Raw genomic sequence first — 288,358 nt, 5'->3', positions numbered from 1 at the left:
AAGTGAGTTAACAGAAAGAAAATGGCGGTCACTTCCACGGCAGTGCATACCGTCACCACCGGTGAACATCGCCATTGGCTCCTGGAACCCATAGGGCCCAATGATAACCAATGCGAAGTTGCACGGCGGTCGTTGACCGCCTACAGCAACAGCGCACAATGCCAGCGGAATTACCTAATTTCACTTGTCCCTCCTCACAGGTCAGGCAGCCACCATTTCAGGGGGGCACAGGCGAAGGTATCTAACTGCCTCACAGCAGACATTGGCACATCAGCTGACTCTCGGATTCCCATACTGGTTCTGTAAATGAAGAGATGCATCATTATTGCAATAGATGTGTGAATATGACCCTCTGCTCACATTTTCCTCCCTAGGCTTCAACCGCTGAGGTTGAATATGAGATGGAGACATCCTCCAGTGTACAGACCCCTGGTGGACCTGGCGATAATGGAGGACAGACACATTATCCTAACATAAAGACCTGATCGGGCCACAATCCAAGAACTGTGTGCCCAATTGGAGCCAGACCTGATGTCAGCTATCCGCTAGCCCACAGGTATCCCCCCTCTAGTGCAGGTCCTGTCAGTTATCCATTGCCTGGCAAGTGGTTCCTTCCAAACAACAGTGGCCATGACATCAGGGATGTCTCTGCCAATGTTCTCCAATGTGTTGACCAAGGTGTTGTCTACCCTGCTGACACACATGTGCAGCTACATCGTATTCCCCCAGGTGGAGGATTTGGCCAAAGTGGAAGCTGAATTTTATGTCCTGGGACATATCCCCAACATCATTGGTGCACATGTAGCATTTGTACCCCCCTCTGAGAAATGAACAGGTGTTCTTGAATAGAAAAAGTTATCACTCTTTGTGCAGATGGTTTGTTTGGCTGACCAGTACATCTCCCATGTGAATGCCAAGTATCCTGGCTCTGTGCATGGCGCCTTTATCTTGAGGAATAGCAGCATCCCAAATATCATGGCTCAACTCCAGAGGCACCGGGTGTGGCTAATAGGTGAGCCCAAGGTCCCCAGCCAACATATGTTGGTGTCTTGGTATGGGGTTGTCCCTAAGGATTAGTATGTGTCTAACAGTTGTCCTTCGATATTTGCAGGTGACTCTGGTTACCCCAACCTCTCATGGATACTGACCCCAGTGAGGAATGCCAGGACAAGGGCAGAGGAGCGTTACAATGAGGCACATGGGCGAACAAGGAGTAGAATTGAAAGAACCTTTGGCCTCCTGAAGGCCAGGTTCCAGTGCCTCCATCTGACAGGTGGATCCCTGTACTACTCACCCAAGAAGGAGACGCCAGGTGCCTTTTCTGAAGGAGTATGAGCCTGGAGATGGTCTTGTTGCAGCGGTGAAGCCTGTGGACAGTGAGGAAGAGGAGGCAGAGGATGAAGATGTGGACAACAGAAGTAATATCATGCAGAAGTACTTCCAGTGACACACAGGTAAGACACTGTAACTCCACTTTACTTTGCAGTTTAGTTTTGGACATTGTACATGGCAGCCTGATTTCCCAATGTCTAAGGCCACTGTAGGAAGGTAGCCTCTTTCTAACCTTGTTACCCCCACTTTTGGCCTGTTTGTGAGTATGTGTCAGGGTGTTTTCACTGTCTCACTGGGATCCTGCTAGCCAGAGCCCAGTGCTCATAGTGAAAACCCTATGTTGTCAGTGTGTTTGTTATGTGACACTGGGATCCTGCTAGCCAGGACCCCAGTGCTCATATGTTTGTGGCCTATATGTGTTCCCTGTGTGGTGCCTAACTGTATCACTGAGGCTCTGCTAACCAGAACCTCAGTGTTTATGCTCTCTCTGCTTTCTAAATTTGTCACTGCAGGCTAGTGACTAAATTTACCAATTCTCATTGGCACACTGGTACACCCATATAAGTCCCTTGTATATGGTATTTAGGTACCCAGGGTATTGGGGTTCCAGGAGATCTCTATGGGCTGCAGAATTTCTTTTGCCACCCATAGGGAGCTCAGACACTTCTTCATCCAGGCCTGCCACTGCAGCCTGAGTGAAAAAACGTTCACGTTATTTCACAGCCATTTTTCACTGCACATAAGTAACTTATAAGTCACCTATATGTCTAACCCTCACTTGGTGAAGGTTGGGTGTCAAGTTACTTAGTGTGTGGGCACCCTGGCACTAGCCAAGGTGCCCCCACATCGTTCAGGGCAAATTCCCCAGACTTTGTGAGTGCGGGGACACCATTACACGTGTGCACTATACATAGGTCACTACCTATGAATAGCGTCACAATGGTAACTACGAACATGGCCATGTAAAATGTCTAAGATCATGGAATTGTCACCCCAATGCCATTCTGGTATTGGGTGGACATTTCCATGATCCCCCGGGTCTCTAGCACAGAACCCGGGGGCTGCCAAACGGCCTTTCCGGGGTTTCCACTGCAGCTGCTGCTGCTACCAACCCCTCAGACAGGATTCTGCCCTCCTGGGGTCCAGGCAGCCCTGGCCCAGGAAGGCAGAACAAAGGATTTCCTCTGAGAGAAGGTGTTACACCCTCTCCCTTTGGAAATAGGTGTGAAGGGCTGGGGAGAAGGAGCCTCCGCCAGCCTCTGGAAATGCTTTGATGGGCAAGGATGGTGCCCATCTCTGCATAAGCCAGTCTACACCGGTTCAGGGATCCCCCAGCCCTGCTCTGGTGTGAAACTGGACAAAGGAAAGGGGAGTGACCACTCCCCTGACCAGTACCTCCAAGTCCAGTGTGTCCCAGACCTCTGCCATCTTGGAAACAGGGGTGTTGGGGGCACACTGGACTGCTCTGAGTGGCCAGTGCCAGCAGGGGACGTCAGAGACCCCCTCTGATAGGTTCTTACCTTTCTTGGTAGCCAATCCTCCTTTCTTGGTAGCCAAACCTCCTTTTCTGGCTATTTAGGGTCTCTCCTCTGGGGTATTCTTCAGATAACGAATGCAAGAGCTCACCAGAGTTCCTCTGCACTTCCCTCTTCGACTTCTACCAAGGATCAACCGCTGCCTGCTCCAGGACGCCTGCAAAACTGCAACAAAGTAGCAAGACTACTACAAGCAACATTGTAGCGCCTAATCCTGCCGGCTTTCTCGACTGTTTCCTGGTGGCGCATGCTCTCAGGGTCACCTGCCTTCACCCTGCACTGGAAGCCAAGAAGAAATCTCCCGTGGGTCGATGGAATCTTCCCCCTGCTAACGCAGGTACCAAAAGACTGCATCACTGGTCCTCTGGGTCCCCTCTCATCCTGACGAGCGTGGTCCCTGGAACACTAGAACTCTATCCAAGTGACTCCCACAGTCCAGTGATCCTGCAGCCTAGTTTGTTGGAGGTAATTCCTTGCCTCCCCACGCTAGACTGCAAACCTGTGTACTGCGTGATTTGCAGCTGCTCCGGCTCCTGTGCACTCTTCCAGGATTTCCTTTGTGCACAGCCTAGCCTGTTCCCCAGCACTCCGTCCTGCCGTGCTCAACCCTCTGAGTTGGCCTCCGGCGTCGTGGGACCCTCCTTTGTGACTCTGAGCCAGCTCTGGTTCACAAATCTTCTAAGTGCCTGCTCGGGTACTTCTGTGGGTGCTGCTTGCTTCTGTGGGAGCTCTTTGAGTTGCTGAGTGCCCCCTCTGTCTCCTTCTCCTAGGGGCGACATCCTGGTCCTTCCTGGTCCCCAGCAGCACCCAAAAACCTCTACCCCAACCTTTGCAGCTAGCAAGGCTTGTTTGCACTATTTCTGCGTGGGAACACTTCTGAAACCTTCATCATGATGTGGGTCATCTTCCATCCAAAGGAGAAGTTCCTAGTCCTCTTCGTTGTTGCAGAACTCCAAGCTTCTTCCATTAGGAGACAGCTTCCTTGCACCTTCATCCAGGGTTTTCTGGGCTCCTGCCCCCCCGGACACTACTGCGACTCCTGGACTTGGTCCCCTTGTCTTGCAGGTCCTCAGGTCCAGGAATCCGTCCTCAGTGCTTTGCTGGTGTTGTTCCCTATCACGACTATTGTGTTCTTTTGGGGTAGTAGGGGTACTTTACTCCTACTTTTCAGGGTCTTGGGGTGGGGTATCTTGGACACCCTGACTGTTTTCTTACAGTCCCAGCGACCCTCTACAAGCTCCCATAGGTCTGGGGTCAATTCGTGATTCGCATTCCACTTTTGGAGTGTATGGTTTGTGTTGCCCCTAGACCTATGTTCACCTATTGCATCCTATTATAATTCTACACTGTTTGCATTACTTTTCTTACTCTTACTTACCTGTTTTGGGTTTGTGTAAATATAACTTGTGTATAGTACTTACCTTCTTACTGAGGGTACTCACTGAGATACTTGTGGCATATTGTCATAAAAATAAAGTACCTTTATTTTTAGTAACTCTGAGAATTGTGTTTTCTTATGATATTGTGCATATGATATAAGTGGTATAGTAGGAGCTTTGCATGTCTCCTAGTTCAGCCTAAGCTGCTTTGCCATAGCTACCTTCTATCAGCGAAGCTGCTAGAAACAACTCTATTCTACTAATAAGGGATAACTGGACCTGGCACAGGGTGTAAGTACCACAGGGTACCCACTATAAGCCAGGCCAGCCTCCTACAGCCACTGACTGTACCCTTTGGCATCTCTAATTTCAGATCTCTGTGCCCCACTCTGGCTCCTGGTGTATTTACTGCTGCCCACTACAGGTCATGCCAATGTATAAATTGCTGTACATATAAATTGCAATGTTTTCAGTATGTTGTACTAATACATACTTCAATCAATTGACAGACTCCAGAATTGTATTTGTTCCAAGGGTGTTTATTTAAATGCTCATAAGTAGAGGGGGAACTGCAGTGGGCTGGGGTGATGGTGGAGGAATGTCCAGTTAGAGTCCAATCTCTTGGTATCACAGGTGCATTGTCCAATGGGGCATAGGAAGGGAAGCAATGGCAGTTCAATGTGGACAGGGTGACAGAGTGGGACAGAAGGGTGACAATCAGGAGAGTCTTATATCCTGGCGGGGGTCCTTGCAAGTTCTCTGGCCTCTGCCTGGATCGCAGGGACTGTTTGCGGGGTGGTTCTCCTTCTGCTGGGGGTGGGGTGCTGGTGGCCTGTTGTTCCTGTGGCAGGGCCTCCTGTCCACTAGCGCCGGCGGAGGTGGAGGGCTGTTCATAGGTGTGGCTAGTGTCGGGGGCCTGTTGTTGTGCCACTGCCTCCCTCGTGGTGTTGGCCATGTCACCCAGCACCCCTGCAATGGTGACCAGGATGGTGTGGATGTGTTTGAGGTCCTCCCTGATTCCCAGGTACTGACCCTCCTGTTGCCACTGGGTCTCCTGCAACTTGGCCAGTATCTGGTCCAAGGTCACCTGGGAATGTTGGTATGCTCCCAGGATCCCTGCAAGTGCCTCATGGAGAGTGGGTTTCCTGGTCCTGTCCTCCACCTGTCGCACAGCAGTCCTCCTAGCTTTCCTGTTGTCCTGTTCCTCTGTCCCCTGAATCATGTGCCCACTGCCACTGACCTCAGGTCCCTGATTTTCTTGGGTTTGTGGGGTCAGTGGTATGGGCCCGCTTTGTGGGAGCTGTGCTAGTGGTTCCTGAGTGGGGAGGCTCTGTGGTGGGTTGGAACTGTGGCAGGGTAACCGACTGTCCAGAGGTCCCTGATGGGCCAGGTTGGTCTTTGTGATCCTGGTGTGCAGAGCTGCTGTCATCATTGTGGGCCTCTTCTGTGGGGGGACTGGATGTGGCTGGCACCTCCTCTCCGGTGACATTGAGTGGGGGTCCTGTGGTGATGAAAATGCAGTGTTATTGTATCTGCGTGTGCCATCTTGTGCATGGGTGTGTTTCCCTGTATGGTTGTGATTGCCCTGTCAGCTTTGCCTTGTGTGCGTGGTGATTTTGTGGGCTAGCTGATTGTCTCTAGTGCGCATGCTTTAGTGATGAGTGTCCATGCAGGGCTGTGAGTGGTGTCCATGCATTGGGATGCTGCTATTACTCAGGATGTAGGCATCATGCACTGACCCAGGATCCTTTGCATTGACATGGGAGATGTACTGGTCCCCCAGGCACACTATCTGCACATTCATTGAGTGAAAGCTCTTTCGATTTCTGAACACCTGTTCATTTCTCTGGGGGGACGACAAATGCAATATGTGTACCATCAATAGCCCCAATAATGTTGGGGATATGTTCCATTGCATAGAAGTCAGCTTTCACTGTGGCCAAATCCTCCACCTGGGGGAAAACAATGTAGCTGCGCATGTGTTTAATCAGGACAAACACTCTGGTCAGCACTATTGAGAACATTGGGAGACATTCCTGCTGCCAAGCCCACTGTTACTTGGAAGGAGCCACTTGCCAAGAAATGGACCACAGATAGGACTTGCACAAGAGTGGGATCTCAGTGAGCTGATGGATAACAGATATCAGGTCAGGCTGCAATTGGGCACACAGCTCTGTGATTGTGGCCCTGTCTAGTCTGTAGGTGAGGATAAAATCCTCCATTGGTGCCAAGTCTACCAGGGGTCTGTACACGGGGGGATGTCTCCATCTCCTATTCATCTGCAGCGGTTGTAATCTAGAGGGCAAAATGGTAAGCAGCTGGTCAGTATTCCACATTTGCAGACACTGCACTGCATTGCATGTTGTGACTGTGTGACTGTAACAGTATGTAGTTGGATAGGCCCAAAGGGTGCCTATGTGTACTGTGATACAGTTAGGTGCATTGGCCTGCCCCCCTCTGAAATGGCATCCGCCTGTCCTGTGCGGATGGACATGTGGAAATGTGGTAATGCCTCTAACGTTGTGCGCTGTTGTGGAAGGCAGCCGAGTACCGACGTGCAACTCCTCATTGGTTGTCATTGGGCCCTATGGGTTACAGTGGCCAATGGTGACGGTATGCACTGCAGTGAACATGACCGCCATTTTCTATCTGTTCACTCCCTTGCTACCTGACCTTCAACAGGAGAGGACCTACACTGCAAGTGCTGCTGTGACCTGTGTCTGGAACCGACCATGGCTCGTGTCACTGGGGAAAGAGCTCCTGCCTTCACCGCTGTGGAGTTGGAGAGACTGGTGGATGGGGTCCTACCCCAGTACCGAATGCTGGATGGGCCTCCAGACCAACAGGTGAGTACACTGTGAGCACGATGCAAGGGGCATGGATGCATGGAGTGCTGTGTGGGAGGGCCTCATGTGGTGGGGGGTTGGTGGAAGGGTCCTGGGCAGCGAGATGCATGTATGGTGGGCAGTGTCTGTGCGTAAGGGGATGTGAGGGCTATGGTGGGCCATGAGTGTAACAGGCCGGACAGTATGACTGATATCTCTTTCTATATTTCTTTTCCTGCAGGTCAGCACCCATCAGAAAAAGGGTATATGGCGTGCTATCGCCAAGGACGTGCGGACCCTGTCGGTCTATGGCAGGCAGAACACCCACTGTCACAAACGGTGGGAGGACCTGAAACGCTGGGCAAGGAAGACAGCAGAGGCCCAGCTGGGGATGGCCTCCCAATGAGGAAGGGGTGCCCACCAAACCCTGACCCCCCTGATGGCCCGCATACTGGCGGTGACCTATTCGGAGCTAAATGGGCGCTTGAGGGCATCACAGCAGCCACAAGGGGGTGAGTACAGTTTCCCAATAGACTACTTGCTCGTGGTGCGGTGGTCTCCGGGTGGGGATGTGGGCCTTTGGACGCCCCTAGTCCATGCCAGACATTGCAGGGTAGGTCCCATGTTGGGCAGGGGCTGATGAACACTACCTCCAACCAAGCTAGTAGGCAACCACTACTGGGCAGGGGTCTTTGGGTGTCAGGTATGCTGCTATTGGCGTTAGGTATTCATGTCCATGGGCTGGTGACTAGCAATGTGACTGGTAGTGCTTTGCCCAGTGCATAGGGCGGTTCCCTGTGTATGTGTCATGTACTCCAACAGTGGTGTTGTTGCTGCCATTGACCAAGTGTATACTTTGTCTCCTCCCCCCCTTTTTGTTTTGTCACTCTGTCCTTATGTGCATTAGCATCATCTAGTGGAGAAGCAGAGGCACCGGCGACGGAGGGAGCTGCATCCCACAGGGCCTAGGAGGCCGAATCCACCAAAGGTGAGGGCACCAGTAGGACGGAGGGCGAGGGGAGCACCATGGCGGAGACAGGAGGGGACAGTTCTGACAGTGATGCCTCCTCCAATGGAAGCTCCCTGCTGGTGGCGGACACCTCTGTGCCCACCCCAACTACAGGTACAGCCAATACTCTCGTACCAGCACCACCCCCCAGCAGCCCCTCAGCGAGTTTCCCGGGCCCGCTCACCCAGGAGGGTGGCCATCTCCTTCGCCCCAGGCACCTCAGGCCCTTCCTCAGTTAGTCTTGCTGCCCTGAGTGAGGAGGCCATTGTCCTCCTGTGATCCATCTCTGTTGGACAGTCAGCCATAGTAAATGCCATCCAGGGGCTGGCAACCCATTTGCAACAAACAAATACATTCCTGGAGGGCATTCACTCTGGCAATGCAGCCCAACAGAGTTCAATCCAGGCTCTGGCCTCCTCCCTGATGGCAGCCATTGTCCCCGTCTCTAGCCCCCACAACCTCCTCTACCCAGTCCCATTCCCTCAACCTATCCCAAGCACTCATTCACACCAGCATGCATCCAAGACAACACACAAGAGTGGCTCAGGCAAACATGAGCACCACACATCATCCCACAGGCACTCACACAAACATCATCCAGATGCAGACATATCAACATCCACTGCCTCCACTGTGTCCCCCTCCTCCTATTTGTCCACAACCCTCCCAGTAGCATCTCTACTGACACCTTCATGCACTACATCCTTATCCACTACCTCCATCACCATCACGCCTAGCACTACACACCCCTCACTGGCAATCACCACCCCCACATCCATGCACACATCCCCTGTGTCTTCTCCTACTGTGTCTGTGCCCCCTCCTCCTAAAGTACACAAACGCAAGCACTCAGACACCCAACAGCCATCGACCTTACAACAGCATCAAGCCCATGCACCTGCATCCAAACACAGCAGACAGACACCTCCTAAAACCACTCCCTCTTTCTCCACTCCCAAACCGTCACCCTCTTCCCGCCCCAGTGTCCCTAAGAAGCTTTTCCTCTCCGCCATTGACTTCTTCCCTACCCCGTCCTTCATGTCAGGCCAGGGTAATCACAACCTAGGAGAGCACCTCAGCCACCCAGTCCATGGCCACAGTAGTGTCTGCAGCTACTGCAGGTAGGAGACGCTCCAGGAACCAGCCATCAGCACTGACAGTGAGCCTACACCAGCTACCAAAGAGAAGGGCAAGGAGGCACCACCAGCTGCCAAGGGGAAGGGCAAGGAGGCACCAACAGCTTCCAAGGGGAAGGGCAAGGAGTCACCACCAGCTGCAAAAGGGAAGGGCAAGGGGCCTGCAGGCAGGAAGGACAGGAGGCCTGATGCTGGAACTGATTCTGAGCCCCCACCACCAACCATGGCAGTTTAGCCGTCTGAGGCTGCAGGGGACAGGCTGGAGCCTCCCCCCACCACTGGCATCCCGCCACCAGCACCGCCATCAGCACCACCACCAGCACCACTGCCAGCAGCAACAGCCCCAGTGGGCAGCCGTCTGAGGCTGCAGGGGAAGGACTGGAGCCTACCCCCACCACTGCCACCACTGTACAGCCGTATCTGCTGGCGGATGGACTGTAGTCCTGCCTCCATGGAGTGTCATGGATCCTGCCCACTGCAAATCTCGTGGGTCTGACACCCAGGTGAGGGACTGTGACCTGGCACTTCCCAAGTGCTGCATCACTGGGCACAAAGTCCCCTCCAGAACCAGTGGAAGTAGCCATCCACTCACCCCCTCCTTGCCAGGATGAAGCACACAGGGCACAAGGCCCCCTCCAGAACCAGTGGAGAAGCCATCCACTCACCCCCTCCTTGCCAAGATGAAGCACACTGGGCACAAGTCCCCCTCCAGAACCAGTGGAAGAAGCCATCAACTCGACCCGTCCTTGCCAGGATGAAGCACACAGAGCACAAGTCCCCCTCCAGAACCAGTGGAGAAGCCATCCACTCACCCCTTCCTTGCCTGGATGAAGCACACTGGGCACAAAGCCCCCTCCAGAACCAGTGGAAGTAGCCACCCACTTGAGAGACTGTGGCCTTGCACTCCCCAGAACCAAGCAGTGGGCAAACCACCCACTTGAGAAACTGTGGCTTTGTACTCCCCAGCACCAAGTAGTCGGCAAACCACCCACTTGAGAGACTGTGGCCTTGCACTCCCCCGACCAAGCAGTAGGCAAACCACCCACTTGAGAGACTGTGGTTTTACACTCCCAGGACAGAGTGATGGGCATGTAGCCCCCTCCAGGTCCAGTGGCGTTGTTCCATCTTCTGGCTGAGGTGCCCCCCGTTCCCCATCCCCCTGAGGTGCCTGTGTATTTTCGACCAGATACCCCTGCAGTGTTCTCTCCATGGTGTTGCAGGAGTCAAGTGGGGCCTTGGCCTATTTGATGTGGCCCTGTGGCCCACGGACATTGAGGACTGGGAAGTGTCCCTCCATTTATATATATGTATATACTGTTTTGATTTTGAAGCACAACTTTATACTATTTTATCTTAATGCACTCAGTTTAATCAATTCCTTTTGTCCTTGCATTATTCCTGAGGGGTACAGGGTAGATATGTGATATTATTGCATCTGGTTGTGTGTATTGTGTTGGGGGTGTTGTATGTGTCACTCTCTTTTTCCTCCCCCCTCCCTTGTGTGCTAGGCAGCAGTACTCAACGTGGTCGTCTTCGCTGGCGTTGCTGTTCATAATATATGAGGAGGTATACAAGCATGGGGAAGATGTGCAACTCGGGCTCCATGGCGTCATGGTTCTTCCTTGTGTCTCCAGAGGTGAGTCATTTGCCTTCTGTGTACTGTTTCCGCTGTGCTTTTGATGTCGTTGGTACTGCCCTGTAAAAGGTGGTGGATTGGCCAGTTGTAATACTGTGGGCGGTACATTGTATTCCGCTTGGCTGTTGGCGGTTACCGCTGCGTATTTGTTGCTACCGCCGTGGCGGTCGGTATGTTAAAGTGGCTGTCTATGTGTGCTTTTTCCGCCGTGGTCATAATTCCATTTTGGTTACCGCCGGCCTCTTGTCGGTATTACCGCTACTTTATCACCGACCTCCAGGGTTGTAATGAGGGCCTTAGTGCCACGGCAAATCTGTGAATCCTCTGAACAATACTACCAAATTGAGATTCTTACAGGAGTTTTAGAAAGGGCTAAAAATACTTACCATTTAGAAGTGGTATAACAAAAATAAAAGATGAGAGGAAGTTGTGATTTGCTTAGTACAGGACTAACAATAAAAGCACAGTAGGAAACATAGCCATTATTGGTAGTTTAGTACTGTGAGTGGAAGACCATTGCTATATTTCTGACTTGAGATTTTCACTGAGATTCTTCCTCTTTCCTATTTGTACTTCTACCAGGGACATGTGACCAAATTATAAAGGACATACAGGACATTCAACTACTTCTCTCAGTTGATCAAACTGACACTGCTTCTCCTTCTATGTTAGATGTACTGTCAGATTTGAGGGTCACGTCCAATCTTCACCTGGATAGTAGGCTAAAAATAAGCTCTACCTTTGTTCCTAATTAACCATTAGACAACAACACAGATGTTTTTTTAATCAAGCAGTCAGGGACTAATATCATCTGAAAGACCAGCTTAGTAATAAAAACAATCACAACCTCACCAAGGGAGAACTTTGAGCACTCCATCAGCTAACCATGACTGTTGATATTGTTATCAAGGAAGCTGACAAAAGGGGCAATATTGGCATTATGAAAAAACTGATTACAGGTAACCCTTTAGTAGTGGTCACAAAATGGATTGAGACAAAGTTGACTTATTGACAAAATCTATGCTTGATATGGAACTTTGAATTTAAGTATTTTTTCAATCCCACACCAAGAGGCCCTTGTCTGTATATATGTTCCAAGATCCACAAAAGGATGCCTTTCCACCTGGTAGTCCAATCATATCAGGAACTGGTTCTCCCACTGAATATATTTCAGAATATATTGATATCATTGACTTTTGTACACAATCCACCTTCATATATAGGAACCCAAGGATCTGCTGAAGAAGTTAGAGAACATAGGCCCTCATTGTGAACACGCTGGCGGTGGCGGTAAAAACTGTCAACAGAGGATCGGTCCGGACTGCCAAATAATGAACCAATTGAAACACAGGCATTCAGAAAACCACCCACCACCAGTATCAACGACGACGGCAGAGTCCGCCCACAGTCAGATGGAAAGGCCCACCCCACCCATCAAATTATGAACCACTAGTCCGCCGCCAGTTCTGGGGCGGGAACCACTGCCACTCAAGTCCAAGCGGAAATTAACCAAATCCAATGAAACACTGACCGGAGGCCCACACAACGCGCCAAAGCAGACATGGATAGAGAGCTGCAGATCATGCGAGCCCTGCTCCTTGCCATATACCTCCACGACTGAGACCACCCACGAAGACGACAAAGGTAAGTAGCGCAACCTACGAAACAAGGGAGGAAAGGGCACAGTTACATACCCACCCACTCCACTCACCCTGCAACACCCCCCAACCCTTCCCAGTAGCACAACTCATACATCCCACAGCAAGAGGTACTTACCCGACACAAGGCAAATCCAACTTGACCATAGTACATACAAATGCCTCACACCCACAAAAGACCAGGGTTCAACAGTGTGCCACCAAGACACAGGCCACACAGAAATATTTATTACAGTTCACAGAGCCAACTTTTTCCAACAAGGCCAATGGCCAGTCCGTAGCGAAAGAAGTCCCATGGGCCCCAACGGCCCCAACCTGACTACTAAAAGTGTACGGTACTTCACCTAATGGGGCAACAAATGGACATCTAGGCACCTCAAGGAAAGGGGGGAGGGGGTGATGGGGGTGGGGCCTTGCGACAGGGGTGGGGCTTGGACTTGCTTGGAAGGTGGAGGGGGTGTGGGTTTGTCCTTTGAAGGTGGAGGGGTGTTTCGAGCGGGTGGAGCCAGATGGACTTGACTCTGCACGGGGCTTCTTCTTCTCTGGGGAAGGGGTACGGGAATGTGAGGGGCGGACAGGGTGGGCTGTGACGTAAAGGAGTGGAAAGGGCAAGGATGTATGCACGCTTAGGGACAAGACGTGTGGGTCAGTAAGTTGGAAGAGGTCAGCACGGGAGAGGAAAAGTTTCTTCGGAGCAATTGGGGTGGTCCTGGTTGAGGGGGTGGGAGTGGAGACAGAGGGTGTGGACGAATGTGGTGTAGGGGTGCGTGTAGTGGGTGCAGGTGACTGGACAGTATGCTGAGGTGTGGTGGATGTGTGATGGGTGGATGTCTTGGTGCGTTTGTGTGTTTATGGAGGAGGGGGTGGGCACAGTGGGGGAAGACAGGCTGCCAGTGTGGATGTATGTTGTGTGGGTGTCTGCAAGTCTGGTGAGTGTGCTGCATGTGTCAACTACAGTAGTTGTAGTGAGTGCAGGTGTGGTGTCTGAGGTGCATGTATGGATGTCTGCTATTGTGGTGAGTGCAGTAAGAGGAGCAGCAACAGTGACTGAAGGTGCAGTGCATGAGGATGTGCATGTAGAGGGAACAGACAGAGAGGCGGAAGAGGTGGGCACACTGGGGGAAGTGGATGTTGTGTGTGCATGTGTATGTTTGCTTTCTGAATGCTTGTGGTGGGAGGTGTTGTGCTTGTGTTTTGAAATGTGCTTCTTGTGTGTTGAGGTGCTTGACTGAGTGCCAGATTGTGTGCTTTGGATGGGTGAAGGGAGTAGGGTGCTGGAAGGGGTAGAGGAGGTTGGAGGGGGGATGGAATGGCCAGGGAAACCGGCTGCCGTCCAAGAGGAGGACAGAGCCTGAAAAGATCTCTGTAGGGCAGACATGGCACGGTGAAAGCCATCCAGATAGGCATTGGTCTGCTGCACCTCTGATGCTAGCTCCTGGATGGCATTGACGATCGTTGTCTGCCCTACAGAGATGGTTCGCAGGAGGTCAATAGCCTCCTCTGTGAGGGCAGCAGGGCTGACTGGGGCAGGGGAGGAGGTGTCTGGGGTGAAGCAGATGCCCAACTTTCTGGGTGAGCGAGCACTGGCAACTCGGTGGGGAGCAGAAGGAAGGGTGGTGATGGAATTGGGGGTGGCGGAAGATGTCACTGTAGTGGTGTCGCCACTAGGGTCCGCCACTGCCAGAGAGCCCCTATCAGAGGAGGTATCGGAGTCACTAGCTCCAGTGGTAGTTGCCTCCCCATGGTACTCCCCTCACCCTCCCACCCACTGGTCCCCTTGGCGTCGGATGACTCTGCCTCTGAGGATCCGTGGACCGCTGCTTCCCCACTTGCCTGTGCCTCATCTCCCTCGCCAGATGTTGCTGATGTACAAAAACAACACAAGAGAACAGGCATGGGGAAACAAAACAGGAGAGACACTTGTAAATAGCTGAATTGAGGTACATAGTGGCCAGATATACACCCACCCAGAAGACACCCCCAACAGGCAGCCCAGCCCAGTTCACTATGCCCATGGCCATGCCCCTGACTACTGACCAGAACCCTGCTCTACACCCATCCCCTGAACTACCTAAGGACCCGACGTGTGGGAGACCTGACAAAGACACCCCTACAACCTACGTAGATGGAAAACAGTCAGAGTCCCTGCCTCTAAGCAGCATGAACCCTAATGCACACACAGACATCCATCCAGACTCAAGATTGTGACATGAGTACTCACCCCCTTGTGACTGCTGTGCAGCCTTCAAGTGCCCATCCAGGTCTGGGTATGCACCCCCTTGGCGATGGCATGCCAAAGTGCCCTCTTCTGGTGGGCACTGACCTAAAAGGGTGAAACAGAAATGGAACACAGAGGTCAGGCACTTGCAAGATAGGTACAGCTGGCTATTCGTCCACTATGGGACGGACAGTACTGTCAGACTTACAGGACACAGGCACGCAGCATGCCATGCACCATGGCCCATGGAGGCTCAGAGGTGCACACACATGTCCTTACAACACCATCCATTACACCCATTCAGTACACCCCAAACCCTGATTCACCTGTACCTCTGGCGATCCGTAGAGCTTGGTGTACAGGGGCAGGACCCCATCCACTAGCCTCTCCAGTTCCTCCTGGGTGAAGACCGTGGCTCTTTCCCCTGCAACACGAGCCACATCCATGACCAGAGGCAGGACACAGCAGTACACACAGTGGAGTACCTGTTCGCACGAGATCAGGGAGTCAAGTGAAGTATAGATGTTGAATTTGCGTACATACCACGGCGGTGTGCACCTTCGCCGGCGGCCATCATGATACGCCAGGATTCCCCATTGGCATCCATGTTAACCAATGACGGTGTGAAAGGCGGTAAACACTGCCTTACGCTGTTAAGTCAACAGCTAGCAGTATGAGGTCACTTCTACGACAGGCCTGAATTACAGAGGGCAGACATTTTGGCATTAACTACGTATCTATCAAAAATAATTGTGCACAGTGCAGGCCCTATTTCCCACATGAAGCACCTATGCATGTGACCATTTAAAAAAATAACACACATGAAAAACATTGTTCCCTCATTGAGGTGTAGATGTAGATCTGTCAAGAACATGTTACTGTTGAGTCACTACAATGAAGTATGCAGTGCACAATTGATGACAATGTGTGCCTATGTATGTGTGTTCCTCACACTTGTTTGATATCCCTTGTAGGTACCGACACTTGTGGCGAGGAAGGGCACATCGGTGTACAGACCACTTGTGGATATGAGGACCATGGTGGAGCATCAGATCTTAATCAATTACAGACTCACTGTGCAACAATTCTGGAACTTTTTGCATTACTGGATCCTGCACTAACTCCTGCAAATCGAAATCAGCATGCCTTCCCTACTGAAGTGCAGATGCCCTCCACACTCCATTTCCTGGCCACGGGCTCATTTCAAGTGAGAGTGGGCACAGGTGCTGGAATTTCACAGCCAATGTTCAGCATGGTACTGACAGGATTTCTAAATGCATTTGTACGACACTTGCAGTCCTATGTGAGATTTCCCCAAAGTACTGACCTCCCTGACATCAAGTCAGAATTCTCTGCCTTTGCCAACATACCCCATGTGATGGGTGCCATCGATGGCACCAACATACCGATCATACCCCCTAGAGTCAGTGAACAGGTGTACAGAAACAGAAAGAACTTTCATTACATGAACATCCAATTGGTATGTAGACCAGTACATCTCACATGTGAATGCCATGTTCCCAGGTTCAGTCCATGGTTCCTTTGTGCTGAGGAACAGTAGTGTGCCACAGAAGATGGAACAACTCCAAGAGGACAGAGGGTGGATCATAGGTAAGTGTTTCTGTCACTAACTGACACATAGCAGACAGCCAGGCTGTCTGACTAAGAGGCTTGACAACGACTACTCTGTATTGCACCTTTTTGTTGGTGATTCTGGCTATCCAAACATGCGTTGGCTTCTGACACCAGTGAAGAATCCTGGGACGGATGCAGAGAGGAATTACAATGAGGCCCATGGACATACTAGGAGGGTGATAGCGCAAACAATAGGTCTCCTGAAGGCTAGATTTAGTTGTCTACATATCTCTGGCGGTTCCCTGGCCTATGGGCCTCAAAAGGTGTGTAGAATAGTGGTGGCCTGCTGCATGCTGCACAACGTGGCAGTGAGAAATTCTATCCCCCTCTTGGAGATGGAGGGTGCTGTATGTCCTGACCAGCTACCTCAGAGGGGTGAGGAGAGTGATGGTGATGATGAGGAAGGGGAAGATGTCAATTCCAGGACCCAACTGACACAACTCTACTTCCAGTAACTATGTGGGACTAAGAGCTGACATTGGGGTTTGTGACACATACTGTCAGTGTGCTTTGTCATATGGGGGGGGTTTGATTCTTATATGTGAAACTGGGTCCAGGTCTGCATGGTACAGAATACAATTTAGTGCATTTACTTTGGGGCCACATTTAGGCACACAGGAGTCCTTTCATGCAACAAATTGACAATAAAGTGGTTATCAGCCAGTTGCATCCATACTTCACTTTGTTCACATTTTATGACAGGGGACAGTGTTGCAGGTGTGATATGTGTTTTATTGGTGGCAGAGAGTGAATAGCGCAATTTACAGTGATGGCAAGTGGTCATGGGTGGTTGTCCTCAATGCCAACATTGTGGCAGCCTTGTTGGTAGTATTGATGGGTCCATCAATTCTTACATTAGTTCATATTGCTTCTTAGCACTTTGTGGTGGTTGATTGAGTGGGATGGTTGCTGTGCAGATTGTTGCTGAGTTACTTCTTGAAGGGGGCCTTATTCTTTGCTGGGGTTCCAGTGCCATATCTTGGCCTGAGGGTACGTTTGGGCACCTGCTGTTGACCTTGAGGGGATGAGATGGTTGGGCCTTGGGTTTCCTCTGAGGGTAGTTCCTGGGATGTTTCTGATGGTGGTGTAATTGTCAGGTCTGTGTCCGGTGCTGTAGTGGGGGCCTCCTGTCCTGTGTGGGTCTCAGACTGGGTTTGTACCAGCTGCAGCAGTGCTCCTGCTATGCTGGCCATTGTGGTGTTGTGCTGTTTCCACTGCTCCATGGCCTGTTGGTGGTGTTCCTGCTGCATCTTCTGACTGTGCTCCAGGGTGGATACTATCTGTGCCAACCTGTTATGGGTATGAGGTAGGCCCCCAATACCTCGGATATCACGTCCTGGGCTGCTGCATCCATCCTGTGGCCTCCCCCTCGCCCACTGAAGCCTTAGCACTTGCCTTATCTCCCTGTGCCTGTGTCCCCTGCACAGGTCTGGCAGTACCACTTGTACTGGGGACCTCCCCTTCTTGCTTGTTGGGAGGGGGAGACTGTGGCCTCTGTACCTATATTCCACCAGTCTGTGGCCTGGATACACTGGTGTCAGGATGCTTGCCCTGGGCTTCTGTTCTTGACTGGGTGGTAGGGGTGTCAGTGGTATCCTGGGTGGGGCTGCTGCATGGTGACAGTCCAGAACTGTGTGAGGTGCCTGCCTGCTCATCAGTGTCCAGGGATCCTTTACCAGTGTCCTGTGAGGTGCCTCTGTCTCCATGGGGGGCACTGCCACTCCTTGTCCGTCCGTGAGGCTGGCATGGATGGTAGTGCCTGTTGGGGGACATAGACATGTCTGCTACAAATGCATGCATGGTTGGGGTGCATAGGACTGGGCTATTTTGTGCTGGTGTAACTTTTAGTGGCCATCCAGGGTGCCTTTGTGAGGATTACACTGCATTTTGCTTAGGGTGTGGGAGTGCGTCTTGTGTATTGTGGCATTCAGTGTCTGCTTCTGGTGCTCTCCGTCTTCTTTGGCCTGATTTAATTGCAAAGGATTGTGGGGTGTGTCTACAAGTGTTTTATGGGGTTATGGATGTGTTTCAGTTGTGTAGGTTTCAAACTTATCCAATGTGTACACTTCTTGCTGTTAAGTCCATTTGCGGCCCGTGGCGGTCGGCACTGCCAATGGTCGTCCGGCATCCACTGTCCGCCAAGGCGATTTGTGCATCATTATTTGGAGGGCGGCATGTGGGTGTGCTCAGCGGTGGCGGGTGGGGAGGTCCAGCATTTCCGCCGACAAGGTCATGGCGGTAACTGGTGGTCTGGTGATATTTGGAGGGGTTGGGGTTTTAGTTCATTATATGGCGGGTTTCTATTCACCGCCAACGGTGGCCTTCTGTTCACCGCCGCCACGGCGGTCGGCGGAGTTTACCGCCGTGTTCATAATGACCGCCATAGATTGGACGGAGAACTGCACATTTGTGACTTTTGACATTAGCTCTCTGTACACATGCATTCCATTAGAGAGAGGCCTTGAGGCCTTGGCGGGCATTCTGTCCTCCTGTGATGCCACTCTTTTTGAACATGTGCACATTCTACTAGACCTAACCAGATTAGTACTAGAAAATAATGTGTTTTTTATGCAATGGCGACTGGTACAGACACAAGGGGGGCTATGGGGGCAAAATTTTCTCCCTCATATGCAAATCTGTTCATGAGGCATTTTGAGAACTATTTATGGTTAACATGTCCACCTGGTATACCAGAGAATGTAGTATGTTGGGGAGGTATATTGATGATGTTTTTGTTATTTGGTCAAGGAGCCAATCAGAACAGCACACCTTGCTGACTCACCTGAATGCTAACCATTATAATGTATTTTATACACATCACACAGATTCTAAACAAATAGATTTATTGGATGTAACTCTTTATATTGAAGATTCTAAAATATGTTCTAAAATTTACAGGAAGTCAACTGCATGCAATGTCATATTTCAGACTGGACATCAAAGAGTACAGATTGACTCTAGCCCATTTGGTGGAATGACCTTGCTTAGATGAGAATGGTATTGAGGATCATGTATTTTAACGTGAACTAGATTTGCTGGGAAACCGTTTCAGACAGAGGAGATATTCTGAGTGAGGGAAAAGGTTTACAAGAAAACACGTAGCTCTTTACTCACTAGGGGGGTGAGCTAAAAAGAAAAAGGACAAACGCCTCAATCTGATTACCAGGTATAACACACATAGGCCCTCATTACAACCCTGGCGGTCAGTGGAGAAATGGCGGTAATACCGCCAATAGGCCGGCGGAAAAAAATTGCATTATAAGCATGGCGGTGACCGCCATGCTAAACCGCCATTTCTCCACTCCGACCGCCAGGGTGGTAACGATAGCTAGGCTGGAGACTTTGGTCTCTAGACCAGCGGCTGTCACTACACCACCGGTGGTATCACGACCCTGCATACCACCATGGATTTCATGGGGTTTTGTACTGCCACGAAATTCATGGCGGTAGTCACTATCAGTGCCAGGGAATTCTTTACCTGGCACTGATAGGGGTCTTCCCCACCCTCACGTCCTCCCCCCACACCTGAACCCCCCCCGCCAGCCACCAAAGGTGGCAGGACCCCACTCCCCACCCACCCCAACATCGACACACACCCCCCTTCACGCACTCAGACACCACCTCCACACATACCTGCACACATACTTTCAAACATTCCAACAGACACACACAGTCATACACGCACACATTCATACAGACAGACACACACACATTTCCAAACACACAACACCCCCGCATGCATACACGCACTCACACACCCCCTCTACACACTCACACCCCCGTGCACGCACACAACACACAACCCCCCCCCAACCCCCTCCCCTAACAGACGATCACCTTACCTGGTCCGGTGATCCTCCGGGAGGGAACGGGATCCATGGGGGCTGCTCCGCCGCCAGCACCCCGTCACCAGAACACCGCCACGCCGAATCATGGGATGTGATTCGGTGGGCGGTGTTCTGATGATGTGGTGTGGAGGTGGAGTAGCCTCCACTTCCCCGCCAGTATGGCTGCTGGCGGCTCTCCGTCCAAAAAAGGATGGAGGGCTGCCATCAGTCATAATACGCTGCACGGAAAACCACCTGCACTGGCGGTCTTCAGCATGGCTGTACCTCGGCAGTCTTTTCAAAAGACCACTGAGGTCGAAATGAGGGCCATAGTCACAGTATATATCACATTCTACACAGACACAGGCATGTCCTCAAGTTGGACAACACACTATCTAAGCACATCACCACTAGCTCCTGCATTACATATAGCAGGTTGAGGATTCTCAGAAATATACTATGTGCCAGTTACATCCCTTCTAATTCACAAGGAGTGCCCAGAACCTGATTACCGGACAGACCTAGGGGTTTTACAGATGCACTCACTGTAACATGAGCAATTTTGCAATGGATAGGAAAATTGATTTCAAGTACATTACAAGCAAGGCATTAGTTATAGGACGTTTCATGATCTGTAACTCTAAGTTTGTGGTTTAGTGCATCATATGCACCTGTGAACAGATTTATGTTGGTAGTACTATATGATCTCTTAAAGAAAAAATTCTGGAGCACATCAGGGCAATCAAAAACAATAACCCTAACTACCAATTAGCATTGCACTTTAGTGCGATTCACAAGGAAATGGAAATCCTTAATGTAAAATGGATGAGCACAAGTTGGGGCCAACCCCAGAGGTGGCAACAGAATGGAAATATTAAGAAAACTGGAAAGTGAGTGGATAATTTGGCTATGAGCAGCTGACATGGGACTCAACTGCTTGTATTTCTATGGAGTTGAATGTGGGCATTGTACATGGATCTGGCCTTAACAAGTATTGAATTCACATTTTCATCTCTTGGTGATACCAACGGTGTTTTTGGAACATCTTAATTGAATGGTTGTTGTAATGTATTCCTTATCATGAGCTGAACTGGCCTTCTATCACTATATTAATTTTTGAATGTCACAATGACTGTATAGCAGAATTTTGTTTAATTATCCTGTTTCTTTCAACGCCACCAGCTAAATCCTTTATAATGATGTTGACTAATAACTTTTTGCTTTGTCCTTGTAATGTTTTGTTTTAAAACTATGTTAAATTTCACAACTCATTATTGTACTATTTGGTTTGATATATACACTTGACTATGCAGACCACTTCCTTTTGTACTGTTCATGCTCATGGTTTTTCACAAATCATCACTCTCATATCGGTTTCACTTCCCTTCTGTTTTCTAAGCCCGCTTCCATACCTTGCTATGGTTTTCCTACATCACGTAGTAACGTTGGCCTTCATTTACCCACGGGTGGGTTGGAATTCCATGTTTCTCGTTAGTACAAAATTAGAAAATGTTTTAGTCTCCCTTCCCACTTACTGGCACGGTTTGGATTTGGGAAAGTCGTATTCATAACACTTACTCCATTTCAAAATGTCCGTCACATTTTTCTTTTAACATTACATCAGCTCTGGGTCCAGTCTGTTTTCGGTGCTGCAGTCACTACACGCCGTACTTTACATCAGTAATATAGAGAGGACTTTAGGTGCCCCCACTGCACTTGCCACTCATGTCACACCACACTGCAACACAGTCGACTTCAGGAAGGAACTCCACATTTTAAATGGGCACCCTTATTTTTGTGCAGTTTGATATGTTCAGTTTCTTTGGCTGATCACAATCCGCAGTATCATACTGGTTGTTAATGTTTCTCATGTATCTCATACATAACAGATTATGAACTTATCACAGTCTGTGTTCTGAGCATTGCTCTCTTCCGGGACCACGCACTAGCCAGACTTACTTTGATGTGACCCCACATGTAGCGACATTATTTAATATACCTTGCCATTTGTCGCCTTCATCTTGACCTACACAGTTGGTTGTTTAACTATTTGGACTGGCTGGTTCTTTTCACTCTTCCTGCTACTTAGTGTTCTGAACCAGGATCCAAACTTTGTCTTCAGCCTACTCTATCATGGCGGTTGTTTTTTTTTTCACATAGTCATTGTGATTTGGGGTCAGCCATCCCCTCTTCTCTTTAAGTGTATTATACTTTGTTGTTTCACTATGTAGTGTATTGATCATGAGTTTTGGCTGAAGTACTCCATTTATTTTCTGTTTGTCTAAGTGAATACCTAATCACTCCTACAGTCCTTTTGACATACCCTCTCGTTACTATTAAATACTTCTGTAAATGCTTGGTACAACTGCAACATGGCGATCTGGCTATTTACAGCCCATTGTTGGCTTCCATTGTTTTTTGCCAGTGGACAATTTGAGGGCATTTTATCCCTTTACTATATTTGATATTCTCCTCAATTTACAGTTGTTTCTCCAGACTCTCAGGCCTACCTACCTAGATGTGTTGAATTCTTCATTGTTGTTAGAAATTTGGCCTTTGGTTGGCAGTCAGGTTACCCCCTATCTAAGCAAGGACCCTCACACTAGTCAGGGTAAAGGAGAATCACCCTCAGTTAACACCCGCTCACCCCCTTGGTGGATTGGTACAAGCAGGCAGGCTTAACTTCAGAGTCTAGGTGTAAAGTATTTGTATCAACACACACAGTAACTCAGTGAAAGCACTACAAAATGACACACACAGGTTTAGAAAAATAGGAAATATTTATCTAAACAAAACAAGACCAAAACAACAAAAATCCACCATACACAAGTCAAGTTATGAATTAAAAAGCAGAAAGAGTCTTAAATCCTTGAGAAAACAGTGATAATACTTTTAGCGTTCAAAAGTACCTGGGTAGCATCAAAATAACCCTGCACAGTCGCATGTGCGTTGAAAAAGGGCAGCAATGTGTTGATTTTTCATCCGGTCACATCGGCGTGCGTTGTTTCTTCTCTCCACAGGAGAACGATGCGTCGATCCCGACAAGCACCCTCGGGTCCGGGCAGGCTTTGCGTTGTTTTTCCGCCCCCATGGGGTTTGCGTCAAAAATCCTGCCACACAGTATCAGCAAAACCACGATATGTGGGTTGCGAAGTTATCAGCCTTCGTCAGCGGGTGTTGCACGTCGTTTCTCCAACTGCGTGCGTCGATCTTCCAGCCTTCATGCAGGTGGGGGGTTGATTTCAGCCACGAAGCCGGCGGCACGTCGTTTCTCAGCCACATCTTGGAAGGTGCGTCAAAATTTTCCCTGCACCGCGGTCTCTGTGTGGAGTTTCAGTCTTGGTCTGCCAGCTTCACCTTCCAAGGCCCCAGGAACTGGATAGGGCACCTCTTGGCAGGGCAGGAGTCGCAGCAGAGAATCCAGGTGCTGGCAGGAGAAGTCTTTGATGGCCCTGAGACTTCAACAACAGGAGGCAAACGCAGGACAAGCCCTTGGAGGTTTCTTCACAAGCAGGAATGCACAACAAAGTCCAGTCTTTGTCCCCTTACACTGGCAGAAGCAGCAACTGCAGGATAGCTCCACAAAGCACAGGCAGGGCAGCACTTCTCCTCAGCTCTTCTCCAGGCAGAGGTTCCTCTTGATGTCCAGAAGTGATCTAATTTTCAGGTGGTTGGGTGCCCTTCTTATACCCAGTTCTGACTTTATAGTATGCCTACTTCAAAAGAAAGTCTCTCTTGTTTGTTAAATCCTGCCTTGCCCAGGCCAGGCCCCAGACACACACCTGGGGGTTGGAGACGGAATTGTGTGAGGGCAGTCACAGTCCTTTCAGGTGTAAGTGACCACTCCTCCCCTCCTAGCACAGATAGCTCATCAGGATATGCAGGCTACACCCCATCTCCATTTGTGTCATTGTCCAGAGAGAGGTGCAAACAACCAAACTGTCAAACTAACCCAGACAGGGAATCCACAAACAGGCAGAGTCACAGAATGGTTTAAGCAAGAAAATGCCCACTTTCTAAAAGTATTATAACAAATGGGGCAAACCCATATAACCCTTGGACCTGGGTAATTAAATAATAACCACAAATTAGGTCAAATCGGGGGAAGTATATACCTAGACTCCCACAGCATTTAAAAAATGAAGGCCTATTATCTCTAAAATATAAAAGCCTCAGATGGGTTCATGTCACCTTTTTTATTCCTTTTAACCAAATTTTTAATTTTTACATATAAAAGCTTTTTTTCAAAATTAGGGGATCCTGAAATAACGGTGCAGTGAAAGTGAGAGTGTGATATTAAAGTGCCAAAGTGTTATATACAATATATACAAATGTGGTTAAAAAGTATATAAGAAAAAATGAACTTCAAAAGGACCCCTTTATTCCAGGTGTCCTGAAGTCACTTATATATTTAATCCACATATAATGTAAGTCAACGTTTCGACCCTGTATCAAGACATAAATCATTAATGGGTCATTTTCAGGACTGAACAATTCTTCTAGCCAGAAACACCTAAATCAAATGAAAAAAACACACTTTTTGTACAATACTCTTATTGATAATCGCGTATGTAATGAGATCAGAAGACCACTGAGTCACACTTACCTATTCTAACAATTTTTACATGGGATTTTTTTTATGAGCGATTCATAGTAGTACATAGAATGCATGTCATAATTTTTCTGAAACAAAATTGAATCAAATATTTTTAATAGTTCCCCAATTAATCAGTATCTCATTTCTATTTTTTGATCTATAGGGATTAGCCTCCATTATTACTCAAAACAATTACTTTTTTTATTCTTACTTTTCACAATGAATATCATTATTTATTGCCATATAGATTTTACAGACAGAGTGGATTATCGTCAGGAAATCTTACAACAATTAACAGATACTAGTTGTTATCAGAAAATCAAGAGAGATCCTACAGAAGAATTGAAGTTGAACATTATTGGATTAACCAGAATAGGCTTTGAGCATGGATTTTTAAGCAAGAATGAACATCAGTTTCTTAATAATAAACATCTCAAAATACTGGTTGTTAGAAATGGGGTTTTTGGTTGGCAGTCAGGTTACCCTCTGTCCAAGCAAGAACCCTCACTCTAGTCAGGGTAAGTCACACACAATCTAAATTATCCTGTGCCCACCCTCTGGTAGCTTGACACGAGCAGTCAGGCTTAATTTAGGAGGCAATGTGTAAAGTATTTTTGCAATAAATCATACAATAACACAATATAGCACCACAAAAATACACCACACAGTGTTTAGAAAAATATAGAATATTTATCTGGTTATTTGTAGATCAACACAATCAAAGATGCAATAAGAATTTGTAGTAATATCACTGAAAAGTGACATAAAGGCCCTCATTCCGACATTGGCCGGCGGCGGTCGCCGCCGGCCTGTCGGGGGCCGCCAGAATACCGTTCTGCGGTCGAAAGACCGCGGTGGTAATTCTGACTTTCCCGCTGGGCTGGCGGGCGGCCGCCTTCAGGCCGCCCGCCAGCCCAGCGGGAAAGAGGCTTCCACGATGAAGCCGGCTCGGAATCGAGCCGGCGGAGTGGAAGCTGTGCGACGGGTGCAGTTGCACCCGTCGCGTATTTCACTGTCTGCGCAGCAGACAGTGAAATACATTTAGGGGCCCACTGACGGGGGCCCCTGCAGTGCCCATGCCAGTGGCATGGGCACTGCAGGGGCCCCCAGGGGCCCCGCGACCCCCCCTACCGCCATCCGGTTCCCGGCGGGAGAACCGCCGGGAACTGGATGGCGGTAGGGGGGGTCGGAATCCCCTCGGCGGCGCAGCTAGCTGCGCCGCCTTGGAGGATTCCAATGGGCGGCGGTACACTGGCGGGAGACCGCCAGTGTTGCCGGTCCGACCGCGGCTTTACCGCCGCGGTCGGAATGCCCATTGGAGCACCGCCGGCCTGTCGGCGGTGCTCCCGCGGTCCTCCGCCCTGGCGGTCATAGACCGCCAGGGTTGGAATGACCGCCAAAGTGTCTTAAGTCTTTAAAAAACAAACAAAGGCCCTCATTCGGACCTTGGCGGGCGGCGGAGGCCGCCCGCCAAAGTCCCGCCGTCAGGTTACCGTTCCGCGGTCGAAAGACCGCGGCGGTAATTCTGACTTTCCCGCTGGGCTGCCGGGCGGCCGCCTTCAGGCCGCCCGCCAGCCCAGCGGGAAAGAGGCTTCCACGATGAAGCCGGCTCGGAATCGAGCCGGCGGAGTGGAAGCTGTGCGACGGGTGCAGTTGCACCCGTCGCGTATTTCACTGTCTGCGCAGCAGACAGTGAAATACATTTAGGGGCCCTCTTACGGGGGCCCCTGCAGTGCCCATGCCAGTGGCATGGGCACTGCAGGGGCCCCCAGGGGCCCCGCGACCCCCCCTACCGCCATCCGGTTCCCGGCGGGAGAACCGCCGGGAACTGGATGGCGGTAGGGGGGGTCGGAATCCCCTCGGCGGCGCAGCTAGATGCGCCGCCTTGGAGGATTCCAATGGGCGGCGGTACACTAGTGGGAGCCCGCCAGTGTTGCCGGTCCGACCGCGGCTTTACCGCCGCGGTCGGAATGCCCATTGGAGCACCGCCGGCCTGTCGGCGGTGCTCCCGCGGTCCTCCAACCCGGCGGTCATGGACCGCCAGGGTTGGAATGACCACCAAAGTCTCTTTCAAGCACAAAATACCTGGTTTGGAGTGGAAAATCTCTGCAGAGGGCTGCAGAAGATGAGATGCGTGGAAAAATGGTGTGTGCGTCGGTTACCGCCCTTCACACACGGACTTGTGTCGTTATTTTTCACGCAGGGAGACCGTTCTATGGGAGGAAAAATGGTGTGTGCGTCGGTTGCGTCCCTTCACACACGGACTTGCGTCGTTATTTTTCACTCGGGGAAGATGTGCATCGTTTTCCGGCTCGCGGACCGTCTCCTTCTATGGATCGCGAGATTACCAGATGTCCCAGGGTCTGTGCGTGGATTCCTCAGCTTGTTATCCGGCTGCGCGTCGTTCCAGGAGGCTGTGCGTGGAATTTTCTTTCTCACGGCAGGCATCGCGTCGATTTCCCCTCTGGAAGTCGGGTGGCGTTGTCCATGCGAGGCCGTGCATCGAATTTCCGGTCGCACCGCAGATCTTTCTGGATCGGCAGGCAGTACATTTTTCACCATGGAACAAGCTGTGTGTCGAAATTTTCAGCACACGAAGAGTCCAAATGAAAAAGGAGAAGCCTTTTTGGTCCTGAGACTTCAGGGAACAGGAGGCAAGCTCTATCCAAGCCCTTGGAGAGCACTTTTACAGCTAGACAAGAGTTCAGCAAGGCAGCAGGCCAACAGCAAGGCAGCAGTCCTTTGTAGAAAGCAGACAGGTGAGTCCTTTGAGCAGCCAGACAGTTCTTCTTGGCAGGATGTAGGTTCTGGTTCAGGTTTCTTCTCCAGCAAGTGTCTGATGAGGTAGGGCAGAGGCCCTGTTTTATACTAAATTGTGCCTTTGAAGTGGGGGTGACTTCAAAGAGTGGCTAAGAAATGCACCAGGTCCCCTTTCAGTTCAATCCTGTGTGCCAGGGTCCCAGTAGGGGGTGTGGCAGTCCTTTGTGGAAGGGCAGGCCCTCCACCCTCCCAGCCCAGTAAGACCCATTCAAAATGCAGATGTATGCAAGTGAGGCTGAGTACCCTATGTTTGGGGTGTGTCTGAGTGAATGCACAAGGAGCTGTCAACTAAACCTAGCCAGACGTGGATTGTAAGGCACAGAAAGATTTAAGTGCAAAGAAATGCTCACTTTCTAAAAGTGGCATTTCTAGAATAGTAATATTAAATCCGACTTCACCGGTCAGCAGGATTTTGTATTACCATTCTGGCCATACTAAATATGACCTTCCTGCTCCTTTCAGATCAGCAGCTGCCATTTCAACAAAGTATGAGGGCAGCCCCAATGTTAGCCTATGAAGGGAGCAGGCCTCACAGTAGTGTAAAAACGAATTTAGGAGTTTTACACTACCAGGACATATAAACTACACAGGTACATGTCCTGCCTTTTACCCACACAGCACCCTGCTCTAGGGGTTACCTAGGGCACACATTAGGGGTGACTTATATGTAGAAAAAGGGGAGTTTTAGGCTTGGCAAGTACTTTTAAATGCCAAGTCGAAGTGACAGTGAAACTGCACACACAGCCCTTGCAATGGCAGGCCTGAGACAAGGTTAAGGGGCTACTGAAGTGGGTGGCACAACCAGTGCTGCAGGCCCACCAGTAGCATTTAATCTACAGGCCCTGGGCACATATAGTGCAATCTGCTAGGGTCTTACAAGTAAATTAAATAGCTAATCATGGATAAACCAATCAACAGTACAATTTACACAGAGAGCATATGCACTGTAGCACTGGTTAGCAGTGGTAAAGTGCCCAGAGTTCAAAAGCCAACAACAGGTCAGAAAAAAATAGGAGGAAGGAGGCAAAAAGTTTGGGGATGACCCTGTCAAAAAGCCAGGTCCAACACCGGTACTATACACTTTACCAAAAATACATAAAACATTGGAGAACCCTCCTGGGAGGCCCATTTTGTCAGGTTGTGGTTCGATTTTGGAACCTTTGTGTCAATATTTAGATTTTTTTCTGAAACCGTTTGTTCCCCAGACTAGGTCCTATGTTCGGGATAGTATGCATCTAATCACTATGGTTGAAGGTGTTGAATTTAATAAGGACACTGATATTTTGGTTACAATGGACATTCAGTCCTTGTATACCAATATTCCACAGCATGAAGCCCTTAGGGTTGTTACAGATGTATTAAATTCCCGCCCACAACCTGTGCAAGTACCTACTGGATTCTTGATTTCCCTAATGGAAATAGCTATGGGAAAAAATGATTTCCAATTTGATGATGCTTTTTACTATCAAATCAGAGGTGTCGCTATAGACACAAGCTTTGCACCGGATTTAGCTAATCTTTATATGGCTGTCTATGAGACACAGTACATCTATAATCAGATTAACCTTTGTTTGAAGCATATAAGAATTTGGTCCAGGTATATAGATGATATTTTCCTTTTCTGGCGTGGCTCAACTATGGATTTGCAAGCCTTTTGGACCTGGCTTAATGCTAGGTCATTAGATATACAATTTACGATTGAACACAACAGAGAAAGTATTCCTTTCTTAGACATATTAGTACAGGTGGATAAAGATAAGTTGTTTGTTTCCCTTTATAGAATACCAACTGAAAGAAATACGCTATTACATTATAGCAGTAGTCACCCAAGGAATTTGAGGGATAATCTCCCCTTTGGGCAGTTCCTTTGAATATGCAGAAACTGTACAAAAAAGATTACTTTAAAGAATCAGAGATTTTTGATAGACAAACTGATTGAAAGAGGTTACCCAAAAAGATTGGTAAAGAAAGCGAGAAAGAGAGCATGGTACAAATATAGGGATAACCTTTTGGACCCGAAACTGAATAAGGATGTTAATACCAAAAGATTAGCTTGTGTCACTACTTTCAGTCCAGCTAGTGCTGAAATTAAGAAAATTGTTACATGCCATTGGGACTTAATTAAAGACCATCTTTCAATACAAGATCCACCACTTTTTTCTTTCAAAAGAGGAATAGATGTAAAAGATACATTAGTGAGGGCCTCGTTATCTCAAACATCTAAAACGAAGAATAATACGCTTTTGGGGCTCCCAGCGGTATTAGGCCATTATAAATGTGGATATTGCCTGGCACGTAAATCTAGTTTTTAATACAATGGATTTTTGTTATGATGATAATGTTTTTAAGTTGACTTCATTTTCTAATTGTAATACACAGGATGTTATTAATGCAATTTGGTGTCCATGCAATCTCATGTATGTGGGACAAACAACACAAAAAGTGAAATGCAGGATTTTACAACATTAAATGCAAAACTGTGGGAACACCATTGGTTGACCATTTTTCAAGATATCAACATAACAACAAGACATCAGATGGCAAGTGATTGAACAAGTGACCTTGGGTCCCAGAGGAGGGGACAAGATTGGATTGCTTTCCAAGAGGGAACTCTATTAAATAGGATTAAATAACTTGGAAGATTGGACACATGCCTCAGCTTTCTAAGCGCTAGAAGTGGATAGATTGCAAATTATTACTATATTTGCATTATTTGATACAAAGAAGATAATGTACTGTGTATGAAGTTTTTATAATTGATTATGGAGGTATAAAGTATTAAGAAGACATGAGTTAAATTTACCAATAGCGTTTGGTCTATGTATATAACATAAACATTGTATTGTTAAAAGGCGTTACCTTTTTCTGTTTAGAAATTATATTTTCACAAAGTATTAGGGAACATACTATTTGAACTGCCAGGACAGTTTGGATGGTGCGTTTAATTAATTGCTTAGTTAGATTTGACAAAGTAGTCTTTATGATGTGAGAAAGCGCGCAAAACTAGCGACGCACGGCAGCAGACTTGTAATTTATTTAACTGGCCTGCTGTGTGTCGCACGCGGTGTAATACGAACAACGTCCTTTCTGAGTGCAGATCGAGCAAGTTGTAGAAGTAAGTTCAGCCGTAACGATACTTTGTAAACATCGTGGTGCGGTCGTGGTATATTTTTTAACTAGAAAAGAGCTTCTATTGATTAAACAAATATTTCCCTCACAAATAAACTTGGAGGCTGCCAGACGGCATCTCACAGGTATTAATCCTTTGACAAACATGCAAGTATCTTTTGCGTGTAGTTTTTTTTAAATGGGTTTTTGAAAACGGTTCTTTACTACACGCATTTTACCTAAATTAATGGAAGTACGAGCCCCCTTTTTTAAAAAATATTATGAAGGTTCTTTTTAATTTCCTTTTTTTCTTCTGATATAATGAATAATGCTAGAAATATAATTCAGTTTAAATTAGCGTATCCATATATATATATATATATATATATATATATATATATATATATATATATATATATATATATATATTAAAAAGTGGAATTATTTAATTCTATCTTTTAGTGCAGGAGTAAAGGAATGTTTTTGACTCCACTTAGCCATCAAAAGAAGTTTGACCAAGTAGAAAGGTTATATGCTGCTAAAACTTGGAATTTACGTGAGTAGAGACTTTTTTTAAAATACCTGAGTTTATGGGGTGCTAAATAAAATCTATATGGCAATAGATAATGATATTTATTGTAAAAAGTAAGAATAAAAAAAGTAATATTTTTTTAGTAATAATGGTGGCTAATCCCTATAGGTTAAAAGATAGAAATGAGATACTGATTAATTGGGGAATTATTAAAAAATATTTGATTCAATTTTGTTACAGAAAAATGATGACACTAATTTTATACACTGTTTTATATTTTAGAGATAATAGGTCTTCATTTTTTAAATGCCGTGGGAGTCTAGGTATATACTTCCCCCGATTTGACCTCATTTGTGTTTATCACTTTCTAAAAGTGGCATGTTCAAACACGCAATCTCAAAACCAACTAAACTAAAAGATGTATTTTTAAATTGTGAGCTCAGAGACCCCAAACTCCACATGTCTATCTGGTCCCAAAGGGAATCTACATCTTAATCAAATTTAAAGGTAGCCCCCATGTTAACATATGAGAGAAATAGGACAGGCAACAGTGAAAACCGAATTTAGCAGTATTTCACTGTCAGGACATATAAAACACATTAGTATATGTCCTACCTTAAACATACACTGCACCCTACCCATGGGCCTACCTAGGGCCTACCTTAGGGGTGTCCTACATGTAAGAAAAGGGAAGGTTTAAGCTTGGCAAGTGGGGTACACTTGCCAAGTTGAAATGGCAGTTTAAAACTGCACATACATACACTGTAGTGGCAGGTCTGAGACATGTTTACAGGGCTACTAATGCGGGTGGCATAACCAGTGCAGGAGGCCTACTAGTAGCATTTGATTTACTATACACAGGCTCATGAAAACAGACATTATAAAAGGTTCATTGTTGTATACTGCAAGACCACTACCATCCTTCAATGAACCAACTCCTCTGGCCTTTATACACTCCAGATACAAATTTGGATTAGGAGTTTGAGTTTGAGGAACAATTTCAAAGCTGCCCAAGAGTCTGAAGTATGGGTAAAATGGACACTCCAGCTCCATTATACAGATCAGACGATAGATAAACTGTTTCTCAACCAGCCTAATAAGAGCTGATGCTGATGATATGACAAAGTGGTGGTAGTACTGGATGCACACTTTAACGCCCAAATAAATCATTACTACAAATGGTTTATACAAATGCATGGAAGAATGAAGATCTGGGCATTCCAGGAGCAGCATCTATGCTATAACAACCTGCATCAAGGTCACAGACTGAGGCTTGCAGGCACTAGCTTCTTGAAGGCACAGTGACATAATCTAAATGAAAATGTATCTTACTTTTCTTAGAAGGTTGCAAACTAGAGAATAACTCAGTTATGATAATACATGAGTGTTATAGGTTATTTAGGAAGTTCATATTTCTGCAAGACTTGGGGCTAAACTAAATATTAGCTGAGGCTTGGTGTTCCAGTAACCTATATCAAAATAAAATGTATTTCCAACAGTATCTGGCAGGATTGATAGTTACCAAGGCAAACGGTTGTTTCAACACAGGTATTACCACTCAATGCCTTTTCAATGGATATACCTTTACTGTGCATGCCTTCACCAGGCAAGGTAAGTAAATTTAAGGTAAGTGAGATTGTATATATCTATATATCTATCTATATATTCACTTAAAAAACAAAGGTTACAGGGACTTTATAGTTAGGAAATAGAATTAAAAAATCTTAGAAATTCATTGGAAAAAATGAACTATACAGGGATGCTATAGTTAGGTTCACATTTTACACACACAAAACCATAGAAATTCAGCAGTTATAGTTATCTGAGCTAGCTACAGCTTACACCCCTGCAATGAACTGCGTATGACCTCAAATATTACTTCACTCATGACATGGTCACTGACATAACTGATGACATTACTCATGACATCGAAAATGACATCACTGATGACATCACTGAAGACATCAACCAGTGAGTGTGTTTCATAAACGTTTTTGAAACTTAAAGATATATACTAAACTACTGGATACATTTAATTACTATTCTTTTTGTTGTACTAATTAGTGACACTATTTCTAAGATATGTCATTTTATGTATAATCCCATTTTTAAAATGGGTGTTGTTAGAAATGGGGTCTTTGGTTGGCAGTCAGGTTACCCCCTGTCCAAGCAAGGTCCCTCAGTCTAGTCATGGTAAATCACACACAATCCAAATTACCCTGTGCCCACCCTGTGGTAGCTTTCCACTGAGCAGTCAGGCTTAACTTAGAAGGCAATGTGTAAAGTATTTGTGCAATAAATCATACAATAACACAATATAGCACCACAAAAATACACCACACAGTGTTCAGAAAAATATATAATATTTACCAGCTAAGATGCAGGTCAAAACGATTAAAATGCAATAAGTGAATGTTGAGATATCTCTGTAAAAGTGATGTAAAGTGCCTTAAGTCTTTGAAAAAGAAATAAATGTCTCTTAAAAACATAAAGGTCTCAAAGTACCTGGTTTGCATTCAAAATCCCCACAAGGGACCGCAGAGGAGGCGATGCATGGAAAACGGGGAGGTATGCGTCGGTTTCGCCCCTTCGCACACCGACTTGCGTCGTTATTTTCCACGCATGGAAAGACTTTGCATTGTTTTCCAGTGCGCTGACTTGGTTCCTCTCCTGGTTGCATTGTTTTCTGGTGCCCCAGGGATAGTGCATGGAATCCTGGGCTTGCAGAGCAAAGTCATAAGCACTACGTCAATCCAGTGGGTGTAGCGTGGAAATTTCTCCCGCACGCAGGCGCTGCGGCGATTTCTCTCTAGAAGTCGTACTGCATCGTTCCGGGTCGGCTGTGCGTCGATCCAGTGGGCCAATGCGTCAAATTTACAGTCTCTACACTGGCACTGCGTCTATCTTCTTGTTGCAAAGTCGGACTGTGTCGTTCCAGTTCGGCGTGCACTGATTTTCTCAATGCGATGCAGACTTTGCGTCGTTTTTAGAAGGCTGTGCATCAAATGTTTGCCTCACAAGGAGTCCAGTTGCAGGAGTGAAGTCTTTTTGGTCCTGAGACTTCAGGGAACAAGATGCAAGCTCTATCCAAGCCCTTGGAGAGCACTTCTCGGCACATCCAGAGAGCAGCAAGGCAGCAGGGCAACAGCAGGGCAGCAGTCCTTCACAGAAAGCAGTCCAGGTGAGTCCTTAGGGCAGCCAGGCAGTTCCTCTTGGCAGGCCTGGTTCAGGGATTCTTCACCAACAGATTTCTTGTCCAGAAGTGTCTTTGAGGTAGAGTGTCTACCCCGAGAAGTGTCTAAAGTCTGTTTAGGCCTCAGACACACACCAGGGGGTTGGAGACTGCATTGTGTGAGGGCAGGCACAGCCCTTTCAGGTGCGAGTGACCACTCCTCGCCTCCCTCCTAGCACAGATGGCTCATCAGGTTATGCAGGCTACACCCAGCCCCCTTTGTGTCACTGTCTAGAGAGAGGTACAAACAGCCAAACTGTCAAACTAACCCAGTTAGGGAATCCACAAACAGGCAGAGTCACAAAATTGGTTCAAGCAAGAAAATGCCCACTTTCTAAAAGTGGCATTTTCAAACACACAATCTTAAAACCAACTTTACTAAAATATGAGGGTCATTCTGACCCTGGCGGGCGGCGGGAGCCGCCCCCGCCTGGCGGGAACTGCCAAATGGCCGCTCCGTGGTCAGAAGACCACGGAGGCCATTCTGGCTTTCCAGCTGGGCCGGCGGGCGACCGCCAAAAGAGCGCCCGCCGGCCCAGCGGGAAAGGCCCTTCAACAAGGAAGCCGGCTCCGAATGGAGCCGGCGGAGTTGCAGGGGTGCGACGGGTGCAGTTGCACCCGTTGCGATTTTCACTGTCTGCTAAGCAGACAGTGAAAATCTCTATGGGGCCCTGTTAGGGGGCCCCACGACACCCATTCCCGCCATCCTGTTCCTGGTGGTAAAAACCACCAGAAACAGGATGGCGGGAAGGGGGTCGGAATCACGCCGCCATGGAGATTCAGCCCATGCAGGGGAAATCCGGCGGGAAACCGGCGGATCCCCTTTTCTGACTGCGGCTTTACCGCTGCGGTCAGAATGGGCTGGGAAGCACCGCCAGCCTGTTGGCGGTGCTTCCGTGGTCCCCGGCCCTGGTGGTCTTGGACCACCAGGGTTGGAATGACCCCCTATGTCTTTTTAAATTGTGAGTTCAGAGGTCCCAAACTCCACATGTCTATCTGCCCCCAAAGGGAATCTACGCTTTAATCATGTTTAAAGGCAGACCCCAGGTTAACCTATGAGAGAGATAGGCCTTGCAACAGTGAAAAACGAATTTGGCAGTATTTCACTGTCAGGACATATAAAACACATTAGTGTATGTTCTACCTTAACCATACACTGCACCCTGCCCAAGGAGCTACCTAGGTCCTAACTTAGGGGTGGCTTATATGTAGGAAAACGGAAGGGTTAGGCCTGGAAAGTGGGTACACTTGCCAAGTCGAATTTACAGTTTAAAATTGCACACACAGACACTGCAGTGGCAGGTCTGAGACATGATTACAAGGCTACTTATGTGGGTGGCACAACCAGTGCTGCAGGCCCACTAGTAGCATTTGATTTAAAGGCCCTGGGCACCACTGGTGCACTTTACTAGGGAATTACTAGTAAATCAAATGGGCTAATCATGGATAAACCAATCAACCGTACAATTTACACAGAGAGCATATGCACTTTAGCACTGGTTAGCAGTGGTAAAGTGCTCAGAGCCCTAAAGCCAATGAAAACAGGTCAGGAAAATTAGGAGGAAGGAGGCAAAAAGATTGGGGATGACCCTGCAAAAAGGGCCAGGTCCAGCAGGTGTACTATTCATTAGTAAACTAGCCTTTACACTGACACCTTTCTCTTGCTGATGTATATGTATAGTAGTGCTTTGCGACAGTCTAGGTTGTTCATCGAGACTTTTCTCTACATTGGTGGTTGAGTATAGTTCTGGTCAAGCCATACTGACCAGTTTCCTTAGCTCTCTCCTTTGAAATAAACAACAGTAGTAGTAGATTGCAATAAATTGATCTGTCGTTAAGGCCTTTCTCTAGAGTGATGGCCCAGCGTAGTACACATTTAGAACAGACTCATCTATGTGCTCACAACTTTGTCCAGGATGAAGAATAATTTTACTAGTGGTTTGTAACACAGTGGCCTGTATACTAAGACCAGTACTTGTATGTTGTAGTGGATTGTGTAAATCTGACACTTGCACTAAACCCTCTTTCCAGGTTCACAAATAGTGTTGTTGTGGTTTCCAATAGACTAGCGAATTTGGGTAGACATTTTCCTTTAGTCATTAGTGTTTAGAGTTGTGGTTCAGAAGAGACAGGATTATATGCTGAGAAATGTCTCTTAAGCAATAAATGAGTGTAGTCATTGAAAAGGTTACAGAGAGCTGTCTATTGTACGAATTTAGACCCAGTGATGTTGGGGTCCCCATGGCTGGGGGGCCATGACAGACCCCATGCTTTACTTTAATTTAAACTCCAGGCAGGTCGGAGGTGGTGGCTTCCGGAGGGTCCACCGGACCTCCCCTATTATTTTCTAAGCAGGGGTGGTAGTCCCTGGGGCACATGGGGACACACAGCCCCCAAAAATCTTAGTCCCAAAGTGGTAGTGGTCCCCGGGGCCCAGAGAGGTCTGCATGAATCTTATCTTGCCCCGAAGAGGTGGTGGTCCCTGAGGCAAAGGGCCCCCCACATATTTTTGTATCTTAGCCAGAGGTGATGGTCCCTGGGGCTATTGTAAGCCCAAGAAGGTGGGCCCTGTGCACCCTCTCCTTTTCTCAGTCCCTATTGCCCCAGGACTTGGCTCATCCAGGTAGAACATAAAAGAGAAGGGCAGGAGAACCAGATAAAATACTCTATATTCTATACTTTTTTTCTTTTTTTTTTTTAAAAGGCTTTTTAGCCCTGGTGGGGTCCTTGGAGACCCCTGCACCAAGGCTAGGGAGACAGAGGTGGTGATTCCAAGTCTGGCGGGCGGCGGTAACTGTCATTTGGCCGCCACACGGCCAAAATAGCGCTGCCGGCATTCCGACCTTCCCGCTGGGCCGGCGGGCGCTAACCATGTTAGCACCCGCCGGCCCAGCGGGAAGGAGGCCTGCAACACAGAAGCCGGCTCCGAATGGAACCGGCGGTGTTGCGGGCGTGCGACGGGTGCAGTTGCAGGTGCTAGGCAGACAGTGAAAAGCTTCATGGGGCCCTGTTAGGGGGCCCCAGGACACCCGTTACCGCCAGCCTCTTCCTGGTGGTGAAAACCGCCAGAAACAGGCTGGCGGTAAGGGGGTCAGAATCCCCATGGCAGCGCTGCCATGGCGGATTCGCCCAGCCGGGGCAAAAACGGCGAGAAACCGCCGGCCCCGGTTTTCTGACCGCGACTTTACCGACGCGGTCAGAATGGGCTTGGAACCTGCCAGTCTGTTGGCGGTGCTTCCGTCATTCGCAATCCTGGCGGTCTTGGACCGCCAGGGTCAGAATGACCCCCAGAGTATCCCTACCATGGCCCCTTTTCTTGTTTTTTATGTATTTTCGTGAGACTCAGCTGAAGGCAAGTTCCAAAATGGCTGCCAACACTTCCTTGTTGAAGTGTTGGCAGCCAACGAGACATCAGCACGGGGAGAGTCGGATCTGCAGAGGATCCTTGTCCCTAGATACCTACATTTATTTAACCTTTAACATCTTAGAACCTACTGAAGGAACTTATACCAAAGCACAATCTGTGCACCAAGATCGAGCTTCCTGCTAAATTTGGTGTAATCCTGTTCAGCGGTTTGGGCTGTGGACATGTCCAAAGACCCTCCGAAAAGGGAAAACTAGTTTTTAGACCCCCTTTTTCTTGGCCTCCACTTGACAGATCACCCAAAAACTTTTAAGACAGCAGCTGAACCAACTGAAGTATAACTTCTGAAAATGTCATGAAGATTTGTCAAATAGCGCCAAAGTCATTGGAAAAATAAAAAACACTTTTACTAAGGAAACTAGGTTCTAACTATAACTACATACTAGTGACCAACTGTAACAAATATATCTTTGGTGCTGCTTCCCCAGAAATGTGACAGTCCTGTGAGCTGCTGTCTGGAAAGTTTCGGGGTGATCTGTGAAGCGGGGGCCGAGATAAAGGGGGCATGAAATTTAGAGTGTTTCCAATGTTAATACCCATAGGAAAAATTGAGCAACGATAGCATCTATACCACTTGAGAGAATTACACCGAATTAGTCAGAAAGGTAGATCTTGGTCCAGAAAGAACCCTTTTTGTTATTTGGTGTAAATCTGTTCAGTAGTTTTTGAGAAATAAAAGGAAATGTGTATATCGAGGGACACAAAGGATTTGCAACCTCTCCCAATCTCATGCTGAGCTCTCATTGGCTGTCAACACTTCAACAAGGAAGTGTTGGCAGCCATATTGGGACTCGGCAAATAAAAATGTAAAAAAAATAAAAGGGGCCACGGTACAGACACCCTGACCCCTTAGCTCAGGTGGTATGGTCCGAGAGCGACCCCGCCAGGGCTAAGAAGCATTTTTGGGGGGGGCTGGAGTTGCAGTAGATCTATCATTTTTTTTTTTAAAGAGCATTGTTGGGGGCGTGGCTAAAATGGCCACTGAGTAGGAGCGTCTTTTCGGAGCTCTGCTGCCGGGCGAAGTGCAAAGGCCGGATCGGGCGCCAAGTGCCGTACTTGGACGGCATGGGGAAGCTTGCCGTCGTTCCTGGAGCCCTGAGGTTTGGCTGAAGGCCGGGAGCCAAGGGGCTCAGTGCCGTGGTCCCGGGTCGAAGCCCAAGAGAGAGCGACGGTAAGGCAGCAACAGGCCGCGCACGCCGCCCCGATGAGAGAGGAGGCCTGTCGGGCTGGATGGGGAGGTGAGCCTGCGTCCCTCCCCCCACGATCGGCAGGTGGCAACAAGGAGGCATCAGCGTGTCGGGCGACAAGAAGAAGTGCACAGCACAGGCAGCCGGGGGAGCCCGAAGTAGTGGATGAAGGAGAACGACAAGGCACGAGGAGGGTGAACAGCAGAGAACCAGTGCGGAGAGCCCTGGGCCCTGAGAAAAGTGGGGCTTGGGAGTCCAGAGTACGACCGCAACTGCAGCAGTCCCTGGAAGGAGGACAAGGGCCCTGGCAGGTCAGCTAGTAGAGTGGCTAGCTAGGCTCAAATGGCAGGTGGGCCTGGGGGCCCCACGAACACAGGGAGTCACGTTGTATTAGGAGGACCGGCGGCCGGCGCCTCCCTGGGGGACCCAGAGACTAAGCGGCCCGGGCCCACCGCTGCTGGCTGTGCCGGGCACCTGGGTGACTCGCTAGAGAAGCAACCCAGCCACCTGAGCAATGAAGGACAGAAACTCAGGGAGTTCCGTACTGGACCACATGGAGAACAGAGAAGGAGCTGAAGGGATATAGTATTAAGCCCTTGGAGGGATCTCTGGGAGTGACTGGTGGGAACCTGCGCCACCTAGAGACAACTACTTCGGACATCAAGCATAGGAGTTCGGTGGGCCCAGAGGTGGTGACGACAGTCGGGAGCCGGGCAGGTCTCTGGGGGTACTGAAGCTAGACCACCTGCCCTGGCGAGCACCCCCCTGCAGCAGTGACGAGGGATGGGGACGGGTAGTCCACCCAAAGTGCAGTGCCCCACTGGAAGAATCTCACTGCCCAGGACACCTATTGGGGGCTGGAGCGGTTATTATGGATACTGAGGGGTGCACACCTCCTGAGCGGCGGACTGTCAAAGGCAGTTTCAAAGTGAAAGAACCCAGACAGGGGGTGGGCAGATGGGAATGGCATCCCAGAGACATGGCAAAAAGGAGGGCTCCCTTAAAGACCTCTTTAACAAAACACCAGCCAAGAAAACAGCTCCACCGGGGACCCCAGTGACAGAGGTAGGAGAGGTGTCAGACAGAGCCAGGAAGAGGGCAGGGAAGTACATCTGACAAGGACATTCATGGAACAACTGTTTGGTTCCCTCCGTGAGGATTTCGCCACATTGAAGCAGGGAATTGCAGTGGACGTCAAGGTCCTCAGAACAGAGGTGATCGATCTGGGTCAGCGTGTGGACATGCTGTAGCAGACCCACGATGCACGGGAGGAAGAAGTAAATTCTCACAGAAGGGAACTCCTCACCCTACAAGACAAGAATCAAGAACTGCAGTATCTATTAGAGGAATTGTAAAATAGACTCCGGCGATCTAATATTACATAAAAGGAGTGCCAACACAGGCAGTATCAGGCTCCCTAGAGGACTTTGTAGTGCAACTCTTTCAACATGTAGCTCCGGTGTTAAAGGACCTTATTGGACAGAACACGTAGAGCTGGCTGCCCTGCCCGATCGCCGGGTCAGGCTCAAGATGTTTTGACTTGCTTGCACTACTATAGACAGCGGAAGATCATAATGGAGGCTGCTCGCAACTGAAACTCGAATTAATTTGAAAGACACCAGATCGGCCGCTTTCAGGACTTGTTGATGCTGACACTGCAGTGCCGCAGAACCCTTCGGCCATTAACAGACTTCCTACATGAGAAGGCATCAGATATAAATGGAGACACCCCTTTCGTCTACACTTTGTCTGGCAGAACGAAACCTGCAGCATCCGCACACTGGAAGAAGCACAAGCCCTTGAAGGGATGCTGCTGAGCCTCGTGGGCCAGCCCCAGCAGTCAGCGTCCCAGGAGCAGCCACCACAAAGAGATAGGGGCCGCTCAACACCCCATACAAGATGGAATAAATCCCACAAGCCAACAACAGCCAAGAGCCAGAAGGAAAGAGCAGCCTTGCTCCAAAGCCTGCGCATCCAAGACAGCGCTTCAGAAGTGGACTCAGACCACTAATAGGACAAGATAAACCATAAGGGCCCTTCCCCCTGATGGCCTACATGACACCTGGAAAACGGCCGCGCTGGGCGACCTTGAGCCGGTAAAGGCAAGCATTAAAGCAAGTGCTAACCGAGCGTCGGAGCTCCGACCCCTTTTGCAGCGGAGGTTGATCGAAGGCGGACTGAGGTCCAGGCTACCCCTAGACAGATTACATTAGTTCCCAGGCGGAGAATATTTTTCACTGTTCACACCCTGTTGTTCGTTCCCTTCCCCCTGTCCCTCTCCCTTTCTATTTTGCCACAATACTGGTTTGTATGCTTGGACATCTTCCTACTGACTGAGCCATCTGACAGAACCATAGCAAACTTCACTAACCACCGCAATGGTCCCCATTCTTGGTTTACATGTTCAGGGTCTTAACGCCCTTGTGATGAGGCAGGCACTTCTTCAGCAACTGAGGGAAACGAGGTGTGATTTCTGTCTACTACTAGAAACCCACCAGCTCTGACCAGACTGGAGGAGACTGCGTCCCACTGGTTTGACAGCCAATTCCATTCCTCAGGTCCAGGGAGGAGGGCGGGGGTTGGCTATCCTGCCGGCCAAGAGCCTTTCCAGGGATGGTCACCCAGATACATGCAGAGATTCCAGGGAGGCTCTTCTCACTTCATATTGACATTTATGGGCATAGACTAAACGTAGCTAATGTCTACAGGCCAAATGAGAGTCAGGAGGGCTTTCTGAAAGACGCATTGGGGAAGATACTGACAACACCTGATGGATAGGACATACTTCTTTTTGGACGCTCACCAATCATATGCACACATAGACCTCTTCCTCACTACTCCCCGTATTACTACTCTGGTTACCAGGTCTAAGATAGGGGTGGCTTCTATTTTGGACCATTCCCCACTCACATTGCTTCTCGCACTAACACCCCGTACCACAGGTAAAAGCCATTGGCAACTTACTATACGGCTCCAGGCATATGAGGATATCTTAGCCGAAATAAGGGACACAATAGCTTACTTTCTAGAAACAAATGACAACCCACAACTAGTATCATGACACTATGGGAAACCCTTAAAATAGTCGCCAAGGGCTAATTTATAGCGATAGCTGCGATATTTACTACTGCCTGCTATGAGAAGCGTCAAGAACTAGGGGACGAAATAACGGTCATGGAGGCCACACATAGCAGAACGGGATCTCTGGTGGTGAAGGGACAGCTCACCGTCCTTAGGAAACAGCTGCGGGCCCTAGATGAGGATCCAGACTAAGCAAAAATTCTACACAGGGGGAGACAGAGCAGGCTGACTCTTGGCCCATCGCCTTTGCATGCAGGCCACGAAACGCAGAGTGGCGGAGGTAGGTTTGCCAGGTGGCACACTGACTAGTCAGGAGACACTAATACTTCAACAGTTTGAGAGGTTTTACTCGGACTTATACGCCACGGAAGAGCTTGACAGTCAGGACACAAAAGACTATCTGGGCTCCAACCCACTGTCCCAGATCCCCCTGCAGACAATGACATAACAATGACATACTGGAGAGGGATGTTACTTCTGCAGAGGTATTAGCGACTATACACCATCTGCAAACTGATAAAGCACCGGGGGTGGATGACATTGGAGGAGAGTTCTATAAGTCCTTCGGGGACCAGTTAGCCCCCGTGTTGGCTCGGCTATACAACGTGCTGACCCCAGCCCACCCCCCTACAATGCAATTAGGCATGGTGATAGTCATCCTAAAACCGGGGAAGGATCCGCAGTTGTGCTCCTCCTATTGACCCATGATGCTACTCAATGTGGACACTAAGGCCCATATTTATACTTTTTAACGCAGCATTTGCGTCATTTTTTGCGCTGATTTTGCGTAAAAAAACGATGCAAATGCAGCGCTAAAAAAGTATAAATAAGGGCCTAAGATCTTCACGGGTACCCTGGCCTGCCGGCTGAACCCATATATGCAGGGTTTGGTTGACCCAGACCAAACGGGGTTTATCCCTGAGCGATCGTGTAGTGACAACACTAAGACTATGTCACTTGATGGATAAGGTCCATAGGTCCCCAACTCCCACCCTCCTCCTCTCCATTGATGCAGAGAAGGCTTTTGATCGGATAGATTGGCGGTACCTACATGAGGTTCTACGACACTTTGGGCTCGGACCCAGATTCCGCTGGTGGATTCGATGCAACTATGATAAACCCAGAGCCTTGTTCTCAGTAAATGAAGAGTTGTCGCAGCAATTCCCTATCTCCAGGGGTACACGGCAGGGATGCCACTTGGTGCCCCTGCTGTTCTCTCTGTATATGGAGCCATTCGCTGGGCACATTCCACAGAACTCGGGTATATTCGGAGTGCCGATGGGGGGCAGAATACATAAATTGGTGCTCTATGTATAACGATGGGCTTCTCCATCTGTCTCTACCCATAACCTTCCACGCTGGGGTCATGACAGAGCTCACGGCATTCAGCAAAGCATCGGGTTTTAAAACTGACCTCACTAAATCGACTCTTCTAAACCTCACTATCCCAGAGGTCAAACGGACCGCGCTGGAAACTAGCCTCCCATTCAAATGGGCTTCACATGGCATCATGTACCTGGGTGTCTGGATACACCCCACAATCGAAGCAACAGTGGCTCGCAACTTTAACAAGATATTAGATATGGTACGCTCCGAGCTGACGAGGTGGAAGACATATGGACTATCAAGGCTGGGCCATATAGCAACAATAAAGATGACACTCGTGCCTTAAATACTCTACCTTATGCAGACCCTGCTGGTGCAACCGCCTCCTAACCTCCTAGATGAACTGCAAGCGCACATATGGGAGTATATCTGGGGCGGTAGGAGGGCCAGAATGTGGAAGGCCCATACTTGCCTCTAATGGAAGGAGGCTAGGGAGTCCCCCACCTGATCAGCTATTATAATACAGCCCAGCTGCGGTATATGGTTGAATGGGCCTGAACTGTCACTGAGAAATACTGTGTTTTATTGACCAGGCAGTGGCAGAAGTCCATATTTGGAAAGTGCCCTGGCTGCAAAAGAAACATCAACCAGAGGATGTATATCTCCCCCCTGTCCTGCGGGTGACGGGGGAGCATGGTACAAGGTATAACTTATGAAGGGGCTATATACACAGATCTCCTCACAGTCGGTGCTCATCAGCAACCCAAACTTTTCTCCTGTGATAGACAATTCCACCTACACACTCTGGCAGGAATCCAACTGGAAGAGGATATGTGATCTCTTTGCTGAGGACGGAGTCATGGACTTCAACTGTCTTCAAACAGCATATGGGCTCCCAACAACTGCATCTTGGCAGTATCTCGCAGTACACCACTGGGTAACCTCCCCCACGATACGCTCCTATGCGAGTCGAACCCTCACACGCTTTGTTCTCTACTATATACTGATGAAGGGCTAAACCCAGAAACACGGGTCTAGAGATATACAGTAATGCCTGCACCAACTTTGGTGAAAAACTACAGATGACTTTCAAGTAACTGTGAACTGCATTTACCAAGATGCAAAGGGGCAAACTATGCTGGGATGTGAGGCAGTGTGCTCCCAACCCCCCTTCCTGTTTAAAACGCTCCCTTGAGCCAGTGAGCTGATGAGCTTTGGAGAGGCACCCATGTGCCTGTGAGTGGTACTTTACCTGAGAGGATTTTGGCAGCATTTCCAGCAACCCCACATGAATTTTCTTTGTTCTCTCTTCTGATAAAAGGCTAAACCCAGTGGCACGTGTCTAGAGATATACAGCAATGTCTGCACCAACATTGGTAAAAAGCTACAGATGACTTTCAAGTAAGCACCAACTATGAACTGCATTTACCAGGATGCAAAGGGGTGAACAGTGCTGGGATGTGAGGCAGTGTGCTCCCAACCCCTCTTCCTGTTTAAAAGGCTCCCTTCAGCCAGTGAGCTGACGAGCTTTGGAGATGCAACTGTATGCCTGTGAGTGGTACTTGACCTGAGAGGATTTTGGCAGCATTTCAGCAACCCAAGATGAATTTTCTTTGTTCTCTACTCTCTACTGATGAAGGGCTAAACCCAGAAACACATGTCTAGAGATATACAGCAATGTCTGCACCAACTTTCAAGTAAGCGCTAACTGTGAACTGCATTTACCAGGATGCAAAGGGGCGAACTGTGCTGGGATGTGAGGCAGTGTGCTCCCAACCCCCTTCCTGTTTAAAAGGCTCCCTTGAACCAGTAAGTTGACAAGGTTTGGAGATGCACCTGTGTGCCTGTGAGGGGTACTTGACCTGAGGGGATTTAGGCAGCATTTCCAGCAACCCTAGATAAATGTTCTTTGTTCTCTACTCTCTACTGATAAAGGGCTAAACCCAGAAACACGGGTCTAGACGTATACAGCAATGTCTGCACCAACTTTGGTGAAAAACTACAGATAACTTTCAAGTAAGCGCTAACTGTGAACTGCATTTACCAGGATGCAAAGGGGCAAACTGTGGTGGGATGTGAGGCAGTGTGCTCCCAACCCCCCTTCCTGACAAACGACTCTTGTCCGATAACTATGCCTTTGTGATGGTGCCAACTGTGCTCCTTACAACCTCGGCGAGGAATAGGTGGGAAGCAGAATGTGAATGCACTTTCACAGATATGGAGTGGCGTAATGTACTTCACCGAGCACGAGTTACAGCGCGTGCAACAAACACCAAGGAAATGATTCTGAAAATAGCCCCTTACATGTATTATACACCAGCGAGGATGGTCGGGTGGGGGTGCGTGGAGATGGGGGATACATCCACTCAGAGACCCACTGACCCCCACTCACAGACCCACTCAGACACAGACACACCCACTCACTGACCCACTCAGACTCCCACACACCCACTCACACACCCACTCTGACACACACACACCAACTCACAGACCCATCAGACACTCACACACCCACTCACAGACCCAGTCATACACTCTTGCCCCCACTCACAGACCCAATGACACTTATACATCCACTCACAGACCCCAGAGACTGTTATGCACCGACTCACAGACTGACTCATTCACCCAGTCACGGACCCACTGACACTTACACACCTACTCAGACACCAACTGAGACCTCATGCACCCAGCCACAGACCCACTCAGACTCTAATGCACCCACTCACAGACCAACCCAGACCCTTAAGCACCCCCTCACAGTCCCAATGACAATTATATAGCCACTCATAGATGCACTCAGCCACACACACTCACTCACGCCCCACTCAGACACTCACTTACAGACCCAGTCACACTCATACACCTAGTCAGAGACCCACCCAGACCATTATGAACCCACTCACATCCCCCTCAGACTGTCAAGCACCCACTCACAGACCCACTCAGGTACTCATATATGCACTTGTAGACCTAGTCACACCCTCATGCACTCAGTCACAGACCCACTGACATTTATACACCAACTCAGAGACTCATTGAGACCCTCATGCACCCATTAACAGATCCAGTCAGATCCCTAAGCATCCACTCACAGACCCACTCAGACCCTCAAGTACCCCCTCACAGACTCACTCAGACACTACACACCTACTCACAGACTCGCTCAGATACTCACACACCCACTCACAGACCCAGCCATACACTCATTCACCAACACACAGACCCAGTGACAATTATACACCCACTCACAGACCCACTCAGACCATTATGCACCCAGTCACAGACCCAGTGAAACTCTCAAGCACCCACTCACTGACCCACTCAGATTGCCAATCACAGATCCAGTCACACACTCATGCTCCCAGTCATGGACCCATTGATACTTATACAGTGAGACTCTCATGCAGCCACTTACAGACCTACTCATACCCTAATGCACTCACTCACAGACCCACTCAGACCTTCACCACCCACTCACAGACACAATGACACTCATAGGCCCACTGACAGATCCACTCAGACATTCATGCACCCAGTCACAGACCCACTCTATCCATAATGCAGTCACTCAGAGACCTACTCAGACACTTACACATCCTTCCACAGACACTCACACACCCACTCACAGACCCAGTCAGACCCTCACTTATCCACTCACACACCCAGTGAGACTCATACTCATCCACTCACAGACAGGCCAATGTATAGACCCACTCAAATACTCTTGCAACCACTGAAAGACCCCACTAGACCTCCAGTGAGATATTCATAAATGTATTGTCACATGGAGAGAGAGATAGAAAGACAAATGAACAATGTGTAGGTACTGTGCATTGAATGTGTGCCTTTGCAAATTTTAGATAGAGTCATGAATCAAATGTTTTTGTTAAAAAAAGTTCAGATTTCCTTTCAAACCTAAAAAGTGTTTTGGAGATGGGGTGACTCCAAAAAGAGCCTTTGTGGTTATTGTGTGTATATGTTTAGTTCACATGAGAGCAGATGCAGAATGTCAAGTTGCTGAGAAACACTCACTGTTTTCATCTGTGAAGTGCACACAATCTCTTCTATATATCCAATCCTTGTGAAACTGTAGGTTATTGTGGTATTGTGTTATGGTCTCTGTGAAATACTGAAATAGTTTAATTAACATGTTTCCTGGCTTTGTGAATCTGTGGACAGAACTGATTTGACCACTTCCATTTCTGCCACTACGCATATATTAGAAAGCACAAAGGCAAGGGAAAAGGGGCATTAGTTGAACAACGGTGTCCTTCATTAGGATTTCCAAACTTACCCCACTGACTGTGCTGAGATCATTACTACCACAGTGTACAACTATGAGGTGATGTGGAAACTATTGCTGCCACTTTAATCCTCTCTGGCCAACCCAAGTAATATCCACATTAGGCAAACCCAGGTCCCTGTTAATGCCACTCTTTCTCGTATACTCACCAGCCCAATAAACATAGCTGTGACCTATAATCCACACTCATTTTGAAGGGAAAGAGCAGTAGCACAAAGGAGAAGGCTGCAGCTGAATCAAGGAGTTTTGAAAATGTCAGGTGGTTAAAATAGAGGGAGCACCACATTTTAAAAAAAGCAAGTATTTGATTGAACGTGTAAAAAGAGTGATAGATAAAAGAAGGTTGTGATTAACAAATATAAGTGAGTCAATTTATGATTTGTTCTTTTTTTTAAACAAGTATTCTCATTTTCAATATGGTTACATTTAGTAGTAGTAAAACAAACCTGCTACGGAATACAGTAAAGCTAGACTGCTCCTATGAATAAATATAGTGAACTTTTGAACTCCTAGTACAGTAGAGTGTTTTGGAGGAGATTGTTATGGCACCTGTAGACATTCAGGCGGTCATTCTGACTTTGCCGGTCTTTTCCTCAGACCGCCAAAGCTGCGGGTGCCAGAAGACCACCAGTATTATGAGTACCATAATTTGGGTGGAAATCCTCCAGTAGTCGTGCTGGTGGTCCGAGGCTCAGAGGCAGTTCCACCACTAGCCTCGACCCACCAAAAGGACTCCTCCAGCTGTATTACAACCTGTAATATGGCCTGGCAGTGTCCTGATGGTTGGGAGCTGCCGGCAGTAGGAGGCCACGTCCCTTCCCCTCATGGAGGAGCACCTCGTCAGGTGAGGTAAGTGCTCTCCACAAGGGGAGAGGGGTGGGGGATGTGGAAGGATGTGTGTGAGTGTGTATATGTGTGTCATGAATGGGGGAGAAAGGGGAAGTGTTTGTGTGTGCATGCGTGTGAGTAAATGTTGTGATGGCGATGCATGTGTGGGTGAATGTGAATGCTGGGTCAGGGTGCATGTGTGCATGCATGTTTACAGGGGAGGGGATTGTGTGTGTATGTATGTTGAGGAAAGGAGGGGTGGGGGATGGAGTGTGTATGCGTGTTAATGGGGGTGAGTGCGTGTGTGAGTGGGGGTGCTGTGCGTGTATGTGTGCATGTGTGTATGGATATGGGGGTGTTGCGTGTCTGTGTGAGTGTACGGGTGTTGTGAGTGTGAGTAAGTGAGTGTCAGGGTGAGAGTGTCTGTGGTGGGTGTGGGTGCGTGCATGTATTCAGGGGGAAAGTATGTGTATGCGGGGAAGTGAGGGCTACTACTGGGAGAGTGGTGAGTGGGGGGCAGGGGGGTTACTATGGTTCGCGGAGGTAGGGGAATGGGAATGTTGTAATGGAAGAGGGGTGAGGGGCTCTTGGATAGATGGAAGGGGTAGGGGAGTCATCAACCGGCGACTGGAATTCAAATTTCTGTCACAAGTAGCCTTTCCACCAGGGATTTCATGGCGGTGCTACCACCACAAAATTCCAGGGCAGACAGAGGACTTGTGATACCATCGGCGGGACCGGGGGGACGCTTATCTCCGGCCTGCTGGTCCAACTTCCCTGGCAGTAAACATGCGAAAGTGGTGGTTTTTCACAGGCCAAACCACCACACTCGAGGCGGTCGTCACCACTGGCCCATCGGCGGTGAGACCACCACTATGGCCCTGACGGTCTTTGGACCACCAAGGTCTGAATGGCCACTTCAGTGTGGGGGGAAGAACAGTTCTTAAAGTAGACAAAGATTTGTTACTAAAAAAAACATTAAGGTGTAGTAGTATTTTCAATTAAACAGTTTTTCCGGATAATATTACATCTATTTTTTTTAATGCAGTAAAAAATGTACAAGAAAAAATGGAAAATATATTTTTATATCCCTGACTGGAGTGGTGACTCCATAGCGAAGTTACAAGGGGGGGTCCAGGCAGGGTGACACGATCAAGTCAATACTGCTGCAGCACACAGTAGCAAATTGGGCTTCTGACTAAGAGCACTAAATAGGGCTAATACACAGTAACCATTGAGATGTAGCCTAACATAAATAAAAGATTAAGCAGAGTTTGTAATTTGATAACTAGGACTGTATTAGTGAGAGAAAAGGTGAATAGGTCACCATTACTGGTTCCTTGGTGTAAGAGTGGGCTACCATTCGTATTCTGAGTTTTTATTCATTTAAATAAAAAGAGCACAAGTGACATTGTTAAAGTATTTTATCTATCAGTAAAAGCTATTTAGAAGTATGTCAATTCCACCATTAATTTGAAACCAAGCCCTGTTGGCCAATAAAAGTGAAAAAAAGTGTAGCTGACATATACAAATCTATTTTAAGTAAGGTGTAGCTAGCAAGATAGATACTGATTATTTTATAAAAATGTTTATGTTATGGTAATAGAGTTTTTGGGACAACGCTTGAAAATATAAATTGACTTGTTATGTGGAAAGATTTATGTTTTTGTTTACTTGATATAGCTAACGTTTGAAATAGGAGGTACATTAGGTATAGAAAGAATGGTATGGGATTATAATGAAAGCCATATAGATACACATTTGTGAGGGCTATGCTGAAACGGAGTGTAGGTAGTAATGTGTAGTGTTGTCCAACTCCATTTTAGCATGAGAAACAATTAGAGTATCTATAAAATTAGTAAGAATTTCTCCTATTTACCATTGTGACGATGTTGAAATTTGAGGGTAGGTCTAATACAGAAAAGCTTTCACCATGGTGCATGGCTGGTTGGGTTGTGCAAATTAATATTTTTTGTGGAGGAAATGAGACCATCCTAGAGAGAAACAATTCTGATATATCATTTTATTTGCAGCGATCTATTCCTGCTTTGGAAGATCTTTGAAAAATGTAAAAGAAAACACAACAAAAAAGAAAGTGCAGAAATTAAATTATCTACCTGCAAGTTATAAAAAACAAAAAACAACATGTGGACAATATCAGTAAATATAAATGAGTTGCTGGTAAGCAAAGAAAAAAATATAAAAACTGTATGTGGGAAACTGAAGTCTTTACAAGCTGAACAAAAGAAGCAGGATAGTTTTAAACTGTTCAGATGCAATAAGTCAAATAAGAAAGCTAAAAGCTCTACTAGAAGACGTAAACAGTTTAAAGAAATTAGACTGCGAATGTTTCCCTGATTTATACTCTCACTGAACTCGGGCGAGGGCTTTGCCACCATACTGGGAGGAAGGCTAATATCCTGTTTTTTCTATGCCGATGATATAATCATTCTGGATCATACACTTAAAGGGCTAAACAATCACCTCCAGGTCTTACAGCAATTCACAGAAGCCAATTTTTTAAATAATAAACTGCTCCAAAAGCAAAATTCTGTGTTTTCACAGTAGAAAAGGCTTAAATATGGTAATTTCTGCTGGTCATTGGGAGCTCAAAAACTTGAAAGGGTAAACTTGTATATTTTTTGGGGTAAAATTGTTTGCGAGAACCTCAACAACACAGTACACATAGGAGATAACCAACGCAAGGCTCTATCTAAAGCTAATGGCTTAAATTCCCTCTACAGGGCAATTGACAGGAGATATTTTAAACTTTGTTTAGAAGTTTATTGAGCAAAGATACTGCCCTCCTATGGCCTAGAGCACGCTGGAGTTTCTAACTGTTTTTTTTTAAGATAAACTAGAGGGTCATGTCCTGAGAAACCTAGCATCTGAAAACTCAGCCCTCTCAGCAGCAACCCTAAGACTTGAGATGGGCTTGCAAAGCACATTTGTGGAAGGACTGTCCAGGGTTGTACACTTGGAGGTTAGTTTGATAAATTGTGATAATGATTCTCTGAGGTCATTGTTAAAAAAATACATTTTGGCTGGCAGCAGGGCGAAATACACCATTGGCAGGAATTTCACACATGCCACAGACTGATAATGTTTGTACCATTGTAATTCAGAATCTTATTAACAAAATTAAGGAATACAGAAGGAAAAGAGAAGTATTAAAACAAAAAAAGTTGAGGCTGTAGTTGCTAAGGCATTTGCCTTGAAAAGGAAACTTTTCATTTTTATTATCAATAGGATGACAGTCTTGGATAAAATGGTGTTGGGTATGATGAGATATAGCAGAAGAAAGAGACTTGTTAACAAAAGTAATTTCTTTAAAACATTTACTGGTGAATGGAAGCATGCATCCAGCACAGCACCTTTTTTAATGAAGAAGGTTATTGCTAATTACATTAGCACATGCAGTGGTCAATGTTATGAAATGAAAGGAGTCCAATTACAAAAGAGAAGGTTAGTCTAGAAAAATGGAAGAGGTGATAGTTGAAAAGATTTAGGGAAGGCGTAGACAGGGCCCTGTTTACCAGTGGAGATGTAGCAGTATTTGTAGCATTCTGCAGAAATACATTGACTTTTTAAGAACGTTTGTATGTGAGTTTCATTGTAGAAGCCTGAAGCAAAAACCTTCAATTTTGCAAGGATTAGACCCATGAAAAGTAAAAAAGTTTACAAATTTAGAAGGACATTCTTTAGCATGCCAGAGCACCTTTCATAATGTTAGAATGTTAGGAGTTCATCATTGAAAAGTACAAATTTTAGTTAGGAGATTAAACTATGTGAAGAATCCAGCATTATGTTTAGTAGAGATGAATAGAGTACTTTTGCATGGTCCTGTTAGACAGGTGGAAAAAGTGTGTGAGGATGTACAGTTCTGGTTCTTTGGTCCTGAAGAAGATTCCAGAGAGACTGAGAAATTTGTAGGCACAGTTATGGAAGAAGAGAGTAAAGGTATTGCTAATAAGAATTTTGAAAAAGAGATTATAAAGTTTAGTACAGCTTAGTTTTCTCTATATTTGTTTGCATTTGTGGTAGACGTACTCACTATAGAAGTCAAACACAAAATGTGGATGTGTTTTCTAAATCTGAAGGGGAAAGCAGAGAAAAGCGGCAATAACTTGTTACTTATTTATCTGTCCAAGAATGTTTTGATTTTTCAATTTGGCACATTATTTGTAAGTACTTCTATGATAGGTTGGAGGATCATAGAACACCAGCTAGAGCAGTATATAACGGATTAGAACTTGTGACTATCCCAGAACAACTGCAAACAGGAATTGTCCCTTTGGTGGGATTCAACAGTACTTTAAAAGTGTATAGCAGACAAGAAAGTGCCACGTGGTTTGAGAGTGGTGATATTCCCTTCCTTTGACGATCTTCCACCAAAACACATGTCAGATTGGGAACAATTACTTTTTGAGGCATCTAAAGGTGTTATGCTAATACTGATACAACATGCGGAGGAAAAAATAAATAATTTATCGAAAGAAATACAAGAACTTGAGACTGAGATCTTGTCTCTTAACCTACCGGAAGTAAAAATCAAAAATGATAAGATTCTAAAGGAGATTTTGGATAAGCATCAAACGTATATCAAAAATAAGAAAATGACAAAAATATTGAGAGATGACAGAGATTATGAGAATGGAAGTGTGTATACATTTGCAAGGAGATATGATGGTCTTATCACAAAACTGTATAATATCAATACTCAGGAGATCAGAGAAACAATGGCTAGTAAATCAGAACAGTCCATGACATCAGAGGATTCAGAGGTAACTAGCATATCAAGTGATAATGCAAGTATAGTTTTAAATGAAGAATACATGGCTACCACAAGTTTTTTACGGGAGGCAAAAAGATACAGATTAGGAAACAAGATGATTTTTTCCAAACAAGCTGTCCCAAACCATGTAAGAGAACACATAGGGGAAAAAGGAGAAGGAAAAGCAGAGGGACGATCAGATATAGGGGTACAGACCAGAGCTGCCAGGAGCAAGACTCAGAACAATTAACAACTATATGTCTGCAGGATGGAAGTGCTACCCAGACTTTACAACAAAATGACAATATCTCTATTGTTAATTCGTCTGATGCTATACTAACGGATGAACAAATTTGTTGGGTAAAGGGCTAGAATTTTGTGTTTCTGGCTATAGTGATATGACACAAGTACATATAGATCTGTTTAAATTCTTGCGACAATTGAAACATTAAAAATATTTTGCTGAGAAGGGTAATGAATTACATATACAAACATTAAAATCAATACCAGGTTTGTACAAAATAAAATACATTATAGACATTCAACTTTTACTCACATTGGAGGATATGGGTAAGAGTGAATATGATAGACAACTTATTTTGGATGATCTAAAAGTTACTCAAGATCTAACTTTAGATAGTAGTCTGAAATCTAGATCGCTATTTATTCCTAAATTACCTAGCAACAATGTGATAGACACCTTTGGGAGGCTTGTCAAGGAGGAACTTAATAAGTTGGAGACCAAAATCAGAAAAGGTAGACTTTGTGTATCACATAATATAACTTTGAAACAAAAATTGGCTTTGAAAGATCTTTGTGAGAATCAAAATATAGTTGTTAAGGAAGCGGATAAAGGAGGGAATATAGTCATTTTAAGTAGATCTGACTATATTAATGAAATTGATAGACAACTGACAGATTGCGTATCATATTCTAAATTAAAGGAAAGTCCAATGAATAAGATTGTATGGGACTTGGAAGGCTTATTGTTACTATGTTAGATCATGGTTTGATTTCAGATTTAGAATTAAGATATATTCTTAACACACATCCCACTGCACCATTTCTCTAAGTATTTCCCAAACTACATAAGAGTAGCACGTCACCACCTGGTAGACCCATTATATCTGGGATCGGGTCACCCACTGAAAGATTATCAGAATTTATTGACAGATATTTACAACCTATTGTCAAAATTATACCTTCATACTAACAGGACACAAAAAATGTCATCATGAAATTGGAGGACATAACTTGGACACCAGAGATGATCTGGGTTATAATGGATGTCTCTTCATTGTATACCTGTATACCCAAAGACAAAGGCTTGGAAGCGGTACGCCACTTTCTCGCCAGTAGATCAGCATCGCATTTAGAACATACAGAGATGCTATTACGAATGACTGATTTCATATTGGAAAAAATGTGTTTATACATGAGGGAGAGTGGTATCGACAGGCACAAGGGGTGGCTATGGGTTCACGCTTTTCACCTTCCTATCCAAACCTATATGTGGGTCTCTTTGAGGCCATTCACATTTGGCAAAATGGTCCCCCACATCTCACTGAACATATCTTCTTTTGGGGGAGATACATTGATGATGCATTAATGATTTGGATGTGTTCTGAACAACTATTTTTGGAATTTTCCACTTATATTAACATCAATAATTTTAACATACAGATGACTCATGAGTGTAGCAAAACTAATGTACATTTCCTAGATCTAGAAATGTTTTCTAAAGGAGGCAAAGTGCATGCTAAAGTTTATCGCAAACCTACAGCATGTAATACATTGCTACATGCTGATAGTGCTCATCCCAAAAATCAAATATCAGCCACCCCCTTTGGCAAAATGGTTAGATTGAAAAGAAATTGTTGTGAATTGGACACACATGAATCTGATTTAGACTCTTTAGAACATAGATTTCTACAAATAGGATATTCGAGGCATACTATAAGGACAGCAAGAAGAAAGATCAATCAAACATCTAGAACAGCTATTCTCAGTAAACATAAGAAATGTCAAGCAGACTCTGCTTTTAATATCTGTTTCTGTACTCCTTATAGTCAAAAAAGTGACGATATATACAGAATTGTAAATAAGCATTGGAATATCCTACCAACTAATCGCACTCTTTCAGAGATAATACCTACAAAACCTAAAATAATTCATAGGAGGGGGAAAAGCATTAGGAACTTTATCTATAGAAGCTTCCTTCCTCTTATTCAGGAAAATAGATTGACATGGCTTCCAGAAAAAATGAAGGGTTTTTACAAATGTGGACGGTGCAATATGTGCAACATAGCACTACATAAAACTCTGGAATTTAGGTACAATGGGAGCAATACATATACAATTTTAACTTTTATCAATTGCAATACCAAGTATATTGTATACATATTGGTATGTGAATGTGGTCAGATATATGTGGGTAGTACGATTAGGCCCCTTAAGGAGCGAATACAGGAGCATATACGCTCATTAAGAAACAATGATGTTACATCTCCGGTGGTACGACACATGATTAAAATGCATCCTGCCTCTGAATTTCCAGTTATAACTTTTATGGGCATCAGTCAGACTGCTGCCAATCCTAGGGGAGGTGATAGAACCTTGGAATTGAGGAGAAATGAAGCAAAATGGATATTCAGATTCAGAGACATAGAATTTGGAATGAATCTGGATAATGAAATGTACCATTTCTTGTAAATGTATGCTCTATTAACATGCTGAAATTTGTTTATAAGTAGATGGGAGGGGCATATGGGTAATATGCTCACCATTCGTACTAACTGCATGGTTGACTAATAATTAAATATAAAACAATCACACAACTATCTTGAACAACATATGTGAGTGTCTACTTATATTCCATATAGACACTTTGCACTATCTAACCATTTGGTGCTTAAATGCAACTTGAGGTTTATCTATAATTTTCTTAATTGACAATAATAATGAAACAACAATGATCGGTTCTTTCGTTGTGGTATGAAGGATAATTATTGTTATATTAATACATTAGTACGGATAGCATCATGACATTTGATATTGTGAAGATGGCCGTCGGATTTGCCCGTAATAAGATTTACATAATTTACTGTTTACCATTGCACCAGTTGTATGCTTCATGATGAACTAATTATAAAATAATTAATGTTTTTCTGATCATCATATGCATGTGTCTACTAACACTCCAAATATATAACATGCACCGTTTAATGATTTGGTGCCAAGATGTATTTTCTTTTAATGGCAAGTGCTGCTATAGTAATATATGAAAATGGAAAGTAAAGTATAACTTAACACCACCAAGATGGCTGCCAGAATTGTCAGTCGAAGTGCTTACAACGTGTTGTTGATGACGGTAGGCAATACTATTTCAATTTCGCCTAAACTAATGAATATGGCTGCTGCCCGTGGGTAGTGTCAGTGACGGCTAATTCCATTGAATGGAACAATCACGTATGACAGCTCGTTTTTTAATTTAAAAGAGTGCGCAATACATCATCCGTTTCCTAATGGTTCCACGCATGTTCGTGATTTCGATCTCCGAAAGTAGTTACAGCAGTCTGTAAAGAAACTAGTTTCAGTGCTTCATTGTGAGAAGTTTTTCAGCCAAAGGTGATTTATAGTTTAAATTGTGAGTCGCTGTTGCTCTTATTGGGCTCACATATGTCCTTTGATTTTAGATATAAAAGGCACTGTTTGTTTCTGGCCAAAACCGACAACACATTTGTTTTACTTTAATAATGATGAAATCCTATGTAGTATTTGAATCCAAGAAAAGGTATATGCTTAAAGTGTGCTTTTAGTCTAGAATGGGAACTTTGTTGCACATTGTTTGGCTTATAAGTGTTTTTATTTTTAGACTTAAAAGGGACTGATTTGTGGATGGTGCAGCCCAAGAGGTTGATGCTAAGCCTACTATATGCCAGCCTCTACTCCGCATTTTGGACGGGGTGTTTGGAGAAAGTATAAGGTTCCATCTGGCTGAGATGGTATTGCCATTAATAAATTAGTGGATGCTCGGGAAAAGACCAGTTGCTTGCACGAATTAGGGTAAATTCCAATATATGAGGTATTTATTGTGCATGGCCCTCAGGGTATAATCACCTACATTCTTTTTGAGCCCTGGTTATTATTACACTATTGGAGGTCCACTCTCATAAGAATCTTTGCGAATATAATTGTGCATGTCTTGCTTCCTACTAATTTGACTTTACACACTCTGGGTGCATTAATTGACACAAGACTTTATAGGTTGTGCACCATATCACATATACTATGTTAGTAGCGATTTGGTTCGAGATATTGGGTGTTCTTCCTTTTGTGTTGTGTTGTGTTATTTTGGGTTACACTTTTTCAGATCTTTGATAGCTTATAGGGGCTATAATAATGAATTTCAAAAATGAAAATAACTACATTATTATGTAACTTGCTATAATTAATTTATTGTTTTTTTATTGTGATTGATCAGCCTTGAAAAAGTCCATTTGTGGACGAAACACGTGTCGGCTGAAGTTCTACTAGGCTGAAGTTCTTCTACGAGGGGGTTGGATTTTACACCATTTGGCCCCTTCTTTTTGAACATTTGAAATTTGAGAGATTTGTATATTTATTATGTCTTATACATTCATGTTGTTTTTGTCTTGTATATTATATTATGTTTGTTATAAGTGTAGATGAGTGTTTGTATTCTTATTATTTATGTTGATTTATTTAAAAAATCATATTTTATAGTAATATATTATATGTCTTGTGGTTCAGAATAATAGAGGAATGAACACCTTTTTCTTATTTCTTGCTTCCTTGACTAATCACTCCATTAATAGTATATCAACTTATGCTATCTACTCAGATTAAAAATACTCAATCTGACACAAGTTACATGTGCTTTATATTTTATTTGGTGTGCTCCACTATTTTGCGAACTAAAGCAACGTGTAAATGTATATGAATCTATACTTATAAAATTGGTTCATCCATTTCAAATGATTATACATTTGGAACCAAAGACAGGTATATTGCGTCCAACATAGTTATTGAAAGGCCTTAAAGGAAGAGTAGTGTATTTGCCATTAGACTTTAAAAAAATGCTGAAACTATAGAAGTAGAGAAAGACAATGAAGAACCACTTATTATCGTGGTTAATGGTGTACCCACTAAGAATAAAACAATTTGGCAAGAGTTGGTTGTCGTTTATAAAGTTAAACAAGCAACATTATACCTGGTACAAAATAATGTGTATAATAAAAATGTTGATGTTCAGACTGATGTAGAAAATGTTGATGATGAAAGTTTGCCAGCAAGTGAACAAATAGAAAAAGCAGATCACCCAGATCAGAAAACAATTATGAGCACTACAGGATCCATCCATTTTATTCCAAAGATGTCATTGGTGATGCCATATAACTTTACAAGATGAAGTAAGCTAAGGGATCTCCCATGAGTGTGTGGGAAAAGAGTTAATAGGCTCGCTGCTTTCCACACTGATTTCCCACAGGAGTCGGAGGTTGGTACGATGACCAGCCCATACATATACCAGCAGCTGAATACTGATCAACACTGTTATTTTCAGAGGATCTAAGTTTCAGAGAGTGTATTCCATACATATTTCACCTTGTATTTGAGAGTGCCTTGTCTGGTCTTTTGTATGCAGTGAATCACATTCTAAAAACAGGAGTTAATCTTCAACTTATGTCTGCAAGAAATTTTGTTAACAGAGTTCAAGAAAAGGATAAAAACGTGAAATATAACTTTATTAATTTAATGGTACGCCTAGTGGTACCAATGACTACTGGTCCCATCGGCATGAAGAACTGAAGAAACCTAGGACTACCAACCTGGTTTTTGACATCGATTATGTGCTGCAGGATGATCTCATTGAATTTTAGAGAGAAGCAAACTCTAATCTAAAAGATATCAATTTGAAGACAGCTGGAGAACTCTACTTATTAGATCCTGCTAATGTTTGTAGATATTTCAGCCACAGGTTCCAAATTATGCTTGGTTTCATCTGCAACAAATCTAATCCTCCTTTTGGAGAAGTAACTTATTTCTTTTTGCTGGAAAGAATACCAGGCAAGAGGTGCTCCTTACATTTACATGCTAATATAGAAAAAAGGTGCACCCAAATTTAGAGCAGAAAGTGATGAGTCTGTGTTATCTTTTATAGACTAATATGTTACATGTACAACACCAAAACAGACTGCTGAAAAAGTCTCAGAGAACAAGTTTTGCTTTTCCAAACACATAGCTGTGGAAAGTACTGTCATCGTAGAAACAGCCCCAAAGAATTTTTTTTTACAATATGTCAGTTTGGATTTCTAAGGCCTGTCATTTGCAAAGGAAGTGTAAACAGCTTTTTGTGTTCAGTGACACATATACTAACACGGAAATCACCAAATAATGCATATAATTTAAAAAGAAGTGAAGATTCCAAATATATTAATGACTACAACCCCGTGATTTTAAATATGTTGAATGCCAACATGGACATTCAAATTGTTGCAGATAATTCCATCGCTGTAGCTCAGTATGTCACATTGTACAATACAAAATCAGAAAAACTGAGATGAAGGAGACGAGGGAGGAGATTTCTACAGAAAAAAAGAAACTTAGCAAGAAATGTATTCTCTCAGCTTGATAATGATTTCTCGTAGGGAAATGGGAAGTTATGAGTTGTGAGACAGGCTAAGTTCAGCAAGTTTGTTCTCAAAATCAAAAGTAATTGGTTGGTTAAGACTTGGTCTATCTACTATAAGAAACAGAGTATTGAAGTCTCTTCCTGAAATTCAGTATCTGGCAGAGGATGAGCCATAAAGTACAGACATTGCAAAATCAAATATGTTGGATACATACTATCCAAGAAGAAGTCCACAAGTGTCCTAATGAAATTCCTCAACATTACAGATATGGAAGTAATGTAACTGAAAACATAGAAGAAGGGAAATATGCAGTTTGTGGATGTGATGGATGCTTAGTGAAAAATGGAAAAACAAAATGTGATTAATCATCGAAGTCTGACCTGTCAAACTCATGAGAAAAGAGAAGTTTTTATTTAGCACTTCTTGAACTGTTCAAACCTTGGCGTACTAAATTAGAATTACTTTGAGATTACGACTGCTACAAAGATTCTTTTACTGCTGTGAAAGACAGTATTCAGTGTCCCATGTTCAATAACTACTTACAAATGTTAACTAATGAGATACAACAGGAAGAAATTATTCCTGCTGAGGTAGCTAAGGATAGCTCTGAAAGCAGCCAAATAGCACATAGCACATTCAAGTCAGGATTCTCTCGGAAAACCTATTGTTGAAAATGAAGCTGCAATAGCTATGAATAAGTTGGAAACTGCAATGGAACAAGCTTGACAAAATCAGGGATCTGTAACAGTTAATTGGCTAACTAAACAACGAGCCAAATGAGATTTATATTGAAGTAAAAGATCAAATAGAACATGGATTACAACATGAGAAAAATGAATGCAATTGCTTATCTCTCAAGCCAATCCTATTATATATTTGTGGTCAAGCTGGCACCGGAGAACACTTTTTAATTAAAGATATATCTACTTATCTGCAGATGAGTACAGATTCAAACTTATCATACATGGTACTGGACTACCTGTACACAATATCAAAGGGATACATTTACATATACTACTAATGCTATCAGTTGAACATGACAATAAACTGGAATACCAGAAGTTATCAGGTGAAGCTTGTCATGAGGTAGCAAATGTTTTAAAGAAAATTAATTTTTGGATTACTGGTGAGGTAAGCATGGTCTCAGATCTACTGCTTGCCTTTGTCAAACTTTGAATGCAAGAGATTTTGAAAACTGAATATGACATATTGTTTGGAGGAAAGCATTTGATTATGTTTGAAGACCTATTACAATCACTTCTGTAAAAGGACACCTTGTTTTCAAAACTCTTTCACATGAAGAGGCTCGAAAATCATTGGGAAGTATTGGTAATGTCAACATTTGGCAATATTTTCAATACAAAGAACTTGTGAAAAATAGGCATTAAGCCTCTGACATGGAGTATGGAAATATTGTAAATGACACAGAGTAGGAGTTCTGAGAGAGGATGGAAAACCTATGTTGTAAAGTCAACTTATTAAAAACCTATTTTCCTCTAAGAAGATGGCAGCAGAGCTAATGTATAACTTTTGTAAAGAGGGGAAACTAATAGTTTCTTTGATGCCTACCATCTGTTATATTGCCACAGCTTCTCTTGCCTGTCCTACATGGTTGGTTTGTTGGCCCTGCCCCCCTTTTCCCTGAACTCTATTGTTCCTTGAACTGCCACTGCCCCTTCCGCCTTCCCAGTGTGGTCACCTTGTTGCCTCTGCATCCTCCTCCCTGCCCTCTATTACCTGGGTCGGTGCCCCTGATCTCTGCCTCCTCACAGTATTCTAATGAACAACTAGATTGCTAACATTCTACATTTATTACAAAAGTATGGTACGCCTGATGTCATCATGATGCAATCAAAACTGTAATACCTAAAGCATTTCCTTTAGAAATTATAAAAATGGGAGGGATTTTTCCAATAGAAATTATGGTTATTGCTCTAAAAAACTAAAAAGAGGACATATTTTTTGGCCTCTCAAATAGCTACAAACCTCTTTTAAATTATTTCCTATCTTTATGTAACAAAACTAATGTGTTCTTCTGTAATGTAAGTGGTGCTCAAGTACAGCATTCCAAATACCTTTGGGTCAATAGACACCTTACAAACCTGCAAACAACTAAAAAATAAGGGCCAGATTTATGGTGGCCTAGCACGATTCCAATGCAACATAAGCATAATTTTTTTATGCTAATGTGGTGTTGGAAGGACAAAAACGCTGCACCATATTTACAAAGTCGTGCAATACTCGCAGTGTGCCACTTTTTAACCTCTTACACCACATTATCTGGGTGCTTTGCAGGATTAGCATCAACATTTTTTATGCTAGTCCTACAAAGCACCGGACAAGTGTAAAAAATGATGACACTAGTCCCCTTGACTTCTGTCATAGTGCGCCGTATTTTGAATATGGCACCCAAGGTGGCGTTAGGGGGCATTAAGGGGTGCAAGAAAAGTGCACTCCACTAGGTGTAGCACCACTTTTCATAAATCTGGGCCTAAGTGTTTTGCACACTTTTGTTCTTGGACTATACTTTGGCTAAATTTGGTTGATATGTGTGCAACATATGGGCTCTTTTATCTGTGGTGGCCATCTTGGGATACTTCTTTGTTATTAATCTCCCTAATTTCCTTATTTTCTGCAGTATCCACTTAGTAGCAAATACTTTATGTTTTCCACTTTGATTCCACCAAGATGATGTTCAGGTGTGCCACATTTTTGGAATAAATTTAGAATGTTAGCACCCTCATTGCTCATGAGAACACTGTAAGCTAATGATCACTAGGGAGTTAAATGGCAGTCTGCTGCTGGTGTTGAAAGTGCATGTTTCAGTCCTCATATCAGATTGTTTTAATGAAATAGAAGAGAAATATATTTGAGAACTCACTTAAAATATTTCCTAATTGTTTGTTCTACAGCACTAGCCATAATTTCTATAACAAAATTAACCTCCTGTGTTCCTTTGTTAATTAATTGTTTTTAGTTTTACCATTTTGATTTAATCAAGATGGCTTCAAGTGTGACTCAAGTTTGTCAAGGTGAGACCGTTAGACCTCCAGTTGTTTTTTAGACACTCTGAGAGTTTGCAGTAAAACACAGGGGAATCAACTGACAGGCTGATCCTACATGTTTTACTGAGAATGTCAGACTTCATTCTCATATGACTTAGAAAGATAGTGTTAATTTACAGAAAATATGCTCTTATTTTAGTGTCTGGAGCACCTTCCATCACCTCTATGGAAAAACCATGAGAAAATTGTTTTCTCTCAAACATAATTAATGAAATCCCAGAGGGTGAAATCTCCTTAGAACACACCACAATTCCTAAATTTATTATGGTACCATCAACAAATGATTTACATTGTAACAAAAATTTGCTATCACCCTTTATACTTTCTCCTTTTTGTGACCCTCAAAACGTGCCATTAACATGGGGGATGCACTGTTTTTGCCCCCCCCTTTTTTTTCTCGGTGCCCTTTTGATGGATCACCCAGAAACTTTCCATGAACAAGACCCTTAGACACAAATTTTTGCGAAAATCTAATGAAGTTTCCTCAAACAGAGCCAAAAATATAGCCAAGTGAAAAAAAACATTTTCTATGGAAACTGCATCAGAGGATAGTATATATCTAGTAGGATATATATAAATATATATATATATATAGAAATAAACAAAGATTACAGGAACATTATTATAGTTAGGCTCACTTTTTAAACATAAAAAAGCGTAGAAATTCACCAGTCATAGTTACAGTAATCTCAAGTAACTATAACTCGTGCCCCTGCCGTGCACAGTTTTTTCATCAAATCCTTTACTGCAGTGCTTGGCAAAGGTGAGAGTTATAGCAACCTTAGGCCCTGAGGCCAACCCCCTATCAACACCCAACCATGCACGGCCTTTACCTGTGCTCAAGGGAGGTTGTCCACAAGACCTGGCCTGCAGCCAGACCCTGCGGCCAACGTCCCCATAACCACCCAGCCACAAGCTGTGCATGGTCCTATGGCTGTGAGCGGCAGGTGTTGGTCACAGCCTCTTTTTTTCTTATCATGCCCTGTGGAGGTGGTGATTTCTGGGTCTGCCAGGGGAGGCCATCGGGGACCCCCACTTATGAAAAGCATTTTTTACCCTGGGGGTGGTTGTCCCTGGGGTTTGTGGGGTGCACGCGGGCCCCTGCTCATAATTCATGATAGCCTGGAGAGGTGGTGGTCCATGGGGCTGTGGGGGAGGCCATTAGCCTCCCCCACATGATAAAAGCCTTTTTGCCTCGGAGTGGTGGTCTCCAGGGCTTGGGGAGTCACGCAGCCCGCTCATATTTTATTATTTGCCCCAGGGAGATGGTGGTCCCCGAGGCTGTGGGGTGGCTAGGAGGTCATCCCCTTTTTAAAAAAAAGAGTGCCCTCAGGACCCGACCTGCCTAGGGGCTTTTTAAAAGCGAGCGCAGGCCTCATGTTTTATGACGGATTTGCAACCCCATTGTGATTCCGCTGTAAAAATTATACATGCAAATTTAGATTTTCTTGAATTTCTCTTAAATTACTGAACGGATTCACACCGACACAAAAAAAGGTCTCTTTCTGCACCAGGACCTACCTGTTTGCCAAATTTGGTGTAATTCCGTCAAGTTGTTTTGACGCTTTCTAAAATCCCTATGGAACAATGAATGGGAAAAATGTGTTTTGAGCCCCCCCCCTTTTCTCCCCCCCAAAGCAGATCGCCCCGAATGTTTACAGACTGCAGTAGAGGTGACTTATTTTGGAGAGTTTTGTTAAGATTCGCCCAGTGGCACCAAAGATATAGGCAAGTAAAAAAATGCTTTATATATGGAAACTAGGTCCTAACTAATGCCACTAGGTAATATATATATTATGTATATATTTTATATTATTTCTTATTTCTATTATTATTTCTATTATTTATATAGTTATTTCCGACATGGTTAAGGAAGATATTTGTGAACTAATGGAAAGCCGGTTCATTTTTTAACTTCTAGAACACTTCCCACCACTTCTATGAAAATGGTGTATGCAAAAACTGTTTTCTCTCAGACATGGCCTATCAAATCAGCATTCTTCACAGAGTAAAATTACCTTCAGTTCCTGAAATTAGCATAATACCACCAACAAGTGACTTATAATGTGTCTAAAATCTGTTATGGACATTTTAAATTTGTTCCTTCTTGTGACCCTGGAAACTAGGAATTCACTGAAGTGCATTCCAAAAGGACATAATGCATGAGTCTTATCAGTAATAAAAATCCAGCAGCTATGCTTTTTCTAACCTTCCACCTAAACAGTCAAATAAAAAACTCAACATCTAACAAACAATTGTGTGAATTTCAGCCCAGAGTTTGAGTGTCTGATTCACAAATGTAATAGTATTCAGGTTGGAGAGCACTTACAGGTAGTTATTGACAAGGGTGGAGTTGGGCCCTCAGCTTTGTGTGGGGACCATCTGACTCCAATTCAGTTAACTACCTAGGAATCCCCTGTACCATAATGCATAATTAGTAGGCCTGAGCCACTTCATTGTTTTTAATGAAGCTTTCAACATTTCAATTTTCCAAAAGAATCTACATCCAATGGAGCGATATTTTTGTAAATTATATTTAGGCTACAATATCAATGTCAAACAATATGTTTGTCATCTATATTATAAAATACAACTACTGGTAGAATATGCCAGAAGTATGAGCCAATATCTTAAAACATAAGAGGTCTGAGAAGAAATGCGAACGGTTTCGCCTGCCATTGCCTCTTGTGTGGAAATCACATCTCTGCTTCCGTGAATGTATGAGTGTATCTATATATTATGAAAAACTCCATCTTTGCTGCCTCAACATATCAAGAGAAATTGATTTTCACCACAACCGTGTCTGGGGCAGGCTCGCTCAGTGCATTCAATCTTGTCTAAAAGTAATAGAAGGGTGTAGAAAACCTATGTGAAACAAAGCAGTAGTGGTTGTGGAGCATGCGAGAAGCAATGCAATGTGAATAAGGCAAGGGTAAGGTCCCTTTAAACATAGAATACTTAGCAAATATCTAGTAGCTGACAAGCTTTCATATGCTCACATAAGCCATCAGCAAAATTACATTTGTACATTATGTTTTATTTTTATGGGGTCTCCTTAGCTCTGGGAAGGCTTACACTTGCATATTCACACATTTACTGTGCAGTTATTTTTCAGTGTCTCCTTAGCTCTGTGAAGGCTTACTCTTAAATATTCACATATTCATACATATACTGTGGAGTTATTTTCAATTGTGCTTGATTATATACTTTTGTTTAAATTTTTTAGCTATGTGCACATGGCATATTCTTGTTGTCTCTTTCTCTCAAACTACTAGCATGGTTATGGAGTTTACGATCCATTATTTATAGGTGGCTTAAAATACACTGTCATTGGTCAAATGAAAATTTCAATTTTGAAAGCATAAACCAGAAAAAGAGCATTCATCATGTTGGATGATTTATCATTCGTAGTTTTCAAGTGTAGGTATATGGTCAAGAGATATAAACATCAGTACTATTAGAGTTTGACTGCATACACAGGATTTACAGAGCTATGGGGCCAGATGTATCAAACTTTTTTGCATTCGCAAACGGTGCAAACTGCAAAATTCGGACGTTTGCAAATGCAAAAATCTCTTTCACGATGTATGGAAGGTATTCGCAAGTGCAAATATGAGGAATTGCTAAAATAGCGATTCTTTGCAACTGCAACATGAATTTGTGTGTCACATTCTGCGTATTGCAAATAGCGCATGATTTAGTGAATCGCAATCCGCGTAACGCAAATTGTGACCAGATAGCGATCTGCAAAATCATGTCGCTATTTGTGATACGCAGATTGCGGCGCACAAATTCCGTCTCGCAATGCTATGCATCAAAAATTCAGAAATAGTGATTATTCGCAGAATGGCCTTTTGCACATGCAATTTTCCACAAAGGGAAATCAGGTGGTAACCAGGTGCAACCTATATAAAGAGGCCCTGAATGTCTCAGCCCCTTTTCCACAATGGCCGCACTCTACGTGATGGCGAGGAGGATGAGGATCCTTCCAGGTTTGAGGAGACGGAGGAGGAGACAGGAGCGCATTTTCAGAGTACGCATAACCCTTTTTGAACAGACAGAGGAGGAGATATATGAAAAGTACAGATTAAGCTCAGCCATGATACCTGACTTGATAGCTGATCTACAACCCATATTGCAGTGCACCACACACAGGACCACTAGTATACCCACCCATATGCAGGTATTATGCTCCCTGCACCTATTTGCCTCAAGGAGCTATCAAGGGGTTATAGCAACAGCTGGAGGGGTCTCACAGAGTGCTCTCTCACACTTTTAAATGCATTTCTCAATGCCATGCTGAGTAAAATTCAACAGCACATAAGATTCCCCAACACCCCACAGGAATTACTACAGACAAAATTCTATTTCTACCAGATTGCCTGATTCACACATGTAATAGGCACCATCGATGGTACACATGTAGCTATCTGTCCACCATCAGCCACAGAGTGTTTATCGGAACAGTAAAAATTCATATTCCATGAACACATAAGTAATTAGCAATGCTTCCAACATTATAACCGTTCTTGTGGCCAGATATCCAGGTATCACACATGACTCCTACATCTTTCGGCACAATGGAATTTACACAAAACTACTAGCTGGGGAGTTTGGTGAAGGATATCTACTGGGTAATGTAATAGATGACAATGTTGCATTGATGTAAATGTAACATCAAGTATAACAAGTACTCATTTTACTCTCCTGTCATTTTAGGAGACAGTGCCTACGCCTTGCAGTCATTCATACTGATTCCTTGCCTGAGTCTTGCAACGCCAGCTGAAAGAAGGTATAATGCTGCTCACAGGACAACCCGCAGTGTTCTGGGTAGGACCTTTAGTCTACTGAAGAGCCACTTCAGATGCACCAATTAGAGTGGTGGTGCACTACAATACAGCCCTGAAACAACATGCAAAATCGTGGCTACATGTGCTATGTTGCACAACATTGCTACAAGGAGGGGCATATCTGTGGAACCCACCGAGCCGGACTCAGATGCGGATGGTGATTCCTTGCCACCCCTTCACCCAGTAGACAGAAGCAGTGCAGCAGAGGGCAGAAAAAGATGTGCTGACATCACGTGCAACCATTTCTGATGTAAGTAATGACAATACCACATCTATTATATGTATTGCTGTAGGTAGCATCTTTATTGCCTTGACTTCAGGTAATATATGTGTGATTATGACATAGCTATGCACTATACACAAACAGGTGCGAGTAACAGTGTCACACTATTAGCATCATAGTATAACTGTTTTGCTACATGTTAAGCTAGTCCCCTACACTCCTCATCATTACTTCCTACATCCACGCAGTCCACTTGAGTGCTCAGTGGCCTCTGTGGCACCTCTTGTAGCAGGTTCAAAGACAGTACTGTGTCTGGTACTGCAGCACCTAGGATCCATCACAGGGGCTGTGAGACTGCTGAGGCTAGAGAGCTCCTCATTATCCCCACCACCCAGTTCGCTGTTTGTAGCACTCCATGCTGTCTGCATTGTCTCCAAAACATTGGTTATTTGCACCAATCCTTGTGCAATGTCCCGACTGCAATGTGCCATCTTGCCATCTCCACTTGTATGCCTACTGCACGTTGTGATATCAAGGCACTTGAAGTAGAGAGACGATTGACAGATCTGCAAAACCCATCCAACCAGTCCATCAATTGGTGATGGCGCCTATGGTGGCTGACACACTTCTGCTGAATCACAGTGCAGAGTTCCCTAATGGCGTTTGTCATCTCCTTTGTATTTTCTGCTTGTGTTTGCTGTCCCTCATGCAGCTTGCACATATTTTCATTGAGAGATTCTAACTGCTTGTGCATTACTCCCATGTTGTCATTGTGAGACGCAAACTGCCTGTGCATTGCGCCCATGTTATTGCCGATTGATACCAACTGCCTGTGCATTGACCTCCTGTGTTTACATTGCAGGCGCTGCACTTTCTGCATGAAAGCTTCAAGGCCGCCAAAGAGTGATGGGCCCTCTCCTTTATCAGTGCACTGTCTGCCTGCATCGTGACACCTCTTGAGGGGAGTGGACTGATGCTGGAGCAGGGACTGCTGTCTTGCTGTGATTCTAGTATCTGGGGGTGGTGTGGATACTTCATCTGGCATTTCATCAGAGTCCAGGTTATACTCTGGGAGAGGTAACACTCTTGCCCTTTGTCTAGTTGGTGCATTAATGAAGGTTTCATTGATGTTTGAGTCGGACTGTGGCTGTGTTTCGCTATCCCCCACATCAAGGCCCGGAACATCTACAATGATAATGTGCAGCATGTCATTTTTTATTATTTCACAAATAGTTGCATATTAGTACTAAATGTACACTGGCATAGTATCACTAAGAGTCTTGTGTTGTTTCTCTATTTGGCTGAACACTATCTTGCTATTTATGTGGTAGTTGCACTTTAGGGGGTGTGGACTACCACTCCCATAAGGCATTGTTGCATTGTATGTAAGATGTGCCATGGACTATTTATCACACTGCATTGTGCTAATAGCTATTTTCTAGAGTGAATTTGTACATGCACATATGGGGAAAAACATCATTACTTCCCTTACCTTTGTTGGTGCTGGGTGTCCCTGAGGTGTCAATGTCAGTGACACCACTGACAGCTTCAGGAAGCAGTGTGGACTCCACCATATTGTCCATTGGTGTGGACAGTCTCTGGGTAGGTGGTCCTCCTCCGCTGCTCCTTGCCTCCTTTAGCCTGCTGGGTACCCTCTCTTTGGCACGGAAATGCAAGTCATACCATCGATTGCATATTTCCTCAACGGAGCGCTGCGCAACGCCCACTGCGCATATTTTGGTCTGGATGTCTAAGGACAGTTTCCTCTTCTCACTTTCAGGTACCTGGAGTGAGTTCTTCCCAAAAGGTTTGTCCTAGTTCCTGACCACCTTCTCAGTGAGCACATCCAATTCCTGCTCACTGAATTTGAGCTTGCGCTTCCTGTCACCTTTCTCCTTCACATTCCCATCAGTGGCCATGTTGCTGTTTGGTCCTGGCTGGCTCAAAAGGCTGCCTCCCTGGTGCTGGGCTGTGTCTCTCTGGCTGCTCCTGTGGGTGTGGCTCCTGGAAACAGCATGGGCTGGCTCACTTCCTGGTTGTGATGTCATCAAGCTGTTCCAGTTTGCCATTTTTGCAATTTGCGATTTACAAATACCGATTCGCTATTTTTTTGTGATTCGGTATTTGCAACTCGCAAATTGCGTTTGCGTATTTTAAGAAACCGCTATTTCCGACTTGCTATTTTGATACATCCCATTTTGCATTTCTTAAATAACAATTTTTTTAAATTCGCTATTTAAGAAATGCAAACCAGGAGCCCGATACATCTGGCCCCTTGTTTCAACGGTACACATAAGAAGAATTGACAAAGCCAATAAGGCTCACCTTTAGAACCTATTGGCTTTGCCAACTAGGTTCTAGTGACACTATACAGCAACCCTAATGTAAAAAATGGATAACGAAAAATAAAAAAGCCTACGATGTGTCCACCTTGGTCATTTTGGAGGAGAAAGCAGCATGGGTACGCAGATGAAGGGAAGTAACACCCAGGGTGAGGGTGGGAGAATGAAAGCACAGAGTGTGTGCTGAGCAAAGTAAATGGGTAAGGTGGAAGCAACGTGGAGTACTGGAGGAGGAAAGGAAATGGGTGAGAGAGGGCAACATGAAGCTGGGGGGAGAAGTGTAAAACTGAGAAAGCAATGAGGGGAGGAGCACTGGCAGCCAGTGCATTACAGAGGAGAGAGAGGAGGTGCACACAGTGAGGGAGAGCAGCACTGAACTTGGTAGGGAAGAGAAGCACACTAGCTCAAGACAGTGGATAGACACAAGTAAATTGACAATACTCCAAAGAAGGGGCAGATACAAGATGGAGAAGGCAGACCATCGAATAAGGCGCAGGCAAATAACAGTGACAGTAAAGCAAACTAATGGTAAGCAGTGGACAGGCTGTCAGTCCCTCTATGTTCTTGGCAAGTTCACAATATGCCTTTTTCAACAGACATCTGCACTGTCTGGTAGGATCAAGTTAAAAAGGATACCTTATGTTCCATGGTGTACTACAACTCTTCCATCCCACCTACCTCAGATCTCCTGTTGAGCCAGGCAATGATGTTAAGTGGAATCTATCGCTGAGAGACATTATGATATCAGCATCTCTAACCAAGTGAAGAAAGACCATTCTGCATAAGGGATGGCTGATACTGCACTCTCCTGGCACAAAGATATTCAATTATAGGAATAATCTTGCAGGGAAGTGTTCCTCGCTCAATTATGCACCATGCTTAATTGTTGTCACTCCCTGTTGATTGTGTGTACACTTGACCATAAAACTTGTGAAGCATTAGCTCCTTCAATTGTATACAAGTGTAGGCTTGACAAAAGGGTAGGCAGTTTAAGCTTTCTTTTACTCCCTGTGAGAAATTGGTTTGTTGGTTGAGTGGGGTCAAACCGTGCTCAAGCAACAGTAACAATCCTTGTCAGAATGAACCACAAAACATCACTAAGTTAATCTATGCTTAACCTTCTGGTAGTTTGGCACAAAAGCAGGCATGCTTAACTTAGAAACAATGTGTAAAGTATGTATGCATCACACAAACAGTTACAAAGTGAAAATACAACACACCAATTTTGAAAAATAGAGTAAAAGTTAATACATTATTTGCATCCAAACAACAAAAATCCAATCGGTATACCCACTGTTATGAATTTTTAATGGTTGAAATGGAAAATAGTACCTAAAATATCAAAGCGCCAACTGTGTACATCAAGTCATTCGAGACCGAGGCAAAATTGAAAGTTATGGCTGACAGTGAGGGAGTGAGGTTTGGTTTCACAAAGTGGATTGGTCCTGGTCCCCACATACCTTTGGACATAAAATAAATGTCAGAGGAAAATGTGTGAGAAGGTAAAGTTAACTGGGGCAAGGCAGCTGACAGTGTTTGAGGAGGAAGCATCGTCATCAGGGAGCAGCTGGAAGAAGTAGCAATGAAGATTATTTCACTCAAACTTAGGGCCTGATTTAGATCTCGGCAGATGGATACTCCATCACAAATTTGATGGATATCCATTCCACTGTGTTACGATCTCCATAGGATATAATGGGATTGTAATACTGTGGAAGGGATATCTGTCACATTTGTGATGGAGTATTCCCCTCCACCAAAATCTAAATCAAGCCCTTAGTGAGTTTTTGAGAAATTGAAAATCTCCAGCGGAATGAGATGGCAGGCAGTAGATGATGAGGGCTCAATGAGGCTGGGTACCCAGTATGCGAGGCACCACTGAACAGAATTTGCTGCTGTGGAGAAGAATATAATGAGAGCTGTTGCAAAGTCATTCCAACCGGCTATGTACCTTGGAAAGATCAATGAGCAGGTAGGTCCAGGTCTCCTCTCAGTTCTCTGAGCACTTTATGTTCAAAATGTTTCTACGCCCCATTTTTTGGATTTGGGCTAGCTGGGTACCTTTAGCACCACTTTATAGGGTCAAGGACTGGAGAGGTACCACTTGAAGGTTTAGGACTTACTCAGGGAGGGTACAGATGTGTGGTAAAAAAGCAAGGCTCAAGCAGCAGGGCAGACCTCTGGGACTTAAAGGAGGCTTCAGGCAGCAGAGCAGTCCTTGGTGCGAAGCAGCAGTCCTTCTGAGGTACACAGCAGCTGACAATCCTCTGGCAGTTCTTTTGCAAGTCCTGGACTGAAATGAAAAGTGGGTCTGAGGGACCTGTTTTTATATCTGGTGCCTCCATTGAAGTGGGATAAATGTCTGGAGGCCTCTCCTCACAAACGTATCTGGAATTTCCTTCCCCCATGTCCTGGCTCTCTTCTATTTGCAGGCACAGGAGTCCATTGTGAAGTTCTGTGAATGAGAGCAGGGCACAGCCTATTAAAGTTCAAGTGGAGCTGTGCACAGCTGCGCTTCACCATCCTGCCTGAGATGGCCCATCCAGACATATCCAATCTCTCTAGTGTATGCCTGTCTGTGAGAAATATGCAAACACCAACTACCAACTACACCCAGTTATGTGACCCAGGAACAGACTGCAGGCAGCAAATGGTTAGGACAAGAAATGCAAACTTTCTGAAACTAGCATTTTCAGAATTGAGACTTAAAATCCGACTTTACTAATACAGAGGATTTAAAATTACAGTTCATTAGACATGACTTTTCTACCTGCTCCCAATCTAAACTTAGCATTTATTAAATGTAATAAGGTACTCCAATGTTATTATATGGGAGAAGTAGGCCTCACAGTGGTGAAAAACAAATTTGTGAGTTTTTCATTACGAGGACATCTAAAACTAGGGGTGACACATGTATTGAAAAGAGAGGTTAAGGCCTGGTAAGGGGTTATTTTTCCAAGTCGAATTTGCAGTTTACAACTGCAGACACAGGCTGCAATGGCAGACCTGAGGCATCTTTAAAAGTGCTACTTACGTGGTTGACTCCAATAGGTGCTTAAGACCTACTAGTAACATTTTTATTTACAGGCCTTAGGTACATGTAGTACCACTTTACTACAGACTTAGCAAATTGAACATGCCAATTGGAGGTGAGCCAATTTTACCATGTTTAAAGTAGAGAGCACATGCACTTTAGCACTGGTAGGCAGTAGAAAAGTGCAGAGTCCTAAGGCCAACAAAAATAAGTCCCAAAAAATAGGTGGGTTGAAGTCAAAATAGGAAAGTTTGGAAGTGTTCCTGTAGAGAGGGCCAAGTCCCACACTTCCTAACAATTACGGTTTTGTCATGTTGACAATTGAACAATTTGAAAAGTATTTAACATCTAATATACCAGGAATGGTACAGGGACGTAAACTGAAACTGTGAAGAAAAAAAGTGCATACCTATCTCTGCTAAATTGAATGGACTGGAATATATATTTTGAGTAATTTATACTTTTGAGTAAGTTTACTACCTTTTTGCTATTCACATTCCAGAGTGTAAGTTAAAATTTTGTGAATAGCCTAAACAGGAGTAACCTTACTCAAAAGTGTAAATCACTAAAAATGCTATGCTACCTTTGTGATTTAGGACCTTTGTTCAAAAGATCTTCTAAATATCATGCACTCCTGCATTCTTTAGATTTGTCCCGGCTTTCAGTTTACTACTAATGATTTTGATGCTTTTTTTTATTTTTATTCTATGTTCTTCACATTTCAGCTCATGCATATTTGAATACAAAATATTGCCATGTTTAAGAAAGTCTACTGTCAAAATTTAGCTCTAAGTAGTTGTTATGATAGAACATAGTAAACTATAAATTAAACATTTATATAGTTTTGTTACATTTCCTATATTTATTTGCTGCTCATCAGTCGTATGTGAATTGGTGATACCCATACACCTGCCTTTATGGATGAGCAATTCTGGTTTCGCTTGGCCTTGGACAGTTCAGGCTGCCTGTTTTGCGCTGGTATTGAAGCAACAGAAATTCGATAAGCCTGTTAATATATTAAACAATGTAACTGTTTCTGTTCTTGAAATACAGTCTATTTGTGATGAGTTTCCAAGGTTTCATGTGAATAGCTGGCAACCAATCTGCACAGTGTGTAATTCTCAGCCATTTCACTTTGTCGTTTCAAGACATCCCCTTCTAATTTCAACATGACACAGAGTTTGGAAAGAATTTAGAAAGCAATGAATATTTTTTTTCTATTAAATATATATTTCCTAATTTATGCCAGCACAAGTTTCAACATTATTTGCAAACCATTTGAAACTAAAACAATAAATACCAAGAAAGTTGCTGAATAACAGACAGATTATATATGCATGTGTTAACATCACTATCTATAGTTAGACCACAAGTATTTGCTGAAGGCAAACTTAAGTAGTTTTACCACTTGCTTAGCACAGCTGTAACTACCATTCTCTTGAGAGTCACCTCAGGTAGTCTGTCATCAAACACTATTTATCATGTCTAATGCCAGTGCATCACCTTTAGCACAGAATATTAGGATATAATGAGGAAACTTATTTTTAGGTATGTCCTGAAAAGAACTTTAGATCTGGCTGCAAGTGTAATACATGTGCTACAATGTGGCTGACAGTTATTCTTGAAGGACATATTTATTGGTGACACCTTTAACTGTGACGTCACTATATCTAACCTTCTTCCCCCAAACACCTTTCCATACCAGGAAGTTGCCCAGATGTTGCTCTTTGGGTTGCTGACAGCAGTCCCAGGACAGGACACTGTGGCCTATGATGAGCAACAAGAACCACCGGATAAGTCACAGCAAGTGGCAATGTGGCAACTATGTATTGTTATAAGGTGCAGGCGGCTATGTCCCAGTGCCACAACACACTTCTGTAGGCCAAATGGCGGTATTCTGGCTCATCTATGGTTAAACATCAAATAAATGTAATGCACACTGACCATTCACAATTAGCACAGCCCAGTCCACATTTACCATCTTACTCCCGGCAATGTGTGAAGTGCAGCATCAGTTTACGTTAGCCTTTCTTTGTATTCTGACATTTGCAGTGGAATGTACAACAGCACTCACCACAAGTACAACTCCCAGAATACACAGCAAAACCTTGGACTGGAATAATACATCAAGTATGCACACTGCTACCCTGCACAATCTGATTGTGACAATGCAGGCCACCTTGCACCATGTATTACTTTGCCCCATGCAAACTAATCTAGAATGTAAATCCCCGAATGAAATGGCTGTGTCACATGGGAAATAACTCATCTGAGAGTGGGGTCAGGTGTGGGCTATGGGAAGTATTTACTCATAGGGACATGGCAAGAGACATGTCTATAGTAGCCTGCATGAAATGATATTGCATGCAGCTGACCTGGCATTGCAGGGTGAGCGCACACAGGTTGCACAAATACAATGGGATTGGCTTTCGTCACATGACGTGTGACACTGTGCAGATAAACAACTCTGAGTGTGATGAAATGGAGAGATTGTCAGTGATTGTCATCTACCCAACAGGACAGGGCCCATCCCCTCAGAGTAGGCAAACAATGCTTGTGAGAACAATGCAGAGATGCTGCCATCTGTAATGGAAGTCCTGTGAAAATCTGCATCAATACCTATGCCTAACTGGTGTAGTACACATCACTGTTGAACTGAAAGTGCTACATCTGAAACCTTGAATGTCAACCTGATTATACACATTAACATCTAACATATATCACCATTAACATTTCTCCATCTCATTGAAGAAGATGAACCCATTCCTCCTGGTCAGCTGACTGTCCTGGACTTTACCGATGATGTGGATGATGTGCTGCAAACCATTAACCAAGACACCATCCAGCAAAACCTGGGCACCATCCAGACACAATCTCTGGCCACAGGGAGGCTTGACAGCATTGTGGGGTCTCCAGATGATATACCCAACATCCAACAATCACCACCTGTCAGCTCTCCAAAGCCCTGGACTCCCAGGACCAACAACTAAAATGTCAACAGACTGCAGTAGGAGTCCAGCAGGAGTTGGCAGATCAGGAGCGGGCAGGGATGGAGACCATGGCAGGCACCCTAGAGACAGTCCATAGATGCCTCAGTCCAAATTAGGGCAGCTCCTGCACCATACAAGGCACCTACTCTCCACTTTGTAGCCTTGAGCAGTCCCTGGTTGACAAATGCCCTAACAAAGTGACACCAGCAAGGTTGTCAACCAGCTGGGGGCAATCAGAAACATCCTAGAGTCCATGGAGCAGAAGCAGGACTCCCTCATTGCCACCATGAGTGCCTATCATTGTGACGTTGCTGCTGTGTTGCAATACCAGAAGATCATCCTTGCTTCTGCGATGCCTTATGTGTTGTCCAGATGAAAGCTGCTTAGGACACAAAATCCACATCTTCAGCCCCTGATGTGTGTGGGCCTCCCTCTACTTCGGCATCTACAACACCTCTGTCATGGGAGGCACCGCATACATCACAGGAAGAAGATGTGGACTGCAAATCATTCACCCGAAAAAGCACCTGGTACCATTTCCCTGTGGCTCATACCCACTTTCTCCTTTGCCCTGTGCTTAAGACCATGTCAGTGTCAAATCAGCTGGCACTGTCCTCAATTTGACTCTCCCTTTGTGACCTTACAGATTTGTGGACTGTTATTGTGGCCCATCTACCTTTTTTTAAAGATATATTTATTAGCAATTTTCTCATAAAAGAAGTCTTTTTAGGATTTACAAGGTGTGTTACAGAGCATCCAGATCTCAATACAGTTATATTCAAATTCACTACAGTTGGTATGCAGTACAGGTCATCTCTTCATATGCTGGAATATGTAATTTACACATCATTACAACTCTCCTGTCCTCTGCTGCAATGGTTCACATCATTTTCCCCCATATATAAGTCTCCTGCTCTGCAACACTATATCAACATGTCTGATATATAATTATAACTAGGAAGTTTAACTTTGCGCTGGTAAGACAGTTCTGGTGCTGAATCGTGGTCGAGGGTAAACACAGCCCCTACCAAGGGGTGGGCTCCGTTCCATCACTGCCCCTCCCCTAGGCGTTCCCACTGGATGTCTTCACATTATACAACGCTAGTTATCATAAATGACACATAGAGGGTTCACGGTGCTCTCTACGTAGTATCACATTATTATCTTTTAGAGTCTTCTCTTATAGTGACCGTCCACTCACCCCCAGTCCACTTCAGCCCTGTGTATTGTCCGTACTAGGCCCCAGGTGGGCTGCATCCACCACTCCCTCCCTGTTCTCTGATCCATTTCCTCACTCTGACATCAGTGCCTCCCAGGTTTCCAGTAATTCCGCTCAGAGTGGGGCGATTGGGCGTTGTCGGACTCCCTGGGCCTCCTCTCGCCTCAGCGCCTGCAATTCCGCTTGTGCCCAGTTTGACACATCGCGTCAAACCGCTAGGGGACTTCCAGTGCATAGCGATTCAGCGTTTAAATAGCGCCAGCGCCAGGTCCAGGAATCTACTGCTAGTTTTCCGGGAGGCCAATACTGGGTTCAGACCCAGCAGACACACAGAGGGGTCCATCTACACACTCACTCCCAACACTCCTTCCATGTCACCCAAGACATGCTGCCCACCTTTCTGTATCTCAGAATAGTGCCACAACATGTGATCTAGGTCCGCATCTACAGCCGTGCATCTGGGACATGCCCGGGGGTCTCCCCATGTATCACCTGTATCCTGTGCGGTGTAATGTATGTTCTATGGACATAATTGTACTGGATGTACTGTAGGCGGGTGTTGCCTGATATCCTACAGGGATGTGCCAGCACCCTCCGCCACTCTGCATCTGCCATGCTTCTACCCAGTGTTGTCTCCCATCTTGCCCTAAGTTCTTGAAGGGATCCAAGTGTTCCCACACAGTGGGCTCTATACAATCTAGTAATGAGGTGAGTATCACCCCTCATTGTCAGTAAAAGGTGAAAAATTGTATGAACCTCTGGCTCAGCATTCACAGTGTGCCAATGTTCCTTAATGGAGTGTGTCAGTGCTTGGTATAGGTGGAATTGACCAATTGGGATTCCATTTTCCTCCTCCATATTAGTGAAGTACCTCATCACACCTTCCGTAAAGAAGTCTCCCAAGGTCTCTACTCCCACCCGTGTCCAGGCCACAACTTGAGCTCTTGGTATTACCTTCCATGGGGTGCCCTGGGGCAGCGCAGCCAAGGGTAGCACCGGTGAATAAGCTGACTTCGTTCCCATGCGTCTCAAGCACCTCCTCCAACACGCAGAGGCCACCGTCAACAGGATATTTCCCCCCGGTAGTGATACCCGGTCATTAAGAATTTGCGCCAATATCAGGTCCCCCCTGATCTCTCCTCCGGAAGTCATTCGGTCTAGTTGTCCTTCCCCTATGAACCATCTAGCCATCCATTGTAGTTGGCACGATAAATAATAGAGCTCGAAATCTGGAACCTCAAGGCCGCCCTCTTTGACAGGTCGACATAAGACTGATAAGGCGGTTCGCCTACGGCCCCCATCCTATGTAAGCTCTCGAAGCAATGTATTCAGTTCCCTGAACCAACTCACTGGGATATTGGAAAAATTATACTGCAGACGGGGTAACATGATCATTTTTGAGAGGGAGATCCGCGCCATTGTGGATAATTTAAGAGAGTGCCAAAACGCCACTGAAGACCTCAAAGAGCGCAGAGTCCTACCCAGGTTACCATCCCGAAGGTCCTCTAGATCATGGAACACCTGTACCCCCAGATATTTAAAAGTACTGGTCGCCCATCCAATATCTTCTGGACAGGATAGTGGCCACGGATCACCCGCCCCCCCACAGGAAGATGTGAGTCTTATTTCTATTGAGCCTAAGACCCGAGTGACCGCCAACTCAAGTACCCATAGAATCCCAGTTTCACCCTTCCTGAGGTATATTACTATGTCATCCGCATAGAGTGAAATGTTATGCTCAACTTGACCCCACATCACTCCTCTGCCCCAGCCCTCCACCCGAAACCAAGCTGCTAAGGGCTCAACAGCCAGTGCAAACAGCAGAGGATATAACGGACATCCCTGTCTAGTACCTCTGAATATAGGTTAGGCAGCCAACAACATTCTGCCCATCTGCATCCCCGCCATTGGTTCACTGTACAGCAGATCAACCCACCGCACCCACCCTTCACCCAGGCCCATCCCAAGCATCACTGCTTTAAGGTAATCCCAACTTACAGAATCAAACACTTTCTCCAAATCCACCGAGAGACACACCGCTCTGGGTGGTCTCTCGGTGCTCGGCATATGTAGGAGGGCAAATAAACGCCTAAGATTGAGGAATGTGGATTGTGCTGGTATAAAACCATTTTGATCCTCATGGACCAGGGAGGAGATATGTTGCACCAGTCTACTAGCCAGGATCTTACTTAGTATCTTAAAGTCCTAGTTCTGCATAGAAAGTGGCCTGAAGGCAGTCACTGGCGCCTCACGCTCCTCAGTCTTGGGCAGAGGAACTACCAATGCCTCTCTCATTGTCTCAGTTAACGTACCCAACCGCAGTGCCTCTGTGTAGAGCTCGACTAACATAGGCGACAGGATATTCAAGTATGTCTTGTAAAATTCCATAGGGAGTCTGTCTGTACCTGGCATCTTTCCAGCTGCTAACTGTGCTATAGCTGTCTTAACTTCCTCTAGTGTCACCGGGCTCCCAAAGGGACTCTATCCTCCAGAGCTAGGGTGCGCAGGGGCAACAAGTACAAATGAGCCTCCAATGCCTCATGCAAGACCGTTACTGGTTTTTCTGTACAGGGTCTTATAGTAATTCATAAATGCATTATTTATTTCAGCCGGTCTATGTACACGTACTCCTGCTGTATTGGCCTCACCAGCCACGCCAGCATCCTGCCCGATCTGCCCTCCTCCACATGTATGGCTGCCTGATACTGCTGGTAACTGTGATGCCTCAACTGATTTTCAGCTAAATTGTATGATGCTCTCACCTCGAGGAGCCTATTCCGTGTTGTCTGGTCCCTGCCCTCTGAGTTCTCTGCCTCGTGTATTATCCTTTCTAGGCTGACAAGCTCACGTTCCAGTGTCCATGTGATTCCCACTGTCTGTCCCATGCAATGTCCCCGGGTCACCACTTTAAGGGCCTCCCATTCTACGTATCTGGCATCTGTGGACCCTTTATTTACACAAATTTGCTCCAGTAGATGGGCTCTAAGTGCTTCCTTATAGGGTGGATCCTCTAAAGCTCCCGGCCTAAGTCTCCACATTGGGATAGGCGATCTAATCTCTGCACAGAACCAGGTAATAAGTAGCGGGCTATGGCCTGAGAGGGTGCGTCCCAGGTACTCTGAATGCGTTATTTCGCATATTAATTCCCCAGTGCACACCACTCTATCTATTCTGGTATGCACCTGGTGCAAACCTGAGTAGTAGGAGTAATCCCTCTCCCATGGGTGCTGATTTCACCACACATCCTCCCGTCCCCAGTGAGTCATCCACTCCCTCAACCCTTTAGCCAATTTAAATGTTAGTGCCGCAGTTAATGGAGAAAGGGACTGGTCCAGCTCAGTGTCAACGACACAATTAAAATCCCCTCCAACCACTAATTGGCCCCCAGCTGCCTGGTGAGGCGGCCTGAGAGGAGCCGCAAGAAAGGCACCTCGTCCTGATTGGGGACATATATACAGCTCAGCACTACCTGTTTACCATGTAGTCTACCTTCAACAATCACAAACCTGCCCTCTTCCTCAATGTCAACAGATGTAGCCTTGAACGGGACCCCTGCTCTTACCCATACTAGCGCGCCTCGTGCAAAGGTTGAGTGCGTAGTGGCAAATGCCTGCCCCCTCCATGTATGGCGCAATTTGTCAACTTCACTGGAATTAAGATGGGTCTCCTGCAATAATGCACTGTGTACTCCTCTCCTCTTCAAGTAAGTCAAGGCTCTATGTCTCCTGGCCGGTGTCCCTATATCCCTAATATTCCAAGTTAACAGATTGTAGTCTGCCATTTTATATGTGTTGTGTTAGGAGAGACCTCCCACTCATCCATGCAGCCACTACTACAGGCCCCCATCTCCCCCTCCCCACCGCCAGCATCTGTTTCAAGACAAAACTGCACAATCTCCAGCGCTTAACACATAACATGAAACTACAAACCCCAACTCCCCTTCCCCAGGGCACTGCTCCAACAATAGGCTGCCCAATTAATGGTGCAAATGTACAAATAAAACAATATGTCATTCTGCGTTCTCGCCGTACACGCCATCCATGGCTGAGAATCAAGAGGGGGGGTTTCTGCAGCCAACAGGACCCCAATTCAATTCAAAGCCCCCATCCCAGCTTGGGTAGCCTATACAAACTTAGCCCAAGTCTTTGGCAGTTTGGGGGGGGTCAGATTGGGAACCCCATCCGGGCTACAAGAGTCCCCTTTTGATGATTCTGATGCTCGGTCGGAATCCCTTCCACTTGTCTCCATTGCAGAATCTCTGAACTGTAATGAAGCCATGGCTTCTAGTGCTGCTTTCTTGGCTGATTCTTTTTGAGCCTGGGTGGGCCTCGCTCTCAATCAGGGCTTGCTTCGCTGTCTCCTTGGCCCCCTGCGGCTCCGTGCCGGCGCCCTGCTCGCTTCACTCTGCCAGTTGTACTCCCCCTGGCCTTATGCAGCTCTAACCATTGTCACGCCTCATCTGGAGTCTGAAAAAAGGTGGTATGATTCTCAGTGACCACCCTTAACCTGGCTGGAAACAGGAAGGAGTATTGAATCCCTTCGTCCCGGAGTGCTCTCTTCACTGATGTGTAAGAGGTTCGTTTGTTTTGTACCTCCACTGTAAAATCCGGGAATAATGTTACCTTTCCGTTTGCAACTCTAAAGGGTCCAGACTCTCTTGCTCTCCGCAGCAGCACGTCCTATCCCGGTAATGCAGTAACTTGGCCACAACCACTCGTGGGGGTTTTCCCAGCGCCAATGCCCTTGCTGGCACACGGTGCGCATGCTCCAATGCAAAAAAAGAGGTAAGGAGCTCCGGGGCCACATCTGTCCTTAGCCATCCTTCCAGGAAAGCCATCATGTCCTCTCCCTCAGCACCTTCCAGTAGGCCTATGTTTCGCACATTGTTTCTGTGATTGCTGGTGAGAGTTCCGCTAGAGCTGTCTCGGCCTCCTGGACCCTGTCAGCTAATTTCTGGTGGTCTGCCCTGAGCAAACTCACCTTCACCGAGACCTGGCCAATGTCCCGCTGGAGAGTCACCTTAGTGTCTTCTATTGCCCACAGGATATTGTCCAGCGTTGCCTGCAAGTGCGGGCCACCGGATTAGCCATGGCTCCTCCAGTCGGGTCTCCCACACACTTAAGGGCTTCCACTTTACTTCTTTTCCTGCCCTTGGAGCTCATCCGGTATGTTGGGGTGAGTGACGCCCTCCCTGCTGCTTCCAGTGTGTTCTGGACTCGCGGCTCAGCCAGCTATCCTTTTCTGCCGTGCCCTCAGTCCCTCTCCTCACATTGAATCAACAGAATTGGCCACTTGGGCAGGCCATCGACACCTCCTTCTCCATTCATTCATATAGGTAACACATGTGTCTCTGTTGTCCGATTCCCAAAAAGAGATCTTGTGGTCTCCGCTCCTCGCCGGGACCCCATCTCCCAGCCGCTACCTTCGTTGCTGTATCTGCTGCTGTCTGGTTCACTCTGGCTCTTATCGCCAGATAGGCCCTGTCCTTTGGGTGCCTCGCGTTATATGCCACCAAAGACTGTCAGCACCAATCTCCACGACTAGGCCCCTCAACTTGTTGCCGGCTCTCTCCGCTATGCTGCCGCCTAAAGAGCTCTCCGCTCACTCAGCTGCACGCTCCCTCAGCCACTGGATAATCAGCCGCTTCATACCTCGCCAGCGGAGTCGGCTCACTCGAAGCTCACTCTCAGTCTCCGGTGGGTTTCACCTGCAGGCCGCAGCCGATGCAGGCTTTCCCAGCTGCAGAGCCCGCCTCTACACGCCCGGTCACGCGGTATCCTGCTCGTTGTGTCACCTCACGGGGCACCACACCCCCTCAGTTACCAAGGTGCTCCTGCCACCGCCACTCATCTCACTTAGCCCCGGGCCCCTTCTCGCCTGCAGTGCGCTACTCGCAGCGCCGTGTCACAGCTGTCTGCCACTACACTCCCAGCTGTGCAAGCTTCTCTTGCGCCATGCTCCAGGGGTCCTCATCGTCCCCACACCATCGTAGGCCACCTCCAGCTCCCGGAGGGTTATGGATGTTAAGGATAAAGTATAGGCCCTAGCGGAGCCGCTATCTTATGTGACCGCCATCTTGCCCGCCCAGGCCACACCCCATGGCCCATCTACCTTAATGACAATGTGGTCCTCCTCTACACTGAAGCTCTTCTCTCCTACACATGTCCCTTGACATGTTCTCCCCGTGGACTCTGTCCGAATATGCACTGGCTTAAAACATCTGTTGGGGTTGTTTTCTTATGAATTGTACCTCTAAACATCATATAAGTTTTCACATATAAATAATAGCACCAACTACAACCTGTGTGTGGTAAGAGTGTCTGAAGCAGGACTAATTTGAAGATGTTGCATTGTGTGATGCAAATACACTGCCTACTTGCCAAAGGGACATGAGTAGATTGGAGCCAGTAATAAAGTCACACAGAAAGAGTGAAACAGATTTGCAGAACATGATTTGGATGTTGACTAGCAAGCAGTTACCAAAGCACTCAAGCATTAAGTGCAACAGGTAGTATGCAGTTATTGTGAAAGCTGATGTAACACACCACAGGTGGCTGGTCTAAGCATGGGTAGTTACAACTAAATAACATTGCTGCGACAAACAAATTATGCAAGTGTGAGTGTGTAAGTGGCAGGCATCAGTGTGTGAGTAAAACATCCTTGGATTAGGGTGAGTGCAATCACAACAACATCACACAAATGCATGTCCCATAAATTAAAGACACAGAGAAACTGTGTATGAATATGTGTGTTGGGCTGTGTATCCATTCACATCAAGATTGTAATGTACACTGCTCAACGATGTTTGTAGATAGCTCATGTGAGTCCATGCCCAACCTGACAGGTACCTGTCCATAGGCAAATCACGCAGTCACACATGTTGCCAAACACTGCTAGCAAAGCAAAAGGCATGTACCTCACATTACCTCAGCAGACATAGTAACTCTTACACATTAAATCATGGTGGAGACGTGTATGTGGCAAACAACAAAAATAATAAAAGCTTAAATATCTGTAACTAACACAACCTAACCTACAAAACCTAACTATCCTAACCCAGCCTACATTACCTTATACTAAATAATAACCACAAATCCCTTAACATACCTTACTCTGTTCAACACCACATGATAAACATCAACTCCCCAATTCCCTTAAAACACATCTGTAGAGAGAGACAACAGAAACTACATCTATATGTCAACTAACTACACATTCAGGTTTAAGCAAATATATTTATTTTGTATTATTTTTTTTTAATGGTTACATGTTTTGTATTTTTATATTTTTTTATAAACACATAACGTATACATCAACCCCCACCCACTAAAATCCTAATAAAACCAAACCCTTAAAAATGTACCCACCCCTACTAAAAAATACTAACTACAAAAACTGTCCTATACAACACTAACCAACCCAAATTACTCTATATAAAAACACCTGCAATAAAACAAATAACTATGTGCAAGGGAAAGGGAAAAAAGGGTCCCTGTGCTCATCTATCCTCCTGGGTTTTTTGGCTGCCTGTTTAATCTCCCTTAGCAGGATCAGTATGCTGTCCATTTTGTGTGACAGTCCAGCTACACAAAATATTAGGTCAGAAATCTCCTGACATATGCCCACTTCAAATCCTGCGGTGACTCTTGGGTTTGGAGCTTTGGAGACCTGTCCATATGTGTGTCTGCCTGTGAAGGTGGATGGTCTGGTTCCTGCAGATCCACCCTTGTCTGCTCCCCGAGCCTTCCTGGTGGTTGGTCTGTCCAGAGTTGAAGCCCCCTGGGAGAATGCTCACCAGCTCCCTGATGCTTCTCCTTTGCAAAGGTTTTGTTCATTCTGCAATAGACCTTGTGGACTTTCTGGATGTGCTGGTCCCTATCTTCCAGGATCTGGTGCTGCCTCTTCATGTCATGTTGTCTATTTATTCATAAAGAAAACATGTCATATAAAGGGTAACTTGGAAAATGAACATCAACCATTATACGTTAATCCTATCTTCAAAAACCACATGTTGCACTTTCCGTATCTCAAATATATCTCAAAGGTCAAAGTGATCATCCATACGTCTAATATCTATCATTACCAATATAACTATGTCAAAGTACCGATGCTAAGCAAATGAAGCAAATGTAGCATAATATAATTCATTTTGTAATGTTTATCAGTGTCCCTTGGGCATCCTGCAATGTCCTTGATTCCATTGCCATTAGACAAAGTAGGATGAGCAATATCTGAAAATTACATGTATTCTGTCAAAACATTGAGGGGGTGATTCTGATTCTGGCGGGCGGCGGAGGCCGCCCGCCAGAATTCCGCCCCCATTATACCGCTCCGCGGTCAGAAGACCGCGGAGGGTATTATGAGTTTTTCCCTGGGCTGGCGGGTGGTCTCCAAAAGACCGCCCGCCAGCCCAGGGAAAAACTCCCTTCCCACGAGGATGCCGGCTCGTAATCGAGCCGGCAGAGTGGGAAGGTGCGACGGGTGCAGTGGCACCCGTCGCGTATTTCAGTGTCTGCAAGGCAGACACTGAAATACTTTGCGGGGCCCTCTTACGGGGGCCCCTGCCGTGCCCATGCCATCGGCATGGGCACGGCAGGGGCCCCCAGGGGCCCCGCGACCCCCCCTACCGCCATCCTGTTCATGGCGGCTTTCCCGCCATGAACAGGATGGCGGTAGGGGGGGTCAGAATCCTCATGGCGGCGGAGCGCGCTCCGCCGCCATGAAGGATTCCCCCGAGCAGCGGTAAGTCGGCGGGAGCCCGCCGACTTTCCGCTTCTGACCGCGGCTGAACCGCCGCGGTCAGAATGCTCGTGGGAGCACCGCCAGCCTGTTGGCGGCGCTCCCGTGGTCGGTGGCCCTGGCGGCCACCGGCCGCCAGGGTCAGAATGACCCCCTGAGTGCCTGATATGGCAAGAATACATATGTGGACACATTGCTACATAGAATTTGCATGTGCCAGGTATCATATGTGAGACTGGAGTGTGTGGAGGGTGAATAGCTCACATCACACAGAGATGTATGAAACAGCTTCTTTATGAACTCATTGTGGGCTGTGCCCTGACTTTTAACATATTCCCAATATAACTGCATGTGCCCCACTATGACACCTATTGCCTGTATATACGTCAGAGATTCATATCACCTTGGTGCACATCAGCACTCAGCACAACTGTTTGATGGGTGTGTGCATGCATGCCTTATAGCTCATCTGCACAGGGATGTTGGGATGTGAATTGCTAATGGACTCAAAGTGTGATTCAGTTTGAGGTACATTTTGGAGACTCAAGGCCAGCACTAGCCAAAGATGATTTGGGTATTGCCTTGTCATATGACTATGCTGTGCAGACATTTCTCTGATCCAACACACATTGCCATATCTATGAAGATGATAGGGGATAGTATTGCTGATCTATCCAACACAGAGTATGGGGTATTACACAACTTTAATGAGCATTTCAACTGCATTACACAGTGTGGAATGTTGACATCTGTCCTGATACACTTAGAGGCTTAATTCAGAAGTCTCTCAGTCCCAGAAAAACATAACTTTTTGTGAGGGTCATGTGGCACATACAGCAGAAACATAATTGGCAAACTACATCATGCCACCCTGCATGGTTTGTGGTGACCCTGTAATTAAGGCACATAGGCCCTCATTGTGAGATTGGCGGTAAGTCCCACTTACCCCTATGCCGACTGCCGCCAACATACCGTGACCGCAGCAGTATATCGCTACCCATATTATGACCCACACATTGAAATCCGTCACTATACAGACATACAAACGCAAGACCGCCAGCCCAAAGGTCAGTGATAAACTGGTGCTATCAAAACCCACACCATTACGCCAACAGAACTACGGCCACAGCATTATGATGCATGAATCACCATGGCGGGCATTCAATGGTGTTAAACGATTGGCAGTACATACCGCAGCGCTCAAAATTCACACACACATACAAAACAACACCACATTGGACAATTCAAACTACACACTCCCGACACTCATAAACACACCACACCCTCTCACCCACAACACTATAAAACATACACCCACATTACCCACAACCGTTTACGACTCAAACAAATTGACAACTGAGAGAGAGACACACCAAGAGCACCCACAGAACCAGAGCCACAGAACACCATCACCCATACACCATCCACGCACCTCACAGCACACACCCCAAAACATCACCCATACACCCTTGCACACACCCCATGGCACCACAAAGACACCCCAGGTTCTCTGAGGAGGAGCTAAGGGTCGTGGTGGAGGAAATCATCCGGGTAGATCCACAGCTATTTGGATCACAGGTGCAGCAGACGTCCACTGCAAGGAAGATGGAGCTATGGCGGAGGATTGTGGACAGGGTCAACACCGTGGGACAACACCCAAGAACAAGGGATGACATCAGGAAGATGTGGAAGGACCTACGGGGGAAGGTACTTTCCATGGTTGCAAAACACCAGATAGCTGTACAGAGAACTGGCGGTGGACTCCCACCTCCTGCCCCACAACTAATAACATGGGAGGTGCAAATCTTGGCAATACTGCATCCTGAGGGCCTGGCAGGAGTAGCAGCAGGACTGGACTCTGGTAAGTCAAATCATTACTACCTATACCCCCCGCCTGCATGCCATCATAAACCCCCACCCTCACTCCTACCACTCCACCACCTCACATACACCCCACCATCACAACCCACTCATCCCAATGCCAAGCCCTGCATGAAATACCAACATATGCCAAGGCATGGACACCACTCACAGACCTGCATGGACAACCATCACCACTGCATGCACACTAGAAACAATCACCTGGCCCACCAAATAACAACTCTCACTAAGGCCAATCTGCCATGGCAATATCAACCATAGAGGGCAACATACCCATGTACAAGATGACACACACAGAAACTATAACACTGCATTTACATCCCCACAGGTCCCCCACACAACGTCACCAGAGAGGAGGTGCCAGCAACATCCAGTCCCCCCACAGAAGAGGCCCACAGTGATGGCAGCAGCTCTGCACGTAGCTACGCATGTTTTTCATCAGGGCAGACAACACTCTGGTCAGCACGTTTGATAACATTGGCTGTGACATCCCTGCTGCCATGGCCACTGTCACTTGGAAGGAGCCACTTGCCAAAAGATTCAGCACTGATAGGACTTGCACAAGAGGGGGGAATCCCAGTGGGATGACGGATAGCTGAGATCAGGTCTGGCTCCAATAGGGCACACAGCTCTTGGATTGTTGCCCTATCAAGTCTGTAGGTGTGGATAATGTGCCTGTCCTCCATTGTTGCCAAGTCCACCAGGGGCCTGTACAAGGGGGGATGTCTCCATCTCCTAATCATCCTCAGCGGTTGTACTCTAGGGGTAAAAACAATTATCATCTGGTCACTTTTCAACATTTCATCATTGTACAATGCATTGCGTGTTGTGACAGAAATAGTATGTTCATGTTTATTCCCAAAATGTGCTTATGCCAGCTGTGACGCAGTTAGATGCCATGGCATGCCCCCATGAAATGGCGGACACCTGTCCTGTGTGGAGGGACATGTGGAAATGAGGTAATTCCGCTGACGGTGTGTGCCGTTGCGGGAGGCAGGCGAGAACCGCTGTGCAACTCCTCATTGGTTATCATTGGGCCCTATGGGTTTCAGTAGCCAATGGTGATGTACGCCGGCGGTGACAGTACGCACCGCCGCAGACGTAACTGACATTTTCTATCTGTTCACTCACTTGCTACCTGACCTTCAACAGGAGAGGACCTACACTGCAAGTGCTGCTGTGACCTGTGTCTGGAAGTGACCATGGCTCGAGTCTCTGGGGAAAGGGCCACAGCCTTCACATTGGAGGAGTTGGAGAGACTGGTGGATGGGGTCATGCCCCAGTACCGATTGCTATGTGGGCCTACAGACCAACAGGTGAGTACACTCTGTGTCGATGCATGGGGCATGAATGCATGGAGTGTTGTGTGCAAAGGCCTCGTGTAAAGGGTGGGGGGCTGGTGGAGGGGTCCGGGGCAGAGTGCAAGGACCAATCAGTGGGAATGTAGCCCGCTCCAGGAGCAGTGGCGGTGTACTATCTTCCAGCTGAGGTGTCCCCTTCCCCGTCACCCTGAGGTGCCTGTGTATTTAAGACCAGTTCTCTCTACTGAGGCAGGAGTCAAGTGGGGTTTCGGCCTATGTGATATGGCCCCTGTGGCCAACGGACATTATGGACTGGGCAGTGTCCCTCCATTTGTATATATGTATATACTGTTCTGATTTTGAATCACGTATTTATACTATTTTATCATATTACACTGACTTTATTCCATTCCTTTTGTCTTTGCATTATTCCTGAGGGGTACAGGGTGTATATGTAATGTTATTGCTTCTGTTTGTGTGTATGGTGTTGGGGGTGGGGGAGTTGCGTGTTGCCTGTGTGTGTCACTCTCTTTTTCCTCCCCCCCTCCCCTATGTGCTAGGTGTAGTACTCGCTGTGGTCGTCTTCGCCGACGTTGGTATTCCTGGTGTAGAAGGAGGTAGACCAGCATTGGAAACACCTGTAGTTCGGGCTCCATGGCACATTGATCATGGCATTACATGAAGCAGCCAACATTACACACAATCCTTGCACTACACAATATGCATTCAGAATGACACTCTCTGGTATCATCCAGGTCACTGAAGCTCTCAACCTCTCCAGCAGTATAAGGCTCAGGTCCATCTACATCTAATATGAGACACTGCACTGTGATTGTAGAATGCTTACATTGTGGTCAAATGCTGCACATTAGACATAAATTGCAATTGGCTATGTAACCCTCCCAGTTTGAACAACTAAAATGGCTTATTTGACATATCTCAATAGTACACATTGGTAAAGCAGGCTGTCATGTACACACATATGATACGCCAATACATCCCCAGAGGTCCGTTTTTGCAATTTCGGCACAAATGTTTGAGATATGTTCAGATGTATGACATTCCGCATGTCAGCCGTACAGAGTTACATACACCATGCCTCATTTACATGAAACATGAACAACTGGAGTGTCAAAAAATATGACAGTTTCTGAAAAAGCATGTACCGCGGGTCAGCACAAGTCAGCAAATGTCATTGTGACAGGCCATGAAATGTAAAGGTGCACACTTCCTCAAATAGCACACAGCACTTCTGTGAACATGTGCACCATGGTGCTAACAGAGAAAGTGCTCAATAGGTATGATAGGGCCACTGGTCTGTGTGGGTGCATGACAGCTCAGTAGTTAGAAGCCTCTGTGGCATGCTCCATTTTATAAAAAATTTGTTGTGAGTCATGACATTTGTGCGCTGACACAAAGGACCCACTGACACTATGGGGGTAATTTACGAGGCCTTAGTAGCACACTGTGCCACCGGAAAATCATTTTCTTTGATGCTCTGGTGGCCCAGCGTGCCAAATCATATTTCTGAGGCCACACAAAGCCATCTTGCGTGGCTTATCATGGCCTTGTAAATATAGGCCCCGTCACATATAACACTGCGTCAAAGGGCCATTCCATCGGTCTTCCTGTGGATGTTCCCATGTAACATCCATGGAATCTGACACATTCCCAGATTTACAAGGCTGGGAATGCACCAGATTTCTATGCAACCTAGCGGTGGCATCACAGTGACACAAGGTAGAGATATTACATAATTTCCCCCTGCTTTTCCTCTTTCAATGTGCACTGCATTCTACAGCACACAAAGAAAGAGAAAAACACCATTAATGATAGTTTATGTGCAGGAAGGTTTCCTTTCTTGCACATAAACAATCATCCCTGTATCGCAGGTACCCTTGCACCATGGCGCAAGGGTGTCTGTGTTGGTGCTAGACAGCAATTTGTGCACCAGCGCAGGGGGACAAGGACAGGACTCAGCTGTATCCTACAGATACAGTGCATCCTTGGACTTTTGTTTTGCCGCAGGGTGCCACTGCAAAAATGCTTGCAGTGCTGCCCTGCTTCAAAACTTAGTAAATGAGGCCCTATGGGCACAAACACCTATAGGCAAATGTGATTCAAAAGATTAATCACAAACCATGTATACTTACCCACAGTTCCACCAACTTCAATCCCAAGGTAGTACACAAAGCCACATTCCTGGCTTTATCAAATCCGCCCAATGCTGCTTTAGTTGGTGCATTGTCTGCTCCACCTCAAACAGCCTCTGCATAGGAAGGCAGACTTTCTCCCATTGTAGCTTCCATGCCTTGGTCTTATAACCCTCTATGACTCTACCTCCCATGGCCACCATGTTGGGAAGGTAGTAGGTTACCAACCACAGGAAGCCACCAAACTCATCAGCATTCATTGTCTTTGCCCTTCCCTTCCTCGTCATGTCCCTCCCCGAAACACACTCTCCACAACCAAAAAATAATAATTCAAAACTACTCCCAACTACCCCTAACAACAATAATACCCCAAAGAGTACACCCAACTAAACACAGTGCAGTACATTGCAAAATACAAATACAAAGGACAATGTAGATGTTAGGCATGCTACAGGTTCAACAGACAACACAACAAACTCCAAGAACACCACTCCTCTCTCCAGCAACACCATAACACAATCTCTCCCAAGCTCAAAGAGACTGTGATTTAAGGAGCAACTATATTTAACTTCACAGTTCCTGATTTGCCGCATGGCTGATCCACTTACTGGGTGGATGCATCACGTTTTAAGGAGATGCATCAATTTTTTTTAAGCTTCAAGCCAATGCTTGGATTTCACGCAAGCCGTGTCAAAGCACCATGCAGTAATTTAGATGAGTCAGATATGAGACGTACATTTTGCTGATGCAGTGGCTGAAAAAATACGCAGTGGAAGCTTGCATCCTTCTTTTTGACGCAATGGTGCAAATGTATGTTTTTAAATATAGTGTACATTCTAAAGCATGTAAACAGTTACAGGGGTTGTTGTGTAGCCTGTGAATAGTTGTGGTTACCTGCTTCTGGTCTTTGCATGTGCGCAATGTGTGTGTTGACAGTATACATATGTGAGAGTGCATGCATTAGTAGGATCATACTTGGCATAGGGACCAATCCCTCTGTTTTGTGCTATGGAACACCTTACAATAGTTGCCCCATGTGGCAAATATGTTTTGACACCTGATTACATTTCTTGGCATACCCCCAGGGATGCTGCATACTTGCCCTGGCATGGGGTCAGCACACCCACATCTAAGACAACGCAGCCTTCTGCCACTCTGTGCCATGTCCCAAGGTGCAGGCAGCAGGCTGTAAGGAAATATGGGCTTACAGTCTTCCTTGCAAGCAGGTGCTGAGATTGCCTGGAAACACATGTAAAGGAATGTTGGGATGGGGCTATATGTCCCTGTTCCCCCCTCCAGGGGGCTCTTATCAGGGGACGCTCTGCCTGTGCACCTCAGGAGATTCACTTTGCCTTTAAACCCACATCTCACATACAGTCCAAATCAGAGTGATAATCACATCAGCATGGGGCCAGGCACCCCTGCCACAGACCTATAGGTGTCCCTATGCCACAGCTTTGTCATGAATGATGGCACAAGCATGTTCCGCACCTTCAGGCATTTCCAAGGACCAGAGAGGACCACAAAGTGTGTGCAAAAGGCCATTGTGCACCCGCGGTACTTATACCGAACAGCACTTGATGTGAATACTATGGCACTTAAGGTACCATTTTCAAATAGGGTGGCATGTGAAGGTGCTCTGAATAGTCAAATTTACATCATTTGTGGTGCACATGATTCTCACTCATGCTGATGATGCAATGCTAGATCACCATGCATGCCTTTGCATGACTTCTGACCTACTGAGGACAGTGAGCCAGAGTACATCACATCATTACTACACTCTGCATCCAGTGGCTTTGCTTGTGCATAGCAGTGGGTGATCACATGCAATACACATGCAGTTAGACACTGTGGCAGGTACTGAGACTCACATGGACCAGGCTCACTGCCTAACTTGTTAGACATCCCCAATAGAGCCTGAATAGGGATGTATCAATTCATGTGACCTTGGCTCATCTGTTTCCATGTGTCCTGCATCCAGTTGCCCACATTGGCCGTGTAGGTCTGTTCTATGAATGGCGTATGTGCATGTAAGTGTTAAGAGAAATGTTATTCAAATTGACAGCAGATTGGGTGGATTTGTGGGCCTTTTATACAACCCCATGTTGGCCTCCACATATTTATATGAGTCATCCTGATTATCCCAGGGGGTGTCCAGCAATAATGCACCAACAAGTGTCCTGCAATACACCCACTACACTGAGTAACACTTGTGAGCCTCTTGATGTGTGTTAATTTACTCCATACCTATGAGTACAGGATGATCCATACAGCTAGACTTTGCATGGCCTCAGGGATATTCTTGAGAGGCTTGTGCCACCAGGTGTGATGGGAGTGGGGTGACACCAGTGTCAATGGCCTGTTGTACCCAGGCTATATGATTTGCCTTCCCAGGATGGCTTGTGGTTGCAGTATACCCAATCAGGGAGTGACCAACATTGTGGGGGTCATTCTAAGTCTGGCGGGCGGCGGGGGCCGCCCGCCAGACTTCCCCCTCCAAAATACCGCTCCGCGGTCGAAAGACCACTGAGGGTATTTTGGGTTTTGCACTGGGCTGGCGGGCGACCGCCAAAAGGCCGCCCGCCAGCCCAGTGCAAAACACCATTCCCACGAGGACGCCGGCTCAGAATTGAGCCGGCGGAGTGGGAAGGTGCGACGGGTGCAGTGGCACCAGTCGCGTATTTCAGTGTCTGCAAAGCAGACACTGAAATACAAAGTGGGGCCCTCTTACGGGGGCCCCTGCAGTGCCCATGCCACTGGCATGGGCACTGCAGGGGCCCCCAGGGGCCCCACGACACCCCATACCGCCATCCTGTTCCTGGCGGGCGAACCGCCAGGAACAGGATGGCGGTATGGGGTGTCAGAATCCTCCATGGCGGCGCAGTGAGCTGCGCCGCCATGGAGGATTCATTTGGGCAGCGGAAAGCCGGCGGGAGACCGCCGGTTTTCCGCATCTGACCGCGGCCAAAGCGCCGCGGTCAGAATGCCCTGCGGGGCACCGCCAGCCTGTTGCAGGTGCTCCCGCCAACCCTGGCCCCGGCGGTCCATGACCGCCGGGGTCAGAATGACCCCCAGTGTGTTTCAACCACTCTACAGTGTAAGTGGCATGCATGTGACAAACTTGCTCCTTTTATTTGCTGTGTATGTGTGGTGGCATTAATGGCCCATGTTGATATGTGCATATCAACGGTTAACAAAGAGACTTCAGAAAACACACACCATAACATGTTCTACCCCACAAGCATCAGCTGTATGGCCTCGTGCTTTGGAGCATATGTGTTGCACAATCACATTTCAACACCTCCTGCTCATTACCCACATGCTTACTCTCAAAATTGTGGATCACAAAGTCAGTTTGTCCAGCCATAACTAGCCAGGTAGAGTCCAATCACATATATATTTACCATTGATACCCATCACAATATGTGTATATGTATATTTACTTGAATTTGGGTGATGGGTATGCATTCAGACACAACGTTCAATTGCGAATTTACTGCCACATCAAGACAATATAATCTGAGATCCATCAGAGCCCGGAACTTTTGGGGATGAACCTTGCTTTTTGTGATTAGTAATGGACATTTGATTTATACTCAGAATCTTGGCGCTGTGTCTTCACATTTGCACTAAGACTGTATTTGTATGATTAAAGCCATTGTTTGTATCTGAGTGCAACACACAAACATTAAAGCTTTTATCACTGCTGTTTCCATTGGCATGGTGGTCTAGTGGGCCAAATGTGGGCGCATTTTACTAGGTAGACACTCCTACACTGGCAAAGTTTATTATTTAGCATTTGTATGTGTGATATGAGATTTACAAATGAATATATGTGGTTGTAGATTTGTATGTTGTATGAGTAGACTGTAGGAGTTGGGCTGTGTTTCCATGTGGATCACTTCACATTCATCCTGCTATGAGTGAACTCTACTATCCTCCACAAGTATGAGGCCGTACAAATGGCTAGCTGTACAAGAGACACACACAGTAATTCATTGTGTTTGGCAATGGAGGACCATTTGGTACAGGTTGTTGCCATGCATACTATTTTAGAGGCATCAGATGTTCTACAGTGCTGTTTGTCACACATAGCTACATACATTTTCTGTGTGGCAATAAGTATCAGGTGTGATGTGTGTGCTCAGATGTTTGCTGTGACTACGAAGTTAACTTCTTACACACTGGTAGAGCCTATATATTTATTTTCACATAGGTACACCAATTCATTTAGTCATAATTTTGTGACATTGTAAAAGCCATTCACACATTTGTAGTATATGGTCCCTCTGCCATGTTGCTGCTACTTATGGGACATTTTGTGCTTGCTCCTCATCTTCTTGATCCTCATTGTCTGGAACTTCCTACTCCTCATTGTCATAGGCTCATTGTCATAGGGTCATGGAACAATTATCTGTACACAAATGTTATGCAAATATACAGCACATTAGTATAATTTTGCAAACCATTGGTGGCGAGTGGTGTAATTGCCCCAGACATATCCTCGCTCCTGAAGCGGTATTGTAGGACTCCGAAAGACCTCTTTACGATGGACCGAGTCCTGCTTAGGGCATGATGAAAGCTCCACTGGGCTTCCGTATGGGGGTGTTCATGAGGATTCATCACCCTCAGCTGAAGACAATATCATTCGTCAGCTGCAGAGAAAGTAGGGGTGAAATTAGTAGATAGTCATGACGGATAATGGCCCACATTCATATACTATCTGTTATGTGTCCTTATTGACTCATGCACTTTGCCAACAATATGGAACGTGCTAAGACATTGTTTTGCATACACACCAGTTTAATTCAAATTTGACTGACACTGTACTACACATACAGTTGTACTGGCCTCTGTAATATTTGTCATATATGTCAGTGTGAATGCCATGAATGTAGTGATTTGCCACCAGTAAGAAGGGTTAATTTGCATTGATGAGTCAAATTTCTCACACTGATCTTTTGTCTTTGTTTGTGACTACTGTTTTTATACTAGAGAGTCATGTTTGGCCACAAACTCTCATTATTTTTTGACTGAAGTAACAGGATTACAGAGATGGTGTAACATTTCGTACAAATGCATCACATTTGTACCTAGAGCATCATGCTGACAGCTAGATTTGTCTGATGTTGTCATGTTTGGACACATATTTGTTTTCTATGTGTGTTTTGAGTATGACATGATTGTTCGACAGGCAATGCACACATTACCACAACACTTTACAAAAATCATTGCATTGTGTTTGGCACTTTGAAGATGATGTTGGCTTACAAACCTATTAGACAGCTGTTCTGGTCTACTTATAGTTTCCAATGTGTGGCTGAGTTGTTTTCTGGAACTCAGACAGAAACGCATAATCAAATGATGGATCTGATTATTTATTATGATGTGAAAACACTGTCACACATGCTTTAGTGATACATTAACAGACGTAATTTAAGTGAAAACATTTTGGACAGTGTGTGTGTGCATCTGTGGGTGCCTGCAGCAGATTTCTGGATGCCTCCATGATCAGCTGCCTCATCCTCCTCCTCCTCCTCTATTGGATTTTCCTTTGGTTGATCCCCCTCCCAGGAGACATTCGTAAGCACACAGATGTTGTGCGGTATGGCACACACCACTATCATTTAACAGACCCAGGTGATGGGAATATAGCAGTCTACTCCCAGAAACATCCAAGTGGGGGAACCTACCCTTGAGCAGGCCAAAGGTCCCCTCCACCACATTACATGTCCTTACATGTGCCTGGGTATATCAGCTGACATTAAAAAAAACAGAGAGACACTGTCAAAGTTTAGCATAACTTCATTGGGTACATTCCTGTACATGTGGTATGTGTAGTGGTATTGTCATGCAGTTCTCCAAGATGTGATCACTTGATGTGTTACTCATGTCGGTGTACTGATATTTACAGGGGACTCCTCAATCAATCTATGTGATATCAAATGCAGTGCAGGAGCAGATATATCATACATATCTACATCCTGACTGTCCTGGTAATGCAGCAGAATTTTTGTGGTGGCTCTTTGCTGCCACTCTAGACCAGTCAATGCTTTTTTTATTGTTTTCCCCAAACTTTATTGTATTTTCCGTAAAGTACAACAGTGCAACCCAGTATTGATGCATTGTACCACCAGCAGTATGCTTATATTAGCATATTATCACAGTAAATGCAGATATATTGTACACAACACAAGGTGGCACATCAAAGCATCATCTAATTATTGTGTGCACTGAATCCAATCGTTCTAAACCCTCCCCCCATTGAACTGTATCCATCGCCTTGTGTACGGTAGGTAGTGTTATTGTTACTGGGAGCTGCCATAGCATGTGTTTGTTGTGTGTGGGGTGCATATTGGGAGGTAGGGGCCTTCAGGAGGGTCTCTAGTATTCCTATTCTCATAGGGTGTGTTCTGACTCTCCGTCATCAGAGGCAGTTCCTAGTGCCCTAAATCTTTCCAGTATGGTATCCCATTTGAGCGAGATGGCCTTGTTGCGTAATGCGCCATATTCTTCTCTACGGATAGCCTTGCCTCTGGCTTGTTCTCAGCATTCTTCTTCTGCTTGCCAATAGTTAACCTTAGGGACCCTAGAGTAATTGCAATGTTGTGTAATGACTCATTTTACAAACAATATGGCTAGATTACCAAATCTTATTATGGTCAGAAAGCCCATGGGTCTAGGATTCAGACCTAGCAGACATTGCAAAGGTGTATTCCGCTGGTCAAGGTTAGGGATGGTTGACATTGTGCCTATGCCCGCCAAGTATGAGTGTATTGCAGGGCAAGATCACAGCATATGTTGGAGATCTGTATCTAGAACATATTGAGGAGGAGGTGGGAAAGGTGACACTAAGCCTGTGAGGTGTTAAATTCGCCCTGTGTAACACTGTGAAGTGTATGAGCTTAGACCTTGTGTTGCAAGAGACTTTTCGGGGGTATTCTAGTATGTGGGCCTGTAGTGAATCCTAGTTTGTTTTAATGGGATAACAGGAGTTAGCTTAGCCTTTGGCTTGCAGACACCCCCGCCACCTAGTGACTTTTAACCTACTTAGCTTGCTCTGTCTTAGACCATTTATTTCATTAATTCTTCTAAGATGGCTGCCTTGTTTATAGTTAGGCCCTTTTGTTTAGAGTTATGTTATCAGTGTCACCGCGCTAAGGCGTCAACTCATGCGACAAAGACAAACAAACTGTAGGTGCTCACATTAGAAATTACCGTCCCAAACATGTGGTGTTATCTATTGTTTTGGAACAACCTACGTCAGGGGTCCAAGTAGATCTGAATAAATACATCACACTTTAGACAGATAATCAGAGGGATTCCGACCAGATACCATTGCTGCACGTCACCTTGATGCCGACCAGGACTTCGTGTTCTTCCGAAGTCTGAGCTCGAGAACTCATTTCAAGATAACAAGGGTTGGGGTTTCCTTCCAGGGACATGGCATTGGCAGATTAGGTTTAACATACCCAGCTCTCCTCTAGGTAGAAGTTTAGGCCTATCACGGCAGGGTACTAGGACATATTACGCACTTTGGGGGTCATTACAACCCTGGCGGACGGTGTTAAAGGTGCGGTAATACCACAAACAGGCCGGCGGACAAAAAAAGGGAATCATGAACCTGGCGGAAACCGCCAACAAAGACAGCCACTTTAACTCACCGTCCGCCACGGCGGTACAGACAAGCAGCGCGGTGGTTACCGCCAACAGACAGGCGGAGACAATGTACCGCCCACACTATTTCAATCCGCCACCTTTTTCGGGGCGGATGCACCACGGATAAAAACACGGCGGAAACAGCTTTTGCTATGGAAAAACGCTCACCTGAACACATCCCACGAGGAAGGAGGACACCATGGAGCCCGAATTACAAATCCTACCTGCCCTTGTTTTTCTGCTCCTTTACGACCAACAGCTACGTAGCCGCAAAAGATACCGGTGAGTACTGCACCTACGACACAGGGGAGGGGGGAGGCAAACGTTAGGGGGACACCCACCAAACACCCCCAACCCCACCTTCGCATATCACAACATAAACACCAATGCAGTCACAAAAATCACAGTAACAACCCACAATCCCCCCGGAAGAATGCAAAGACAATGCGAAATTCGGGCAAACATTGTAATGTGCCAATATACATGTCATACAAAAATATACAGATATGCATATCTCAAAATCACTCTTATTTACACATACAATCCGAGAAGTAGTGCAGATATGTACACAACAATGTCCGTGCACCAACAGTCCAAAAATGCATGGGCGAGGCCCACAATAGATACCTGACCAAAATCGGAGAGAACACTGCCGGGGCATTAGATAGAAACACTACAGGCACCTCAGGGGGAAGGGAAGGGGGGGCACCTCAGCCAGATGAATGCGAAGCCAGATCCACGACGGGGCTCCATGCCCATTGATGTATCCTGGGGAGTGCAAAGCCACAGTCTCTCAAGTCACTACAGTGGGTGGTTTTCCCACTGTGCCATCCTGGGGAGTGCAAAGCCACAGTCTCTCAAGTCACTACAGTGGGTGGTTTTCCCACTGTGCCATCCTGGGGAGTGCAAAGCCACAGTCTCTCAAGTAGATGCAGGACTCCACTGGTTGTGGAGGGGGACTGGTGCCCAGACTGGATGAGTCTCCAGGTGAAAGTACCTGTCCTGTCACTGTCCCAGCTGCACATGGGATAAGGATGCCTGATGTGGCGGTCCATTCATTCCTACACGGTGCATGCCCTGTTCAGCGGTGCTTTGCCATGGCGGTCTTTGCCCTGTTCAGCAGTGCTTTGACATGGCGGTCTTTGCCCTGTTCTGCGGTGCTTTGACATGGCGTTTCAGGACTGTTCAGCTGTGCTTTGCCATGGCGGTCTTTGCCATGTTCAGCGGTGCTTTGACATGGCGGTCTTTGCCCTGTTCAGCGGTGCTTTGACATGGCGTTTCAGGACTGTTCAGCGGTGCTTTGCCATGGCGGTCTTTGCCCTGTTCAGCGGTGCTTTGACATGGCGGTCTTTGCCCTGTTCAGCGGTTCTTTGACATGGCGTTTCAGGACTGTTCAGCGGTGCTTTGCCATGGCGATCTTTGCCCTGTTCAGCGGTGCTTTGACATGGCGGTCTTTGCCCTGTTCAGCGGTGCTTTGACATGGCGTTTCAGGACTGTTCAGCGGTGCTTTGACATGGCGTTTCAGGACTGTTCAGCGGTGCTTTGCCATGGCGGTCTTTGCCCTGTTCAGCTGTGCTTTGACAAGGCGGTCTTTGCCCTGTTCAGCAGTGCTTTGCCATGGCGGTCTTTGCCCTGTTCAGCGGTGCTTTGACATGGCGGTCTTTGCCCTGTTCAGCGGTGCTTTGACATGGCGTTTCAGGACTGTTCAGCGGTGCTTTGACATGGCGTTTCAGGACTGTTCAGCGGTGCTTTGCATGGCGGTCTTTGCCCTGTTCAGAGGTGCTTTGACATGGCGGTCTTTGCCCTGTTCAGCAGTGCTTTGACCTGGCGGTCTTTGCCCTGTTCAGCGGTGCTTTGACATGGCGTTTCAGGACTGTTCAGCGGTGCTTTGCCATGGCGGTCTTTGCCCTGTTCAGCGGTGCTTTGCCATGGCGGTCTTTGCCCTGGCGGAGGCTGTCTCTGGACCAGTGACGATACTTGTGCCCTCCTGGGCTGTGACTCTGGCGGTGGTCTCTGGACCAGTGACGATACTTGGGCCCTCCTGGGCTGTGACTCTGGCGGTGGTCTCTGGACCAGTGACGATACTTGTGCCCTCCTGGGCTGTGACTCTGGCGGTAGTCTCTGGACCAGTGACGATACTTGGGCCCTCCTGGGCTGTGACTCTGGCGGTGGTCTCTGGACCAGTGACGACGGTGCTGGCAGTTGTGTCTGGACCGCCGGATATGATGGCGCACTTCTCCGCCGTGACACTCACAACAGGCTGGGCAGACTTCCTCTGGACCTTCCCCACCTTTGTTGGAGTTACAGCTGACTCACCAATCGCCTTCGATCCCATGTCACTTGTTGTCCCACTAGGAGTCTTAAGACGGTCCCGTTGTCCACTCTCCATTTTCAGAGCCTTTACAGGGGATGGGCTGCCAGTGCCTTGGCTCCGGGTCCTAATGCCTGCCCTGGTGGCCGGTGAACTCCAAAAACCTGGAACATGCACCACTGGTACTGGAGGCTTTTTGGCTGAGGCGCTACGACGGGACTGATGAATTGGAGGGGGGGGGTGAGGGCAAAAAGGTCAATTTGACAGAGGGACAGTTTCTGACGACCACTGGGATGTGTAGCTGGAGGGGGTCTGGGAGTGGAGGAAGAGGAGGTGGTTGTAGGAGGTGTCACTTTAGGTGTTTTGGGTGCAGGTGCAGGTACTGGAGGCTGTCGTGAGGTGGATGGATGTTGGGTGAGTGATTGCCGGCGTTTGTGTACTTTGGGGGGGGCGTCACAGACACATTGGGAGAGGACACAGGGAACGTGTAAATGGCAGTGGAGGTGGTGAGTGCAGGTGAGCGGCTTGTGGTGCTGGGTGTCCTGGTGCGAGTCCTGGTGCCTGTAGATGTGGTGCATGCAGGTGTGTGTGTAGACGAGACTGGGAGGGAGGAGGGAGAAGAGGAGGAGGGGGACTCAGTGGAGACAGTGGATGTTGCTGTGTCTGTATGTGGGTGAGGCTTGCGTGAGTGCCTGTGGTGTGTGTGGTGCCTATGTTTGCTTGAGCTACTTGTGTGTGTTGACTTGTGTGCATGCTGGTCTGTAGGTATGCTTGGGATGGGCTAGGGTACAGGAGATTGGGTCTGGGTGGAGGAAGCTGGAGGGGGAGGCTAGACACAGGGACAATGGCTGCCATCAGTGCTGAGGCCAGAGATTGCAGGGTTCGCTGAAGGACAGCCTGACCAGAATGAATGCCCTCCAGGAATGCATTACTGTGTTGCAACTCCCTTTCTACACCCTGGATGGCATTCACAATGGTAGACTGCCCAACAGTGAGTGACCTGAGGAGGTCAATGGCCTCCTCACTGAGGGCAGCAGGGGTGACTGGGGCAGGGCCTGAGGTGCCTGGGGCGAAGGTGATGCCCACCCTCCTGGGTGAGCGGGCACGGGGCGAACGCTGAGGGGCTGCTGGGAGGGCGCTGCTGGTAGGGGGGGTGGCGGCTGTACCTGTAGAAGTGGGGCGCACAGGTGGTGCCGCCGCCACAGGGGAGATCCCATCAGCGGACGAGTCTGTGTCGCTGGTTGGTGATCCGGTGGCCGACGTGAAGCTCCCCTCGCCCTCCATCCCACTGGTGCATTCAGAGTCTGTGGTGTGGCCCTCCATGGCCATGTGGGATGCAACTCCCTCGTGCTCCGGTGCCACTGTACCTCCGCCTGATGATGCTGATGTACAAAAGGACAGGGAGAGCAGGAAAAGGGGGGGAGACAGAACAAAGAGAGTTTTAGTGCATGGCATGCCGCTACCGTTGGCGGACAAGACAGACGCAGCAGCCCCCTGCATTACGCCGTGCTCCTGACCTCTGCACATGCAATTTCTGGGACATGGCCTACATGGCAATGGTGGGAATCTGCGCACATGGATGCCACAAGGGCAACTATACCTCAACTTGGCATTCTGCTGATGTGGGGTTGAGTGCCACATGGCCTTCATTACGGAGGGGCCTTGCCTACCTAACTCGCCCTGGCCTAGGGACACCCACAGCCCACCTCCCCACCCAGACCCCTCCACTGCACGCAAAGTCCGCTGAATGAGGTTGTACTCACCCCCTTGAGTCTGCTGTGATGTCCTCAAGTGCCCATCCAACTCCGGGTAGGCCACCGCCAGGATCCGGAACATCAGGGGGGTCATGGTGCGACGGGCACCCCTCCCACGTTGGGAGGCCATCCCAACGGCCATGTAGCGGCGAATGTCCTCCCATCTCTTACGGCAGTGGGTGCCCGTCTCTGGTAGGCCCCCAGGGTCCGGACCTCCTTGGCAATGGCATGCCAAATGTCCCTCTTCTGGTGGGCGCTGACCTACATGACATGCACAAGGAAAGAGGAACAGTCATTACCAACTGCACCGTCAATGTGAGTGACCCCTCCCTACTCTGGCCATGTGGCCCATTCATTCCCATGCATAACTGTTCTATGTACTCTGTCCCCTTCCCTCTTCCTCCCAGCCCTCTCCACCCAGACCTAGCCCATACAACGTGCTCCCTGTGTACCAACCTGTTGGTCTGGAGGACCGTAGAGTAGCGTGTACTGGTGGAGGACCCCATCCACATGCATCTGCATGCTGAATAGTCTGCCTGGGCTGAGAGAAGAGAGAGACGGGCACACCTGCATTTGTAAAGGCTGTGCCCTGGCCTCACACAATAGGGTTGTTTACACCCAACTGATGTTTGGACCCTGTGCTGGAGGAGAGAGGGGGCACTCCCAGAATACAGTTGTAACTGGTTGGAACCTCCTCTCCCCTTCCATTGTAAAACACCGTAAAAACTGAGTATAAATACAGGGGATTTTTCCCCACAATTCTGAGACATTTTGGAACTGGACAAAGAATGCTGGAACGACTCACCAGGGACTGCCATGGACTGCTGCTGCTGTGCTGACCTGTGACCTGCTTGGTCACTGTAAGGAACTGCCAGCTTCCCCCTTGCGCTGGCCTGCTGTTGGGCACTGCCCACTGTGCACCTTTTTCCTAAACTCTGTTTCCCGGGGGCAGGGTGCTGTGGCCCCTGACCCCTGCATCCATTGACAGCACGACGTGTGCTTCATTTTGGCCCAATCGCTTTGAAAAGAGCATTGCCATTGTGTGTATTTCACTGCTGCAGCCCAGGAGGGTTCTTTGTCCCAAGCACAAGTGAATCACGCTGTGTTGTGCGCCTCCGGGGCATGAGAAAAGAGAGATTGGAGCGAGCGTGCTCCTATTGGCACCCCTGGGGCGTAGCACACTCTGAGGAGCGTTCCTGGGGCACCAGTCAGCATCCACTTCTGGGTAGCTTCACGAACCGGGTGAAGAAATTGGAGGGATTGTGTGTGCGGGGTGCATGGTGTTCACCTGCCAAGGGCAGGAGAGGACCCTAGCCCTCAGGCTGGCCCAGGAGAGAAAGGCGCTGGAATCGGGAGCCGGCCTAGCGGGAGTGCAGGGTTGCACATCACCAAGCCTTGGAGGGCTCCGGAGATGGCATTGAAATGGAGCGGCTCACGGAGGTGCCGCCAAAGTAAGCAGTCACCCGCTTGCATGCGGACCGCTGCCCAGTGATCCCCTCCATTTGTGGCAGGGCTAGTTGAGGCCCAGGGAAGTTCCCAGTGATCGCGGGTCCCAGGAGAGGCCCGATACAGATATCTTGTCAGGCGACGTAGAAGCCTCATTGGAGGCTCCTGCGCCGCCGGGCCCCCATTGTTGTTTTGGGGACATTGTTGTTGCCCCCCCCCCTCGTGAGGGCTGGTTGAGGCCTGGGGGGACCCCTAAAGATCGCGGGCCCCAGGATTTCCTGTTACAAACCGGAGGGGGGGTGATGACCCCCTCCTTCCCTAATTGTTTTCTGGACTTTGGCCCCCCCTGTAAGGGTCGGTTGAGGCCCGGGGGACCCCAGTGATCACGGGCCCCAGGAGGGGCCCACACCAAGATTCAGAGGGGAGCGTACCACCCCCCCCAACCCCAGAACTATTGGGAGGCTCCCATTTGGCACGGGGAGCGCCGGGGGCTCCATTTTCATTCTCCTGGCACTGGAAGTGCTTTTGTCCTTTAGCAGGTACTGCTAAAGGACAATATATACGGCATAAGTTCTTTTTAGAGACATTATTGGTTTATATGTTGCCTACTTGTTTTCTCATGTAGTACATATATGTATGCTAATGTTCCTTTTATGGGCATTATTATTATTATGTTTTCCTGACTTGCCATACGTTTTATAATGTTTCTAATATGGGCGTTTATGATATTTCTATGACAAGTGCTTTGTTGTAATAACGTGTTTCCTGACTACTGCTTATGCTGCAGAATACTAAGTAACCTTTGTGTTATATGTGACTACTGCTAGTTTTGCAGAGTAACTAATGTGTAAGGTTCTGACAACTGCAAAGGTAACAGGATATTACTGATATGTGGTGTTTGGTCTAATAATTGCATTGTGTACAATACAGTATATTTTCATATATCTTAGTGTTGTGTTTCCTTTGTGGTGGGGATAGTGCATGTTGTGTGTGTTGTGCACACGCTTTACAAATTGCCTCTGGGATAGGCCTGACTGTTCGTGCCAAGCTATCAAGGGGGTGAGCAGGGGTAGTCTTGGACGTGTAACTCCCTTGCCCTGACTAGAGTGGGTGGGTTCTGCCTGGCTTAAGTACATACCCTAGCCAACCAGAAACCCAATTTCTAACAATGGGCATTTGGTGAGTCTGATGTTTATAGTCCACTGCTGTTGGTATGGTGCCAGTCTACATGACTTTCTCCTTCTGTCTGTGTCACACATGCAGGTAAATGCCCATCAGAAGAAGGGGATATGGCATGCCATTGCCAAGCAAGTGAAGACCCTGGGGGTCAATAGCTGGCGGGCACCCATTGTGGCAAGCGGTGGAAGGACCTGAGACGCTGGGCCCAGCAGACCATGGAGGCCCAGCTGGGGACAAGGAAGGGGGGCCTATCTAACCCTGATCCCCCTAATGGCCTGCATTTTGGCAGTGGCCTACCCTGAGGTGGATGGGCATTTGAGGACAGCACAGCAGCCACAAGGGGATGAGTACTGACTGTATCCAGGGACTTGGCAGGCCTTAAACGGGATTGGGTGTCTCACTGCAGGCAAAGTGACATTGTTGTTTATGCTACATGCTTCTCTACAATTGGAAATGGGTATTAGGCACCCTGGCAGAGTATCTGTTGTAGATGTGTGTCCATGCTTTACTGTCAATGGATGTACATCTTGCATTTCCATTCCTCTCCATGTCTGTATTGTGGAGATGCACTAATGACATAGGCACATGTGTGACTCCATCCTCGCCATACAATGGATGTGAGTGTCTGGATCACCCAAAGCATTGCGTATGACCAACTCCATCCATCTGCATTAGTGGCTCTGAGGTGTCAGTCCATTCCCATCTGTGTAGCCTACATGTGTATGCTACTGTGTGACTCTCCTTTTATCACTGGGACTATATACATCATGTACTGTAGCTGGTATTGATAGATTCTGGGGCTCACATTACACTTCCACCAAATGAATGGCCTTCATGGGACAGAATTATTGGCCTGATAGCTGACTAGGCATATTTAAGTGATCTGAAGACTGTAGGGTATGTGTAGGTATCCAACCTGGGATACTGATACATGTAGATTTTAAGAGGCCTGATTGCACAGATAATGCATTCTAGGAACTATACTTGTGGGGATGTAGCCTTTAAACTTTTTGGATGGTACTAGAGATGGCAAGTGCCCTGGGAGATCCCTAATTTGTCACCATCGTGTGTATATGGCATGAAGGACAAAGCCCTAGCAATTCTTATGCTGCAATACTGAGTAACTGCCTACTTCATGCCATTATGGAAATTTGTGGGCACATCTGATGGTCTATGACTATTACAGCTTGACTTGGGTAATAGGTAGTGACAGATTAGTTAGGAGTGGTTTTGTCATAGCATGACACATGGCGTATAGATGTGATTCACATTTTGTATTCAGTCTCCTCAGGCTGCCTTATGTCGTAGTGGGATGTGTAATTGGTGTATAGCCAGTGATGTTTGTCCATGTGCCTCATGAATGCATATATTTCCCCTCTGAGATGTGTGTTATTTGGACTCAGTGACAGGTTTTGCCATTTGTGGAATGGTGTTTGTGATGCTAGATTTGTTGTGGTGCATAGTACAACTGGTGTACCTGCATTTGTGGTGCCATTGGTAGTGGTCAATGATGTGATATGTGTGTTTCAGAGGTACATCTATTGTGACACTGCACTCAGTGGATGTGTTATATGTGGTACATGGTCCATTGTAGATGCACTTATCAGTATGCTGAGAAGTGATTCATGTGTTGGGTGTCAGCTGCTCTGGCTTTGACCGAGGGTCTTACCGATCACATGGCTATACCACAGACTCACATAGTACACATCAAATGTGAACTGATTGGGTGTCTGACTTGATTTGGCTAAGTTCGAGTTGTCCTCCATAATGGCATCACTGTACTGAATAGCCAGCCATGTAATATGACAGGTCGGTGCTGTGTGGTCTGTGAGTGGAGTTGTCTTCACTGTAATGGACATATTACAGAGGACATGGACTAATCAGGTGTTGTTACTATAGGGGCCTGAAGTGTTGTGTTCATTCAGCTGCACATCCAATGGGTGAAAGGTGTATGGAGAGGTAAGATGTGCATTCTGTCATACTTTTGTTACAGCATCAAGGGCAAGCTGTGCCAGCTAAAATGGCTTTAGTTGTCATCATGGGGATGACTCTAGTAGTGCAGTATACTTAAGTATTGATGTAGGTGTGAGGGTTGTCATACAGGTGTGGGTAGTACTGACATGTAATGACATGATGCAGGTAATGTGTATTGGCAAATGCAATAGCCTAGCCATGATATGTATTGTCACAGATGAACATGTTTAGCTGTGTCTATGGGAGGTATAGTTGACCCTTTCCCCCCATCTGTCTCTCTCTCCCACCCTCTCTCTTTGTGTGCATCAGAATCATCTTGCGAAGGAGAAGGGGCACTGGCGAGTGGGGAAGTGGCAGCCCACGGGACCCAGGAAGCTGGAACAACGAGGATGAGGGACCCAGTGGGATTGGGGGTGACTGGGGGGATCCGGTCTCCCACTGGGGAGACCGGATCTACCACCTCTTCTTTGGAAACCTCCTCCGGTTGACACTCCCTGTCAGTGGCAGACCGATCAGGGACCACCTCATCATCATCTTTGTCTGCCACCCCCTGACTACCACCGCTCTCCCTGTAGCTCCCTACCCAGTTGCACATGCCCGCTCACCCAGGAGGGTATGTATCTCCTTTGCCCCAGACACCTCTGCACCTGCCCTAGTCAGCCCTGCTGCCTTCAGTGAGGAAGCTATTGACCTCCTGAAGTCCATCTCTGTGGGTCAGTCCACCATCGTAAATGCCATCCAGGTATTGGCAGTTCAAGTACAAAATAGCAATGTGTTCTTGGAGGGCATTCACAGTGCCATGGCTGGCCTACACAGATCCTTTCCGGTTCTGGCCTCAACTCTAACAGCAGCCAGTGTCCCTTTGTCTCCCGTCCCCCTCCACCTACCTTTTCCCAATCCCAAACCTCTCTTACCATAGCCATCCAAAGTACACCTACACATAGGTATGCATTCACCTCAACAGACAAGGGTAGCTCAGACAAACACAAGCACCACAAGACTCACCACCGGCATGCACACAAGCAATATCCACCTGCAGACACACCAACATCCACTCCCTGCTTTGACTCCTCTCCACCACATCCTTCACAGACACTACACCAAACACACCACCTGCAACCACCACACCATCATTCACAGATCCAGCCACCAGTCCTATCTTACCCACAGTCAGTACAATAGCAGACCTACAGACATCCACCCCAGTCACCACATCGGCAGCCACCACAACCACGGCATCCCGACATGTAGCACATGTACCATACCTGCAGCCACCACCCCAATAGACAGTCACCCATCCACCATGGCATCGCCCCGCACCTGCTCCCCCACCTCCCAAAACTCCTAAATGTCTGCACTCACCCACCCAACAGACACCCAGCACCCACAAACATTCCACGCACGCACTTGCACCCAAGACATCCACGAAGACGCATCTTAAAAGCACTCCCTCTCTCTTCACTCCTAAACCCTTTTGCCATGACCACCCCGTGTGTCTAAGAAGCATTTCCTCTCAGATTGTTCCCTGTTCACTACCCCTCTCCCACCCCATGATAACCCCAAGCGCTCTGTGTCCCTCGCCAAGTCCAGCCCTTCCACTTCCAAGTCCTCCCCTACCCCCCCGGTAGTGCCCATGCCCCTACCCCTGCCAAGAAGTCTATTCCTCCCAGGCCCAGGCCAAGGGCCCCCCTCCCAAGCCCAAGCCCAAGGACCCCCTCCCAAACCCAAGCCTACCCGCTCCAGTCCCCCTTCACCCCTGAGGTGCCTGCTGCCACCTTGATGCCCCTACCCTGTGGAGGTTATTTTGCAGTGGGGAGTCAAGTAGGGGGCACAGTGAAGTGCCATTTGTGCCTTTGGCAACATGAACACAGGACTGGCCAAAAGCCTTAAATAGTTATTTATTTTAATTCCATTTCACCATTATTATACATCTGGGTGAACCTGGTGTTGGATTCAATGTCCTGCCTTTCTTTCTAATTGGCTGTTTAGTGTTTGTGGGCTTTGATTTGTGTGTGTGTGACATGTGTGTATGTGTTGGCTGTGCTAGCTGTTGCCTCTGGGCTGCATGTGTATGTGTGTCTCTGCCATTAGTTCCGCTGTCATTACTGTGTTTTGTGCGTAAGATATGTTTGTGTTTGGTACATGCATGTGTGTAGCTAAATTGTGTATTGTTTGTGTTGCCATGTGTTATAGTGGTGTTGAATACCCTTGTGTGGTTGTTGTTTATGTGCATCCGTGTGAGTGGTGATGGCTATGTCATATATGTTGTGTGTTGTGTGGGCATGGTGTGACATATGGAATGTGTGGTAGTGTTGATTGGTTGTGTGGTGTTGTTATGTGTTGTTGTCAGTATGTCTTGTCATGTGTAGGTATGTTGTGACATTGCTTGCAAAGCATTTGTGTAGTAGTGGTTGTGATGGTGTTGTGTGACTCAGTGGTGTTGTGTATGATTGTGCTAAACAGTGACGGTGATGTGTGTGCGGGCTGGCATGTGTGTATGACACGTGTGTGTTGGTCATGGTGTGTGTAGTTTGGGTGTGCATGTGTGTAGTATGTGTGTGCATGTGTACTAATGCCATTCCCTCCAGTGTGTGTTATGGGGCTGTGCTTACGGTTGCTGTCTCTGTCACCGTCGCTTGTCCTGGAGTCTTGTGCGAGCAGGAGCAGTGGGAAAACTTCGAGTTCAGGTTCCATGGTGGCTCCAGATGAGAATGACTTCCTGAAGCTGAGTGTCTCCTTTTATCATGTTGGCTTCCGCTAGGGTTTTGGTGGTGGTGCAAACGCGGAGGAAACCTTGGCAGTGTGAAGCCTCCTAATGTGTCTGGCAGAAAAATGGTCCCCACCGGTCTGAAGGTGCCTACTGCCATCCACAGCAGCCTGACCACACTGGTGGTACTGCCAGTAGTTTGGCTGTGTTCTGTTGGGAATACTGCCATGGTCATAATTTGGCAGTCTTCAGCGCTTCGCCGTTACCAACATGGCAGTCCAGAGACCGCCAAACTTGTAATGACCCCCAAAGTCTGTTACATATCTTGACACAATAAAACCAATGTGACCATTCTCCCTTTCAGTGTGAGCAGAAGAAAAGAAAGAAAAAGCCTCAAGTCAAAACATTCCAAGGGCTAGAACACACCATGTTGTGTGAAGTAAGAAAGTAAGCTAGAGATTGCATGAGGAAGTCCATAGTCACCAGCATTGAGAGCCCTCATGCCCCATATGTGTCGAAATTGGTTCACCAAAAGGAGCTTGTAGCAACACCAAGAGAAAACACACTAATAACCTTACCAAAAGTTCAATAGTACATACTGTAAATGGAAAATTGTATTTCACTCCAAAACTGAAAGTAGATAGATGCTGGATGTGGTGACTGCGAGAGGAAAACAAATATGTCCATCAACATGCCAAGCCCATTAAAACTGTACCCTATTACCAAATTCAATATGTAATATTTGTACCTAAATCATAGCATTCCATCTCCAAGAAATTAATCCTGTATATCTCCTTATTAACACCGTATGTCCCAAGTTTCCAGTAAAAGCCTGTAATTACAATGAATGAGAAGTAGCAGGAAAGAGTTCAGAACCACTTCGATCTGTAATCATTATATCACCCTATCAGCAGCCCTCTGATAATTTTTTATCAAAACCTCGAAAAAAGGCATTGCATTGCATTATCACTTCATAAGATCCATACCTGAAGCCACAGTTAAGAACAGAGAGTACTCTTTTTTTCCAGTAATCCGGCGGCATGTGCGGCCAGCACCATCTTTAAATTGCTATTTAGATTTGTCATGTCAGTGCGTCACGGTGTTGGCGCATATAGACGGCAATCAATGATAGTAGAAAGCGGACAGGAGTACAGCCAGGCACAAATTAAGATATGACAAAGGCAGCAATCTAATATACCAAAATTCCTAAATCCATTGAATCTTGACCTCTATTAGGTCAAACTTGACTCACGTACAATTCAAAACTACAGTTACACATTGGTATATTTTTTCAAAAATGTTAACGTTGAGACATTTATAAGCTGACACTAACATCAATCAAGATCAGGAGAAGCGCCATCTTTAAATCACTATTTATATTTGTCATGTCAATGTGTCACAGTGTCTGATATTTTTTCCAAAATAACCATTTAACATACTATTGCTACATTCATCAGATGACACTGACATTAATCAGGAACCAGAGAAACAATGCGTCATGGAGTCAGCGCAAACAGATGGCAATTAATGATAGTAGAAAGCGGACAGAATAACAGCCAGGCACAAATTTAAATATGACCAAAGTAGCCATCTTAATATACCAAAATGTCTAACTCCAATGAATCCTGACTGCTACTAAGTTATACTTGACTCACAAATTATCCCATGCTTGTTTAGAAGTTTATTATCCTCTAATGCGTAGTATATGGTGGTTGCCATGCCGTCCCATGAGCTTCAGGAGAATTCACTCATCAGAGAGATATTTATGGGCACAGGCGGGTTAGCGCCATTTTGGCCTATGCCACCACGTGGATTGTGTTTTATATATGTTAGGCTGAGCAGCACCCTCTAAATTTATGAGACTTGAGAGATATAAAAAAAACTGAGATATTGAAATGGTGGGATGGAGCTACTCTTAAGCAATATCAATATTTGAACAGAATTCCAAGGGGCCTTTGCTCACAAATGTTCACAATATACAATGATTTGGGCAGTGATCTACTAGCCAGGTGAGAAAAAGAGCTAACTTCTATCTCTATGTGTGGGAAAGTCCTCCTTTTTTGCCTGGGTCATCCCCAAAACATTTTGGACAGATACTGGTGGTTACTGATTCTTGACTGTGCCCTGTGTACTGCTTACCAGTCCCAGGGCCAGTGCTCTGTGTAAAATGACTATTCAAATTAGGATAAATATTATTGGCAGTATCAACCTACCGATAAATCCCTAGCATATGGTAGGGCATGTAGGTTTAGGGACTCCAGCAAAGGAAGTGCCCCCATAGGTGCACCCCTGAGGTGCCCAGGGTTATTTTAGAGGCAGGTCTACATTACTGGCTGCTTTTAAATTAAAGTTACATGCAAATTTGACTTTGGAATTAAGAGTACATCCAAAGTCTTAAATGGCCTTATTTTTACATATGTCACCCCTAAAGTGTGCCCAGGGTTGGATGCAATGTAACTATAAGCAGGGGCCTTATAAGATATGTTTTATAAGCCCTGGTGAGGAAAAAGTAGCCAAATTAGTTTTTCCCTCATTGTAGTGAAGAGGCTCTATAGGGTAAAATGGAGAGACTTTATTTTAATTAACAAAGTCTGTAAAGGAGCCCGACCTGTCAAGTTTTGTCTCAAAGTTAATGTTATAATAAATACAACAACTTGCCACTGTTGAATTTAATATAACTTTCACCTAGAAAGAGTTTTAGAACTCTTCCTAAAAGTTACCAGTTTCAGCTCAGGAGTGCCCTTCTCTGGTTGGCCAGCCTCTGACAGCCTGGCCAGGCTACACTGATGAGGTGTGAAGTGTCCTGGGCTTAACACAAAGGAGGTGCCTGTGGGAGGAGATCTGCCTCAGCAGATAGGGAAATAGGATGGGGGAGAGCAGCCAAACTGGTCTTCAAAAGAGGGAGGGACATTTGGAGTAGCTCAGGACCTCCCCCATTTCCTGCAAACCCAGAAAACCAGGTGCCCTCTTGATTAGATTAGGAGAGGGCAGGAGAAGGGTGTGTTAAGGATTTTTACCCACACCAGTGGGTGGGCTAAGCCAGACCGGACCTCCAAAATTCTTTTCCTGCCATTTTGAATTTTAAAAGACTGTTGCTCCCTGAGATTGATTTTTGCCACAAAATAAGTGGTAATCCCGCCCCCTCCCGCTTTTCACCCCAGGAGCAAGGATAAATTTGGCAGAGCTGCACCCACACCACAGATCCCTACAAGGAACAACATCAGATGAAGAAGGACTACCCTGCTGGACCCCTGACCTGCACCTGGACACTGCACTCTGAAGGACTGCACTAGCTGCACTCTTGGGCTTCACCACAAAAAGGACTTTGCCTGGCTTTAATTGGTTCAAGAAGAGGTTCCCAGCTTGCCATATGCAAAAAGTAGCTAACCAGAGTCTCCTGCATCAAATCCTGTAGAAACTGACCAGCTGACCACTGCCCAGTAATCATTTTGGAGTTGGAGCCAGGTGCATTATGGGAGTTGGAGTCCTGGCCCTCAAGGAGCAACACAGAGCTTCTGGAACCTTAGGGTGAGCTGTGGACTGCTAGAGGACCTTCAAAGACGTTCTGGAAGAAGATCCAGATGTTTGGAGAAGATTGGAGAACTTTTGCTAAAAAGCTCCCTAAAGGGATCGACCCACCATGGTGAGTCAAGCCGGCTTACCTCCACTCCGACCCGGCATGACTTGGAGGCTTGTCTAGCTGAAAGGCTCCAGAGTCCCAGACTTCCAGGATTTCACTGGAGGCTCCTGTGAGGTAATAATCCTGACCTCACATCGAAATCCACTTGCTGTGGTGGTCGACACTCGTCGGAAGGAAAAAGCTCCAAAAAAGTGACAAAGTCAGAACGTAAAAGGTTGACCAGGACTTCCCATGCAGTGTATCCAAAGAGGGCTACAGGGAGGTCAGATCAAGATTCAGCTTTGGCCCAGATGACGATTTCTGTCCCGAAAAGTCATCTAAGTCCAAAAGTAGAATTCTTCACCGAGGTCTCTTGTGATGTGTATCCGAAGAGGGCCCCAGGGAGGTCAGATCAGATTGGCGACTTTGCCCCGCAGAAGATAATCTTCAAGAAAAAGATTAAGGTGTTCATTACAACTCTGGCGAACGGTGTTAAAGCGGCGGTAAGACCGCCAACAGGCCGGCGGTAAAAAAACTGGAATTACGACTGTGGAGGAAACCGCCAACAAAGACAGCCACTTTAACACTTCGACCGCCACGGCAGTACAGACAAACAGCTTGGCGGTCACCGCCAACAGACAGGCGGAAGACAAAGTACCGCCCACAGTATCACAACCTAGCAATCAGCCACCTTTTCGGGGTGGATTCACCACGGACAAAAACACGGCAGAAACCGGACTTCGAAGGGAAAACGCTCACCTCTACACGCCCCACGAGGAATCCGGACGCCATGGAACCCGAGCTGCACACACTGCCAGCCCTCATCTTCTTGCTCCTCTACCAGGAGCACGAACGCCAGCAGCGAAAACAACGGTGAGTACTGCACCTACGACACAGGGAAGGGGGGAGGGAAAAAACAGGGGGACACACACGCAACACCCCCACCCCCACCCTCACCCACTACAACACACACATTAATACATATCTATACATATAGTTACACCCCCAACCCCCCCGGAAGAATGCAAAGACAAAAGGAAATGAGTGTAACCATTGTAATATATTAAAATCAAGTACGCAAAAATATATATATATACACCATAAACAAAATATACACCAAGCTTAGTAGTCCAGGTAGTGCTCCAATTAAGTCCGTGGAACACTGGGCCCACATGGTATGGGTGAGGCCCACACAAGATCCCTGAACATGACGGAGAGAACACTGCAGGGGCATCAGAGAGCAAGAAACCAGGCACCACAGGGGGAGGGAAAGGGGGGGCACCTCAGCCGGTTGAGTGCACAACGCCAAATCCACGAGGGGGCCACATGCCCACTGTTCAATCCTGGGGAGTGCAAAGCCACAGTCTCTCAAGTCTATACAGTGGGTGGGTTGCCCACTGTTCCATCCTGGGGAGTGCAAAGCCACAGTCTCTCAAGTCTATACAGTGGGTGGTTTGCCCACTGTTCAATCCTGGGGAGTGCAAAGCCACAGTCTCTCAAGTCTATACAGTGGGTGGTTTTCCCACTGTTCAATCCTGGGGAGTGCAAAGCCACAGTCTCTCAAGTCTCTACAGTGGGTGGGTTGCCCACTGTTCAATCCTGGGGAGTGCAAAGCCACAGTCTCTCAAGTCTATACAGTGGGCGGGTTGCCCACTGTGCCATCCTGGGGAGTGCAAAGCCACAGTCTCTCAAGTCTATACAGTGGGTGGGTTTCCCACTGTTGAATCCTGGGGAGTGCAAAGCCACAGTCTCTCAAGTCTCTACAGTGGGCGGGTTGCCCACTGTTCAATCCTGGGGAGTGCAAAGCCACAGCCTCTCAAGTCTATACAGTGGGTGGGTTGCCCACTGTGCCATCCTGGGGAGTGCAAAGCCACAGTCTCTCAAGTGGATGACAGTCTCCATTGGTTCTGGAGGGGGCATGGTACCCAGAGTGCTTCATCCTGCTAAGGACAGAGGTAGTGGGTGACAGTCTCCACTGGTTCTGGTGGGGGCATGGTGCCCAGAGTGCTTTATCCTGCTAAGGACGGAGGTAGTGGATGACAGTCTCCACTGGTTCTGGAGGGGGCATGGTGCCCAGAGTGCTCCATCCTACTAAGGACAAAGGTAGTGGATGCCTTTCTCCACTGGTTCTGGAGGGGGCATGGTGCCCAGAGTGCTTCATCCTGCTAAGGACAGAGGTAGTGGACGTATCTCTCCACTGGTTCTGAAGGGGGCATGGTGCCCAGGGTGCTTCATCCTGCTAAGGATAGAGGTAGTGGATGACAGTCTCCACTGGTTCTGGAGGGGGCATGGTGCCTAGAGTGCTTCTTCCTGCTAAGGACAGAGGTAGTGGATGTATCTCTCCACTGGTTCTGGAGGGGGCATGGTGCCCAGAGTGCTTCATCCTGCTAAGGACAGAGGTAGTGGATGGGAATATCCACTGGTTCTGGAGGGGGCTTGGTGCCCAGAGTGCTTCATCCTGCTAAGGATAGAGGTAGTGGTGACAGTCTCCACTGGTTCTGGAGGGGGCATGGTGCCTAGAGTGCTTCATCCTGCTAAGGACAAAGGTAGTGGATGTATCTCTCCACTGGTTCTGGAGGGGGCATGGTGCCCATAGTGCTTCATCCTGCTAAGGTCAGAGGTAGTGGATGGCAATATCCACTGGTTCTGGAGGGGGCTCTGTGCCCAGAGTGCTTCATCCTGCTCGTGACAGACTGAGTAGCGTCAGTGCCCTTGGCGCTCATGGGCCAGCGGTGCTTGTGGCGGCGGTGCCCTGTTTAGCGGTGCTTGTAGCGGCGGTGCCCTGTTCAGCAGTGCTTGAGGCAGCAGGGCCCTGTTCAGCGGGGCTTGAGGCAGCGATGCCCTATTCAGCGGTGCATGAGGCGGCGGTGCCCTGTTCAGCGGTGCTTGAGGCGGCGGGTTCCTTTGCAGTGACTCAGCTGCTGGCGGTCCTCTCTGTCCCAGCGGGGCTTGTGCTCGCGGTCCTCTCTGTCCCAGCGGGTCCTCTCTGTCCCAGCGGGGCTTTTGCTGGCGGTCCTTTCTGTCCCAGCGGGGCTTGCGCTGGCGGTCCTCTCTAGCCCAGCGGGGCTTGTGCTGGCGGTCCTCTCTGTCCCAGCGGGGCTTGTGCTGGCGGTTCTCTCTGTCCCAGCGGGGCTTGTGCTGGCAGTCCTCTCTAGCCCAGCGGGGCTTGTGCTGGCGGTCCTCTCTGTCCCAGCGGGGCTTGTGCTGGCGGTCCTCTCTAGCCCAGTGCGGCTTGTGCTGGCGGTCCTCTCTGTCCCAGCGGGGCTTGTGCTGGCGGTCCTCTCTAGCCCAGCGGGGCTTGTGCTGGCGGTGGCCTCCTGGGCAGCGGGGATGATGGCGGTCTCCTCCGCCGTGCTGCTCTTCCCAGACTTTCCGGGTTTCTTGTGGCCCTTCCCCACCTTGGAAGGTGTCGCAGCTGACTCCACACTCCCAACGGGACCCCAGGGAGCGGCTTTGGTGGCTGGAGTCTTCCCCCTCTCCCGCTGGGCACTGCCCAACTTTTGATGCTTGACAGGTGGGGGACTGTCCGTGCTGTGGCTCCGTGCCACACTGGCTGTCCTGGTGGACGGTGCACTCCAGATTCCGGTGACTGCAGGCACCACTGGTCCCAGAGATGTTGTGGCTGAGGTGCTAGGTTGGGACCTGGAGAGTCTGGCCCTAGGAGATGGACGGGGTGGGGGAGGTGTGGGAAAGAGGTCAAGGTTGGACAGGAAAAGGTTTTTGGAGACATTGGGATGGGTAGCTGGAGGGGGTTTGGGAGTGGAGGAAGAGGTTGTGGTTGTAGGAGGTGTTCGTTTGGTGACTTTGGGTGAAGGTGCATGCGCTGGAGGCTGTCGTGAGGTGGATGGTTGTTGGGTGGCGGTGTGCCTGTGTTTTTGTATCTTGGGAAGTGGTGTCACAGACAGACTGGGAAAGGACACAGGGGACGTGTGAATGGTAGTGGGGGTGGTGACTCCACGTGAGCGGGGTGTGGTGGTGTGTGTGCTGGTGATGGCAGTAGTGGCTGTAGATGTAGTGCATGCAGGTGTGAGTGGAGACGAGACTGGGAGGGAGGAGGGAGACGAGGAGGAGGGGAACACAGTGGAGGCAGTGGATGTTGGTGTGTTTGCATGTGTGTGATGCTTGGGTGAGTGCCTGTGGGATGTGTGGTGCTTATGTTTGCCTGAGCTTCCCTTGTGTGTTGAGGTGTGTGTATGCTGGTCTGATGGTGTGGTTTGGGTAGGCTGGGGTACAGGGGATTGGGTCTGGGTGGAGGAAGTTGGAGGGGGGAGGCTAGAGACGGGGACAATGGCTGCCATCAGTGCTGAGGCCAGAGTCTGAAAAGCTCGTTGAAAGGCCGCCTGACCAGAATGAATGCCCTCCAGGAATGCATTTGTTTGTTGCAACTGCCTTTCTACACCCTGGATGGCATTCAAAATGGTAGACTGCCCAACAGTGAGGGACCTGAGGAGGTCAATAGCCTCCTCACTGAGGGCAGCAGGGGTGACTGGGGCAGGACCTGAGGTGCCTGGGGTGAAGGTGATGCCCACCCTCCTGGGTGAGCGGGCACAGGGTAAAGGCTGAGGGGATGCTGGGAGGGTGGTGCTGGTAGGGGGGGTGGCGGCTGTACCTATAGATGCGGGGGGCACAGATGTTGCCGCCACCACAAGGGAGCTCCCATCAGAGGACGAGTCCGTGTCGCTGGTGTCAGCTCTTGTCCCTGCCGTGGAGCTCCCCTCGCCCTCTGTCCCACTGGTGAAATCCGAGTCTGTAGTGTCGCCCTCCGGGGCCTTGTGGGATGCAGCTCCCTTGTGCTCCGGTGCCACTGCTCCTCCGCCTGATGATGCTAATGCACACAAGAACAGGGAGACCATAAAAAGGGGGGGGGAACGACAGAAAAAAGACATGCATTACCGCTACCGTTGGCGGGCACGACAGACACAGAAGCCCCCTGCACTATGCCGCGCTCTTGGGCTCCACTGTTCAATCCCTGGGAAATGGCCTACTAGGCTATGGACGACATCTGCACACATGGATGACACATAGGCATGACTAGGTGTACTTGGAACTCTACAGAGGTGGGGTGGGGTGCCACATGGCCTGCCTTACGGAGGGACCTTGCCTACGGAACTCGCCTTGGCCTAGGGAAACCCACCTCCCCCACCCAGACACCTCCACTGCGTGCAAAATCAGCAGAATGAGAGTGTACTCACCACCTTGTGGCTGCTGTGATGCCCTCAAGCACCCATCCAACTCCTGGTACACCACCGCCAGGATCCTGAACATCAGGGGGGTCATGGTGTGATGGGCACCCCTCCCACATTGGGAGAACATCCCCAGCTGAGCCTCCGCCGTCTTCTTGCTCCAGCGGCAAATGTCCTCCCATCTTTTCCGGCAGTGGGTGCTCCGTCTGTGGTAGACCCCCAGGGTCCAGACATCCTTGGCGATGGCATGCCAAATATATTTTTTCTGGTGGGCGCTGACCTACATGAATTGTACAGGGGGAAGAGAAACGTATTACCAACTGCACCGTCACAGTCATTGGCCCCCATCCCTACCCTTGCCATGTGGCACATGTACTCACCGTCGTTTCATGCACGCCGCAATCTCCCCCCCCTTCTTACATCCACCCCACTCCACACAGGCAGAGCCCACACAGCATGCTCCCAGTGTACTTACCTGTTTCTCTGGAGGACCGTAGAGTAGCATGTACTGGGGGAGGACCCCGTCCACGAGTTTCTCCAACTCCTCCGATGTGAAGGCAGGGGCCCTTTCCCCAGACACTCGAGCCATTGTCTCTTCCAGATCGAGGTCACAGCACCACTTGCAGTGTAGGTCCTCTCCTGTCGAAGATCAAGTATCGAGTGACTGAACAGATAGAAAATGGCGGTCACGTCCGCGGCGTTGCGTACCGTCACCGCCGGCGTACATCGTCATTGGCTCCTGGGACCCATAGGGTCCAATGTTAACCAATGCAGCATTGCACTGCGGTCTCCGACCGCCTACCGCAACGGTGTACAACGCCAGCGCAGTTACCTCACATCCCATTGTCCCACTTTAGAGGTCAGGCAGCTGCCATTTCAGGGGCCCACATGGCTTCATTTTTAACTGCGTCACACATACCTAGGCCTAGACTCAACACACATACAGGCCACTTTTCGGATTATGATTCGTGTTCTGTGTAAGCTGTGGGTACGTACCTCTGAGTTGTTTGACTCTGTGCTCGCTGTTGTCCTTCATAGGCACCGTCCGCTGGGACATGTGAGGAGATGGCGGCATCCTCCTGTGTACAGACCGCTGGTGGACCTGTCGACAATGGAGGAAAGACATGTGATCATCACATACAGGCTTGACCGTGCCACAATCCAGGAACTGTGTACCCAGCTGGAGCCAGACCTGATGTCAGCTATCCGCCATCCCACAGGAATCCCCCCTCAAGTGCAGGAGCTGTCAGTGCTCCATTTCTTTGCAAGTGGGTAATTTCAAACAACAGTGGCCATAGCATCAGGGATGTCCCAGCCTATGTTTTCAAACGTGTTGTCTGACCTGCTGAAACACATGCAGAGCTACATCGTTTTCCCTCAGGTTGAGGATTTGCCTACAGTGAAAGGTGATTTCTATGCCCTGGGACATATCCCCAACATCATAGGTGCCATTGATGGGACACATGTGGCTTTGGTCCCCCCCAGCAGGAGTGAGCAGGTATACAGAAACCGGAAGAGTTATCATTTGATGAATGTGCAGATGGTATGTTTGGCAGACCAGTACATCTCCCATGTGAATGCCAAGTTCCCTGGCTCAGTGCATGACACCTACATCCTGCGGAATAGCAGCATCCCTTATGTGATGGGTCAACTCCAGAGGCACCATGTGTGGCTATTAGGTGAGCACCTGGAAGCAAGACAGTGGGAATGGTTGTCTGGGTTTATCCCTACAGGTTAGTGTGTGTCTAACAGTTGTCCCTCGCCATTTGCAGGTGACTCTGGTTACCCCAACCTGTCATGGCTACTGACCCCAGTGAGGAATCCCAGGACCAGGGCAGAGGAACGCTACAATGAGGCCCATGGGCGAACTAGGATGGTGATAGAGCGGACCTTCGGCCTCCTGAAGGCCAGGTTCAGGTGCCTCCATATGACAGGTGGATCCCTATTCTACTCACCAAAGAAGGTATGCCAGATCATTGTGGCCTGCTGTATGCTTCACAACTTTGCGATGACAGGTGCCTTTTCTGCAGGAAGATGGTCCAGATGGCGGTGTTGTGGCAGCTGTGGAGCCTGTGGACAGTGATGAGGAGGAAGCAGAGGAAGAAGACTTGCACAACAGGGACTCAGTGATCCAGCAATATTTCCAGTGAAACACAGGTAAGAATACAATCCTGCCTACTACATGTACTTTTACACTACTACCTCTCTCCTGTCTGTCTTTTTCACCCAGTGTATGGTCACTGAGTTGTCACTTTCCCTTACGGTTTCACAGATGTGGGTCCCACTGTGTGACATCTGCTTAAATTCCTCATGGACTAGAGCTGTGTGACATATGTATGTTGACATTACTATTTCAAAAACATTTTGTCACTGTAATTGCTAATACACTATTTCGAAATCACAGACAGACTCCAGATCATTTTGTGCTTTAGGTGTGTTTAGTTAAATGCAAAATATTGGAGGGGGTAGTTAAATGGTGAGGGGTGATGGCGGAGGAGTGTCCATGGCAGAGTCCAGTCTATTAGTCTCACAGGTGCATTGCCCTTATGGGCATAGGAAGTGGAGCTGGGGCAGTCATTCATACACAAAAGGTGGCCTGTATGTGTGTTGAGACTAGGCCTAGGTATGTGTGACACAGTTGAAAATGAAGCCATTTGGGCCCCTGAAATGGCGGCTGCCTGACGTGTAAAGTGGGACAATGGGATGTGAGGTAACTGCGCTGTCGTTGTACACCGTCGCGTTAGGCGGTCGGAGACCGCGGTGCAATGCTGCATTGGTTAACATTGGACCCTATGGGTCCCAGGAGCCAATGACGATGTATGCCGGCGGTGATGGTACGCACCGCCGCGGGCGTGACTGCCGCGGACGTGACCGCCATTTTCTATCTGTTCAATCACTCGATACCTGATCTGTGACAGGAGAGGACCCACACCGCATGTGCTGCTGTGACCTCGGTCTGGAAGAGACAATGGCTCGTGCGTCTGGGGAAAGGGCCCCTGCCTTCACATCGGAGGAGTTGGAGAAGCTTGTGGATGGGGTCCTCCCCCAGTACATGCTACTCTACGGTCCTCCAAACAAACAGGTAAGAACACAGGGAGCATGTTGTATGGGCTATGCCTGTGTGGAGAGGGCTGGATGTAAGAAGGAAGGGGGCAGAGTGCTGCGTGCATGAAAGACAGTGAATGCATGTGCCACATGGCAAGGGTAGGGATGGGGGCCAATCGCTTTGACGGTGCAGTTGGTAATGACTTCTCTTCTTCCCCTGTACATTTCATGTAGGTCAGCGCCCACCAGAAGAAAGATATTTGGCGTGCCATCGCCAAGGACGTCCGGACCCTGGGGGTCTACCACAGATGGAGCAGCCACTGCCGGAAAAGATGTGAGGACATTCGCCGCTGGAGCAAGAAGATGGCGGAGGCTCAGCTGGGGATGGCCTCCCAACGTGGGAGGGGTGCCCGTCACATCATGACCCCTCTGATGTTCAGGATCCTGGCGGTGGCCTACCCGGAGTTGGATGGGCGCTTGAGGGCATCACAGCAGACACAAGGGGGTGAGTACACTCTCATTCTGCTGACTTTGCGCGCAGTGGAGTTGTCTGGGTGGGGAAGGAGGGCTGTGGGTTTCCCTAGGCCAGGGCGAGTTCCGTAGGCAAGGCCCCACCGTAAGGCAGGCCATGTGGCACCCAGCCCACCTCTGTAGACTGCCAAGTACAGCTATTCATGCCCCTGTGTCATCTATGTGTGCAGTTGTCGTCCATAGGCTTGTAGGCCATTTCCCAGGAATTGAACAGTGGATCCCAAGAGCGTGGCGTAGTGCAGGGGGCTTCTGTGTCTGTCTTGTCTGCCAACGGTAGCGGTAATCCATGTACTCAACATGTCTTTCTTCTGTCACCCCCCTCCCTGTTCTTGTGTGCATAAGCATCATCAGGCGGAGGAGCAGTGGCACCGGAGAACGAGGGAGCTGCATCCCACATGGCCCTAGAGGGCGAGACTACGGACTCGGAATTCACCACTGGGACAGAGGGGGAGCGGAGCTTCACGGCAGGGACAGGAGCTGACACCAGTGACACGGACACGTCCTCTGATGGGAGCTCCCTTGTGGTGGCAGCAACATCTGTGCCCCCGCATCTACAGGTACAGCCACCACGCCCCCTACCAGCACCGCCCTCCCAGCAGCCCCTCTGCCTTCGCCCCGTGCCTGCTCACCCAGGAGGGTGGGCATCACCTTCGCCCCAGGCACCTCAGGCCCTGCCCCAGTCACCCCTGCTGCTCTCAGTGAGGAGGCCATTGACCTCCTCAGGTCCCTCACTGTTGGGCAGTCTACCATTTTGAATGCCATCCAGGGTGTAGAAAGGCAGTTGCAACAAACTAATGCATTCCTGGAGGGCATTCATTCTGGTCAGGTGGCCCTTCACCGAGCTTTTCAAACTCTGGCCTCAGCACTGATGGCAGCCATTGTCCCCATCTCTAGCCTCCCCCCTCCAACTTCCTCCACCCAGACCCAATCCCCTGTACCTCTGCCTATCCCAAGCACACCATCAGACCAGCCTGCACACATCTCACCACACAAGGGAAGCTCAGGCAAACATAAGCACCACACATCACACAGGCACTCACGCAAGCAACACACACATGCAGACACACCAACATCCACTGCCTCCACTGTGTCCCCCTCCTCGTCGTCTCCCTCCTCCCTCCCCGTCTCGTCTACACTCACACCTGCATGCACTACATCTACAGCCACTACGTCCCTCACCAGCACACCCACCAGCACACCCCGCTCACGTGCAGTCACCACCCCCAGTACCATTCACACGTCCCCTGTGTCCTCTCCCAGTGTGTCTGTGACGCCCCCTCCCAAGATACACAAACGCAGCCACACACCCACCCAACAGCTATCCACCTCACGACAGCCTCCAGCGCATGCACCTGCACCCAAAGTCACCAAACGTACACCTCCTACTACCACCACCTCTTCCTCCACTCCCAAACCCCCTCCAGCTACCCGTCCCAGTGTGTCCAAGAAATATTTCATGTCCAGCCTTGACCTTTTTCCCACACCTCCCCCAACCCGTCCATCTCATAGGTCCTGAAGTAGCACCTCAGCCACAACATCTCCGGGACCAGTGGTGCCTGTAGTCACCGGTATGTGGAGTGCACCAGCCACCAGGACAGCCAGTGTGGCACGGAACCACAGCACAGCCAGTCCCCCACCTGTGAAGCATCAGGAGTTGGCCAGTGCCTGGCGGGAGAGGGGGAAGACCCCAGCCACCAAAGCCGCTCCCAGGGGTCCCGGTGGGAGTGTGGAGTCAGCTGTGACACCTCCCAAGGTGGGGAAGGGCCACAAGAAACCCGGCAAGTCTGGGAAGAGCTGCATGGTGGAGAAGACCGCCATCATCCCCGCTGTCCAGGAGGCCACCGCCAGCCCCAGCCCAGCTGCCCTGGAGGCCACCGCCAGCCCCAGCCCAGCTGCCCAGGAAACCACCGCCAGCCCCAGCCCAGCTGCCCAGGAGGGCACTGCCAGCCCCAGCCCAGCTGATCCGTGAAGGACCGCCAGCACAAGCCCCTTGGCCATGAAGGACCGACAGCACAAGCCCCGCTGAGCCATTAAGGACCGCCAGCACAAGCACCGCTGGGCCATGAAGGACCACCAGCACCGCTGAACAGGGCACCGCCAACTCAAGCACAGCTGAACAGGGCACCGCCAACTCAAGCACTGCTGAACAGGGCACCGCCAGCACAAGCACCACTGGGCCATGAAGGACCACCACCACAAGCACCGCTGAACAGGGCACCGCCAACTCAAGCACCGCTGAACAGGGCACCACCAGCACAAGCACCGCTGGGCCATGAAGGACCACCAGCACAAGCACTGCTGGGCCATGAAGGACCGCCAGCACAAGCACCGCTGAACAGGGCACAGCCAACTCAAGCACTGCTGAACAGGGCACCGCCAGCACAAGCACCGCTGGGCCATGAAGGACCGCCACCACAAGCACCGCTGAACAGGGCACTGCCAACTCAAGCACCGCTGAACAGGGCACCACCAACTCAAGCACCGCTGAACAGGGCACCTCCAGCACAAGCACCGCTGGGCCATGAAGGCCCGCCAGCACAAGCACCGCTGGGCCGTGAAGGACCGCCAACTCAAGCACCGCTGAACAGGGCACCGCCAGAACAAGCACCGCTGGGCCATGAAGGACCGCCACCACAAGCACCGCTGAACAGGGCACCGCCAACTCAAGCACAGCTAAATAGGGCACCGCCAACTCAAGCACCGCTGAACAGGGCACCGCCAACTCAAGCACCGCTAGCCCATGAGCGGCAGGGGCACGGACGCAACTGGGTCCGTCACGGGGTGAGTGATGCACTCTGGGCACCGGTCCCCTTACAGAACCAGTGGAGACATCCATCCACTACCTCTTTCCTTCACAGGATGAAGCACTCTGGGCACCAGTCCCCCTCCAGAACCAGTGGAGACATCCATCCACTAACTTTGTCCTTCACAGGATGAAGCTCTCTGGGCACCAGTCCCCCTCCAGAACTAGTGGAGACTGTTATCCACTTGAGAGACTGTGGCTTTGCACTCCCCAGGATTGAACAGTTTGCAACCCACCCACTATTATCGACTTGAGAGACTGTGGATTTGCACTCCCCAGGATTGAACAGTGGGCAAACCACTCACTGTAGAGACTTGTGAGACTGTTGCTTTGCACTCCCCAGGATTGAACAGTGGCCAAACCACCCACTGTAGAGACTTGTGAGACTGTGGCTTTGCACTCCCCAGGATTGAACAGTGGGCAAACCACCCACTGTAGAGACTTGAGAGACTGTGGCTTTGCACTCCCAGGATACATCAGTGGGCATTGAGCTCCCTCGTGGATCTGGCGTCATGCACTCATCCGGCTGAGGTGTCCCCCCTTCCCTTCCCCCTGAGGTGCCTGTTGTATTTCTATCTGATGCCCCTGCAGTGTTCTCTCTGTTTTGATCGGGTATCGAGTGTGGGCCTCGCCCATGCATTTTGGGCCCAGTGATCCACGGACTATAAATGGTGCAATACCTGGACTTGTATTATTGGTGCATATATTTGTTTATAGTGTATATATATTTTGGAGTACTGGATTTTAATAGATTACAAACGTTACAATCATTTCCTTTTGTCTTTGCATTCTTCCGGGTGGCTTGGGGGGTGTCACTGTAATGTATCAACATGTATTAGTGTGTGTGTGTTGTAGTGGGTGAGGGTGGGGGTGGGGGTGTTGCGTGTGTGTGTCCCTGTTTTTTGCCTCCCCCCTCCCCTGTGTCGTAGGTGCAGTACTCACCGTGGTCTTCGCCGCCGATGTTCGTGCTCCTGGTAGAGGAGCAGGAAGACCATCGCAGGTAGAATTTGGAGTTCCGATTCCATGGTGTCCTCGTTCCTCGTGGGGTGTGTAGAGGTGAGGGTTTTCCCTTCGAAAATGTAATGACCACCTAATTCTATAAAAATTCAAATCTCTGGTTCCCTCTATCCAATTTTATTTGTTTTGGTGTCAAATTAAATATAAAAATACTTCCTATTTTTATAAATTGGTTTATGATTTTCAAACTGTTTCCTCTGTTTTATTTTATTATTTTTTGTGATATTTGAAGTCTATACACACTTTGGCCCACATTATGACATTGGCGGTAAATGCCGCTTACCGCCACGCTGACGGCCGCACACTTACTGCCTCAGAGGCAGATATCCGTTCACCATATTAAGACACACGCACACACCAATATGACATAATTCAGCCACATACACAAATCCGCCAGCCCAAAGGTCAGTGATAAACTGGCGGTATCAAAACCCACACCGTTACGTCAACAGAACAACGCCCATCAATTATTGTGACCCAAGAATCAACACAGCAGACATTCAACGGCAGTAAACCATTGGCGGTACATACCGCCACGCTCACAATGGACACCCACATACAAAACAACAACACATTGGACAATTCAAACAACACACACCTGACACCCATACACACACAACACCCACACACCCACACCACTATAAAACACCCACTCACATTACCCACAACCCTTTACAATTACAAATCATTGCCAACTGAGAGACACCAAGACCACTGACACAACTAGAGCCACACACTACTCACACCTGTACACCACTCACGTACTCCACATCACACACCCCAACACATTACCCAACACACCCTCACCAACACACCTCACATAACACCCATGGCACCATAAAGACACCCCTGTTTCACAGAGGAGGAGCTAAGGGTAATAGTGGAGGAAATTGTCAGGGTAGAGACACAGCTATTTGGAGCACAGGTGCAGTAGACGTCAATAGCCAGGAAGATGGAGCTATGGTGGAGAATCGTGGACAGGGTTAACGCCGTGGGACAGCACCCAAGAACAAGGGATGACATCAGGAAGAGGTGGAACGACTTACGGGTGAAGGTTCATTTCATAGCAGCAAGACACCAGCTCGCTATCCAGAGAACTGGTGGTGGACCCATATCTCCTCCCCCACAACTCACAGCATGGGAGGTGTAAGTCTTGGCAATACTGCATCCTGAGGGCCTGGCCGGAGTTGGAGGAGGACTGGACTCTGGTAACTCAACTCTCTACTATTATCACCCCCTACCTGCATGCCATCACATACCCTCACCCTCTCTCCCATCACTCCACTCCATCCCACACACTCTACCATCACATCTCACTTATCCCAATGCCAAGCCCTGCATGCTGTACCAATACATGGACACCCCTCACAGCCCTGCAGGGACACTCATCATTGAAGCATGCACAGCATAGAGATCTAACAATCCCACCATACACTAACATACAAAAGTGAAAGATGGCAGGGCAAATCCAACCATAGAGGGGAAGCCAGGGATGTACAATATGTCATACACATAACCCATAACTCATAATTTACATCCCCACAGGTACTCCAGCCAATGTCACCGGGGAGGAGGTGCCAGCACTATCCAGTCCCCAACAGAAGAGGCCCACAGTGATGACAGTAACTCTGGTCTTCAAGATCTGAACGATCTACCTGCCCCATCAAAAAACAACACCACAGGACCCACCTGGCATACCCACACCTCTGTCCCCAGGACACGTCAATCAGCATTGTGTCCACCTGTACAGGGACCCCAGGCCACACCTCGCACACAAGACAATCAGGGACCTGGGGTCAGTGGCAGTGGGCACACAGTTCAGGGGACAGAGGCACAGGCCAACAGGGAAACTGGGAGGAGTGCTGTGCGCTAAAGGGAGGACAGGCCCAGGGAACCGACTCTCCAGGAGGCACTGTCTGAGATCCTGGGAGCCTACCAAAATTCCCAGGACAGGATGGGCCAGATCATGGACAACGTGCAGGAAAACAGGCGGCTGCAGGAGGGACAGTACCAGGGGATCAGGGAGGACTTGCAAGCCATCAACAACAATCTGATCTCCATAGCAGGGGTGCTGGCAGACATGGCCAACATTATGAGGGAGGCAGTCTCACACCAGCGGGCCCCTGCCACTAGCCAGACATTTGAACAGCCTTCCTCCTCTGCTGCCGCTAGTGGCCAGGAGGCCCCTCCACAGGACTCACAGGCCACCAGCACCTCTCCCCCTGCAGAAGGTGAACCACCCCGCAAGCATTCCCTGCAATCCAGAGAGAAGCCAGAGACACATGCCAAGACCCCCACCAGAAAATGAGACTCTCCTGATTGTCCCCATTGTGTCCCAATAAGTCACCCAGTCCACATTCAACTGCCATTGCTCCTCTTCCTATGTCCCCTTGGACATTGAACCTGTGCTACAAACAGACTGGAACAATACCCTGGACTTTCCTCCATCATCACCCCATTCAATTGCACTTTCCCCATATGTTAGCACTTCAATAAACACCCTTTGACAAAAATCTATTTAGAGTATGTCATGTATTTCAAATATGTATTTTTTGAGACAGGTACAAACATTGCAAATGAACTGTACATAGAATGAGCATAGATGAATGACCTGTAGCTGGCTGTTGTGATCACACCAGGAGTATTTGTCAAATCACCAATGTTAGAAATGGGGTTTATGGTTGGCTAGGTTATGCACCTAAGCCAGGCAAAACCCACCCACTCTAGTCAGGGCAAGGAAGTTACACGTCCAAGATAACCCCTGCACACCCTCTTAGTAGCTTGGCACGAGCAGTCAGGCCTAACCCGGAGGCAATGTGTAAAGCATTTGCACAACACACACAACACATGATGTAAAATGTACACCACAAAGTAAACACAACACTGAGCTATGTAAAAATAAACTGTATTGCACAAAACATCTTTAGACCAACATTACAAGTAAGTAATACCCTGCTACCTTAGCAGTTGTCAGAATGTTACACAAGTTACTAATACTATGCCACAATAAGCAGTTGTCACATTAGAACACGCAAGTACTCAGGAATCTGCAGCGTAAGCAGTAGTCAGGAATTACCATAAAGAATTCTATGCACTTGTCATGAATAACTCATAAATACCCATAAAAGGAACATTAGAGATAATATCACAAGTCATAAAAAATACATATCAGCATGTCATGCCCATAAAAGGAACATCAGCACATATATGTAATGTCACCAAAGCAGGTAGGAAACCTATAAACCCCCCAAGGTCTATAATAGGCTCCTGGAACCAATATCTCCTGAAAAAGTACCTGTTTTTCTGACAAAGAGGCACTCCTCATGCCTAAAAGAGGAGCATAGGGGGCCCCCAGCGCTCCTGTGCGCACAACAGGGGCCACGGGGTGCTCCTGGGGGAGAAGGGCCATCAGCACCCTCTCTTTGCAATAAACAGGCCCCTCCGGTGGCCTGTGATTTTGCTGGGGGCCTGCCTCCTCACACCTTGTCCGCGGGGTGGGGGCCAGACAAGGCCCAACAAGCAATTATGGGCGAGTAGAAGGGGGCCTCTGTTGAGGTCTCCCTTCTCCGTTTTTGAAGAAAAAGGTGCCCGGTGTGAAGAAAGGAGCGTTCTGCTCCTATGGCAGCGACCAGGGGAAGGGGGCGTTCCCCTTGCTTTCCCCGAGTCCTGCTGATCAGGATCTGGAGGTCAGACCCCTCCTGGGGCCTGGGAAGACACTCGCCCGCACCTGATGCGGTGTGCAAGTGTTTGCAGAAAGGTTCCCGGGCTGCTGCGGTGATCCCTTCAGAGTTGAAGGTGGCTGGTGCCCCGGGGGTGCTCCAAGGAGTGGACCATGCCCAGGGGGTGCCGACAGGAGCACGCTTGCTCCGCGTGCCGTTTTCTCATGCCCAGGGGCACTAGGGGATGCGCGATCCTTGTGCTTTGGGAATATAGGACGTCCGGGCTGCGGCGGAAATTTGGGGCATAAAAAGAGTGCTTTTCAAAGTCCTCAGGCCAAATCTGTAGCCCGTGCTGTGGCAGTGATAGTGGTGATGGCAAAATGCGCTTTGGAAAAGCGCCTTAGGGTCACAAAGGAGCGCTCCCAAAGCACTATGCAACAAATGCAGAACTCCTCATGCTGGATGGAGTTACAGAGGTCAGGGGCCACAGCACCCTGCCTCTGGAGACAACATATGAAGAAGGGGGCACAGGGCTGGCGAACCCAGGAGCAGGTCAGCACAACAAGGGGGTGCAAGCAGTGGCAGTTCCTACTGGTGACCAGGCAGGTCACAGGTCAGCACAGCAACAGCAGTCCAAGGTGGTCCTGGTGAGTCCTCTCTACAGCGTCCTGCGTCCAACTCCAGGTAAGGTTCTTGGAGTTCCAAGAATGTCCAAAATGATGTCTAAATTGTGGGGAAATTTCCCTTTACTTATACTGAGTTTACAGTGTGTTTTAGAATGGGGAAGAGAGGGGGTTCCAACCAGTTACAACTGGTTCTGGGAGTGCCCTTTCTCTCCTCCAGCACAGGCTCTAAACATCAGTGGGGGGTAAACGACCCTATTGTGGGCACACCCTTTACAAATGCAGATGTGCCCCGCCTCTGCCTTCTCTCAGCCCAGGAAGGCTTTACAATATGTAGATGCACCTCTGTGGCACCTCCACCCTCCATGTGTTCAGGCTGTCTGAAAAGTATGCACAAAGCCCCAACTGTCAGTCTGCCCAGACGTGGATTGGAAGCAAGCTGCAAAACACCAGAGTCATAAGCACAGATAAATGTGCACTTTCTAGAAGTGGCATTTCTGTGATAGTAATAAAAAATACACCCACACCAGTAAGCAGCATTTCTCATCACTATCACAACCATACCAAACATGCCTATGCTACCCCTCATAAGTCAGACATTATCCCTTACACATAAGGATGGGCATTTCTAATGCAATCCTATGAGAAGGCAGCACTCACAGCAGTGAGACACCAAGTTAGGCTGTTTGTCACTACCAGGACAGGGCACGCAATCTGGCACATGTCCTGCCTTCTACATACATGGCACCCTGCCCATAGGGATAGCTAGGGTGTACCTTAGGGGTGACTTACATGTAGTAAAAGGGAGTTCTGGGCCTGGCAAGTAAATTTAGATGCCAGATCCATGAAGCAGAAAACTGTGCTAGCAGGACTGAGATAGGTTTGACAGGCTACTTCAGTGGGTGGTGCAACCAGCGCTGCAGGCCCACTAGTAGCATTTAATTTACAGGCCCTGGGTATAGGGATACCACTTTACAAGGGACGTATAGGTAAATTCAATATGCCAATTAGGTATAAGCCAATCATACCAATTTTGTAAGGTTGAGCACATGCACTTTAACACTGGTTAGCAGTGAAAAAGTGCTCAGAGTCATAACATCAGCCAACAAAGGTCAGAAAAATAAGGAGGCAAAAGGCAAAATGTCTAGGGAATGACCATGTAAAAGGGTCAGGACCAACAACCAACATCTGCAAAATGAATTGCCAGAGGGAACAGTAAGTAGGCATAGAAGTGGGAAATATCAGCATGCCATTGCCACACAGATTACAACCAAAGTAATTGAAATGTAAAGTAACACTGTCTTACCAGTGTGTCATTGGAAGTATTGACAGATCACAGATGTTCTGTTGTCCTCATCCTCATCCTCTGCCTCCTCATCCTCACTGCCCACAGGGTCTACTGCTGCCACAGGGGCATCTCCAGTCTTCTCCTCCTGCAGAAAAGGGACACGACGTCTGAGGGCCAGGTTGTGCAATATGCAGCATGCCACTACTATCTGGCAGACCTTCTTGGGTGAGTAGCACAGGGATCCACCTGCTAGATGAAGGCATCAGAACCTGGCCTTCAGGAGGCCAAAGGTTCTCTCAATGATCCTTCTGGGTTGCCCATGTGCCTCATTATAACATTCTTCTGTCCTTGTCCCGACATTCCTCACAGGGGTCAGCAGCCATGATAGGTTTGGGTAACCAGAGTCACCTGCAAATGTTGAGGGGCAACATTTAGCCACACACTATCCTATATGGCCCACACCATACCTATACACCAACATATACTGGGTGGGAACCAGGGCTCACCTATTTGCCACACCCTGTGCCTCTGTATTTTGCCCATCACATTTGGGATGTTGCTATTCTTCAGGACAAAGGCATCATGCACCGACCCAGGATACTTAGCACTGACGTGGGAGATGTACTGGTCCGCCAAGCACACCATCTGAACATTCATGGAGTGGAAACTCTTACGATTCCTGAACACCTCTTCATTCTGTCGGGGAGGGGGACAAATGCAATATGTGTACCATCAATCGCCCCAATTATGTTGGGGATTTGTCCCATTGGATAAAACTCGGCATTCACTGTGGCCAAATCCTCAACCTGGGGGAAACAGTGTAGCTGCACATATGTTTTATCAGGGCACACAATACTCTTGTCAGCATGTTTGAGAACATTGGCTGTGACATTCCTGCTGCCAAGCCCACTCTCAATTGGAAAGAACCAGTAGCCAGGAAATGGAGTACATATAGCGCTTGCACAAGAGAGAAGATCCCAGTGGGATGACGGATAGCTGAGATCAGGTCAGGTTCCAACTGGGCACACAGCTCATTGATTGTGGCCCTGTCCAGTCTATAGGTGAGTATAGTGTGCCTGTCCGCCAGTGTAACCAGATCCACCAGGATCTGTACACGGGGGTATGTCGCCATGTCCTATTCATCCGCAGCAGAAGGTATCTAAGGGACAGAAGTGAGAGGAGGCTGTCACAAACTGAACATTGGAGCCACAACAGTAGTTAGCATTCTGTAAACATGTAATTGGTCAGTGTGATTTCTCCAGTATGTGCCTATTTCTCCTGTGACGCAGCATGATTCCAAAGGGCTGCCCCCCATGAAATGGTGTCCGTCTGTCCTGTGTGGAGGGACAGGTGGAAGTGAGGTAATTCCGCTGACGTTGTGTGACGGGAGGCAGTCGTGAACCGCTGTGCAAATCCTCATTGGCTAGTGTTGGGCCCTATGGGTTACAGTGGCCAATGGTGATCTACGCCGGCGGTGACGCCATGGATGTGACTGACATTTTCTATCTGATTCCACACTTGCTACCTGACCTTCCATAGGAGAGAACCTACACTGCATGTACTGCTGTGACCTGTGTCTGGAACCTTCCATGGCCCATGTGACTGGGGAAAGGGCCCAGCCTTCACTTTGGAGGAGTTGGAGAGACTGGTGGATGGGGTCCTAACCCAGTACGGACTGCTGTATGGGCTTCCAGACCAACAGGTGAGTACACTGTGGGCAAGATGAATGTGGTATGCATGTATGGAGGTGTATGTGATGGCTCTGTGTAAGGGGGAGGGATGTCCTCCTTGCTGGGTACACATTGGGTGCCGGGCTATGTGTGTTCCAATAGTTCTATAAACGGGTATGGTGGGCCACATGTGAAACTGGCTGGACTGTTTGTCTAATGGTATTTTTCTGCCTGTATTGCCTCTGCAGGTCAGCACCCATCAACAGAAGGGTATATGGTGTGCCATCGCCAAGGATGTGCGGACCCTGGGGGTCTATGGCATGCGGAGCACCGACTGTCCAAACGGTGGGAGGACCTGAGATGCTGGGCACGGAAGATGGCAGAGGCCCAGCTGGGGATCGCCTCCCAATGAGGAAGGGGTGCCCGTCAGACCCTGACCATCCGATGAACTGCATACTGGCGGTGGCCTATCCCGGGCTGGATGGGTGCTTGAGGGCATCACAGCAGCACAAGGGGGTGAGTACAGTGGCTAACATTACAATTTACGGCTGGTGGAGCAGTATCCGCGTGGCTGATGTGTGTTAGTGGGTGCCCCTAGGCCAGGCCTGAGATAGCAGCATAGGTCCTCTTGTGGCTAGGGTTCTGAAGGGATAATCCTGCCTACTTAGTTTGTAAGCATCCACAACTGGTTAGGGCTGCGTGGGTCCCAGGTGTGCTGCAGTTGGCGGTGTGTACCCCTCCTCATGCCTTGGTGGCTAGCAATATAAGTGATGGTGCAATGCATAGTGCATAGGCCTGTTTCCTGTGTGTGAGGATGCTGTGTACGCCAACGGTGGTGTTGGTGCAGCCATTGACCCAGTGTATCCTTTGTCTCTCTCCCCCCTTCTTGTTTTGTCATCCTTTCCTTATGTGCATTAGCATCATCTGGCCGAGGAGCAGAGGCACCGGGGACGAAGGGAGCTGTATCCCACGGGACCCAGGAGGCAGAGTCCACCAACGCAGAGGGCACCAGTGGGACGGAGGGCAAGGAGACACCACGACGGAGACTGGATGGGACATTTCAGACTCAGATACCTCCTCCGATGGAAGCTACCTGGTGGTGCGGACACTTCTGTGACCACACCAGCTACAGGTACAGCCACCACCCCTCGTACCAGCACTGCCCTCCCAGCAGCCCCTCAGCGAGCTGCCCATGCCCACTCACCCAGGAGGGTGGGCATCTCCTTCACCCCAGGCACCTCAGTCCCTGCCCCAGTGAGCCCTGCTGCCCTGAGTGAGGAGGCTATTGACCTCCTGAGATCCATCTCTGTAGGGCATTCAACCATTGTGAATGCCATCTATCCAGGGGCTGGCAGCCCAGATGCAACAATCTAATGCATTATTGGAGAGCATTCACACTGGATTGGCGGCCCAACAGAGATCAATCCAGGCTCTAGCTTCCTCTCTGATGAAAGCCATTGTCCCTATTTCTACCATCCCCCCTCCAACTACCACTTCCCAGTCCCATTCCCCTCAACCCCAACCCATCCCAAGCACACAACAAGATGAGCATGCACACAGGACAACACTCAAGACTGTCACAGGCAAACACAAGCACCACTCTTCATCCCACAGGCACTGACACAAACACCATCAAGTTACAGACACAACAAAATCCACTATTTCCACTGTCTCCACCTCTTCCTCCTCCTCCACCTCCCCTCCTACCCAGTTATGTCTACATTCACACCTGCATGCAATACATCATCCTCCATTACCTGCATCATCACCACACCAAGCAGAAAACACACCTCACTGGCAGACACCTCCGCAACAGCCATGCAGACGTCCCCTGTGTCCTCTCCCATTGTGTCTGTCCCCCCCTCCTAAAGTATACAAACACAAGCACTCAGGCACCCAACAACCATCACCTCACAACAGAATACAGTCCATGCACCTGCACCCAAATACAGCAGACAGACACCTCCAACAACCACTCCCTCATCCTCCACTCCCTTTACTTCTCCCTCTTACTGCACCAATGTCCCTAAAACGCTTTTCCTTTCCACCATTGACCTCTTCCCTACCCCTCCCCACCATCCTGCATGTATGGCCAGGGTAGGAAGAATCCAGCCAAGCACCTCAACCACACAGTCTGTGGGCCCAGTTCCATCCGCACCTATTAGTGGTGGAAAGGATTCCAGGCCACATATACTTAAGGGAAAGGAGCCTGCACCAGCCAGCCGAAAGGGGAAGGAGACTGCACCTGCCACCCGAATGGGACAGGAGCCTGCACCAGCAGGCAAGAAGGGCAAGGAGCCTGCAACAGCAGGCAAGAAGGGGAAGGAGCCTGCACCTGACACCTGAAAGGGGAAGGAGCCTGCAGCAGCAGGCAAAAAGGGCAAGGAGCCTGCACCAACAGGCACGAAGGGCAAGGAGCCTACACCAGCAGGCAAGAAGGGCAAGGAGCCTGCACCAGCAGCTGTCACGGAGCCCCCACCACCAACTGTGGTTGTGCAGACATCGCAGGGTGCAGGGGCTGTACAGGAGCCTCCCACCACCACCACCACCGGAACCACCACAGTGCAGCCATCCGAGGGTGTAGTGGTTGTGCAGGGGACTCCCATCACCACCACCAGCCCCACTATAGTGCAGCCATCCGAGGGTTCAGGGGCTGTGCAGGAGCCTCCCACACACCACCAGCACCACCACAGTGCAGCCATCCGAGGGTGCAGGGGCTGTGCAGGAGCCTCCCACCACCACCACCAGAGCCACCACAGTGCAGCCATACAAGGGTGCATGGGTTGTGCAAGAGCCTCCCACCACCACCACTTCCACAGTGAAGCCGTCACCGTCGGCGGACACTATGTGATCCAGCCTCCATGGGCTACTATGTGGCCTGTCCCCTCCAGAACCAGTGGGGAAGACACCCACTCAAGAGACTGTGGCCTATAACTCCCCAGGACCAAGCACACGCCATGTTGCCCCCTCTAGAACCAGTGGGCAAGTCACTGACTTGAGAGACTGTGGCCTATCACTCTCCAGGACAAAGCACAGGGCATGTTGCCACCTACAGAACCAGTGGGCAAGACACCGACTTGAGAGACTGTGGCCTATCACTCCCCAGGACCAAGCACAGGGCATGTTGCCCTTTCCAGAACCAGCGGGGAAGACTCCAACTTATGAGACTGTGGCCTTGCTCTCCCCAGAACCAAGCACAGGGCATGTTGCCCCCTCCAGAACCAGTGGGCAAGTCACCCACTCAAGAGACTGTGGTCTTGCACTCCCCAGGACCAAGCACAGGGCATGTTGACTCCTCCAGAACCTGTGGGGAAGACACCCAACTGAGAGACTGTGGCCTTGCACTCCCCAGGACCAAGTACAGGGCATGTTGCCCCTCCAGAACCAGTGGGGTATTCACCCACTCAAGAGACTGTGGCCTTGTACTCCCTAGGACCAAGCATAGGGCATGTTGCCCCCTCCAAAACCAGTGGTCTTATTTCCGCTTCCGGCTGAGGTGCCCCTCATCCCCCTGAGGTACCTGCCTATTTGCCAACTGATGCCCCTGCAGTGTTCTCTCCCTATTGATGCAGGTGACAAGTGGGGCCTTGGACTTTGCCCTGTGGCCATGTGGCCCACGCAAACTGAGGACTGGGCAAAGTCCCTTTATCTGTACATTTGTAAATATCTGTAGCATTGGCTAAATTATTATTTATACTGTGTTGATCTTATTACAATCCCTTTGGTACATTCCTGTTGTCCTTGCATTATTCAGCCAATTTAGAAGGATTAACTTGCTTTCTTGTGCAGCTGCTTGTGTGTATGGTGTGTGTGTGTGGGGTGTGTATGGTGCGTGTGTGGCACACTTGTTTTCCTCCACCCTCCCTTGTGTGCTAGGTGGCTGTACTCACTGTCGTCGTCTTCGCCGGCGTTGGTGTTCGTGGTGGAGCAGAACGTAGAATATCATCGGAAATACTTGCAGTTCTGGTTCCATGGCGACGTGGGTCTTCCCTGTATCTCCAGTGGTGAGTCCGTTCACTTCTGTGCAGTGTTTCCGCCAGGCTTTTGATGTCATTGGTACCGCCCCGGAAAAGGTGGCAAATTGTCTGGTCATACTATGGTGGGTGGAACTTTCACTTCCACCTGGCTGTAGGTGGCTACCGCCGTGGTGCCTCTTGTTTCCACCCTCGTGGTTGGTGAGGTACATTGGCTCTCTTTCGGAGATCTTTCCCCCATGGTCATAATTTGGCAGTAGTTACCGCCGGCCTGTTGGCGGTATTACCACCACTCTATCGCTGACCGCCAGGTTCGTAAAGAGGGCCTTTGTCTCCTAAGTTAAGCCTTGTTGCTCATTGCCATGCTACCAAGGGTTGAACTGGGGTTAATTTATTATGACCTAACTGGACCTTATGGGGGTTAGTGGCCTATTGATAAGTTTTGGTACTTACCTGCCCTTACCAACAATCCACTTACCAAACACTATGAATCTAATGACAAGTCTAATTGAAAACACAGAAAGAAAAGTATGTAAATTACGACAGGAAATTAACAGAGTTGAAAAAGAAATACTGGGACTCAATTTACCAGAGCCCACTGAAAAGACTTATGTAATTCTAGAGGAGATTCTTTAGCAACATGAGGAAAATATTTAACAGAGAAAGGCCAGGAAGCTTAAAAGGGATGAGGCAGCCTACAATAACAGTAGAGTTTTTACATCTGGGGGTGCCATGCCCACAAACCACTGCCTGTGGCATAGGTAAGTCACCCCTCTAGCAGGCCTATAGCCCTGAGGGAGGGTGCACTATACCACAGGTGAGGGCATAGTTGCATGAGCAATATGCCCCTACATTGTCTAAGTCCATTCTTAGACATTGTAAGTGCAGTGTAGCCATATAAAGTGTATGAGCTGGGAGTTTGTCATTGCGATCTCCACAGCTCCAAAATGGCTTCACTGAAGTCTGGGACATTTGGTACCAAACCTCTAGCACAATAAACCCACACTGATGCCAGTGGTGGATTTATTGAAAAATGCTCCCAGGGGGCATCTTAGAGATGCCCCCATTATTTTAGCCACATTTCTAGTGAAGGACTGACCAGTCTGTGCCACCCTGCCACTTACAGATGAATTTCTGATCACATGGGGTGAGAGCCTTTGTGCTCTCTGTGGCCAGAAACAAAGCCTGCACTGGGTGGAGGTGCTTCACACCTCCCCCTCAGCTGGAGCTGTAACACCTAGCGGTGAACCTCAAAGGCTCAGGCCTCTTATTACAGTGCTCCAGGGCACTCAAGCTAGTGGACATACCCAACCCCTAAACAGAGCCCCTCTTTTGTTGACAAGTCCAGCTGGAAAACTAGGGAAAACAAGGAGGAGTTACCACTTCAGCTAGGACCACACCTAAGGTGTCCAGAGCTGAACTGATGCCCTTCTTGCAAAATCCTCCATCTTGGTTTGGAGGACAGGGACCAATATTGTTATGTCTGTGTCCCCTCCCCCCCCAAAGGGAGTGGACACAGGAGGGGTGTAGTCACCCTCGGGGACAGTAGCTATTGGCTACTGCCCTTTCACCCCTGTAACGCCCCTAAATCTAGGATTGAAGGGCTCCTCTGAACCTAGCTCATCAGCTTCCAGGTGAACTCAAGAAGAAGAAAGAAGGGGGGGGACGGAGGAGGAACATGACAGACAGCTAACCCGCTGCTCGTGAACTCTCGTCGGGCGAGAGACGCCCAGTATCGCGTGACCTCAGACGCGAGGCGGATCTCGCCGTCAGCGCTCAGGAGAGCTGCGGCGGTACCTCTTGCGACTTCGGCATCGGAGACCCCCGGCGAGGGGGTGAAGTGTGGAGAGACGGAGCGACTCCGGGGAGGAATTCCTCTCGCGTGCCGCCGCACGCTTGACCCGAGAGCCGGAGCTCCCTTTCCAGCGTTTGGGGAAGTCCTTAGAGGCGTTCCAGAAGGATCTTCAGTGGAGTGACGGCGGTAACATCGATTTTGCGCTTTGGGCGAATCAGGGTATCCACATTCTGGTGGGTGCCTGTATTTTTTTTCTCTTTGGGCAGAGTGTATCATCAGGGCTGCCTCCCCAGGAGAAGCGGGTATTTACTCCAATCCTGTTGAAAAACCTTGTATGCTGCAACTTAAGTAGGTGCAAGTGTTTGTGGATAAATTGAGTACCCTGCGTTTGGCATTGCGCTCTACATTCCGTCAGGAGTTATTAAGTTTTGGCCCATTCAGATTTCGACATTTTCTTTGACATTGTATAATAGGTACAATTTGATTGCGCAAAAGGGGTTTAAATCGCTGATTTGTATTGGGGGGTGAAACAGACACCGTCTACCTAGCGTTTCCGTGTTTCAACTTGTACTGTGTCTTCCAGCATTACCAATTTCTCTTCCCTGTGAATACGGCACGGACATAAGGACACTGGACAATAGACGTGCTAATCTGGTTTTTCCCTGATAGTGGTTGGATGGGTCTTTAAAACCCGGGTGGTGGGCTGGTAACCTAAAAAAAAAGGGGGATGAATAATCTCTTTCTATTAGGCCACGTTAGTTCCTAAATTTCCCCCTCTGAGTGTTTTTTTTTTTTTCTAGGCCGGAAAAAAAAAATTACGAAGAAAAAACGGCGAACAAGAAGGGGGGGTTATTGCCCTCGGCGAAGGGTGGTGGGGTGGTGTCCTGGAAGCAGGCATCGAACTCCAGTATTTGGTCTGAAGCAGTGAGGGGTGTGCGACGTGGGAGATCTTTTACCTCTCGCTGCCATCTTCGTGGGAGTATACCGGAAACTCCGGGGGTCTTCACCAGATGTAATTTAAATGGGAGTGGAGTAAGAAGGGATTGCGAGAGTGTTGGAGCCTCGCATTGTATGTCACCAATTAAACGTCGTCCCAGGGGTGCTCGGGCAGAAGCCAATGACTCGATTATTGCAAGGAAAAGTAAGCCCGGCACCCGGGGTGGGACTGTTAAGCTTCGGACTCAGTTATCTGGGACAGTAGAGACAGGTATAGCAGACTTAGGGGGTCATTCCGACCCCGGCGGTCAAGGACCGCCGGGGCCGGGGTCGGCGGGAGCACCGCCAACAGGCTGGCGGTGCCCCGCAGGGCATTCTGACCGCAGCGGTTTGGCCGCGGTCAGAAGAGGAAAACCGGCGGTCTCCCGCCGGTTTTCCGCTGCCCGACGGAATCCTCCATGGCGGCGCAGCTCCGACACCCCATACCGCCATCCTGTTCCTGGCGGTTCGCCCGCCAGGAACAGGATGGCGGTATGGGGTGTCGTGGGGCCCCTGGGGGCCCCTGCAGTGCCCATGCCAATGGCATGGGCACTGCAGGGGCCCCCGTAAGAGGGCCCCACAAAGAATTTCTTAGCAGACACTGAAATTCGCGACGGGTGCAACTGCACCCGTCGCACCTTCCCACTCCGCCGGCTCCATTCGGAGCCGGCTTCCTCGTGGGAAGGGGTTTCCCGCTGGGCTGGCGGGCGGCCTTATGGCGGTCGCCCGCCAGCCCAGCGGGAAAACCAGAATGGCCTCCGCGGTCTTTCGACCGCGGAGCGGCCATTTGGCGGTTCCCACCAGGCGGGCGGCTACCGCCGCCCGCCAGCCTCAGCATGAGGCCCTTAGACCTTAAATCGCACGGTGAGGGGATTGACTATACAACATCATTTGGGGGGCACTCTCTACCACTCCTGGAGGAAAGCCAAACTGAGCCTCAAGGGAGGAGCGAATCTTTGATTACAAGGTACTTTCAGACCGCAAACCCTCCACCACAATCTATGGCAGGTGCTCAACCGGCCTTAGCCAACTCTGGGGCATTAGATCTAGTGGACTATCACTCATACAGACAACTCGGTGCCACGCATCCTCACGCTTTCTCAGGTGCCAAGCACAGGCGTATCAGGGCCTGTCTACCTGCCCTTTTCATACTTTTCGAATCACTTACTCAGCCATACTATATATAGATCTACTTCAAGAAGCCTTGATAAAGTCACTGGTGTGACGAAACACGTGTTGGCTGTATCTCGCTGATGGCACTATGATTTCTAGTATCTATTAAATAAAGACACTATCTACATACAGGACTTGAGACTTCTTTCAACTGTGTACCTCAGCATCAGACAACCAAGAATACTTTTCCCTGCCATACTTCTGGACTATACTTCCTGTGTGCTGTGGCCAATTCTGTTCAAATTAGATCTAGTGGAAGGCTGGTTAGCTGTAGATTCAGCCCAAAAACCAATAGAAGAGGAACCAGTTAAGCAGAGAGAGGGTCCCTCTAAGACAGTACCCTTGTTGGAAGTTGAGAGTAATTCCTCTAGTGGATCAGTATTACGCGACATGGATGTTCAGGCTTTGTTAATCTCTCTTACTAATGAGATCAGGGGAAAATTTGAGATTTCAGAAACTAATCAAACTAGGATTCGGGAAGCCTGTGAAGTTTTGGAAAGTAAAATCAATTTGCTAACAGACCGGTTGGGGAAGTTGGAGGCAGTGGTGGAGGCTCATGAGGAGCGCGTGTTAGCCCAATCTAAGAATATCCTACAATTAAAACGTGGAGAGAAGATGTTGCAAGACAAATTAGAAACATTGGAAAACAACATGAGGAGAAATAATATCAGGCTTTTAGGAGTCCCAGAGGGTTTGGAAGGGGAGGACATTAAGGGCTATGTGATCGCTTTGATCAAGGAGGTCCTCCCTAATACAGTAGGGATTAATCTGGATGAGGACATCCAGAGAGTTCATTGTGATCCCTTCAAGAAAAATCCCGGAAGAAAGAACCCTAGGAGGATTTTGATAAATTTCAACACATATTCTATTAAGGAAAGAATCTTGTCTGAAGCCCTTAAAGTTGGAGCCTTCTCCAAGGGGGATTGGTCTCTTAGGATAAGATCAGATGTGTCTAAAGCAACGTTAGACAGGCAGTGGGAACTGGGAAACTTTATGCGGGAGCTGCGTGCCCTTGGGGCTACAGTTCAACTAAGGTTCCCGGCCGCTCTCCGTATTATGTGGAAGAATAAAATGTATAACATGAGAGACCCCAGGGAGGTTAGCGCATTTATAGATCAGATTAAGGCGTCTCAATAAGATCTAGTGGAAAGTCCCGCCCGACGAGGAGTTCAAAACAAGGATAACAGGATGGTTATCCTAGTAGAAATAGGGAGGGTTCCTCTGGGGGGGGGGGGTGGCTTTGGGGGCGTGTTGGTGTTGGTTGTGGGGGTGGGAGGCACTGGGTGTAGGGGTTTGGTCTGGGTAAAGGGGTTTGAAAAGGATAAAAACAAGAAAGTCCTCATAATTTGTCTAATAGGTTGGGGGGTTCTGCGTTCTGTGTTTTTTCTTTTTCTTTCTTCTCTTTACGATGTCTAAGTATGGCAATTTAAAGCTGAGATTTCTTTCTTGGAATGTGAATGGTTTAAGGGTGCGTGGTAGGAGGAGGAAGATTTTTGAATACTTGCGATTGGTGGAGGAGGAGATCATCATACTGCAGGAAACCCACCTTCAACAAAGTGAGTGGGAGAGCTGCCTTAAACGGTTGAACTGGGTTTCATTTAGCGTTTGCTCTTCTCAAACTAGCACAATAAAAGGTGTGGCAGTTCTGGTTAAGAAATGTACGAGGTTTAAGGTAGGAGTGGTACAGGTTGATTCCAGAGGAAGATGGGTAGTGGTAGAACTGTGTGTATGCGGTTATTGGATCACAGAGGCGGGTTATTACGGGCCGAACATCGACGATCCAACGCCATTTCAAGATTTATTTAATATTTTACTTTCAGCTAGATACCCAGTGGTATTAGGTGGGGGTTTTAACATATTGTTAGACCCTGCTCAGGACAAGTCAACTCCCCGGGGTACAGTTAATTCACCTAAAACAAGGGCGTTGGTGAAACAAGCTCTGCAGGATTTAGGCATGGTAGATGTTTGGCATTGGAGAGGGGGTGAAGGAGACAGATACACATTTCACAATAAAAAATATGGGCACAGATCTAGAATAGATTTTTTTTTAATACATAAAAGTTTATGCCCAGAGGTGAGAAGGGTAGCCCACAATATACCACATCTTTCAGATCATTCAGCGGTAACACTACATTTGGTTATCAGGGTCACAAATAAGGGTATTAGGAGTTCAATTAATCGGGCTCTATTCTTAGATGACGTAATAGTAGAAGAGTTAAAAAAAGATACAAGATAATTTTTCCATATGAATCAAGGCACTGCAAGTTTATGGTGTGTTTGGGATGCATTCAAGGCCTATATAAGAGGGAGGTTAGTGAGCCTAGCTACTTACAAGTATCGAGAAGAGAGGGAAAAGCTGGGCAATATGGAACTGTCATTAGAAACGCATCGAGTCTCAATGTATAATGCATGGTTAGAAGGGAAAAACGACCTATTAGAGGAGCTGTCTCGTCAAGAGGAAAAGGTTCGGACTACCTTAGATGCGTTTTTGGAAAATCGCAGCAGGCTAAAGTGGGAAAGTAGTCAATATGCACATTTTGAATATGGAGAAGGTTGTAGTAAGCTGTTAGCGTGGAAGGTTAAGTCGGACCTTTCCAAAAGGCATATCTTATCAGTTAAATCCGACCTTACGAATCAGACCTGTACGGAGCAAGAAGAGATTGAGGGGGCATTCGTATCGTTTTTTCAGGAGATATATTCAGAAAGCTCGGTTAACTCAGAAGAGTCGGTGAGAGAGTTTTTAGATAAAGCATCTCTCCCAGCGTTAGAGGAGTCTAAAATGCTCTTATTGAATGATAAGTTAATTAAGGCGGAGCTTGTTGAAGGCATAAAGGCGTTGAAAAAAGGAAAGGCAGCTGGTCCAGATTGTCTACCCAATCAATTATATAAGGCTTTGGGGGATGAACTCGCTCCATTTTTATTAGAGTTATTTAATTCTATGTTGATAGAAGGGGCCCAAATACCGAATTCCTGGAGAGAGGCGATAATTTGTTTACTGTTAAAGCCAGGTAAGGACTCAACGTCTTGTTCATCATATAGGCCCATCTCCTTGTTGAATGCAGACTACAAACTTTATACAGGGATCTTAGCTAAGAGATTGGGGGGAGCCATTGGCAATTTGATACATTTGGATCAAAAGGGTTTTATGAAGGGGAGGCAACTTCATGAAGTAACTCACGAGTTATTTGCTGCAATAGATCTAGCGGAACAAGAGAAGGCCCCACTGGCAATTTTGACCTTTGATGCGGCTAAGGCCTTTGACCGGGTTAATTGGTTGTTTTTAAGGGCTGTGTTGGAAAAAGCGGGCTTGGGAGTTCTTTTTGTTAGGGCGATAGGGGAATTGTATAGATGCCCCTTAGCGAGAGTCTTGGTTAATGGCCATTTATCACAGGAATTTAGGATCTGGCGGGGTACGCGACAGGGTTGTCCCCTATCTCCCCTGCTTTTTAATTTATACATTGAACCCTTGGCTATTTTACTTCGGTCTTGTAAGGAGATTATTCCATTTCGAATTCGGGGGTTGGAAAAAAAACTAGCGTTATATGCAGATGATCTAATGATATATACGAGCGATGTTAGGTCTACTTTACCTAAGGTCAACACCTTGATGGAACAATTTGATAAATTTTCAGGGTATAGCATAAACACAGAAAAGACGGAAATAATGTATTGGAATTTGACGCATGTTTCCCACTTAGTTAAACAGGAGATTAGATACTTGGGGATTCGATTAACAGCTGATCTTAGCGAGGTAGCTAAATTGAATTTTGATATAGTACATAGGGAAACTAAAAAACTGCTAAAGGCGTGGGCCGCTCATCCTCTTACGATAATCGGAAGATCTAATATTTTGAAGATGTGCATTCTTCCAAAATTTACTTTTTTGTTCAATTCTATTCCATTAGAGTTTAAGAAGAGCTGGTTTAAAAAACTACAGGGGGATTTATCCTCATTTGTATGGGCTTCCAAGGGAGTAAGGATTTCATGGAAAAGGATGAGTAGGAAAAAAGAGTGGGGGGGTATTGCGTCTCCGGACCTGTTCAGGTACTATTTGGCTTTTCAATTGAAAAACATTAGAATCTTATTGAATAAAAAGTCAGAGTATGATTCAGTCTGGAGAGCGTTAACAGCACATCTTGAGGAAGGAGCAGATCATTTCTTACATAAATTCGGACACCCTAGGTACTTTAAGAAGGTTCGTTTGAAACTTCCCAGACATGCATGCAATGTTTGGATGTATTTTCGGAGGGTGTTAGAGATACCTTACTTCTGCAGTTCTGCCCCCATTTGGGACTCACCTGGTACCCCTGAATGCCTCATCAATAAATTATCAATTCCCTTAAGAGCGAGTGGGATGGTAAGATGGGGCCAGATAATAGATGGATCTGAACTGTTAAGTTGGTCTGCATTCCAGGAAGCTACTGGGGGGACAGTTTCCAGATTCAAGTACTTTCAGATATCTAGTTGGGTAAACTCTCGACCAGTAGGACAAATAGGGAGGAGCGTATGGGAAGGGAAATTAAACCAGAAAAGGATTAATAAAGAGGTTGCACTGTGGTACCATGCTTTGTTGGAAACAGCAGAGGATAGTGCATCCCTTCCCTTGTCCAAGTGGGGGGCGATCTTTCCAACATCAGACGTCATAGCACTGTGGCAAAAGTCTTGCTCAGAACTGTGGCTTACTACTAGGCCAGCAGGGTTGAAGAAAAATCACCTTTTTACACTCCATAGGGTTTATTGGACACCGGCTAGACTTACAGCCATTGGGAAAATCCAGAAAAACTGTCCAAGATGTGGGGAAGACAAGGCAGACGATATGCATATGTTTTGGCAATGTTCTAAGTTGTTGAACTATTGGGGGGATATAGGGAATACCTTAAAGGTAATCTTTAACGTTAATTTAGTCTTAGATTTATCAACAGTGGTGTTTGGGGTCTGGGAACAGGGTACAAAGTACCGGAGACTGTCAGTACATCAGGAGCATCTGTTGTTTATATTAATCCTCCTAGCTAGACGAGAAATATGTCGTAAATGGATTGATCCTCTTCCTCCCCTTGCGTTGGACTGGCAAACATCTGTAAATCAAATATGCACATTGGAACAACGATGCCCCCTTTCTAGAAAAGACAATTTGTGGATGCATTTGGAGAATGTTTATCAATAGTGTATTGTATTTTTTTTTTTTTTTTTGTGCTGTATATGTTTCTGTTTGGTCGCTTCCTCTTGAATTTTTGAATTCTTAAGTCCAATGATTAGAACTCCCCCATTCCCTTTTGGGTGCTGCTTTGGTTATGATCAGGTTCTAGAAGATAATAATACTTGATCGATGACATACGTTTGGGAAAAACACAATTAGTAGAACAGGTGGGGCAGCTTAACTGTGGTATGGATTATATACCCGGAGGTATGCCGTGGTCTGCCGGGCCTGTGCTTTTCCCCATTAACCAAAGCAAGGGTGATGAAATGAGGACAAAAAAACAAAAAAAAAGAAGAAGAAAGAAGGACTGCTAAGTTGACCCCCAGCAGAGAAGACTAAAAACATCAACTGACTTGGCCTCAGCCTTACAGGCCTGTCCCCAGCTTCTGAAGCCCTGCTACAAGGCGGCGACACATCTTACAAGACCAGCGACCTCCTAACTGCCTCAAGAGGACTGCCTGCACCCCAGAGGACCAAGAACTCCAATGGACAGCAGCCCTGTCCAGAAAGAAACTCCAACAAAGGACTCCAGAACTGTCCTGGATCCCAAGTCCTGCCCACTCTGCACCCGACGCCCAAAGCCCATGTGCAGGCAGCCCAACCAATTAGAGCTGGTCCCCACATGATTCTGACCTAGTGTCCATTCTGGGTTGACCTTTTCTGTCCAACACGACAGTGCCTGCAGCCTGAATCCGGAGGACCCACCTGACCGCAACAGAACCGGACGAAGACTCCCGATGCCAAAAGGTACTCCTGCACCGCAGCCGTCTGGCCTTGGGGAATCTGACTTTTGGTGCAGCAATATCCAGCAGGTGGCCCTCCTCCTTGTCCAGCCTTTTGTTTTCCAGAATTGATCCCCTGGACTTTGCCTGCAGAATCTTTGTGACCCCCAGAGTCCCCTTCTAGTAAAGCATTGGGAGCCTGACGCTCTGTTTGCACCCTTCACCCAGCCGCCCCTGCGCTGCTCAGAGTGTGTGTTTGGTGCGGACCAATGGCACCCCAAGTTCTCTTCTAAACCCCCCAGGTCTGCCATCAAAAGACATGGATACTTAGCTGCAAGCAGGCCTGATTCCGAGTGCCCCAGTCTCTTAGGAGCCCATGCTAAATAAACCCCAAATTTGACCTCAGCCTTGTGTTGCTGGTGGTGAGTGTTTGGGGTTAACTTGAACCTCAACCTGTGGACATCCTAACCCCCAGAGCCGGGAACTGTAAGTCTTGTACTTACCTCAAAACTGTGTAAAGGTTTCTTCCCCAGAACTGTGTGTGAAAATTGCAGTGTCAACTTTAGAAACAGATTATTGCTATTTATTCAAAAACCGTATAACTTGCCAAATTGAAACAAAGTGGTATTGATACATATGTTGAATACTTACTTGCAAATGTACATACCTGCAACTTCAATTTTGTTGTTCTAGAAATAAAGTAACAAAATATATTTTTGCTCTATAAAAACAATTGGCCTGGAGTTAGTCATTGAGTCTGTGCTTCATTTATTGCCTCTGTGTGTACAACAAATGCTTTGTACAACCCTCTAATAAGCCTAACTGCTCGACCACACTACCACAAAAGAGAGCATTAGTATTATCTACTTTAGCCTCTGTTTAGCCTCTGGGGAACCCCTGGACTCTTTGCACACTATGGTGGTCATTACAACATTGGTGGTAAAAGCCACTTACCGCTGTGCAGAAGACCGCCAACACACCGCCGCGGCTGCGGAATTCCGCCACGGCCATTATGACCCAAAGGCCGGAATCCGCCAAAATCTAGACACCCACACAAGTCCGCAAACACCAAAGGTCAGTGATAAACTGGGGATAAGAAATCCTCCACCGTCACGCCAACAGGAATACGCCCACACAATCACGACCCACGAATCCACGCGGCAGTCTTTCAACCGCGGTATTCCATTGGCGGTACACACCCCTGCGCTCAAAATACACACACATTTACAAAACACAGCCAAATTGGACAATTCCAAATACACACACCTGATACACATACACACACCACTCCCACACACCCAATACAATATAAAACACCCACCCACATTACCCACAATCCCCTACGACAATTGCGACAGAAGGCCAGAGAGAGACACCATCATCTACAAACGAGCATCCACAGGTACTCAACACCATCACCCACATTACATCCACGCACCTCACACAACACACCACTAAATATCCGGGTAGAGCCACAGCTATTCGGATCACAGGTGCAGCACACCTCCATAGCTAGGAAGATGGAGCTATGGCGAAGAATCGTGGACAGGGTCAACGCAGTGAGACAGCACCCAAGAACTAGGGATGACATCAGGAAGAGGTGGAACGACCTACGGGGGAAGGTGCGTTCCGTGGTCTCAAGACACCACATCGCGGTACAGAGGACTGGCGGCGGACCCCCACCTCCTCCCCCACAACTAACAACATGGGAGGAGCAGGTCTTGGCTATTCTGCATCCTGAGGACCTCACAGGAGTAGCTGGAGGAATGGACTTTGATAAGTCAAATCTTTACTACTATATCCCCCACTCTACATGCATGCCATCACATATCCCCACCCTCGCCCTCACCCCCATCACTCCTACTCCTCACACATGTCCCAATATCACAACCCACCCATCCCAAACCCAAGCCCCACATGCAACACCAAAGCATGGACACCCATCACCAAAGCATGGCCACTGCACATACCCATACACCCATACACCCCCCTAAACCATCATTACACAAGGTCCCACACAAGAATGCAAGCACTGGGGTACACGGTCACCCACCGATTGCACACCATGGCACACACAGATGCAATAATGATGCCTTTAACACCCTGCAGGAGCCCTACCCAACGTCACCGGACAGGAGGGTCCAGACATGTCCACTCCACCCACAGAAGAGGCCCACAGTGATGACAGCAGCTCTGTCCAACTGGATTTAGACGACCAGCCCGGCCCATCTGGGACCTCAGGACAGTCAGTTCCCCTCACACTGGCACAAGCCACTACAGGGCTTCCCCCTAAGGAAACACCAGCACAGCACCCACCCAGCGGGCCCATACCTCTGTCCCCAGGACACGTCAATCAGCAGTGTGCCCACCACTACAGGGAACCCAGGATAACCCACCACCCCAACAACAACAGGGACCTGGGGGCAGTGGCAGTGGGCACACGGTTCAGGGGACAGAGGCACAGGAACACAGGGAAACTGGGAGGGCTGCTGTGAGACAGGTGAAGGACAGGCCCAGGGAACCCACTCTCCACGAGGCCCTCTCCAACATCATGGGAGCCTACAACCATTCCCAGGAGACGATGGCAACGGCACTGGCCAAGTTTCAGGAGGCCCAGTGGCTGCAGGAGGATCAGTATTTGGGCTTCAGGGAGGAACTCAAATCCATCAATTCCACCAGGCACCGTTGTAGGAGTGCTGAAGGAACTCGTGAACACCAGGAGGGACACTGTGGCACAACAAGGGGCCCCTGACACTAGCCTGGACAGTGAACTGCCCACCACCTCCGCCAGAGCTAGTGGACAGGAGGCACCGCCACAGTACCACGACACCAGCACCCCACCCCCTGCAGAGGGAGAACCACCCTGCAAAAGGTCCCTGAGATCCAGGACAAGGACAGAGAACGATGCCGAGACCCTCGCCAAGAAATGAGACCACCCTAATTGTCATCCAGTTGTCCCACCTTGTCACCCTGTCCATACTTAAACTGCCCCAGCTCCACTTCCTATGCTCCCTTGGACAATGCACCTGTGAGACTAATAGACTGGACTCTGCCATGGACATTCCTCCACCATCACCCCGCATCATTTTACAACCCCCTCCAATATTGATCACTTAAATAAACACCCTTACAGCACAAAACAATCTGGAATCTGTCTGTGATTTCGAAATAGTGTATTTGCAATTACAATGCCAAAATGCTCTTTCAAATGTAATGTCAACATACCTATGTCACACAGCTCTAGTCCATGAGGAAACAAAGCAGATGTCACACAGTGGGACCCACATCTGTGAAATCGTAAGGGAAAGTGACAACTCAGTGAGCATACACTGGGTGAAAATGACAAACAGTAGAGAGGTAGTAGATTTAAATTAGATGTTGCAGGCAGGTTTGTCTTCTTACCTGTGTCTCACTGGAAGTATTGCAGGATCACTGTGTTCCTGTTGTCGATGTCGTCTTCTTCTGCTTCCTCGTCTTCACTGTCCACAGGCTCCACAGCTGCCACAACACCTCCATCTGGACCATCCTCCTGCAGAAAAGGCACCTGTCGTCGCAAAGCCAAGTTGTGAAGCATCCAGCAGCCACAATGATCTGGCATATCTTCTTTGGTGAGTAGAATAGGGAACCACCTGTCATATGGAGGCACCGGAACCTGGCCTTCAGGAGGCCGAAGTCCGCTCTATAATCCTCCTAGTTCACCCATGGGCCTCATTGTAGCGTACCTCTGCCCTTGTCCTGGGATTCCTCACTGGAGTCAGTAGCCATGATAGGTTGGGGTAACCAGAGTCACCTGCAAATGGCGAGGGACAACTGTTAGACACACACTAAGTCATAGGGACATCCACAGACCCAGACAACTATTCCCACTGATTTGGGTCCATGTGCTCACCTAATAGCCACACCCGGTGCCTCTGTAGTTGCCCCATCACATAAGGGATGCTGCTATTCCGCAGGATGTAAGCGTCATGCAAATTTTGCATTAACATGGGAGATGTACTGGTCTGCCAAACACACCATCTGCACATTCATGGAATGGTAACTCTTCCGGTTTCTGTATACCTGTTCACTCCGCCGGGGGGACCAAGGCCACATGTGTCCCATCAATAGCACCTATGATGTTGGGGATATGTCCCAGGGCATAGAAATCACCTTTCACTGTAGGCAAATCCTCCACCTGAGGGAAAACGATGTAGCTCCGCATGTGTTTCAGCAGGGCAGACAACACTCTGGACAACACGTTTGAAAACATAGGCTGGGACATCCCTGATGCTATGGCCACTGTTGTTTGAAAAGACCCAGTTGCTAGGAAATGGAGTACTGACAGCACCTGCACTTGAGGGGGGATTCCTGTGGGATGGCGGATTGCTGACATCAGGTCTGGCTCCAACTGGGCACACAGTTCCTGGATTGTGGCACGATCAAGCCTGTAGGTGATGATCACATGTCTTTCCTCCATTGTCGACAGGTCCACCAGCGGTCTGTACACCGGAGGATGCCGCCATCTCCTCACATGCCCCAGCGGGCGGTGCCTATGGAGGAGAACAGCGAGCAGAGAGTTCACCAACTCTGAGGTACGTAAACACAGCTTACTCTGAAAATATTCAGAAATCAAATTTTGCCTGTAATAGTGTTGCAGCAAGGCCTAGGTATGTGTGACGCAGTCAAAAATAAAGCCATGTGGGCCCCTGAAATGGCGGCTGCCTGACCTGTAAGGTGGGACAAGGGGATATGAGGTAACTGCACTGGCGTTGTACACCGTCGCGGTAGGCGGTCTAAGACCGCGGCGCAATTCTGCATTGGTTAACATTGGATCCTATGGGTGCCAGGAGCCAATGACGATGTACGCCGGCGGTGACGGTACGCAATGCCGCGGACGTGACCGCCATTTTCTCTCTGTTCAATCACTCGATACCTGATCTTCGACAGGAGAGGACCTACACTGCAAGTGCTGCTGTGACCTCAGTCTGGAAGAGACATTGGCTCCTGTGTCTGGAGAAAGGGGCCCCTGCCTTCAGCACGGAGGAGTTGGAGAAACTCGTGGATGGGGTCCTCCCCCAGTACACTCTACTCTACGGTCCTCCAGACAAACAGGTGAGTACACTGTGTGCATTCTGTATGGGCAATGCCTGTGTTGAGTGGGGTGGATGAAAAATAGGGGGGGGGGCGAGAATGAGGCGTGCATGAAACGACGGTGAGTGCATGTGCGTCATGGCAAGGGTAGGGATGCGGTCCAATGACTGTGATGGTGCAGTTGGTAATTACTACTTTTTTTCCCCTGTATAATTCCTGTAGGTCAGCGCCCACCAGAAGAAGGACATCTGGTGTGCCATCGCCAAGGAAGTCCAGACCCTGGGGGTCTACCACAGACGGAGCACCCACTGCCGGAAATGGTGGGAGGACATTCGCCGCTGGAGCAAGAAGACGGCGGAGGCCGAGCTGGGGATGGCCTCCCAACGTGGGAGGGGTGCCCGTCGCACCATGACCCCACTGATGTTCAGGATCCTGGTGGTGGCGTACCGGGAGTTGGATGGGCACTTGAGGGCATCACAGCAGCCACAAGGGGGTGAGTACACTCTCATTCTGCTGATTCAGCGCGCATTGTAGGTGTCTGGGTGGGGGAGGTGGGCTGTGGGTTCCCTTAGGCCAGGGCGAGTTTGGTAGTTAAGTTCCCTTCTTCAGGCAGGCCCTGTGGCACCCCACCCCACCTGTGTACAGTGCCTACTACACCTAGTCAGGCTCCTGTAACATCCATGTGTGCAGAAATCGGCCATAGCCTTGTAAGACATGTCCCAGGGATTGAATAGTGGACCCCAAGTGCGCGGCGTAGTGCAGGGGGCTTCTGTGTCTGTCCTGTCCGCCAACGGTAGCGGTATCAAATGCACTGAACATGACTTTCTTCTGTTTCCTCCCCCTTTTTGTGGTCTCCCTGTTCATGTGTGTATTAGCATCATCAGGCGGAGGAGCAGTGGCACCGGAGCAGGAGGGAGCTGCATCCCACATGGCCCTGGAGGGCGAGACTACGGACTCCGAATTCACTAGTGGGACGGAGGGCGAGGGGAGCTCCACGGCGGGGACAGGAGCTGACACCAGTGAGACGGACTCCTCCTCTGATGGGAACTCCCTTGCGGTGGTGGCACCATCTGTGCCCCCGCATCTACAGGTACAGTCGCCACCCCACCACCAGCACCGCCCTCCCAGCAGCCCCTCAGCTTTTTCCCCGTGCCCGCTCACTCAGGAGGGTGGGCATCACCTTCGCCCCAGGCACCTCAGGCCCTGCCCCAGTCACCCCTGCTGCCCTCAGTTAGGAGGCCATTGACCTCATCAGGTCCCTCACTGTTGGGCAGTCTACCATTTTGAATGCAATCCAGGGTGTAGAGAGGCAGTTGCAACAAACCAATGCAATCCAGGAGGGCATTCACTCTCGGTCAGGCAGCCCTTCAGTGAACTTTTCAGACTCTGGCCTCAGCACTGATGGCAGCCATTGTCCCTGTCTCTAGCCTCCCCCCTCCAACTTCCACCATCCAGACCCACACCCCGGTACCTCAGCCTATCCCAAGCACACCATCAGACCAGCATGCACACACATCAACACACAAGGGAAGCTCTTGCAAACATAAGCACCACACATCCCACAGGCACTCACGCAAGCATCACACACATGCAGACACACCAACATCCACTGCCTCCACTGTGTCCCCCTCCTCCTCGTCTCCCTCCCTGTCTCGTCTCCACTCACACCTGCATGCACTACATCCTCAGCCACTACGTCCATCACCAGCACACCCACCACCACACCCCGCTCACGTGCAGTCACCACCCCCACTACCATTCACATATCCCCTGTGTCCTCTCCCAGTGTGTCTGTGAGGCCACCTCCCAAGGTACACAAACGCAGCCACACACCCACCCAACAGTCATCCACGTCACGACAGCCTCCAGCCCATGCACCTTCACCCAAAGTCACCAAACGTACACCTCCTACAACCACTACCTCTTCCTCCACTCCCAAACCCCCTCCATCTACCCGTCCCAGTGTGTCCCAAAAACTTTTCCTGTCCAACCTTGACCTCTTTCCCTCACCTCCCCCACCCCTTCAGTCTCCTGGGGCCCGACTCTCCAGGTCCCAAACTAGCACCTCAGCCACAACATTGGCGGGACCAGTGGTGCCAGTAGTCACCAGATTATGGAGTGCACCAGGCAGCAGGGCAGCCAGTGTGGCAAGGAGCCACAGCACAGACAGTCCCCCACCTGTCAAGCATCAAAAAGTTGGCCAGTGCCCGGTGGGAGAGGGGAAAGAAATCAGCCACCAAAGCCGCTCCCAGAGATCCAGTTGGAAGTGTGGATACAGCTGCAACACCATCCAAGGTGGGGAAGGGGCACAGTAAAACTGGCAAGTCTGGGAAGATCAGCACGGCGGACAAGACCGCCAGCAGCCCCACTGCCACAGACAGGACCGCCAGCAGCAGCCACACTGCCCAGGAGAAGACCGCCAACAGCAGCCACACCGCCCAGGCGAAGACCGCCAGCAGCAGCCCCGCTGCCCAGGAGGCGACCGCCAGCAGCCACGCTGCCCAGGAGAAGACCGCCAGCAGCAGCCCCGCTGCCACAGACAGGACCACCAGCAGCAGCCCCGCTGCCCAGGAGGCAACCGCCAGCAGCCACGCTGCCCAGGAGAAGACCGCCAGCAGCAGCCCCGCTGCCCAGGAGGCGACCACCAGCAGCCCCGCTGCCACAGACAGGACCACCAGCAGCAGCCCCGCTGCCCAGGAGGCAACCGCCAGCAGCCACACTGCCCAGGAGAAGACCGCCAGCAGCAGCTCCGCTGCCCAGGAGGCGACCGCCAGCAGCCCCGCAGGCCAGGACAAGACCGCCACCAGCTGAACCGCTGCCAAGGACACCGCCGCCACAAGCACCGCTTCCAAGGACACTGCCGCCACCAGCACCGCTGAACAGGACAAGACCGCCACAAGCACTGCTGCCAAGGACACCGCCGCCACCAGCACCGCTGAACAGGACAAGACCGCCACAAGCACCGCTGAACAGGACACCGCCGCCACCAGCACCGCTGAACAGGACAAGACCGCCACAAGCACCGCTGCCAAGGACACCGCCACCACCAGCACCGCAGGCCAATGAGAGCCAAAAGCTCTGACGCTACTGAGACCACCACGAGCAGGATGAAGCACTCTGGGCACAAACCCCCTCCAGAACCAGTGGAGAGATACATCCACTACCTCTGTCCTTGGCAGGATGAAGCACTCTGGGCACAAAGCCCCCTCCAGAACCAGTGGCGATTCACATCCACTACCTCTGTCCTTGGCAGGATGAAGCACTCTGGGCCCAAAGCCCCCTCCAGAACCAGTGGAGATTTACATCCACTACCTCTGTCCTTGGCAGGATGAAGCACTCTGGGCACAAAGCCCCCTCCAGAACCGGTGGAGAATGTTATCCACTTGTGAGACTGTGGCTTTGAACTCCCCAGGATTAAACAGTGGGCAAACCACCCACTGTAGAGACTTGGGAGACTGTGGCTTTGCACTCCCCAGGATTGAACAGTGGGCAAACCACCCACTGTAGAGACTTGTGAGACTGTGGCTTTGCACTCCCCAGGATTGAACAGTGGGCAAACCACCCACTATAGAGACTTGTGGGACTGTGGCTTGGCACTCCCCAGGATTGAACAGTGGGCAAACCACCCACTGTAGAGACTTGTGAGACTGTGGCTTTGCACTCCCCAGGATTGAACAGTGGGCAAACCACCCACTATAGAGACTTGTGGGACTGTGGCTTGGCACTCCCCAGGATTGAACAGTGGGCAAACCACCCACTGTAGAGACTTGTGAGACTGTGGCTTTGCACTCCCCAGAATTGAACAGTGGGCAAACCACCCACTGTAGAGACTTGTGAGACTGTGGCTTGGCACTCCCCAGGATTGAACAGTGGGCAAACCACCCACTGTAGAGACTTGTGAGACTGTGGCTTTGCACTCCCCAGGACTGAACTGTGGGCATGGAGCCACCTCGTGTATCTGGCATCGTGCACTCAACTGGCTGAGGTGCCCCCCTTTCCCTTCCCCCTGAGGTGCCTGTTTTATTTCCGACTGATGCCCCTGCAGTGTTCTCTCCATCTTGTTCGGGTATTGAGTGTGGGCCTCGCCCATGCCTTTGGGGCCCAGTGATCCACGGACTATGATGGTGAAATCCCTTGGACTTGTGTTCTTGGTGTATATATTTGTATATTGTATAAATGTATATATTTGTAAATATTTTTGATGTAGGTAATTGAATATATCACAATTATTCGACTCATTTCCTTTTGTCCTTGCATTCTTCCAGGGAGGGTTGGGGGTGTAACTGTTATGTGTCAATATGTATTAGCGTGTGTGTTGTAGTGGGTGAAGGTGGGGGTGTTGCGTGTGTGTGTCACAGTTTTTTCCCTCCCCCCTCCTCTGTGTCGTAGGTGCAGTACTCACTGTTGTCTTCGCCGCCGGCGTTCGTGCTCCTGGTAGAGGAGCAGGAAGATAAAGGCTGGCAGAATCTGGAGCTCCGGTTCCATGGCATCCTGATTCCTCGTTGGGTGTGTAGAGGTGAGCGTTTTCCCTTCTAAGTCCTGTTTCTGCCATGTTTTTGTTTGCGGTGAATCCGCCCCGGAAAAGGTGGCGGATTGGTGGGTTGTAATAGTGTGGGCGGTACATTGTCCTCCGCCTGTCTGTTGGCATTTACCGCTGCGGTGTTTGTTTGTACCGCCATGGCGGTCGGAGTGTTAAAGTGGCTGTCTATGTTGGTGGTTTCCGCCACAGTCGTAATTCCATTTTTTTTACTGCCGGCCTGTTGGCGGTTTTACCGCCACTTTAACACCGACCGCCACGGTTGTAATGACCCCCTATATCTCATTTTGATATAGTATATACAGAGCCAGCTTCCTACTACAAGCAATGCATTTGACTTTTAAATTTCATGGCATTGATGTCATTCATGGAGATGTAATAGCGGGAAATAGGGAACTACATCTTAGACAATGTGAAGCACGTTGGATCATGCATACCCACTCTGTTAAACGGGGCCTTAACTGTGATCATGAATTACAGTATTTTTGGGATTCATGATCTTTTCTTGGTCATATATACAATATCTTTCTTACATATGAATAAACTGTAAAATAACTGTATATATTCTACCACACTATCCAACCTACCTGTGGATAATTGTACCTATTGATTGAGATATGTATTACAATATGACTTCTATTATACTCACCTTTCTACACTCCTATCTGGGTGACCTTACCAACCTTCTGTCCCTCATTATAGGCGTCTAAGGGATATGGATTCCTATGATTTCATGGGGGGCTACGATTATCGCTCGGGTTTTCACAGGCTAAATTACTCTGGACTATTGTGAGGATATAATAGGAGATTAGAGTGTACAACATTCTTTCTCTGGGTCCTGATTGATGTGGGTGTCAACTGACGAATCTAGCAACAGTAGGTTAAATGTTTTTTTTTTTTAATAAAAAATATATCAGTATCATGGAATAATTGCTCCAATTTCTTAGAACAGTAACCTGCATCCTGCTCAAGCAATGCAGGTGGAATCTCAATGGGGCCCGGGGCCCCTTCCCGTCTCCCTTTAGAAATCTGTCTCTGTATTAACGGGCTGGTTATTGTGAAGGGTTCCGTGGTCTGATCTTGGGGTGAGTGTTGATCGTGGACTGCCTATTCAACTGCCTTTTTAGTTGTGTTACTAGGGTCATTCAATGAGAGCTTCTCTGGTGCGCATAAATGGATTTCACTCTCCTCAGGGTGGTTAAAATGCTCATAAAGGGATTTTGCCCAAGCCTTTTCAGTCAATTGTGAGCTACTTACGCAGTGGGTGCACACTGTAGTGTATTAACTGTGCACCAAAAGTGAGTGTGGTCATTGCTTTTTATGTTGAAAAAGAGCTTAGCCCAAAGCAAGTGTTCACCTTCACTTTTTATTGTCCAAATCAGCTTTTTAATGCTGCTTTGTTCCGTCATAACTCTTGTTGCAGGGTGGTCCCGCACTGTCTCTAGCAATGTTTTATAAGCCTTGAACTGATACTTCTCTTAAGTATCTTTACTTGCTCTAGTTGTGCGAGTGTCAGTTGACCCTGTCGACTTCCTTGCCTTGGCCCATTTTTTCTTGTTATTGTGGAGGCACAGCACCCCTTAATGATTTTGCAAAGGCCTCCTATATGGCTAAAGGGTTTGTGAACGTGTCTTGCTTTCCTTGCAATATATCCTTAGCGGACACCAAGAGTCGGTCTATGGACGCAGTTTTACATTTAATCATTTTATTGTTTGTAGTGTGCACAGAGCATAGTGCTTCAATGGCGTAGCAGGCAACTGCAGGACTCACCAGTGGGAGGTCGTCGCTAGATTATTCCTTGGCCAGTTGATATGCTAAAACTTTATGGTACAATTGTAGGGTGACAAAAGTATAGTCCAGTGCCATCATGGAGTGGACAGTTGCTGCGGGTGGGTCGTCCTCCAAAAAATCGACCAATTACAGCCCGAAAGCTAAGACGCTCTAGCTCTCTCAAAAGTTGCATCCCTGTTTTTTTTGCTTTCCCTTTGCATTCTCCCCCTGCTGAGGAATGTCCCAGTATGAGGACTGAGCTGCTGTAAGATCGTCATCCCCAGATAGACTAAAATTAGGGGGTTGTTCTTCTCCGAGGAGCCTTTTTGTTTCACTGATCAGTATCTCCAAGCCCCTTACCTTTAGGGTGAAGGCACATGTTTATAGTCACTATTCTCAGGTATTTTTCATCACAGCGGACTACAGCATTTATTGCTTTAATTTCAGTTTTTGCTGTTGACTTCCCTGCAATTCCTCGACTTTGTCGATGCTTGATATTGAGATGTAAGTAGAAATGCCTCCCTTGGGATGGCCAAATCTAGCTCCTTTGCATGCAATTGTAAAAACTGTAGCATGTGGCTGTCTGTTGTTTTGTTCCCCCAAGCCACTTATAGTCCACGAGCATTTACACAGTGAAGTTGAATTGGATCGCGGTTTCTTAGCTGTTTACAGGTTTTGTCAAGGGATACTGCTCATGTCTTCTATTGTGTGTGATATCCAGGTCGAGCTCTGAGCTGATGCATAGTTTGTTTTTCTTCTTGAACTGTTTTGTGGGTATTGCTTAGTCATGCCTAAGGGGGAGATGCTTCTTGCCCTTTGAGTATCAAGAAAGTGACTTTAGATGTTTGCTGTGCAGGATTTGACTGGTTTGTAGTTAGCAGGGATTTTGGATAACAAGGAGTATAGTGTGGTGTCAGTGTTTTACCTCAGTTTCTAAAAAGTGCCTGTTTGCTCAAAATCTTCCTGGCTATCTCTTGAGTTGCCCTGTGGTAGCCTTGTTTCCTGATTGGCTACCACTTTGAATAAATTCAATGGTAATCAGACCAGATGATTTTAGGTGCTCAATGCTGCTGGTTGCTGCTAAGAAGCATACAATATTCCCCCTGTTTAATATGTTTTATCTTTCTTGTGATTTGTATTTTGGCAAGAAAATTGTGATATTTGTGTTTGGCTCTTCTTTTAAAGAGAATGTGAAGCTATCCTGCACGCTGCTTAATTGTCCGGATTGCAGCCTGGTGGTTATTCTCTTGTTTGGAGTTTTAGATGGGGCTATGGGCGATGTATCTGAAGATAAATCTTCTTGCTGGGAAGCCCTCAGAAGCCCTTCGACCACAGAGATACCAAACTGGTAGACAACACCCAGTTGGTTGACTTCTGCTCCACTTAGGAGCACTCATGAAACACTAGACCCCAAAGCTTTTACTAAACTGTCGATAACAATATCCTAAATCCAACTAACCAAACTATTTTTAACTAATCTTTCAACACTAACTTTGTTCCTATTTGACCTGCACCACTACTGATCCTTAAAAACCATAAAAGGCATGCCCTTACTTGAAATGTGGAGTTGTGCCCTTGACCACCTTTCACTCTGAACTCCACACATACTGAGATGAAAATCAAGAAGAAAATACAGTTATTAGTAAAAGAAAATATGGCTACAAACTTCAAATTTAAAAATAAATGTTACTTTACTTTAACCTAAATGTAGAAAGTGTTTAGCAAAAGAAAAATGTTTTATAATGTATATATATTGTTTATTAAATTGTTAAGAACGATTACAAATGCAATAAACCAATATGTAAATATATTAAACATTACTGCCTGGTCATCTTTGTGTGTTTAGTATTAATTAAAGTGTGTGTTTTAAAAAAATGCATTTTCAAATATAATTGTTTTTTATATTTTAAATAATAATTTACATACAGTACTAATTACAGCTATTTTTAATATACTATTATAACATTGATCTATTTCAGCATCCTTTACAAAGATCAGTACGAAAGTTTTAAAACGTTCTCCTGTAATACTACTACCCACACTCTTAAATGTGTTTGTGACCTTGGATCTAAGTGTTTAGTTTTGGAGAGGTCATATTTTCTATTCTCAATCCAACCCAACTACCAATAAGGAACATATTCATTTTTAGGTCTCACCTGACAGCGCACATGCGCTGTTTGTTGCTATGGGTATTGTTTACAGTAAATGGCTTGGAGCCCTTACTTACCATTTATTCACTCCATCTTCACTCGTCAATGCAGCCTCTTAACTGGGCATCATAGGCCATTGCTTCAATTCCATTGTTTCAGTGGAGCACGGACGAAGTACAAATTAATTAAACCTAATTAGTAGCTGTCCACTGCTCCAGGTATGATTAAGGTACTATTTATTTTTCGTCCCTCCAACTCCCCTTGCATTTGTTTCTCCTTCAGCACATCTTGACTCAAAGATATTTCTGCACTTAACATGAGCTTCAGTTATGTTACATTTATGTTTTTTGTTTTTTTTTTACTTTGGGAGGCGTAATACCACAACATGAGATTAGCAAAGCGATATGGTACAATACAATACATAATCGAATTGAAAAAGTCTTCCGATTATATTCCTCGAAGATAACACAGCCCGTAATACAGAATCCCACCCCCCCAGATTGGGGATTGTCTCCAAAAATCCTCAAATTTACACATAGCGCCTACGCGTTGAGCATATAATTGCTCTTTCAAAAGTACCCTTTCATCTTGGCTTTCCATGCTGTATAAGTAGGAGGAACTGGTGAATTCCAGGCATGAAGAATCAAAGATTTAGCAATGAGGGATGCAATAAACAGAGTTGGCTTCGATCGGGTTGACACAGCTGGGTGGTCTGAAATAACAAACAATGCTCCAGCCGGCTCTAGAGTAAGGGTAACCAAAATTGCAGAACTTACCCATTGAAATATTCTCCCCAAAATTCTACCAAATACATACAGGTAAAACTTAGGTGAAGGCAATCCCCCTGACTCGCCTAGCAGTGTGGACAGGAGTCGGACATATCAGGAAATGCCTCCTTTAGTTGGGCTGGGGTGTAATAGAGCATTCATTAAGAATAAAATGCTTTTTTTAATTGGCCCCTCTAATTGCTTTATTTGATAGGATATTGAATTTTCTACATTGCTGTACATAGATCTTCACATCCTGTTGAACTATCGGCCCTCAGCAAGAACCGAGAGACTATTTCCAATGAGAGCCGTGAGTTGAGGATCCTATACCAACTACCTATGCCTTGTAAATTCCCATAGAAGGCCTGAAACAGTGTAGAATTGGAAGCCTCAGTTGTTCTCTCAATCGTTATGAGAAAATGCTGAATTTGAATAAAGGAGAACCTGAGACCGTCTGAAATAGTAGTCCCATCAGTTTGACATGGATTCCAGGCCTTAATTTGGTCTCCTATTAAAAAGCCTGAGAATCTCTTGAAGCCCGCCTGTCCCCAATTTTGAACATATTCCTGGTTTAAGTCGAAACCTAGCATCCAAGAATTGTGAAGCATGAATGCTGGATGGAAGCTAGGAATATTATATTTCTCCTGCACTGACAAATTCCTGGTGCAGATTATTAATGGCAGTTTATATCTCACACGCTTGGGCAGTCGTGGTATTTTGAGGAAAAGCGGAAGCCTAGTACTATTTTCAATTAACATACATTTAAGATAAAAATTAGAGATAGATGATGAGGCAGCTTTTAAGGCCCAATCCAAAAAGGTTGCCTAGTAATAGTTCCTGAAATTAGGTAGTGCTAATCCCCCATCCTCGACCGTGAGAGCCAGCTTTTTGAGCTGTAATCGAGGTCTCTTATTGGCCCATATAAATTGTTGAATCATCTAATCTATTTCTTCAAGGAATTTTTGAGGATTCTACTTGAAAAAATAAATAAAAACAGAGGAAGAATCATTATTTTAACTAATGCCACCCGCCCTATGGTCATCAAAGAAGAGGCTTGCCATTTCTCAAGTAGGCCATGGACTTTCTTGAAGACAGATACATAGTTGAGCTGGAAAAGATCAGAAACATTGTGTGTTACAAATATCCCTAAATATCTAACAGGGCTAGATAATTGGGACTGGACCCTTATTCCCGCTGGCAGGATCGAGCCCTTAGAGTTTAACAGAAGAGCTTCGGATTTGGAATGATTAACCCTTTAGCCACAGATATCCGCAAAGACCTTGATCTTTGCAAAAGCTCTAGCAATATTAAACTGATCAGCTTGAAGATAAAGAATCATGTCATCAGTGAATAGTTTAAGTTTAGGTGCTTGGAAGAGTGGAGGATGCATAAATTGACCTTGATGATATCCACTGCAAGAGTTTTGATAAAAAGTGCAAAAATGACTGGCGATAGAGGGGGCAGCCCTGCTGCGTATCACCCGAGACTTGCACAGACCCTGCTATTTGTGCATTTATTAAGATCCTGGCTTGGTCCTTGAAATACAAGCTGTTCAGGATCTGAAATTACTGCTTGGGGAACCTAAGCCTTTCCAAAATTGTAAACAGAACCTCCAATTGGACCAAATTGAATGCATTCTCGACGTCAACCATTATAATCGCTGCAGGGTAGTTTTATGAGAAAAATAATCAATTGTCTGGACCAAAAAATGTGTATTTGTTGACAGCAGCCTGCCTAGAAAAAAGCCACACTGATCCTCATGGATAAGCTCCTGGGCTACCTGTGTTGTTCTAGCTGCCAATATTTTAGTAAAGAGTTTAAAATCATAATTTAATAGACTAATCGGGTGATATGAGCTCGGGTTCTCCGGTGGCCTGTCCTTTTAAAAAAAACTAACGACTGTGATCCTAGTAAAAGAGGGTGGTATCGCCACCCTCTGAGTATTGCATTAAAAAGGCTAACCAAGAACTCAGCTAGCAGGCCCAGCAAAGTTTTATAAACTTCAGCTGGGAGGCCATCTTCTCTGAAGGCCTTTCTGCTAGGTGCACCCCGTATTCCTTCTATTACTTTCAAGAGAATGATTAGGGCTGATAGTAAAGCTTGCGCCTCTCCATCTAACCTTGGAAGTTGGAGTGAATTTAAAAAATGATTTATCTGGGATGAGTTAGCTTGCGCTGCAGCAGTATAAAGAATTGTATAGTGGGAGAGAAAAACCTTCTCTATATCTTTAGGCTGGTTCACGATTATGCCTTGATCCTCATCGAAAATAGGTTTGATAAAATTTATATTAGATTTTCTTTTTACTGACCAGGCCAAGGACTTCCCCACATGCTCATTTTCTTTGTACTGTCGCTGAAAAATTGCATGTCGATTCAATATTTCCCGAGACATAGAATAATCTCTCAGACTATTCTGAGCCCTTCCAAGTCCACAGGCCATCTTATGATCTTGTCCTATCTGATGACCCCTTGATGCTTGATCAAGTTCTTGTTGAAGTTTGAAATTTTTCTATTTCTATTTGGCTGCTCTAACCATGTAAGATTTAAAGGATATGGCTTTGCCTTGTATATAAGCTTTGGAGACTTCCTAAATATTGAAAAGTGGGGCTGAGCCTTTATTTATGCTAAAAAATGTGGTGACTGATGTTTTAAGAGCTGTAACCCAGCATCCATTTGCTAACAGGAACTTATCAAAGGTTGATTGTGAAAGACTCATCTGCTTGTGAGTCATATTAATACTAACTCGGTGGACAGAATGATCTGAAAAAGGGTTAGTGAAAATATCCGAACCCTGCCTTGCCAAAGAGAATGAAACTAAAAGGAAATCAGATGCCCTTCAAGCAGCTACCAGCACCAGATCAGTAACCATTTTGGTGAGCAGTCGAGATGCTGTGGGTTTATTCTGAATTTTATTCTTGCGTGAAGTATCCATCTATATATCAGGTATAATATTGAAATCTCCTCCTATAATAAAAAAGCCAGGAAGTACAGATAGTTGGTCATATAAAGCCTGCAAAGAGCTTGTCTTGTCTTCAATTGGGCCATAAAAGCTTGTGAAATGAATATGATTGCCTGATATTGAAATACTGACTATATCCATCTTGCCCTTGGTCCCTAAAGACCTGCTTATCACCCCAGGAAAATCCTGTGTGATTACAATGGCCACCCCCCAAACTGCTACATTGGCTGACGCAAAAAAGGACTGGGCGATAAAATTAGGGAGATTAGGCATCTTTTCCTGGAGTTTTAAATGAGTCTCCTGAAGAAGGAATATCTGGGATTGTGATGCCTTCAGCCAATTGAGTATCGCTTGAAACTTTTTGTTGTTATTGGCCCCATTCAAGTTGCAACAATTTTTAAGCTATTTCCTACCATCCCTTAATTTATTTTTTACAAGAGTAAAGAATTAATGAGCCACAGCCTTGCCCTTAGTAGCCCATTATTGCACGGGAAGATAATCATACACCTATTAATATATGTACCTTTACAAGTATCACACCAAAAAGTGTCCCCAAATGTGTTCCCCTCCAGTTGCCTTTGGCCGAGACCTGACCCATCATGATCCTACACCGCTGAGGTCCCCTAACCCCCCTGTGACCAAACCCCCTAACCTCACACCCCAAATGCGAGTGCACTGACATGGCACACAAAGAGTCTGTAACCAGGATAAACTGCAAGTGTAGGCTTGTGGAATTACACTCAGAAGAACATATAGTAACATAGAATTAACTAAGTAAAACTTGGCAGAAAAAAAGAAAGAAAGAAGGAAAGAGAAAAAAAACAATTATATATAGTCTTAGCCCACACTTAGTACTTAGTACTTCGTAACACCCATGCTACTTCTTCTTGAGGCTTGAGGGAGTCCAATAAATCCCTTGCCTGCTCGACACTCTGAAAGATATGTGCTTGGCCCTTATGAAAGACCTTAAGTTTGGCAAGCTGGAGCCCCTAATCTTTTGAAATAATCAATAAGACTAACAAACTCACGATGTCGATGTGCTTTTGTCCAAGACATATCGGGGAAGACCCAGAAGGAGAAGTCTCCCTCAACATTAAACGTTTTCTTTTTTATAGCTTGAGAAAAATTTGCTCCATGATCCTAAAGTCCCCAAAGTTGACCAATATTGTATGTGGATATTTGGAATTGGAAGGTTTCACTGAAGGAATTCCCTGGGCCCACATGATGGAGAGGTCTGGATATACTGCAGACTTATCAGGAAGAATACATTTATGAATTAGATCTGAAACTACTTTCGAGATTGTTGATGTTGCTTCCACCTCTTCCGGGATTCCAACGAATCTGAGGTTGGAGGATCAGGATCTGATTTCCAAATTGTCCATTGTATATTGCATTTCTTCAAGCTCTGACTGGACCTGATTGGCCGCAGATCCGTTGGCATTTTGAACGTCCTCTAGGTCCGAGACCCTTTGCTCCACCTGAGAGACCCGTGACGTCAGATGCATGATACTGGAGTTGAGCTGGGCTAGATGATCATTGATCCTTCTATGTGCTTCCTCATGGTAAACATTCAGGTCCTATAGTTTCCTAAGGATCTGACTTAACATAGTCTCTACCATTAGGCTAGATAATGAGGCTAGGCTTAGAGAGCTAGATACATTTGAAGGTGGAACCGTAGTAGAATTTATCTCCTTGTTAAATGCCAGGTCCGGTACAGGGAATGAAGGGTCCCGCAAAGTTGGAGTATCAAGGTCTCCTGTGATAACGTCATCTGGACTATTAGACACCTCCCTATCCACAGTGGTGTACTCACACCCCTTTTGTATTGAAAACAGGGGATAGGAGGGCTTCCCTTTCTGGTGGGCCTCCGTTGAAGATAGCAAGGTCTCAAAAATTATAGAGGAAAATGGCCTTGGTTGATTGTGGACGGGAGAGTTACCTCTTTCTTGAGGTGTGAGCGATAGAGAGAGTTCTGAAGTTACTGACATCTGAGCTGTCCCATCTTTTTTGCCTGGTATATTGCTGGCGGTGATTACGGGCAATAAGACTGATGTACAGGCATTTGTGGCTCCCTGAAGCTTCTCCATGTTTTCTCGACTTGGACCGAGACGTTCTCTTCCTAATGGAGGAGTTGCATTTTTCCCTCTGCTTGCTTTCAGTGCCTTCCTGGCTGTACGTGATTTAAATGAGGCATCGCGAGTTACACGTTTCATGCCTGCTGGGAGAGGGTCTAGGGTTTTTTTTTATCCTCCCCCTCCTTCTTTTTTCCCCCTTTCCTTTTTTCTTCAAGAGAAGACTAGCCGGAGGAAGACTAGAGTGTAACAGGCCGCATCTGTACTAAACAGACCGCTTCTGCTACTACTTCCAGTTTTCAAACTCCACCACTCAGAGCTGCCTAAAGCATGATCCAGAGGCTGCTCTGCCTCCCTATATCGCTCCTATATTTGAGAACTTAATGATCTATTACCATAGATGCCCGGTAATAGTATAAAACAGCAGTTCAGAATACAGAAAGTGGCAGGTAGTAACCATAAAATATGCTAAAAAAGGAAGTCCAGAAAGTGTAGCGTACCAACTGGTACTGTATTGGAACTATTAGAGACAACTTAAAAAAGCCCTTAACTGGCCAGGAGCTGTGGTACAAAGCCGATTGGTGTCCTTTTGGCTTGTCCTATACCAGGTATACCAGCTTTCAGGTGTATGCGGATAGCGCAAGACCAACCTATTTTTCTTAATTTAAAAAAAAAAAAAATGGCCCCTTAAAGTCTCTTAAAAATCTCTCATCTATAACTGCAGTTTCGCTATTTTCCTTAGGTTTTAGTGCATTTGCTGCCTTTTTAACACCTCTCGCTGCTTTCTGCAATTAATGCCAGTTGAAGCCCGTGGCTCTCCTGATAACATAGATATAGGATGTAGTTAATGTAGAACAGGACGGTGGGAGGGTTCCAGCTTAAAAGTTCGAGGGCACCTTTTCAAAGATTCCCCCCCATAAGCTGGGTTTTGCTCCTACTCAGCATTTAGGCTGCATAGTTACCAATATTGTCCTCTCTCCCCACACCTCTGATGCAGTGTGCCTTCTTTATTATGGCCATTACCTGCCGTGTAGCTCGGCTTTATGCTGGTCTGGTATCTCGGTCGCCCCCTTGCCGCATATCCAGTGCTGCCTGTTACACGGCTCCTCTTCCTCTCACGGCCAGCCATCTTGCCTGCCTGCCTGACTGCATATTCAGTTACGGGGCATGACCGGGCTCCATGTTACTCCACCTCCCTATATCGCTCTTAGATTTGAGAACTTGATGATCTTTCACCACAGACGCCCGGTAATAGTATAAAACAGCAGTTGAAAATACAGAAAGTGGCAGGTAGTAACCATAAAATAAGCTAATAAAGGAAGTCCAGAAAGTGTAGAGTACCAACTGGAACTGTATTGGAACTATTAGAGACAACTTAAAAAAGCCCTTAACTGGCCAGGAGCTGTGGTACAAAGCTGATTGGTGTCCTCTTGGCTTGTCCTATACCAGGTATACCAGCTTTCAGGTATACGCGGTTAGCGCAAGACCAACCTATTTTCTTTCCTTTAAAAAAAAACTGTCCTCTTAAAGTCTCTTAACAATCTCTCATCTATAACTGCAGTTTCGCTTTTTTCCTTAGGTTTTAGTGCATTTGCTGCCTTTTTAACACCACTCGCTGCTTTCTGCAATTAATGCCAATTGAAGCCCGTAGCTCTCCTGATAACATAGATATAGGGCCTGATTCTAACTTTGGAGGACGGTGTTAAACCGTCCCAAAAGTGGCGGATATACCACCTACCGTATTACGAGTTCCATAGGATATAATGGACTCGTAATACGGTAGGTGGTATATCCGCCACTTTTGGGACAGTTTAACACCGTCCTCCAAAGTTAGAATCAGGCCCATAGTCTGTAGTTATTGTAGAACAGGACGGTGGCACACCACACCTCCCCAGTTTGGACCCAACCATATGCAAATCAGTCTTAAACCTGTTAAACTGGGGTGGCGTGGTGGGCTAAAAAATGATGGCTTAAATCTAGATCTTTGTGACTGCGGTGAAGGTTTGCATTGTTCAGCATTCCATCACATCAGTTGTTCTTTTTTTGCGTTTGTTACCCTAAGTGGGAAGGGCATGCCGAGAAGTGGGTCCCGTGCTCACTGCACGACTGGATTCATGCTAGCCTGGCTGATGAGGGGTGATAGACAAAAAACGGTCCCAAAATGCTTGTTTCCGGGCCAGGGAGGACCTGGCTTGGCATTTCAGGCTGGACTGTTGCCATGGGGAACAGGGCCAAGACTGATTTGCATATGGCTGAATCAAAACTGGGGTGACATGGTGGGCAAAAAACAATGGTTTAAACCAAGATCTCTGTGACTTGGGGGGGGGGGTGAATATTTACATTGTTGAGCATTCCATCCATCATCTGTTGTGTTTTGCTTTTGTTGCCGTAACTGGGAAGAGTATACCCAGACATGGGTCCCATGCTCACTGCGCGACAGGATTCAAGCCAGCCTGGCTGATGAGGAGTGATACCCCAAAACTAGTCCCTGGATGCTTGTTTCTGATTCAGGGAGGAGATGACCTGGCAGTTTGAGTTCCCATGTGGAACAGGGTCAAGACTGATTTGCACATGGCTGGGTCCAAGCTAGGGTGGCGTGGTGGGTTAAAAAATCAATGTCATAAACCCAGATCTCTGTGACTGGGGTTGAATGTATTGTTCAGCATTCCGTCCATCATCTGCTCTTTTTTGCTTTTTTTTAATGGAAACAAGACATTTCACTGATGCCCCTGCCAGAACTTCACAATTACATTTGTCGAATGTTGGCGAGTTTGTCTTTTTAAACAATCAAGCAATCCAATTCCTTAGGGTTTGTTGTTCAACGGTCGATACAATGCTTTGCGTTCTTTATGGTAGTAACTGCCATCGTTGGTGAACGATGCATCTTTTAATTTAACGTTGCAAATTATGAAAGATTAGCAGTGACTTAGACAAGCGGTGTTTTGTTTATGGACCTGCCTATTTTTAACAAACGGCCACCATAAAGTGATCAGGGACGAAAATAGCTATGACTGTACAGCGTAACTTAAACATTGACAAACCCAACATTTCTCGCATAGGCGAGACCTATTGGCTTTACCAATGTTAGTTTTGAGAGTGTAGAGTTACTATTCTCACTCCCACTAAACTCCCATTCAGGAAAGCAGTTGCCTGTGGGACGGTCAAGTTCAATATTCTCGCTTAAACCCAACTATTTTACCGGAATGGTAATTAGACTTCACTGTGACCCTGAGCACCGTTGCCTCTACTGCACCACCAAAAGCTGCTGTCCCAGCAAAAACGCTTACACAATAAAACGTTGAGGGAGGTTCACGAACACGTGAAAATGATGAAGTGGGTGACACTGAAAAATGTGTCACGTTGCGATTCATACGCTTGAATAACGTAGAAAATATGCGTCAGAGACCCAGCCGTTCAGTGTTTGTGTGACAATCTTTCTTGGGCTTTGGCTGGTTAGCGCTGCAGGGCTTTGCTGACTGTCTAGGACAGGCCCGCAGCTTCTTACTGCTGCCTGACGCTCGGGTGCACAGAGGGGGGCACCCTTATATGGCGTCATGGCGTCACTTGGGTGTGCGGGTGGCCCTGCGGCGCGACACTTCAGCCGACTCCCAGACAAGCCTGGCACAGAGTACCAGGGCTGGGGGCGTGGTATGCGAAAACGGGGCGGAGAGTCCCGAAACGTCAGAAAGACTACCACATCAAGTAGCCCCCCCTTCGATCTGAAGGGTGTGAGCCGAACGTGAGTAACACCAAACAAGCCGGGAGGCTCCCGCGCCCGTCGCTGTCAGCAGGGGAGGAGGCACTGTAAAGTTTCGTGAGGAAAACGGCAGCGGGGAGTGCCTTTCCCCAGCTCCTAACCCGGCCCCACCCAGAAGAAAAGCTACACTCACCTGGGAGTCACCGGCGGCGTAATCTAAAAAAAAAAAAAGAAAAAGACACCCACCCAGCTGCCATTGTGGTGGCGCTGCCGTAACCGCGGAAGCTGCGGCTGGCACTTGTCTTCGGGGAGCGTCTGTGAAGGTCTCTCCCGCTCGCTCCGCTCTTCTCGCCTGGTGCTGCTGCTGCGAGGCAGGCGCTGCGAAGAGTCTGGGCTGAACTCTGCCACCCTATTCCTGGGATCGGACCATGGCCACCTGCAACTCCCGGGCCTCGCAGCTCTTCTGTCTGCTGCTGCTGGTGAGTGACTGGCGGACAACGGGCCACGCAGGGAGCGTTATGTGTGGGCTAGTATCTTCACTGAGCCTCCAAGCCCTGGCCTACCCAGCATAACCAGAAGCTTGGCAGTGTCTGCGCCTAGACGGCCATGAAGGCCCAGATAGGTGTTCGGCTTCGAAAGGTGTAGAGTAGCACATCCTTGAGGTTTGAACCTTACGTTAGGTGTTGTAATTGAGGGTTGAGTTGTCGCTAGTAGATTGTGAGTGCGTTATCCAGTTAAGAGTTTGCCTGTAGCGGATCTAGCGCTGAGAAGCAATGTTACATTTCACACAGAACTTTTTTATTGCAGCAGGGGCATTTCTAATGTGAAGTGCTGTCCATAGATTGGTGTTTTATGTGTGGTGTGGTGTGACTGATTAGTGGAGGACTAGCCAGGAGGAATACACATTCATTTCATATTTAGCGATCTATGCTTTGGCACACAGTAAAAAAAATGGTTTGCTTAAACTACCCGATATTTTGCAGAACGCGGGATTCTAATCTGGATCACTTTGTTCATGACTTGTCCATTGTGAAAACGCGATGGCTCCTTTGGGACATCTTGAGATCTGTGATAACCGTGATTCCTAGGCGCCAGTCTCCGATCACATTAAGGTTTTTCAGGCTGTTTCAGTGTGTGAGATTTAGTGCTCTGCGTCAGCCAATCACTTATCTGTAGGTTTGTAGCGCTAAGCTGGCAACATTTTGATGCGCATTGTGACTTTGGCCATCCACTAACTCAGAGGTCACTTAAACATTTATACTCTAGTGTCTGCTGTGAAATAATTTGTTTTGCTGTTGGTGCTGTCGAGCGTCGTCGGCCTGCAGTACCTTCGTTGGGTGACAGCTCTCTCTGTGCCTCGGGGATATAGCAGGAATGCTGACAGAGACAAACTGGAAATGCATCCCTCAGACATGTTTTCTTTAGTGTAAAGATATCGGTTCAGTGCTACGATGCCCTCTCTCCGTCCGTGGGAGCTGCCCTTTCTCCCTTTGTGGCCTGCACTCTCTGTGAACTTTAGCAGGGTTTTGTCAGTTACTCTGCTTGAGCCCTTTCAAACTGCTGACCCAGGGTGCGTCATAAAAACGCGTTTTCCATTCGCCTGTAGGAATCTGCACACACTTTCCAGCATATTTTTGGTTGTTTGAATAATCCTCCAAGGGATTTTGTTATCATGTACACACCTCAGGCACATCACTCTTGGCGTGAACATTTTCTCGATGTCGTGTCCCTTCTGCCGGAATTTCAAAATGAAGCATGCTATTTTTATTTTGTCCAAGAACTGTCTTAAGACACAGTCCCTTGTTAGGTTCACAACACTCACAGTGTACTAAACCGTCAAGGCTTTGGAAATTGTCCCGTTTTCTGAACTAAGATAGGACTAATTTAGCGGCAGGAATAGAAGCACATATCTGTATGTTGTTTGATCAAATGTGTTATTTCAATACCATATTCAACTCTCACTTTGGGGGGTTGGCCCCAAAACAAAGCCAGGGCCCTTTCTCTGTCTTTAACCTAAGTAGACATTTTCAGAGTCCTCTGCAGATGCTATTTAAAAATAAAACACACTACCCCCACGCAGTTACTTAATTTACTTAATTTAGTTTTAGACCTCGACAAAAAAAATCAAACATTCATCACAAAATCTGGGTCCTCAATATTGAGGACTGAAATGTGAATTCCTAAAACTCCAAATTGTGAAAATGATCTAAATCAAACGAGACTTTTTCGATTTTGGAACACGTTCGAGCCGCAGACCAGCAACAGGCCTTGTTATAAAACTCTTTACTTGGTACTTTTCTACAGATAATTAGCTGTTTGCACTTTGCCCACAATATCGAGGCCTTTACCAAACCACTTGTGTAAAATGGAGGAAATATAACACTTACCCAATATGGAGACAACAACTGTTAGCGGGCTTTACTTCGCATGTATTTACAAGTGTATATCTACTCTGTCATGTGCATATTTGCCTTAGTCCCTATTATATTTCTGCAAATTGCCCACACCCCATTTCAAAGATCACAACCTCTCCTTTAAGAGTGATACCCCTGCAGCCCTGCAGAAGTTAAACTCCTGCAGCGCATCTATTAATGCTGCCAAGGATTTGAAGAGATTCACATAACTCCTATTATTTTATTGTATCACGTAGAAACTGGACTAAATGAATGGGATGTGTCCTTGCGCGTAGAAGACTAACAAACAATAACACTATGAGATATACAGTTAGAGAGTGGTTGAGCATTACCTCTGTTTCACTCTTTTGTTGAGTATTTTAATCTTGGCCTCTACCCGACATTAATAGAATAAAGTCAAAACGAGACAGGGTTCAGAGCCAATTTTAGATTCTTTCTTTTTCTAACCCTCCTCGGTGTCTTCCCCCTTTATCTACCTGAGGGCGAGAGCGGCATCATCGAGAAGATCTCCGGCAAAGAGCCCCCCATTGGGTGGTGCCCGTCAGACATTGCAGCGCCAGTCTGACTAGAGCCGGCTGGAGCTTGTCCGATGATGAAGCATGACACCCAATTGGGTGTGTGAGGACTCGTGCTCCTGAGTTATGGGACCCTAGAGCACTCATCCTGCAGTCCCCTGGCTTTCTTAGGAACAGTGTATTACGTTACTATTAACAAACAATAACCACTGGAAAAAAAAACACCAGTAACCTTAGGTTCTGGAGCAGCATGCTTCGCCGCATAAAGTGATAAAATCCCTACTCACAGGTAGTAAGCACTCTATAAATACAATTACAACGCAATCGCTGCAGAATTGGACCAGGTGCGAATGTTACGTGCACCAGTATATATGTGTGCCCGCAATTTAAACCGATTGAAAAGCTCATCAGCTGGATTCATAGCCGGCGCTGACATTTGCTGCTTAGTGTTAATCCCTCCCGGCAGCTGTGATTGCACCGGAATCAACACTTTCGAGACAATTTAAATAATGTATAGTAGAACTTTTTTTTAACTTGAGGATCCATGTATGTGCTGCTTTTTTTTTTTTATCTGAACATATGACAAGAGCCAGTTGAGACAAATCATGTTAAATGCTCAAAGGGACTACGTCCTATCTGCTTTTTAACCAAATGTTGTCCATATTTGCCTTGTGCAGCAATCAGCAACTCTTTCTCTCACCTTCCTGAAGAAATGTGATAATTCTAACCGTACTGTGCTCATAAAACAGGCACACCCCACTCTTGGAGGTAGGTAAAGCAGCTCTGTTTTTGATTCCATTATTAATGCGGTTGTTATGAAAGAAAACTTCAGGCACATGCAGAGGCAAGAAAATAACACAACAGGTTGGATCTCGTACAGCCCCGAACAGGAGGTTTATTGGCAGATGACTTGTTTGTCTATTGCTTCACAGTGGAAGTGCTTAGCCATGTTTGGGGAGTGATAGCTGCACGTTTAGAAGCTATTATTTAGGATTAGTGTTTTTTTTCTAAATTTGAAAAACAAAGAAACGTAAATAGGTCATAGGCCGCTAAAATAGGTTAAATGTTCTATGTGCTGCATAACGAGGGGGTGTCCCTATTTCTGAACTAATACTTTCCCCTGACTGACTTATGGCTTTATAACTGTGTCATTTATAGGTTACAATGTATATACAAAGGCATACGAACAACTATACGGCTTTGAAAATAGTCTGAAGTCAAGTTTAAGTTTAATTTACACCGTGACTCTTTCCCACATGGTTAAATACATTTTATGTATATTTACTTGCGCCGCCCCTGGAGTTGTGCCCCAAGGAAGGACAAATTGTGCAGCACAGATGACTTATTTATATGGCAAAACAGCATTGTTTGGAGTAATATGGCACATTTTGGGCAGTATCAATTCACCCAGCTTGTCATTTGTACAAATGTTAACACTAGTCAAAGGCTTCAGCTCATTAATGTCAGGTAGATCGAATTTCAGCAAACCACTGAAAAGTGACCAGTTAATATTTGCAAAGGGTCTGCCATTTCTCAGCAACTCACTTAGAGTTTTTAGTATTTGTTGTTTTATTTGAGCTACAGTTAGTTTTTTTATTACAGTCTGCAAACGATGCAGCAGTTAGTGGATTATGTGGAATGTACAGCAAATCCTCAATTACGTGGAAAACACTCAAAATTCCAGTGGCCCCGTATACATCCATATGTAGGCTTTAGGATTTAAAAAAAATTCTAAATATGGTTATCTGTATTAAATGTAGTTGATTTAAGACAATCATTTACGGCAGTCATAATATTATGATATTTTCCCAAATTTCTTGCCCATTCACGTGTTAACATACGACTTCCAGAAACTACGAATGTAAATATGTGGTATTTAGTAAAATACGCATTTGTGTTTTATTAATGCATTCTGTGAAATGAACATGTTTGGGATTAAGATATTAGGTAGGCATTTTATGTAACTGCTTTTTGTTTTAACTTCAGTGTATTTCACCTTATTATATTCTCTCACCCTATAACCCCACCACTTAATAGAAATTGGAGAAGTTAGTGAACTTTTTCCACACTTTTTGACGTAATTACTCTTGGACTATTTAGGTGTTATACAAATGTGCACAAATAAACGTATGGGATATGCATTTGGAATATTCACAAGAATCTGAGTGATTGTCACTTTTTCATATTGTTTCCTTGCTCATTCATTGGGCCTATGCTTGTGGGTGCCATGAGTACATTTTGTAGACCTGGATGGAATTTCAATTACACCTGCGTAATCAGTGAAACTTTGATTATTCCGTGTTACTCTTTGATGCACAATCTTACACAAAGTGCACATTTAGCTCGCTATTTGTGTCCGGTTGCATGCAGCTTTATTTTTTTAGTGCAAACTGGAAAATCAAGTCCATTTTCAACCCATTGGGGTATTTATGCATTAAAAAAAATAGTGCTCTCTGCAGAGTTACACTTCTCACATAATGTTACAGAATGTTTGGGTAATTCCAAGTGATTACACTGCACAGAATTACACAAGTTACGCCCAACCCTAAAATTTTAGGCCTAAACATATGAGGATGTAATTTGAAACACAAATGCAAATACATATCTTCGTATCTTTAAGTAAGTGAAGAACAAGTATTTCACCATTCAATTGATACATTATCTTAAATTAGGAATATCCTTGGTAATTCAGGCATTGCTTCTTCTCGAATGATTAAATTCGTTGCACCAAAAAGCTGAATTTGACCCTGGTTCTCTTAAAAATATTTCTTTCTACTGTATCAGTTTATTGGGTGAAAAGCGTCTACGCTGCTTATGTGATTATGCATCCCCTTTAGCATCAGACAGTGGGAGAAGGGGCTTTTGTAGTTTGAGAGAGCTCATTGAAAACATCGACTTTACTTTTGGTACTGGAGGAGTAAAACAATTCTGCTTTGATATTGGTTGAATTAAATGTGGTGTCAGTCTGTATCCAAAAGAAAATCATGAAGGTGGATGTGCATCACTTATATGAATAGAACATTACGGAGCCAAGGTGATTACCTCACTTGACACAGTTGCATGAAACTCTGATTAAAGGGAAACTGTGATGTCACCGACCAGGCACTCAATTCCACGCTGCTGTGGTATCACTGCCCAGTCAAATCTATGTCATCTCTGAATGTAGTCATGCCAAGTATTTATCATTAATATTCAATGATGTTCTAGTGATTGTAAATTAGTTTTGTGTTTTAAAGAGCATTATTATAGCAATGAATAAAATGTCCCACAAATACTAATATAGTTAGTAAAAACTTTAAGAGACTAGTAGATTCGTCTAACCATGAAATAAATGCAAAGTAAATAATGTATTGTTGTTTTCATGGGCTATGTTAGTGAAGGCTGCAATTCGATTTTTTTAACTTCTGGACAGTCTCCTAGAAAACGAAGAGGTCTGTGGCAGGAAAAGTGACTTTATTCTGTATGAGGCATCATGTCTGTAGGAAAGTGGGTTATTTGTGATGAACAAGTGTCCACCTCACAGGATAAGACCACCACCTGCTAGCGGTCACACAAATGAAATAAATGTGTGCTAAACCCCTGGGTACGTGACACGAAGCAGTCAGGCTTAAACCAAAGGCAATATGAAAAGTATTTAAGGAGTGCATACACGGTAGAAAAAGACATACAAGACACAATAAAATCACACAAATAATTTTAAAATAAAGAGAAACATTTTATGAGTAAAATAAGACCAAAATGACAACGTTCAATGAAAGGAACACAATTTAAGTAAAGATTGTGCCAAACAAGCACCATGCCCTAGTGATATTCTATGGGAGCTGTAGACTGGAATATAGGTGCAATTTTAGCAGGGGCGGCCCTCCACGAGAGCGGAGGAGCGTCGCCCCACTAACAAAATGCCCCCAGAACTGAAAAATAAAATGGTAATACATTTTTGTTATTACCATTTTATTTTTCAGCACCCCGTCCTGAGAAGGGTGCCGCTCCCACCAATCCTGAAGGATTCTTCCATGCTGGTTACCAGCATGAAAGCAGTGCCAGGATTGGCTAGTGCAGTTTCCTGGGTTCCGTGGCGCATTGGAGCCTTTAGAGAAGTAGAGACGATGAGAGGAGAATGTCCTAAGGTAAGTGCTGTTATTTTATTATTGTACCCCCCTCACACCCCCAATTTAAATACGAGCCAGCTGTCACTGGATTTGAGCCCAACTGAGATGAAGTTGTAATCAGATACACAAGTAGATTGGTCCTAGTGAAAGTCTAGAAGTCAAAATGTTTCTAAGCCCGTGTGGAGATAGGGAGTTTGTCACTTTTCTGTAGAAAAACATTGACATTTCTTCTAAATCCAAATACAGAAAAGGACTTTGTCACTTTTTGCAAAGAAAAATCCTCTGTGAGTGGGCCACCAGTGAAGTTGCAGCCACTTCCATGGAACTAAAGGCCATATTCCAGAAACAGTATTGTTCCACTGGAGCCATGAAACGTTAGAGATTTCTTACTAAAAGTTTTCTAAGTCGTGCTGCAGAATGGGTCTTAATCAGTCATTTTTCAGAGGGGCTAGGAGCCTTGACCAGAATGAAGCTGAAATTCAGTCTGAAGTCTTGGAACTTCTGGTTTCATACTTTTTTCTGGCAGCCCCCCTGAAGCGCTGCATACATAAAAAAAAAATGTCTAGACTGTAATGTGGTGTCCTAACAGCCACAAGAGTATAATTCTAAGGGTCTCAAGGCAGAGACGTAGAGCCTCTCAGCGTGTCAGCAGAGGTCAGCAGTAAAGTCCAGGCATGGTCCAGTTGCCACAGGTCAGCAGGGCACAATAGGGAAAGGGTCTCTTGCAGCCACAGCAGAGGTCAGCCTACTGACCCTTGAAGTCCATTTTATTTTGTCCTGGCTACAAGAAGGAGCAAGTCCAGTCCTTCAGAACTCTCCTGAGGTGACAGCCAGCTGATTTAGTTCTCTTTTAATCTCTCACATGCCCAGAAAGTATTCTGAGGAGGGTTCCCAGGGATGCCACATTTATGCTTGGCATGAGTGAGTGGGTGACATGACTCCTGGGCACTCTCTAACCAATGGGATAAAAATGTCAGGGGGTAACCCTACCTGCTTTTTCAGCAGTTCCTGTTTGCCCTACTGAAACCAGTACAAATTAGATGATGAGTTTCAATTATGCACTCCTTTTTTGACTCTAGAGGTATGTACCACTAAGAATCATATAGCTGTGCCACCTTGGTATGTCCTTCTTCCGAAGATACAATTCATAACATGCAGTAGTTATTCCCTTCATAGAAATAGTCCAATAGTGCACAGTCTCATAGTTTACTAATCAATGGCCAAACAATTATTCGTCCATAGACATCAAATGTTTTCTTTTAATATTTATTCATATTTGAATCATTTTTATAGTTTTGTATGAATTCTTTATCAAGCATAAAATGATACTTACAATGTTACAAAATGTATGGAAGGTCACTTTGACCCTCAGTGATCTGTGAATGTTCTTCACTCTAAATGAATTTTGCTTAAAAACATTATATTTATTACAGCTGTGTTATGACAACCCCAGTACCTTCTGGACCAACAGTGTCCTTCATTGCGATGATGTTCACTAGTCATCTTGCACATTCGAACTTGGTGTTTTATCCATGGACCTCTGGAATCGAGTAAAGGTACAGATCCTTATTTGATTCCAACAAGCCATGTCAAAACGCATCTGTAACCAGTATATTCATTTATAGAAAAGTTGTTTCAACTGAACAACATTTGAAGCTCACTGAGGATCAAAGTGACCTTCAGTGAATTTCATACCATTATAAATATAATTTTGTCCTTGATAAATGATTTAAGTAATCACACAAAACTGTTCAAATGAACATAGTATGAACACATATTGAAAGAAAACATTGAATGTCTCAGGGTGAATAATTATTTGGCTGTTGATTAGCAACCTATAAGACAGTGTACTGTGGGACTGTATCTTTAAAGGGAATAGCTACTGTATACAACTGCATACAATCCCAGTCTCACTCACTCTCAAAATCAAAGACAGGGAAACTCTTTGCCCTTTGTAGAGAGCCAGTGATGCCACCCAGAGGTGTGCCTAGGGTAGTAAGCAGTCCCCTCCTCTGTAAACTCGCAAAACTGGTACTGGGAATATCTTTCCTCCCACTGGGTTTCATGCCAGCCTCACTAGTGGGACATACGTTGGGGACTTTCCAAGTCTCACCTAGCATTAACTTGTGACAAGACAGGCCCATTTGAAGTAAATTAGGACCCTGGGACCACCTCAAGGAGTCTTGCTGCAATTGAAAGAAAACACCTCCCACTCCCAGGCCTTTTCCCTGCTTTGAGAGCAGTTTTCAGTTCACACCCCTTTCATACCTAATTCAGGCCAAGTATAGGCTGGGTGGTTGCTGGAAAGCTAATGCAAATGTGCCCCTAGCAGCTACAGGCAGGTTAAAGGTAACTTTCCAAAAGTTACATTTCCAATATATTTCATAAAAAATCTGACACCACTATTAGATTGCATTTTTTTTATTAAATATAAAAATAAGTCTTTGAGTAGAGTCTGTAGCTGGTACATTTCAGATGTCATTTTGGGCAGAGTCACCGGAGGAACACCATTTCTAATGTCATACATGCACCACTCTTAAATATTATGCTCCTTACCCTAAGGTCAGAAAAGTGCACTTAGGGGTGACTTAATTAATATTAAAAATCAGATTTATTTTACCTGTCAAAAGGGTGATTATAACAGGTCCGTGCAGCAGGGTTCAAGCTGCTACTGGCAGCCCATTTTAGATATACCTGAAGCCCTGTTTCCTTGCCACTGTAGTGGATAGCACAATATGTGGTGCAGTCCACAGGTGGCATTTAACGTTCCATGCCATGGTTGTATGTCTCCACCATCTACTGTTACCTTATAGGAAAGCCAGTTGTGCCAGTCAGGTTTTATGCCAGTTGTGCCATGTTATATGGGTCAAATCACATACATAGGGCATGTTGAATATCACCAGCAGATGAGCCCTAAAAAAAGTAAAAACTAGGGGGACCCCTCAAAAAGGGGCCACTTTGCAACAACGTCTAACAGACATGTTTTCAGCAAGTGATGTAAGGCAGTTTGCTACACAGAAATATATAAAAGTAAAAGGTTTTTAAAGCTAACACAAGATACCAAAAACAGTGAGAAATTCAAATGCATCACGCTGATTCCAGAAGATTTGTGAGAATTACGTGATTCTGGGGTTTCATCCTCAAATGAAGTTATTAGAGTGTATCCCGGATTAAAAAAAAAAGAATAATTTGCATCAGAAAGGAGCATTTCAGTCCAAACTGCTAACACACGTCCCTTCAGCACAGGGACCAAACTACCCCAAATATTGCTTTTTTTTATTAAGCTTTATTTGGCCTCATCAATGAGGTACATTGTTCAGGCTATCACACGTTAAGCTAAAATCCATTTTAAGGTCTCGCATACAGACAGCATTAGGGTCTGTTCTCAATGACCTATTTGGGGACAATACCAATACTTACTATTTGTTGGCTTTCTGGTCGATCTCATTTGCTTTCTGTTTTTTAATGCATTTCCTTCTTCTTCTTGTGTTTTTGCCTCCCCTAGAGCAAACATTATTTACCATCCTTTTGAATGGTCGACTTGGATCCTTCTATTGCTTGCACTCAGGGAACCACTTTTATCTTATTCCTTCAGCTATGCATGGGAGGGCCTGTGATCTTCTTGCTCTCTCCTTAATGTGTTCTGTGCGCCCTTAAATACCTGCCCGCTGATTCATGCAAAAACATTAGCAAAGCCAGTAGGTCTGTACTGCCAACCAAAACGCAAGTCATGTTGGCCTTCCCAACGCTTGTTCATACTAGGCTCGTACAGTAACCACTATAGCATCTAACAGCCAGAAGACAGTCTACTAGTGTCATAGTCTAATGCTACACTAAAATTACACAATAAGCATGCTTACACTTATTTACTATATTTTAAATAGATTCATATTCTTGATAATAAAGAGTCCTGTTTAGACGCTGGATCCCCACTGTAGCCCATGCAATCTAACATTTACATGATGTTTTCCTGAATGTATTTCATTTTTTCTGCATAAGCTTTAGGAGCACAGCATCCTGAGTTATGTGTACCCATCTCAGAAGATCTTTAAGGCGGGATAATTAATGTATTTTTTACAACCTAATGAATTTCTTAGATGCTTTTTATTGATAGGTAGTAAGCAAGTATGAATGCAGCCTGGAACTCAACGAAATGGCTAGATTTCCACATCTCCACCTAGTCTTAAACAAGAACATTTTCAGCAAGTGAAAATTGACCTCTTTATTGACAATGGCAGGATGCAAATCAAATTAAACTTTTTTTTATCCACAGGCAGGACATTTACCCTGAGGAAAAATCACTTTAAATATGTGGGTGTTTGTCACACAGAGTTTTCATCACTGCTCCAGACCTTTATGTCTCTAGTGGGAAGACGTTTGGGAAGTTTTGTGAAGATAAAAATGTTCCAACTTTGTGGGTGTCCTGCATCTTCCAGTGATTAACCATGTCCATTATGTGGGGATGCTGCTGTTTCCACTCCTTTTTACTAAATGTCTGACTATGGAAAATCCACCACATTCAGAAATGGAATGTGGGGGTAATGAAATTCTCCAAGTCGTGATTTTATTAATTAGAATTGGCATTTAACTATGGCATATTGTACTTTTTGAGGACCAAAAGGTTTTGTGAAGTTGGACTCTTGTCTTTGTCAATCAAGTATTATGCATAGGTTGGGATTAGTATGTATAGTTTCATATTTGATAAACAATATAAATAATAATACGGACTGGTGTTTCTTTGTACAACGTAAAAATGTCACTGTGTTGCACCTAATCTCTTTATTTTCTGGAAAAACTACTCCAGAATCGTTTCTGAGTTTCTTACATTGCTTTTTTTTATTTTCTATTGGTTGACAAGCGTTTGCTTTCACAGAGCCATATCCTGCTTAGTTTCCCAAGCACACCAATATATTTGGACCTACATGTATACTACACCTACTGTGAATTCATTATTTTCAATTTTAGCTTGTTAATTCACAAAATTAATCAGCACACCTTCTTTATCTTGTAACCTAAAAATCAGAACCATTTTTGATCAGCAACATCAGGATTACATACATTCCATTCCCATGCCCTATTCTGTGACTAGGGTAGCCACTGCATGCAGTACTACTCCGGCAAGAACACATGATTAGGAATGACTTGTTACTTACCAGTAATCTTCAGTACCCCGATTAGGGGTCCTCCTCGTCCCAGTCCTTACAAACTGAGTGTTATGCCCCTCATGACAGCTATAGCATGCTAGTCCTACTTTTATTATTATTATTATTATTATTATTATTGTTATTATTATTATTATTTTCATGTAGGCTACCCCCCCAGCCTCATCCTGTAATGTTACCAAGCAAAGACACAAGAGCAGCCAAAAAACTGGGTCCCAAGAAAAAATACCCATTAAAGCTGGACCTACAGAAAGACGGCAAAGATGAAAAAAAGGAATGAGGGAAAGACCCAGACACTGCCCTGCAGGGCACCAAGAGGACACACACCCCAGATACCGCCCACGAGGCAGAAAAAAAACTCCCAAGTGGACATGCCCAGAACAGCAAAAGTAAGAGCAACCGCAACAACACTATAGGCACAGGCAATGGCCTGACGGGCCCAGAGGCCAATAGTCTGAGGGGAGACTGGACATCTCCCGCTACAGACACCGAAGCAAAGAACAAGAAACAGACACCCCAAACAGGATGCGGGTTCTAGAGAAACAGAAAATGTCTTGATTCGCCTTTCTCTGACTGCCTCTGTCAGATGTAAGTGGAGTTCAGCTTCAGATCTGGCCAAGATAAGGGTGACCCCTTCCAGCAGCCACAGTGCTGCTGGCAAGATGGAAGCCTAAGCAGTCCATGTCCTCCAGAAGGAGCTCCAGAGGAATACCACCAGGGAAAAAACCTCCAGAAGGGGGCTCCAGAAGATCAAAAAGGCACAATAGAACTCAGGACTTCAAGAACTGGAACATCAGGACTCTGCAAGAAAAACCAGGCAGGAACAATCCACAGCAGGAACACACAAGACTGAGGACCACCATCAACCAGAGTGTTGCAACACAAAGAAGAAAGTAACTCACGCTCCTTATGTACCAGAAAACAGGAAGTGAACAAACAGAAAAATGAAAAATGCCATATTAATTTGGGAAAGTGTCATAGGAAAAACTAGGCAAAACAACATCTTGGAAAGGGACTAATAAAAGAAAAGAACAGTGCATGCTGGGAGAACATGCATTCTGGGACAAAGAAAGCTTGGCCCCCAAGACCAAAGAACAAACAGCGCAGAACCAAAGGAACAGATAAGTATTATATATGCGTTGCGGGGCCACCCATGGTGCAAGAACAGAGCATGAAATGACCACAGCGAGATGTAAGGCCCGACCTTTAGCTGCCCAACCTCGCCAACGCACTAGAGAAGGACGCTGTGGGCAAACAAACGACGTGCGGCAGGCCCGACAAGACAAAAATTAGACCGCGGGCCTCCCAGCGGGGTGAGAATGGAGCGCCGAAGGCAGATTACCAACCCACGGTGTAACTGAAAAACCCTCCTGCCATACAGAGTAGAAGGAAACAACAAGGAAAGAGACACAAAAACCCAGCAAAATTACCACTGGAGCCAAAGGTAAGGGAGAAGCAATGCCAGGAACAAGGGTAGGGTGCAGGCGAAGCACCACAAGAACAGGAAAGAACATGAGAGAAGGAAAACAAAACTGCCATGAGAACATTCAGTCACACCAAGATGGCTAGCAAAGACCATAGCCACGAAGAAGCCCACCGCAGTGACCACCATACCAACTCTGCCTCCTCCCGAGGCTCAAAAAGAAACACCTTGCAACCTCTTGAGAAGAGGAGTCAGGTCCCAAGAAGGAACCAGCTAGTGGGATGCTGCAACTGGAAAACTCTGAAGCAAATGGAAAACAAAGGAGAAAGAAAAGAAAATCAGCAGAAAAAGACCGAAAGACCAACATCGCAGCCCAACAGAGCAGAAAGATGACCAAGAGTCAGCCCTCTGGAAACCAACATACAAAAGGCCAAGAACATGAAAAGAGGCAATGGCCGGAGTCATGGAGGGCGCAGGGGTGGACTGTCAATAAGAGGACCAAACACCCCAAGGCGCCCGAGAAGAACAACCCAAGACATAAAACCGATGTGCCCACGTAGCAACCCAACAGATAGAACCGGAAGAACATCCGGAGAGACAGACAAGGAAAACTGTAGAAGAGGAGACCTGCAAGGGAGGTTGAGTAACCCATCCCAGAACAGGTCCAAAAGGAGAGGGAACCAATGCCAACTGGGCCAAGAAGGGTCAGGAGTACCACCGGAACCAAAACCAGCATGCTGTACTACAGGACCCAAGGCAGGAGAGAAATTGGAGAGAAGACATACAATAGCCTGTGAAGCCGTGGGACAGTCAGGGCAGCCAGTGACCAAGCCAGAAGAGATGCACAATCCACACAAAAAGCCGAGCAGTGAGCATAGTTGTGGGAGGAAAATCGGAGCAGCCAAGGTACCCCAAACACATGTCAGAAAAGACGGAAGAGGGGAAGAGAAAATAGGATTTCAGTGAGGGAGGGATAATCCCATTGAGACCAGAGGCCCAAAAAAGCAACTCCCCCTGAATAGAAACCACTTGCTGACATGGAACAAACCCCTCAGCTGAGAGATAGGATAGGGACATAAATGGAGGCACCGGCAACGTATACCCCTGTGCCCGTTCAAGGAAGTCTCTGCCACCTGAGAGGATAGGCAGACCACAACACTGGAGTCCTGTAGACTGTCCTGGAACTCCACCAGTATGTCTAGGACAGCCATCAGTACCCTCTAAATGGGGGACTGAAAGACTGTCCCATGGGGACTATGGAACACAAAACACCAGGAGACCCAACACCGCCTCCCTACCCTCAACAAGATGGCCCGAACGAGCCACCACAACAAACTGCACAATCTGATCCAACATGGGAACCAGCACATCGTAGGCCCCAGAGGAGAGATCCCAAAAATGGAGGAGGCAGGGTACAATGGGAATGAAAGAAAAAAACATGCCCACTGAACCACAGCACTAGAGGCTGCCAGGAAAGCACACATCTACAACCAACACCCATCAATGGTGTGAAAGGGCCAACAAAGTCCATAACCCTGAATGGAGAGAGAGCAGCCTGTCCACTGGGAGAAAACTGCACTCACATAAGTGTCCACACAAGGATCGATGAAAGACCGGTCCAAAGAGGGAGAAAGATGCGACCTGGACACATGTCTGAGAAGACAAAGGGCTGCAAAGCGTACCGGACCAGAGACAAAACTGGACTCGTTTGGAAGACGAAGGAGCAGAAAAACAACCAGTCGGCAAGAGAAGGATACAATACAATAGCTTGCAAAAGCAAACAAGCAACAAGCGGAGCCAAAACCATGGGAAGACACAGGGAAATGTGGCCAGACGAACAAAAAGCATACACAAACTGGCAAGGAACACTGAGACTGTGAGCACAAGTAAGTGCTGACCACCTCCCCCTGTCCCCCCGCAGAACAGGAATGTGAAAATAAGCATCCTGCAGACCCAAAGACACCAGGAAACCACTATGCAGCAGCCGAGGAATGATGGCTTGGGGAAACATCATACACCCAGTAGTGTCCCAACAGACAAAGGGAGCAGGGCTGTGAGGACAGGGAGGGACAAAGGGACCCATCCAGCTGGGGACCCAAAAACAGAGAGGAGGAAAACTCAAAACCCTACTACCAACCAGAACCGGAAGAACTGCCCCCATGAAAAAAAGAGACTGAATTTACCAAAGCATGACCAGTTCCCCTGGAGAAGAAGGAGCAGGACCAAAAAGGAGCAATGAAGTGGGGTCAACGAATGGAAACAAAAAAACAAGGATGAATTACAAAAGGACCTAAGCATCCTTCACCACCAACCCACTGAGTGGAAAACAGCCAAAGACGACCGGCTACCGGCATATAATCAATGCTGCTACTGCTGGACCATTGGCAGACGGGAGATGGAAGGCTGGAAGAAGAAAAAGGCTGTCCCTGCCACAGGCCTGCCCTCTAAGGGACAGTACACAGCTGACTAACAGGCAGGTCTATGGAACTCAATATAGAAAAACTGCGTGGCCAACTACACTGCGGGCACCTTCTTCACCAAACCGCTCAACCCAGGACTCAAAGCCATGACCCAAAAAAGTACGTGTATGAAGCATTGAGCACATCGATGCAGCCAACATTCAGAAGAACTAACCCCAAGGACTGACAGCTAGAAAGGGATGCCCAGGCCATCTTCGTGGAAGCCCAAAGGCTAACAAAAGGAGAGTCAAATGAGACAGCAACTTCACATAAGACAGAAAAGCAGTGGGAGCAACACTGGCCTAAAGATAAGCAAAAAAATGCAAGGAAGCCCTTAAAAAGAGCAGTGCATCCATCAGAGGCACCAGACGTGTCCACCCAGACACCCTAAACAGACACAGAAACTCACATTAAAAAGTGGAATCACCACATTCAACCACAGAGTCAGAGAAGACCACCTCAGACACTGGTTGAATAAAGGGGCCAGAAAGTCCACTCCAGCCACATGTGGAGGAACAAAGTCCTGCACATCCCCCTGGCCCCATCAGGTCCATCAAAATCAAACGTCAACAAGGACGCTAGAGTAGGAATGACCCTCTCTATAACAGCAGTGGCAACCGCAACTGTGATGAGAGCAAGCAAGTCACCCCGAGAAATGAGGAGCAGCACCTCAGAGAACCTCTTGAGCAGAAGCAGAAAAATAAGGAAGGGAAATGACATCTGCCACCTTCGGACCAGAATCCGCAACCTGCAGTTTCTGAGGCCATCACCCCAAACTCACAGGAGGCCCTTGAGTGAAACTGCCCATGACCACAAGGCCATGTGACCAACAGAATCAGAAAGCAGCCACATGATCAGGCAGAAGTCTGCTTACCCATAGAAATATGTGCACTGCTTCCATGCAGTAAAAAAGGCAACCATATGATCAAAACCTGGAAGGCTAAGCAAGGAAGCAAGAAACAGTGCGCCAACCACCGTGTAGGTGCGTACACAAACACACACATGTCAGGGGTTTGGGAAGCCGCACACGCAGCTCCAAAATGGCCTGGCTGCAGATGCCCATAATCTCTCCCTGCCCCAGCTCAGCACATGGCAGGGAGCATGTACCGCAGCTGGTGCACAATGTGCTCCACCCGGTACAGCGAGGTTGAAGGCAGCGGATAAACCCCCAAAAAGGCACAAGAGCCAGCAATGCAAGATACATGAAAAACCAAAGCTTGGAACACTTACCCAAACCACACTATGTCAGCGTGCATGGTTGCAATGCGACAGAAACAAAAACAAGAGACAGTGAGGTGGGAAGGAGCTTATATATAAAAATAATAGAAGTAGGACTAGTGTGCTATGTCTGTCATGAAGGGGGCATAACCATCAGTGTGTAAGGACTGGGACGAGGAGGACTCCATGAGGGCGTAATCACGCTGTGTCCCCTTCTTGTAGCAATTCACTTCCATTGGTAACCAGTTCATCATTAAATGTTCCTGATAGGATTGTTGTTTTTATCCTGCTCTTTTCTTTTGTAAATATCTATTCAAACCGAAATTTTTGTTAGGCTAGCCACCTAAAAGAAACGTGTCCTTCAGTTTGTTAGGCAGAGCTATTGTTTGAGGAAAGTTATTTCGAAAATGTACACACAATTAAATATATACTGTGTGTGATGGGCTTAGACAGGCTCATATGGCGTGTAATGAAATTCTCTTTCCACCTCACTGAGGTAAAATGTTCAAGGACACTGCTAAATGACTGTGAGATGTGAAATTGATTAATCATACATTTGAAATTTATGTGCAATATTGATAGCTTTGCAGTGCATGATACATAAGGGGGGGGATACTATACACATTTTATGGCCTCCTCAGGCAACATGTAACTGTAGTTTAAATAAAAATGATTAGGGCGCCTTTTGCTGCGGCTGCCAGTTGTGTGTCAATCAGCGTGTAATGAGCTTAAGTGCGTGGAGGGCAAATAGGCCTCTGGCAGCTAGGTGGGTCCTTAAAATGTATAAATAATTATGATTCAGTGGGCTCAAGGAAATGCACCCTGTGGCACTACATCAAATGCCTGGTTATTTGTGAAGTCCCTGGCCTTCATTTTCTGCTGCTTGTATCAATAAAGTCGTGAGTCTACATGGTGTGTCACCTTGATTCTTGAGATTTGGGAACGTTTGAGTAGTTTAAAGTTCTTTCATCAGTAAGGATGCAGGTTTAAGAACAGAGTTAACAATCCACAACCGTTTTTGCATAGAAAAACAATCCGAAAAAGTAAAATCCAGATCTTTGTTCTATAAATCAGGATTGCTTCTTTTTTACTTTAGTCAGTTAATGGCATTTATCAATCCGTAACATCTACCTCTGTGGTTTTTAGCAGACACAGGGGGTTATTCTAACTTTGGAGGAGGTGTTAATCCGTCCCAAAAGTGACGGAAAAGTGACGGATTTACCACCAGCCGTATTACGAGTCCATTATATCCTATGGAACTCGTAATACGGCTGGTGGTATATCCGTCACTTTACCGTCACTTTTGGGACGGATTAACACTCCTCCAAAGTTAGAATAACCCCCTCAGTCTGCTTTCATTTACAAATATGACACTGTGGAAATATTTTCACTTTATTAGTAGGAAACTTAAAGGACCAGCAGAAATTATGGTAAATATCATATCCATGTGTTTTAGATCAATGACAAAAATACTGAGAAGGTAACTCTTTTCATTTGTTAGACCTGGCAGCCTTAGGGTGGTCACCCCTAACTTTTTGCCTGCCTCCCTCCACTTTTTGGATACTGTTTTTTCAGACTCTGCACACTTTACCACTGTTAACTAGTGCTAAATGTATATGGTCTCTCCCTTTAAACATGATGACATTGGATTAATTAATTTACTTATAAGTCCCTAGTAAAGTGCACTACGTGTGCCCAGGGCATGCAGATTAAATGCTTCTAGTGGGCCTGCAGCACTGATTGTGCCACCCACTTAAGTAGCCCCTTAACCACGTCCCAGGCCTGCCATTGCAAGGCCTGTGTGTGCAGTTTCACTGCCAATTCAACTTGGCATTTAAAAGTATTTGCCAAGCATAACCCCCCCTTTTTCTAAATATAAGTCACCCCTAAGGTAAGCCCTAGGTAACCCATAGGGTAGGGTGCTGTGTAGACAAAAGGCAGGACATGTACCTGTGTAGTTTACATGTCCCTGTAGTGTAAAACTAAATTTGTTTTTGCACTGCTGTGAGGCCTGCTTCTTTCATAGGCTAACATTAGGGCTACCCTCATATACTGCTTGAGTGGTAGCTGCTGATCTGAAAGGAGTAGAAAGGTCATATTTAGTATGGCCAGAATGGTAATACAAAATCCTGCTGACTGGTGAAGCTGGATGTAATATTACTATTTTAGAAATGCCAGTTTTAGAAAGTGAGCATTTCTCTGCACTTAAATTCTTCTGTGCCTTACAATCCACGTCTGGCTAGGTTCAGTTGACAGCTCCCTGGTGCATTCACTCAGACAAACCCTAAACACAGAATACTTAGCCTCACTTGCATACATCTGCATTTTAAATGGGTCTTCCTAGGTAGCCTGCCCTCACACAAAGGACTGCCACACCCCCTCCTGGGACCCTGGCAGACAGGATTGAACTGAAAGGGGACCTTGTGCACTTCCAAGCCACTCATTGAAGTCCCCCCCCCCACTTCAAAGGCACATTTGGGTATTTACACAGGGCCTCTGCCCCTACCAACTCAGACACTTCCTAGAGAAGAGAACCTGAATGAGAACCTGCAACCTGCCAGGAAGAACTGCCTGGCTGCCCAAAGGACTCACCTGACTGCTTTCTGTGAAGGACTGCTGCCTTGATGTTTCCCTGCTGCTTTGCTGCTCTCTGGCTGTGCTGAGAAGGGCTTGGATAGAACTTGCCTCCTGTTCCCTGAAGTCTCAGGACCAAAAAGATTTCATCTTTGTAAGAAGAACTCCTTGTGTGGCGAAAATCAACGTACAACCTGCCAGAAACGATGCACAGCCTGCATTGCGGTGAAAAATCCACTGCATGTCGAACTGGAACGACGCAGAGCTGGAACGATGCAGCCCAACTTCCAGAGAGGAATTGATGCAGCGCCTGCCGTGCGGTAGAAATTTCACACAGCGCCCACCGGATCGACGCACGGCCCCTGTGACATTGTCCTGTCAGCTCCAGATTTCAACTCCTCGTCCCGGGGCATCCGGAAACCCTGCAACCCGAAGAGGATCCAAGACCGAGCACCAGAAATCGACACAAAGCCTTCCCTGTGTGAAAAATAAATGATGCATCGCTGTGTGCGGCCCGAGAAATGGACGCACACCTCCCTGTTTTCCACACTTCTCCTCCTCTGCGGTTCTTTGTGCTTGCAAGAGACATTTATTGCTTTTAAGAGACTATAGACACTTTATATAATTTTTACAGTGATATCTCAACATATACTTTGTGCATCTTAATCGTTTTGACCTGCATTTATCCAGATAAATATTATATATTTTTTAATCACTGTGTGGTGTATTTTTATGGTGTTCTACAGTGTTATTGCATGATTTATTGCACAAATACTTTACACATTGCCTTCTAAGTTAAGCCTGACAAGCTACCAGAGGATGGGCACAGGATAATTTGGATTGTGTGTGACTTACCCTGACTAGAGTGAGGGTTCTTGCTTGGACAGGGAGTAACCTGACTGCCAACCAAAGACCCCATTTCTAACATCATTGTATTTATTTTTAATGTTCCTTGAATGTTTATAATGCAAGCTAATTGAAATATGTGGTGTATATTTCTTCCCTTGCAAATATATCTACCAGTTGGGAGTCCTGATGTCAATTGATGCACCTCCCTCACACCAAGTCCCCACACATCTGTGTTCAGTATCCAGTGTCAGACTGTGTGTGCCCCCACTCATCTTTCCTAGGGCCCATTTGGCATGTGTGCACTGCCAAATGCAAACACCTGCTGCATTCATTAGGAAGCCTCACTGAAAATACGTGGGGCCTTATTTCGACAATGCCACGGTGGTGGTTGGACCACCAAGGTTGAGGAGGTCCGACCTCCACATTCTGAGGTTAGCGGGCAGACCCACCAACCTACCGCTGACCCCGCCAGGATCTTCGATCCTACAAGCTGACGGCAGGAGCAGGTTGTAATCAGCCAGGGCGGCTCTGAAGTCAGCGCCGCCCTGCTGATTATAACCTTATTTTTTGCCAGCATTTTCATGGTGGTACCACCGCCATGAAAAGGCTGGCAGAGAACAGGTGCAGGGGACCACAGAGGGTCCCCCGCACTGCCCATGCCGAGTGCAGGGGTCCCCCTGCCCGGCACTCTCAAAATGCTCACTGTCTGCTCTGCAGACAGTGCCATTTCGAGTGTGCTGGTGCCCCCTGCATGCTGCAGCATTGCCGCCAGCTCAATTATGAGCCAGCGACAATGCTGCCGCCACTTTCCCACTGTGCTGACTGGCAGAAATCTTGGTTTCCACCGCTCAGTGCAGTGAAAATGTCAGGAGTTTGGAAGACGGGTGTGCCCGTCTGCCAAACTCATAATCGGCCCCTTACTGTGTAGGTGCCAGCTCCGTTGAAGTGGTATTAAAATTGAAACTAAATCAGTCACTAACTGTAGTGGTATTGGTCTGTGTTAATGTCTACCACTGTAGCAAAGCTATCACTCTTTCATATTTGTACACTTTTTTTTTTTTCTGGCAACTTTGGCACAGGTAGAAAGTCTGCGGGTATTTTCCTGAATTTTAAAGGTCTGCAAAAAAGGGGCAAAAGTGTGCTGGGAAAACAGAAATTCAATGTTTTCCCTATCATATTCATTTATTCAATTGGCACATGTAGGAGTCACTGAGATAATGCAGGCAGAGTGTGCAGATTGCTGCAAAAAGTTGAAGATCATGGTGGAGAAGAATTATGGCACCCTGGCAAACAGGAAACTGATATTGTTTAGGAGGTAGATTGCCAAAGTGAGAAGAAGTGATTCAAGAGAGTAACATGGTTGATTCATCTTGGCTGCAATTTCTTCAAAATAGCCCTTCTGTACACCAGGGTGATGGTCATGTATGAAAAGGGTCCAAACATCTTGAGATGATCAGGGCAATCTAGAGAGGCTCATTTACTGAAAAATTGACAGTTTATAGGGAGCATTGAGTTCAGGCCGAATTAGGCGTTTGCCCTAATTGGTTGGGCAATATGTTGAGATCATCTTTTTATCATAACTAATTAATGCAGTCTTGGATGGTCTAAATTTCATTAACATATAGGTGTTTTACTCAATTTAAAGGTCACCAGATAATCCTTATTCTTTGGCGTTCCCTACCTCCATATCTGGTCGGACTATACATTTATTTATATTTCACATAAACAGCTATACTAATGGGGGGTAGAACAGTTAAACCTTTTTCTACCTGGATGAAGTGCAGACCCAGCTATCAAACGTGGGCCTGGTTATTAACCAGCAAGACTGTAGTAGTGAGGCAATAAAGCAAAAATTGATTAACTGGCATAAATCAGCTAAGATGGCCTTCATAATGTCTCAAATTCTAAATGTAATGTTCTGGCACTCATTAATGAAAATGAGAACAATGCTATGAAAAATATAGCCGACAGCTTTATCAGGAAAGTGTGACAAATACTGAGTTGTCCAAAGAAAAAATATAGGAAAACTGGATGCAGTTAATTGTTCTAGCTGCCATACTATCCATTTTTTTTCCTCCTGGAAACTAGAAAGGCAGAGGAAGCCTATACTGCACAGGTTGAGGTAGAATTGACAGATCTAGTCAAAGAATTTAGAAAGCTCACTCGACCTGGTTGCATGAACAACAAACTGTGCCAATTGGAGGCAATGACAGAACACATGGTACAGTTATTTCTGAACAAAAATGAGCAAATTAGATAATTTGAGAACCTCCACATATAGGTTGATGCTCTACACTTCTACCCCACCTACAATAAATGAGCCAGTGTCTGCAATTGCTATAGAAGCCTGCCCCTCACAGAGTAGATGATCAGCCATTCGCCTCTTTTCCTGCTATAATGCTAAGTATATTGACTTCCCTGATAGCCTTCTGATCTGCAAGATGATTTCTTAGTCCTTGTCAGATGTCCACATTCTATTGCTACTAGATCATGAAGTTATAACCACCACCCCCACTTCTGAAAAACCATACAATTATCGAGTAGACACCAGTGCTTTAATACCTACTGATTTAAAAGCAACCAAGCAGTGGTTATCAAAGAGAAATTGCTCTAAATCAATTATTGGGCCAGCTGGTAACCCCAAGGTTTATTGGATCTTTGGCTATCTTTGCCGATCTTTGTAGCAGAAGGGGCACAAAAGAGTGGTCTGTTTCCTTAATACAGAATCTTTGCGTACAATTGAAATTTAGATCTTTTCTCTTGAAATCTTGAACACTCAGCAATGCATTGCATAGGGATCTGAATGTTTTCAGGCTGCTAATGGTCAGGGGTGGTCAAGACGTTCTTCCAGATGTACACTCGTGGCACCCAGCTTGCATCACATTTTGATGAGTGGAGCCCTTAGTGGTGCCAAAAATGTTCAAATTCGATATAAGCACCATAATGCTTCTCACATACCTTGCTGTTTGTGACTTATTAAAAACTCAGTGTGTATGAAAGGTGAAAGTTAGTTGACACTGGTCTTTTCTGTCCTCTCTCTTCAGGTCTTATGTTCGCTTTCTCAAGCTTGCAAGAAGGTTAAACTAAAAGTTCCATCTACCTTAGACCCAGGGGTGCTCATTGCAAAAGGTAAGAAGTTCCACTTTTTTGACTGAATGAACAACTGTCGTTATTGAAAGCCAGGTCGAGCTGCAGTCTAATGCCTGGGCTTGGTTTGTGGATAGGGGCTTCCAGTACTTTGTAAAACTGATTTTCAATTACGTTTTCTTAAAATCTGTATTTGTGATGAAAACCTGCATTCTGTTTGCTTCCAGCTACTGAATGACGCACATGGAACAAGCATTGGTAAAGCCAATAGGTCTGGCCTTTATGCTGTATGTCAATATGAAGCAGAGATGTGATAATTATTACATATAGCCAACCGTAAAAGAAACAAGGATGTGAAATTTTAAAACGTGTCTTACTGAATTTTCAGGAGCTAAAACATTAATAAACTCAGAGTGTGCACTATATGACTCTTAGCTTATGAAATAGATTCACTGTATTTGGCCAAAAATAATATCTAAAATATGTATGTGCTCATCTCCAAGCATATGTGGCGCTTTTAACAATTTTGAAGAACTCCTAGCCTTGCATGTAGCCATCTTTACTACAGGTCTTTCCTAAATGAGAAGACATTTTATATGGTTGGATAAAACATACATTGAGGGGTGATATTGCACTTAAATCAGTCAATAAATGTGTACCACAAGAAGAACCCATGGACATAAGTGATTTACTGTTCCAAAGGCTTTCTGTACATCACCGTGACACATAGTGGGTGAGATTCTGTGTCTGCAACTTCAACCAATTAACACCCTGGCTAATATTGGTAGATCATATTCGATCCTGGGATAAAACTATGAGAATTTAGAGAAGAAAATGTCTTAATATCTTTCAATAGATGTTTTCACCCACATTCAGTATGGCAGTTAGTTAAAAGGATAGAACATCATAAGAGGCCTAGTTAAAGGAAAAAACAACATAGGAGGCCTTTAGTTTTAATTCCTCGTAGAACTTTGACATTGACATGCTAACTTATTTCTCAGAAGATTAGTGTACTTATGACGGTCATTAGTATTGTTCATAATATGCCTTTGAAATGTTAATAAAATTGTCCCTTTATGGAAGGCATTCTGAATTGCAGCTGTAGAATTCAGGAGTGCTGTGTCCTGTCTAATAACTAAATATTTAATTCTTAATGAGTCAGCTCAGCACTCAGCCTCCAAGGCATTTGGGGCCACATGTACAAAGCATTTTTTTAGTCACAAACGGTCTGATTCGCAGAAACGACCCATTTGCAAGCAGAAAAATGCTTTTTTGGAAACTTGTTACCGAATCACAATTTGGGTTTTGCCAATTGGTATTAGGAAGGGGTGTGTTTTGGGCATCCCTTCCTAATACCGAATGGTAAAGGTATGTATGAATTTTTTGCGACCAGAATGCAGTTGCAAAACATTTAGATCTCCACCAATGCAAAACATTTAGTTTACCGCCAATGCAAAACATTTAGTTTACCGCCAATACAAGTTGGTGAAAACCCATTCACAAATGGGATTCCCATTTGAGGATGGGAGGGAAAATATTTTTTAAGAGCAGTCACTGGTCCCATGAACCACTGCTTACTCTTAAAAACTGAAACTTACATGTTTCATGTTTTTCTTTTCAAACACTGCCCGTTTTCCTTTAAGGAAAATGGGCTGCTTTTAAAAAAAAGATTGCTTTATTTAACAGCAATCAGAGACATGGTGGTCTGCTGACCTAGCAGGCCACCCTCCCTTTGACTATAGCCATTCACAGTGGGTTGCAAATTGTGACCTGCCTCATGAATATTGATGTGGCAGGTCCATATGCGACCCAATGCGAATCGCTGACAGTGTTAAACACACCGTTGTGCATCACGTGTTAGGATTTTCTATTAGCGAATCGCTAAAATTTGCTATTAGGAAATCAACCTGTGATTTTGTACATCTGGCCCTTCACGTTTTAAAATGAGTTTATTGGTTACAGTCTGCAAATAGCCCTAAAGCTTTTACTGATCTATGATTAGAAGCCCCAGAGGTTTCCTGTTCTTGCACATATTTTTCTTGAACATAAATAAGGATTTATTTGAAGAGCAGTTAATCACCCAGAAATAGTATTGTTAAATTTCGTATTGAGTTATTTTCCATAAAATATATAACAATGTAACAAATTAATACAGTTTACTTTAACCATTTGTTATAACCCATGCATTAAGCCTTTCAGTTATATTTAGTACATTGTTGATTATCATGAAATTTATTCCACCCTTTTCATTTAATTAGTTGAAGTGTCCTATTTTCTTCCAGGTCCTGCCAAATTATTTTGGTGGCTGTTTTACATATTATTCTTTCAAATTCCACACATCAATTATTTTAAATGAAGTCTACTTCACTGGTGTGTCAATTTTCATCCACATTGTATTTCTTGTTTCTACAATAATGTCATGGTAATAAACAGGTGTTTTACACTATGAAGTTCTTAGATGGTGTTTAACTCCAGAATCCAGGCTTGAACTGATGCTTAATTCAACAACATTTCAGTCCCATTTTTTTTATCTTAATACATTTTCAGATTTTCACAGTTCTTTTGTTTCACTTGTTATGCAATATTCTCTCCAAGTTCTAAAAATGTTGTGGCTATTTCTCTAGTAGTACATACATGTATAATCCTGATGTAATTGTTATGCTAAGTAAGGCTGTTCTAAACTCATCATCATCCATCTCACTCACATATCTTTGTTTTCTTATTTGAAATCTTGGCAGTCTGATGAGAGCCAAACAAACTTGTTAAAATGTGTATATTGGTTTCCTTTTTGTTTTTCCCTATTTAGTTTGATATTATAGTGTTGACAAGGATGAATATATGCCCCTGTTCAAATCTGAGTTCTGTTGATCTACCTTAACTGAAGGCATTTATACAATTAGTTGAAATTCCTGACATTTCCTTGAAGTATATCAAAACTGTTCCCCACATGACATCTGCTACATGTGAAACTCCTTTGTCTTTCCAACGTTTAAATACCATGAATTAGGCCTCTCCTCTTAAAACATTCCACAGTCTTAAGGTGATGTCCAGGATTCAGCTTCTTCCACCCTATATTCTCTTGCACCAGACTTTAATGACATCCATTATTGCTCAAGGTTGATACCTCAGTGAACACAGTCTAAACAACAGGAATATGTCATGTTCCGTCTACTTGGATATGTATTGCTTAAGTACAATTTCCAGTCATGAACTACCATTAGTTGTGGTTTCCATACGTAACTGTACATATTTGAACATCCACAGCCCTGTTTCATATAATGAGATCTAAAAAGTTTCATTGTCTATCCTTGGATGTCCTCTTTTGATTGGCTTTATCATACTTCCTTGTGATAGAATGGAAGAATGGAGAAGACAGTTGAGTTAACCATTAAAACCCTATACTATTTTCCCAGAGTTGCAGATCTTATATTTTGAATTGGACGTGCTCCCCTTTCACTAGTAGTCATTAAAACACAACATTGTATATTGCTTAATTTGTCTGGGTCACTGAGTAATCCTAGAGAAAATTGCCTTGTGCTATGCTTTTCTAGATTTGAGGAATGTCATTATTTTTGTAATAACAGGTATTTGGCTGTCTAAGCTAAATAATTTCCTTTGTTAGTTTGAAAACTATTAGTGATATCTGCTTTTTCAACACATTTTTCAGATAATTGTGACTCAGTGTGTTAAAGTTAATGATTTGTAGACAATTTGGACATTCCATGATGCTGCAGTCATAGAATCCGTGTATTAACTGAATATAAAATCATGTATTTTGTAACTCATCTCAAACAAATGATCACAGGCAAGTGGGACCATATCCTGGCAACATAATAATAAGGGTACATGCTTAATTACTAGCGTGTATGAAATTGCATGTCCTCACCACGTCAGTGGCATAATTTAAGTGTTAGTTATGGTGTCTGATAATTGACAAACCCATTTTCCATCCTGTCAACAACAGTTGCCAGTGGCGTGTGAAGGTCAACTTCAGAGAGAGTAGTGGGGGTGTCAGAGAACATAGCCAACTATCCCAAGATAATGGCTGTGACTTATGTCATGAATGTTGTACTGAAAACAACAGGGAGGAAATATTTAGCAAGATGATCCATCACAGGGTATACCACTTTTGCAAGGTTTTAGATATCATTTTTTGGTCCGTAAAAAAGACTGTTGCTTCTCTGTGTTAGAATAATTCATACCATATTCTTTTTAAACGTTTTTAGCATGTCAATGACAACTTCCTTTTCACTGTTTAACTAAGATTTGTTGTAGACAATTACAAAAAACGTCTTTACTTGGAAAACAGTAGCACAGCATACTAGATTTAAAGGATGCAGTGGGAGCCAGCAGACATGGGATTAGCACTTTTGAGGGATGTCATATTTTTACACCAGACCTCATAAGCTGCTTGGGGCATAAACGTGATTAGTGTTGTCAGTGAGGCATGAGAGCATGATTGATGTTCCTTGTTTCACCTACAAGTGCATTCTATGTTGAAGTGCGGTCTGTGGGTACTTGCCGCAATCTGATTTTTTTCTGCGCCTATGTTTGCTGTGATTACATTACTTAAGAACTCACAGTGTTTGCGGGGTCAAGACAGCAGTAATAGGGTAGATTGACTTTCCATTTAATCTTCCAACTGAATTATTTACTCTTTGCGCATTGTTAAATACTCAACAGTGGCTGTGAACATTTTCATGGTTCTTGATTTCAGCTGCTGCTTGGGAGTTGCCTACAGTTTAAAAAACATACCTTGTAATAAACAAGACCGTTCACATTTTTAGTGGTACCCTAGAGGCAGAAAAATGCACATTCATCAAATTTAAAATTACATACTGCCCTTAGGTCAGCGCTACGAGGCCTCCGGGTAGCTGGCGCTATATAAGTAGCAATAACATAACATAACATAACAGGTACACCACGGTTGTACTTGTAAATTAAAGCATTAGACTTAACATGCTGTTAACAAATACCCTTACTGACTGTTGTGGACAAGAATGATAACTGCATAAAAAACTACAACCTGGAGAATGAGAAAACAGCACTTTTACATTGTATATATTTTTTTAATCAAAAAAATTAGAATTTTCAATTTTCTAATCATTGAGTTAGGTCACTTTTCTTTGAGTTGTTAATTGAGCCCTCAGGGTCCTTAAAATCGCCACAGCGAGCTGGCATTCATCATAAACAAGCATTTGCAATGCAGTGGGTCTCACTTTTGCTCAAATAAGAGCTATTCGCATTGTAAATTCCTAACTGGTCTTTTCTTGCCACTTAAATTGAAAATTAAAAGTGAAACAGTTGGGACAAACGTGAAGCATTGGCAATGATTACAAAGGATTTTTGAGAGGCAAGCCCAGGATCGAGTGAAGGTGATGGGCATGGTTTAGAGTCCACAATGCTTACTACAGGTCAAAGCGCCTGTACGCTCAACGTAAAAATAGGGGCACATTTAAGTGACATTGTCTTTCTCCCATCTGGTTTGCTAGATAAGGAAATCCCAGCAGCGTTGTGTGGGCTTACAGTTAAAACTCCCACAAAACAATGCTCTGTTTTGTTTATGTTATCACCTTAGCCAGTCCCAGAACGAATGGCAGAGGTATTCATTGATTCCGAATTCTCACCTGGAACAGTTTTTAACTATTGAAGGTGTTGCAATGCTAATCACAAGCTTAGCTCATGCGAATAAAAAACCTGCCTCAGTGAAAACCTATGCAACAGAAATTCCTGAACAAGCATTTGCATTGTAATAGGTCTCACTCAAATTTGCTTGAGTTAGAGCTATTGGCATTATAAATTCATAACTGGACTTTTCTTTCCAAATAAATTGGTCAACCCTGCCTCCTAATTTCGTCTTTTCCTGCCATATAATTTCTGTGGCCCTGCATATAACTAAAGCACTTCCATTTACCTTCCTCCTGTGTCTGCAGCAAAAACTGAAGATGTTGCTATTTAGCATCCTAATCTAAATCTGCCATGCTAATTCCAATAGAATACCACTTTCACCACCCCACCACCAGAGTTGCTGACTGGCTAACACAATTCCCCCCAAAAAGACACAAGACAGCCACAGTAGAGAAATAAACTAGAAGGGCCACCCAAACATATCAAGAGTGTTCAAACAGTCATAGTGTAAAAGGGATGTTAAAATGGCCTAAATTATGATCATAAATATCTTTTGTAATAAACATGGTCATGTAACCATACAGTTAGCCCCTAGAGGGCATAATCCCATGAAGAAAACAGGAGAAATTCTGTAGAATGTGTTGAGGTCTAACAGGCCTACTGCAATGATATTACAAACAAGGTCTTTAAAACAAAACTTTTCCTAGCTGTAAAACAAACCTCCTAGCCATGAAAAAGCTTAAAAATATTGAATGGGGGGAAGGGTTAGTATTTTGGAGTTCCCACTAACATTGTGTGGGGACCCAGAGATGATGTAGATGGACAGAGTACATTGGGGGTCAATGTTCTGAAAGTGGTCCCTTGTCCTAGGACCACCACAAGCTGAGCGATGAGCAAAAATGTTTTGTAAACGTAATGCCTGGCAAAGCATTATGGGGCACATTTCTGTGCCACAAATATTTTAATATGTTGATATGACTGTAATGCTTAAAACAGCCCCTAGAGGACACCACAATGAAGATAGCATTTGTAAGAAACATGATCATGTAACTATATAGGTATCCCCTAGAGGACATAACCACACAAATGGAAAATGGCCATAAATGATGCAAAAAGAAAAAGGCAACAAATAATAATGCAGAATAACCATATATATATCATCTAGAGAACACAGTGAATTACATATTTTTAGGAGTAGCAGGCATATTGCAATGTTATTATAAACAAGGCCCTTAAAATACAAGCTATTCTCTGCTGGAAAACAAAAGTGCCAGCCATTAGAACATTTAAAAAGATACTGACTAGTGGGAGTGGTTATTATTTTTGGGACCCCCAACATAGTGTCTGGAGCTAGAGATGACACTGACAGATAGAGGGTGTCTTGCTGAACGTTTTGGTGGTGGTCCCATTGTCCTAGGACCACCACAGGCTGAGTTATGGGTACAAATGTTCTGAAAAAGAATGCTTGAAAAGAATTATGGGTCAAGTTTTCCTGAGTGCATTGAATATTGTAATATTGGCTCTCCCACTGTGCTGGGAGGGTCACTTTCGCATTGAGGATTTCTTTTTTATGTTAAGCATTTACCAATTTCAAGTGTTTTATGTGGAGCACCGCAATAAATTACTCTGATTAGGTAACTGTGAACAATATGACCAGCACTTCATACCACTTATCGAGTTCACGCTGTTGTGACTGTTCTCGCTGTGAGTGCCATGCTGCACGAAGGGGAGTGACAAAAAAAATAGTACACCTATGCTGAAGTATATCGGCAATCATGCAATATTCCATGTAAGAGGGGCAGTCTGCAAAGCAGGACAAAAGCCAACTCAAGGCTGCACAAACTTTTAAAGCAATTACCAATGACATCAAGTGATTTTTCAAAGGCAAGCCCACGAATGAGTGAAAGTGATTGGCGTGACATGGGCATGGTTAAAAGCCCACAATACTAACAGGTCATAGCGCTTGCGCGCTGGACCTAAAAATGTAGTTGCCAATGATTTTAAACTGGGAAATGTAATCATTATTTGATCGATATTCAATTGTACTTTCTGTTTGGGACATTCAAAGTAAAAATCCTAAAGGTCACTTATTGATAAGCCTACTGATACTTGTTATATTCAAAAATAGTTGCTAAGATTAATTTGTATTGCCACAATGATTATATAATATCTAGGTTCATGGGATCTTGGCAATGTTGAAATATGCTGTAAGTTTCATGTTTCATAATTATTGAGATAAAATAATTAATTTTTATGTTGCTACACTGTAGTGTTACGTGATTGTCAGTCCTACCCCAAACTGCCCTGTTACTTGTCAACACCCACCTGTCTCTACACTCTCGCCTTTTCAGGTTGTCAGGTCCTATTAAATTAAGGATGATCAGTATGGTAATGAATCTTCTCTATGTTTGGATATGATTGACCTCCAGCTGGAATATCAGCCTGCACTGGCCATGAGACTAGTTTATGTATGTACGTTATCTGGCTTAAAAATAACTCACATAAAAGCAGGGATTATGGAAAGGAGTTCATTTCCACCTTGCTTCTCCCGTTAAAACTTGATAAATCAAGTTCCTTCACCATTTATCAGATAGGTAGCCTTTGATTTATTTTGGATTGATTATGCTGGCAAGAATTAGGACTCCAAATAGACTGTTATCAAATAAAAAAATGAAAGAGATGTTAATTCTTAAATTTCCAACAAATATTTTCTTTCATAAATAAGGTATTTTCAAATTGACAACATCCAGTGCAGGAGCCAGGCCCTGAAATTTCTACTTCAGCACCTCAGGAGTGTGTGTACGTGATATGTACAACACAAGGCTACCTAAAAAGCAATGGGGTGCAGTCCAGAAGGAGGGTTTGCAATCATATAGAGACGTGGGGGAAAAGTGAATGCTGGCATGACTCGGGATGGACTAGGAAGGCACGATTACCATAAAGCGATGAAGGCGGTACAGGAGAGAGTAACAGGAAAAAATTTGAATTCAAAATGGATAAGTGGGTATTGCAGTTGGAGACAAGGATTGAGGGTGAAGAATAAGAAAGGTAAAGAGGTGTGAAAGTTGTGATAGGAGGAGGGGTCTGGGAGGAGAGGAGAAAGAGGCTGGCAAGTATCAGGGCTCAGAAGAAGTGACGAAGGAGACTTACTACTCAGTGGCTCGAGGAGTAGGGTGATTATGTTGGTATGAGGTGTTGCTTGAAGAGATAAGTCTTCAGTTCTTTCCATAGATAGAATAGGGATGGCGCCCTGCCTTTCAGATCTGAACTATGATCGAGATCTGTGACTTTGAAGTATAAAAGGAGAAGGCTTGGCTTCCTATCTTCTTTGTCTTGACTTTCCTTATTTCCAGTTGGAAATTTTTGATTGGGTTTGCAGAGGTGTCAGATAGATTAACAATGGATTAGAAAACTGCAAAGAGGTGGAACAGGACAAGACCACCATCATCCAGTTGTTGGTGTCTGTTTTCATACTGCACTTTGCTTTTAGCTTGGACTGATGGCCTTGCAGAAGGTTTTTTGACTTTATTTTCTCATTCTCTTGATGCCGTTTTATTCTGGCAATCTCAATGATCCTTCCTTTCCTAAAACTGGAGGGTTTGTGAATGACCAGTAATTACAAAGTTATTAAGGTGCTAGATGTTAACATTTTTGTGCTGTCTCCATCTGAATAGCCTATCTTGGGATATGTGTCACCATTTCAAAATGTTTATATAGCCTTCCTTGCAGTTAAGACATCATTGTACTTATGAAAATACATTCTTAACCACTAAAAGTGAACTTTGTGGGTTAGAGGCAGTTGCACACTACAATTGAGTGAAGAGGCAATTCACATTATCACAGGATAAACGCTATAGCAAACATAGGCCCTCATTATAACTTTTGCGGTAACTGTCACAACCGACATGGCGACGGCCGCAACATACCACCACCTTGGCTACCAGCCGTCCACGCGTATTATGACCGTCAACGGTATTCTGCCAGAAGGCTAGTGGAATACCGCCGAAAGTCATGTCGACGGACTGCGGTAAGGTGGTACTGCTGACAGCAGCACCGCCACGCCAGCAAAACACCGCCGACCTTATCATGAGCAATGATACGGCCTGGCAGTCTTTTGCTGGTGGCGGACGCTGCTGCTGACAACAGCACTGCATCCCGTCTCCAGCCGGGGGGCCCCCTGCAAGCAGGTAAGTCGGGTTCTCCGACAGGAGAGGGGGGTGTTGTGTGCATGTGTGGGGGTGTTGTGTGTGTATGGTTTGGTATGTGCGCATGCGGGTGTGAGTCGCGTTGAATGAGTGCGTGAATGAATGTGAGTGTCCGTGTATGTTGTGAATGCATGTGTGTGACAAAATATGTTTGTGTGTGTTGCGGTGTGTGGGAATGTATGTCTGCATGCGTGGGTGGATGTGGGTATGCTTGTGTGCATGTGTGTATATGGGTGCGCGTGTGGGTGTGTATATGTCCGTGGGGCAGGAGAGGGAGGGGGAGGGTGGGGGAGGACATTGGGGAGGAGCGGGGTAGGGGAGACCCCTATCAGTGCCAGGGAAGGGATTCTCTGGCACTGATAGTGCCTACCACCATGGTTTTCGTGGCAGTATGATTGGCACGAAAACCATGGCGGTAGGCCGGATCATAATCCCAAGGGTGGGAATGTGACGGCTGCCGGGCTGGAGAACGAAGTCTCCAGCCCAGCGGCCGTTACCACCCTGGCAGTCAGTGTGTTAAAGTGGCTGTCTGTGTTGGCAGTTACCGCCAGGGTCATAATCCCATTTCTTTTTACCGCCAACCTGTTGGTGGTATTACCACCGCTTTAACACCGACTGCCAGGTTCATAATGAGGGCTATAATATCATGAAGCCAGGTGTGTAGTAGACTTGACTCTCATAAGCCTGAGGTGAAAAGGCAGCTGCTATTAATGAAAGCTATGCAACTGCTGTGATGACGGTCTGCATGAACGACATCTAGACCATATAGATAAGGAAAGGCTATATTTTCATGCTATCTGCTGAGTGTATAGTCACTTGACTTAAATTTGGTTGTGTGACTAATGTGGGAGGGTCTCATGAATCATGACCTGGAAATTAATCAGAAGTGCATCCCAAACCCTTTGGCTTCTTCCCTTCTGAGCCCCTTGCCCTCCATTTTGCCCCATGTCAGCAAAGACTGTGTGCACTCGGATATGGACGGGAGCAAGTTGTCCTTCCAATGCTGTGAGCTCACTTCATAAGCAGTAAAGCAAGGTCTAGTAATCTAGCAGTTTGTTTTGCTTTGTGCATTAAAATGTACACAGTATGCATGTCTCCAAATTATTTCCATTAGAATCCCCTTTAGTTCGTATGAGTTGAGATGTGATTGCAGACCAGTAAATACATAGGGACAGGTAGGACAACAGCATATGCATCATGTCGGCTTCTTCATAACCAAAACGTGGGCAGCATGCATTGGCTCTCAGAAAAAAAAAACTTGTTGATTTTGGCTGAGGAGAAGTAGACCAAGTGGAGAAGGTTAAATGGCATTTCTAGACACTACTGAAGGGTAGGCCAATATTCTTTCCCACTATTTGTCATGGAACACCATGTCAATTTCTGTTTCCCACATATCACAGACCATTGTTAAGGATGATTTGTCTGTGTGTTCGCCCATGCCTTGGACAACCAGTGAATGAGTCAATATCCATTTCGGAGATATTGTATGATATTAGGGGTTTGTGGTTCATTAGACGATATCTTTCAGTTGGTGTGTAGGGAGTGTGTCAGCACTTTAAACACTAGAAATTGGCCCTGGTGATTATTAAATTGATCCATTAACAAATCAAAGGACCAGAGTTTTTTTAATGGACCAAGTCACCTAATTTATGGGCACCAGTGATGTTCCAATAGATCAACTACAGGGACATCTAGAAGTTCTTGTTCCCAGATAGACCAAGCAGAGGACATTTAGTGATTTAAAAAGTTCCATGTGAATATACACATTTTATGTTATTTGCCCTTTCATTAAAGCTGCTCTGAAGCAAGAATTTCTGTTCTATTGTGCACTGCATGTTATTGTAATATTTGTCCTACAGCTGGGGAACCAAATAACTGGGGTAGTTAATGCTATCTATTTTATGACCTGGCACTCTCTTGGTCCACCACCTCTTGTCTTCCTGCCAAGTTATGTGACATCTCAAACCTACTATCAGATGCATAAGGTTATATAACACTACTTATTGGCCCGAAGGGGCTTTCAGGTGTCCCGATTTTAAGAATGTGATCCAGGCAATGTTTTTTCATCTCTATTCTGAGGCTTGCAGTCCTGATAAGATAGCAGTAATACAGATTCTCAATTAAGAGAAAAGTCTGAATTCAGACCTGCCAACTCACATGGTGCCACCGTGTGACACAGGATATCGGCTCCCTTCACGCGGTCACCCGTTAAGAAGCTGATATCACACAGTGACATGGATAATGAGCGGAAAACACTGTATGCAGTGGAGTTTCAGCTCGTTTTCATAGGCCATTAGTTGCCAACGTCCATTATTGGGTGTAAAAACACTCCAGGACATCGGAACCGCCTAGCAAGCTTTTTTTCTTTTTCCTTGGATGGGGGGTTTGCGGTGGGCTTGGTTAAAAGTGCCTTACAGGTACTTCTCAGCGTAAGGCCCGGTCCCCTCCAAGGCCCCACCACCTCCTCGCAAGGTGATTTTTTAATTGTGTTTGGCAGGTCTGTGAATTGCATCAGCTACTTACAGATGGAACTGTGAATCATGGGCACATGGTAAACCTGTAAACTCGCACATGAACTGGGAAACTCTAATCATATTAATCAGACTTGGTGGTTCAAGACCTATTTTCAGATGCACAAGGCTTTGGAGTTATAAAACGAGGTATTTTGGATCTGCTTTGGCAATATGTTTCTTCAAAAAGTATTTAAAAAACTGAGTTGTTATTAAAGCATTGCAACTTTAGCGTTCTTGAATTGGTCCTTCATCATCAAAATAGGGTACACAGTTGCACCATGTGTTGCAGGTATCAAAGGCTATATTTATTACACCAGCAACAGGTGGTCTGTAATTGTGAATTGAATCTCATGTCCATGCATTTGAGTAGAGCTAGAAGAAAGACGTAATTTCTAATGTTTTCCTATTGAGTTGTTCTGTATGGTTCATTAGGTGGGCGAGGGAGGATTATTTTATTTCATTTTAATTTCTTCGACTTTCTTGTTCTTATAGTAATGCATTTGAATTCAGTTCAGAAATGTTGTTTGTTTTTAAATGTCATTTCGGGAATGTCAGGATTCGCTGTGGAACAATGAAGGCACAGGAGAGCCATAGAGCTTTTAGTATTTCAATTCCAGTTCGTAAGTGTTTTCAACTAACAGTGTTTGTGCAATAATTATTTTACAGTTAACGTGGCGGAGTGTCTCCCCTCCGACCATCTTATTGTCCGATCGAATGACCAAGACTTTATTGCCGGAAACGATGGTTCGCTCTACGCGAGACAGAGCATTTCAATGTCTTCTGGAAAACGGACTTTGACACTGACTCTGGAGGATGCGATAACGGGTGTGGAAAAACAGCTTACTGTTAAATTGAAACACAAAAATAAGGTAAAATAACTCGTATATGTTACTGCTGTGCTTTGTGTAGAGGACACATGTATAGTTCGCTACATGTGGCGGATATGTCTTTGGTGCAGCAGGCGCAGGAGCACCGGAGCCCAGAGCCCTGAGGTGGCCATTGAACACTGATGATTGTTATATTTTACTGTCCGAACAGCAGTCAAAGGGGCCTTCTCCCTGCCTGCAGGGCCCACAGCATCCTTGCTACGCTGCTGTGTGCGGTCTTGCTTCTCGAGTAGCGGGAGCTTTGCTTATTGAGAACTGGTTCTCGCAGCTTCGAGCTGCTGCTTCTCCCGGTGAACACTGTATTGCCCCACACATGTATCCAAAGGAATAACTAATATAGCTTGCTCTGTGGTGTCGATTGCTACCATGTAACAGACGAAAGTTGTTTGTTATGGGGAATTGTATTGTGCTCACAGTAACTTTGTAGCAATTGCCCGGGAGAGGGAAGGTTGTTGTATCCGGGGTCCCTCTGGTGGTTAAGTTAAAAAAAGTCTGATGCGCTGCTTTATATAGCAAACAGCCGCATTCTGTTTGACACAGGATGTGTTTTAAAAAAAGAGATGTCAAAACTGAAATGAATATGTGACCTAGAGGAGGGAACATAAGACTAAGATGCCATGGACTCATGATTTTAAATGTGTGACGAGATGAACACTACACAGGCTGTTGCACATTGAGCTACATTAAAAAAAAAGATTAGTCTTGTTTAAGGTAACAATGTGGGACACTATTTAGCACCAAATACTCTTTAGAACTAACACGACATGTTTTTTTTTTTCTTTTTTTACAACAAAGTGTTTATGTAATATTCCCAAAGCTGTATTGACTGGTGCTTCGTCTTTTTTTGGCTTTCATCAAATATGGCAAACAACGCTAGTTATAGCATGTAAATACTTAATAGCATCCCTTTACATAAAGGTGGTAAAGTGCACACTGGGTGCCAAATTAAATAAAGTGCCTAGGGGTGCTTTGGGTATGTGAGCCTACTTTTGGTGCCTACGAGGCACTTTTGTATTACAGAAAGGGTCGCAGACGCTGGTTCGGCCCCTCCTGTAATACAGATAATGCTGGTGCACCTGGAGTGCCAGGCTATGCTAAATGTCCACCCCCTCGTTCACACGGGTGCCTGGCCAGATGCAGAAGAGGGAAAACTTTGCCTGTGGGCCCGTGCTTTATCGAGACCCAGGCGCAGAGGCAAAGAGGTCATCAGAAGGTACAGTGTCTGTGTGGCACAAAGGGGTCGCACGCCCCTGAGGGAGCCCCTCTGGAGGGTGAGAAGGGGGCCCCTTGTAGCTCTCCACACACACCCCTGCAAGGATGAAAAGTTGCTCACTGCACCCGCCTGAAAAAGGGATCTCTATCCGCCTATAATAAGCAGGCACCGTGCCATCTGCATGGTAAAAGGCAGATTCAGGTGAGGTTGCGGCTGCCTTCGGGGTAGCTCAATATCTGTAATAGGCTCACTGTCCCTGTTTGTGTCCAGTGGGCCTTTTTAGAGATGTCCCACATCACAAACAGAGACAGTGTGCACTTACTGCAATGTGCCCCAAGGCTGTGATTCCAAAACAGAGAGTGTTCACAATGTGAGATCCCTCAACGCCAAGACAAAGGGGCCCTGGTCCAATTTATGGCGCGGCGATCTCACAGCTCATACGAAAGGCAATGTTCTCGCTCAAGGGAAGGTCCACCCACAAATGAACTTTCTTTTACTCCAGAAGATTCAGCCTTGTCTGCCATCTTTAAAAAAAAAATGTAAACACGAGAGTGGTTCACTTTGGTTGTAGTGCGATCTGCAACTTCCTGTGCTTGGATATCCACTGAGATCTCACTGCTATTCTTTGAAATTTCTGCGATGACTTTATGTTTAGGGCGAGCACATCATAGAGCCTCCTTTTCACGTCCTTCCTGAAAGAATGCCGTTCTAAGTTCCACAAAATAAGTTAAATGAAGGCGCGGGCATTAAGGGATCATTATTGCCACAGTAATTTCCTCTGAGACGTTTCAGATTTCCTCACTGCAAGGCCCCAAAGTGGCAGATGTGTGCGTTACAGTCTTGCAGATTGCACTCATTAAACATTCCTATTGGTTTTTCTATTTTGATCAGACCTCAGATATATCTCTATTTCAATTATCAAAGATTTTGTTTTTGCTTACAGGATAGTCTCCTGTACGATGCACAATGCCTAATAGTGAATGACTGCCTCGTTCACAGATGACATCTGCGCACATAAGTGGCACTTTGCGATACAAAATAACGCCTGAACGAATGGAATTCATAGAATCAGGATTGGTATAATTTTACTTTCCGAAGCTGTACTTAACTGCTGACGAGGTGGAATTTAATATGTGGAAAAGTACTGTAGTCCCTCCTGGGCAGGGCGTCCTGCCTAAGTGAACACTCACAATCTCGTATGTTTGTAGGTGTTCACATACCTCTTGCAGGTAGTACTTACCTTGGAGAAACCTGCACGTTTATCCTTGTCTAATGCAAGACTGTAGGTGGTGAAAGGGACCCCCACACGTGTAGGGCACGGGTTTGTAAATCAGCATTAATAATTTTCTTGTGAAGAAAGAATGTTTACCCGTGTTAATGCACATTTAATTTTCACTTAAGCATGAGGAATGTTCAACAGGGTTACACTTTATATTTTGGAGGGTAGTTGTTTGACAATCCAGTCCCTTGACGTACAGGTGGGCTTCTGCGTGAATCCCTAAAAGCTCAAAAACACCATACAAGTTACCCCACAGGAGTTGGTTTGTGATACCGTAAATAAAATGTTTTGCATTTACCCAGCTCAGTGGTATTCATGTTTTCGAGCTCTGTAAGGGTGATTCTGCTGGCGGGACAGGGATCTCCTCGGTTGGCTGTATTCCCTAAGCTCTCTCCAGCAGCTTTTGGCAGGTGCCTGCTGGGCTAAGGCCCAAGATGCCAATCTTCATAGTTGAACCATCACCCCTGATATATGTGGTGACTTGAAAGTCATGAGTTTGAGTCCCAGTAAGGCAGACTCGGCCTTCCATCCTTACAAGGTTAATTCTTTATTAAGTACTATAAGTAAGGTAACTGCAGCAGAAGTGTGGTATAAGTGATATTTAAATATCAGATTTTTTTTTTTTCAGAATAGCTTACATTCTTGGTGGCAGTGGTGTATCTAAAAGTGAATTTTAAGGGGGGCACACATTGTGTCTCAGATAAGAGCTGGGAACTCTTACAAAGGTCATATGCATATGCATATGTTTACCTAAATGTTTCTATCTGTCTTTGTGGAGATATAGATGTAGATATTGATGCAAATATAGATGCGCAAACATACAAAGTCAGATTTAAACATTTTAAGAAAAAAACACGGCTTTGATTTGAAGTGAAAGGTATTTTGACGGAGATAGTATGTGTGACAAGTTTGTGGTGGGGCCCTAGGAGGGGCCAGGCCAAGTATAGCTGAGGTGTACCCCCATTTATCTGCCCTCCCCAGATGCTAGTGCATGTGGGTATTTCTGCTGTTTTTAGATTTAGTGCACTACACTGATAAGTCATAGTCACAAATAATTCAGATTTGTAGTTTTAGCATATTTGCTGCCTTCGGAGTCCTAACATCTGTGAAGCTTTTTTATCAAAAATCACAAAAACCTACTTGCCTCTGCTCTGTTTTTCATGTCTTTGATATATTTTAGCAATTTTTTAACGTTTCTTTTTTGTGAAGCATTAGGTATGTCATTTCAATGAAGCCTGGTATTTTCATAGTTATTGAATTATTTGCATTACAGTTTATACTCCGGAGAATATTATTGTGTCAGTTAATTCACCCTATTTTCAAAACAGTTTCTGTCTAGTCTGTGAAATGCGTAGGTTTTTTTGTGCTGCAGCTGTAGGGAGAAAATGATGAAAGTGTCCACTATAGTTTTACTTATTCATACATTTGTAGCACAACCTCCACCCACAGCGGCTCTAGAGCCTGGAATAAGTCCTTGAAATAACAAGAGTAGAGAAGCAAGTGGTGTTAGACCCAGATGTAGCTTGTTCGGTAAGATTTGGGTGGGGATGGGGTGAGCTTCCAATCTTCCAACAATCAGGCTGGCATCTAATGTTAGATTACATTATACGAGAAGCAGGCGCGAGAGTGGGGCTAAAGGGGCAGCGAAGGTGAATGCGGATGGGCAGTGAGAGAAAACACAGTATTTTGTAAAACAAACAACATTATTGAAGACTTTCACAACATAAGAGAGGGAGAGTGTGTGTGTGTTTTTGTCTCTGTGTATGTAAACATTCCTGGGGAATTACGACAGACACCTCACCATTCCCGAAGGAAAGTACGTGTGCCCAACTATTTACCTGAAAATACATGTATTTGGGGGGTGTACAAGGCATTGGAAAAACAGGAGACGAAGCAATTGACGTGAACAATTGGGGGATAAGACTACTATACAGGGAGTCATGTTTTGAAAGGGGCATAGTACATTATAAATAAAATGAGGCCTTGAAGCCTGGTGAAACAATTGTAGAGCACCCTACAAAGGGTTTGCAAATATGAGCAAGAGACGCATGGGGTGAAACAGTATCAGAGCTCTGTACAAGACCGTTGGCAGTAAGAGGGGAACACTGAACAGTACAATCTAGAAAAATGTTGGCTGATCATACCCAAGTACACAATAGGGGTAAAAAAGGTGAGTGAAGGGAGGTGACCAGGATACTGTAAAGATACATTAGTTGTATATATGGCTAGAAGAAGTTAACATGGGCTATTACAGAGAACAGAAAGAAAGGTAGTACACTGACATGAGAAGAGGTTTCTTAATGAGCATATGTTAGATGGTATTTTAAGGCAAACGAAAAGCAGGAATTTCATTCTCTGGGTATGTTACTGGAGAAGGACCTTTGCAATATTTACTTATGTTCGAAATGTATGGTGCAAAGGGATTTTTCTGTTTTTGGATTACGTTTGGTGACCCTCCTGTTATGGATAACTTCTAAGAACGGTAACCATTGAAGTGTGAGGCTCTCCCAGTGAAGCAAACACTTCTCTTGTTGCCGCTATAATCAATAGCTGGTCTTTAGAGGAAAGCAGGAGCTGGAGTGCTATGTTTAGATTTTTTGTGTTGGTCAGAAATCTCTCAGGATCCTGCCAGACAGCTCCAATCGAAGAGAGTCTGATTTTATCCAGGCCAAAAAGGAGGGTTGACCATAATCAATGCAGGAAATTACCAGATATTCTAGTGATAATTTTAAGACCTGTGTTAAGTGGGTGCGTTAATAGTTTGAGGTTCTACAGTTCAAATATTGCTTATTTAGCCATCGCTTGAGTACACTCCTTGAGATGGAGGTTTTCATCCAGGAGGAATCAAAGTGTTTTAGCAGTGTGGGCACTTTTAAGAGAAATGTCAATATTCTTAATGGCATTGAGCCAAGTTTGGCTGGTCTACAGTCTGCTGCTTTGGGACAGCATTAGAAATGAAGTCTTCGAGGAACTGATATGTGTGCATTCCTGCGTAAACTATGTTTGTGTGTATATGGCTTGAAGCGCTGGTTTGATCTTGGAGATGAATTCAGGCGGAGTCGCTTGTAAGATACATTTGAGTGTCAAAGACGTGTTGAAAGGAAATTCAGGGACCTTTAAGAAGGGCTTCAGGTGGGTCAGCCTAAACTTTGGAGTGATTTGGTACAAGGATGTGGCACTGAGGCACAGCACAGGGAGCAGCAACAGGCAGAACTTTGAAGTAAATAACTTGACACATTTCCATCCCACAGCATTTACTTGTTCCTTTATCTCAAGCAATAGGGTGGGGCCAGAGGTGCTTGTGCAATAACCATGCGTGTTCCTTGCCCTTATATGGTGTGTTACACTGAATCATTGAAGCAATTGACGTTTTCCCGCCACCTGCTCGTTCATGCACTAGTTTACACTTTGCATGTTCTGCAACCATTTAGAAGTGTCTTGTAACTGCACGACGTTCGTCCATTGGCATTAATTCACTTGTGTATTTACTGTACATGTTTACATTCCAGGATCACAAGACGAGAATTGCCAGAGAAGCAATCCTGAGGCGTACAAAACGGAGGTGGGCTCCGCAGCCCATTTCTATGATGGAGAACTCTCTCGGCCCCTTTCCCATGGTGGTACAGCAGGTAGGTGTCTGGGCCGTGGCTGGAATGGGTTTCGTGCCCAAAGCTCCGTTTGTCTTGTGCACATGAGCCCAGAACACAATCTTAGCCCATATTCACAAATGTCGTTATATCACTTTACACAGACAATCCACAAAGTGTACTGTATTAATTGACCTGTGCTGCGTTGTCGCCTGCTCTAAGTTCATTAAGTTCCCACCACGCCTCACTGTAAATCATGCAGCAGGCACTGAGGGCATTATTCCCAAATATAAACTTACACGTTTGGTGTAAGTTTACTTTTTAGGCTACTCACAAATTCCGAGTGCAGTTTTACGTGTAGTATCTTTACAACTGCAAAGACATCTTTATGTGTGGCGTTGTCTGCAGTCGTAAAGATACTACACGTAGTACTACACTCGGATTTTGTGCATAGCAAAAATAGTAAACCTACTCTAAAAGTGTAAGATTACCTATGTAAACAAGGCCGTATGTTTTCAGGGCGTGTAGCTACTCCTTTTCCAACATAATATTGACTGCAAGCAAGCCCTTGTGAGTGCCTAAAAAGTTAATATTCGAGGAGGCCTGCATTCTTCCTTTGCAAACTGCACCAAATGACACGGATCGTTATCGCCTTCTACTGGGTGAATGTAGCTGTGGCCGAGATTATTTTCTGTACAGTGTTATCAAACTGCGGTCACAGTTGCCTGTGCGGGGCAAACGTAAATATGTGAATCGCTGAATTACCCCAGGGTTTATGCAGTTGAGACCGGCACACGATGCTGGTGGTAACGCACTGCCTTGAGCTGGTTTCGTCAAGTTTACTTCTAGGATACGTTGTTTAGATTCTAAACGTGGAGCTCCAGTGGGTGGCATTTCTGTCCATACAGTGCATTTTAAGGAGGTAGCGGTCTATACATTTTCCAATGAAATGTTGCATTGAGTTTTGATACTAGGCGACTAACGTGGATGGATTCGTGGTTTTCCTATATCATGCTTGCTAGGGGACGCCCTATTCTTTCTATATTGCGGTGTGATCATGTTTCCTTTCAAGGGACATAGGCAAGAATCTGTAATCGTTCTTTCAAGACAACACATTCTGTTCTTTGTCAGTGAAGCTGCACATCAGGAGTCACCCAAGTGTGGTAAAAGACATGCATGGGCCCCTCACGCCCTTTGGCACCTAGGCCTGTGGCCTTGTTCATTGATGCGCCCTGATTACTTTCTCCTACATAACCATACCATGACCGAGCATCATCCTTTACAGCAAGTGATGTTCCCAGCGTTGCACTCTGACTCCGATATTGCCTGCCTGGCAGATGCGGCGCCGAGAGACAGGCAATCATGCATTTTCCACCTTACTGCTTGGTAACAGAAAGATTCCAGATTAAGCTGCTTCTCTTCATCTGACTTGATGCCGGGTGTATGTCCAGTGTCCCGATTGGTCGGATCCTTTGTGCTCAGATCCTTTGGCCCATATTTATACTTTCTGTGTGCTGCATTTGTGTCATTTTTTGACGCGAAAGCAGCGCAAACTTACAAAATACAATTGCATTTTGCAAGTATGCGCCGCTTTTGCATCAAAAAATGACGCAGATGTGGTGCTAAACAAGTATAAATATGAGCTTTTGTGCTCTTTCCTGACACCAAGGTTTTCTCCAGTGGCCTCCTTCTCTGAACAACATTTCTATGCAGTTGAGGACTTGGTACCCTTGGTTGACATAGCTTCTTAGACCGTATTTGAGTGACTAACTCGAGGGAGTTATGTCACAGTCATGGAGTTCTTGCTGGGTTTCTTCTTGTGGCCAGTCAGGAAGGTGGCGTAGACACATGTCACTAGAGTGACACAGAAAAGGTGACTGAACAAAAAATCATAGCTATCATTCATGAAACGTGTCTGGTAGCACTGGGGTTTACAGTACATAAAATAAGAACAAATAAAGCAATGTAACCCCAAAAGCCCTTGAGTGTCTCCAATATGTAAGTGACTCCCACACTTTGACATTTTAAGCAAATATTTACCAAGCCTCCCCACATGGTAAATGCCCAACAACTTCACACTCTTTACGGAGATCAAGTATTTCGAGATAATGTACTCCGCAAGTAAATTCTATTTTTGGTATAGATGTTAAGCCTGTTTTTATGTATGCACGAGATGATAGATTTTTTTTTGCATTTGAATAAACCTCTCTTTGAATACTTAAGGCAGCAGTAACTTCCCTACTTATGTTTCTTACAGATTCAGTCGGACACCCAGCAAAATTACAGTATTTTATACAGCATTGCTGGGCCTGGTGTAGACCAGCATCCCACTGGTATTTTCTTCATAGTGCCACAAACTGGAGAGATCAAAGCTACAAGAGCAGTAGACCGTGAGGAGTTTGCAGAGTTTAAAGTAAGTTCCTTCTTTTATTTTCATTAAAATTGTTTTTTTTTTGTATGGAAGTGACAGATATGAAGCATACTTCCTTCACCCATAATGCCTCACACATATTTTGCTTTGTTTGCCGGGGGATTCCATGATATCTCCTTGCTTTGTTTTTTTTTTGTCCTTAAAACATTTAGGACTTATATAAATCTTATTTAAAAACCCACAACATAAAGAAACTCGTTTCAACTGAGATAATTATTGATGGCTACTGCAGAAATATACATGTTTGCGATCCTTCTTACTATCAATTGTTGTACCACTAGAATACTAAGTTAGACATGTCTAGACAACATAATATTTCTTCACATCGTGTGAATGTGAAGAACAGCAAATCCATATTGATCTTCACAATACTGTAGTAGTCAATATTCTAGACCTAGTATTGCTGTAGGATAATATTTTAGGTGTTGTTATTCTGACCTACAACCATAGGTGTTACGCTTCTATTTATGCAGTCCGGGCAGCATTCATTTGGTGTGGTTGGCCCAATGGAAAGTCGATGGAGTGAGCAGGGGATGTCACTGCAGTAAATAAAGAAACCTGTTTTCACTGCTGTGACTTTACATTGAAGTTAATTGTGCAGTGGCAATTTCCTGTCTCTTCCACAGCCTAATCCAAATCTTTTGGGATCCGCAGGAAGTAGTTGAGTGGCAGGTGATGTGACGTCATCAATTTCTGACTCCTTACTCTCAGATGTTTTGAGACCCATGAGAGAAATCAGATCTCTTGTTATGCTCAGCAGAGTTTCTCTGTTTGACAGTGTACCTGATGTCTGCTCCCTAATCTTTAATATAACGCATCTCAAAGGCATTAGGGAAGAAGAGAGAGGGGCTGCCAGAGGGAGGCAGAGAAAGGGTGGCTGGAGTTCAAGTATTTATAAATACATTGAAAGGGAACAGATGAATGAGGTGAAAGAAGGCAACTTCACAGGTATCTTCTTTAATCATGATTGGAAATGGGGGTATGAAGTAGACTGGGAAAGGCCAAATATTTTTGCGGGATAGTCATATGTTATCTGGGCTCCGATAATCCCTCTTCCCATACACAGCTAGTGTAATAGGATCAGTCCGAGAGGCCCACAGGCAGCATGCATCCACACTATGAAGTTCCACATACACAGGTATCAACAAAGGAGTATATTCCACCTCTGGGTTAGAACAGACATAGTAGACGGGTGTAGCTTAGCGCCATTTAGCAATATTTTCAGTTTGAAAGCACCAGTGGGAAGCAGCTGGTTCTGATAACTACTCATCTAAAGTTCTATATATAAAAATATCATGAACGCAAGAAATTCACATTATCATTTATACAATGATTATAATGCACCGGATATCGAAATTATATGGGAACAATTATTTTCCTCTGAAACATTCATGTTTTATTAACTGAACTACCAATGCAATTGGATGATAATCCGTTCATTTGAGCTCACTCTTTTAAAGTAGCTTGAATACTGTGTTGTAAACAAGTGCAGTGTTGCATATAATTTTGCAGTGTTCACGATTGAAAGACCCTACGTTGCAGGGTCCTTTTATACTCTAAGGCCATGAATAGTCCACCCCCTGTAAATAAACGTTCTTTAATTGGGCAGTAATATTCTTTGGCATCAGGCCCCTTGCCTTCCCAAGATGCCAATTCAGGCAAGCCCATGCACGTACTAAGGCATACGTCTTAGAAGTCCAGATCCTTTCCATATTTTCACAAAACCTGCTGACTGTGTAAATGACTGTAAGTAATTTTATTTTACACAAATAACCTGAAAATCCAGGTCCCCTGGACCTTTGTTGGATGACATTGAACTGAAGATTCTCACAGTGGCTTACATCTAGCATCCTGCATCCACAAACTAGTTGATAATGTACAGTCTTCTATCTCTCTCTGTTGGAGGCCTGCAGTGAAGGCAGGCTGTGGCTGTTGAACACTATAGTATATGCATGAGAGAACTTTGATTGCTTCTGGTCACACAGCACATTCCTGTGTGCTATAAAAGAATCGGTCACATATTGGCACCTTATAAAGATTTAATAACACATTGGTGAGATTGTATATATGTAGTAAATAAGAAACAATATGGACAAGTAAACCTTGATACAGTGGTAAATGCAATTTACAGTGATAAAAGGAATCCTCTATGATGTGGTGTCCTCAGCTCTGCTGATAAACGTGTTTCTCAGCACCATCAGTGGTATTGCTGCATGGCCGCCACGGAAAGTAAATTTCTGCAAATTACCTTATAATCCAAAACAGACCTTACTTTCTAGTAGAAATGCAAACATTACAAAGACATGAGAAAGAAAGGCAAATAATGAGAAGAACTGAAAAGGGAACTTCACATGAAGAGCGTCATGGATATGGAAAATTGCTTAGAGTTGTAAATAGTTTGTACAGGCAATGTGATGTTGATCTCCAGAGGAAGGGCTAGAATCTGTAGAAATAGCAACCTTTTAATCAACATGTTGGTTCATTAAAATGGCAAGGTTAGCAGAACAGACATCGCTCACCATTTGACTACTGATGACACCATAGGATTAACCAGTTGTCCCACATTTAACCCTTCAGCAGAGATTTGTTGTCTGTTCGGTGGCTAAAAAAAGATCACAGACTGTAAACATGGACCGATGCTGTGATTTCCCTCTGTGGCTGCAGCTGACATCATGGCCCTATAAACAAGGGTACCATCCCTAGTATCTGTGTTCCTGAAGAACTAATCAGGGGTAGCAGTGCTGTTCCTGGCCTCTAAACTTTAATGAATGTGCATAAGAGGTTAAGGATGCATCACACTATCAGTATAGAAAATGGAACACTGTCCTGTGTGGAAAATAGGCGCATATTCATAATTTCTTAAAAATAATTTGTTTGCTGCTTAGCCATCATTCTTCAAGCCTGTAAACCATGCAGAAGACAAGATGTAAGCAATTAATTCATAATTCTTGTCTTTCCTACCCAAGCATTGTTCTCTTATGAAGACTAAATGTAGGATTTTTGGAGGAATGCTGCAGCCAAGATTTCACAGGGCTATCGTTCCAACGTCCCATGTAATTGCAAATGAGTGTTTGAAACTGAATTGGGATTGATAGTATTGCGCAAATTGTTGCACTTCATGAATTCTTCCACATTCACATGTTGTCAGGTAAACTGTGGTAAAATGCCAACAGGGAAAATGGTTTGAATGAGGTGAAGTCTGGCGAGCAAAGTCTGATCCCTAAGGCTATCCCCTATTTCAACCGTAGAAACCTTTGGGAAGGTAATAGCACACCTACTAAATATCACCTTGTGGGATCAGAATTTACGGGGGATTCATTACCTGCCCACATACCATGACATTTGTAACAAGGTTCTTTGTGTATTGCTTTATGTAGATATAAACCCATGAAAACATACTGCAAAGTACAACTAATGTTACCCAGTGTGCATCAACATATTTACCCTTTTCCCTAGATGATCGGCTATGCAAAGACACCTGAAGGGTATTCACCAGAATCACCACTTATGTTTGTCATTAAAATTGAAGATGATAACGACAATGCCCCACAGTTTACAGAAGAATCTTTTTGTGCTTCTGTCTATGAGCATTCTAAAGCTGGTAAGCAAAGATCTTCTTACATATAATGGCAAACAAATCACAACCCTTATTCATATTTTGATTTTTTTGTACGATTGCATGCTTTATGTATTTGAAAGAGTAGGTTTCTATAATCCTGGAGGTTCATTCAAATTGTGAACACTGGAGTTGTTTACCACTGGTGTTCTGGGCCAAATTTTTATTGGACCCCAAACTGAACTAGAGAGTACTCCTTTTGGGCACTTGACTCTCACTGGTAATGAGGCAGAACAGCCCAGGTATACCTACGGAGAAGATGAAGATTAGGCACTCTGAAGATGCTGAAACATGGTAATATCGCTAAATATCTGAATTGTTAGCGCTTTGCCTTATAAAAAAAATGACTTTAATATACACAAGACCAAGTAGTACACATAAAATAAGAATTCTCAAAGAAACCATGACTTGGTAGCACCTTCTTAGATACAGCTCTGGACCCACGTTATTATAACAACTAGCGCTTTGTAACATATTTTCTTGAAGTCTGTGGCCAATAGAGTTGTTTGTTATTACTTCCTGCCTCTATGAGCCTGGAGCAAAGGCTCATTTCATTAGCACAGAATCCTGGCATACGTTTTGTTGACCATTTACCTCGGGGTGACAGTTCATATAGTGTGCTCAACAGCACACACATGCCTGTTCTAAACACCAAGCACAAGCTCAGCATCTCACTAAATAATGTTCACCAGTCTCCAGTCAGATTGCCACTCTTCAAACAAATGCATCTCTTTTGAATGTTTGAGATGTGTGTTACTGTTCAAAGTATCAATAGTTTTATGAGGTTTTGATGCACCTGCCGTGAAACCTAATTGGACAAAATCGATGCATCCTCCTAAATTGTTGGGAAGAGTCTACCCATAGGCTGACAACCCAAATGGACCATAAGGGGTTGAAGGAGGCAAAGTTCAGTGTCTAGATACAGCCAGTGGAGGTTCACCAACCTCAAAGATACAGGTGGGAGATTAGAGCTCTTTCTTGTATCTGTGTGCCAGAATCACCTTACAGGGCTTAATATATTTACAAGGCACCATATACTGCCAATGACAATAAGAATTTGTCAGTGCTAGGGGTGCCTAAAGGATTTGTGCCGTGGACTCTAGTCTTCAGCAGACAAGGGTCATAGTTTCATATGTGTATATCATGGCTCTTCCATAAAGATACCATCTTCCAGTTGTGTCTGACCGCTTCAGAACAGGGGACAGCAAGGCTGGTCGCAAGCCTCCTTGAAGATAAACTGAAGGTGCTCACAGGCTCTTCTGCAGCCTGTGTGGATGTGGGACGAAGCACACTTATGAACAGATGATTCTTCTCCTGTTTCTTCATGTGATGCAGGTAATTGAAGTTTGATGATGTTCGCAAGCTCCTGAATGGGGACACCTCATGCTTAAGATAATGTGCAACCTAATTTTGGCTCGCACAAGTATTCTCGATTTGGCTGGGGGTTGGTCCTCTGGCGAGCAAGCATTCCTCCAGATAAGGTGCAGCACAGCATTTTCTCTCCCCAGACAATAGTTGTCTTGGTGCAGAACAACATAACAGCTCTTTTTCTTGAGTCTGGAGTGTAAATTTGTCACACCTTCTTGTAGGCGTGTAGGAGGACAGCCATTACCAAAGTGCAGTTCCTGGGTCACAAGTGTGTCTGCTTCAATGGTGTACAGCTCCACTTTGGATTGATCAAAATCCTGAAACAACTTAGGGGTCATGGGGAATACGTGCATATAGTTAAAGCTAATCAACCAGCTCACTCACAGTGTTTAAGTTCTGGGGGAAAGGGCTCCTCCATTCGTTGACTGCATAGCCTCTGTGTGATCAGCTCATACCAGCGGCATGGACTACAACCTTTCCTCGAATGGTTGTAACTAGCTCATGTACAATATTTATTCTGCCTATGAGAACAGGCTGCATAGCTTGCAGATGTAGATCATGAATGGAGAGGGAGGTGTGAAGAGTACTCTACATAAAACTGTGCAGCTATGTCTGGTTCCTTTTAGCCATATTTGCACTATATAAATACCACATACTTACATACATTCATATATGTATCCATACATAGCACTGTGATGCTTGCAGGGATCTTGGAGGGACGCCTAAGGGGGGGAACGGGAAGCATAAAGGACTTGTTCTAGGGACAAAAGAAACCTAGGCAGCCTTACACAATGCCCTCGACCATTTTGAGTTGTCACCACCAACATATAGTATCCAAAATGGATTCCACCATGCGCTGCAACAAGAGGCACACATTCCCATACTGCCCCGATATGTACACACTTTCCACACACAACCAATATGCATGGAAGTGGAAAATCCTAGTTAGGAGAGACTGGCAGACCTTCTACCTGCGATAGCCTTTGGGCATCTCCCCAAGAGGGCACTGGGAAAAAATACTTGACCCTTGAACATAATTCAAGCTGCATAACAGCCTGCCCCACGAAGCAGGTGACACTTTTGTAAAGAGGGATGCACTTTGGTTGCCCCTTTAAACCAATGACCATGCCATGGGATCATATGATTCTTAGGCACTAGAGAACGGAGATTGAATGAAAAACTGATATAATCTGCTCAGCAGAGCAACAAAATAGGCCATGGCAGCATACTTTAGCAAGGCATGTAAGTCATTACTTGCGGCCGGAAGTTTGTTTATATCTGTGTTCTATTTCTTGTACTTCCTGTTCCTCAAATTAGATATTACAGACATCATTTGAAACCACTTGCTCCATGGATTGTTTGGTTGAATGTTCAACTTGGTGTTTTTTCATTTTGTGTTTCAAAGTCTTAACATTAGACAACAAAACACAGCCTCTTCTATTGGTTAATTTAAAAGGTGTTCTAATATCTGTAGAGGGCATGTGAAATATATTGCCATTTGGAAATGAACCTGTTAACCTGATGCATTTGCTCCTGCTTCATTTTTAAGTTTGAAGCTGTTAGAAACTTCTGAGGAGTTTGCAAGATAATCTATCGTTCTTAAAAAACACTGTCAATCTATACCTGTGGCCCAATAATCTGGACAGAAGGAGAATCGTGAAATCAAGTTAAGTGTCTCAGAAACTCCCCTCCTCTCTCCTGCAGGTCCTAGACGTCTTGCGCCATTGTACAAAAGGATTGTACGGGGTGCAAAAATAGAGCAGACCAGTTTTGTATCATTTTTGTCACCAATATAATGACAATAGGGAAAATCAGCTATACTTATTTTTTTTCTACATTACCTAGGCCATATAATACTGCACCATGCTATTATAATGCATTAAATGTTTTCCAGATTTCGTATTACATAGCAGCAAATTTAGTACAACATCCTGTCACTACAGTTTAACAAACCTCTTCAGGTAATCATTATTTGTTGGCTCCAACCCTAATGAAAGAGCAAACTAGTGCAAAAATGTGTTTTCTCTGATCTTGTCAAACTGCAAAATTACAGCTGAGCCTAAGGAGGTAGGTAGCACTCCACAGGTAATCATTTTCACATCTCTTCAATTGTGTGACTAATTTATATCCTTCTGTCTTAACTTAAAAGGTGTATTGTGTACCATGGACTTCGAATCACCAAATTTCCAGGATTAGCAGAAGTGACATGGCATATGTATTTGCCTTAAAGAGATCGCTGAAAATAACACCATATGACCTATGACCACATATCTCCCCAAAAAGCGATGTCACATCACCTTAATCCTAAAGACATCCAGATTGTTGACATTGTTAAAGTTCCATAATTACTGCATAACTAATACAATAACTCAAAACAGAAAAATGTATAATGGGATGCTGACATAATCTTTGTATGTGGTGGGGCATATTAATTGTTCTCGTCTGTAGCAAATGAACAAATCAAGTGAGCCAAACCTCTTGTAGGGGGACTCTGGGAGGTTCTTCCCCGGGGAACATTTTGAAAGAAATAGAGTTAAATTAATGCACTTTAAATCATTGTTTTCACATAAAAATGCTTTAAGTTCTGAAAAGGAATTAATTAAACGTTTAGGGCCAGATGTACGACCTTTTGTTTTGCGACTAGCAGTTTGCGATCCATTTGGAAATCACAAATTGTGAGTCGCAGAACAATATGCACAACAGTGTTAACTACACTGTTTGTGATTCCCAGTGTAGTTGCAAATTACCTACCTCATCAATATTCATGAGGTAGGTCGCAATTTGCGACCCCATTGGGAATGGCCACACTCACAAGGATGGTGCCTGCTGGGGACAGCAGACCACCATGACTGTGACTTCTTTTTAAATAAAGCATTTTTTTTTTTAAATGCAGCCCATTTTCCTTAAATGAAAACGGGATGCAGTTCAACCAAAATAATATAAAAGATTTATGTGGAACCACTACCTGCTCTGAAATAATATTTTTGCTTCCATTCATAATGGTGAAAGGGACCCTTGGGGACCCTTTCGCGTTTGCGAATGGGTTAGCACCTATTTGAAATTTACTGCAGTTGTTTGACGACCACATGCACGGTCACAAAACAATCATACACCCCACTGCAACTCGCAATTAGGAAGAGATGCCCTTGGAATGCCCCTTGCTAACTGCAACTCGCAAACCCTTTTTACGGGTAAATAAATTACGACTCGCAAAATTTGGTTTGTACATTGGGAAATGCTTATTTCTTGTCACAAACGGGCCAATTCTGCGAATCTTGCTATTTGCGACAAGAAAAAAGCTTTGTACTTCTGTCCCTTAGATCTTTTCATGGTGTGCTAAGCCAGTGAAACCTGGTAGTCCCCAGTAGTTTTTCACAATGGGCTTTGGATACCTCCGTATGTAGGAAAAGTCCTCCCTCAGGACAGAACCAGCATTTTGTCTTGCACGCCCCTCGTGCCATGTGTGCCTCTTATGCTAAAAAGTACATGCACTATGCAGTTGCCAGGATTTTGCCGTTAATGTCAAACTTATGAATGGACTACCCTTATCAATAATCACAAGATTGTTGACCGCAGACTAGCCAGTGACACATTCGAACACCTTGAGAGAGGAGGAATAGATGTCTCAGTCAGTGTCTGAGTAGGGGTTCGTTCACTTCGTACAATCTTACTGGATGTAATTATGGTAGACGTCACTACCCCTTTGTGTATGAAGAGTTTGCTCTGTATATATTGACTTTGGAAATAAGCGCCCTATTTGATTTTTTGTACTTTCATAGTGGCTATAACGATTGTGAGTGTGACTTATAGTACCAAAATGTCTCACTAGATTTGATTCTGCCATTCAGCACTTGCTCACCCCCTTATCTTATTGATCTGAACTAGACTGTTCACTTTCGTGACCGCGAGGTCTGTTTTTTTATAAGCGGACTCATAAGACCTGAGATCATTACCACATAAAGTCTCAGTATTAGGACATTCCACTTTCTTCCTCTCCTTGGGAATTGGGCTTTGTGTTCTGTGATAGGAATAGGAGAACTATATTTTATTGATTGCAACCATGTCTCTCTTTTTTTCGACACCAGCCACCCTTATACAGACCATAATCTCCCTTGTTCCCCACACAAAAAAGAACAATATCTCATCCCTTGTTTGCTTTTGAGTTGCACCGGGATGCGCCCATACTGTGTGTCACATGACGTTCATACTGACACACCAAAGGGGCAGTGCTTGCATTGGAATACACCAGTCAGGTGCTCTTAAAACTCCTCAGTGGCTCACCATATTTGCATGCACGGCTTGCAGGTTACAGTAGGTGTGATCAGCGGGCAGGCACCCTTGACGAAGTGAGTAACCATCCCTATTGGGAGCTGGATGCTACCTTTTACCTTCTCAGAGGTGGAAAGTACATTTGCTTAACTTGTACTTTGTTTGTGACAGTCCCTGCAGTGTGTGACTGAAGGGTCTGCCAACCTCCATTGCTTCATATGGGGTCATAGTGAGCCCACGTTTAAGGTATTGATAATGTTTTCCTTTTTTGCCAGGTTTACTATACCTGCGCTCACCACTGCATGAATATATTTGTGACGACAACACATTGGGCCTCATTACAAACCTGGCAGTCTCATGCCCGCCAGGTTCGCATATAGCGGTCAGACCGCCACCAATAAGGCTCTCCGAGTGCTATATTATGACCGTGGCGGTAGTGCCATGGTCGGACCACCAACACGGCCAGAATTTATTGTCCCGGCGGCCTGGTGGTACTAATCCACCAGGACAGTGCTGCAAGCAGAGCTGCCATGGGGATTTCGAGTTAGTTCTCTGACAGCAATTTCATGGCGGTAGCACTGCTGTGAAAAGGCTAGCGGAGAACGGGTGCAGGGGACCCCCGGGGGGCCCTGCATGGCCCATGCACTTAGCATGGGCAGTGCTGGGGCCCCCCTGGCCAGAAAGGTTGCAATGTTCACTATATGCTTTGCAGACAGTGAACATTGTGAGGGTGTTCGTGCACCCTGCGCACTATAGCATTGCCGTCAGTACGATTACGAGCCGGAGGCAATGCTGTAGGCTGTTTCCTGCTGGGCCAGTGGGCGGAACTTGTGGTTTCGCCCGCTGATCCATTGGGAAACTCGTAATGGGCGTGACAGGGAGGCAGCCACAATGGCGGCAACCTCCCCGTCGGGATTTCGACAGACAGGCTTTTCCGTCTACCAAAATCATAATAAGGCCCATTATCTTTGTCTTTATAAGACTGCTTTCCAGATTAAAGCATCCTATATGCATGATGTCTGTCTTCTGCTGTCTGTACACAATCCCCCTTTTTTCATATGGGTGGAGTCTATCCACACATGGTTATTCTTGAAAGGATATGAGACTATGATGTGCACTAATGGTGACATGGATACATATTAGCCAGAACAAGGTAATTTTGATGTTCTTTTCATGCTTTATTATCTTTTTTTAGGTTATGAGCTACTGTTCCCTACAGCAACTGTAAGTTATTGTGCTGGCAAATGAGTATAATATTATAATAATAGTGATAGGATGCTGTTCTTATAGATATACTAGGGGTATGCTAGGGGTATGCTAATTTTGGTCCTGAAGAAAGTCACATGACACGGTTGGGCGAGGCTGGCTGAAATCATGTAGACCATGATTTATTTTATTTAAATGTACGGGATCAGTAATTTACTCCCAATTTACACAAACCTTACTCTAATTCCTGCAAAAAGAAATAAAGTAGAGTTGGAGTTAATTTTAGCTACACTTATCACAGATCCCAAAAACCCATTTAGAAGTGTTCCCTCCTTCTGGTGGTAGAGCCCACTGCGATACATTAGGTGTTGGGAGTGCTGACCCGATGATGAATCATTCCACTAGTTAATTCTAGTGGGTGAGGACCTCTTAAAAATCTTTTTGGAACTTCATATTCACACTGGCTAATCTGGGTTCCAATCGCTTGTGATTAATGATTTGCCATTGGAAGTCGAGCCAAAACATCCCTGATCACTTCTCTTTCTCCCATTGTGTGATAATTAGTGCGTTACCCTTATGTCAGATTACCTCTCGCTTGTCAGGGTCAGCATTTTTCATAGTTGTCCAGCTTCTATGCTAAGGTAGTCCTCCTAAAACCAAGAATTAGCTCCAATGTGCCAGCACCAGCATTTTTCCACAAGTGCCCCAATTTCAAGATTTACCTCTAATAGGTAAGTGTTTGATTTTGTCACAGGTGTCTGTTATGCTAAAAGATGCCTCCAGTCTGCCAGCACCAGCACCAGTTTTTTTTACCTTGGGTACCACTACTGGTCAAGAATTACCTTCAGTGTGCCAGGGCCACAATCTTCTTTGCACCCACTTTCATTCACTTATTTACACTTGTTTTCACTTAAGCTCTCACTCATTCACACTCACTAGCACTCATTTATTCTCCTCTATTGTACTCACTCTTACTCACACATCTTACTTTCATTTATACTTACTCACCCACTTGTATGGACTTTTACTCTCACTGCCTCATTCATACTCAATCTCTCCTAGTCACACTCACTTACTCTTACCCATTCTCACTCACAAGTACAATCACTCACTGCCACTCACTCTCATTCATCCTCAGTGATCCTCACTCACACCCCGTAACACTCCCTCACATGCATTCCTACACATTGATTCCCACTAACCCACTCTCATTCAGTTGCTTCCCCTCTTACTCTCGCTCGCTTCTCAGTCAGACTTTCTTACTAACACTCAGTCTCACACAGATGTTGACAGGTAGAAAACTGGAAAAGTGAAGCTCCAACAAACATAAAAGTGAGCTGCTCCTGTGCTTTTGGCACTGATTGAGCCACCTCTGAGGTGAGGGGTCGCAAAGGCAGTGCCAGTGGTCGGAAGAGGCAAGCCATCAACCCCTGACAACCGCTTAATGATGTTCATGCATACCACATGTTTTAAAAGTAGAACAACCCAAAGAGCTTGGAAATGTAAACTACGTGGACAGTATTCTGTTCAGTCAGTTATATTGGTCAGTAAAGAGTGGCACATGTGGGGGCACAGTGCAAAAGGACTCTGGGAAAGTCCAAGCAAATGTAGTGTATAAATTAAAAATATATAATTAATGTACTGGTTGCCAGATTATTAATGCTCATTTATTTTTTACAGGTACCATAGTAGGAAGAGTGAATGCTACAGATAGAGATGAGCCTGGTACAATTCACACCCTTATAAGATACTCCATAATATCCCAATTTCCTGTTCAACCTCGATTGTTTGCCATCAACGCTGAAACTGGCATCGTCACTGTTACGTCACAAAACACTGACAGAGAGGTAATATTATTTTCAAAGTAAGACTTTATTCGGTTTAGATTTAGAACTTTTGAAAAATCTGAATTCAAGAACCAACCTATCTCACTCTTTTTCGGATGCCTCCCTAAACAATAATCCATCTTTAATCCTGCTACTAATTAGAAACAGGAATTGTATTGAAAAAAAAAAACAGATGGGAGTTAGGGAACAAAGTGCCAGCCACTGGGAACACAAAGGTTCCTTATTAAAATGGAAACCTTATTTTTATTATGTGAACGTTCTGCATCCTACTTTCAGAGGAAGTCTTGATTATTTTAATCATCATTTATATTTTGATACATTAATCACACACTGGGCATATTTGGTATTTGTAGACATTTGTGTTTAAATTTCCTTCTGCTGGTTAAATATCCAATGTAGGTTTGAAGATATTGTGATATCGGCTAAACCACTCCACACATGTTTTGGACCTCTTGGTGTAGCCAGTGCTTATAATCTATTTCTCAGGATGTGAGATTGACTTGTACCAGTTGCTGGCTCGCTGAGCTAAATGAACGCTGGACCTCGGCTGCAGCCTAGGTTCAGATATGCTCTCATAGTCTGAACGAAGTTGTTTCCTACTGCCTGTCTCCAGAATATACCTATGCAATTGACGTGTAAACCAGGATGGAAGAGGAGTAAATGAGCAGGCCACAGTAGCTCACCAAGCTTCCTGAGGCTAAGGTCACCTTTAATGTAGGTCATCTTTTCCTCCATGAAGGAAGATAGAAGATCCCACCAAGCTCAACTTGATTATGAGCTGCTCCCTCTTGAAGTAAAAAACTCAGTCTACAGTGAACTGGAGTCACTTTCAAATTTGCAGTAAGACCTTTTGGTCGCCATACACTTTCTGTCAATAGCCTTTCATTTGGTGGCTTTCTTCTTGTTGTGTATTTTATAGATTCCTCTGGTTGTGCGTCCACCCTAGGAACTAGTTACTAATGCGAAAAAATAGGAACACATTTGATGCTTATAATCACTTTGCTCGAATATCTTTCTTCTAATATGCCAGTTATATTGATGATACCATCTATTTTACAATTTACTATAATTAGCATGTGTTCACTTCCTTAGTTAAGCATTAATGATGATTTGTCTTCATGAAGTCAGCCACATTTGAAACAATTATCTCATTTAGTGCAGCAGGGCTTACATAAAAACTAAATGATGACAATGCTTTTTGAAGTTCATAATTGGTCATGGTTTATTTATCTCATTCTTCCGTTTCTTAGTAAAGAAATGTTTGTGACTCTCATGCCCCATTTGTGAGGAGTGGCCCTGAGCACTGAACCCAGTAGGATACAAGTCTGGGCCATTGTTAGCTTCCTGCTGTCTCAAAGCCCAAAGTTTTCAGGACCACAAACTCCAGACCCGGTAATTCTCGGCTTGGAAACACACAACCCGACTTTAGAGCGGAGCTGTGCGGGCTGATGTAGCTTGTGTGCTGCACGACAGCATGAGCCAAACATTAAATGCTTTCCCACCTAATCTAGCCTTCCCTACCCACAAGACGAGTCTGCAAACAGTTCTTCATGTTTATCACCTGCCCTAATTAGGCAGTAAATGTGTGTGGCTTTGTGCCTTTTATTGCCCCAAAAGGTAGGAAAACAGGCATTATCCCGGGCCCACATGTTATTCCTCATTCCAGTAAAAATAAATTGAAATCCCCAGATTAAGTAGCAATGATACTGACAGGAATCAGAAGGTGTGGCCTTCTGATATCCCACCTAAATCCCAGAACCTTGTAATGGGACATAATGCAGTTTTCTGTTTCAAATTCACAGGCTAGTGAAAATAAGACAAAGCATTGTGATCGGCATGTGCTGTTGTAATTTGTGGACGTTTCAAAATATTTGCTGTAATCTGGTTTGCTATTGTTATTTATTTTTAGTTGAATGATGAATATGTGCTATTAATTAAAGCACAAGACATGGGTGGACAGCCTTATTCATTGTCGTGTACTGGAACAATGACCATTACAATTGAAGACATAAATGATTACGCACCTACGTTCATTGCTGCCTCAGTAAGTACATGTTGTATCTTGAATATTTCTACTAAATGATTCTTTTTACCTCTCTTGTCTCAAAGTGCATGCTTCTGTTCTTCTGGAGTTATTTGTCTTACTTGAATGTACATCAATATTCATATTCTTGAAATTCATGGGTCATCAGTGGGTAAGGATAATCTCACACAAATGACCATTTCAATCTTTAATGTGTTTTTAATACAGTACCAGGGAGAAGTGAATGAAAATGAAGTTGATGTGGTAGTCTTGTGTATCCCAATAAAAGACGACGATCAAGTCAACACACCAAACTGGCGGGCAAATTTCTCGATTGTACAGGGAAATGAGGACGGCAAGTTCCAAATAGTGACCAATCCAGAAACGAATGAGGGATGTTTACGTGTTATTAAGGTAAGAACATTAAAGTGTGTTGATGGTATCGTCCGTTCATTGCTATGGTGATTGAGGGCCTGATTTAGAGTTTGACTGATGGGTTACTCCATCACAAACGTGTCGGATATCCCATCCAACGTATTACGATCTCCATAGGCTATAATGGGATCGTAATACGGTGGACGGGACATCCGTTGCATTTGTGGCGGAGTAACTCCCTCCTCAATAATCTAAAACAGACCCTTAGCTGTGTAAGTGCAACTTGAGAACATTGCTAAAAAAATGTATCATGCCCTAGTCTCACCTCCTTCAGTTCTGATGTAATCCACATTTATGTAGTATACATTTGTCCTGTTTCACTTAGATATTAGTTTTGGAGAATACTTTGTGTATATTCTTTGCAAGGTCTATATGATTGTTGTAAACCCTGTCAGTTAAGTCATGAATGTGTTTGCACATTGTGCTCCTCTGCACTCTGCACAATCAATTTCTATAACTTCTGCCACTCTTTGATCGGTGGATACCGTTCTTCCAAAGGACACTTTCACTTCCTTTGCGGTTATGTTCAGATGAACTAATACAGACGAATGTAAACATCCCCGGTGGCTTGCAGCAACGGATCCTTGAGGGTCTGTAAGCAAGTTCTTAATTCAGCTGTACTCATCCTTAGATGTTAGTGCTGGGAAACGGATATGAAGTTGCTTTTGTTCTAGGATACAATGGATAAACATGAGGGGTAATGTTGATTGAAGTAGTGGTATAGGTGGCAGGAAGTGCTAGTTTATACTTTTAGACTTGCTCCTTTTTTGATATCTCTTCAGTAATTCCCTCTTACAGCTGGCACCCCCTGTTCCAAATACAAATACTTTCCATTTTCTCCGAACAACAACCACCAAAACGAGCCCCTGAGTGCTACTGGTGATTGTCTTTGGTCCATATCTTAACTCCACTATACAGTTTTTTTTTTTTTTTAAACAATTTTGCAGTATTTACAGGGGCGTAACAAAGGCCCCCGTAACCCCCGCGATGCGGGGGAGCCTACGAGCTCCAGGGAGCCACCTCAGCACCTCACCTGGCCTGGGTGAGTCCGATGGGAAGCCCCTTCCATGTTCTTTGCAGAGGGGGGCCTCGAGTTTCATTACACCACTAAGTACTTAGTCATCTCTAAATCCAGCATCTCATCCAGGTGACAGTCTGTGTGTTAGTCTCACATAAAATAACTGAAACCTACCAAAGGCATCAGCTTATATCATAAAATCTTTTTTTTTTATCTCGGAGCTTTACCAAAACACTGTGCCAGCGTGAGCAGCGTATAAATTTTTTAAAAAAATGCGATGCAACATCCTCGCCTATATTATGTGACCAAATTTAGGTAGGATTATTCCGGTTTTGAAACTGCTACTTCCCTTAATGTGACAACACCATCAATTATTGCACATGACTTTTCTTGAACAACGATGATGTCAGTACAAATTACGTCATGAAAGAATGGAGCGCGGTCCCGGCCCGAAACATGATGCAGAAGACAATTGCTGGCATCAGTTGTTTTAGCCAGTCTCAAATTCTTACAAGCGTTGATAAAGCCAATAGGTCTGCCCCGGTGCACATTTGTGCAGTTGTTAAATGTATTTTTAATGGTTATTGCAACATCTACCACAAAAATAAAAAAATAAAACAAGAAAACATGACACGCCCTAAACGTTGGTGCAATATGCTTGCAATAACAATTGAAAGTATTATATATTTAATTTCAGTACAACAGTAGGCTGCATCCCAGCAGGCCGGGGGACTTTAGAGAGGTACAGAAGCCCTATTTAATTCTGTTCACAGTGAGATATGATTCTTATTGGTGTAATGAAAATGTACTACTGCACCTGAATTACTGGGACTTGAAGACATTATATAAACACATAATTCTCTAAAAATAAAAAGTATAACGAATGGTTTGAAAAATGCTCTAAAGTGTAAACTCTACCTTCCAGACCTCCCCGAGTCCGTGAGGATACAGAGCTTGAATCTAATAGTAAAATGTTGTTACGAAAACTGGAGGCCCTTTGAAGTGGAGAGTGAACAGGTGGTGGCTTTATGCTTCGCGGTGCACCAGGTCATAAGGTCAAAAATCAGCATAGCCTGTTGCTCAAGCATAGAAGTTGTCTTTCACTCAGATTTTCAAATGAGAATGATAAACAGACATGAAGAAAAAGACTCTGTCCCTCCATTCACCTATTCACCCCCCCTCTTCACTGCCCTCCTGTCCTCAAATGTGAAGACACTTCTAGTTTTACTTTCCGGGGAAGCTTCTATGGGTAATACCTGTCTGGCTTCTGAGGACATTATTGGTATTTATTTCAGTGCTGGCGGGTTAGTTAATAGTAGATGTCTGCTCAAGCCTCCTGATTGCTGTAGGGGCAGGGGCTGAAACCGGTAGGAAGCAGGAGTGCCTTAAAAGTGATAATCTACCACCTATATCGGCAGAGGTGGCAAGCAATATGTAATATTTAAAACGCTTTTCTTTTCAGCCTCTTAACTTTGAAGAAAAAAATCGTTACCAGCTGCAGGTTGGGGTAACTAATGAAGTGCATTTGATTTCTCAATCTGGTTCAAAAACGAACGTGAGGAACACTGTTCCGGTTACAGTTCTCGTAAGGGATGTGGAGGAAGGCCCAGAGTTCATGCCCGCCATTTGGTACGCACGTGTTAAGGAAGGACTACCGACTGGAACACTCATTTATACATGCGCAGCGAAAGATCCAGAAACGAAAACGAGTGACGGCATAAGGTACCAATTAGAAATGCGTTCTTTTTCACTAGCTATGAAGAAAGCACAGTGTGCACATTTTGAGCAAGCTCTGTACAATTTTAAGTGCGGAATTTAAAGAATACTTTTGTATCTTATTGACAGCTACAAGAAGTTAACCGATCCTTCCTCATGGGTCACCATTTCTTCGACTTGTCAAATAACGACTGCCAAAATTCTGGACAGAGAGTCGTCTGAAGTAAGCAAAGGCTCATACAATGTGACGGTTCTCGCTACTGACCAGAGTAAGTGACATTGTTTCTGTGACCATGTCAGCCTTAATAGATGTGATCTTAGTATATTATTCGCTGACCTTATGGGGCTAAACAATACGAATATTGTTTTAATTTTTTGTTTTGTGTACAGTGCTTATGATTGGCCACAAATAATATTATCCTTTCTGTGGGTTTGACCAATTTCATTAATACGTTTTCAAACTTGTTGACCTACTGGAAAAACTGTTTTAAAGTTGTAGCAGTATTACATTTGCAGTAGTACATTGCACATTAGCATCCTTTTTATTTTTGCTAATGTCATACTTATGATGCTAATAAACTTTGGGTTTGCAATAAAAAAGTGTAGCGTATTACACAGAACGACACAAACTCCTCAAGGGCCATAAGGAAAAGCCTGGATTCCCCTGCAGACTTTGATCTGTGCCCACTTACCCAATCATGTGCATTGTTAAATCGATATGAATATACCCCAAAATGTTAGGTGGCTTTAGAAATAATGTGAGATGTGACTTAATTTCAGTAGGTGGCTAATAAAAATTATCTGTTTTAAAGCAAATATTGAGATATAATGCTTGCCAAAGGCTCTCTCCATCCTCTGTTTCCACGTGACCAGTCACTCAAACACCAGATAGTAAATGCTGTATAAATGTGACAATAAAATACAATAGAACGCATTTCAGAAGGGGAAGAGAAGTGTAGGTTGAACACTTTTGATGACATTTGATCTCACTGTTGCAGAAAGATCTCTTACTACTTGAATGGTAAATGTTTTACTGAGTCACCTGATTTTGCAGAGTAAACAAGTCAACTGAAACTTTCAAGCCACGCCTTGTTTTGTCTAGTGAATACATTTCTGCTGGAAAGTACTAAACAGTAAACTTTCAGTCAAAGTTGCATCAAACACCAGGCAAAAAAGTGTGGGAGGGAGGGGGTACTTCATCCAGAACCCAACTTCCTACAATATTTAGAACACAAGATTTATTCAGATAATATCTAGGCCACAATGTTGTGGTACCATAGTGTGCCTTCTGTGTATGCATTTATCCATAAACGTTGATCTCTTATGCTACATCCCATGTTTAGTGACATTGCAAGTTTGAAATCTATTTGCACTGCTCTGTATCTGATTCTCAAGGAGCCAGAAAACCTTCTGTTTTTGTAGAAACATTTTGTCATTTCATGCAAAGCAAATTGTGGTTGTGATTTGTTTTCTGTACAATGTAGGTAACATTATTTTATGCACCAATTACTATTGCACAACCTTGTTGTTATATGACTTGATTACTTTGATGGGAATGTAGGGCCTGATTTAGAATTTGGTAGAGCAGAAAACCCTTGTTCATCTACCTCATTTAAACATGGGAAGACATTACGTTTTCTGTTGACAGAGCCCCTGTGGTCTCTGTTGACCGAAAACTTCTTTCAATGGCCAGTTGAAGTAGGCACTGTTGGAGAAAGGACATTACACTTCCCTTCCCATTTAGCGTGGATATCATCTTTTTTCCTGTGGTTCACTTCCAGGAAAAACCTAGTGGTGAGGGACAGAAATAAATATGATGCCCGCATTCTGGGAGTGAACTTTTTTATGGGGGCCATTAGTTCTTTCATTTTCCAGAAAGAAAGTCCCACTTTTGGAGTTAGTTTCTAAAAAACAAAAAATGGAAAAGTTTGTTGATCATCCATTAAAACAAAAGGCAGCCAGCCAGCAAATATTGAAAAGAACCACTGTGATGGCACTGATGTATGTGATTGATACATTTGTGCACATATGGATAGTAGTCTGTCAAGATGGTGGAGGTATGACCTCTGCTCTCTGTAGACTGGAGTAACGGCCATCAAACAGCAAATCAGGCCCTTAACCTGACTTATAGGAACTCTGTTGCTCTGAACATGGTTGACAAGTCTTGTCCTTAGCACAGAGATTCTTCTGTTGTTAAAAATGGATGAAAGTTACAGAAGTTAAAATTGTGGCCAGTAGTGTCAGAAATGATACACTCACAATTATTGTTATTTTGTAGGTGGCAAGACTGGAAACGGAACTCTGATAATTACAGTGGATGATGTAAATGATAATATGCCAAACATCACAAAAACTGAACCACATATGTGCCTGACGGGTAAACGGTCAATTACAATTGAAGCACAGGATCTTGATGATGTACCCAACTCAGCACCCTTGAAATTCAGTTTGGATGACGGCGGTAGACCTGATGTTCAAAGCAAATGGAGAATAACACAACGTGATGGTAGGTAAAAATAACAATGTCGGTTTACCACTCTTATCATGGAAATAATATTCTATTGTAACTCTGCTACAAATGCATCAAGTTGGTGTAGCTCTCGGGTGAAATCATTCACTTGTTTGGGTCATATGTGTAACTGTTTGACATCAAAGATTAAAGTTGCTGGTACATGTATATGAACCCATAACCTCTTTTTGTTTAAGACATGTAAATTGAAAGATGGGAATTTTGTTAGCAGCTAGATACGGAAATATATTCATAGCACTGGTGTATCACTTTTTGCATTCAATATATAGTGGTCTAATTACCCTTCACAGATTTCTAAGTATTAATGGCATATGTTCTGTTTGACCCTGGGATAAAACATGTAGTGTGATCCATTTAAGAATCCCCAAAAGGCCCTTGTGAGAAATTGGGTTGTTAGATGAGGGAGGTGTGACCCCCTTCTCAAGCAACAGCCACAGTACATGTCAGGGTGAACCACCAACATTCACTGAACTAACCTGTGTGTAACCATCTGGTAACTTGGCACAAAAGCAGTTAGGCTTAACTTAGAGGCAACATGTAAAGTACTTATACAGCTCACAAACAGCAGTAGCGTGAAAACACAACACATGAAAAAACCCACACCAATTTTAGAAAATAAAGTACATTTTAATGCATTATTTGACACAAAAACAAAAAATATCAAATCAGAAGGACTGGAGTTATGAATTTTTAAAGGTTATGGTAAAGACTAGCTTCTAAAAGATCAAAGCACTAACCACGGTCATCTAGTTGCTCAGAACCAGGCCAAAGTAAAAAATATGGCTGACTGCTATACAGCGTGAGTTGGAATTCAAAGAGTGGATTGGGTCCAGTCAGTGCTTACCTTCAGACTTAGAAGAAAGATAGAGTAAAATTTAATAAATTATTTGACACCAAAAAGACAAAATTAGAGTCAGTAGAACCGGAGATATACAGGACCATATTTATACTTTTTTAGCGCCGTATTTGCGCCTCTTTTTGACGCAAAAGCAGCGCAAACTTACAAAATACAATTGTATTTTGTAAGTTTGCGCTGCTTTTGCGTAAAAAAATGTTACGTTTAGTGCTTAGAAGCTCAAAGCGCCAACTGTGGTTATCTGGTCACGCTGGACCACAGCAAGCTTACAAATTCAGATTGACCATGATGGAGTGCAGGCCAGATACAGGTAGCAAGTTAGTCCCACTAAGAATTATACCTTATGTCCTTGATGTGGAGCAATGTGTCTCGCTTTGTTGGTTCTGATGAGGAGCTGTGTGGGTTGTAATGTCCTGCATCGGGTTGAGTGGTGCGGCGTCGCTTCTGATGAAACCCTCAGTTGGACAAGGAGGACTGCACTCTGATGCCAACCAAGGTTATAGGAACTGGGGGCACCTCTAGAGTATCAGGACTCACAACAACAGAGGCCAGCAGCAGCAGGGCACAGGCAGGTCCATTTGAGTCTGGGCAGCTTGGAAGATGAAGGGCCAGTCTCTGGAATTCATTATGTTCCTGTAGCTCAGAACAGGATGCCAGTCATGTAGCCCTTGGAGTCACTGTAGTGGTTCTGGGATCAAGGAGCATGTCGAATCTTCCTTCCTGAGGCAGTGGGGCAGCAGGACAACCCTTCATATAGCAGGCCCATAGGACAGTCCTTCCAGCAACAGGTCAGCAGAGCAATCCTGCGTCTTCCACGGGTCCTCTGGTAATGTGAAGAGTTGGCTTGAGGGCCCTACTTTTATACCAGGTGCTAGTTTTGAAATGGGAGAAAATTCTGGAGTTGTCCCCACACAGAGGTATTTGGATTTTCCTCCCCACCGCCCTGGTCCCAGCCTGTCTGAAGTCAACATAGGCTAGTGCAAAGTTCTTTGTGTGGGAGCTGAGTCAGCGTCTTTGAAGGGACAGCTGTGCCCCCTTCATAAAGTCAGGGTGGCCCAACATGTCAACACCCAGACCCTATTGTGATACTGTCTTGGTGGGTGGAAAACACAAGGGCCAACTACACTTGTCATGTGATCCAGGATAAAGGCTGCAGGCATGAAATGATTAAGACAAGAGAATGCCAACTTTCTAAAAGAGCCATTTTCAGAATTGTGACTTAAAATCCGACTTTACCATTAAAGAGGGTTTTAATTTACAATTCATTAGAGTGTAAACATTCCATTTCTACCTGTTCCCAATTAAAGTTTGCCACTTATTAAGTAAAATAAGGTAACTCATTGTTATCCAATGGGAGAGGTAGACCTCACAACAGTGAAAAACAAATGTGGGAGTTTTTCACCACCAGGACATATAGGGGGTCATTCTAACCCTGGCGGTCCGAGACCGCCAGGGCTAAAATGACGGAAGCACCGCCAACAGGCTGGCGGTGCTTCCCTGCCCATTCTACCGCCGCGGTCAGAAAACCGGGTCCGGCGGTTTCCCGCCGGATTTCCCCCGGCTGGGCAAATCCTCCATGGCGGCGCTCAAGGGGATTCTGACCCCCTTACCGCCAGCCTGTTTCTGGCGGTTTACACCGCCAGGAAGAGGCTGGCGGTAACGGGCGTCTAGGGGCCCCTGGGGGCACCTGCACTGCCCATGCCACTGGCATGGGCAGTGCAGGGGCCCCCTAACAGGGCCCCAGCCTGCTTTTCACTGTTTGCCTAGCAGACAGTGAAAAACGCGACGGGTGCAACTGCACCCGTCGCACACCTGCAACACCGCCGGCTCCATTCGGAGCCGGCTTCAGTGTTGCAGGCCGCCTTCCCGCTGGGCAGGCGGGCGCTAACAATGTTAGCTAAGCGGTCATATGGCGATTCCCGCCAAGTACACACTCATTTTTTAAAATACACTACACCCTGCCCCACCCTGCTGTTTAGGGCCTACCCTAGGGATAACTTATATGTATCAACAAAGGAAGGTTTAGGCCTGGCAAAAGGTCTATTTTGCCAGGTCGAAATGGCAGTTTACAACTACACACACAGGCTGCAAAGGCAGGCTAGATAAGTGTTTTAAAAGGCTACTTATGTTGATGCAATACAAAAGGATGATGGACAGAGTGTTGAAACTTTTCAAACATTCACCCCCAGTCACAGATCTGGATTTAATACATCATTCTTTTGCTCACCATGCCACCCCAGTTTGGACCCAGCCATATGCAAATCAGTCTTGACCCTGTTCCCCATGGGAACAGTCCAGCCCGAACTGCCAAGCCAGGTCCTCCCTGGACTGGAAACAAGCATCCTAGGACCGGTTTCAGGGTATCACCCTTCATCAGCTAGGCTAGCTTGAATCCAGTGGCACAGTGAGTAAGGGACCCACTTCTGGACATACCCTTCCCACTTAGGGCAACTTTAGCAATTCAAAAGGATGATGGACGGAGTGTTGAAACTTTTCAAACACTCACCCCCAGTCGCAGATCTGGGTTTAATCCATCGTTCTTTTGCTCACCATGCCACCCCAGTTTGGACCCAGCCATATGCAAATCAGTCTTGACCCTGTTACCCATGGGAACGGTCCAGCCCGAACAGCCAAGCCAGGTCCTCCCTGGACCGGAAACAAGCATCCTAGGACCAGTTTCAGGGTATTACCCTTCATCAGCTAGGCTAGCTTGAATCCAGTGGCACAGTGAGCAAGGGACCCACTTCTGGGCATACCCTTCCCACTTAGGGCAACTTTAGCAATACAAAAGGATGATGGACGGAGTGTTGAAACTTTTCAAACACTCACCCCTAGTCACAGATCTGGGTTTAATCCATCGTTCTTTTGCTCTTTTGCTTATGTTGATGCCACAATAAGTGATACAGACTGACCAGTAGCATTTCATTTACAAGCCCTGGGCACACCTCCCTAGGGGCTTACAAGTAAATGAAATATGCCATTTGGGTTTAGGACAATCATACCATGTATAAAGGGGAGAGCACAAGCACTTTAGCACTTGTTAGCAGTGGTAAAGTGCACCAAGTCCTAAAAGCACACAGAATCCACAAACTGTGTCAATAAACAGGAGAGATGAAGGCAAAACATTCGGGTGACTACCACCCAAGGGTGTCAAGTCTAGCAATCCTGATTCAGAAAGCATTAAAAATCAGAAACCTACTTTCATTGTTCCTCCTACATTTGAAGTGTATCTCTAGTGTTTAAGGTTCTCAAATATTCCCAGGCATTGCTTTTTTAAATCTATGATGACTGTATATTTCCTCAAACACTTATTACCTCTGTTTGGTCAGACAATTAGTCCATAATAACAGTCCATGTCAGTAGGTACAGCTGAAACGTGTATTTGCAAATACAACGTTTTTTTTTTAACTCCACGTGGACAATGTTTTGTTGTTGAGTCAACCTGTGTACTCAGAGAAAATGTGGGGGTCCTTAATTCCCATCCTGGAATTGGAGTTGAACCACCATTTTTGAGAGAACTTTAAAAATGTTTATTGGGACAGTAAAGTCATACAAAATATTTGTAGAATTCCTCATATGTATACTTTTTAAATGTTTGATTAATTTTCTGCTGTCACACTTACTTCTTTTCATCTCCCCTGAACCTAAACATATGGTGATGGAAAGTTCCTCATACCAGCTGATATTCCATTATTTGTAGGTGCACATACAGTAGAATAAAAAATAAAAATGTGTTTTCCTGCTTCTGTAATCAAGATGTGTAAATAAGAAATGTAGGTGATGTCTTGTAAACTTGTGCACTCCCAAGAAATACGTAATTGTGTAAATCCCTTTGTGAGTTGTTGGTTCAGTGAATCTTTCAAATGGGGAGCAGAATGTTGTCCCAGTCTTCACTTTGAAAAAAGCAACAGTGTAGAGATAGATAGCACTAATCTCCTAAGAGGGAACATACCATGGATAAGAGTAGTGACTTTCTTCAGCGGTACATTATTACTACTTGACACTGCCTCTCATTTTTTCATAAGCATTTTTATCATGGCTGTCATATTCCCTTAGATCAGTGGTTCCCAATCTGTGCGCCGTGGCTCCCTGGTGCGCCGTCAAAATTAGCCAGGGGCGCCGCACCCTGTTTGGGAACCACTGGTAGGTTCTTTGAATCGGTAGCTTTCATCATGGTATTGTAAACAGAAAAAGGAACATGCATTAATTACTGTGACCAGCGGAGGGCGCCAAAGTACCATTAATAATATCCCTATGACAAAAGAACAAAAATAGTTTCCAATAAATGATTTTCAGCAACCTGTACAACAGAATAAAGAAGAAAAACTGTAAATGGTGTAGGAACAGGTAAATAGAGACAGACATGAGACTTCAGAGAGCCCAGCCTCTGTGCCAAATCGGAATGTGGGAACAATGAAACCAGAGTTCATTTCTCTGGCGCTGTCAAAGCAAGACGAATACCAGAAAGACATAATGTATAAAGGTGTCTGAGAAGAAAAGAGAATATCCAAGAAAAACTGAAAAATAATAACTGACCCATTTTAATACAGGAAGGAGATGTTAGAAGCAGCCACCATATGGGTTACATCCTTTCACCAGTTTTGTCAAAGGAGGAGATGTGGCCTAGCAGTTAGAGCTGTTGACTTTGGAACTGGGGAACCAGGCTGGAGTCCTGGCATCGGCTACCATCCTTTGATTCTGTGCAAATTACTTAATCGCATCAGTGTCTATTTAAAAATAAAGCCTGACCCTATGTAGTGTCATCTGGTGCTCTTCTAAAGCTCTCTAATGCCTTCATCAGTTTCATCCCAATTATTTTCCAGGCTAAAAATGGTAGTACACCTGAGGCTGGGATTACATTCCCCCACCCGCCAAAAAAAAGTAACATAATGGGGAGCCATGGCCTATAGGTCAAAGGAGCTGGGGATCGAAAAAGTTTGTGAACCACTGCCTTAGATCATTGATGTGGGCGATCTCGCACCACCCTCATACTGCTTTGCTTTCTAAGAAGGATTGCTATCTTTTTCTAGGATACCCTTCTATCAGAGAAAAGTAAAATATAAGGTGCATCAAGGAATACTTCCGAAGACAGGAGCACTGTGATCTTCTGGATATCTTTTTGTTCTTCTCTTCAGGCTCCCTCCTCTGTTGCCTCATTTTGTGGCATGCGTGCCACTGTCTACAACTTTAAATGTTGGAAAATAACATTTCATAGTTCTGAAACATCAGCAGTGTATGCACAAATGTGAGACAGATGTGGTAATGGAAAGAAATGGAAATGTAATTATGCTGGTGAAGATATTCAGTTAAAACAGTGCATCTAGAATAATTCCATAGATCGTCGTTCTGTTTGTATGTGCAGTGATGAATTAGCATGTTAGGAGGCTCACCAATAACTTTATAAAAACATTTTTTTTGCTTTTCAGGCACTTCAATGACACTTGAAGATATTGGTAATCAGCCAGCTGGAGCCTACGAGGTCCCTATCAACATAGTTGACCAGCAGGGCAAGGGACAAACCCACATTGTGCCAGTTTATATCTGCGACTGCCCAGACGGCATCAACTGCCCAGGCTCCTTTGACCGCAGAGCTTCAGGAGATGCTTTTCTTGGTCCCTTGGGAATACTGACACTGATATTGCCGGCCATACTAGTGGGTCTGTTGCTGTGTAAGTATTTTGTTTAATTTGACTGTGGCATTGCTTAGAGTATTGTAGTGTATACAAAATCATAGCGTGTTTGCAGTTATGTAGATCAACTTGATCTACATAACTGCATGCACTACGTTTGCATGCGTGTGGTGAAGATTTAGACCAATGTCAGCCCAGCACACACAGAAGAGGTAGTTTTAGATATAACACCCTCTCTGCAGAAGATGTAAATGAAGGCGAGTTTCGTTTTTTAAAAACTTTGTTTAATGTATTGTCAGCCCTTACCCTTTTTCAGTCGATTGTCGCTGATGAGAATAACTGTTAAATCATCCTGAGGAAACCGGTAGGTAGAACAGTTACAAACCAAAATACTTTAACAAGGCAGAGCAGGCCAATTTGTGCTTTTACTCTAAGATGCGCAGCTAGGGATAGCCTAAATGATACAGGGAGTTATAAAATAGGATGGGAAAAAGGCATCGGCAGCAATGCCGAAATATGCACATCAGCCTGAGGACGAATCCTCAGGGTATAGCTCATCTATGATTGTTCAAAATAGTTTTGAGAGATTTCATTTGTCTGGCATAGTTGTGTTCACACTGTCGCTGAATTTAGAGCCTGCTATTAGTCTACACCTTTGCTTAGAATCTTTTAAGATAATAATTGGGAAATCTTTTAAAATGTAGTATACTTTCCTTCTGCATTGACGATATACATAGTTCTGAAAACTCCCCACCGCTCTAGTACAGGGAAGAGGACGACAGTTCTCACTCAGACCTCTGCAGCCTGCTTCTCACAGACTCTGCTGCACTGGCGCGTACAGCACTGACGCCTTTTATGAGATGGACTTTAATAGAAGGCATGGGTTAAAGTTTCCTTTCAAAGAAACTATTAGTTTCTTGGAAATCAGTTGTGCAGAAAGAGTAAAAACATGAAGTAATGGGAAATTAACTCGAATTCAATAACCTTAAGGTACTCAACTTCTATATCATCTACGACTGTGTAGGAGGCTGGCCTGGTTTGTAGTGGGTACCTTGGGTACTTACACCAGGTCCAGTTATTCCTTGTTAGTGAATGTAGCAGTGTTCTAGCAACCTAGGCTGATAGAGGTAGCAATTACAGAGCAGCTTAGGCTGAACTAGGAGACATGCAAAGCTCATGCAATACCACTTATAGTTACACAGTACTTACACACAAGTAAAGACAATACTCAGTGTTATCAAAAATAAAGGTATTTATTTGGGGTGACACAGTACCAAAAATATCTTAGAGACAATACTCCTTCTGTAGGTAAGTATTATACACAATATATACACTAGACACCAAAACTAGACAAGTAAATAGTCATAGAACAATGCAAACAGTAGGAAATCCTATAGAATGCAATGGGAAAAAATAGGTCTGGGGGCAACACAAACCATATACTAAAAAAGTGGAATGTGAATAACAAATTCCCCCCTAGACAAGTGTAGTGTGTGCAGAATCACTGGGAGAGTAAGAATTCAGTAAAGGTAAGTAAATTACCCCACCCCAGAGTCTAGAAAAGCAGCAGTAAAGTACTGCAAGTTTCCCTAGAACACACTACATCTCGTTTGTGGGATTTTGCAGCAGCCAACCAAGTCTGCAAAGAACAACTGCTGGATTATTGGACCTGAAGACCTGAAAAGGAAGGGGACCAGGAGCCCCTACCAACCCAGAAGAGGGTGCAAAAGAAGAGTCTCTGGTTAGTCAAAGACTGCAGAAATGCACCCTAGGAAGATGCCAGCAGGTACCTGCATGATGCAAAAGATGTCCCACGGTGTGAAGATTGTTGTAGATGAGATTTCGTGTTGGAAGGCACCAACAAGTCTAGGCTACGACAAAAGTGCATTTTGAGTCAAAATGGCGCTGGATGGACCCAGGGGGGCCCTGGGGTCATCAACTCTGTGTGAGGAGGAAGACGGAGCTTTCAGCACTTTGGAGAGCCCTCAGGATACCAGCCAGCACCCCCAGGAGTCGCAGGATCTGGGCCTGCCGGAGAACTACTCAGCGAGTTGTGCTTTGCAGGATGGAGTGCTGATGACCTGGGCCAGGCTGTGCGTGAAGGAATTTTGCAAAGAGTGCACAGAGGCCTAAGGAGGCGAAGAAGACACAGTACACAGGGGTACCGTCGCTCTCGGGGAAGGCAGGGACTTACCTCCTCCAAATTGCATCAGCAGGACCTTAGGACAGTCTATGTCGATGATTTCCACCCTCAGTGTCCTTAGGAGCATGGTTGTTGCTGTGAGAGGAGTCCCAGGTCATCGTTTCGGAAGGTGCTTGCTTGGAGCAGGGGAGTGACTCAGTCACTCCACGGAAGATTTCTTTGGTCCTTCTGGTGCAGGATGAAGAAAGGGAGTCCCCAGAGCGTGCACACCGTGGAAACTGTTGCAGTTGCTGACTTGGAGCTGAAGTTACTGAAGAAAAGTGTCTCTTGTAGACACTTTGTTGCAGTTTCAGCGTTTCTTGAGGCAGGCTGCGAGTGATCCAAGGTCAGAAGAGTCAGAAGTTGTTGCAGAGGATTCCTGAAGAAAACCTGCAAGCAGAATCTGAAGAGAACCCACAGGCGAGACCCTAAATAGCCCTGAGATATCAGGTATGGACCTATCAGGAGGGGTCTGAGACGTCACATGCTGGCACCGGCCACTCAGAGCCCTCCAGAGTGCCCCCACACCTTGCAAATCAAGATGGCCGATGTCTGGGACACACTGGAGGAGCTCTGGGCACCACCCCTGGGGTGGTGATGGACAGGGGAGTGGTCATTCCCCTTTCCTTGGTCCAGTTTCCCGCCAGAGCAGGGGAGAAGGGGTCCCTGAACCGGTGTAGACTGGTTTATGCATGGAGGGCACCATCTGTGCCCTTTAAAGCATTTCCAGAGGCTGGGGGAGGCTACCTCTCCCCAGCCTGTAACACCTATTTCCATAGGGAGAGGGTGTACACCCTGCTCTCAGAGGAAATGCTTTGTTCTGCCTTCCTGGGACTCGGCCGCCCAGACCCCAGGAGGGCCGAATCCTGTCGGTGAGGTGGCAGCAGCTGTAGCTGCAGTGCAAGCCTCAGAGAGCTGGTTTGGCAGTACTGGGGGTCCATGGTGGAGCCTCCAGGATGAATGGAATTGGCTCCCCAATACCATATTTGAAATGGGGGGACAATTCCATGATCTTAGACATGTTACATGGCCATATTCAGAGTTACGATTGTGAAGCTACTTATAGGTATTGACCTATATGTAGAGCACGCATATAATGGCATCCCTGCACTCACAAAGTCCAGGGAAATGGCCCTGAACTATGTGGGGGCACCTTTGCTAGTGCAAGGGTGCCCTCACCCTTAGTAACTTTGCACTTAACCTTCAGCAAGTGAAGGTTAGACATATAGATGACTTATAAGTTACTTAAGTGCAGTGAAAATGGCTGTGAAATAGTGTGTGCACTATTTCACGCAGGCTGCAAGGGCAGTCCTGTGTAAGGGTTTGTCTGAGCTCCCTATGCGTGGCAAAAGAAATGCTACAGCCCATATCGATCTCCTGGAACCCCAATGCCCTGGGTACCTAGGTACCATTTACTAGGGACATATAAGGGGGGGGGGGGTCCGGTATGGCAATTGAAATTGGCAAATGAAGTCACTAGCCTACAGTGACACATTTTAAAGCAGAGAGAGCATAAGCAGTGAGGTTCTGATTAGCAGAGCCTCAGTGACACAGTTAGGCACTACACAGGCATACACATTAGGCCACAAACTATGAGCACTGGGGCCCTGGCTAGTAGGATCACAGTGAGACAGGCAAAACACACTGACACGCACTCACAAACAGGCCAAAAGTGGGGGTAACCATGCTAGAAAGAGGCTACTTTCCTACAGACTGTGCTGTTGATTTCATGGAAAACGAAGGTATGTATTTTACTTTTAAAATACATAAAACTCACTAAAACATTAATGCTGAAATGCATAGTTGGTGAAGTAGGTAACGGCAGTAGACCAAATAAACAGACAGAGAAAAATAACTTACATTGTCATTGAGGGTTATTTCTATGTCTGTGTTGCATGTCTATGTTTCATGTGAAGGTCCATATGAAGTGATATATGAATATGCTGTCTCTAAACTGTGCATCCGGGAAGCCTGACAAAGAGGGGTATATCGACCAGGAAACAGGTCCGGGGAGAAGGGCCGAGCATAGAGTGGGTAGAAGGCAAGAGAAGTTCCAAGAACGAACACGAGCAGGAAACAAAAGAGTTGCAGAGAAGATAAAGGAAGGACAAATGCAGAACGGGACAGCTGGAGTAAAGGCAAAGAAAGGCTGGAATCAATAAGCAGAGCCAAGGGGTTTGAAGTGTGGCAATTTTCCTTTTAGTGAATTGAAATGCTCCCAAAAGGGCACAGGAAAAAGGAGGGGGAGTCTGCTATCCCTCAGTAATAAAGACACAATGTAAGTTAGCACAGAAACACTTCATATTAGAAACTAGCTCAATATAGAGGAACCAATAATAAAAAAAAGATCTTTGCATGGGAAGCATACTCATTGCTAAGAAGTCGTCTTTGGTAATACTTGATGTTAATGCACTCCAGGCTAAAATTATGGGCCCAATGCATAAAATATGTTTGCACTTGCAAAGTTTATGCTGCCCAAAATTGTAGGACTTTGTGAGAGCAGAAACCAACGTCACAATGTACGAAAATGACATACTGAGTCACAAATGGATCCACAACTTGCTATGTCCACATCTCCACATTGGTATTCCTTGCAACTCGTAAGGAAAGTAGGGCATAAAAGGGGTGTCACAGCTTCCTGACATCTCACAAGGGTGTATATCAATTGTTTGTGACCTTTACATGGTTGCAAACTAATGGTCAGATGCCAAATCTAGAGTTTCGTGACCTTATAAAGGCACTCCGCCTTCGGCTTCCTTCCTCTGTATGATCACATAACTCCTTTTTGACTTTCCATAAGCGTATATTGTACTGCAAGGGGTACTTTATCCAGCATATAAAGTATAAGCTGTTTTGATGGTCAACTTCCACTGTGAAAATGTAGGCTGCAGAATGCAGGCATCAGGAGACAAACACAACATTCCGAGACTACTGCATGCTCCATTTAGGAGTACGGGCTGCATGGTTGGTATCTTGCAAAGGCGGACATGGAGTTCTGTTGCCTCTTGCAGCTGTCCATCTCTACATTCAAAGCCATTTACACCGGGCAGGATTTCTGCAAATCCTATCAAACAGGTATTTTGCTGGGACTAGTAAATGCATCTGTTAAGCACAGAAAAATATCGGGTTGCGTGTTCATATCTGGTCTATTGTATATGATACCTATAGATCCTAATATGACATACATGGCAGAGGTGTGGGCGCGTTGTGTCTGTTTTCCAAGCAACTTACACCACCCTATCTTTGAAGAATGAAGTGTCGCGCATGACTGACAAAGATGTCAGGTTAAGGGTTATTCTTAAAGTCCAACATGGAAATACACCTATGTTGACTTTAACTAATTTTTTCTCTCTCATTCATTCTTTGTTTAGAATTCAGTTTTGTATTATCTTCTAAGCGCTCTCTATCTCTGAGATCATCTAAATGACTTCTAAGAACTTGCTTTCCTTGTAAACACTAGTCATTAATACATACTTGGGTCTTTTCTGTCAACAAGGCCCTGTTTTTCTCTTCTGTCTAGATTCTTTATCAGATGAGATGAGTAGAAGAACGAGCAACTGCCATAAACCCATTCTGGGTGGTAATTTGCAGACGGTCATTTTTATTTTCTTAACGGAATGCACCACTTTGTAAAATTTTAAATGATTTAGATGCCCGATATTGTCACAGTTTCAAAAAAATCTAGGCTTGAAATGCTACAATTAGGAAACAGGAGTCAAACGTCTACTGCCGTTTCTGTTGAGTAAAGAATCATTTAAAGCTAGTGGAATTATTTTAGGGGAAATTTATTTGCAGAGTGTTTGTGCTGTTTTCGCGTCTGTGCGTTTCCCATGTCAAAGGACTCAAAATTCACCAAGCTAAAGGAGTAGGTTTTACTGAGCACAATGTTACAGTATTTTTTATGGAGGAGTTGCTATGATTACACGTTTTCACTGACTACTGTAGTTTAAGTTACATAAAGAGAAAGCTCTACGGTTCTCATTGTGCATGTTACCTTATTGTAGGTTTGCTGCTCACATGCTTGTGTGGTGGTGCTGCTGCAGGGGATAAACACTCAAATAAGGGGTTTCCTGATGATTTGGCACAACAAAATTTAATCGTGTCCAACACTGAAGCTCCAGGGGAAGAAGTAATGGTGAGTTTTCTTAAAATGTGTACCAGAAATGCGTAATTTACAAATAAATGAATAACCATAGAATTGTATGCCTTTGTGCCTTTTCACAACTGGGCATTTTTTGGGACTCACAAAAAAAAATTGTAGGTGCAAATCTGTGATAATCATAGATTTGCATGTAAGTACCTAATTCTAATGTGTAAATGTTGCTGACTTTTTATTGTGTTTTTTGAAAATATTTTCACCTGGGGAAGTAATTTTTTCCACAAATCCTGAAACTAGTTTTTTTTAATGCAGTCGAGTTTATCGAGTTGCACATTTGCCTAGCATAATTCTGTGGCTAAGGTAAGGTGGCTTTATTAGATTTAGAACGGCATCAGGAATATTTGTGAGTACCTACTATGTTTTGTTTTTCAAGCATTGTCAATGCCCAGACTCGCCTCCCTCAACTGGGAACACGTATGCTCCAACCGCAGCTTATACTAGCAGTGGAAAAATCTGTCATACTTGTCGGTTTTCTACGGCATCAGAAAATTAATCAAATTCCGAGTTTCTGAATTTCGTGAGCATGATTTTAGAACATGCTATGTTTGTAAGTATTATTTTAAAAAACAGTGAGTTTATGTATCCTAGTCTGACAAACCAAAGTCTGTGCTGTAACTGACCCCAAATATCTGCCTGGTCAGCACAGACAGGCATTTTCTAAAAGTCAGATCAGTCGCTTGAAATAGGACAGCCACTTTCAATCGATGTGGAAAACTGTTTCCGGAAGACATGTCATGAAATGAAGATGAATGGATAAATTATTATTTAAGTGACCAGAATCTTTTCACATTATTACTGCCAAAAATAAGAAAACGAAAAAAAAATGCTGAAGTATTTCTGGCAAAGGTAATTAAAACTATAATACTTCAATGCTCTGCAAAGAAAAAATAAAAATAAAACAAATAACAATAATACAAGTTAATACATAAAAATAATAAACAGTTTGTATTATGTTACATGTAATACTGCAGTACTCACTACTACTAAGCAATGTAATAACAGGTGTTACTTTTACTGATACTTATTTTATCAAAATCAGAAAGATGAGAGACTGAGTTAACCTTGATGGTATTCGACCATAGCAAATGTAAGAAGCAAACTTTTCTCTAGCTGGACCATCTTGATGATATACGATGTCTGAATATTTCCTAATAGCCAAAATGTAAAATGGTACATTGGACAAGTATTTCTCTGTTGCAAGGCATTTGCCAATCAGAATATCCCAAGTTTGCCCACTGTAGTTGTATTCTGTCTACACATTCTTTCTGAAAAAATGGGATACATGCCAGACCTGTTACTCCACAAAACACCAGCCTAACTATTCAAGTATTAATAAGCTGTAATTCATTCTTGCATGATGGAACACATCCTCAAACTAAATGGTATCTCAATTACTGATGTTGGGTTCAAATTCTCAGTGTCATACTCCATCTGAAAACTTAATTGCATCCTAGGAACACGCTCACTCTAAATAAACCAGCCCAGAATTGGAGGATCATTGTCACTATTTTTCTTTAACTTGCCACTCAATTCAACAATGTATAAAAGTATAGCAACTTGCAAATGTGTTGCCTCAAAAGTATACCACTTTTGATCCCTGACAAACAGTTGGCGCCATTATAAATAGTGGTCTGGACAATAACAGCACTTTATATGTCAGCCTCCCAAGTAAATTTCATGATCATGAAGATTGGAAAGGACAGTTGTCATAAATACTGCATGACTAAAGTGTTGCAAACATGTCCGCAGTTGACAGAATATCCATTAGATCCTAGTTCAGACTTATATTCATTGGTATCCGCTTGACAGAAGTTTCATAATATGTGAGAAGTTTGTGCTTTTCAGATTTACGTACACTGTTTGAACAAATTTCCAACTTGAAGGTTTCCACAAAAATCCTATGTAGCAGATATGGAAATATTTGGAAGTCCCAGACTTCATGCATACTCCTGTTTATCTATGCATATTGCTGATGGCTGTCCCTATAGTGGGCTAGGTGCAGGATCACGTCTGTTGAAAGTGTACAATAGCACATTTGTTATGTATCTTTCTGCTGGAGTGACCCTTTCTATGGTACCCCTGGAAATAAATGGATGCTTCTTTCCCTTGCCCACTCACCCCTTAGGACCTTTATGTTACAGAATCTTTCTGGCATCTTGAAGAAAGCTATGGAGATCTATTTTTAAATGCTACGTTATCACAAAGTGATAACTCTTTCGGCTGGTTTTACACATGAGGTATCTTTGAAAAGAGCACTATATAACCTAATCAATGCCTAATTATTTGAGAGTCCTAATATTGATTGTGCAGTTGATGACAGTTGTTAAACAGATACTGTGATGCTGATTATCCCCATAGTGCAAGTGAAAGCCCATTAACCAGACTGCATTTTTGTCTTTCTATGAATAATTGATTGTGGTTTAAGTTTTACCATTTATAAACCGAGACTCATCCAGAATGTTATCATGCTATCAATAGATTTCCACCTAGGATCCTATGATTTTTATTGATATATTGTTTGCATTTTCTAGCTGTGCTTACTTTTGCATCTAAAAGACAAAGCATGCAGTTTCGTTCTTGTAATATCATAGCTTCTACATTAGGTCGAGAAAGTCCTAGTCACAACACCCAATAGCTTCTGCTGAACAAACTCATACTTTCACTCATGTGATACACCTTCTGATGTCTTCCTCTTGAACCTGGGACCGTTAATCATTAGTGCTTGTTTAGTGTGAAAGCAGGGATTGGCTTGTAACTGTGAAATCACTTAATAAATACTGTGGCCATTTTTTTTTACAAAACTGTTAAACTAACTTAAAATCTTAAAGTAAATTGGCACTGGTGAAGGGTGCTTGCAAGGTTCTAATGCAAAATATACATCTACCGCTACTGGTTTAAACTCACTTCACAATGTATATAAGTAGACTGACCGACCCAAATACAGCAAGTATGCATAGCCCCAGAATGAGAAGATGTTAACTTAGATGTGGGTGGGTATGTTTTCAATATTGAGGAGGTGCAGTTTATATTTTTGTGTTGGTTACAGAATCTGTCCACTTCAGAAATCTGTCACTTCAATAAAGGATTTAGGTGGATTTTAACGGTGTCCACCCCAGCACACCTCTTGCTATTCAAATGTCACATATAAAGGAGCAGTTGCTGCTACAAAACTCATTTCTTACTGTGTCAAGACTGATATACTGACTGTTCACATTGTCAATGTGGAGACAGTCATGGCACTCTATCATCTGCATAATCTATGAGTTGTTTGTAATGTCAGGTTCGATGGCATCTGTCGCTGTAGATACACATGGTATGCATGAGCTCGCCATCTGGTGTTGGGTCGGAGTGTTACAAGTTGTTTTTCTTCGAAGAAGTGTTTTCGAGTCACGGGACCGAGTGACTCCACCTTCTGTGCTCATTGCGCATGGGCGTCGACTCCATCTTCGATTGTTTTCTTTCCGCCATCGGGTTCGGACGTGTTCCTGTCGCTCCGAGTTTCGGAACGGAAAGATAGCTGAAGACGGAAGATTTTCGACGGTATCGTTGCGATCCGGTTAGAGATAGACACATACAACGACGCGTTGAACATCGAAGCGCTTCGGTGCCCTTCGGGGTAGATTTCGGCACCCCGTCGGGGCCTAGTCGGCCCGACCGCGTGGAGGACAACGCCGATGGAACGGACCCCGTTTCGATTCTGCCCCGAATGCCACAACAAATATCCTTATACGGACCTACACTCGGTCTGTAATCTGTGCCTGTCACCCGAGCACAGCGAAGAATCCTGTGAGGCCTGTCGGGCGTTCCGGTCCCGAAAAACTCTGCGCGACCGTCGAGCGAGAAGACTCCAGATGGCGTCCACGCCAAAAGAGCGTCGACAGTTCGAGACAGAAGAGGAACAGGAGGAATCCTTTTCCATCCAGGATTCAGACTCCGACGAGCTACACTCTACAAGAACTGTGAGTAAGACGTCGAGATCAAACCTTAAAAAAGGAAAGAAGGCCCAGGGGACGCCACTGCCAACCGGCCATGGCTCCACCCAAATTCTCGGTGACCAACAATCGGCACCGAAAAAGGCCCATTTAGTGTCGAGATCGTCCGACTCCGGTCGAGACACCGGCACGCAGCCTCCTCGAGACCGAGAGAGTGCTAAACAGAAGCATCGACACCGAGAGTTCGGTGTCGACACGGATCGACGCCGAGACAGTGGCGCCGAAGACCATAGAGGCCAAGAATTTTCGGCACAGAAAAAAAGGAAGGTTACCTCGGAGCCGAAAAAACAATCGACAGGGGTTTCGGAGCCGAAAAAAGCGACATCAGACCCTGTTTCTGGCTCCTACACTGAAGAGCATTCTATGTCTTCTCAAATGAAGAAACATAGATTTGAACAAGAACTGCAATCCACTGACGTGGATCACACGCAAAAGCGTATCTTTATTCAGCAGGGGACTGGGAAGATCAGTACCCTTCCACCTGTCAAACGAAAGAGAACGCTTCAGTTTACTCCTCAGCAACAAACAGCACAAAAGGTAACACCTCCTCCCTCGCCTCCACCTGTAACTCCGGCTTCGCCAACTTACACCCCGTCACATTCGCCAGCTCACACCGCCATGAGCCACGATGACCAAGATCAGGATGCGTGGGACTTGTACGACGCACCAGTGTCTGATAACAGCCCAGACACATACCCAACTAGGCCATCACCACCGGAAGACAGAACAGCCTACTCACAAGTGGTGGCTAGAGCAGCACTATTCCATAATGTGGAACTACACTCGGAACAAGTAGAGGATGATTTTTTATTTAACACCCTCTCTTCAACCCACAGCTCCTACCAAAGCCTGCCGATGCTCCCAGGCATGCTACGCCATGCAAAGGACATTTTCAAGGAGCCAGTAAAAAGTAGGGCAGTGACGCCTAGGGTGGACAAGAAGTATAAGGCGCCTCCTACGGACCCTGTATTCATCACCTCTCAGCTGCCACCAGACTCTGTGGTGGTAGGGGCTGCCAGAAAAAGGGCAAACTCACACACTTCTGGGGATGCACCTCCCCCAGATAAAGAAAGTAGGAAGTTCGATGCAGCCGGGAAGAGGGTTGCTGTCCAAGCAGCAAACCAGTGGCGCATCGCAAATTCACAAGCGCTGTTAGCGCGATACGACAGAGCCCACTGGGATGAGATGCAGCATCTCATTGAACATCTCCCAAAAGATCTGCAAAAGAGAGCAAAACAGGTTGTTGAGGAGGGTCAAAACATTTCCAACAATCAAATACGCTCCTCCATGGATGCAGCAGACACGGCCGCAAGAACCATTAATACGTCGGTTACCATCCGTAGGCACGCATGGCTCAGAACGTCTGGATTCAAGCCAGAAATTCAGCAGGCAGTGCTTAACATGCCAGTAAACGAAAAACTTCTGTTCGGACCGGAGGTCGACACAGCCATAGAAAAGCTCAAGAAGGACACTGACACTGCCAAGGCCATGGGCGCACTCTATTCCCCGCAGGGCAGAGGATCTTATAACACCTTCCGCAAAACACCTTTTAGAGGAGGGTTTCGGGGTCAGGCCACACAAGCTAGCACCTCACAGTCCGCACCGCCCACCTACCAGGGACAGTACAGGGGAGGTTTTCGGGGCCAGTATAGAGGGGGGCAATTCCCTAGGAATAGGGGAAGATTTCAAAGCCCCAAAACCACTACCAACAAGCAGTGACTCACATGTCACACACCCCTCCCACACAACACCAGTGGGCGGGAGGATACGTCAATATTACGAAGCATGGGACAAAATAACTACAGACACATGGGTCTTAGCAATTATCCAGCATGGTTATTGCATAGAATTCCTGCAATTCCCTCCAGACATACCACCAAAATCACAAAATTTAACAAAATACCATTCACAGCTTCTAGAGATAGAAGTTCAAGCACTACTGCAAAAAAATGCAATAGAATTAGTACCAAGCACACAAATAAACACAGGAGTTTATTCACTGTACTTCTTGATACCAAAAAAGGACGAAACACTGAGACCAATTCTAGACCTCAGAGTAGTAAACACATTCATCAAATCAGACCACTTTCACATGGTCACACTACAAGAAGTGTTACCATTGCTCAAAAAACACAACTACATGACAACCCTAGACCTCAAGGATGCATATTTCCATATACCAATACATCAATCACACAGGAAATATCTAAGGTTTGTATTCAAAGGAATACATTACCAATTCAAAGTATTGCCTTTTGGTTTAACAACCGCTCCAAGAGTATTCACAAAATGCCTAGCAGTAGTCGCTGCACACATCAGAAGGCAGCAAATACATGTGTTCCCGTATCTAGACGACTGGCTAATCAAAACCAGTTCGCTCACACAATGCTCAAACCACACAAATCAAGTCATACAAACCCTCTACAAACTAGGGTTCACCGTCAACTTTGCAAAATCAAACATTCTGCCAAGCAAAGTACAGCAATATCTAGGAGCCATAATAGACACGACAAAAGGAGTAGCAACGCCAACTCCACAAAGGATCCACAATTTCAACAGGGTCATTCAACACATGTCTCCAAACCAAACAATACAAGCAAGAACAATACTACAGCTCCTAGGCATGATGTCCTCATGCATAGCCATTGTCCCAAACGCAAGACTGCACATGAGGCCCTTACAACAGTGCCTAGCCTCACAGTGGTCTCAAGCACAGGGTCACCTTCTAGATCTGGTGTTGCTAGACCGCCAAACTTACCTCTCGCTTCTATGGTGGAACAGTATAAATTTAAACATAGGGCGGCCTTTCCAAGACCCAGTGCCAGAGTACGTAATAACAACAGATGCTTCCATGACAGGGTGGGGAGCACATCTCAATCAACACAACATAAGAGGACAATGGAACATACATCAAACAAAACTGCATATAAATCATCTAGAATTATTAGCAGTTTTTCAAGCACTAAAAGCTTTCCAACCAATCATAACCCACAAATACATCCTTGTCAAAACAGACAACATGACAACGATGTATTATCTAAACAAACAAGGAGGAACACATTCAACGCAGTTAAGCTTGTTAGCTCAAAAAATATGGAAGTGGGCAATCCACCATCAGATTGGTCTAATAGCACAGTTTATTCCGGGGATCCAGAATCAGCTGGCAGACAATCTCTCTCGAGATCACCAGCAAGTCCACGAATGGGAAATCCACCCACAGATTCTGTACACCTACTTCACACTCTGGGGAACACCACAAATAGACTTATTTGCAACAAAAGAGAACGCAAAATGCCAAAACTTCGCGTCCAGATACCCACACAAGCAATCCCAAGGCAATGCCCTATGGATGAACTGGTCAGGAATATTTGCTTACGCTTTTCCTCCTCTCCCTCTCCTTCCTTACCTAGTAAACAAATTGAGTCAAAACAAACTCAAACTCATTTTAATAGCACCAACTTGGGCAAGACAACCATGGTACACAACACTGCTAGATCTGTCTGTAGTACCACACATCAAACTGCCCAACAAACCAGATCTGTTAACGCAACACAACCAACAGATCAGACACCCGGACCCAGCATCGCTGAATCTAGCAATCTGGCTCCTGAAATCCTAGAATTCGGACACTTGCAACTTAGCCAAGAGTGTATGGAAGTCATAAAGCAGGCCAGAAGGCCATCCACTAGACACTGCTACGCAAGTAAGTGGAAAAGATTTGTTTGGTACTGCCATCATAATCAGATACAACCGCTAGATGCAACTCCAAAACATATAGTAAATTACTTGCTCCATTTACAAAAAGCAAAGCTAGCCTTCTCTTCTATTAAAATACACCTTGCAGCAATATCTGCATACCTGCAAACTACCTATTCAACTTCCTTGTATAGGATACCCGTTATCAAAGCATTTATAGAAGGGCTTAAAAGAATTATACCACCAAGAACACCACCTGTTCCTTCATGGAACCTAAACGTGGTTCTAACAAGACTCATGGGCCCACCTTTCGAACCCATGCACTCTTGCGGAATACAATTCCTAACCTGGAAAGTTGCCTTTCTCATCGCCATTACATCTCTAAGAAGAGTAAGTGAAATTCAAGCGTTCACAACACAAGAGCCTTTTATACAAATACATAAAAATAAGGTCGTCCTACGACCTAATCCAAAATTTTTACCAAAAGTTATTTCACCATTCCATCTAAATCAAACGGTAGAACTACCAGTATTTTTCCCACAGCCAGATTCTGTGGCTGAAAGAGCACTACATACATTAGATGTCAAAAGAGCATTAATGTACTACATTGACAGAACAAAGAACATCAGAAAAACTAAACAGCTATTTATTGCATTCCAAAAACCTCATGCAGGTAACCCAATATCAAAACAAGGTATAGCCAGATGGATAGTTAAATGCATCCAAATCTGCTACCTTAAAGCAAAAAGACAACTGCCCATTACTCCCAGGGCACATTCAACAAGGAAAAAAGGTGCTTCAATGGCCTTTTTAGGAAACATCCCAATGCAGGAAATATGTAAGGCAGCCACTTGGTCTACGCCTCACACATTCACCAAACACTACTGTATAGATGTGCTATCCGCACAACAAGCTACAGTAGGTCAAGCTGTATTAAGAACTCTATTTCAGACAACTTCTACTCCTACAGGCTAAACCACCGCTTATGGGGAACTAACTGCTTACTAGTCTATGCATACCATGTGTATCTACAGCGACAGATGCCATCGAACTGAAAATGTCACTTACCCAGTGTACATCTGTTCGTGGCATCAGTCGCTGAGATTCACATGGACCCACCCACCTCCCCGGAAGCCTGTAGCAGTTCAGAAGTTACCTTCAATTTTGTACATTTGTATATATTACTTAATCCTTTAATAGGTACATACTTACATTTTTCATTGCGCGGGCACTATTACTATAGTACAACTCCTACCTCACCCTCTGCGGGGAAAACAATCGAAGATGGAGTCGACGCCCATGCGCAATGAGCACAGAAGGTGGAGTCACTCGGTCCCGTGACTCGAAAACACTTCTTCGAAGAAAAACAACTTGTAACACTCCGACCCAACACCAGATGGCGAGCTCATGCATACCATGTGAATCTCAGCGACTGATGCCACGAACAGATGTACACTGGGTAAGTGACATTTTCATTATACAGCACCCACAAACTTGAGTGGAGGATAAGACAGTATTACACATGGACAAAATAGGTTTTCGCCAGAATCAATCTGGTTTGGATAGTTTCACTGTACTTGAATTAATCTTCGAGAGATAGAAGAAAGAGGAAACCAAGTTTAGAGTGTGGCTCTTACCCTTTTGAATTTCATGAATGCTGCTTAATTATTACTGCACACCAGAAGCCCATACTAAATCATTATTGAAATCTGGGGACCCCTATTGAGTCATCTTTAGAAGGCAGGTGCCCTGTCTAAGCCTGTTCAATGATTTGAACTGCAAAACAGTACCTAAAATATACAGAAACAAGCATTCATCAAGCAAATAATTAATATATAATACGAGCACCTTTTGAATTGGTCCTGTCGATATGCCCAATATTCACCATGTCTGAGGACAATCTGGGTATCATCCACATAGGCATAAATTTCAAGGTCAAAGGATGTAATGATAACCAAGGGGCAATGTAGTTGATGAAAGCTATTTGACTGCAGCAGGAACCTTGAAGAATCCTATATTTGTTGATCTTGAATGTTGAATGAAAGGGGGCTAAAGACTCTGCATGGAAGCGATCTTTAAGAAAAGAGGAGAATCAGTTGTTGACTGTGTCCTTGACACCAATATCCTTAAGACAGTAAGTATGTCTTTATTTACTTTGTCAAAGGCCACTGAAAGGTCTAATGAAATGAGAGTGGTTGATTTTTAGGCATCTAATACCATTCTAATCTAATTTCTAGGAGAGACTAATTCAAACTCAGTGCTAATATTGGGATGAAAACCTGGCTGACAGCCATTCAATAGATGATGATCTTTGATGCAGGTGGTCTGTTTTTGTTTAACAAAGCTGTCAGAGGATCTTTGCAACCAATAGGTAGACATATTTAGGAGGATGGTGGCATCTATTGTCTTGTTTACCAGACTACTCAGCAGAGCATAATTGTGTTTAACATATGAATAAAAGGGTGGCATGTTACATTATTAAATAGAAGCAAAGTGCAGAATATCTAATTGGAGCAAGGATGGTAGAACAGCCGTGACTGGATAAGGGTGGCACTATGAACCAGAAACAGGTTTGCTAATAGAAAGTACATAGCTTTATGATGGGACATCTTTACCTCTAATGTGGTCACAGACTGAATTAAAGATTTTTGGGCCAAAATAAGATCAATAGTGTATCCTGCTAAATGGGTGGGTCCAGGAACTAACTTGGGGTGCTTAAGTGCAGCACAAGAACTAATTAGCCCGTGGGCAGCCATGTATGGTTTATCATTGACATATAAGTTAAAATGTCCAAGAACAATTGTATTGTTGATTTCCCATCAAGTACCGGACATCGACTCAAGCAGGGAAGTAAGAAAACTGTTGAGCAGTCCAGGCGTTCCTTGTACAAGTAATGTCTTGATTGAAAGATTAGGGATCACAATTATCTTCAACTCCAAATCCTTGATGTGACCTAAAAACAGGATGTGTATAGATATAGTAGCTTAATATATTACTCAAAGGATATCACCAGGGCACGAGGCATAGTTACTTAAGATAACTCCAACTATAACAGGTGAATTTCTATAGTTTTGTACTTTTAAAATGTGAGCCTAACTATAACGGCCCTGTAACCTTTGTTTTTTTCAGTGAATGTTTCTATCTATCTATCTATCTATCTATCTATCTATCTATCTATCTATCTATCTATCTATCACTCTCTCTTTCTCTCTCTCTATATATATATATATATATATATATATATATATATATATATATATATATATATATATATATATATGTGTTAATATATTACCTAGCACAATTGCCACTAGGTAGTCACAGTTAGGACCTAGTTTCTGTAGAAAAAGTTTTTTTTTGTTTTGCTAATAACTTTGGCGCCGCTTGACAAATCTTCCCAAATTTCCCCCAAAACTATCACGCTCACATCAGCTGCTGTCTGGAAAGTTTTGCAGTGATCCGCCTTGGGGTGTGTGTTCTTAAGAAAAAGGGGGGGTCCCAAAACGCGTTTTCCCCATTCATTTTTTCCATAGGGATTTTGAACAGCAATAGCGCCAAAACTACTGGACGGAATTTCACCAGATTTGGGAGGAAGGTAGCTCTTGGTCCAGAAAGTGCCCTTTTTGTTATTTGTAAATCCATTCAGTAGTTTTTGAGAAATGTAAGGAAATCCAAATGTGTATATATATAGGAACGCAAAGGATTTGTGACCCCTCCCGATCTCGTGCTGAGATCTGACTGGCTGACAACATTTCGACAAGGAAGTGTTTTCATCCTTGTTGGGGCTTGGCTTGAGCCAAGTCCCAGATAAAAAATGTAAAAAAAAAAGGAAAGGAGCCAGTATACAGAAACCCTGACCCCTTAGCTCTGGTGCTGGGAGTCGTGGTGGACCCGCAGTAAATGAAAAAAAAAACAAAAAAAACGAAGCTTTGCCTTCCGCTTGACATCTTTTTTAAGCCCCCGGGTGGGCCAAGTCCCGGGGGCATTTTTATGATAATGGAAAATTCAAAAAGAACAGTGATGGACAGAATGCTGAACAATGTCAAACATTTGCTCCCAGTACAGAGATCTGGGCCTAAATCCATCGATTCTTTGCTACCCATGCCATTCCAGTTTGGACGCAGTCATATGCAAATCAGTCTTGACCTTGTTGCCCATGGGAACAGTCCAGCCCTAACTGCTAAGCCAGGTCCTCCCTGGACTGGAAACAAGCATTCTGGGACCGGTTTCAGGGTATCACCCTTCATCAGCCAGGCTAGCTTGACTCCAGTGGAATGGGGAGCAAGGGACCCACGTCTGGGCATACCCTTCTCAGTTAGGGCGACAAATGCAAAAAAAACAATGATGGATGGAAAGCTGAACAATGTCAAACATTCACCCCCGGTACAGAGATCTGGGCCTAAATCCATCGTTTTTCTGTTACCCATGGCATTCGAGTTTGGACACAGCCATAAGCAAATCAGTCTTGACCCTGCTCACCATGGGAATAGTCCTGCCTGAACTGCCAGGTCAGGTCCTCCCTGGACCGTACCAAGCATCCAGGGACCGGTTTCGTGGTATCACCCCAAATCAGCCAGGCTAGCTTGAATCCAGTGGCGCAGTGAGAACAGGACCCACATCTGGGCATACCCTTCCCACTTAGGGCAACAAAAGCAAAAAAGAACAGATGATGGATGGAATGCTGAACAATGCAAACACTCACCCCAGTTACAGAAATCTGAGTTTAAGCCATTGTTTTTTTTGCCTACCACACCACCTTAGTTTGGGCACAGCCAAATGCAAGTCAGTCTTGACCCTGTTCCTCATTGGAAATGTCCAGCCCAACTGCCAGGTCAGGTCCTCCCTGAACCAGAAACAAGCATTCTGGGACAAGTTTTGGGGTATCACCCCTCATCAGCCAAGCTAGCTTGAATCCAGTGGCGCAGTGAGCACAGGTCCCATGTCTCGGTATACCCTTCCCAATTAGGGCATGAAAAGCAAAAAAGATCAGATGATGGATGGAATGCTGAATAATGCAAACATTCACCTCCAATCACAGAGACCTGGGTTTAAGGCATTGTTTTTTTGATTCACCCGTTTTGAAACAGCCATATGGAAATCAGTGTTGACCCTATTCCCCGTGGAAACAATCCAGCCCGATCTGCCAGGTCAGGTCCTCCATGGACCAGAAACAAGATTCCTGGGACCAGTTTTGGGGTATCACCCCTCATCAGCCAGGCTAGCTTGAATCCGGTGGCGCAGTGAGCAGGGGACCCACGTATGGACATACCCTTCCCACTTGGGCAACAAAAGCAAAAAGGAACAGATGATGGACAGAATGCTAAACAATGCAAACATTCACCACAGTCAATAAGATCTGGGTTTAAGCCATTGTTTTTTTCCCACCACACCACCCCAGTTTGGACCCAGCCATATGCAAATCAGTCTTGACTCTGTTCCCCATGGGAACAGTCCAGTCCGAACTGCCAGATCAGGTCCTCCCTGGACCGGAAACAAGCATCCTGGGACCATTTTTGAGTTATCACCCCTAATCAGCCAGTCTAGCTTGAATCTAGTGGCGCAGTGAGCATGGGACCCACATCTGGGCATACCCTTCCCACTTATGGCAACAAAACCAAAAAAGAACAAATGATTGACAGAATGCTGAACAATGCAAATATTCACCCCTAGTCACAGAGATCTGGGTTTAAGTCATTGTTTTTTTGCCCACCACACCACTCCAGTTTGGACTCAAGATCCGGGCCTAAATCCATTATTTTTTTGCTACCCATGACATTCCAGTTTGGAACTAGTCATATGCAAATCAGTCTTGACCCTGCTCCCCATGGGAAAAGTCCAGCCCGAACTGCCAGGCCAGGTCTTTCTTGGACTGGAAATAAGCATCCTGGGACCGGTTTCACGGCATCACCCTTCATCAGCCCGGTTAGCGTGACTCCAGTGGTATGGGGGCAAGGGACCGACATCTGGGCACACCCTTCCCACTTAGGGCAACAAATTCATAAAGAACAGTGATGGACGGAATGCTGAACAATGCCAAACATTCACCCCCAGTACAGAGATCTGGGCCTAAATCCATATTTTTTTTGCTGGCATGGGGGAGCAAGGGACCCATGTCTGGGCATACCCTTCCCACTTAGGGTGACAAATGCAAAAAGAACAGTGATGGAGAAGATGCTGAACAATGCCAAACATTCATCCCCAGTACAGCAATCTGGACCTAAAACCATCGTTTTTTTGGTACCTATGACATTACACTGGCCTAGTAAGCCGGGGCCCACGTCTGGGCATAACCGGGGCACGAAAGCAAACAAACACAAATGATGCATGGAATGCAGAACCAATCAAATATTCACCCCTAGTCACAGATCTTGGTTTAATCCATCAATTCTGTTGCCCACCATGCCCCCCCAGGTTGGACCTAGCCATATGCAAACCAGTCTTGACCGTGTTCCCCATGGGAACAGTCCAGCCCGAACTGCCAGAGAAGACCTCATTCCGTCCATCATTTGTGTTTGATTACCCCTGTTAAAAGCAGGCGCCTGCTTGCTGGAGCAAAGGGACCGCTTGGGAGGCCTTGAGGCTCCCCCATGGTCCCAGATAGCCACAAAGGGCATGTTACAAAATAAATAAAAAAAATATAGCCAGGGACAATGGGGGAGGCTCCCCCCAAGGTCCCAGCTTGCCCGTAAGGGCATATTACTAAATAAATAAATAATATAGACAGGGGGAAGAGGCCTTGAGGCTATGGCTACAGACCCAGATAGCCCATAAAGGCCTAACATATATATATATGTATATATATATGTTCGGTGGCATGTGTAGCTGCAGATACACATGTTGTGCATAGTCCGCCGTCTGGTGTTGGGTCGGAGTGTTACAAGTTGTTTTTCTTCAAAGAAGTCTTTTCGAGTCACGAGACCGAGGGACTCCTCCTCCTTTGTTCCATTGCGCATGGGCGTCAACTCCATGTTAGATTGTTTTTTTTCCGCCATCGGGTTCGGACGTGTTCCTTTTCGCTCCGGGTTTCGGGACGGAAAGATAGTCAAAACTTCGGAAAACTACGTCGGTATTGTTTCGTTCGGTATCGGGTTAGAATAGAATCGACACCAAATCGTGAAGAGCTCCGGTAGCCCTTCGGGGTAATTTCGATCTCCCGTCGGGGCCTGGTCGGCCCGACCGCGTGTAACATCGACACTGATGGAACGGACCCCGTTCTGATTCTGTCCTAAATGCCACAATAAATATCCATATACAGACCAACATTTGGTCTGTAACTTGTGCCTGTCGCCCGAGCACAGGGAAGAGACGTGTGAGGCCTGTCGTGCGTTTCGATCCCGAAAAACGCTCCGTGACCGAAGAGCCAGAAGATTGCAAATGGCGTCCACGCCGACAGGACAACGAGAGTTCGAGGAACAAGGAGAAGAAGAGGAAGCCTTCTCCATTCATGAATCGGACTCGGAAGGATTCAACGTCAAAGAAACCGTGAGTAAGACGTCGAAGCAAGCACCACACAAGAAAACAGACAAGATCCAGGGGACGCCACTGCCAACAGGCCATGGCTCAACCCATAAAAAAGGCGACCGTCCATCGGCACCGAAAAAGGCCGAACCGGTGCCGAGATCGTCCGACTCGGGTCGAGACACAGGCACGCAGCAATCTCGGGACCGAGACAGTGCTGCTGAAAAAGATCGACGCCGAGACAGCGGAACCGAAGCTGCTCGACGCAGAGACAGCGGCACCGAGGATGATCGACGCCGAGAAGGCTCGACTCCGAAAAAGAGGAAATTCTCCTCGGAGCCGAAAGCAAGCAAAGACACAGTTTCGGTGCCAAAACGACCGGCAACCGAACCGACTGCCAGCTCATATTCAGAGGAACAATCACTGTCCTCTCAAATGTGCAAACACAGATTTGAGGAAGAGTTGCATTCCACTGACGTGGACCACACACAAAAGCGGATCTTCATACAAAGTGGGACAGGGAAAATCAGCACCCTTCCCCGAATCAGGAGAAAAAGGAGACTCGAGTTCCAAACACAGGAACAAACACCACAAACAAAAGTGGTTAAAAAGGTAACACCGCCACCCTCACCTCCACCTGTGACTCATATATCACCGGCACAGACTCCGTCACATTCACCGGCTCATACCACCATGAGCCAAGATGACCAAGACGCTTGGGACCTATACGACGCCCCAGTATCAGACAATAGTCCTGAGTCGTACCCTACCAAGCCCTCACCACCTGAGGACAGCACAGCGTATGCACAGGTGGTAGCTAGGGCAGCAGAGTTCCATAACGTGTTGTTACACGCAGAACCTGTCGAGGATGACTTCCTTTTCAACACCCTCTCTTCCACCCATAGCACCTACCAAAGCCTGCCTATGCTTCCAGGAATGCTAAGGCACGCAAAGCAGATCTTCAATGAACCTGTCAAGAGTAGAGCGATAACTGCAAGGGTGGAGAAAAAATATAAAGCACCGCCCACGGACCCTGCTTTTATCACCTCACAGCTGCCACCAGATTCAGTCGTGGTAGGGGCAGCTTGCAAGAGAGCCAACTCGCACACATCAGGCGAGGCACCACCTCCGGATAAGGAGAGCCGCAAGTTCGACGCAGCTGGGAAAAGGGTTGCAGTACAAGCTGCAAACCAGTGGCGCATCGCCAACTCTCAGGCGCTCCTAGCGCGATATGATAGAGCCCATTGGGACGAGATGCAGCATCTCATCGAGCATCTACCCAAGGAATTTCAAAAACGGGCAAAACAAGTGGTTGAGGAGGGACAAAACATCTCCAATAACCAAATACGCTCCTCTATGGACGCAGCGGACACAGCTGCAAGAACAATAAATACCGCAGTAACCATTAGAAGGCACGCATGGTTGCGCACATCTGGCTTTAAACCGGAAATACAGCAAGCGGTGCTCAATATGCCGTTCAATGAACAACAATTGTTTGGACCCGAAGTCGACACGGCAATTGAGAAATTGAAAAAGGACACTGACACAGCCAAGGCCATGGGCGCACTCTATTCCCCGCAGGGCAGAGGCACTTTCGGCACCTTCCGCAAAACAACCTTCAGAGGGGGGTTTTGGGGTCAAGCCACACAAGCCAGCACCTCACAATCAACACCGTCTACATACCAGGGACAGTACCAAAGGGGAGGCTTTCGGGGCCAGTACAGAGGAGGACAATTCCCTAGAAACCGGGGAAAATTTCAAGGTCCAAAAACCCCTCCAACCAAACAGTGACTCACAAGTCACTCAACCCCTTCACACAACACCAGTGGGGGGAAGACTAAGTCAGTTTTACAAATCTTGGGAGGAGATAACAACAGACACTTGGGTCTTAGCAGTTATCCGACATGGTTATTGCATAGAATTTCTCCAACTCCCTCCAGATGTCCCACCAAAAACACAGAATATGTCCAAACAACATCTAGACCTTCTAGAACTAGAAGTTCAAGCATTACTGCAAAAGGACGCAATAGAATTGGTACCATGTACACAAAAAAACACGGGAGTTTACTCACTGTACTTTCTAATACCAAAAAAGGACAAAACACTGAGACCAATCCTAGATCTCAGAACACTAAACACCTACATCAAATCAGACCAGTTTCACATGGTCACGCTACAAGACGTGTTACCACTGCTAAAGCAACAAGACTACATGACAACCTTAGATCTAAAGGACGCGTATTTCCACATACCGATACATCCCTCGCACAGGAAATACCTAAGGTTCGTATTCAAAGGAATACATTACCAATTCAAAGTGTTGCCGTTCGGTATAACAACCGCACCAAGAGTATTTACAAAATGCCTGGCAGTAGTAGCTGCACACATCAGAAGGCAGCAAATACACGTATTCCCGTACCTAGACGATTGGCTAATCAAGACCAACTCCCTAACAAAGTGTTCACACCACACAGATTATGTCATACAAACCCTCTACAAACTCGGTTTCTCCATCAACTATACAAAATCTCACATTCTGCCGTGCAAAACACAGCAATACTTAGGAGCAACAATCAACACAACAAAGGGAATAGCCACTCCAAGTCCACAAAGGGTTCAAAATTTTCACAAGATTATACAAGCCATGTATCCAACACAAAAGATACAGGCAAGGATGGTATTAAAACTCCTAGGCATGATGTCCTCATGCATAGCCATTGTCCCAAACGCAAGACTGCACATGAGGCCCTTACAACAGTGCCTAGCATCACAATGGTCACATGCACAGGGTCACCTTCTAGATCTGGTGTTGATAGACCGCCAAACATACATCTCGCTTCTATGGTGGAACAGTATAAATTTAAACAAGGGGAGGCCTTTCCAAGACCCAGTGCCACAATACGTGATAACAACAGATGCTTCCATGACAGGGTGGGGAGCCCACCTCAGTCAACACACCATCCAAGGACAATGGGACGTACATCAAACAAAGCTGCATATAAATCACCTCGAATTGTTAGCAGTATTCCTAGCGTTGAAAGCATTTCAACCCATCATAACTCACAAATACATTCTTGTCAAAACAGACAACATGACAACAATGTATTATCTAAACAAACAAGGGGGAACACACTTGACACAACTGTGCCTCCTGGCACAAAAGATATGGCAATGGGCAATCCACAACCACATTCGCCTAATAGCACAATTTATTCCAGGGATCCAAAATCAACTAGCAGACAATCTCTCTCGAGATCACCAACAGGTCCACGAATGGGAGATTCACCCCCAAATTCTAAACACTTACTTCAAGATTTGGGGAACACCTCAAATAGACCTATGTGCAACAAAAGAGAACGCAAAATGCCAAAACTTCGCATCCAGGTACCCACACAGGCAGTCTCAAGGCAATGCTCTATGGATGAACTGGTCAGGGATATTTGCGTACGCTTTTCCCCCTCTCCCTCTCCTTCCATATCTAGTAAACAATTGAGTCAAAACAGACTCAAACTCATACTAGTAGCACCAACATGGGCAAGACAACCTTGGTACACAACACTACTAGACCTGTCAGTAGTACCCCATGTCAAGTTACCCAACAGGCCAGATCTGTTAACTCAACACAAACAACAGATCAGGCATCCAAACCCAGCATCGCTGAATCTAGCAATCTGGCTCCTGAGATCTTAGAATTCGGACATTTAAACCTCACCCAAGAATGTATGGAAGTCATAAAACAAGCTAGAAGACCATCCACTAGACACTGCTACGCAAGCAAATGGAAAAGATTTGTTTGCTACTGCCATAATAAGCAAGTTCAACCATTACATGCATCTCCAAAGGATGTAGTGGGATACTAACTACATTTACAGAAATCAAATCTAGCCTTCTCTTCCATAAAAATACACCTCGCAGCAATATCTGCATACCTGCAGATTACCCATTCAACTTCACTATTTAGGATACCTGTCATTAAAGCGTTTATGGAAGGCCTAAAAAGAATTATACCACCAAGAACACCACCTGTTCCTTCATGGAACCTCAACATCGTCTTAACAAGACTCATGGGCCCACCTTTTGAACCCATGCACTCTTGCGAAATGCAATTCTTAACGTGGAAGGTTGCATTTCTCATTGCCATCACATCTCTAAGAAGAGTAAGTGAAATTCAGGCGTTTACTATACAAGAACCTTTTATTCAAATACACAAAAATAAGGTAGTCCTAAGAACCAATCCTAAATTTTTACCAAAAGTTATTTCACCGTTCCACTTAAATCAAACGGTAGAACTACCAGTGTTCTTCCCACAGCCAGACTCAGTAGCTGAAAGGGCACTATTTACATTAGACATCAAAAGAGCATTAATGTACTACATTGACAGAACAAAAGAAATTAGGAAAACAAAACAACTGTTTATTGCATTTCAAAAACCTCATACAGGAAACCCAATATCAAAACAAGGTATAGCCAGATGGATAGTTAAGTGCATCCAAACCTGCTACCTCAAAGCAAAGAGAGAGCTGCCCATTACACCAAGGGCACATTCAACCAGAAAGAAAGGCGCTACCATGGCCTTCCTAGGAAACATTCCAATGAACGAGATATGTAAGGCAGCCCCATGGTCTACGCCTCACACATTTACTAAGCACTACTGTGTAGACGTGCAATCCGCACAACAAGCCACAGTAGGTCAAGCCGTACTAAGAACGTTATTTCAGACTACTTCCACTCCTACAGGCTGAGCCACCGCATTTGGGGAGATAACTGCTTACTAGTCTATGCACAACATGTGTATCTGCAGCTACACATGCCACCGAACTGAAAATGTCACTTACCCAGTGTACATCTGTTCGTGGCATTAGTCGCTGCAGATTCACATGTGCCCACCCGCCTCCCCGGGAGCCTGTAGCCGTTTGGAAGTTATCTTCAACATTTGTACATTTGTAAATATATTACTTAAACCTTATTTGGTACATACTTATTCAATCCATTGCATGGGCACTATTACTAACATACACAACTCCTACCTCACCCTCTGCGGGGAAAACAATCTAACATGGAGTCGACGCCCATGCGCAATGGAACAAAGGAGGAGGAGTCCCTCGGTCTCGTGACTCGAAAAGACTTCTTCGAAGAAAAACAACTTGTAACACTCTGACCCAACACCAGACGGCGGACTATGCACAACATGTGAATCTGCAGCGACTAATGCCACGAACAGATGTACACTGGGTAAGTGACATTTTCAATATATATATATATATATATATATATATATATATACACACACCTCAATAGCTCAAATGTGAAGGTTGCAAAGGTGATCTTACTCTTTTTAAATGACAAATAATTTTTTCTTTTCAAAATGTGCAGAAATATCTCATTCTAAGTATATCATACATCAAAGCCAAGATAACTCTCTCACACTTTTTCTCTCTCACGCTCTCTCCTTCAATCTCTTTCTTCCACTCACACACCCACTCAGACCTTTATGCACCCAATCACAGACCCACTCAGACACTCATGCACCCACTCACAGACCCACTCAGACCCTCGTGCACCCACTCACAGCCCAAGTCAGACTCTCAAGCACACACCCAGGCAGTTACGAACTCACTCACAGACCCACTCTGACACACCCACTCTCAGACCCACTGACACACACATGTACCCATTTACAGACCCACGCACTCACTGACGTCCCCACTAAAATGCTGATTTACGCACTCTCACACCCAGTCACACAGCCACTCTCACCCCCAGATACACCCTCTCACACCTATTCTCACACCCAGGGAACGTGCGGCCAACTTCCACCGTGCATGGCCAGAGGGCCGTGCTCAGCATAGGGCTGGATGGTTAGGGAGTTTGGTCACAGTGTCTGGCAGCAGGCCAGGTCTTGCAGGCAACCTCCACCGGGCACGGGCGAAAGCCATGTACGGTGCAAGGTTGGCTGCTTATAGGGGGCCTTAGGCCAGGCCCTCTGGCCAACCCACGCCGCGCACGGCTGAAGACCGTGCGCAGCAGTGGTTGGATTAACGTATAGCAATGAAAGTAACTACACATTAAAAAACATAGAAATTCACTGAAAAAAACAAAGGTTACAGGGACGTTATAGTTAGGAAATAGAATTAAAAAAAACATAGAAATTCAATTGAAAACCAAAGACTACAGCAATGTTATAGTTAGGCTCACATTTTAAACATACAAAACCATAGAAATTCACCAGTTATAGTTAGAATTACCTCACGTATCTATAACTCGTACCCTAAGGTAACTATAAGTTGCACCCTTGCCATGCACTGCTAATTACCCCACAAATTACAGCACTCATGACATCTTTGATAACATCATTGATAATGTCACCGTAACATTTGCAGTAAAATTATTGTTCAGATAACTGTTCTTGTATATGTTGGCTCCCTTTACCTAAAGATTATGTCCTAAGTAAGTTTCAAAGCAAAACCAAATTCTGCTGTGCTGGCACATGGCTGGATAACATCTGGAATTTTAATGTCACTGTACATATTTAGGAGACATCTTATCACAAAATAAGAAGGTTATGTTTCACATTGAACATCCTTTTGCTAAAGGTTTCTCCCCATCTGTTCTTTCTGCCTATATCAGGCTTTAGGGGAAAAACTTTGAAATTGAGTATTTAAAGCTAAGTTTCATTCAGCTATTTCTGTTTGGCATTGGATGTGTTCTGTATCTAAATGATGCTTTTTTTAAAACAATTTAGAGGAAGAATTTTAAAGTCCTTGGTGAATGTAAGAAAAAGTCATTCCATTCAGTCTATCATTTCAGAGCTCGGACTCCTTGCAAGTGACTACAAAGCATGTGTCACAATATTGAGAAGGGATTGCAAAACCAGGCTCTTTCAAAACAGCAATTAAGAATGACCTTTGAATAGACAATAAGGAAGAACTTACTTAAGAATGTCTCATTTGCAGAACACAAACGGGTTTTGAAAGTAGTATTTGAATCACTCTTTCATTGACCCATTCTTTCTCAGCCTTTAATAGCAGGGCTACCACTGAATGCCAGCTTTGATGGAGACATAATTTACTGAAGCTGCAAGTTTCAAAAGGCATTTATATTTATAAATGTGAAACACAAGTGGTTGCAGCGTTGTTTACTCTCTGTTACATATCACATACTGCGTAAATTTGTTGTAAATCTGAGAATGGATGGGCTATCATTTGATTATAATTTGGCTAAATTATATTAGGGTAGTGGCTTGAATTCTCTCTGTCCTTTGCATAACCTACGTACTCATGACCATAGGCATGTTTTATCAGCTTTAGTAAATGCAAGATGTCCCATTTTTTTTAAAGTTTCTTTTTTGAACTTTTAAACTGGACATTTTTACCTTTGTGAATAGTCACTTTGTTGTTTGATTTCTGTAATAAACAATCAGTTTATTAAATAAAATTTAGAATCTAGAAATCCATATGGTCCTTATAATTTCCACTCAATGGTTGCATGCAGATAAAAAATAATAAAATGGGTTGAGGAAGAGAGCACAACCATGTGGAACATCATTTGAGTGACACTTTATTTGAAAATAATGTTCTCGCTTTTTTTAAAGTGCATTGTTCTACCCTGACAAGGTTCCTTCAATCCACTGCCATTTCTACTCTTCCTGTGACTGCTTTCCAATGACTGTGGTATCCAACATGCCCCACAATATAAGGACTGCCGGGTTTCTGTTTAGTTAGTACATATTGCCCCAAATCTAAACATATAAGGACTGCTGGGTTCCTGTTTAGTCAGTATATAGTGCCTCATATGTAAATGTTTAAGCACTGACAGGTTCCTTTGTAGTCTGTATAGAGTGCCCCAAATCTAAACGTATAAGGACTGATGGTTTCTTGTTTAGTTACTACAGATTGCCCCAAATCTTAACGTATATAGACTGCCTGGTTCCTGTTTAGTCAGTATAGAGTGCCCAAAATCTAAACGTATAAGGACTGACAGGTTCCTGTTTAGTCAGTATATAGTGTCCCATATCTAAATATATAAGGAATTCCGAGTTCCTGATTAGTCAGTATAGATTGCCCCATATCTTACAGAGTTGTCTCTGGCCTGTGGTCTGCATAAATGTCTAAGAGGCTGGCTGCTCTACACGAACTTGTAGTTGCTAGTGCCTCATATCCAAATGTATAAGCACTGCAGGGTTCCTGTTTAGTCAGTATGGAGTGCCCCAAACCTAAATGTATAAGGACTGATGGGTTTCTGTTTAGTTTTTACAGATTGCCCCAGATCTAAATGTATAAGGCCTGCCGGGCTTCTGTTTAATCTGTATATAGTGTCCCATATCTAAATGTATAAGAACTGCCGGGTTCTTGTTTAGTCAGTTTAGAGTGACCACCATATCTAAACGTAAAAGGACTGCTGGGTTCCTGTTTAGTTAGTACAAATGGCCCCTGAGTGCCAGTATCTAAACTTATAAAGACTGCTGGGTTCCTGTTTAGTCAGCGTAGAGTGCCTGTGTATAAACATATGAGGATTGCCGGGTTCCTGTTTAGTCAGTATATAGTGTCCCATATCTAAATATATGAGAACTGCTGGGTTCCTGATTAGTCAGTATCGATTGCCCCACATCTCACAGACTTGTCTCAGGCCTGTGGTCTTCATAAGTGTCTAAGAGGCCAGCTGTTCTACATGAACTTATGGTTGCTAGCAGGCATCTGTGGCAATACATTTGCAGATAACAGGCAAAGTCGATTGTGTGGGATGAGTTCACCCTGAACAGATCTGTAGGGACTTTCTGCAATCTATTTAAGTTCTGCAAGTATCTCATTGATTTTCTAGGCAGAATTATTGATGCCTGCTATTGCTGTGACCACCACAGTTACCAACATGTTTATGGCCAAGTAGGGCAGAGAATTTGTCACAGGAGTGACCAGCAAGGTGATCAAAAACAGTGAAATCATTTACACTAAATCCCTTTTCCAAGTGCCCAGCAAGAGCGACTGGACTGGACAAAAATAATCTACCATTGTTGTCTTCTCATAGAAGGCAAAGAAGCTTTTCTCTGAGAGTACCTTCTGAGTGAAAAATATATGAAGTGATTTTCCGGTTCATCAGATGGTGAAATTGAACAATTAAGAAAGATTCATTATTTAAAAGATAAATCAAATTATTTAAATGGCACATAGATGATGTTGTCCATTTCCATTATTCAGTATACAGAAACCCTAACCTATGCCATGCTTTAGTTTGCTAAGAGGAAACACTTTTCTCATAATGAGGACCGCTGTTTTCTAGATAGAGGACACAATATTGTGAAATATATTTCCACTGTGAGACTTTTTAATTTGTAGCATGTGTGAATCATCTCTGTAGGGGCAGTCCTGTCTGTCCACTGTCTCTAAGCTCCTCTCAGTGTCTGAACAGAGGTATTTTATGTCACATTTTGAAACTTCAGCCTGATTCGACCTGCCACAAACTGTACACTAGACGGGCATCGCTAGGGCAGCAGGTGGAAGATTAGGTGGCCTAGTACTATATGGTACACTGTTACAGAAAATTAAGTCCTGCTCAGACCCTACTAGGGGAGAAAAAACAGATCATCCAAGCATTCGTGTTAGAAGCAAAAGCTTTCACCCACCAAAAGGTGGCATACTTCATCACTGGGTCTGCCCTTTGTCGGGGGCTCTTTGCCGAAGATCTTTTAGTTAAGGGGTGCTGATGCTGACTCCAGGGATGTTTTCAGACCTGAAGTTCTGTGAAGTGAAGGACTGGTGTGTATATGGTTAAAATTGAATATAGGCACAAAGAAAAGGCCCCTTGGAATTTCGCGAGCCATTGGACTGCTGCAAAATATCTTCCGTATAAGTTGGTTAATTATTAACAATGGAAAACCAATAAAAAGGATCTGAAATAAACCAAACCCATATATTATCTTGTGTTCGTGGAGTTAGCTCATTGTCTATACTCATATTCACTCCTGGTAAGTATATGCTTAGAAATGTAGCCCTTTATTTCCCTGAAAATTGTCACTTCTCCATATATTACTCAGAGGTTTTACAGGCACATGGTGTTGCTGCTAGTATCAGTACAAATGCAGGGTATCTATCGAATGTAGTTGTTTAAAGTGGTAACATTGCTAAAGCTAGTGAGAGATGTCCCCTGCCAATAACTTAAGTTCACTCACGCTTCCATGCTGGTATTGACTCATGTAGCCCACAACATCATATCCCTGTTACAGAAGGCAAACATCAATGCTGTGTCCATATCTCCTAAAAGGGAACACTACTAAAAAACACAGCTAGGGGGCACAGTACCACTAACAGTTATCTCTGTATCATACTGACAGCCCCTGCCAAGGTTTCGAGTATGCTTCTGTAAGCGGAACACTATATTGAAGCACATGACAGCTCCTGCCTAGGTTAACTCAATTACCAAGTCTGTCAGTCAATCGGCAAGTGAATGTTGCCTAAGTACCTCAGCGTGAACACAGATAGGCAGTCCCATACCATATGTAATTAAACTATAGTTCCCAACTCAGAGCAATAAACTCTAGAAGCATGTGGAGTATGGACTTATCGTCCTTAAACAGCCAATATCAAACATTTGTTACACCGCACTAGGTATTGTCATAGTTAATAACTGATGTTTCTTGAGCCCTTCTCGGTATTTGGGTTTTACAAATAGTGTGGCCCAATTGATATCGAAAATCAAAAGTGTTAAACAAAAATCAAAATCGTGACTAAGTCCATAGCTACTTATTGCCTGGTATGTCCACGCCAAGAAACCTACCTGTTGGGCGCGAACCCGGAAGTGAACGGATAAGGTAGCCTGACAGTATATGAGGATACCAGTCAAAACTCATACTGCCCCATGATTGGGCCCGTGTAATGTCATGTATCATGCTGTCATCGTGATTGGGCCAAGTCTTGTGCTGTCACATGATTGGGCCCTATACCGTGATGTCTTCAGATTGGGCCATGTCATTTGTAGGCTAGACTGCTTTTCAATGGTCCCAGGGAAAAGTCAGGGATGATACAGATAGTCACTGATGTGCACCTAAACTAAGGTGTTGGGCATCTGAAGAATTAAAATGAATTCAGTCTATTTGACCATTCAGGGCAGACAATAGTCCCAAAATAAATTCATAGAAATATGAAAGGCAACAGTATACGCCCTATCTGGACTATGACAAAGCTCTCTTCAAATCAGTTTTAATGAATACCCTTCTCCCTGCTGTACACGTAGTTGATCAATGGGGAGAGTCTAGAAAATAATCATTATCCCGTAATGTTTTAAATGTAGGAATGTCAATATTACCTGCAACTTAATGTAGCCAATGCGCTTGTTGGTAACAGTGTCAGTGGAAGTAACTTGACTAAGTAAATGAGGGTACAAGACATAGGGGGTCATTCTAACCCTAAGTCTGACAATCTATAGTAGAGAGCCAATAAGACCAAGGAAACACAGAAAAGCCCGATAGGGTATCTCATCGCATTTCTAGCTGGAGCATCACCCCCTGGAAGAAATAGATATCCAACTACTGTACAAAGTCAATTTTAAAAAACTGGACCATGGGATGTCATCGTTCAAACCTGTGATATGTGTGTTAAGTTTAAACACCCATCTCAGGTCCCTCTGAAATAGATGTTGTATGGTTGTGCTTAAACAGATATACAGCTCAAGGACAATCCACTATAGATCATCAGGGGTATATTTTTTTCTATGAAATGTGTGCTCAGTTTGGTTGTGGCACGTCTGCATCTGATGTTACTGTGCTGCTCATTGATGCGGATCTTCTTTGGTCTTGTGGTCATACCCACATAACGTAGGCCACAGGGGCATGTGATCAAATAAATACAGTTGCAGGTAGTGCAATTAGTGGGTCCCTTTAGGTGCCATGTCCCTGCCTGTCCCAAGTCTACATAGTCTTGTCTCCTTGTGAGGGGGCAGACATTACAACACCCATAAGGGTAGTGACCCTGCACAGGAGGGAGGGGTCACAGTCTCATCTGTTTAGTGTCTGGTCCCAATGTTCTTAGCCTGGGACGGGTATGTACCACTATATCTTTAATGTTCCTTGTCCTCTTAAAGGTGAACAGGGGTTTTGAAACATTATCGCCCCCACTGCTGAAAATAGTCCATAATTTATTGATGATTTCCTTAACTTCATTGGGCAGAGGTGTGAAGGTGGTAACACGTCAGTCGGTTATCGTAAGGCTTCTCACAAGCAGCCAAAAGGGCCTCTGTGTGGTTATTGCAGGCTCTCTCCCTCTCCGTATTCACTACCTTTCTTGGGAGTGATGATCTATGAGCTTCTGAGTCACCTCATCAGCCTGATCCTCAAATGATGACACCTCTGCAATTGCATCTTAGTCTAAGAAATTGCCCATATGGGATTGTGGCTGTCGAACAGAAGTAAACTATTGCGGTCTATTTTCTTAGGAAAATTATTGGTAGTTAATTTACCTCAAGTGATGGTAATCAAAAGGTCCAAAAAATAAATGTCCTGATCAGAAACAGAGGCAGTGAATTTCAAGAACGTGTTCAGGCCAATAACCCAAGCAATGAACCGTGGTGCTTTCTGCACATCACCATTCCAAACAATCAAGATGTCATCAATATAGCACCTCCATATTCTGATATTCCTTGAAAAAGGATTGCCTTAGTCAAAAATGAACTGCTTCTCAAATTTAGACATGTAAAGGCAGGCCATACTAGGAGCACAGAGAGATTAGACAGCCCATGTACCAGGAGGCAGCACAGAAAAAGAACACATTGCACCTTACCAGACCCATCAACTTGTCCAAATACCTTTCATTGCAAAGCAGTGTTGTTTTCTTACAATGCTTATATTTTGTATATATATATATACACTCACTAATATCTATATATTGGTATATAACTATAGATGTAGCCACACATACAAATTTCGATTTTAAGTATGTTAAGCTAATACACACATGTATAGGTGTCCCCATGTCCTCTTCATTACTTGGCGACTTTCTTATAAACTCATTAGGAAGCCCTAATTTAAAGGCATTATCAAACATTGGGATTCAGGTGTCAAACTTTGAATTTGGGTTGTCCACATTTGGAATCGTAGTGCTCCAATGCCTAATCAAATTGATATATGTTTAGGAAAGGTGCACTCATATTTTATTTTGTCAGCGCAGTTGAAAGCTACACAACATTTCGTTGTTTGATTATAAAACCTTCGGACTGCCTTGGACTCAATTTACAGTAGACCACGTGTAACTGAGTATTACCAGTCCACCTTGCATAGGGATTGATACAAAGCAAAAACTGCATTGTTTGTTTCTAGCTCGAACTGAACGTGCTCATGTGCTTCTATTGACATTCCTTACCATGATATATACCTGGTTGCATCCTGAATCTCAATAAAATTATTCCAGTGTAAGAGTGTTGCTTTTTCAACTGTTCGCTCTTGGCGTCCTTAATAATTACCTTCACACTTCAACAATGTCTACTCTTTTTGAATACTGTAGGAAGTTGGCTCTGTATGCACTATTTCAAAGTAATGAATAGTATGCACAGAGTCCAAGGGTTCCCCTTAGAGGTAAGATAGTGGCAAAAAGAGATAATACTAATGCTCTATTTTGTGGTAGTGTGGTCAAGCAGTAGGCTTATCAAAGGAGTAGTGTTAAGCATTTGTTGTACACACACAGGCAATAAATGGGGAACACACACTCAAAGACAATTCCAGGCCAATAGGTTTTTGTATAGAAAAATATATTTTCTTAGTTTATTTTAAGAACCACAGGTTCAAATTTTACATGTAATACTTTAGGTGAAAGGTATTGCAGGTAGGTACTTTGGGAACTTTGAATAATCAAAATAGCATATACAGTCTTCACATAAATCACATATAGCTATTTTAAAACTAGTGCAATTTTCAACAGTTCCTAGGGGGAGTAAGAGTTTGTTAGTTCTTGCAGGTAAGTAAACCACCTACGGGGTTCAAGTTTGGGTCCAAGGTAGCCCACCGTTGGGGGTTCAGAGCAACCCCAAAGTTACCACACCAGCAGCTCAGGGCCAGACAGGTGCAGAGTTTAAAGTGGTGCCCAAAACGCATAGGCTTCAATGGAGAAGAGGGTGCCCCGGTTCCAGTCTGCCAGCAGGTAAGTACCCGCGTCTTCGGAGGGCAGACCAGGGGGGTTTTGTAGGGCACCGAGGGGGACACAAGTTAGCACAGAAAGTACACCCTCAGCAGCACGGGGGCGGCCGGGTGCAGTGTGCAAACACACGTCGGGTTTCCAATGGAAATCAATGGGAGACCAAGGGGTCTCTTCAGCGATGCAGGTAGGCAAGGGGGGGGGCTCCTCGGGGTAGCCACCACCTGGGCAAGGGAGAGGGTCTCCTGGGGGTCACTCCTGCACTGGAGTTCCGATCTTTCAGGTCCTGGGGGCTGCGGGTGCAGAGTCTTTACCAGGCGTCGGGATCTGGGAAGCAGGCAGTCGCGGTCAGGGGGAGCCTCGGGATCCCTCTGCAGGCGTCGCTGTGGGGGCTCAGAGGGAGGCAACTCTGGCTACTCACAGTCTCGTAGTCGCCGGGGAGTCCTCCACGAAGTGTTGTTTCTCCACAAGTCGAGCCGGGGGTGTCGGGTGCAGAGTAGCAAGTCTCACGCTTCCGGCGGGAAACGCAGTTATTTTAAAGTTGCTCCTTTGAAACAAAGTTGCAGTCTTGGGTGAACAGAGCCGCTGTCCTCTGGAGTTTCTTGGTCCTTCTAGAGCAGGGCAGTCCTCTGAGGTTTCAGAGGTCGCTGGTCCCAGGGGAAAGCATCGCTGGAGCAGTGTCTTTTAGAAGTGGGGAGACAGGCCGGTAGAGCTGGGGCCAAAGCAGTTGGTGTCTCCGTCTTCTCTGCAGGGTTTTTCAGCTTAGCAGTCCTTTTCGTCTTAGGTTGCAGGAATCTGAGTTCCTAGGTTCTGGGGAGCCCCTAAATACAGAATTTAGGGGTGTGTTTAGGTCAGGGAGGGCAGTAGCCAATGGCTACTAGCCCTGAGGGTGGCTACACCCTCTTTGTGCCTCCTCCCAAGAAGAGGGGGTCACATTCCTATCCCTATTGGGGGAATCCTCCATCTGCAAGATGGAGGATTTCTAAAAGTCAGAGTCACCTCAGCTCAGGTTGCCTTAGGGGCTGTCCTGACTGGCCAGTGACTCCTCCTTGTTTTTCTCATTATCTCCTCCGGCCTTGCTGCCAAAAGTGGGGCCGTGGCCGGAGGGGGCGGGCAACTCCACTAGCTGGAATGCCCTGGGGTGCTGTAACAAAGGGGGTGAGCCTTTGAGGCTCACCGCCAGGTGTTACAGTTCCTGCAAGGGGGAGGTGATAAGCATCTCCACCCAGTACAGGCTTTGTTACTAGCCAAAGAGTGGCAAAGGCACTTCCCCATGTGGCCAGCAACATGTCTCGAGTGTGGCAGGCTGCTAAAACCAGTCAGCCTACACGGGTAGTTGGTTAAGGTTTAAGGGCGCACCTCTAAGGTGCCCTCTGGGGTGTATGTTACAATAAAATGTACACTGGCATCAGTGTGCATTTATTGTGCTGAGAAGTTTGATACCAAACTTCCCAGTTTTCAGTGTAGCCATTATGGTGCTGTGGAGTTCGTGCATGACAGACTCCCAGACCATATACTCTTATGGCTACCCTGCACTTACAATGTCTAAGGTTTTGCTTAGACACTGTAGGGGCACAGTGCTCATGCACTGGTGCCCTCACCTAGGGTATAGTGCACCCAGCCTTAGGGCTGTAAGGCCTGCTAGAGGGGTGACTTATCTATACTGCATAGGCAGTGTGAGGTTGGCATGGCACCCTGAGGGGAGTGCCATGTCGACTTACTCGTTTTGTCCTCACCAGCACACACAAGCTGGCAAGCAGTGTGTCTGTGCTGAGTGAGGGGTCCCCAGGGTGGCATAAGACATGCTGCATCCCTTAGAGACCTTCCCTGGCAAAAGGGCCCTTGGTACCAGGGGTACCAGTTACAAGGGACTTACCTGGATGCCAGGGTGTGCCAATTGTGGAAACAAAAGTACAGGTTAGGGAAAGACCACTGGTGCTGGGGCCTGGTTAGCAGGCCTCAGCACACTTTCAAATCAAAACTTAGCATCAGCAAAGGCAAAAAGTCAGGGGGTAACCATGCCAAGGAGGCATTTCCTTACAAATACTATAAGTGGAACTCTTCCTGCCTTTACCTAGAGATGTGGTTTGGACTTCACTAACATCGTTTTCATAGATAATAAATGTTTTCAGTTACTAAATTATCATTGAAGTCATGTATTGCTGTTTCAATATTCAAATAGTTAAACTTAGTTCACTTTATTGCAAACATATTGTACTACACTTTGTTACAGTTGGAAAACCATTTGCACATTTACGTTCAAAATAAATGAAGAAATAACATGATTTATAAGTGCCAATTTATGTTTTGTATCCACGTCACATAGCTTTACACTCCAGCCCTCCTAAATTTCACTGCTTGAGTAGTCTCAAAGGCACAGAGCAGGGGACAAGCCCATAAGCTCTACCTAATGGAGTCTTGATGTGCCTGAAGTCTTCCCTAATCCCTGTAGCTGCTTAGCCTGAGGTCTATTCACAACAAAGTCCATTCAGCGTGCAGCAGATGGGTGGTTTTTTTTTTAGCAGCAGGGGGCTCAGCTGGGTACTCCTTTTTTCTCAACTACAGTATTGTAGTGGTCTCGGTAGTGCAGGACAGGGTACGAGCCAATGGGCTGATCCAGCAGGCATTTTGTGTCCCAAAAGGCACTTCTTTCTTGTATCTGCCCCAAACTTGTTTACTAACATGTTATATAGTCCTATGTTGTGTAGTATAGCATCGTAGCGAATCTGCTCTTGTGGGCAGTGTTTGGTCTTTCCCAGTCCTGAATGTATGCACACACAAATATCTTGAGGTGTTTGAGAGTTCACCAATTTTTTCTGTACCGTTTACCTGCCTTCATGTAGTGGAAGATTTACTCCTGTCAGAAAGTTAAAGCAAGTCTGTATCCTAGGTGAGACATGCAAGGGAATACTTCTGAATTCGGTGTTGTCATAGGGAAAGAGTTCCTTCTTATCAAGAATAAAAACTTACAAAGTCCAATGCACTCATGGCAGATATTTTCGCATCCATTCTTGTACACTATGTACAATTACACAGGTGAAATGCTATTGCATTGCTGCAAACAGGAATTACAAAATATCTCCAGCAGTACTCCTTGGAACATGCAATTGCCACAGCTTTTCACTCTTGGAAGACTATGACAATTATTGAAATTCCAAATTTTTCACCTACATTTAACTGTAAACCTCAGACTTTAAATCTTCAAATTCTTTGCAAATCAGACATTGTTTTCAAATTATATATTGCTCACAGTAGCGACTTCTTAACTATCGTTAAATGAATAACCAAGATTCAATTTTATTTTGTAGGATGCAAATTTTAAAGTTCCCATCCATATCACAAATGCTAACGTAAGTGGACAAGCACCATCCGGTTCTGGTACTTTTGGACATGGGGTAAAAACAGGAGGACAGCAAACAACAGGATTAATTATGAACGGGAAGCAAAATATGGACATCATTCGAACAGTGCATCAACCAATGGAAACACTTCGAAGTGGACACCAGTCAACGGGTTCAGTTCGAGGAGGACACTACTTGTTGGACCCAGGGAAATATTCATATGCAGAATGGCAGAATTTCATGCACGCTCATCTAGGGGAGGTAAGCAGTTTTCTCTATTTGTTTGATTTTGTTTCTTGTGCCTCTGTGAATTAAATTGTAGGAGGGCCTACTATTAACATATGCATTCAGATCTGCCACTGAGCAAATCACAGGAATAATGAAAATCACTCTTGCTCAAACTGGTTTACATCGCAACCACCCATCCTTCAACTAAAGGTGACAGGCACAATCCAATCCTGTTTTAATGCTAATAAAGATTTGTTAGCACATATATGTTGACTATATGAATAAACACCATTCTGTAGTCCCTGAATAATTAAAGTACGTCAAACCCCTCTTAACAAAGCTTCAAACTTTGTGTGTATAGTAGGCCTGAAGAATGATGGTGTGATGCCTTCACATAACTTTGCAAGCCAGAATTAAAATGAAGAAAATGGGGACACAGCATTACGTGCAGCTGGGGCAACACAGTTGCACTCTGACAAAGGGAGAGAAGACATCTGTAGCTCTTCTTACTTTGTTTTTGTGTGCTGAGGAAATAAACCATCCCAGGGATGACCACGTTCAGAAGACCTTTTGGTATTCATTTGATTGGCAGAGGCAAGATCATTGTAGGTTTTAACAACATGAAGTTCCACATGAATTGTATTTAAACACACAGTACTCTGTGCCCCGCATGATTCAGGATTGCAATTATTTTTCTGCTAGCAGATTACCAATGCTTTTTTGTCAGAACTCAGTTTAAAAGGTCATTAACACAGCACTGTTTTACTTATAAAGTCACTCAGGCAGCCATCAAACACACATTTCTATTTTTTCTTCTCTCTCATCATTTGTCTGTTTTTCTAATGACACAAAATGTAATTCAGATATTTTTTAAAGTCTGTTCTGGTCATTTATGTTCTGATTGATAATTCTAACTGCAGACAACTTAGTTTGTGACTCATCTGGTCCCAGAGAGCTTCAGAAACTTTTTTATTAGCTCCTGCGTGCCGACAGATAATGCCATCAACTTCCATTGCAGCTCCGTCCCACTTTAAGACATAATGACTTCGAGCCATCTAAAGCCCCTACTCAACCTCTCTCTCTCATGTCAGTTCTCCTTTTCCACACCCAACACCCAGATCTGCAGCATCACTCTTTCTGATTTGTTTTATCACCGAATGTTCTAATTCTGCAAAAAACACACATTGGCAGTATGGAGGAATGCCACCAAAAAGACGAAATATTTCAGGTTGTGCTGCCCATGTTAGATGTAGATGTTGGTGATGGGCATCTTCTCATGGTGCCTCTCAGCCAAACATAAATCCAAGTTGTGTGAAAAGTATTCCTTCAAAGTTGAACACTGATTGGCCTGTCAACACTTTTCTACCCCTGTTAGTGTATCAATCAAAGGTATTCACAATAAAGGCTGTAATTTGTGTATTTTTGTTGACTTTTATATTCTAAAGTTTTTTAAGTATTATTTAGAGGATTAGCTACATGCTTCATTCAGTTTTTAAAGCAAGTCTATGCTTTGCCCCTTAAATGATGTAAACATGTAACTAGAAATCCAGCCACCAAGGTTCAACCATAAAACTAAATATATGGTAAACATTCATCAGCTAATTGTGCTTTAGTTTTTAGAAAGAAACAATGTAGGAGTTGCAGTACAGAAAGTTGCCTAGGTAAATGAAACACGTTTATAAAATTGTTCAGTGTGTTAAGTGATATCCCTTTTTTTGTCTGAACAGAAGGTGTACCTTTGTGGTCAGGAAGAAGAACATCAACGTACTGATGATTATGTTCTGCCTTACAATTATGAAGGAAGAGGATCTGCTGCTGGTTCAGTAGGCTGCTGCAGTGACATTCAAGGAGAAGAGGAGAGGATCGAGTTTTCAAAAACTCTGGAACCAAAATTCAGGACATTAGCAGATATTTGCACAAAGAAATAAGGACACCTTCTGGATCTTTTAAAAGGAATTTGTCCTCTGCGTATCTTTAAAGATCAGCCACCAGATGTTTAAACACTATTGAGTGGTCATCTGATGAAATTATGATAACCAGGACTTTCTTTTGCGACTCTTTGGTGCACATCTGATGTGCTGTTCCCTGCATCATCACTATAATGTAAATTGTTAACAAATGTTACCTGAAAGAAAGGGTAACTATTCAATTTAGTTTTTAGACTTGATCGATTGATTGGAAATCAGAGGATTATGACTCTAAAAAGTAAAATGCCGGAGTAGGGACTTTGAGAAAAGCTATTAAGGTGCCTCTACAAAATTCCTACAGAGTAGCACAGTACAAAATGTACCAGCAACTTATAGTATTAGAAACACATCAGCCATGCCAGACAATTGTATAAATTGGAGTTGTACAGCATAATATTTTTCTACTTTTGAGACAATCTAGAAATAGTTAAAAACTCATGCACTGAAGAGGGTTGTATAATGTTATGATCATATTTGTAACTGCATTAAAAAGTTTTTCTTTCTCTCATCTCTTTTAAAAACATACATATGCTGTGCAGTAGATCATATGGGCTTTCATTCTGTGTACCTCTGCATTTAAGTTCCTTTGAGCTTTGATGTTTGGCACCACATTTTTAATTGAAGGAGCAAAAATAATATACAAAGGTTTTTAAATGGATCACAATACACCTGTGATTTCACTGTTTATATATATTCAAAAATGTTTGTGCTATTCATCAAGTTACCTGCTGCACTTTGTTAGCTGCCATGCAACTTAAAGCCTGCATAGCTTTTCTTCTTTAATTTTGTAATAAAACATAATGGTATTTGATTTCTCTTGATTTCATTGTCATTTGCCACACTAATCTCTCATCTCACAACTTGGCGTTGGAGGTGAGATTGGCATACAAATTCAGTTAAAGAAAATAAAATTAGCTGTAGAGGAAAAAAGGCTCACATCACCTCACAAATTACAAAAAACTGTTGTATGTTTCAACTAATCAGTAAATAGCAGTAAACAATTTTCCAACCATGTAGTTGTTTCAGGTAAGGGATGTACAGTACTTTGCTTGCTTTGGAAGTATAGATGTCCAAGTTTAAGTTTTGATGGCATGTGCCTCATTAAATGAGGGACTTATTTTAATGATTGGAAAATCGTCCAATGTGGATGTCTTCTACCTTTTAACGTCTCTTAGAAAAAGCGAAACTTAGTTTCAAGTCTGCCTTAATGTATAATTGCCATATTTTTTAAATTGTACAGTTATTGTAATGTTTGATGGCATATTTTTGTACAGCATTACCCTTACACTTTACAATGAGGTATGTATATATTTTTATGATCATTTTATTGAGGTAAAGTTACTTTTCCAAACATTTGCATTCTTCTCCAAGCTTAAGTTTTTACACTGAAAGACACAAGCTTTAGAGGGAGCTCCATAATGTCTAGTTCATGTACAATAATGGCTAGAAAAGTTTTCAGTAAATGAATGTCAGTAAATGCATTTTCTATAGCTAGCAGCAACCATGTTAAATGCATTTTTATTTAATTTGTAAATCACTGGTTTGTATGTAAACTCTATTTTCAAGTGCCCCAAAAGACTTATTTTTTATAAATTAGGATTACTAAGAAGACAATTAAAAATGTCAATACCATTACTTTCTTCGCTTACTGACTTATTATTCACCATTTTTACAGTTGTCAGTAGTTTATCTTCTTTCTTACGCTGTCATTGACATGGCTTTCTGGAAATTTTGTAACTCCTTTATTTGCCACTGTGTAATGATACATATTGCCAAGGTACACCTGCCTTTGATGTTCGTAAGTTGTAAGGGATACTTTTTCAAGTTGTGTGGAGAAAATATGTTCTAGTAGCTAATTTTCCAGGTGTAGGTTCAAGAGTCTACATTTTGTAGTGTTTCAGTTGAAACAGTTACTAAGCCTCGTATAGTGTCTGCCACAGGTAGGAGTGCCTACGAGAAGCATAAAATAAGAAATTGTATGAACAAACAACTTTTACCTTTGCATTCAAAGAAACATCAGACCAAAGAAAACCTAGAGGTCTTGTTTTAGTTCCTTGAACGAATGAAAGAATGCAAACTCTTTAGTTAGACTCCCTACCTACATGTATGTTCTTTTTCCAAAAAAGGAAAAGACAGGCCTAGGTTGAAAAAATTCATACATTTCAACACACTTCAGCAATATGAATTCAGAATGTGAAAAGTGTGTGCCAAATGGAATGTACAGTTAGCCTTGAATATCTGTCACTAGCTTTGATCACTTTGTATGATAGGGCTCTATGAAATTGTGGCTGCAATAAAGATATATAATTTTACGAAGCTTGATGTACTACCAATCAAAAGTCACTGTGCCAGTGGTACCCATCAGCATTTGAGGTTTCCTTTTCCACATCAAAGAAATATCAGTCTCTTGATCCCTCAGAGAATTCAGCTACTTCTTCACCATCTTGATGATTGCTCTTTTACTCTGCAGTTCATCATACATGTAGGCACATGACTCGTGGTACACCAAGCTTTGTATCTGTATTTTACAGTGATGGTTATGAAGCTAATGCTAAGAAAGATAATGGATTATATCAATTGTGAACTATCTGTGAGGCAATCGGGCTTCCTAGTGTCTTTCAGTTAAATTTCCTTTGTTGTACCTAGTCTATTTTCACTTCATCAAGCTCAACCAATGACTTAAACAGTCTTTTTGTCCATTCAGCAGTGCTTGCTTTGTGAAAAAAAGAAGAAAAAAAACTAAGCTCAGATGTCCAAATATTTTTTGAGAGCTCACCACTATCACTGCAGAGTCAATGGTTGTCAAAGACCAATACCAAGACTGCTTAGTCTATATATCTTTATCTTACTCTTGGGAGTTCTTTTTTATCTATATGTTCTTTCAGTTTCATTCTTTTCAAATATTTATTTTCTTCTTTCTTTCTCCCTTTTCTACTTTTCTGTTGCTGTGGAATGAAGATAAATGAGTCTCAACTACAAACATGAATGAGAGGTTCTCATCACTTGCAACCAAAGGCAGACATTAAGCATTGCCTATATGTACAGAGCAATAAACACCAATGAACCACAGTGTGCCATTGAGCAGACAAAACAGCCCATTATCGACAGAAGAAAGGAAAGAGGATTTCAACAAGCAAACACCAGACATGTTGAAAAAGAAGTGCAAATAATATAGAGAGGGAAAGTGTACCACGTACCTATATGAACAATATATACTGTGTATCTATACTCTTGTCTGATGAGTGCAAAATCATTCTAATGAGTCAGCCACAGAAAAAATCTTTGAAGAATATTTTTCCATATATATTGTAATCTAACAGCAAATAATATTTACAGGTGCTTCAAATGCACGTTTACCGAAGCAATTCCAAAGCTCAAGTGCAGATAGCATGTATTTAATTCCATAACATTTCACAAAACAAATTTTAAAAAATCCCCCAAAATTTAAAAATAAGATTAAAAAGATTTGCCACATACCAGTCCAGGTAAAAAAATACATGTTAAAATTTTAATACGAGACACTGAAAATGTGTTTGGGAGGGATGCTGTCTTGATGGCTAAGTCATTACAGAAGGCTGTCTCCTTACATCCCTCCACGGGCCCTTTATATATCCCGAGACCCAAACTTCTGATGGAAGTATAAATTTGGTTACAGATTTACAAATACTTTGTATTAAATTTGCATGACTTTTTTAACGCAGACCAAATACAAAGTATTTAGGTTTGGTAGATAAAATCAAATGTAACACAATGCAGAGCAATGAATGGACAGTGAAGGCGGGTAGGCAAAAGGCCGGATCTTTGCAGAAAGCAAGTACTTCATATTTAAATTCTTCCTCCATTAAGACCCACGGGCCTGGCTCTAAATTGATATTTGGGTCATTTTGCAGCAGAAACTTGTGTTCCCTGATTTGGGTAACTTGAAACTGATATGGTACAGGGTTTATAACAGTATCACACTAGGCATGGATTTA

The 288,358-nt window shown here is 45.3% G+C and overlaps 1 protein-coding gene and 1 long non-coding RNA gene across 2 annotated transcripts; one reads left to right on the top strand and one right to left on the bottom strand.

The window, feature by feature from the left end:
* Positions 1-96,387: 96,387 nt before the first annotated feature.
* Positions 96,388-171,544, bottom strand: LOC138282466 (uncharacterized). Its single transcript, XR_011200957.1, has 3 exons — positions 171,430-171,544; positions 161,094-161,146; positions 96,388-96,513 (listed from the first exon to the last, which is right to left on the bottom strand). It is a non-coding gene; the product is annotated as an uncharacterized lncRNA (long non-coding RNA).
* DSC2 (desmocollin 2) lies at positions 171,061-286,019 on the top strand. Its single transcript, XM_069220068.1, has 16 exons — positions 171,061-171,662; positions 194,951-195,035; positions 208,006-208,208; positions 214,228-214,347; positions 216,563-216,718; positions 220,193-220,337; positions 228,876-229,042; positions 230,952-231,086; positions 231,294-231,479; positions 233,981-234,240; positions 234,364-234,503; positions 236,513-236,740; positions 243,047-243,289; positions 249,437-249,567; positions 282,157-282,450; positions 284,145-286,019. Exons 1-16 carry the CDS (start codon positions 171,612-171,614, stop codon positions 284,343-284,345), a joined length of 2,745 nt encoding a protein of 914 aa, XP_069076169.1. The 5' UTR covers positions 171,061-171,611; the 3' UTR covers positions 284,346-286,019.
* Positions 286,020-288,358: the final 2,339 nt, after the last annotated feature.

Source organism: Pleurodeles waltl, chromosome 2_2 (genome assembly GCF_031143425.1).
Source record: "Pleurodeles waltl isolate 20211129_DDA chromosome 2_2, aPleWal1.hap1.20221129, whole genome shotgun sequence".
In the NCBI taxonomy this organism is placed as follows: Eukaryota; Metazoa; Chordata; class Amphibia; order Caudata; family Salamandridae; genus Pleurodeles; species Pleurodeles waltl.
The sequence above is the reverse complement of the archived record's forward strand: the minus strand, read 5'-3'. Positions and strand labels throughout refer to the sequence as shown.

Coding starts and splice junctions, on each gene's coding strand:
- DSC2 (XM_069220068.1), top strand. CDS start 171,612: ATGGCCACCTGCAACTCCCGGGCCTCGCAGCTCTTCTGTCTGCTGCTG. Junction 229,043..230,951: donor CACAAAACACTGACAGAGAG/GTAATATTATTT, acceptor ATTTATTTTTAG/TTGAATGATGAATATGTGCT. Junction 234,241..234,363: donor AAAACGAGTGACGGCATAAG/GTACCAATTAGA, acceptor TCTTATTGACAG/CTACAAGAAGTTAACCGATC.